The sequence below is a fragment of the Acomys minous genome, assembly GCF_964271855.1.
Source record: "Acomys minous genome assembly, chromosome: 19".
Lineage (NCBI taxonomy): Eukaryota > Metazoa > Chordata > Mammalia > Rodentia > Muridae > Acomys > Acomys minous.
In genome coordinates, this window is record NC_140499.1 from 60,168,061 (window position 1) to 60,391,371 (window position 223,311).

The window sequence follows — 223,311 nt, forward strand, 5'->3', positions numbered from 1 at the left end:
AATTAGTGGCACCATCAAGGGCTTGAAAGATGCGGGGGTTGTGGCTCCCACCACATCTCCCTCTAACTCTCCATCTGGCCTGGGCAGAGGACAGATGGCTTACGGAGAATAACAGTGTTGCAAACTTAAGTGTGATTCTGTTTTGTAGCTGCTGTACCAGATGTGACAGGTGACCAGCCAGAGACCCGGCAGCAGGCTGACTACATTGGACCACTTTCTCTGGGGAAGGATGCCTTCTTTACTGGAGTAGACACTTATTCTGGCTGTGGATTTGCCTTTCCTGTATGTAACGCTTCTGCCAAAGCCTCTATCCATGGACTTAGAGAACACCTTATCCACCGTCATGGTGTCCCACAGAGTATGGTTTCTGACAAGGAACTCACTTCACTGCCAGAGAAGTGACACAGTGGCCCCAGGATCATGGGATCCACTCATCTCACCATGCTCCCCACCATCCTGAAGCAGCTGGCCTGATAGAAGGATGGAATGGCCTTTTGAAGACACAGTGACAGCACCGATTAGGTGGCGGCAGCCTGGAGGGCTGGGACACGGTTCTCCAGAAGGAAGTGTGTGCGTTGAATCAACATCCTATATATATAAAGTATGGCTTCTCCCATAGCCACACTCTGTGGGTCCAGGAATCAAGGGGTAGGAAAGGAAACAGTTGCATTCACTGTCACTACTACAACCCAGATATGGAAAGCACACCTATGAGAGACAGTCTGCTTGGCTTGAAGTGAGTGGATCCGCCTCTAGTCCTGACCTTTGAGGCAGGAAGACACACCTGGGCCACCTTCTGCTGGAAGCCTATGTGAGGACATGGAAGAAGGAGGTTCTACTCTCTTCCCACTTGCCCTCACCTTGCTAGCACATCCACTCCTTTACTGGCATTGGAGCCTACTTCTTGAAGATTCCAGAACATACAGAAAGCCAACTAAGACATCCAGCCTTGTGGAGCTGAGCAACTACTAGACTCTTGACTTTTCCTTCCAAGCTAACCATCTTTGGCTTAGTTGAACTGAAGCCTCTGGGTGTGTGTGTGTGTGGAGAGAGAGAGAGAGAGAGAGAGAGAGAGAGAGAGAGAGAGAGAGAGAGAGAGAGAGAGAGATATTCATTCCATAAGTTCTGTGACTCTAGAGAGCCCTGACTAATACAGACAGCTATTGAGCCTTAGTGGAAACTGAATGTTTGACAATGGGCCATACCAACTTACCGTGTGACCTGAGCTACTCATTGAGAGCTGGATACTATTTGACCCACCAAGTCATAAAGCAGGACATGCACAGCAGCAATCCATTGTCAAATGGAAGTTTTGTAAAAATATAATATAAAATATAAGTTATATAAATATAAAGTATAAGTATAAATAAAATATAAATATAAGTTATATAAAATCAAAATGGCAGAAGGGTGCCTGTGACTTCTCACAGGAACAAAGGTTCTTTCTGTTGGGAATTGAATTAGAGCCCACTTGTGTTACATTATAGAAGAAATCCTGGTTATATTTTTCCAAAGTCCTGAAACTTTGTGCTAGGCTATTTAAAAGTGACAGACATAATTAATGTGGCAGAGACCATTTTAGGCATCTCAGCATTCAGGAAGTGGCATGAATGTTACTGGCTACTTCTAACCAAATTACAGTCAGAATAGAAGCACTTGAAAACATTGCAGCTTGGGCAGAAACGCCCACATAAGGTTGAGGTTGCAGAAGGCAAGGAAAGATTACCAATGTTCAAAAGGAGACCATGTGCCAGGCGTGTGCCAGGCTTTAACCCTGGCACTCTGTGGGAGGCAAAGGCAAGCGGATCTCCCTAAGTTTGAGGCCAGCTTGATCTACATAGTAAGTCCCAGGCTGGACAGAGCTACATAGTGAGACTCTGTCTCAAAAAGCAAACAAACTAACTAAAAATAAAATAAATAAAAAGAAGCCACAAACTCTGAACCAGGACAACAGGAAAGATGCCTTGAAGACACCCCAAAACTCATCAGACCCCATAGAGTAAAGGGTATAAAGTGTGAACTCGGACTTTCTGTAATGGCAGTTTTGGTTTCTTTGTAAACTTGGTTATGTTATGTAAACAGGTTTTTGTCTTAATCTCAAGTGTGGGATTTTAATTTGGGCGTTAGTTTGTCCACAGCTGATAATTGCCTCATGTGGGGTGCGGCCTTTGCCTGCTGCAATTAGTTTAATTCTGAAGACTCTGAGGGGTATAAAATATGAGAGCCCGGAGAGAAAAGGTGGTAGCTTGGAGGAGACAGAGAGAGAGAAGGCTTTGAGGAATGCTTGGAGGACAGTGCTCTCAGATGGAGAGGGGGAACGCTTGGAGGATGGTGCTCTCAGATGGAGAGGGGAGGAGGGGAGGGAGAGAGAGAGAGAGAGAGAGAGAGAGAGAGAGAGAGAGAGAGAGAGAGAGAGAAACTTCAATCACCCCTAAACAGCTGGGAGAAGTTAAGTGGTCTATGCCCCCTCTCCCCACTAACTACTAACTTTTCTCTCTTACCTAGGATTAGGGGGTTGGTGAAAGGGAGGTAGAGGCTTAAATGCTCCAAATAAAATAACATAAAAAATTAGAGTCAACAACTTTCCCTTGAGGAGAGAGCACTGCTGGGGCACTATGTCTGTCTTCCCCCATCTCAGCCCCTCACCCTACCCCCACCCCCCACGGTTCACCTCACATATGCTCAGCCAACTGCTAAAACCCAAGGATGTCCGGCTACAGACACCCCCCCACCCCACCCTACCCCCACCCCCGGTGGTAGACCTTGGTGTCCACAGGCATTGATGGCACAAAGAACGTAAGAATTAAAGGCTCATGGAAGCCTCCGCTCAGATTCTGGAGGAAAGCCTGAGATGCCTGGCAATGTGTCGAAGGACCAGATTTGGGGTCAGCCCATGAGAAGGTGGTATATGAAGATGTAAGAGTGGAGCCAGGGATTCCCTGCCCAACCCAGAAAGTTAGAAGTTGCCAGGAGCAAAGCTGCAGGCAGTGAGTAGAGCGAGCCATGTAGACTGCAACCAGCAAGGCCACAGAAAGGATGCGTTATGTCCAAATGGCAGACATGGAGTTACGGGGTCTAAAAGGCTTTGTGTCACTTTAGTCAGCTTCTTTGGTGTTCCTGTCCTCTTTTGAAATGGGAATGGCTCCCTCTGCGTTATATTTTGGAGGCGTGTGGCTCTATTTTGTGTCTACAGAGACCTGCAGCTAGGAGGTTGCCTTGCACTCCAGAGGAGACTTTGAATTTGGACTTTTGAACAGTGTTAACACACTGTTGGAAATAGGCAGACTGCATCTTGCGGGGCAGAGGCAGATGCATACAGGTATCAAGTTGCCAACGGGTAGACTCCTGATTTTAATCTTAATAATCAACTTGATCAGATGAAGAAATGCAGAGGTGCCTAAAGATGACTTCTGGATTGGTCTGTGAGGGTGTTCCCAGAGAGGATTAAATAAAGGATGAAGGCCTTCCCTGAACGGGGTACCACACAATAGACCAGGGCCCCAGAGGAGTGGAAGAAAGCTAGCTAGTGCAGGAGAGTTCTCTACTTCCTAGCTGCTCTGCCCTTCCCAGCACAATGCACTGAGGTCTGAAACTGGGAGCTAAATAAGCACTTGGGCTGGGTGGTGGTGGCGCACGCCTTTAATCCCAGTACTTTTTTTTTTTCTCTCTCTCTGCTGTTGGTCTCTGTCTTTCCTGGTCATTCAGTTTTTTGGTTATTCTTCTGTTTTTGTTTAGATGTATTTATTATTTATACAGTATTCTGCCCGCATGTGTGCCTGCCCACCAGAAGAGGGCACCAGATCTCATTATAGATGGTTGTGAGCCACCATGTGGTTGCCGAGAGTTGAACTCAAACCCTTGGAAGAATAGCCAGTGCTCTTAACTCTGAGCCATCTCTCCAGCCGAGGTCACTCAGTTCTTTGCTCATGCCTGGGAGTGGACTCATCAATTCCCTAGACAATAGCCACGGCCATCCCAATCTGCTGTGGCGACTGTTCCAGAAACAAGTTCCGGAAAGGGCAAACCACGGGCTGGTGGTAAGGAAAATGCCCAGATCTTGTTTCCTAACCCCTGAAACTGGTCTTCTCAGGGATGCTGTACAGAGGGCCTTTGTTCTGCTAATAATCAAATGCAAAGTCTGGTCCTGCCTCTCTGCTCTCCTCAAACGCCCCGAGAGCTAAAGCCATATCTGCTGGCTCAGCTCCCCACTTCCTGCCCGTGTAACCTGGGTGAACTGGTTACTCCCTAAGTCTTAGAGTCTCCACCCCAGGCCCACAGCTGGGGTGGACACACACTGTTCATTCAGAGGAAACACTCAGGGCAAGTGGCTGGACCTTCTTCCAGAGCCCCGGGTGGGAAGGCCCGGGCTTACAGTAGGACTGTCCCTAGGCTTCCTAACCTGGTCTGTTTTCAGATTTCTACAATGAACAGAGGTTGGCAGTTATTACGATCAGGACACAAAGAGCAGGATTGGGGAAAAAAGGCAAATTCACCTGCTCTGTTCTCTGAAAGTAGATGGGACTTTAAAAAAAAAAGTCAAAGAGCATTCTGTTTGGCTCTTAGTGAGGGTTTTATTGCTGTGAAAAGACACCATGACCACAGCAACTCTTATAAAGGAAAGCATTTAATTGGGGCTGGCTCACAGTTCAGAGGTTTAGTCCATTAGCACCATGGTGGCACGCAATGGTGCCATGCAGGCAGACGTGGTGCTCGGGAGCTCTATATCCAGATCAGCAGGCCTCAGAATGAGGGATATACTTATACTGTCCCTGCCTTGAGAAATTTGAAGCCTCAAAGCCCCCACCCCCACCCCCACCCCTAGTGGCACACTTTCCTCCAAGAAGGCCACACCTACTCCAAGAAGACCACATACCCCCTATGAGTTAATGGGGGCCACTTTCTTTCAAACCACCACATCCGCCCCACCCTGCGCTGTCCACCTCCACCCTTCCCTTGCTCATCACTTCCTCTCTGAAGCCTTTTTAAAAAGTGGCATAGGAGACAAGTTGCTGTACCTTGTGTCTTCTAGCACTGAGAAAGAGACATGACATTTATTTGTTATATATATATATGGTTTTTTTTTTTTTTTTTACTTCGGAGGCACTTGACAGTATCATCAAAACCCAGTTTGAGGGTGAGCAAAAGGCCGATGAGGGATGGTTCCAGTCAGTCTACAGCAGATCCAGGCTATACTACAAGTTGCCCCACCTCTTGGGCCATGAGTTTCAATGGATCCAAATACATTTGAAATAATGAAATAATACCATTGGTGGATAACAGTGCTAGATGGAGTCTTGGGCAAGCCCTAATATGGCACAGGTCCTACGGTTGCTGAACAATGTTCTCTCTCTCTCTCTCTCTCTCTCTCTCTCTCTCTTGAATTACTCTCAAAACCAGGTGCAGTTCTGCTGTTGGATCCTAGGACAGGCTAAGTGCCTGGTCAATAAACCAATGGCCAAGTGACCGTTCCACCTGAGTATTACATGGTTTGCTGAGTCATACCGGTCCACATGCAAGCCAGCATCACAGTTCACTTCTAACCCCAGCCCTCAGGATGCCAAGGCAGGAAACTTGCTGTAAGCAAGACCCTCTTGGACTACACAGTGAGTCTGAGGCCAGCCTGTAAGCAAGCTAACAAGCAGTCGGGCATGTAAATTAGTAATTTTGTATATGATGAAAATGACACGTTTACACCAGGCTTGAGCTGGTCCAGAACGCGTAAGTAAATAGCATGAGCGGGTGGTAGCCCAAATAAATCGCCTTTTCTGCGCTATTGCTTCTTTTCCAAATCACATTATTTGGCCTCACACCTGCAACACCTGTGATCCAGGCACTCTGAAGGCTAAGCGATAGGACTGCCATGAGTTTGAGTTCTAGGCCAGTCTGGACCAAGCATGCTGCATTTAAAAAAAAAAAAAAAGTGCCCTCCCCACAGAAAAAAGAGAGTTGAAACTAAAAGTCCTGAAAGTACCACCCACTCATTGAAATCTTCATACAATGAGGAACAAACAGGCCAAAGTAAGAGGTTCCAACACCTATTAAAATAGTCAGGCCGTGAGCATTGTGGTGCACGCGTTTAATCCCAGCACTCAGGAGGCAGAGGCAGGCAGATGGAGCTATGTGAGTTCAAGGCTAGTTTGGTACACAAAGAGAGTTCCAGGACAGTCAGGGCTACAGGGCCGGCCACACACAGAGAAATCCTGTCTCAAAAAAAAAAAAAAAAAGAAAAAGATTTACTTACTTTTATTTTATGCACACTGTTGGTTTGCTTGCATGTATGTCTGTGGCAAGGTACCAGATTCCCCTGGAACTGGAGTTCCAGACAGTTATGAGCTGCCACATGGGTGCTGGGAATGAACTCCTGGTCCTCTGGAAGAGCAGCCATCTTAACTGCTGAGCCATCTCTCCAGGCCCTGTCTTTTTTTTTTTTTTTTTAACAGAACAAATTGAAACTGAAAATTGTAGAAAGGGTCAAGGACTGACTGTATTGAACATAAAGCTTGTATTTTGCTTTAGAGTCTTTTGTTCTCTGCAGGGGGAGAGGGGCGTCCACTGTAGCTTACAGTGGTTACAAGAATCTTTTTGGAAGGCAGGGTCGCAGATATCCCAGGATGGCCTGGAGCTTGTCATATGGCCCAAGGATGACTTTGAATTTCTGATCGCCGTGCTCCTACCTCCTGAGTGCCCGGCTTTCCTCCTCAAGCCTGGAGTACGTGGACGCTTGGCAGCACTCTGTCAACTGAGCCCACATCCACAGTCCCTTCAGTATCTCGCTATTTCCTGGAAATACCTGGCCCAGGAATCTCCCTGAGACTTATCAGAGCCTCCCTTCTCACACCTCCGTTTGCTTTTGGGTTTTTTTGTTTTGTTTTGTTTGGTTTGGTTTGGTTTGGTTTTTTTGTAGCCACAGTTTCACAAGTTGAAGCCCTCAAAACGAGTCTTCACAGTCTGCGTGTGAAGCTGGTCCCTCTGGGTCACTTGTTTTGTTGTTTGGTTTTAGTTTGGTTTTGGTTTTGACGAGACAGGGTTTCTCTGTGCAGCCCTGGTTGTTCTGGAACTCACTCTATAGACCAGGCTGGCCTCAAATTCAGAGATCCACCTGCCTCTGCCTCCCAAGTGCTGGGATTAAAGGTGTGCGCCACCATGCCTTTTTTTTTTTTTTTTTTAGTTAAAACCATAATATAGTAATGAACTCACAAACAAAAATATCACACAGCTAAACTAGGTGAACTAGGATAGCAACTCAAATAAGCACTTGCCCAGTCCCAAACTCTCTACAGCACAAAGATCTTGTATGCAATCAGAACAGCTAGTCTGAAACTGTGGAGCTTTGCCCATGATTTTAAACATTAGCTCTCAATTACCTTTTGATGCACTTAGCCATTACAAGAGACAGAGAGACAGAGAGAGAGAGAGAGAGACAGAGAGACATGAAACTAGAAAAACAATTAGCTTTTTATTCTTTATATAGCCTGCATTCCATCCTTCCCCATCACCCTCTCTCTTTTTTTTTTTAATTTAAAAATTTTTCATACAATAATTTTGATTATGTTATCCCCTCCTCCAGTTCCTGACAGGCAGAGCCCCATCTCACTACCCACCCAACTTTGTTTTTTTTTTTTCTTTTTCTTTCAAATCAAACCAAAAAAACAAAACAAAACTCCTCAAGAACTAAAAATCAAAACAAGCAAGCAAAAGACCAAGAAGAAAAGAAAAAGAAAAAGAAAAAGAAAAACAAACGAAGCAAATGAAGCAAAGTCCACAAAAACACCATTGGGCTCAGTCGTGTTGGCCAACTAGCTACGCTTGGCCGTGGGCCCTGTCCTGAAGTGTGACTGATATACTAATGACACTCCATTGGAGAAAACTGATTTTCCTTTTGTTAGAATATATCAGTTGTTGGGGCTGGAGAGATGGCTCAGAGGTTAAGAGCAATGACTGCTCTTCCAAAGGTCATGAGTTCAATTCCCAGCAACCACATGGTGGCTCACAACCATCTCTAATGAGATCTGATGCCCTCTTCTAGCCTGCAGGTGTACATGCAGGTAGAGCACTGTATGCACAATAATAAAAATAAATAAATCTTCTTTAAAAATACCAGTTGCAGATAGCTTCTTGGTTAGGGATGGGCCCCATGTCCACTTCCACATCTCAGCCAAGACCTGTTTAGCTTGAGCGTGTACAGTGCCCTGTGCCTGCTGCCTGTCTCTGTGAGTTCATATGGGCTTCAGTCCTGTTGTGTCAGGAAGGCACTGTTTCCTTGGAGACATCCACTGACTCCGGCTTTTACAATCTTTCTACTGCCCTTTCTGACTAGCCCTTGAGGGCTGGGGTTTGATGATGAAGACATCCCATTTAGTCCTGAGTGCTCCAAAGCCTCTCTCTTTGCATGCTTTCCCTGTTCGTTTCCATCTGCTGCAAGAAGCAGCTTCTCTGAGATGGGTTGACGCAGGCACGCACTGATCTATGAGTAGAGCAGCGTGTCATGAGGGGGGTCTTTTACGGTTTTTTAATTTTTGTTTTGTTTTGTGAGACAGGGTTTCTCTGTGTCGCCCTGGCTGTTCTGGACCTTGCTCTGTAGACCAAGCTGGCCTCAAACTCAAGAGATGCTTCTACCTCTGTCTCCTGAGTGCTGGGATTAAAGACGTGCCCCGCCATGCACAGCTTGGAGGGTCATTTTATTGCTCCATTTCTTTAGTAGAATAATAGTAGTAAGTTTCCCTCCCAGGCTCATGACCTAACTAGACTCTGCTTCTTGGCCACTTTAACTGTATCAGGTATGAGCTCCATCTCTTAGAATGAACTTTAAATCCCATCAGAGAGTGGGTGGTTACTCCGATAACATCTGTGCCACTATCTTGCAAGCAGGTCGCTATTGAAGGTCGTAGGGTCTGTGGCTGGGTGATCTTGATGATGACCTTTCTCCTCCAGCTGCGTGCGGAGCACATGCTAGTATTATCCATGATAGTCAACAGGGGTGAAGCCTCTACTTGGCATCAGATCATGGCTTCTCCATGTTCAATGCCATCATTTAAGTGTTGTCGTCAGCAATAGGGTCTCACCATCAGGTTGTGGAGAACAACCAATAGCTTTGACAACAGCCTGTGACGCTTAGGGGTTTCCATGAGGCCTCTTTGGCCGACACTTGTCACCTTTATAAGTGTGACATCCACATTTGCAGCTGTTACATATATATGTATACATATGGTATATATATGCATTATAGTCACATGAGGAGAACATGCTGGTTCCTTTTCTTCACACGATATTCTACATTCCAAGTTCATCTAATTTCTTACCAATTCTGTGACTATTTTTATTGTCCATATGTCAGCTGACGGACATCTTAGTTGGTTCCAGTTCCTTGCTACAGTCACTGAACAGAGCAGCAATAAGCATGGGGAGGCTAGTGCCTTTGTAGCAGGGTATGAGTCCCCTGGGTATGTGCCCAGGAGTGAAATAGCTGAGTCATACAGTAGTTCTGTTGTTTTCTTTTTAATATGCATTTATTTATTTATTCAATGTTCTGCCTGCAGGCCAGAAGAGGATACCAGATCTCATGTAGAGATGGTTGTGAGCCACCATGTGGTTGCTGGGAAATTGAACTCAGCACCTTTGAAAGAACAGCCAGTGCTCTTAACTTCCGAGCCACCTCTCCAGCCTGGTAGTTCTGTTTTTAATTGTTTGAGGACTCTCCAAACTTAATTCCACAATGACTATATTACTTTGTACTCCGACCAATAGTGAATAAAAGTTACTTTCCCTCCATATCCTCCTCAGAGCTTTTTTTTTCCCCGAGACAGGGTTTCTCTGTGTATCCCTGGCTGTTGTGGGCTCACTATGTAGACCAGGCTGGCCTCGAACTCACAGAAATTCACCTGCCTCTGCCTCCCGAGTGCTGGGATTGTCAGAGCTCTTGATGGCAGCCATGCTGACTGGGGCCAGAAGGAATCTCAGAGTGGTTTTAAATTGCATTTCCCTGATGACTAGGGATGTTGAACACCTTTTAAAATAGTTATTGTCCATTTGCATTTCTTTTGAAAACTGTCTAGTCAATTCATTGCCCATTTGTTGATTGGCAGCTTTTTTCCTGGATATTTAATTTCTGCAATTTATTATAAATTCTAGATATTAGTCCCTTGGGTTTTTTGTTTTGTTTTCTTGTTGTTTTGCTTTTTGTTTGTTTGTTTATTTGACTGCTTTTTTAGAGACAATGTCTCTATACGTAAACCAGGCTGGCCTTGAACTCATAGAGATGTGAATGGTGCAACCATGCTGAGTTTCTAGGGTTTTGGTTTTTTTTTTTGGTTTTTTGAGACAGGGTTTCTCTGTGTAGTCCTGGCTGTCCTGGAACTCCTTCTGTAGCCCAGGCTGGTCTTGAACTCAAAGATCTGGCCGCCTCTGCCTCCTGAGTACTGGGACTGGGACTAAAATGTGTGCACCACCACTCCCGAGCTGTCTTTTCTTTTCTTTCTTTTTTCTTTTGGTTTTTCAAGACAGGGTTTCTCTCTGTATCCTGGCTGTCCTGGATTCACTTTGTAGACCAGGCTGGCCTCGAACTCACAGAGATCCGCCTGCCTCTGCCTCCCGAGTGCTGTTCTATTTCTAAGTAATGGTAAATACCATGCCCTGGGTCATAGGATCTGGTTTCCTGGGTAGACACCAAAAGAGTCAGAGGATGCCGCCAGCCTGGGTAGCCTGCTTCTGGCAAGCAGGCTCCACCTCTTAAAAGCCCCACAGCTTCCTAAGAAAGCACTCACTGCCTGCTTGGACGCGCACAGTCTACTCACGAGCTGAGGAATAGCTCAGATTCAACCTCAACTGCTAATCCTGCTGTTTCTAACAGTGATGTATCTAGTTAGAGAACCCCCTGAGGTTGCTTAATGCTGCCCTACCCCAACTCTATTATCTGTTCCTCTTCTCCAACTCAGTGTCTCATGGATCTCATATGGCTGGAAAAAAAAAAAGTCTCTCCACTATCTGGAGCAAGGTCCCTGCTATACACACATGTGGCCCTGAGCTGGGAGCCTCAGCATCCATATAAAACCTGGATACATGTCTGTGACCTCAGTGCTGGTTTAAGGGGAGTTGGTGAATCCCAGAGGGTTAACTGACCAGCCCGTCTAGCTGACAGTATGAGTTCAAGGCCCAATGAAAGACGCTGTCTCAAAAGACAAGGTGGAGAGTAGTGGAGGAAGATGCTTGCCTCAACCTTTAGTTTCCATGTACACACATAGGCAAGTGCGCCTGCGGTATAACACAAATTGTACACAGGCACAGACACATACATACACACACAAAAGTCCTTCCAGAGGTCTAACCCACATCCTTCCTGCTGCTGCTCTGCCCCTCTCTCCTGGTGTACCTCCTCGGAGCTGTAGAAAGCTTTCCGAGAGAGGGCAAAGGTCAGATAGCAAGAACTCCTCCCACCGAACAGAGTCACCCACCGCTACCCCCAGCTGCCTGGCTTCCAGGGCCAGGACTACTGTTTTACCACACTTTCCATGACGTGGGTCCTTTTCACGACAAAGGCGGCGGGTACCGTGACATTTCCTGTTCCTGGGGGAAAGGAGTGAGAGGGCGATGATCAGCAGCCGAACGCTCTCTTTTGAGAGCACACACAGCTGCCTCTATGGAGTCCTGCTTGGCCCAGACATGCCCCCACGGTACGTATGAAGTCCAAGACTCCCCTACCCACTGCTGCCTTCCCGGGCTTGAGCTCCCACTGCACGGTTAAGCAGCTGACCAAAAGCCAGAGCTGTCACAGTGTCCACAGCTCCTGCTCCGTCTCTGGGGCTCCATATCTATGCATCCCTGAGGGCAGGGGACAGGATCCCGAGAGGTTGGCAGGGGACTGGAACAAGAGGGCGAAAAAAGATGGCAGGTGGGAAAGCCTAGACCAAAAGGAGGCCTGGCCTGAAGGGACCCACCTCTTTACAGAGCTTCCAGGCCATCAGAAGTCCAGCCTAGTCCAGGGGTTCCTGTCTTACTGACAACCCCTCGGTCACCATCGGTCCCTCTGCAACACTTTGGCTCCTTAGTCCTATCCCTGAGATACCCACCCACTGGGCCCCTGGTACACACTTGTGCTACTCCTATTGTTGTGACTGCTCCTGTGGGGTGGGGTGGGGTGGGGGGGTGGAGGGGAGTGGATGGGTTGGGGGGGAGGCCCTTCGGAGATGTTTAAGAGGCACTCTGAGCCTGGGGTGTAGGAGGGAGAGAAAGGTGATCCTTCTCTTGAAAACACCCCTTCACCTTCCCCCATCTCCCCCCCCCCCAACAACCTCCTTTTGTGCCAACAGGGGATCATGAAACCCCCTCCCCAACTCTCATCACCTTCCAGTCCATGAACTTGATCTCGGAGAGACGCCAGGATTTGGGTTGTGGGGGCAAGTCCAGCACACAAGCTCTGAAAGAGCCGGAGGTTCCGCTAAGCCCCAGGGACAGGCACACTGTGGTGAGTAGACACACAGAGGGGTCCACTTGCTTCATCCTGTCAAGGATGAGGGCATGCCCATGGACACAGGTCAAAAAGAGAGTCCGCAGGAATAGATGGCTGGCTGAGGACAGGAAGGAGGAAGTGGGGAGTGCCACCTTCCCATGCAAGGCTACTCACTTACCTTCAGTTTCTCTGGCCTTTGAAAAACTCAAGCCCAGGCAGCGGGTGACCAGGACATGGTGCACTAACCTCCACACATCTGGCATATGCTATGCCAGCACCTCCATTTGTCCAAAACATTCCAGATCTTACCTCAGTCCCTTTGCCTCCCAGACACCAGCTCAGTCTCCTTTACCAGTGAGGAAGCCAACCTCCCCAGACCTGGGCTTACTTCCTGAACCATCACTTACCGTCTGAGGCCAGTATGGAAGATACAGAAGGAATTTAAGTCAGTGGCCTGGGGAAGGGCTTTCTGAGCAATCTCATCCTAAAATAAATAGGGGTGCTGGTATGAGGTTTTTTGGTTTTTTTTTTTTTTTTTTTTTTAAGATTTATTTATTATGTATACAGCATTCTGCCTGCAGGCCAGAAGAGAGCACCAGATTTCGTTATAGATGGTTGTGAGCCACCATGTGGTTGCTGGGAATTGAACTCATGACCTTTGGAAGAACAGTTGGTGCTCTTAACCTCTGAGCCATCTCTCCAGCCCCTGAGGATTTTTTTTGGTTTTTCCAGACAGGGTTTCTCTGTGTAGCCTTGGCTGTCCTGGACTCACTTTGCAGACCAGGCTGGCCTTGAACTCACAGCGATCCACCTGCCTCTGCCTCCCGACCCGAGTGCCGGGATTAAAGGCGTGCGTCACCACGCCCGGCTCCTGAGGATTTTTTTTTTAAAAGGAGGCAGCTAGCGGGTCAGGAGAAGTCCTCTAATCACGGCTCTGCTTCTGCCCCTGACTTCTCTCAGGCCCAGGCCTCTGCCTCAGCCCCAGTTGCCGCCTGGGTCCTAGGGAATGCCGACAAGGAGGAAGAGGTGCCTGGGAAAGGTGACCTGTCGTTGCAGGCCGAGACCAGAGCATGGGTCCGGAAGACCCAGGCCGCCCCCACGTGGTTCCATGGCTTCATCACCAGAAGGTGAGTCACAGGGAGAGGAAACCCCCGGAAGGTACAGGGGCAGTGGGTCCTGAGTCAGTCTGGAAATCATGACGGCTGGGACCCTAGTTTCCCAGGCCTTGCACTGATGAGCAGCTCTGGCTCAGCCCATTGTGCACCTCAGTTCCTTTGTCAGGAGGCTCCCTTATCCTACGGGCTCCGGGCCTCTAGTCTGTCAGTCCCGCCATATTCCCTGTCCCCTTAATGGTGTGATTGCTGGGGATCAGAGCAGCGGACTGAGAGGGAAAGCCAGGCAGGAATGACTCGGGGGTGGGGGAGACCCCAGGTGCCAGGTGAGCACCACGAGAGACTTCTCAGAGACCGACTCTATTGAGGAGCTCATTTAATTGGGCAGAGGGGGGTCTATTTAAACCTTTGGGGAGTGGGTAGAGGTTTTTGGGGGTGAGTAGACATCATGGGAGAGGGGAAGTTTAACCTGTAACCTGGCCGGCAGGCTACATGACCACCTTAAGGGTGGCAGAGGTCAGGGACAAAGGCAGGTCTCAGGCAGGGGAGGAAGTGGTCCTCACTCCTACCACTCTCGAGATGGGATTTCTGGGGTTGGACATGACTCAATCCCACTCCTGGCCTGGACCAGCACCTCCCAGTTCCACGGTGCCTCAGCCCCACACTGGTAAATATTTTCAGCCCCTCTTCTTCTTTATCTCATCAGCTCTCTCCAGCCCTCTCTTCTTCCTTCCCACCTTTGTAGAGCCTCCATCCTCCATTTCTCAACCCTACTTCTCTTTCATTATCTCCTCAGCCCAGACTTCTAAACTCTAGCCCCGTAACTACCGTGTCTGTTGCTGCTGCCGCTACCCTCGAGGATGAAGCCCAGGGCCTTTTGAGAAAGGACTCCTGTCTCCTCACCTCCACTTAGTCCTGGCATGTTTGCTTGGGGTGGGAGTGAGGGGTCCCTTATCAGAGGAGACCGAAATGAGGTGGCAAGAGTCAGAACCCACCCCCCACTCCTCTCCCAACTCCTTCAGGGAAGCTGAGATGCTGCTGCAACCCCAGCCTAAAGGATGCTATCTGGTACGCTTCAGTGAGAGCGCTGTGGCCTTCGTGCTATCCTACAGGTGAGGATGCTAAGCAAGAGGCAGCGCCCCCCCCCACACACACACACACACAAGGAGGGCTCAGGGCTCTTCCCTCAGCTTGGGGGTGGGGGGGGAGAAATGGCGAGTCTGACTGAAAGTGACCCTTCCAGGAGCCGGGTCTGCTGCCGCCACTTCCTCCTTGCTCAGCTAAGGGATGGGCGACACGTGGTGCTGGGCGAAGACAGCGCCCACACGCAGCTTCAGGACCTACTTCAACACTACACAGAGCACCCCCTCAGCCCCTACGGGGAGATGCTCACCCAACCCCTTGCCCGCCAGGTGAGCCTTTACCCCAAAACCCCTAACTGAGGCCAGTGTGGTTGTCACCGCCACGCCAGCATCCCCACCAGATCCAGGCCATTGGCATCCGACTTTCTCATCCCAACCCATGGCTGGCCACACTTACCTACCCATACCTCTTCCAGAAAGGCGTCCTTTCGTGACCAGACCAGCCACAGGCAACACGATAAAGAGAGCAAAATTGACTGAGTCTATGGACAGGGATGAGGGGGGTGAGGTCCTGTAAATAGACCTATAGGCAAAACAGGTGGGCCTCTCTCTCATAAACTTTACTATAGTAGCAAGGACAGACCATCTAGTGATGGGATCAAGTATGGTGGCTGCTGTGGAGGATGCCCGGGCATGCAGGGTCCACTACTTAGCTTGACAGATGTTGTCAGGGAGCCCTCACCTTCAAAAGGTGCAACTCAGCCGGGCGTGGGGGCGCACGCCTTTAATCCCAGCTCGGAAACCAGGGAGGCAGAAGCAGGTGGAGCTCTGTGAGTTCCAGGCCAGCCTGGTCTACAAAGTGAGTCCAGGACATCCAAGGCTACACAGAGAAATCCTGTTTCAAAAAACAAAACAAAAACAAAAAACTCCCAAACAAACAAACAAAAACCAAATGAAAAGGTGCAGTTCCCTCAAAACGTGGAGTTTGAGGTATCAGGTAGGATGCTAGAAGCTGGGGTGTAGCTGGAGGGTACTGTCCAGTTCCGGGCCCTGGGTTCAATGCCCAGACCCACAGGACTGGATTCAGTCTGGGACAAAGGTCAGCTCGGGAACCAGGCCCAGCACAGCCAAGCTTGAGGGTCTGTTTCCTTCTAGAGCAGGAAGCTCTGGCTTAACTGGAGAGACTGAGCAAAGAAGCTGCAGCACGGTGTGGGAGTGGGAGGGGCCAAGTGAGAGTGGGAGGAGCCAGGCGAGAGTGGGGGGGGGCCAGGCGAGAGTTGGGGGGGCCAGGCGAGAGTGGGAGGGGCCAGTGGAGGGATTCCTGGGCCTGCTCGATGGCTGGCTGGGTGGGCTTAGAAATGTGAGACACTGGCAGCAGACGGAGCAGAGCTCGCGTTGGGTCTGATGTAGGAGGACGGTGAGGTGCTGAGGCTGGCTTCCCTGCTCTTTGGGCCACAGGTGAACGCACTGCCTTCTGAAGAGAAGGCGGAGAAGGACGGGGTGGACACAAGGAGAAAGAGTTCTCACTTGGGCCAGGCGTGGTGGCACAGGCCTGTAAGGCCAGCACTTGGGGATCGCTGTGAGTTTGAGGCCAGCCTGATCTACAAAGAGAGTCCAGGACAGCCAAGGCTACACAGAGAAACCCTGTCTCAAAAAAAAAACAAAAAAAAACCAACAACAACAACAAAATACACACACACACAAAGCAAGCAAGCAAGCAAACAAACAAACAAAAGCAGCAGTAACAACGAAGATTGTCATTTGGACCTAGGAGGCCTTGTGTGGACTGTAGGACCCTGAGAAAGGCCTATGGCCTTGGCCTGCAGAACAGAGCACAGGGAGTCTTCCATGAGGTTTACCCCATGCTGGTTGTTTTGAAGGTAAAGACTCCTTAAGGCTCTTATTTTGGCAACCACAAGCACAAATGAGACTGTCTTGGCCCTGTGTTCTAGACAGTTCAGTGCTAGACACGCCTGCAGCCAGAGTTCCTTTCTGCCCAGGTCCCCAGGCCTACTCAACACTTCTCCCCACTCCTCAGGCCGAGAAGCCGGCCCACAGCACACCTCTCTCCTCGTCCCTCCCTTCCTCAGGCCTAACTGCTTTTGTAGGATTACCTGTCCCTGTCCCCCCCCCCCCCCCCGCACCCCACCCCGGTCCCTCAGGCCTCCATCTTTCCCTGCAGACCACTGAGCCTGCTGGACTTTCCCTAAGGGCTGAATCAGACTCTGGAAACAAGAGGCAGGACCCAGATACCCAGCACAGCCTCCTCATGCAACAGGGGCAGGCCCAGGCCCCCGTACATAAAGAGAAAGTGGGGGCCTCCCAACAGAAGGAGGTACCGTACGGGAGGGTCAGCCTGGCGGGGAGGGGAGGGGACACGAGACAAAGGGAGAGGCCAGGAAGGAAGGGGCCTCACGGGTAGAGGCTCGGGCTGAAGTAGGCCTTCCTCCGTGGTTCTCACCCTTTCTCTCCCCTGGCCTTGCCCTCTCTCCTAGACTTCACAGGCATCCAGACCCAGGCCTCCCATCCCTGCCAAGCCTCAGCGTCCTCCTGAAGTCTATACAAGTCCTGCCTCACGACCCCGGCAGGCCCTGCCCATAACCCCCATCTACCAGGAGCCTGATGAACCCATAGCCTTCTACGCCATGGGGCGGGGTAGCCCTGGGGAAGCTCCTAGTAACATCTATGCTGAGGTGGACGGGCCTTCAGGAATGGCACCCACTGGGCACCCTGTCCTCCGGAAGTGCTGGTCCAGGCCTGTCTCAGGAGGTCAGGGAAAGAGAAGCTCAAGAAGGCCAGCAGAAAGAGGGAGCCCCTCCTGAGTAACGGGGCAAGGTGAAGGTTAGCGGGCTGAAGCAGGTTGGAGAGACTGGTCTGTGCTGCCAGAAACCGTTGGCCAGCTCCGGACCCAAGGCTGATCCGTCTGCTCTCCTGGACATTCACAGTGGTTCGGCTTTGTCAAGTCCAGCTGCCCCTATTTCAGAGAAAATTGATGGGGACAGATTTCCCTCAGCCTTCCTCCATCCCAGCCTGCCTCCCAGTCGGTCCTTCCTCCAACACATATGGTACTGCCCCAGCTGCCCCAGAGAAGAGCACCTAGGATCCCATGTGTCACTGCCAGTGGGCTCAGGGGAGGAGGCCACTGCTCTCTGTGGGCCATCCTCACACTCCCCACTGAGAGTTCCCTGTCATGTCTGAGTGTGGTGTTACTATTCAACGAGTCAGACTCCCTTGCCTGTACCTGCCTTCCTCAGCCTTCCTCAGCCTTCCTCTGTGCTGCCACTGAAGATCCTTGCTCAGCCTTCACCTGCTCAGCTCACCTGTACCCCTGTACCCCTGTACCCCTGCTTGCTACTGCCTTCTTAATCCTGTGTCTGTCCAAACTTCCCCAGGGTTCCAAAGCTATTCAAGTGTCCTTCAGCCAATAACTACTCTCAACACACACACACACACACACACACACACACACACACACACACACACACAGTGTCATCCTGCGTCCAGCTATCCAGCCAGAGGTGCGGGGTCCCTAAACATCTTCCACCCTTACTTTAGTCTCTGCGGGTCAATAATATCTGCCCTCTCCCCCATTCTGTCACAGGGAGGAATCCCTGCCATTTTCTCATCAAGACTTTTCAAACAAAACAAAACTGGCTTTTGTTGTTGTTATTTTTGAGGCAAGGTCTCACTGTGTAGCCTTGGTGTCCTAGAAGTCACTGTGATGTGGACCAGGCTGGCTCAACATTTACAGATATAGCTGCTTGTTTCAGCCTTCCAAAGAATGCTGGGACGGTGGGCGTGCGTCACCACACCTGGCTCTAATTGTGCCCTCAAAACTTAGTGGTCTCCTGTAGCCCAGGCTGCCTTCCCCTACCTTCCTTCCCCTTACCCCTTGAGGCATACCTTTTCTAGACTGGTGCTTGAGAATAGAGAGCATGCCCCCCCCCACTCTCCCCCCGCCTCCCCACGTACCTTGGGAGGATAGCTTGGGACATTTTGTGACCAGAGACCTTCACACATACTTGAGTCCTTAGGAAAGGCAGGTGGAATAGACTACAGGTGAGCAAAGCTCCTTCATCTACCGCTCCGAGGGCAAGGAGGTGTCAGCCCGCATGCCAACTCTAATCCATTGGTCTCGGCTGCCTAGAGCGTGGCATTGGAAAGGATATTAAGGTCACATCTAAGCTCAGCAGAAAAGAGCGCCGTGACTGATGAGTGATGTCTGCTGTGGGTGCAGGAGGGAGGGTGCGCAGCTTTCCTTTTGCACTTATCAATTAAGTCCAATTCCCTCATTATGCAAATAATGAAACGAAGCCAGAGAGGGAGAATGTCTGGGCCAAGGTCAAGGATTAAAACCCCTCTTCAGTGTTCTCTGTCCGTATCCTGAGTCCTCTCCTCCACAAGCGCTGGGAGAGATTGCCTCGGCTAAGAAAGCCAGGTTGCGGGACAGGCGTGGTAGCACACACCTTTAATCCCAGCACTTGGGAGGCAGAGACAGGTGGATTGCTGTGAGTTCGAGGCCAGCCTGGTCTACAAAGCAAGTCCAGGACAGCCAAGGCTAACAAAGAGAGACCTTATCTCAAAAAGAAAAAAAGAAAGAAAGAAAGTTCTGCACTGGGGCCTCTCTGCACCCCGGCTTCCCCTTATCCCCTTAACAAGTCTGTCTTTCTACTCCAAAGCAGCCTGGAGGTCAGAGGAGCAAATGTGGGGTCTGCTTTCTCCTAGTAACACACATACCGGCTCCCATCTGAGAGCCGCCAAGAACCAGTGCAAAGAACTGTGTGACCCAGGGAAGCCAGCCCTCCTCCTATGGCTTGCTTTTTCCTCCTGAAGAAACTGGACTCTGGGCAGCCTCGGCCCTCAGAGCCTTTGCATCTGGGCCCCGGTCCAATGATGCTGTTTGTCTGAGGGATGGTTTGGTGGGAACAGATGTTAGAAGTTGTTTGGTGGTTCTTGTCTGCCTAATACATCATCACCAATGACCTCCCTCTGCAGGAACCCAAGTCCTCCCAGCTCCCACACTCACCCCCCCCCTCCCTCCCTCCCTCCCCCCCTTCTACTATGGTTCATGGGGTCCAGGGGTTCAAAGATACTTTGGCAAAGTTATTGATCTTATAGCTGGAAGTTGATAAACATAGGATAAGGACTTGGCTCCCTTTGCCAAGTGCTTGTCCCTCAGCCAGAGTGGGCTGAAGGGGCAACCAAGGGGCACAGGAGCAGGTGCCCATAGAGAGAAGGGGCAAGGATTCGGGACTCGGAAGAAGAGTGCCTTAGGAGCTTGTGAACCCTCAGCGGCTGTGGGCTCCTAACTCAGCCCCTTGACTCTCCGGGGACTTCCTTACCTCCTGGGCTTAAGCCTTCGTCTCACACAAGAGCCCATTCCTTTCCCTGCCAGATGCTATGGAATCAGATCCCTGGAACCAGAGGAGAGGCTGAAAGCACAAGAAAAGGTCTCTCGAGAGACTTGGGTAGTCACAGTATAGGTTCCAGGCAGGCAGGAGACTGAAGCAGGAAGTGAGAAAGCAAAGAACTTCCCTAGACTTCCGGACAGGGTACAGTGGTTGGGGATGCCTCCTTAGGGCGGTCTACTGTTGCACAGTGCAGCCTTTGGCCTTAGACCAAAGGAGGCCCCAGAGACAAAGTGGGACTGGGGCCTCACCTGCATAGACTGCATAGTCTCACAAACAGCTTTGGCTAGCACGGCTATTGGAGCCAGCAGGAGCTTTGGAGAGCCTTTGTGACACATAAAGAGTGTGGGGTCACAAAAGGAGGTGACCTGACTTTGTCATCCTAGCCCAGTCTTGATGCTAAAGCTTCCCCACCCCCCACCCCCCACCCCCACCCCAAACAGAAGGATAAGGTTCCTGCCCTGCCAGAACTCGAAGAGGTAGCCCAGCCCGGTAGGTGAAAAACTGGAGTGGGTATAACTCAGAAGTAAGGCACTTGCTTTGTTCCCACCAGGCGCTGGGCTCGGTCCCCAGAGCATACGGAAATAAAGTTCAAGGTGGTGATCCTCCCTGCCCTGCCACACCTTGCTGGCTTCTTGGCCTATGGCTGCAGTGAGGCCTAAAAATGGGGAGGTGAATCACCTCAAGAGGAAAAGGGAGCTGGACCACTGAGGGAGCAGGCTCCTCCCCTCCCCAGCCACACATGGGAGTGCGTGGAGGTGTACTTTTAAAATCCATTTTTATTTTGGTTCTTTGTATCTCTTTCTCTCCTCTCCACCCCAGACCCTTCCAACACGCAACACCAGGTAGGAGAGGAAGGTTGGGGGGGAGGGGCATAGTTCTCCCTAGCTACTTCCTGCTGTTTAGGGTTGTAGGGTTCGTTATGGCAACACCAATCTCTGTCTCAGGATATCCCTGGCAACCAGGAGCAGCAGGGGTGGGGAGCACCCCCATTCTTCTTTCTCGGAGCACCCCAATACTCTCTGGGCTCTGGCATGGATTTATTCCCTCTTCAGAGTTCCCTCCTCGGAATTAAACTAACCTCAGCTGGCAAATACCCCGCCCTTCTCAGAGCCGCTCAAGGCAAACAGTCTGCTGCTGTGGACGATCCATCCCCATGTCCCACACCTGGGGTTAAAATGAAAACATATTTACATAACATAACTGAGAAACCAAACCTTCCATAACAGGTGGGGGACTAGCTCAGTCTTCCCTGGCCACTCCATCCGTGCCAACCAGGGTTGTCAACTGGGCAGAATCTAAAATCACCCGAGAGGGAAGCCTCCAGGCACACCCGTGCTGTGGGGCTAGTATCTGGATTAAGGCTTGCTTCGGAGAGTGTCTGTGAGGGACTACTGTTAATTAATGCGGGAAGATGCACCTTAATTATGGGTGGAACTAATTTTGGGGGCGGAGGGTCCTGGGCTATGTACGTGGAGAAAGGAAGCTAAGCATTCACTGTTGTTTCCTAGAAAGACAGACGAAATCAACTGCTTCACGCTCCCGTTGTCTTCACTTCCTGCCATGACACGCTTCAAGTGTGAGCCCGAACAAACCCTTTCTCCCATCTGATGCTTTTGTCAGAATAGTTTATCACAGCAACAGGAAAAGAAACTAAGATAGCATCCGCTCTGCCCGTCCTGGGCACTCTGGCCCAGCCTGCTGTCACATCTGCCAACAGTCAGTCCCCAGATGGCAAGCCAAGCTATGAGTGCAGGCTGAGACGGTTGTCCTCCAGACCCAGCCTTTGACCATAGTGACCGGCTGTCATGACTGCCGGTTCCCTGCTCCCTCAGCGAATGCAGTAGATGTTTTCAGTACAGTCAGATGGGGCTGTCTCGGGGTGGGGGTGGGGGTGACTGGAAAGCGGCAGTCCCTCGGCAGACACATTCAAAAAGGGCTGTGGAGCCGAGCATGGTGGCGCACGCCTTTAATCCCAGCACTCGGGAGGCAGAGACAGGCGGATCGCTGTGAGTTTGAGGCCAGCCTGGTCTACAAAGGGAGTCCAGGACAGCCAAGGCTACACAGAGAAACCTTGTCTCGAAAAACCAAAAAAAAAAAAAGGGGGGTGAGGGGCTGTGGGCTGGTCATCCTTAACTACCTCTATATAATGACCCCCCTGAAAGCGACTGAAAACCAAAATCCAGACACTTTCCTGGGCCCGTGCTATGTCAGCCAACAGCAGGGAGCTGCCCCCCCGGGAGGCTGAAACCCCCATCACAGCCAAGTTCTCCATCTTTCTGCAGTTTTGAGTCAGATCTTCAAACTCCTCAGCCTCCTCCATTCCTGTCCTGGTCAGTGTGAGTGTACACCCGTATCTTTAAGGATTTTGAGGCTGAGCCTCACTCTGACACCCAAGCTGGCCTGGAACCCAGAAACCTTGTGTCTCTGCCTTCCAAGGGCTAGGGTGCAGTGTGCAACACCGTGCCTAAGGACCCATCCGTGGTCAAGCCTTTTTCCCTTTCTATCCCTTGACTGTTGCAGTTGGGACAGTTTAGGCAAGTGTCATGCCTACTGTCTTCTCTCTCTCTCCTGTTTGTCAGAGTCCAGGCCTATTTTCTTTTCCCCTTTTCTTGGCTCCCACCCCCGTGTCACCCAAGGTGGCCTGGAAACCAGAGATCCACCTGCCTCTGCCTCCCAAAGAGTCCTGGGATTAGACTGTGGCACCATACCTGGCCTACTTTTTGGATTTTGAGACAGTCTCAAAGTCTAGGCCTCAAATTCATGGGAAGCCTACCTTCACCTTCCACGTGCAGAACTACCACACACGTCAGCATTTCTCTTGGTGACTAGGAAATTCCAACCACTAAATAAATGTCACCTTTGGTAGGATTAGAGAGTGGTTTTGAAAAAAAATGTGGCTGGGAGCTGGTGAGCTGGCTCAGCAGATAAGAGCACTTGCTTTTGGGGTTTGGTTCCCAGTGCCCACACATGATAGATGACAAATCCCCACTTCCAGAGGATTTTATTTATTTATTATTTATACAGTGTTCTGTCCTCATGTGTGCCTACGCTCTAGAAGAGGGCACACCAGATCTCATTATAGATGGTTGTGAGCCACCATGTGGTTGCTGGGAATTGAACTCAGGACCGCTGGAAGAACAGCCAGTGCTCTTAACCTCTGAGCCACCTCTCCAATCCCTATAGGAGATCTTGATGTCCTATTCTGACTTCCATGGGTACCAGGCATGCATATGGTGCACCTTACATACACACAAGTGCATAAGGTAAGACACACATATCCATAAAATAAATCATATATATATGTATATATATATATATATATTTTTTTTTTTTCCACACAACAAAGCTTTATTCATCCTCAGCGACTAAAGACAAGCTCACTGGCGCCTCACTTGAGAATGCTGTCATCTTGAGCTTCTGCCAGTTCTCTCTCAATGTTTCAGCACATCTAGTCCCTTCTTTTCCTCTGCTGCTACTCTCCTCTCCTCCTCTGCCCAGGGTTTGAGGTAACTGTAGGGTCTGGCGCCATAGGGCATGCCAAAGACCAGGGCAGAATATAGGCAAAACTTGATGAGCATGGAGACGTGAACCGGGGACACCATGTCTGTGACCTTTGCACCGGATATATATTGGTTTTTTGAAACAAGAGTTTCTCTGTGTAGCCTTAGCTGTTCTGGACTCGGAATGTAGACCAGGCTTGGCTTCAAACTAATTGTGACCCACCTGCCTCTGCCTCCCTGAGTGCTGCAATTACAGGCGTGCACCTCCATGCCCAGCTAAATCTTTTATATTTTTATTTTTGTTTTTTGAGACGGGGTTTCTCTTTGTAGCCTTGGCTGTCCTAGACTCTCTTTGTAGACCAGATTGGCCTTGAACTCACGGAGAGCTGCCTGCCTCTACCTCCTGAGTGCTGGGATTAAAGGTATGCCACCACCACCTGGCTTATATTTTATGTGTATGGATATTTGCTGGTGCATATGTCTATGGGTGCTGGGAATCAGACCTAGGTCTTCTGGAAGGACAACCTGAACCATCTCTTGTCTGACAAAAATTTTTTTCAAGACAGGGTTTCTCTTTTACTCCCAGCTGTCCTGGACCCACTTTGTAGACCAGGCTAGCCTCAAATTCACAGAAATCCACTGCCTTTGCCTCCTGAGTGGTGGGATTAAAGGCGTGGGCCACCACTCCCTGCTTCATCTGACAAAATTAAAAAAAAAATTTTTTTTTCTAGAGTGGGGCATAGTGGTGCATGCCTGTAATCACAGTGTTGGGAGACAGGACAAAGATTTGGTCAGCCTTGGCTATATAGTGAGTTAACAACCAACCCCATTACTGCAGTGACCATCTCAAAACACAAAATTGTTAAAAGGTAGATGTAGACCCTCGAGACCTGAAGGTAACAGGCACATCTGCATCCCAGCATTGAAGGGCACTTCCTACATCACGGTGCGGACTCTGAGAATACAGCGTGGTACCAACACAGATGGCAAGGGCTACACCTAGAGCATGCTGGGCCCAGAGAGCACCTGGCCCAAAGGGAGCTCAGGCTTCCAGGCCCTGCTTAGCCCACTATCACCCAAGACCCCCACCAGGAGGCGGATCTGGCCCAGAGCCTCAGCGGACAGTGGAGTATCTCAAGATGATGTTGCCTGTTGAGACTGGCTGGATTCGCGGATCTGAGCAACTCCACTATAGTCCCCATGGGACTCGGAGCCCTGTCTGGCTCCAACCCGAAGTAGGTCAGATTTCAGATAAGCTGGTAGTTTTCCTGTAAGCAATGAAACCCTACAGTGTACTTAATGAGAAACAGACTCCTCGACTTACCTCAGCACGCAGAACCAGAAAGGAAGATGTCTCAGTCTGCTGGGCCCGAGTCCCCACCAACCCTCTCCAAACTGTCCCTCTGGCCACAGCCTTGCCTTTCCAGGGCAGCTACGCACTCCTAAAGCCCTGTCTGTGCTGCCCGGCTCCTCTGCCTGGCACCCACGGGCTCTGGAGTCTATCACTCCCTTCCGGCAGAGCAGGTAGGGCTCTTGGACCCTGCGGCTGACTCATGGTATGACCTTTGTGACCATCCTGCCTGGAGTCTTGACCTGAAAGGAAGATGCTGCACTGTATATTGTTCCTACACATAGTACCCTACAGCTCCGACGTCTGCATTCCCTTCCATGTCCCTTCCTCAAAGGTCTCTATGGAGATCTCTCCAGCCTCCAACTTGTATGCCTAGCTTCCCTATCGACTCACCATCTGCACTGGCGGTACAGTGGTAAATACAACTCCTCCACACCAGTCCATGCCAACGGCCTCAGTGTATAAACTTGATTGCCTCTGGAAACAGGTGTCACTTTATATCTATCACAGTCTCTTTGTTTTTTAACAGGGCGGGTCCTAGAACTGTAAGTCAGGCTGGCCTTGAACACACAATCCTTCTAGCTCAGCCTCCTGAATGCTGAGACCACAGGCGTGCAGCGCCACAGCCTGATAGTCCATCTCAAGACGCCTGAGACCAGCAACCCTCTCCACAGTTGGGATCACAGGCCTCTGATAATCATCCTGTTGGGAAAAGTACCAACAACTCCTCGGATGGCCAATGGCCACAGTCAGTGTATGAGGGGGGGTGGGGTGCGGAGAGGAAGCAAAGCAATGATAAGGCACCTCAGGGTGCTTGGCAGGGGCCGCTTTGCACAAGCTCAACCCTGACATCCCGAAACAGTGTAGGCAGCATCGGTGACACTCAATGTTTTATTTCAACAGACATCCCGGTTTAAAAAAAAAAAATGTGTGGGAGAGTTCAACATCTCATCACACCAGACAGGGAGCAAAGCTCCCAACCAAGAACTCTTCGTCTTCGGGCGCCACTCAAGTCTTTCCAGCCCCAGCACAGAACGGAGCTGGGTTTTCTAACTTGTTAAGAAAAATCTATCAAATATGTTCCTTCTCCCAGAGGTGAGGGCTGGGTCCTCAGGGTAGAGGCCCTGTACTTAGAGCAGCTGGGGTTCTGGAGGTGAAGCTAGGGCTGGGCCAACTGTGCCATCAGTTCCTGAGCCCTAGAATCCGTATTTGGCTTGGGTCTGTCGGCGACTGAGCTTGTTTTCTGACCAGGTGTTCTTCAGCTCCAGCTCCCGCTCCTTAGCCTAGAACACAGAGGGTCGGGAGGGTCACAGCGGGCAGGTGATCTATCAACAGAATGGCTTGGAATCACTACAGGCTCTGGCCATGATAAATTCACACTGGACCACTGGACAGCTCAGACCCAGCTTTAAAAAAACAAAACAAAACAGATAAAGCTACTATTGAAAGAGCCCTCCGGGGGGTGGGGGGACTGGCAAGATGGCTCAGTGGGTAAGCCAGGGGTAGTGATGCACGCCTTTAATCCCAGCACTTGGGAAGGCAGAGGCAGGTGGATCTCTGTGAGTTCGAGGCCAGCCTGGTCTACAAAGAGAGTCCAGGACAGCCAAGACTACACAGAGAAACCTTGTCTTGAAAAACAAAAAAGATGGTTTAGTAAGTAGAGGTCCCTGCCACTAAGCCTGATGGCTGAGTTCAGTCCTTGGGTCTTGCATGGTGGCCATGTAAGTACACACAGACACACACACACACAATAAATATCGTGTATTAAAAATAATCATAATAAAGGGATGAAGCTCAGTTGGTAAAGTTCTGGCAGGAAGCACTGGGTTCTATCCCCAGCACCTTAGAAACCAGGCAGAGAGGCACACTCGTAAATCTCAACAGTCAGGAGGCTCCCACAAAAATCAGAAGTTCAAAGTCATCCTGGGAGATAGCCTAGGATGCTTGAAACCCTGTCTCAAAACACCCAAAAGAATCCTGTAATAAGCCACGTCACTTCCCTCTTTCATAACACGGTTTCTCTGTGCACCTGGACCTGAGTCCTGTGTACGCGGGCCAGAGGGGAATGACAATGACACAGCCTCCCCCTAGTGGCCACACGGAGAACAAGAGAAGACGCCTACCAAAAGGGTGCCTAGACCTGGGCTGCAGCCACCTTCTTTGTTTTTTTTTTTTTAAAGACAGGGTTTCTCTGTGTAGCCCACAGAGATCCGCCTGCCTCTGCCACCCAAGTGCTGGGATTAAAAGCATGAGCCACCACTGCCCAGCTTCTTATTAGCTCCACTTCCTAGCCCCAGTTTTTTTTTTATGTACATTGGTGTTTTGCCTGCATGTATGTGTGTGTGAGGGTGCTGATCCCTGGAACTGGAGCTACAGACAGTTATGAACCGCCATGTGAGTGCTGGGAACTGAACCCAGGTCCTCTGAAAGATGCTCTTAATCGCTGAGCCATCTCTCCAGCCCTGTAGCCCCAGTTTTAATGAAGTCCTGTGGGCGGAGCCCTGAGCATCCTCACCTGATGAATCAGGTAAGTGATCTGGTGTTTCCGCCGCTGCTGGCCGGTCGGCTGCTCACCTTTCTTCTACAAGGGAAAACAAAAACAAAATCCATAGTCCTTAATACACAGACAGAAAGACATATGTGTGCCTGCACAGTGTAAGGCTGATGAGCTGAGACATTAGACACACACCCTAATCCTTGGGGAGTAAGTCAACTTGGAGCTGACTCTGTGTCTGCATACTTATAAAGAACCAGGGTGAAAAACAGATCTGGGCTGAGAACACATGCTAGAAGCAGCCTGCTAATCCCCAGCAGACTGGCTGTACTCTGAGGTCAGGACAGGAATTACCTTGTCTCTTTCATAACCTGCTCTCTCTCTCTAGCCCAAGCTCTGGGCTCTGCCAGTGGACACAGGCCTGCAGTAAGTCTAGGACAGCTTTCATGCCATGGAATGTGATCTACTGACCTCCCCAGAACCCCTAACCATCTGCCCCTTAAACCTTCTTCATTTCTGTCCCCTTCTCTGCAGTCTGACTCCTGCCTACCACTCACCAAGCCCTCCCACCCCTCAGCTTTGGCTGAAACCCTACTGTCCTGCCCTAGGACGTGCCACCTGCCCCGGGCTCACCAAGCTCAGTCTCACTCATCCCCATCTGTCTTCCAGCCTCCACCAGTAACTACATTCAACTCCAAACCGCACTTCAATGCGAACGATTTGCTGTCAAAATCTATACCGGTCTGAGCTTTCACTGTGTGGTTTTTCTGTCCTCTGCCAGAGCTGTCTCGGGCTAGAAGCTTCTTCGCCAGCCCCACCCAACTCTCACAACTCCTCCCTAGAGTCTCCTCAGCACTTATGTAATCAATTTGCACTGTAATCATTTACACTCCAGTGTCCTTAAATCTCTTCCCAACTCTGCTGTCAACTTCTTGAGGATAGGGGCTCTATCCTTTCTTCTCTCGTAAAAAGCAAGCTCAACAAAATGAAATGGAACAACACCCTAGAGCTGGGGAAAGACCAGACTCTACCTGCTCTACTGCATGTCACTAAATGTTACAATTGAAGGTGATGTGCACAGACTTCCAGTGCATCCCACAGTGAGCACTCACACCAGCAGCTGCTCGTGTGACGATGCCTCTCAAACCTAGCAGAGTCCTTTCTCCTAAGTGGTTTTTCCAGTAAACAGTGATAGATCTATGCTACTCCAACCACAATCCTTTGCTCCATTCTGCATGACCACCAACACGCAGTTAAAATAAATGAGGGGGGCCTGGACAGCCATCTGTGACCATAGAACAAAGAAACCAAATGCAGGGGGGCGGGTGCAGATGAAACCCTTGACCTTGCTGTTGCTGGCACGAAGCTCATATCCAGCTACTGCGCCATGGCAAGCTCATAAGTATCCACACTTGCTGTACTCAGTTGCTAAGTGAAGAAACAGTCACCATACTGACTGAAGACAATGAGCTGGCGCGGGAAACAAGAGCATTCAGAGACAATACACTATAGGAACAGTGGTGAGAAAAGAACAGCATGCCTGGGACCCGGGGCCTAGAACCTCGGAAGATCTACTATGCCCACTCCCCAAAGACAGACTGGGCCAGTTCCCGGAGTAACAACATGGAGACTGGTGCGATCACAGGGAGGACAGCTGTAGATTCTGAGCAGTGGGAAGAGATGCACACACCAGAGATCTTCCCGACAGCGGGAAGCCGCTCAGGCATTCATTCTCAGCAACTACCCGGCACCGGCAGCTGGACAGCTGTTAAGATTCTGTCGAGTTCTGAGAGGCGAGAGCTAGAGGTGTGTCAAATGACAATAGGTGGATGAGGAGTGCCAAATGTCCCTCAGGCGTACCTTGCTGAAGGACTTCATGGTCTTCTCTTCCGTCAAGGACTTGGTCATCCACTGCTGAGCTCCACTGAGCTGGTCGTCACCTTTGATCTCCACAAAGTTGATTTCCTCTCTCCCTCGGTTCCTCTTGCCCTGCAGCCGCTTAAACTGAAAATGAAAAGAAGTAAGCAGAACTGCAGCGTCTAGAGTGGGTGAGAGAGAGAGAGCCACTGCTATGGACCCGGTCTCCAGTGCGGACAGCACGGGACTCTCTCTGTGAAATACTGCCTTTTACCCTGATGTCCACCTGTTTCCACGGTGCCAGGTGAGAAGGGCTGTTTCTCAGGAGGTCTCTTGGACTCAGAGACTGGGTGACCAAGATCCAGAAGTGCAAACCAGGTAACTGTGCCTGCCCAAAAAGTCTATTGCAGCTTTCTTCCTTTCTGTTTTTGGACACAACCATGATGGCCTCAAAATCAACATCCTGCTGCCTCAGTCTACCAAGAATTAGAATTACAGTTTTCAAATTAAGACACAGGCTGCAATCCCAGGACTCAGGGAGGCAGAGCAGGCAGATTCAGTGAGTTCAAGACCAGCCTGGTCTACATAGTGAGTCCAGTATGGCAAAGGATACATAGCAAAATCCTGTCTTGAAAAACAAAAACAAAAACAAAAAAAAGAAATAAAAAGAATTGAGAGTAGGCCTGTCAGTAGTGGTGCACTGATGTACAAAGCGAGTTCCAGGACAGCCAACCTATACACACACATACACACACACACACACACACACACACACACACACACACACACACACACACACACACACACACACACACTTGAAGGCAAGGGGCTGGACACATGGTGCAGAAGCTAAGGAGCACTGGCTGTAGGGTCAATTATGAGCACCCAAACAGTCTCTAACTGTTTCAGGGGACCCAAGCCCTCTTCTGGCCTCCATGTGCATTGCATGCATATGGTACACACAGGGAAAACAGCCAAACACATAAAATAAAAATAAATAAAAGAGAGCATGTGTGTTTTGTTGTTGTTTTGGTTTTTTGCAACAGGGTTTCTCTGTGTAGCCTTGGCTATTCTGGACTACCCTTGTATACCAGGCTAGCCTCAAACTCACAGAGATCCATCTGCCTCTGCCTCCCAAGTGCTGGGATTACAGGTATGTGCCACCACAGTGTTGTTTTTTTAAAGAACTGAGAGCAAACTGAGTGTGATGGCAAACACCTGTAGTCCCAACTATTTGGGAGGCCAAGATAGGAGAAATCTTTAAGGTCACACGTTTATTTTTTTTCCTGTTTTTATTTTACTGTTACTTGGTGTCACTTTTTCCTTTTCCTTACATTTAATTTGTGTGTATGTGTATGTGAGAGAGAGAGAGGAAAGACAAGGTATGCATGTGGTTGTGGTTCGCTAGAGTACGTACATAAGTGTGCACTAAGCCCGCACAGGGGTTTGTGGTTCGCTAGAGTACGTACATAAGTGTGCACTAAGCCCTGGTTCCACGCCCCCCCCCCCCAGCACTGTGTAAACTGGCCTGATGGCACACGTGTATAATCCCAGCATTCTGGAAGTGGAAGTGGAGAATCAAGGCAATCCCTGGCTACGTAGGGTGCATGAGATGCGGTCTCAGAGCGAACAGGAAACCCAGCAGTTCTCGCCCCACCTTTCGCTTCTCACTGGATGGGTATCAGCCATCATCAGAGCCCACCCCAAAGAACTGATGAAGAAAGAGATTGTGGGATGGGGAGTGAGGGGCCTCAGAATCCCTACAGTGCTCTACGATACTCCTGGTTTCTGTCCTCGGGAAGAGAAGAAGGGAGGGAGGGCGGGACAACAGCCATAGGTATGGCAGTTCACGCCTGTAAGCCAACACTGAGGAGGGCACGGCAGAAGGACTGCCATCGCTTTGAGACCAGAACCCTCATGGAGGAGGAAGGGAAGGACGGAGGGAGGAAATAGAAGGACAAAACAGAGAGAAAGGAACAAAGGAAGGGAAGGAGGAAGAAAAGCCACCCCCTAAAGCAATGGCAAGCTTCCCTGAGAGCCAGGACCTGCTGTGAGCACTGCCACCCTCCTGTGCTCCCCGTGGCCACCAAGTGAAGGGCTCAACCACTGCACCTGGGGTAAACGCACAGGCTACCAACCAAAACACAGGTTAAAAAGGACACACACCTTCTGGGGCAGGTGAATAGAGAATTATTTTTCCTAAGGACTGACTGCAACTTCCCTACAGACGGGACAATCTGTCATATCTTGGAAGGCCACAAGACTTGCTTCATTTTGCCTGTCAGGCAGGTTAAAGCCAGGATCATAGGTGCTGAGTGTCTCTCAACATTCATTTTCACCTTCTTTGTTGTAAATATAGCAATAATCCAGCCAGATTACCACTCAACTAACAAGCTTTATTTCATGGGCTTTCCTGAAAACAGATCTGGCCATGAGACCATAATCTTACCTAGTCACAGTCCTAGCAAGTACCCTCGGGAGTTCCAGAAGCCCTCAACTGAGACAGGAAACAGCCCCCCTTTTTTCTCCACCCTGCTGTAGCTCCCATGCAGAGATGATGGCAAGCGTCCCAGCTGCTAGCATGAGAATCCAGACAACAGTCTAGAGATTACAGCGCAGCTCAGAAGAGACCTTCCGCACACCAGCCCTGGCCGGCCCACACCTTCTGTCACAAGCAATATCTTAACTGCCATTACACAAACTATTGTTGCTGGGGTCTTGTAGAATGGTTTGGGAAGAGGAAACCCCAACTGAGAAGACTGGTCTGCTGGCAAGCCTGCAGCCACCTTCCTGATTGCTGACTGATGTGGAAGGGCCCAGCTCACTGTGGGTGTTGCCCACAGTTCTGGGCTGGTGGTCCTGGGTGCCATACAAAGGCAGGCTAAGCCGGGCATGGTGGCGCATGTCTTTAATCTCAGCACTCAGGAGGCAGAGACTGGTGGATCTCTGTGAGTTCAAGGCCAGTCTGGTCTACAAAGTGAGTCCAGGACAGCCAAGGCTACACAGAGAAACTCTGTCTCAAAAAAACAAAACTAACCAACCAAGCAAACAAATAAATAAACAAACTCTTGAGTCAGGCGTGGTGGTACAAATCCTGTCTCAAAAAAGTGAAAATAAAAAAACAATAAAGATAAACTCACCCTGAGCATGGCAGCCTTTAGTTCCAGCACTCAGGAGGCAGAGAGAGTTGGATCGCTGAGTTCAAGGCCAGGCTGGTCTACACAGTGATTCCCAGGACAGCCCAGAGCTACACAGAAAACCTTGTCTCAAAAAACAAAAAAATTAAATAAAATAATAAAAATAAATTCCCTGTAATCCTAACTCAGAATCCTGAGAACAGAAAGCCTGCAAGTTCAAAACCACATAGTACCATCCCATCAAGCAAGCAAACAAAACAAAAACAAAAGCAAAACCTAAACAAAAGAAAATTTCCTTCAGCTTCAGATTTGAAACCTGGTGTCAAAAATGGTCATTTGTGGGACTGGAGAGAAGTCTCTGGTAAGAGTGAGTGCTGCGCTCATGGCCAGGTGTGGTGGCGCATACCTTTAATGCCAGTAGTAGCAAGGCAGAGGTAGGCGGATCTCTGAGTTCGAATCCAGGCTGTTTTACAGAGTGAGTCCTGGACAGCCAAGGCTAAACAGAGAAACCCTGTCTCAAAAAAAAAAAGAGTGAGTACTGCTCTTGCAGAGGATCTGAATTTAGTTCCCAGCACCCACAGCAGCTCACAACTGCCTATACCCACCCAGCTCCAGAGGACTGACCCGTCTGGTCTCTGCAGCAACTGACACTTATATGCATATACCCTGACACAAATACACAAACATATATAGAACAAAAAATAAAATACATCCTGTTTTTTGTTTGTTTGTTTGTTTGTTTTTTGAGAGAAGGTCTCTCTGTGTTAGCCTTGGCTGTCCTGGACTTGCTTTATAGACCAGGCTGGCCTCGAACTCACAGTGATCCACCTGCCTCTGCCTCCGGAGTGCTGGGATTAAAGGTGGGTGCCACTATGCCCGGCAATAAATTCTGTTTTTTAAAAAGGCCACCTGTGGGCTGGAGAGATGGCTCAGAGGTTAAGGACACTGACTGTTCTTCTAGAGGTCCTGAGTTCAATTCCCAGAAACCACATGGTGGCTCACAACCATCTATAATGTGATCTGGTGTCCTCTTCTGTCCTGCTGTTGTATGAGCAGGCAGAGCACTGTATACATAATAAAAAACAATAAATCTTTTTTTTTTTAAGCCAGTAAGTTTTTTTTTTTTTTTGGTTGGTTTTTCGAGACAGGGTCTCTCTGTGTTAGCCTTGGCTGTCCTGGACTTGCTTTGTAGACCAGGCTGGCCTCGCACTCACAGTGATCCACCTGCCTCTGCCTCCCAAGTACTGGGATTAAAGGCGTGCACCACTACGCCTGGCTCAATAAGTTATTTTTTAAAAGGCTCAGGATAAGACTGTGTGGTCCACTGCTTGTCTAGCAAACACAGACTTTGTGTCTGATCCCTAGCACAGAAAATAGAGTGTCATTTTGGCTGTGTGGGGGTTTGAGTAAGAAGTGTCTCCCACAGGCTCAGGTATTTGAACATGGTCCCTAGCTGGAAGTACTGTTTGGGAAGATGGTCCAGGCTTGCGGGACACTGTAGTGGGCTATGAGGGTTTATACCCTTGCCCCAGTTTCCCTGTCTTTGCTTCCTGTATGTGAGCTCTCAACTTCCCACCTATTCCTACTGTCAGGCAAGCTGCTCGATTCCACGCCTCCCCACCACAGTGGCCTTCATCCCTTTGGAACTGCAAGCCCAAATAAACCTTCTATAGGTTGCTTTTGGTCATGGTATTTTCTCATAGCAACAGAAAAGTAACTAATACATTTTGTTAACTCACTGCTTCATCATCAATGAAGGAGGCATCTGGGGCAATTTCCTGGGGAGGGACCAGAGCCGGGTCCGGTGCAGGATAGTAGCCACCACTGTAATAATCCTAGAGCCAAACAGAAAGAAAACATACAACTGAGGGTACAATGGAGACATAACAAAGCCCACTGCATGGAAAAAGCAAGAGAGGCCTACACCAAAGCCCCTCAGACTAGCCCCTCTGGTTCACCAACCGACTCACACCATCCAGGCAGAGGGGTGGGCACTGTTTTAGAAGATGACGAAGAAAGTACATTTTCTCCTGCTGTGCCCTGCTCCCTTAGCTGCTTCCCAAGGTAACTCCCACCTCAGCTCTCTTGCCCTTAGCTAGCTTGACATGTTTGTAAGACTTGATGTTAGACAGCTCTAACTCCTCTTGCCTCAGCGTTAGTGCACCAGTACATTCAAGCTGCCTTACTGTCCCATTGCCTGAAAGGCCCCTAAGAAGAATGAGCTAAGTGGAAAACATACTTCATGTTCATCACACAAGAAAGGAGAACATAAAAACCCAAAGCAGCCAGGCGTGGTGGTAAGCATCTGTCATCACAGCATGGGGAGGTTGAGGCAAAAGAGTGGGAACTCAGATTTGAGAGGCCAGGAAAGGAGGGGAGAAGGGAATGAAGAAAAAAGGAAACTATCCAGGGCAATTAGGGTCTGGATTTGATAGAGTAGTATTCACAGTAACATACACTAATACTTAAAGTGCTTCAGTTTGCACCTGTTGCCTCAATGGCATCTCCACACAGCAACCACCTCCCCCTCTCCTATAGCCCTGCAGGGAACATACACTGTTTGAGACTTAGGAAAATCTTAATATTTGCCTAATGGAGAGGTGGCTCATCAGCTCAGAGCACCGGCTGCTCTTGCAGAGGACCCAGGTTCAATTCCAAGCACCCACACGGTGTCTCTAAACCATCTGTCACTGTAGTTCCATGAGATTCAACACCCTCTGCTGGCCTCAGAGGGCACCAGGGATGCAGATAGTGCACAGACATACATGCAGGTAAAGCACCCATTCATATATGATGAAAAAAGTTAGAAAAACACTGCTTCCAAAACCTGGGCTAGTTCTCCTTCCCCACTTTGAAATGTCTTTCTTCTCCTATCAACAACAGTAAGTTAGTGTACAGTGCCTGAGCTAGCCACTCTCTTTCTGAGCTAGCCACTCCCTTTCTCAGCTCACGAGTGACCAATCATAGCAGGCTGTGAAGCTGAGCTTCTACTAATGGGGTAAGAGACAGTCACCACCTGAGTTAAGGATGAAACAGAGGCTATCTTGACACTGTGCTGGCCAGCTGAGTGGGTTCCAGGTACCCATTCTGCAAAAAGGAACTGCTGTGCTGAGCTGCCTTCACCGCATGTGACAGTACCTGCTACCCAGAAGCTTACCCCAAACTCCCCTGCTCCCCAATATCCACATTCAAAGGGGCAGTTCTAAGATTGAGGCATTCCTCTCCTACCTCGCCTAAATCCCCTGGCCTACACTAAGCTTCCATTTTTAAAATGCTGTATTTGGTTAGTGTCTCCTGCTGATCCATGTGTTAAAGGCTTGGTCACCAGCTGCGGCTCTACAGGAAAGAGGCAGAGCTTACTGGAAGGAAGGAAGTCACAAGTGGTGTGACCCCTTTGATCCCAGCCCTTTCTTTTCCTTTAGCCTCCTCTGCCACACAGTTCAATGACACACTGCCCAACAGTAATGTAGCAAATGTATGTCACGGGCCCAAAAGCAATGCTGCAAAGAAACCATGGACTAAAGCCTCAGCCAAAATAAACCACCATTCGCCAGCAGATTACCTCAGGATTTCTATCACAGTGACTGAAAGCTAGCATGCAGAACGAAAGGGTCAGTGACACGATGCACCTGTCAACTCCCAATACTTGGGCAATTGAGATCCATACGGTTCAGAATAAAGGTAGTGTGCTTTGAGACCTAGTAGGTGTGAAATCAAGCAAAGTCACCCACGGGCCACAGCACTCGTTCAAATTCTCCTGGGCTGCCCTCTCCATCCTTACCCACCTGATAGTAAGCACCAGCGGCATTGGCGTCGCCATATGTGGAAAACTGATTGTAGCTGTAGTCATCCCCAGGCTTCGGCATCCAGGGGGCCCCACTTGACCCTGCTGCCATCTTAAACTCCAGGGGGGCATTGGCTGCATCGTCCTGGAAAGCTGGCTCTGGTTCTGTGCCTGGAGGCAGCTCCTCAGGGACAGTGGGGACAGGGTAAGGGTATGGCTCAACTCCAGGTGGCTCAGCCTTGTCAGGAAGGGAGAAAAAGTTCTCAGGAGCAACCTCCTCATCACTGTCGTCATCCTCCTGCGTGATCTGCTTCGTCACCTGCAGGGCAGCACTCTTGGCAGCAGCCTTGATGGCAGAGGGAGATGGAGTGGTGGTTGTGGTGCCCAAAACAGGAGCAAGTGAGGCGGGCTTGGTCTTAGAAGCCAGTCTAGAGGACTTAGCATCTGAGGAGACGTCTGAGGGTTTCCGGGAGAAGGCATGGGGCAGGAGCAACCTGTTAGTCTCTTTCACAGTCAGGTTTTTAGGTTGGGGGAGCAAGGCAGACAAACCAGTCCCCTCGCCGGATCCCTAGACCCAGGATTGGAATGGAGGAAAGAAAGGCACGTGAGACTTTGTTATACGCTAGCAACAAGGACAGACGGGGTCACAGCTCTGTGCGTCTTTGAGCCCCTCGGGGCCCTTGATGCTCCGTTATTGCCATGCACTCAGGCCTCCTGCTGCAGACTTACTGTAGCTGTTCCTTCCGCAACGAGAGGCCATCCCTTGTCTCAGCTCTGCCCAGCCTAGTGCCAGGATTATTTGACACAGATCCTACCCCAACTCCATGTCTTCAGTAAACAGTGCCCTCACCCTCACCTCATCCCTTCTCTTTAAAAACCTAAGTCTCAAGGCCAGAGAAATGACTCCGGAGTCAACAGCACTTGCACATCTTCTCCAGGCAACCAGGATTTAGTTCCCAGACCCACAGCAGAGCTCACAGCCTCTAGTGACTCCAGCTCCAGGGGGTCCAGTGCCCTTTGCTGACTGCAGCAGGCACCAGGCACACACATGATACATATATGCATCTATATCTATATCTGCCATCTATACCTACAAACACAAGTAAACAGGCATACACACAAAATAAATCTTAAAAAACAAGTGAATACTCAATTTCTCCCTCCTTTGAACTCATGATTAATTAAGCTCAAGATTCTGCTTAAGAGACACCTGTACGGCGCTGGAGAGATGGCTCAGAGGTTGAGAGCGCTGACTGCTCTTGTAAAGGACCCGGGTTCAATTCCCAGTACCCACATGGCAGCTCACAACTGTCTGTAACTCCAAGATCTGGCACCCTCACACAGACATACATGCATGCAAAACACCAACGCCCATACGATAAAAATGAATAAATTATTTAAAAAAAGAAGAAGAAGAGATACCTGTACATGCTGTTAAAAGGTCCCTCTGCCAACCCACCAAGGAAAGCCCTCTTTGTGTGGTGGTACGTCAACTGGCTAACGCCAGAGTCAAGCACTTCTCAATTTGTACACTAACTGGCCCCATCCATCCAGTTACTCTTACTACTAAGGCCAAGCATGATGGCCCACGGCCTTAATCCCAGAGCTCAGGAGGCAGAGGCAGGTGGATCTCTGTGAGGTTGAGGCTAGCCTGATCTACAAAGTGAGTCTAAGACAGCCATGGCTACACGTAGAAACCCTGTCTCAGAAACAAAACAAAACAAAACAAAACAAACAAAAACAAAAAACCTTCCCACACTAAATAAGAGGAGGTGGAGAGATGACTCAGAGGTTAAGAGCACTGGCTGCTCTTCCAGAGGTTCTGAGTTCAATTCCCAGCACCCACATGGTGGCTCGCAGCTATGTATAATATGATCTGATGTCCTCTTCTGACGTTCAGGCATACACGCAGGCAGAGTTCCTCTTACTCATATGAACTGCTTGGATTCTGCGCTCTCTATGCTGAAGGGCCAGTCTGCCCTACATGTAGGGAGGTATCAATAGGAGAGAGGAATAAGGTCACTGTGTCACTATCCTGGAACATTAGGGCATCTTCTCAGCCAAGAAGGAGTGAAGCAGGACTTCGGAGGCAAGCAGGTCAGGCAAAGAAGAGGTGTTCATTTGGAGAAGGGCCCTTCTCACTATCCCTAAGTTTATAGTACCAGAATGAGGTGCTGGGGTGGGAGGTCAAAAGCACTGCTTGGGCCACCTTTTTAAAAGTGCTCAACTTGGGGCTGGAGAGATGGCTCAGAGGTTGTTAAGAGCACTGGCTGTTCTTCCAAAGGTCCTAAGTTCAATTCCCAGAAACCACATGGTGGCTCACAACCATCTATAAAGAGATCTGGTGCCCTCTTCTGGTGTGTAGGTGTACATGCAGGCAGACTACTGTATATATAATAAATAAATCTTTAAAAAAAATTGTTCAACTTTTTAGCAGTCTGGGACCACAGCCACAGCAGGGCCAAATTACCACTGGATTTTACAGGTCAGCTCTATGTGCTCATCTGAAAGACAGGTTCTGTATTTGTGGGCACCTTTCAAGTAAGTCTACCCACTCCAGGAAGCCACCAGACAAGACAATCACTGGCCTCATTCAGCCTCATCATCGGGCTTCTTCAGTGCCTCTTCCCACTCACTATTCACACCCACACCACACAACCCTCACCAGTAAACAGTCTTCTTGACTTCCACATGACGCTGTCCTAAGACCTGCTGCAACTGTAAGTGACACCTAACAACCCGAGAAGGGACAGCCCCAACTCTGCACACAGGAGCTCCAAGACGAGCACTGCATAAGGCAGGACCACTCTTCTCCAAGATATGAGAGCAACACGCAACCAGAGTGTGCAGGCAGCTGGAGGCCACACAGGACGCCGAAGTACAGGTACTGGGACGAGGGGTAAGCAGCGAAGAGCAGGAAGGTCACTCAGTTGAGACTTCTGGTCTTGACTGCAGAGAAGCAGTCAAGTACAACAGTTGCTTGGACTCTCCAGGACCAAACTTGGGCTCTGGAGTCAGCTTGACACAGTAGAATCCCAGCTCCACCCACACTACTGTCTGACTTTGGACAAATTCCTCAGTTTCCTCGCATAAACTAAGATAGTCATAACCTAGGATTGTAGGCTCTGTTTTTGTTTTTTTTTTTTAACAATTAAACTTTATTATACAACCCAACTAGCTTACACAAGAGGGAAAAAAGGTTAAAGGGAAAAAAGAGTGAGCCTTCCGGTATCCCGTTCCACGGGACGGGTCCCTAGGTGTCTCTGGCCTGCGTGCTGATCCACGTGTGTTCAAGCCCGGTCTGAACCTCTTGTTGCTCTCCCCTCCCTGCCTGCCTGTGTCACGTGCAAAGGGCGGTCTCCCACTGAGGGTCGATTAGAAAAACAATAGTCCAGGTGGAGTCCCCAGGTCCACTTCCTGAATTCCAGGCCCAGGATGGCTCCATCCAGTCTATCTCAAAGTTAATCTAAGGGAGGCAAGCTACACTGGAAACCTAAGTCAGACTAAAAGAGTCTTCAAATACCTACAACTGTGCTAGCCCTCAACTGAAAAACCTCTGGGCACTTTAAGTTCTACCTTTCTAGAAACAATAAGAAGAGAAGAGCAATGGAACATCAAGCTTACCTGCAGGACAACTTTCTTCTTTGTAGGTTCATCTTCCTCAGAATCTGACTAAGAGAAAAAGGAACAGAATAAAGCATAACTGTTTTAGAACAGTAAAAGAAACACACTCATCTGGGCGTGGTGGTGCAGGCCTTTAATCCCAGCATTTGGGAGGCGGAGGCAGGCAGACTGCTGTGAGTTCAAGGCCAGCCTGGTCTACAAAGCGAGTCCACAACAGCCAAGGCTACACAGAGAGACCCTGTCTCAGAAAAAAAAGAAGAAACACATTCAACAAACATTTATGAAAGACTGAACAGAGAGGCCATTAAGTCTGTGCCCACCTTTGCAGAGGTAGTCACAGGAACCCTGTAAGACTTTGTCTCAAAACAAACCAACTTTTGAGCTTTTTATTTGTTTTGAGATTGTTACTCACTATGTAGCCTTGGCTGACCTGGAACTCACCATGCAGACCAGGCTGGCTTCGAACTCTCAGATATCTGCCTGCCTCTGCCTCCTGGATGCTGGGATTGAAGGCGTGTCCACCTAACCCAGCCTCTGAGCTTTAATTAGTTCAGTATCAGTTTCTGAGCATCTTCTAGTTGAGGAAAGATGAACAGCAAAGGTTTTGGGGGAGGGGGTTGTTCTTTTTTTTTTTTTTGGTTTTTTGAGACAGGGTTTCTCTGTGTAGCCTTGGCCATCTTGGACTCACTTTGTAGACCAGGCTGGCCTCGAACTCACAGCGATCCGCCTGTCTCTGCCTCCCGAGTGCTGGGATTAAAGGCGTGCGCCACCACACCCGGCCTTTTTTTTTTTTTGGTTTTGTTGTTCATTTTTATTTTTTGTTTTGTTTTGTTTTTTATTGAGACAGGGTTTCTGTGTAGCCTTGGCTTTGTAGTCCAAGCCGGCCTCAAACACACAGAGATCCTCCTGTCTGTGCCTCCTTGAGTACTGGGATTAAAGGCATGTGCCACCATGCCCAGCTGGGTTTTATTTGTTTTCTAAGACTGTGTGTGTGTGTGTGTGTGTGTACACGTGTGTGTATATACATGCACGCGCACGCATGTCCACATGTAAGTGTATGCTATGTAAGTGTGCCCAAGGAGGCCAGAATAGTGCATCAGACCTCCTGGAGCTGGAATTACAAATGATTGTGTACCTTCTAACCTGGGTACTGGAAATTGAACTCAAGACTTTTACAAGACCAGTATGAGCTGTTAGCCACTGAGCCATCTTCAGTCTCAAGGATAGAAAGTTTAGCCGGGCGTGGTGATGCACGCCTTTAATCCCAGCACTCAGGAAGGAGGCAGAGGCAGGCAGATCACTGTGAGTTCCAGGCCAGCCTGGTCTACAAAGTGAGTCCAGGACAGCCAAGACTACACAGAGAAACCTTGTGTCGGAAAAAAAATAATAAAGGTTAAATTTTCTTTTTAGCACACAGATGCACACACACTCACACATACACATAATGAAAAGTAATAAAAATGTTTAAAAGTTGTTTTAAATAAGTACATTCTAGAACCAGGGAGGTGGTTTAGCAGGTAAAAGCACTTGGCATGCAAGCCTGACAATCTGAGTTTGTTTATTCCCTGGAATGCACATAAAAAGCCAGATACAACAGTGCACATCTGTGTTCCCAGCATTCCTACAGCAAGAATGGAAACCAAAGAACTGCTCAGAAGCTCCCACACTGGAGCAGACCGTACAGCCGCAGAACAAGAGCCCCTTCCTCAGCTAAGCAGATACTCCCCAAAGCCCCCTGAGCACCAATGTGCCTGCACTGACACATGTACAAATAAGTACATATGCATACAAACACATAAAGTTTAATTATGTGTTATTTTGTGGAGAAGGGCACATGTGCCATGGACAGCATGTAGGTCAGTGGACAGCTTTCAGGAGCTGGTTCTTTCCACAGGCTCCAGATGCTGAGCCCACCTCAGGCTGCACAGCCAACACTTCACCTGCTGAGCATCTCACCAGCCCCAAAGTGAAATCTAAATTAGGGCCAGTGAGACGCTCAGCTAGTCAAGGTACTCGTTACACAGCCCCAGCAACCTCAGCGCCACCCCATCCCTATACAAAGCTGTCCTGTAGTCTCCACACACTTACCAGGGGGGAAATGCAGCCACTCAGTCTCCCCAGGCTAGCTAGGACTCCACTTAACCTTGGCACAGCTAAGACTGTATGGGTTACAGGAAAATGCACAGAAGCCAAGCTTCTAGCAGAGCTAAGGATTCTCCATCCTAGCTGCCTCACCACAGTGAACAGCACCATCTGACCTGAGCGTGTTCAACCCCCTCTCTCTCTCCAATCCCCATTCCCTGCTGAAATTAAGGTGTGCCACTACTGCAGTTTAGAATTTATTTTCTAAACACATACACAAACATCCCTATGTGACTGACCATTTCAAATAAGCCAATACTTCTGGATCTAGAGATTGCTATGACTATTCATATTCACCCTTCTCTGATCTTCTACTGAGAGCCCTTTATAAGTTATCCTGTGACAAAGATCACCATGACAGACTCCAGGAAACAAACCATCAAGGAAGCTATTTTAAAAATATAATAATAATAATAATAATAATAATAATAATAATAATAATTTTAAAAAGACAAAAAGCTAAGGGGCTAGGGAGATGTCTCAGTGGATGTTTGCTGTGAAAGGGGACCTGAATTCATAACCCCAGTACCATGTAAAAAGCCAGGTATAGCCGCATGTGTTTGTAATCCCAATATTGCAGGGAAGAGAGACAGTCAGATCCTGGAGCTTGCAAACCAATCAGCCTGGCAGAAATGCTACGTGTCAGGTTCAGTGAGAGACCTTGTTTCAAATAAGATGAAATGCTAGTGAGATGGCTCAACAGGTAGAAAAGCATCCACATGCAGGCCTGATGTTCAGATTAAGTCACAGGTGGCAAGAGAGAAGGCTCAGAGACACTGCAGCCACAAAGGAAGATCAGGGGACCAGTAGATGAGGAAATAGAAGGCAACACACTTCCTGCCCCTTTTACAACCCTCACCAACCTGCCCCCAGAAGAAGCTGGAAACGTGGAACTCTATTATACACTATAGAGAGTTATGGTGCTATAGAGATCCACCTACCTCTGCCTTCAAGGTGCTGGGATAAAGGCATGGGCCACCTGGCTTCCCCCTGCCTTACCCCCAAGACACAGGGTTTCTCTGTGTAGCCTTGGTTGGCCTGGATTCTTTGTAGACCAGGCTGGCCTTGAATTCAGAGATCTGCCTGCCTCTGCCTCCCGAGTGCTGGGATTACAGGTGTGAATTATAGCACCCGGATTAGCTTTTTACTTTTTTAAAGACAGTGTTTCATCATATGGCCCTGACTAGTCTGGAACTCACAGTGTAGATCAGGCTAGACTGGAACTCACAAAGAATTTCCTGCCTCTGCTGGGCAGTGCTCTTAACCTCTGAGCCATCTCTCCAGGTCCCCTCAGCACTGGTTTTTGAAACCTGGCATGGTGGTACATGCAGTTAGTAATCTCAGCACTCAGGAGGTAGACACAGGAAGAGCAGAAGTTCAAGGCCATCCTAAACTATAGTAAATTTGAAACCAGCCAGGGGCTACATGAGACCTTGACTCAAAAAAAGAGGAAAATACCATGAATATAGCTTCATATATTATGTAATATAAAATGGAAGAAGTATGCTTAGAGCTATTTCAGAAATTCTTGAGAGCTAGAGATGGCTCGGCAGTCAAGAGCATTTGCTGCTCTTCCAGAGAACCGAGGTTGGATTCCCAGCACCCACATGTGGCTCACAAATCTCTTCCAGCCTTCATTGGCACTGAACACCTGTGGTGCAGACATACATGCAGGCTAACACCAGACCCATAAAATAAAATGTAAAAAAGAAAAAAACTTTAAAAGCACTGCTGAAAACTGTACTCTAATCCTAAACCAAAATTCATTTAATGATTTTTTTTCTTCCTCTTTGTTTTGAGACAGAATCTCCTGTCATCTGGGGTGGCCTTAACTGACTGTACAGCCAAGGATCTTTTTCAATTTCTCCCAATCCTCCCACATGCTGGGGTTTCAGGTGTCAGCATCACCACACCTGGCATTCATAGAACTGTTTTTCGAGACAGGTTTTCTCTGTACAGCCTTGGCTGTCCTAGACTCACTCTGTAGACCAGGCTGGCCTTAAACTCACATCCACCTGCCTCTGCCTCCCAAGTGCTGGGATTATAAGCATGTGCAACCACGTCATATAACAATTTTTTAAACTTATTACATGTATTTATTTGTGCATGCTGTACCTTTAGGGGGCAGCCAGAGGACGACTTTTCAGAAGTAGTTCTCTCCTGCCACCCTGTGGATCCTGGTACTGAACTCAGCTCGTCAGGCCTGACAGCAAGTGCCTTTTCCTGCTGGGCCACCTTGCTGGCCCTCACTTAATGATTTTTAATGAAACTCAAGTAAGCAACTCAACTAAATTTTTTTTCCTTTTCTACTTCTTTTTTTTTTTTTTTTTTTTTTTTTTCGTTTTTCGAGACAGGGTTTCTCTGTGTAGCCTTGACTGTCCTGGACTCACTTTGTAGACCAGGCTGGCCTCGAACTCACAGCGATCTGCCTGCCTCTGCTTCTCGAGTGCTGGGATTAAACGCGTGCGCCACCCCGCCCGGCCCCTACCTTTTTATTTTAGAGGGTGTGTGTACACCACATGTATGAATAGAAGTTACAGGACAATTTTCAGGAACTGGGCTTTCTTTTTCCACCATGTAGGTTCCAGGCATAGAAATAAAGGCAGCTTAGTAACACCTGATCCTGTTCCCAGTCTCCCCTAAAAATTCTAAAATATGCTGATTTGATCCTTGCATACTGAGAAGTGATAGAAAAATATTAAAGGCTTTGTTTTCTGTAATTAAACCATATGCTCCTCCAGGGGCAAAAGACAGTATAAAGAGAAAAAATACTACAGCTCAGGCCTGGGACTGACTCGGTAGGTAACGTGCTTATGACGCAATCATGAGCACCTGAGTTCTGATACTTACAGCCCCAGTAAACCCAGGGATTTGCCAAGGTGGACTCTGCCGAGTGTTTCGGTCTGTTGTAGGTTCCCCATCTGTGGTGAGGAGACACTGTTCACAGCTCCCCAGGAATAATGTCACACAATGGTGTTGTGTCTAAAAGCACCGGAGGCCGACCTAAACTACATAGTGAGTTCTAGGCCAGCCCAGGCCTCGGAGTAAGACTGGGCAGTGGTGGTATTACTCTCTCTCTTCCTACCTTCACAAGAACCTACACGTCAACAGCCACTGCTGTCCTCCCTAGCTGCCAACAGTGACAATATGCACACCCAGAGACTGCTGAGCAGGAACGGAAACAGACATGTTCCATTAGGCTTAGCCCAGTGGGATCTGCTCATCTATCAGTGCTCATTCCCCGTGGCAGCTTCCCTCTTATCTGCTTGGGCTCTGGTTCCGAGAGACTCTCCAAAAAGCAATCGCTAGCTATCAGGGCCAGGAGCCAAGTAGGAAATCAAGGTTAAGAACAGACACCCCACCTCTCCAGACTCCAAATGAATTACACTATTATCCCATTAGCTAGACTCATCAACTTCTTTAACTCTTTGGGCTCTGTCTTCTCCGCCCTTTGGTTAGGACTTCCTTTTCTCTATCTCACTTCTTGTCCTCTCTGACTTCTGCCTGCCGTGGGCGGCCTTCTCCTTTTCTTTTCAGTAAGTACCAAAACAAAGCAAAGCACACCTAGGTTCAAATATAATCTCTGCCACTACTTCAAAACTATGTGGTTTGAGGCAACTTGTCTGTGTTCTCTAAACCGGTTTCCTTCTAGGTAAGCTAGAGTTAGGAGCCTAGCACCAAGGGCAGTAGCGGGGATGTGCAGGCCAGTAATCCTAGCACTTGGGAGGTGAAGGCAGGAGGAGCAGAGGTTGAAGGCCATCTTCACTGCATAGGGGAGCTACTGACAGCCTAGGCTAGACCTTGTTTTGAAGGGGAGAAAACAGCTCAGTGCCGTGCCAACATCTCCAGCAGATAGCCACAAACATTAGCAGGGCCCCAACCCCTGTTATGGCTGCTGTTTGAAACAGGGTCTCACTTTATAGACCAGGCCACAAACTACTGAGCCCAGCCTGCTTCTGCATCCTGAGGGCTGAGATTTAAAGGTGTGTGCCACCTTACTCCACAAGGAACCAGCCCTAAAATTTCTATTTGTGTCAGAATATCGTGAGAGAAAACTCTCACGTAAGACTTGTTATCCTAAGTCTGTCTTTTTCAGGACCTTCATTTCCTGGGCCTAGAAAAATCAACCAGTGATTTCTGTAAAGTTTCAGTAAGAACAAGAAGAGCAAGAAAGGGGGAAAAACAGATAATCACCCATTCCATGACCACCCCTCACTTAAAGTCAAAAGCTGAGCTTGTGGGCACATGCCTAGAGTCCCTGCACTAAGGACGCTGAAGTAAAACGATCTTGAATGCAAGGATAGCTGGAAACTGGGCCAAACACACAGTAAAACCCTGTGTCTGTCTGTCTGTCTGTCTGTCTGTCTCTCCCCCCACACACACATATGATGGGAAGGGCCTAAAAATGATGATGATTAAGGAAAGATAATTGAGGTTGATTTTGGACTGCACCTCCACATGTCACTCTACTTGGGTAACCTGGCCTTATGAAATCAAGTTCTTTTGGAAACTACAGTGAAGACTCAACTACAGTTTACATTGAGCAGATCTATAAAAGAATTAAAAATAAATAAATAATAAAGATGCTGTAGGTTCCCCTGCAACAAAGGTAAGAAGTACTAATTTCTAAGAAAAATTCTTTCTTTAAGGCAGTGAGCCTACCCATGTGTGGTGGTCTGACAGGAAATGCTCATAGGGAGTTGCTCTATTAGATGTTACCCTGCTGGAGTGGGCGTGGCTTTGTTGTGGGTGTGCCACTAGGGGGTGGGTTTGAGGTCTCAGAAGCTCAAGTCAGGCCTAGCGTGTCTCAGTCACTTCCTGCTGCTTGATTTCATAAGGCCATGGTCCTGGTTGGAAAGATGGCTCAGAAGTTAAAAGCACCGGCTGCTCTTCCAGAGGACCTGGGTTCAACCCCCAGCACCCCATGAAACTAACAACCAGCTCTATTTCCAGGTCTGGGGACTCCATGCCCTCTTCTGGTTTCCATGGACACTGCATGCATTTGGTGTACAGACACATTCACACAAAACAGCTATCCACCAAAACACAAGACCAGGTGGCTTGGCTGTGGTGTCGCATTCCTTTAATCTCAGCACTCAGCAGGCAGGCGGATCTCTGAGATTCCAGGATTTCTTCATAACCTTGGCTATCCTGGAACTCACTCTGTAGACCAGGCTGGCCTCAAACTCACAGAAATCTGCGTGCCTTGGCTGCAAGTGCTGGGATTAAAGGTGGGAGCTGCTACCACCCCCAGTTGGGAAACCCTGTCTAAAAAAAGTAAAAAAACAGCAGGGGGAGGCAGAGGCAGGCGGATCGCTATGAGATCGAGGCCAGCCTAGTCTACAAAGCAAGTCTAGGACAACCAAGGCTACACAGAGAAACCTTGTCTCAAAAAACCAAAAGAAAAAAAAAGTACAAAAAAACAAAAACAAAAACCAAACAAACAAAAATCAGGTCATACACACCTAAAAACCTTCAATCTTCTTAGGCTGCCTTTCCCCAAAAGCTATGTTCAAAGAACAAAACTACCAATTAGAATAGAACACACTGAGAAACAACCAGCTAGGGACTGACATTTCAGAGGACTACAATCACACTTTCGAACCTCAGTGGGTCATATAAAAAAAGTCAACAGGCTTCTGCTTTCTGCAACTTTCACCAACTTAAATGTAAGATTCTAAAGCCTGTACCATAAATCTTTTTTCTTTTTTGTGTGTTTGAGACAGGTTATTGCTATGCAGCCCTGTTGGCTATGTAGACCAGGGAGTTCCAAACTCATGGCATTCTTCCTGCCTCAGCACCTTAAGGGCTAGACTACAGGTGTGTCCCACCAATATGTTCTAATGCTACCTTTTTGCAAGAACTGAGCCTTGGGGCTAGAGAGATGGCTCAGAGGTTAAGAGCACTGACTGCTCTTCCAAAGGTCCCGAGTTCAATTCCCAGCAACCACATGGTGGCCCACAGCCATCTCTTATAGGATCTGATGCCTTCTTCTGGCATAAAAGTGTACATGCAGGAAGAACTGAGCCTTTCCACTGCTGTCACTGTGGAGAGAAGCATTCCCCAAATATAACAATTAGGCTGAAGTAAAGTCCAGGGGAAAAATAGGGGAGCGGAAAGAGACTGTGTTCCTGTTCCATTCACAGATGGATCTTTCTTTGGCCATAGTTAAATCAAGACCAAGGTTAATTTCAATGGTAAAATCTTAGACCAAGAAGTGACAATAAAATGACGAGAATAAAAGAACAGATGATACAAAGGTTTTTGGGTTTTGTTTTTTAAGATTTATTTATTCATTATGTATACAGTGTATGTGAGCCAGCAAGCCAGAAGAGGGCACCAAACCTCATTATAGATGGCTGTGAGCCACCATGTGGCTGTTGGGAATTGAACTCAGGACCTTCGGAAGAATAGACAGTGCTCTTAACCTCTGAGCCCCATCTCTCCAGCCCAAAAGAACATTTTGAAACAGATTAGGAAAGACTCTAGGATCTCCTAGAAAGAATTCATTTACGTTCATTCATTCAGAAAAAAAACTTACAGAGTGCTCTCCCTCATCAAGGAAATTTCTTTTTTTTTTTTTAAATTTTTTTTTTTTGAGACAAGGTTTCTCTGTGTAGCCTTGACTGTCCTGGACTCACTTTGTAGAGCAGGCTGGCCTCGAACTCACAGCGATCTCTCTGCCTCCCGAGTGCTGGGATTAAAGGCGTGCGCCACCACGCCTGGCCCATCATCAAGGAAATTTCTTTACAACAGATGAAGACAACTACTAATCAAAATGCAGAGCTGTGAGGCCCAGTCCCGGTGGACAGTGCTCCCACACCCAAGGCTCAGGGAACACTCAGAAGAGGGGGCAGCCAGAGGATCTGGGGGTTCGCTATGGGATTCAGTCTCCTAGTCACATCAGAAGCTACAGTGATAGTTTCACCAACATGGCAGCCTAAACATGCGCGGAACAAGGACAACAGCAACTCAGGAGGCCTGAAGCCCACACAAGCAACTCCAAGCAACTAAGGACCGCCAGGAGTGAGAGGAACGGTCCTCCCCAGGGAGGAGCACACCAACTGGGTGTCCAATAGCAAATGATCATCCCTGAAAACACACATGCAAATAATATATAGTCTGAGCAGGTTATATTTAGAAACAAATATACATGCATGTAACAACAATTAATGAAAAAAAGAGAGAGAGAGAGAAACAGACCATGGATTTAAAATAAGCAAAAGGGGCCAGCCAGCCAGAAATACGAACGAACGAAAGGGTTTGGAAAGAGAAGGGGAAATGATATCATTAGATCATATTATATCTCAGAAATAAATTAAGTAAAAAAAAATGCACCAAGAACTGTAGGGAGCACTAGGGACACAACAGTGAGTTTGAAAAAAATAACCTCTGCCTTCATGGAGTTTGTATACCACAGAAAAAGAAAAGCTAATTATACAGTGTGCAATACGATGGTTAAACTACAGAGAACAAAGCAGGGCCAGGCACAGTGGCTCACACCTTTGACGCCAGCACTGACAAGGCAGAGGCAGGAGAATCTCCCTGAGTTTGAGGCCAAGCCTATGCTATGTAGCAAGTTCCAGGCCAGCTAGGGCTACACAGTAGGACCTTGTCTCCAAAAAAGGGCTGAATCCGGAAGAGGCAGGTGACAGGAAACTGCAGTGTGACCTGGGAGGCTAGAGGCGCTCACTGAGAGCATGCCTTTACGCCAAGGGGCCTTGTCTTCTTCTGCTCAAACATCTGAAAACATCATCAAGTCAGGCATGGTGACACACATCTTTAATCCTAGAACTCGGGAGGTAGAGGCAAGAGGATCTCTGAGTTCAAGGCCAGCCTGGTCTACTGGTCAAGTTGCAGGACATCTAGCACTACACAGAGACCAACTCAAAAATAAACAAGTAAATATAAAAGCAACATAAGCTTTGGCTACCTCGTCTAAAAATTATACCCTAATGCCCTTGACAGCATCTAGATGGTGAACCAGACTTATACATACCAGCTTTCCATCTCCAATAGGCTCATTCTCCACAGCTGTGGGGAGGGCGGGGACTGACTCTGACGTGAACTCTGGCACGCCCTATTTGATCACTTCCCCTTGGTGGGGAGGCCTGGTGAGACTCAGAGGAAGGGGAAGCAGGCTATCCAGACGAGACCTGATAGGCTGTGATCACAGGGTGGGAGGGGAGGTCCCCTCTGTCACAGGCATGGGGGAGGGGAATACCATGAAAGAGGGAGGGATGGGGGAACAGGAAGATACAAGTGAGGAGATAACAATGGGGATGTAATCTGAATAAATTAAAAAACAAAAGAAAAAAAAACCACCGGGTGTGGTGGCAGATGCCTTTAATCCCAGCACTCAGGAGGCAGGGGCAGGTGGACCTCTGTGAGTTCGAGGCCAGCTTGGTCTACAAAGTAAGTCCAGGACATCCAGGCTGTTACAGAGAGAAACCCTGTCTAGAAAAACAAAAAAAGAAAGTCTAAAAAAATGTCAAAAAAAAAAAATCTTACAAGTAGGGCGCGGTGGCACAGCACTGAGTCCTTTAATCCCAGCACTTGGGAGGCAGAGGCAGGCAGATCGCTGTGAGTTTGATGCCAGCTTGGTCTACAAAGCAAGTCCAGGACAGCCAAGGCTATAACACAGAGAGACCCTGTCTTTTTAAAAAAAAATTTAATAAAAAATAAAAGATCTTGCATCCTGGACTCCACCGAGCTCACATCTGTAAACAGTGTGTAAGGGCTAAGGATGTGGCTCAGCTGGGAAGAGGGCTTGCCTAGCATGCACGAAGCCCTAGGCGGGAGGCTCAGCAGCATAAAGCAGGCACAGTGGAGTTCAGCTGTAATCCCAGCACTGGAGAGGCAGATGAAGGACCAGGAGTTTAAATCTAACCTCAGCTACACAGTAAGTTTGAAGTCAGCCAGGGATACGGAGCCCTGGTTGTGAAAATTGTAATCCCAGCGACAAGGGGAGACTGAAGACAGTATAGAAAAGTAAAAATGGAAACAGGACTAGGGCTGCAGCTCAGCAGAAGAGTGTTTACCAAGCACGTGAGGCCACAGGTCCAACTCCCACTGTGTGTGTGTGTGTGTGTGTTATACTTTTTAATCCAGCACTAGGAGGTTGGAGGCAGGAGGATCACAAGCTGAAATCAAGCCTGGGCTACATAGTGAAACCATCTCAAAATAAATGAATATTTCATTTCTTCTCTAACTCCCCTCAAAAGACAGAGTCCCGGGGTCACATCCTTCAGGCCTGCCTATTTTCGGGATGGAGCAAAGGATAAGGCTGGTCCTGGGTGGTTCAACAGGAGCATGAAGGCAGCAGTCACTTCAGGCGCCACGTCTCACCCTGACCTCAGTCTGAGAAGAGAAAGCAACCCAAGACGAAGATGCTACAAGGGAAAGCAGTGTCCCTGTGCATGCGCCTCGGCCTGTCGGCACCAAGGGTACCGTGCACCCCTTTCTGCAAGGCAGGCCCAGCTTCCAGAACACCTCATGGCCCACATACCCTAACTCCCCCAAAGTTGGCAAGTTCAGCTGAATTAACCGCCTTATAAGAGGATTCTAGTCGCCTTGTGTCAACGGATGAGTTTTTTGGTTTTTTTGTTTTTTGAGCTCCACTATGGCTGCAAGTCCCTCCCACCCCTAAACTCAACCCCAACGGGGTTCGATGGGCCCCCTCTAGATACTCACCTCGCCCTTCTGCAGCTCTGGCGCCGCTATCCTCACCGGCTCGGTTCTCTTCTTTGGCTTGGGAAGCCCCAGGGAGGGTCCAGCGTTGCCCACAGCGGTGGGCAGACTCAGCCCGGGGCCCTGGGGCGCTGGCAGCCCCAGCCCCTCCCCAACTCCCGCAGCTTCAGCTGGGCTCACTCCGGCAGGTGGCGGGAAGCCACCCAGGCCAAAGGGCAGAGGCGGCGGAGGCTGCAGCCGGGGGTCTCCGGAGGGCGGGGGTAGCAACAGCGGCGGGGGAAAGGCTGGGGCCAGCATCTGGGGGGGCGGGGGCAGCAAGGCCTGCCCCTTGGGTGCGGGAAGAGAGGCGAACAGGCCTCCTAAAGCGGGCCCGGCCATAGGAGCTGCCACATCCTCTTCCTCCGGCTCGGGCTCGGGCTCATCAGGCTCACTATCATCGCTGCTGGCATAAGCAACCAGAGACATGGCGCCTCCCGCCTTTGGGACGCCCTTGCCGGCAGACTAGGCCTACTTGAGACCCCGGATGCCCCGGCGGCCTAGTAGGCCCCACCACTGGGCAAGGCGGGGAGCCGAAAAACGTCCACTGCTCCGTGCTCTAGAACTATCCCCGGCAGGAACCCATGGCCAGGGTTGATTTCCACCGAGTAAGAATTCCCGCTTCACTTAAGCTCCTAGCGCCAAGCAACTACACACAGCTAATGGCCGCCGAGTCACTCCGCCTACTATTCCGTCTCACAAACACAAGAACTACAATTCCCAGAGAACACTTTTGCAACAGCCCCATTCTCTACCTCAAGGAACTAGGTGCAAAGCATGGCGGGAGTTGTAGTCTGAAAGCGGAGCAAAGGGTGCGCAGAAAGACTGAGAGAAACTAGCCTCAGACGCGGGGATTCCTGGGATTCGTAGTTTGTTTGTTTGTTTGTTGTTTTTGTTTGTGGTGGTGGTGTTGCGTTGCAAGTCCTAGGTTACTACAAGTCCCATGGATCAGCGCGGTAATTACGGAAATACTTAGAGCATTTCGGTACTTGAAGTTCCTCAGAGCACAAACCTTAGGGTTTGTGGGAGCTGTGGTACTCTTAGAAACTGCAAGTGTTGTCGGGAAAGTGATGGTATTTGGGAAAGTGGAGGAGTAAATACCTTAAAGGGAAAGTTATTTGTAAATAAAATGGTGACGCTTCCAAGTCGACCTGGGAGTTAGAACAAAGCACACCAAGAAAAGCCAAAGCCCGAGGGAGGTGTATGAAATTAAGCTGCAAAACCAGAAAGAAAACGAGGTCGCAGGCATCTGAGAGTTGAAATAAAAATAAAAAGGAGGTGAGCCAGCGGCGAGGGCGCGCACGCCTTTAATCCCAGCACTCCGGAGGCAGAAGCAGGCGGATCTCTGAGGCCAGCCTGATCTACAGAGCGAGTTCCAGACAGCCAAGGCTGCACAGAGAAATCCTGTCTTTAAAAACAAAACAAAACAAAAGCCGGGCGTGGTGGCGCACGCCTTTAATCCCAGCACTTGGGAGGCAGAGGCAGGTGGATCACTGTGAGTTCGAGGCCAGCCTGGTCTACAAAGGGAGTCTAGGACAGCCAGGGCTACACTGAGAAACCTTGTCTCGAAAAACCAAACCAACCAAACAAACAAACAAACAAAAACAAAACAAAAAAGGAAGGCGATCATTTCCTTTGCTATATGGCTGGGTATGCTGTCTGCTCTGCCTTTGTGTGTATATGGCTGTCATAGCCACTCGAGTTTATGATAGGCTTTTTCACTTACTGTCTGCCTGTGATGACAGTACTATGCACTTGCTCTTCCCTGTCTCCCTGTTTCTGGATCACTTTCTGTCACTCTGTAATTGAGTGCCCTCTACCTATCAGCCTGACCGCGGCACATCCGTCTCTCTGCGGGGTCCCCCTCCCTGCTCCTAAGAACAGGAACTATTGAAACCAGCCACCCAAAGAGCTGTTGAGGCTCCTCAAGGAACCCAAAGAACACGCAAAGGGCGCTTTGAGAGAAGGATGATCACAGTAAAGGCAATGAAAGGATGTGGCTCATCCGTATCCTTACCATGTATCTGAACATTTGGCTTCATAGGCAAAATTATACCACCTTCTCTAGATGCCTGCTTCTATCTGCCCAGAATATTTTTTGTGTACACCTGTGTTTAAACTACACTATGAGCCTGGCATGGTGGCACACGTCTTTAATCCAGGCAGAGGCAGGCAGATCTCTGTGAGTTCAAGGCCAGCCTGGCCTACAAAGAGAGTTCCAGGACAGCCAGGGCTATTACACAGAGAAATCCTGTCTTAAAAAATATGTAATAATAATAATAATAATAATAATAATAATAATAATAATAATAATAATAATAAGTAGAGTGCTTGCCTAGCATGCACAGTCCAGAATTTGATACACTACTGCTACTTGGCCCAAAACAAATTTTAATGTGTGTAAAAGGAACTTTTATTCTCTTGAGGTAATTGTTGTCTTGGAGGCTTATAGCCTCTGTCTGCTAACCTAGGCCTCATCCTGGAAGTGTCTTGCCTCTGTAGGATCTAATCTAGGCCTACAATGTTTTCAGCCTCTGAGACTTAACTGCTGAATAAACTTACTGAGCTCACAGCTGCCTCATTCAGTTCAGCTGTTCTGACTGAAACTCCTCTCGCAGCTGACTTACTCAATATGGCTTCTCTCTTGGCCTCTGAATTGTTCTGCTCGGCCTCAAACTAACTCAGCAATCTGCTCTAATCTTCCAGCTCCTTTTCAGTGTCTGGCTCGTTCTGTCTTCACCTGAGTTCTCTCTCTCTCTCTGCAGCCTGTTTCTCTCTATTAGTGTCCTGGTAAAACTGCCTCCTGTTTCTGCATTGCCCCTAAGTAGCTTCCCTTTCCTCTCTGCTCTCGTGAGTTGGGCATATTCTGTTCTGTCAAGTCCTTCTCTGATGTGTCACTTTTCTGCCCCTCATGGGTGCCTCCTTCTACAAACTAACTTTACCTTCATTGTTTAGGATTAAAAGCATGTATCACCATGCCTGGACCTAAGCGCCTCTCTCTCTCTCTCTCTCTCTCTCTCTCTCTCTCTCTCTCTCTCTCTCTAGTTTTTAGTGACAGGGTTTCTCTGTGTAGCTTTAGCTATCCTAGGCTCTCTTTGTAGACCAGGCTGACCTCTAACTCACAGAGATCCCCCTGCCTCTGCCTCCCAGAGTGCTGAAATTAAAGATGTGCACCACCGCCACCTGACACCCTAAGCTTTTCTTTACCTGCTACTTGCTCTATACCAGGCTGGCCTTGAACTCAGATCTGCTTGTGTCTGTCTTCTGGATTAAAGGTGTGTTTGTATTCTAGCCGGATCACACAGACCTAAAAAGTCTTTGGATGTGATCTCTTGCCAGAATAACCATGTTCTGAGTTAAAATTCCTCTACAAATGTTTATGAGTAAAAAGTTAATGTGGGAGGCCGGGCGTGGTGGCGCACGCCTTTAATCCCAGCACTCAGGAGGCAGAGGCAGACGGATCGCTGTGAGTTCGAGGCCAGCCTGGTCTACAAAGCGAGTCTAGGACAGCCAAGGCTACACAGAGACATCCTGTCTCAAAAAAAAAAAAGTTAATGTGGGGGCTGGAGAGATGGCTCAGTGGTTGGGAACGCTGACTGCTCTTACAGAGGTCCTGAGTTTGACTCCCAGCAACCACATGGTGGCTCCCAACCATCTATAATGCGATCTAATGCGCACTGTATACATAATAAATAAATAAATCTAAAAAAAAAAAGAAGCTAATGTGCCCTAGAAAACATTTTGAATACTTGGTTGGAGAGATGGTTCAGTGGTTAAGAGCACTGCCTGCTCTTCCAGAGGTCCTGAGTTCAATTCCTAGCAACCACATGGTGGCTCACAACCATCTATAATGTGATCTCTTCTGGTATGGGTGTACATGCAAAAAGAACACTCATATACATAAAATAAATACAAATCTTTAAAAAATAAAGCTGCACATGCCTTTAATCACAGCACTCAGGAGGCAGAGGCAAGTGGATCTCTGTGAGTTTGAGGCCAACCTGGTCTACAAAGCGAGAGTCTGTGACAGCCAGGGCTCTATTAAACAGAGCAACCCTGTCTCAAAAAACAAACAAGCCGCCGGGTACAAAGTGAGTCCAGGACTGCCAAGGCTACACAGAGAAACCCTGTCTCGAAAAACCAAAAACAAACAAACAAACAAACAAGCCAGGCATGGTGGCACATGCCTTTAATCCCAGCACTTGGGAGGCAGAGGCAGGCAGATCTCTGTGAGTTCGAGGCCAGCCTGATCTACATAGAAAATTCCAGAACAGCTAGAGCTGTTACACAGAAACCCTGTCTCGGAAAAAAAAAGTTCAGGAGGCAGAGGCAGGTGGATCCCTGTGAGTTCAAGGCCAGCCTGGTCTACAGTGAGTCCAGGACAACCAAGGCTACACAGAGAAACTCTGTCTTAAAAACCAAAAAACAAAAACAAAAGTAATATATGTTTAACATTAACACATGTATTGAACATGCAGTGTGCACAGTTCAGCTAAAGATGATTCTTCTTTCAGCAGGGGAAAGGCATCTGTCTGTCTTTATGAGTTAGTTTTGACTGTATAACCAAACTGTAATATAAAATTTCATCCATGCCATATGAAAGGATGGCGTGAGAACTCTTTACCCAACAAGATTTATTGGCTGTGTATAGCTGCAGGCCTGGCTGGAGACATTTTGTGTCTAAGTCAGTCTCCGAGCTGTTCAGATGTAGAGAGTTCAGCAACACATGTTACCTGTTTTCTTGGTCTCCTTGATTTCTTTCTGTCTTTAGCCAAGATCTCCAGGTGTTCTCCCCCCATCGTATCTGATTTTTATTAATTTGGATGGAGTCCATAGCTTTTCTTCTCCTGGTGAAACAAATACAAAAACTTCTCCCCCAGTGCAGCACACTCCCTGCCTTCCATTCTGAAGTCAAGGCATCCTTAAAATAGACAGGCTGGCTGCACAGTGGTGGCGCACACTTTTAGTCCCAGCACTTGGGAGGCAAAGGCAAGTGGATCTTTGAGTTTGAGTCCAGCCTGGTCTCTAGAGTGAGTTCCAGGACAGCCAAGGCTACACAGAGAAAACTTGTCTAAAAAAAAAAAAAACACCTAATAATAATAATAATAATACATTTAAAATACATAAACTGATTTATATATGTAAATTAGTTAATTTTACAAAGGAGCTCTTAATTGGTCTCTCCTGATTTGTCCCTTCTGTGGTTGGATTTTCTGCAGACCTAGCTTATGCTAGATAATTAATAGAATCTTCTCTTTGTAATTTTTCAGGAGCAATTTGTAATCCCCAGCAAGACAAATTTTTCTTTACATACATATCAACCATATCTTCTAAGACATCTCCATTTGAATCAGCCAGCAAAATCATCCATATAATAGTAAATTACGGATTGAGGAAATTGCTTAGGAATTACTCTAATGGCTGTTGTACAAAATACTGACATAAGGTAGTACTATTCAACATTCCTTGTGGCAAAACTTTCCAATGAGGGCCGGGCGTGGTGGCGCACGCCTTTAATCCCAGCACTCGGGAGGCAGAGGCAGGCAGATCACTGTGAGTTCAAGGCCAGCCTGGTCTACAGAGCGAGTCCAGGACAGTCAAGGCCCTGTCTTTAAATAAAAAAAAAGGCAGCCTCTGCTGTACTCTGCTTATGGACAGCCTGGACAGTCTGTAACTGTCTTTGATCTCAGGGGTTTTTTTGTTTTGTTTGTTTTGTTTTGTTTTGTTTGAGACAGGGTCTCTTTATGTAGCCGTAGCTGTCCTGGACTCACTTTGTAGACCAGGCTGGCCTCGAACATCTATTTTATGGCTTGTCCCTGACATAGGAGGGATGCTAATCCATGTTTTCCTTTTATTATTATTATTATTTATTTATTTATTTATTTGTTTTTTTTTGTTTGTTTGTTTGTTTTTGAGACAGGGTCTCTCTGTGTAGCCTTGATCGTCCTGGACTCACTTTGTAGACCAGGCTGGCCTCGAACTCACAGCGATCCGCCTGCCTCTGCCTCCCGAGTGCTGGGATTAAAGGGGTGCGCCACCACGCCCGGCCCTTGTTTGTTTTTAAAGATTTATTTATTTATAGCATATACAGCATTCTGCCTACATGTACGTCTGTACACCACAAGAGGGCACAAGATGGTCATGAGCCACCATGTGGTTGCTGGGAATTGAACTCAGGACCTCTGGAAGAGCAGACCGCTGAACCAACTCTCCAGCCCCCCATCTTTCCCATTGTTACAACAAATCTCTTCCCCATAAATTCATGCCTATTTCAGGTACATGTGGCCTTAATTTTCCTGTTTGACTTTCTGGCCCTGTACATTCAAACCATTTCACACTTTGTTTTACCTGGGATAAATTTTCAACACCTTTTAAAAAAAGATTTATGTATTTATGTATTTATGTATTTATTTATTTACTTATTATGTATACAGTGCTCTGCCTGTACACACACCTGCAGATCAGAATTGCGCATCAGATCACATTATAGATGGTTGTGAGCTACCATGTGTTTGCTGGGAATTGAACTCAGGACCTCTGGAGGAGCAGTCAGTGCCCTTAACCTCTGAGCCATCTCTCCAGCCCCTAACACCTTTAAAAAAAGATCTGACACCCTCACACCAATGCACATAAATTAAAAAGATTAAATAAAAATTTAAAAATTTAATTTATTCATATTACATCTCAATTTTTATCTCATCCCTTGTATCCTCCTGTTCCTCTCTCCCTCCCATTGTCACTCTATTCCCTTCCCCTATGTCTGTGACCGAGGCCCTGCCTCCCCCACTATATGGTCATAGGCCATCAAGTCTCATTTTGGCAGCCTGCTTATCCTTTCTCTGAGTGCCAACAGGCCTCCCCACCACAGGGAAGTGGTCAAATACGGGGCACCAGAGTTCACATCCGAGTCAGTCCCCACTCTCCACTCAACTGTGGAAAATGTCTTGTCCATTGGCTAGATCTAAGTAGGGGTTCGATGTTTACTGCAAGTATTGTCCTTGGTTAGTACAGTAGTTTGACCAGAACCCCTGGGCCCAGATCTGCTCATCATGATGTTCTTGCAGGTTTCTAGGACCCTCTGGATCCTTCTATTTCCCTATTCTCCCATACTTCTCTCACCTAGAGTCCCAATAGGATGTCCTCACATCTATCCCAATCTCTTAGTAAATGAAGATTTTCATGGGACATGCCTTTTGGGCAAGTGTCCAATTATAAGTGAGTATATACCATGTGAGTCTTTCTGCTTCTGGGTTAACTCACTCAGTATGATCGTTTCTAGTTCCATCCATTTGTCCACAAATTTTGGGATTTCCTTGTTTTTAATAGCTGAGTAGTATTCCATAGTGTAAATGTACCACAGTTTCTTTATCCATTCTTTGGCTGAGAGACATTTAGGTTGTTTCCAGGTTCTGGCTATTATGAATAAGGCTGCTATGAACGTGGTTGAACATAAGTCCTTGTTGTGTGGTGGAGCATCTTTTGGGTATATTCTAAGGAATGGAATAGCTGGGTCTTGAGGAAGCCCTATTCCCAGTTTTCTGAGATAGCACCAGGTAGATTTCCAAAGTGGCTGTACAAGTTTGCATTCCCACCAGCAATGAAGGAGAGTTCCCCTTTCTCCACATCCTTGCCAGCACGTGGTGTCACTTGAGTTTTTGATCTTAGCCATTCTGATGTAAGATGGAATCTCAGAGTCGTTTTAATTTGCATTTCTCTGATGACTAAAAATGCTGAGCATTGCCGGGCCTGGTGGTGCATGCCTTTAATCCCAGCACTCCGGAGGCAGAGGTAGGCGGATCGCTGTGAGTTCGAGGCCAGCCTGGTCTACAAAGTGAGTCCAGGATGGTCAAGGCTACACAGAGAGACCCTGTCTCGAAAAAAAAAAAAAGATGCTGAGCATTTCTTTATGTGTTTCTCAGCCATTCGATATTCCTCTATTGAGAATTCTCTGTTTAGTTCTCAGCCACATTTCTTAATTGGGTTATTAGGTTTGGTCCAACACCTTTTTTTTAATTAATTAAAATTTTTTTTCTATTTTGGTTTTTCAAGACAAAGTCTCTCTGTGTACCCTTGGCTGTCCTGGAACTCAAACCGATCTGCCTGCCTCTGCCTCCCGAGTGCTGGGATTAAAGGCATGAGCCACCACGCTGGGCGCTAATGCTATTTTGATAAGTTGACAGGTTTCTATTGGAATGCTAGCTGAGTCATAGTAAAAGCCCTATAGAATTTAATAAATATTCAACATTTCTGCTTTGTCTGTGTTTTCTCTGTTTGCTTCTGTGGTTCATCTTAGGTCACTGCAGTGATTAGTTCTGCCCGAGCCTTTATGCTCTCAGACAGAGGTGTTTGGGCTGTTTCCATGTTACACGTGTCTGTAGCTAGCATGTTTGCCAAGCCTTACTTTTGTGGGAGCTGCCTCTTACCGGATGCCTGACCCTTCCCTGTAGCAGGTACCTCTAGGCTACCACGTTTGTGTCCCGGAAAGTGCTTTGGCTGCAGTAAGCCACTGTGTTCCTGCCAGCCTCAAGCTCCAGCTGGCTCCGGGTCCTCTGCTTTTCTGCGTGGGCAGTGGCAGTGGCAGTGGGCTGTGGGCAGTACGCCGTGGTGTTGGTACGGCTGGGCCAGGACTGGGCTCTAGTTTCTGTCTGCCACGCAGTCTGCTGTCTTCTCAGAGCAGCTTGCGGAAGGCCACCCGGCTGGGGCAGTTAGGCTGGGGCAGTTAGGCTGGGGCAGTTAGTTAGGCTGGGGCAGTTAGTTAGGCTGGGGCAGTTAGTTAGGCTGGGGCAGTTAGTTAGGCTGGGGCAGTTAGGCTGGGGCAGTTAGTTAGGCTGGGGCAGTTAGTTAGGCTGGGTGCACCGAGCCTGGCTCCACAGTTACCAGATGTCCAGCCTTTCCTCTGCTGCTGTCCCTGCCAGTTGAGCCTCCCGAGAAACAGGTTAGAATAGGTTGATTTCGCTGGGCATGGCGGTGCTCGCTTTAATCACAGCACCCAGGCAGGTGGATAGCTGCGAGTTCTAGGCTGGCCAGGTCTACAAAGCCAGTCTAGGACAGCCAAGGCTGTACAAAGAAAGCCTCTCTTGAACAAACAAACAAACAGAATAGATCAACATCTGCCCAGCTGTAGTGTTTATGATTTTTTGTTTTTGTTTTCTGAGACAGGGTTTCTCTGCTTAGCCTTGGCTGTCCTGGACTCACTTTGTAGACCAGGCTGGCCTTGAACTCACATCAATCCGCCTGCCTCTGCCTCCCCAGTGCTGGGAGTAAAGGCATGTGTGCCGGTACGGCACGGCCAGCTGTAGTGTTTAAAGCTTAGTAATAAGTGTAATCCATCTCTGTGTCATTATTTGGGAGCTAGAATGAAAGTAGAAAAAAAACTTTTTACTTTTATTTTTTATTTTTTGGTTTTTTAAGGTCTCTCTGTGTTGCCTTGGTTGTCCTGGACTCGCTTTGTAGACCAGGCTGGCCTCAGACTCACAGTGATCCACCTGCCTCTGCCTCCTGAGTGCTGCGATTAAAGGTGTGTGCCACCACGCCCAGCATGAAAAACCATTATTTTATACTCATATACAGAGAGCAAAAATAAAATCTTTATTAGCTAGTAAGGAATACCCAATATTGGCCTCCGCCCCCCACCCACCCACGGATACAGAGCTCATCATGGTGGCTCATGCCTGTCACACCAGCACTGGGAGGTCTGGCAGGAGGATCACTCATGAGTTAGGGACCAGCCTGGGCTACAAACTAGGTTCCAGGGCTATGGAGTGAGACACTGTATGGGGGAAGGGGGCAAGGGGAGGGTGTGACTGTAGGTGGGGGGGGAAGGGGGCAAGGGGAGGGTGTGACTATAGGTGGGGGGTGGAGGGGGCAAGGGGAGGGTGTGACTGTAGGTGGGGGGGGAAGGGGGCAAGGGGAGGGTGTGACTATAGGTGGGGGGTGGAGGGGGCAAGGGGAGGGTGTGACTGTAGGTGGGGGGGGAAGGGGCAAGGGGAGGGTGTGACTGTGGGTGGGGGGGGAAGGGGGCAAGGGGAGGGTGTGACTGTGGGTGGGGGGGGAAGGGGGCAAGGGGAGGGTGTGACTATAGGTGGGGGGGGAAGGGGGCAAGGGGAGGGTGTGACTATAGGTGGGGGGTGGAGGGGGCAAGGGGAGGGTGTGACTGTAGGTGGGGGGGGAAGGGGCAAGGGGAGGGTGTGACTGTGGGTGGGGGGGGAAGGGGGCAAGGGGAGGGTGTGACTGTGGGTGGGGGGGGAAGGGGGCAAGGGGAGGGTGTGACTGTGGGTGGGGGTGGAGGGGGCAAGGGGAGGGTGTGACTATAGGTGGGGGGTGGAGGGGGCAAGGGGAGGGTGTGACTGTAGGTGGGGGGGGAAGGGGCAAGGGGAGGGTGTGACTGTAGGTGGGGGGGGAAGGGGCAAGGGGAGGGTGTGACTGTGGGGGGGGGAAGGGGCAAGGGGAGGGTGTGACTGTAGGTGGGGGGGGAAGGGGCAAGGGGAGGGTGTGACTGTGGGTGGGGGTGGAGGGGGCAAGGGGAGGGTGTGGGACACGACAGACAGGACAGGACAATGACACACCAGGGCTTGAGCTGGCAAGATGACTCAGTCGGGAAAGGCACTTGCTGACAAGCCTTATGACTTGAATTCCACAGCTGGACTCCACATAGTAAAAGGAAGGACTCCTGCAAGTCTACAGCCTATTTTCTGACTCTCACACTTGGGCCAGGGCACACACATATACAGAGACAATAAATAATTTTTTTTTTTTAAGAAATTCCTCAGTTGCTGGGCGTGGTGGCACACGCCTTTAATCTCAGCACTCTGGAGGCAGAGGCAGGTGCGTTGCTGTGAGTTCGAGGCCAGCCTGGTCTACAAAACGAGCCTAGGACAGCCAAGGCTACACAGAGAAACCCTGTCTTGAAAAACCAAAAAGAAAAAGAAAAAAAAACCCGAAAAACCAAAAAGAAAGAAAGAAAGAAATTGCTCAGTTGATTGCAAAGCAGGCATCCAGCACACTGCACTGGGGAAGTCGAGCACTGAGTCCTAACCCCAGCTCACCTGCACCGCACAACGCTGACTTCTAGGACCTGCACTGAGATCCAGGCGCCACAGCCTGTTCTCTGGGGAGCTGGGCCACTGTTCTCTTCTCTCAGTCTCTTTCTTCTTTTCTTGTTGGTGTTGCTTGTTTAAAACAGCAGGTGGCAGTGCTGCTTGAATTTAATGCTAGCACTCTGGAGACAGAGGAAGGCAGATTTCTGAATTTGAGGTTAGCCTGGTCTACAGAGCAGGTCCAGGACAGCCAGGGCTACTCAGAGAAACCCTGTCTCAAGAAACTGAGAAGAAGGAAGAAAGAAGAAAAGAAACAAGGTCTCCCTGTGAGCCTCGGCTAGCTTTCATCTTGCAGTGACTCTTCTCCATCCACTTCCCTAGTGCTGGAAGGATAGACGGGTACTAGAGATCAATCCCAGGGCTTCCTGTGTGCTAGACAAGCACTCTATCAAATGAACTACATCTCTAGCACCATTAAAACTACATTTTAGGCCTGGAGAGATGGCTCAGAGGTTAAGAGCACTGACTGCTCTTCCAGAGGTCCTGAGTTCAATTCCCCCGCAACCACATGGTAGCTCACAGCCACCTATGATGAGATTTGGTGCCCTCTTGTGGCGTGCATGTACACATGCAGGCAAAGTACTGTATAAATAATAAATAAATATTTTTTTGTTTTGTTTTGTTTTGTTTTCCAAGTCACGGTTTCTCTGTGTAGCCCTGGCTGCCCTGGACTTGCTTTGTAGACCAGACTGGCCTTGAACTCACAGGGATCAACCGGCCTCTGCCTCCTGAGTGCTGGGACTAAAGGCACGAGCCACCACAGCTCAGTTAAGTAAATAAATCTTTAAAATTACTTTTTTTGGTTTTTCGAGACAGGGTCTCTCTGTGTAGCCTTGGCTGTCCTGGACTTGCTTTGTAGACCAGGCTGGCCTCGAACTCACAGCGATCCGCCTGCCTCTGCCTCCCAAGTGCTGGGATTAAAGGCGTGCGCCACCACGCCCGGCTTTAAAATTACTTTTTTAGTGGCCAGGCGTGGTGGTGCATGCCTATAATCCCAGCACTTGAGAGCCAGAGGAAGGCAGATCTCTGAAGTCGAGGCCAGCCTGGTCTACAAAGCAAGTCCAGGACAGCCAAGGAACCCTGTCTTGAAAAACCAAAAAATTGGTTGCACGCCTTTAATCCCAGCACTCGGGAGGCAGAGGCAGTCGAATTGCTGTGAGTTCAAGGCCAGGTTGGTCCACAGAGTGAGTACAGGACAGTTAAGGATACACAGAGAAATGCTGTCTTGAAAAAAAAAAAAGAAAAGAAAAACAAAACAAAGAAACAAACCACAACAACAAAAACTAAAAGGAAAACCACAAGAAGGAGAGAAAACAGTCTGACATGCTTGTAGCATAAGAGGTCGAAGGAAACCCCCAGGGCAATGTGGAAGGAGCCTGGAGGACAGCTGGTCTAATGCAGGTCACCAGTAAAAATACATCAGTGGCTTGGGGAAGGATTGCTGCAGGAATTGAAGTAGGCAGTGTGAAGGAAGTTTAAAGTTAGATTGTAGAAGGAAGCACCCATGCTTGAAAAGTGATGTCTATTGAGTGGCAGAAAAAAGTGACAAATCAGAGAAAGATGAGTTTTTGTTTTTGTTTTATGAGACAGGGTTTCTCTGTGTAGCCTTGACTATCTTGGACTCGCTTTGTAGACCAGGCTGGCCTCGAACTCACAGCCATTCGCCTGCCTCTGCCTCCCAGGTGCTGGGATGAAAGGCGGGCACTGAGAAAGATTTAAAAGAATAGGATACGCCCAACTCTCCTGAGCAGAGAGAGGAGTGGGACGCTACTTAAGGGAGCAACACAGAGAGTGATAGAGCAGGCAGTTTGACCAGGACAGCAATAGAGAGACCTCAGGTGAAGACCGAATGAGAGAGGAGCCAGAAGATTAGGAAGATTGCTGAGTTAGTTTGAGGCCAAGCAGAGCAATTCAGAAGCCAAGAAGAGAAGGCAGATTGAATAAGTCAGCTGGGAGAGGAGTTTAAGCCAGAACAGCTGAGTTGAACAAGCCAGCCCAGCGCTCAGAAAGAGCAAGTGTAAGGGTGAGCTCATTAAGCAGTAAGTCTCAGAGGCTGAGCTGGGTGTGGTGGCCCACACCTTTAATCCCAGCACTTGGGAGGCAGAGGCAGGCAGATCGCTGTGAGTTTGAGGCCAGCCTGCTCTACAAAGTTAGTCCAGGACAGCCAGAGCTACACAGAGAGACCCTGTCTCAAAAAACAAAACAAAGTCTCAGAGACTGAAAACATTCTAGGCCTAGGTTAGATTGAACAGAGGCTAGAAGCTTCTAGGTAGGCCTAGGTTAGCAGGAGGAGGCAGTAAGCCTCCCAGACTACAATTACCTCAGGAGAATAAAAGTTCCTGTTACAAGGCAGGATATCTGATCTTTCTTTTAGATTGAAATGGAGAGTTCTTGCCTTATGGATCAGAGCCTGGAAAAGTGAGCAACAGGGAAACGAAAGGCTCAGGGACATCCAAATGTGCATAAAAGGAGAATAAGACCAGGCGTGACAGTGCAGTCAGGAGACGGAGCAGGAGAAACGTGAGCTGCAAGACCAGGTCAGGCTGCCGAATCAAGACCCCGTCTCAGGACAAAACAGATGACCGCAACACTATTGGGATAAGGTGAGTCTAGGGTCAGGAAGAGTTCGTTTTTGAGATAGAAAGTAGATTTCTGTCGCTGATAGAGTTTCTGATGCTTACGGTTCCGCATCGTGGTGCATTATCAAATGAAGCCGGGAGCTCAAGACAGGCCCGGAAGCAGTGGACACGGAGGAACACCAGTTTCTGGCTTGCTCCCCATGGCTTGCTCATCCTGCATCTAGCACCACCAGCCCAGCAGCGGCACCACCCGCGGTGAGCTGGGCTGCAGCGCTCCTTCTTTTAAACTCTACTTTATTTGGGGTGTTTAGGCCTCAACCTCCCTTCCAACTTCCTAACCCTACATTGGAGAAAGAAGGTTAGTGGGGAGAGGGGGCCCCTTTACTTCTCCTGGCTGTTTAGGGTCAATTGGGTTCTTTGGGGCTGTACCGGTCTCCATCAACAGCAGATGCAGGCAGCAGTCTCTTCCAAGCTGCTGCTCCCCGAAATGTTTCTCTCTGCCTCTCTGCACCAAACCCCAACACCATTCGTCTCTGGTCTTTTCTAACTGCTACCCACCACAGACCAACACTGCAGAACACACCAAGCTCTCTCTGTGCTCTTATGTACATCCTTGGAGCCTTAGACCACACCCCTCTCCCTGCTGCAGGAGGAAGGCCTTAAACCCCCGCTGGCAAAAGCCACGCCCCTCACAAGACAACATGTACGGACCAGCTAAAGCTCAAACTGAAATCCCACCCTTGGGATTAGAACGAAAACATATTTACATAACACAACTGAGTATACAAAGAAATCAAAACTTCCGTTACACTGGGCCCTCCTATAAGGGTCATCGACCAAGAAAATGTACTCAGGCTTGGTGTGCTCATCTGGTGAGGGCACTTTCTCAGTTGAATTTGCCTCTTCCCAAGAGAGTCCAGCCTGTGTCAAGATGGCGTGAAACTAGCCAGCGACGTCCCATAGGTTCAGCACATAGCGGGTGCCTGGGATTGAAGGAATCAAGGAGTAGCCATAAAAGTACTTCATTTAGCGAGGTGGTAGTAAGTCACCCAAAATAGGTTTCTTTTTTTCTTTTTCTTTTTTTTTTTTTGGTTTTTCAAGACAGGGTTTCTCTGTGTAGCCTTGGCCGTCCTGGACTCACTTTGTAGACCAGGCTGGCCTCGAACTCACAGCGATCCGCCTGCCTCTGCCTCCCTAGTGCTGGGATTAAAGGCGTGCGCCACCATGCCCGGCCCCAAAATAGGTTTCTTTCTTTCTTTCTTTTTTAAAGATTTATTTATTATTATGTATACAGTGTTCTGCCTGCATGTACACCTGCAGGCCAGAAGAGGGCATCATATCACATTGCAGATGGTTGTGAGCCACTATGTGGTTGCTGGGAATTGAACTCAGGACCTTTGGAAGAGCAGGCGACGTTCTTAACCACTGAGCCATCTCTCCAGCTCCCCCCAAAATAGGTTTCTAATACTTTGAATTTTAAATGGCAATGTCGCCTCTAGAGAGAGGAAACGGAAGGAAGTTGACTACAGTTCCACAGAACTGTGCTTCCCAGTAGCACACGGATGTTTGCCTTTGTGTCTTGATGTTGCTGCTGCTGTCGGGAAAGAGTCTGGCTATGTAGCCTATGCTGTTCAAGAACTGTGAGCCAGCCACGGTACAGTGGTACATGCCTGTAATTCAAGCACTCGGGGAAGCAGAGGCCGGAGGATCACTGAGAGTTTGAGGCCAGCCTGGTCTACAGAGTGAGTCCAGGACAGCCAGGGCTACACAGAGAAACCCTGTCTCAATAAAGAAACAACTAAACAAATAAACAACATCTTCATGTATCTAACTACCTTCTTCCTTCTATACTGGCAGTTTCCTATTTCTTTTCTTTCATTTATTTATTTATTTAGGTTTTTCAAGACAGGGTTTCGAGACAGGCATGCGCCACCACGCCCAGCTCCAGTTTCCTATTTCTTAAAAAAAAAAAAAAAAATCCACCTCGGGTCTGGAGAGATGGCTCAGCAGTTAAGAGCACTGACTGCTCTTCCAAAGGCCTTGGGTTCAATTCCCAGCACCCACATGGCAGCTCACAACTGTCTGTAACTCCAAGATCTGACATCCTCACACAGACAAAGATGTAGGCAAAACATCAGTGCACATAAAATAAAAGTAAAATTTAAAGCCGGGCGTGGTGGCGCACGCCTTTAATCCCAGCACTAGGGAGGCAGAGGCAGGCGGATCGCTGTGAGTTCGAGGCCAGCCTGGTCTACAAAGTGAGTCCAGGACGGCCAAGGCTACACAGAGAGACCCTGTCTCGAAAAAAAAGAAAAAAAACCAACAACAACAAAAAAGAAGTAAAATTTAAAAAACCCATCTCTAGGCCAGGCATGGTGACACATGCCTTCAATCCCAGCACTCGGGAGGCAGAGGCAGGTGGATTGCTGTGAGTTCGAGGCTAGCCTGGTATACAAAGTAAGTCTAGGACAGGCAAGGCTAACACAGAGAAACCCTGTCTCAAAAAACAAACAAACAGTGGGCTGGAGAGATGGCTCAGAGGTTAAGAGCACTGGCTACTCTTCTAAAGGTCCTGAGTTCAATTCCCAGTAACCACATGGTGACTCACAACCCTCTATAATGAGATCTGATGCCCTCTTCTGACATGCAGGTGAAACACTGTATACATAATAAATGAATCTTTTAAAAAAAGACAAACAAACAAACAAATCCATTTCTATTGATGTAATAAATAAATGCAATTGTAATAAATGTAAATATACATATTAAGATATATAGGCAGATGCTAAGCGCAACAGATGAGATTGGAGAAAACCAGAAGCTTCCAAACTGGCCCTCTGAAGCCAGGGCAAGGACAGGGCGTGTCCAGGTGACTAGCAGAAAGAGCAGTGTCTTCTTGCTCGGTCCAGTTCTGGCAGCCAACTCTCCCTTTCACCCTGCCTTGAGACAAAGTTCTCATTATGTGGCCTTGGCTGGCCTGAAACTCACACTGTAGACCAGGCTGGCCTGGAACCCCAGAAACATCTACCTTCTGCTGCCTCCCAAGTGCTGGGATTAAAGGCTTGTACCACACACACACCCCCACCCCACCCCACCCCTTCCGTATTTATCCCGAGCCCCAGCACTGACCCAGGGTCTGCCAACCAGCAGGACGGATGACTGTGGGAGGAATGAATGAGTGACCAAGTGATGAATAAAGCCCTTGAACCCACAGGCAAAATGTGGTAGCAGAAATGACCTTTCAGGGCCCACCACTGCCATCTGTCCTCAACAGAAACTGTAATCAGCCTCCTGCAGCAACGCCAGCCTTTCAGCCTGACATGAGAAGAGGTTATCATGCCTGAAGAGGAGGCAGAGAAGCCACCGGGGCTCTGTCTTATCAGAAGAGGAGATACAGTCCCTGCCCCCCTCACTTTCAGTCCCCAGTGTCTCTGCAGCAACACTCTTGGATGGAGAGGGGAAGGGTTGAAGCCACCTGTCGTCCTGCCTCTAACTCTCAACCTCATGGCTTTTGTCTCCGGGGACCACACGGGAAACGGGGATCCTGGTGGGCTTACATCCACCCTGTGGCACACTTGTCAGCAAGCTCCTGCAAGCAGGATTGCTGGGAATGACCTCAGACCTTTTCTACCTTGAAAACAGGAAAGTGGCAAGAGGTCCTGCTCTGGAGAAAAAGGAGATGTGTGGTGCCAGGCACATGCACATTATTGATGTAACTAAAGAGAGTAACCACTCAGTCCCAGAGTGGGGCCGGGGAACCACCTACAGCAGAGACACGGTGTGACGCACTTCTTCTAAGTGAATGGGTGGCCTTCATACAGTCACAAGAAAGAACCTTATATCCATTGCTTTGTTTTGTTTTGTTTTGAGACAGGGTTTTTCTGTGTAGCCTTGGCTGTCCCCGTCTCTCTTTGTAGACCAGCCTGGCCTCGAACTCACAGCGATCCACCTGCCTCTGCCTCCCAAGTGCTGGAATTAAAGGCCTATGCCACCACTGCCCAGCCCTTTATATGCATTGCTAAGAAGACAAAATATATATACAGCCTGTGGCGGAAGCAACACCACACGCCTTTAATCCCAGCACTCAGGAGGTAGAGGCAGGAGCATCTCCATGAGTTCGAGGGCAGCCTGGTCTACAGAGTGATTCCAGGACAGCCAGGACTACACAGAGAGACCCTGTTTTGAAAAAACAAAACAACAACAAAAAAGACACACACACAGAGGCAGGTGGATCGCTGTGAGTTCGAGGCCAGCCTGGTCTACAAAGTGAGTCCAGGACAGCCGAGACTACACAGAGAGACCCTGTCTCGGGAAAAAAAAAAAAACACACACACACACACATACACACACACGCATTTTCTTGAAAACTGAGTAGCAAGGCTACCACAGAGGAAAAGCAATGGAATCTGTGAGGAGCACAGTCCTGTGGCTGTAGCTCAGCCGATCGAGTGCTTCTTCAGCATGTTCACAGCCCGCGGTGTGAACTGGCACAGGTGTGAACTGGCACCATCAGACAGCACGGTGCTTGTGCTGACTCGGTGAGTCCGGAGTATCACTAATGTTTTAATCTACCATTGCAAACAAAAGGCATGCAACGGGTATTTAGAAGACAAGTAAGCGCTGTTTTTTGTTTTTAGGAGACAGTCGCACTATGTCCTCCGGCTGTCCTGTACACCAGCCTGGCTTAGAAATCACAGAGATCAGCCTGTCTCTGCCTCCCGAGTGCTGGGATTAAAGGAGTGCATCACTGTGCCCAGCAGCATTTTTTGTTTTTGTTTTTTGAGACAGGGTCTCTCTGTGTAGCCCTGGCTGTCCTGGACTCACTTTGTAGACCAGGCTGGCCTTGAACTCACAGGGATCCACCTGCCTCTGCCTCCTGAGTGAGTGCTGGGATTAAAGGTGTGAGCACCACACCCAGCTACAGGTTTATTTATGGATGAGGTCTTCACTGCAGGCTAGAGAAACCAAAAGGCCAGACACCCAATCTTAGGGCCTTACTTCTCTGGTGGTGGCAGTTTGCAGGTGTGGCTTTGTCTTAGAGCTTGTTAGAAATGCATACACCCCCCACCCTGGCAAACCTGACAAGCTAACATCTGCTCTTTAAGAAACTTCCCAGTCTCAAAGCACAAAGGGAAGCCCGACTCCCCAAGGGTCCAGGCTTCTGCTCCTGTGGTAACTGAGCCTCTGAGGTTCTTTCTGTGGGTTAGGGCAGCTGAGGGGGTTGATATAAGAACTCAGATATTAAATTGCAACCAAAGGCGGGAAGGTAGCTGCAACAAAAGGAGCGCTGCTGTGGCAAGCTGCCGGCATGGGCTGCGGAGGCAGAGGCCAAGGGCGCTGATGCCACGGGAATTTTTTCTGGTCTCAGTCTCTCTGTCTCTGTCTCTGTTTCTTTGCCTCTATGTCTCTCCCTCCCTCCCTCCCTCCCTTTCTCTCTCTCTCTCTCTCTCTCTCTCTCTCTCTCTCTCTCTGTGTGTGTGTATGTGTGATGCCAGGGATCAAACCAAGGTCTCTTTCCTGCTCCACCATGAGCTCCATTCTCAACCCCATCAAGAATTTATAAGACTTACCTTTCCTTAAAGTGGAGCAAAGGGCAGGACCCTCAGTTTTAACTGAATTGGAATGTGCATGATTCGAGAAGTTTAGAAAACATGTAAAATGCACACTTGGACAAGAAGAAAACCAGTTGATGCTGGGCTCATTCGTGAAACTTCTTTAAGGACTTGTGGTTAGGGCTGGAGAGGTGGGTGGCTCAGTGGTTAAGAACACTTGCTGCTTTTCCAGGAGACCCAAGTTCAGTTCCCGGCACCCATGTTAGTTGGCTTACAGAGGCCTGTACCTGCCGCTTCAAGGGATCTGTTGCCCTCTTCTGCGCACACGTGGCATACATTGACAAACACAAATAGAAAATTTAAATCTCTTTAAAAGGATTGTGTGAGTGGACCTTGTGAGCTCCAGGCCAGCCAAGATTACATAGTAAGACTGTCTTGAACAACAACAACAATAAAAAATAACAACAAAAAACTCATTCCACAAACAGAGATGTAGTTACAACAAAATCTCATTTGGTTGGGGGTGGAAAATGAGAAAACTTATTTCAGAGACAAAAGCTTAAAATGCAAGCTTTATTTTCTGCACGAAGTGAGGCAGCCAGTTGGGGATCTGAGCTGCGTCCCTGAAGGGAGATGGTACAACATTTTTAAAGGATGGGAACACGAGGCGAGGGGGAGCAGGGTGGGCTGTTGCACTGACTGGATTTTCCAGGTCATCTGGTTTCAGGACCCTTAAAAAAATTTAATTTTAATTTTTTTGTTTTGTTTTGTTTTTCGAGACAGGGTTTCTCTGTGTAGCCTTGACTGTCCTGGACTCACTTTGTAGACCAGGCTGGCCTCGAACTCACAGCCATCTGCCTGCCTCTGCCTCCCGAGTGCTGGGATTAAAGGGGTGTGCCACCATGCCCGGCCCTTTTATTTTAATTTTTGTGTGAGTGGTTTTTTTTTTGTTTTTGTTTTTTTTTTTTTTTTTTGAGACAGGGTTTCTCTGTGTAGCCTTGACTGTCCTGGACTCGCTTTGTAGACCAGGCTGGCCTCGAACTCACAGCGATCCGCCTGCCTCTGCCTCCCGAGTGCTGGGATTAAAGGCGTGTGCCACCACGCCCGGCTTTTATTTTAATTTTTAAAATTAATTTATTCAAGAGCCGGGCGCAGTGGTGCACCCCTTTAATCCCAGCACTTGGAAGGCAGACGCAGGTGGATCGCTGTGAGTTTGAGGCCAGCATGGTCTACAAAGTTAGTCCAGGAGAGCCAAGGCTACACAGAGAAACCCTGTCTTGAAAAACAAAAAAAACAAAACAAAACAAAATCAGATTACAACTCAATTGTTATCCCCTCTCTTGTATCTTCCCATTCCCCCCTCCCTCCCTCTTTCACCCCACTCCCCTCCCCTAGTCCTGTGACAGAAGGGGACCTCCTTCCCCACCCCACTGCCTATATCAGGTCTCATCCTGATAGCCTGCTTCACCTCCCTCTGAGTGCCACCCGGTCTCCCCACCAAGGGGAAGTGGTCAAATAGGGGGCACCAGAGTTGATGTCAGAGGGTCTAGGTTTACTGCATGCACTGTCCTTGGTTGGTATAACAGTTTGTGCAGGCCCCTCTGGGCCCAGATCCGCCAGCCTCGATGGGCTTCTTGTGGGGTTCCTGGACCCTCTGGGTCCTTCTATTTCCCCATTCTTCCATACCCCTCTCACCTGGAGTCCAGAATCAGCTCTGGGAAGTCAGTGGGCCTCTGCTGGACTCTGACCTGGAATTTAGGAACAAAGGGGTGGGTAAGCTTGCGTGGAGTTGATTCAGTCAAGACAGGCAGCACATTAACCACCTGTGTGCCTCCGTTCAGATACCGGACAATGGCCACTTCCCTCTTTACCTTCTTTACTCGTTGACAAACATGAAACACCTGAAGAAGCAGGAGAGGAGTTGGCTTCCGGGGCCTGGGAATATGAACGCAGTTTTGACCCTGCCAGCAAGATGGAACCTGTTTCTGAAACTAGCTCCTAACAGTTTGAGATCTCAGAGCAAGTTTTGGGCCCATCATTCCTTAGGAGTTAACCCAAGCCTAATACAGTCTTCCAGAATTGGACAAAGCCGCACTCATTCTCAGAGACACCACTTTGGTAAAGCCTCTCAGATTTATCAGGACTATAATCCCCAAACTGGATTTAGTGGTACCCACTGTCTTTACCTTTTAGGACCTCCTCATTCTAGTGAGGTTAGCTGGTGGAAGTCCAGGTCTATATTTATTATTTTATTTTATTTTTGTTTTTTAGAGACAGGGTTTCTCTGTGTAGCCCTGGCTGTCCTGGCCTAGCGTTGTAGACCAGGCTGGCCTCGAACTCACAGCGGGAAGTCCAGATCTTTTACTAGGCAGCCGCACAGATTACTAGCCATTTACTGCACCCGAAAATGGCCACAATCATGGGGCACATCACGGGGCTGCCAATTTCGAGCTTTTCCTCTACTCCAGTAGGATTCGAACTCTACGCCCCACGCCATCAGAAGCACGTGGAAGGCCACGGAGGTAACCACACCGCTCTGCGGTGCCCACGCCTGGGCCGTCTAACGAGCCAGAGCCGGCGGCGCCGAGCAGATACGTGGGTTGGGACAGAGCACATGGTAGGGGAGCAACTGCGTAACGACCGCCACAGTAGGCCCCGCCCAGCCGCGGCTGGAGGCGCCTCGCGGAGCCAGGGGAGGAGCACGTGCAGCTTGTCCAGCAGGCGCCCGTTCCTCTCGGGCTAGCACCCACCGCCCGCCCGCACACAAAGCCCGCTCGGCGCGCTCGGCGTTCGGCTCCTCAGGCCTGTGCCTCCGCGCTCCGCCTGGCGGCTTCCAGGTTGGGCGCGGGGCCCGGGCAGGCAGTAGGCGTCGAGCGGCTGCGCGCATCGAACCGCCGCGGGCGGGAGCGCGAGGGGAGGAGTGGACCGCGGGGGGTGGAGGAAGCGGCCTCGCGCTGAGGAGGGAGCAATTGAATTTCAAACACAAACAACCGCACGAGCGCGCCCCGAGCCGAGCGTTGCCCACCGCGCCCGCCCCGTCCGAGCGGTGCGCGGGCGCAGACGCCGTGGCTGCTCCGGAGCTCGCGCCTGGGGCCACCATCGAGGCGGGGGCCGCGCGAGGGCCGGAGCGCAGCGGCGCCGCAACCGCCGCACGCGCAAACTTGGGCTCGCGCTTCCCGGCTCGCCGCGGAGCCCGGGGCGCCCGCGGCCCCGCCATGTCGCGATCCAACCGGCAGAAAGAGTACAAGTGCGGGGACCTGGTGTTCGCGAAGATGAAGGGATACCCACATTGGCCGGCTCGGGTGAGCAGCGCGGCCGTCGCGGGCCCTGGTGCGGTTGCATAACGTTTGGGAGGGCACGGTCGCCAAGCGCAGGGCGGGCGGGCGGAGGGGACAGGGACGCCGGGCCTGGTCGCCCTGGCGGGAGCCCACCACCGCTTACATAACGAAGGCGACGGGGGCCGGCACCTGGCGGGCGGTGCCGCGTGCTCAGTCCGCCCTCAACCCTCATACCGGCCGAGGCTTCGGGCGGACGGTCGGGGAGCGGCCCGGTGGCGTGTCGCTTCTTGTGCCGCGACTCCCAACCCCTTCGGGGAAGCCCCGTTCGAGCGCCGAGTCTTTATTGATAGTTGCCTCCAGTTCAGGTTCCTCTGGCTGGACAAACGGTTGCGAAGAGCCCCGGCCCACACAGAAGGGTTGGGTGGATGTGGAGTTGGCAACTAAGAAACTTTGAGCATTTTGGAGGAAGCCTGAAGTTGGGAGGGTCGTGGGCTGGTTGGGGGCCACTTGGGAAATGGTCTACCTGTCCCGGTAACTGCCACAACCGGTTAGCTCTCAGCTCTACAAAAACATCCCTCCATACGCCGTCCGCTCAGATTCGGAGCTGGAGGCAGCAGGGCCCCGTGTGCTTGGGAACTTCAGTACAGGCTACCTTAGCGAGGGGGGTGGGGTGGGGGGGTGGCGTGTGGGGAGCCCGTGCCTCCGCGTCCCATCAGCGAAGAGTCAGTCTCCAGCCAGAGAGAGGCCCGTGTCAGCCATGTGGTTGTTTCAACCCGCCAACAGAAGGGCCTTTCCCATTCCAGCACCTGGCCAGGTGGAGGGTGGGGCCGAAAGTCTGCAGTGGTTATCGCTTTCCCTCCAAGGGAAAGATTAAGAGCGTGCGTGTGTGCGTGTGTTCCTGGCAACTTTTCAAAGTGTGTGTAGAGGGGGCCCTTGGTATTAGCCGAGGGCATGACTCAGCCCCTTTGGGTGTGGGACTTGTATAAAGTAAAATCGTGGGGCAGAAAGGCCTGGAGGGAGGGGCCCTGATGGGGATTGCCTTGTGGCTTCCCCCCCCCCCCCAGTATGGCTGACTGTTTTAAGACAGCTTTGAGCCTCCACGCTCTCATGGATCGTATTCAGGGTGTCGGGCCAACTTGATCTTTGAGAAAACCCAAGTGGCCCTCCGTACTCTCCCCCTCCCTCCTAAGGAGTGTGTCCAACCTACTTGCCTGAGCTCCTTGCTCGCAGAAACTTTCAAATGGATCAAATAAGGCCTGGCCTCTGGCCTGGGAGTGAAGTGTAAAGAGAAGCCAGACTCTGTTTCCAGAGCCTTGGAAGGGCCTCTGAGGCCTGACTGAAGCTAGGCAGAGTGCGGATGTCACGTGAACAATCATGTACTTTTACCCTGCACCTTCTGATCCACTGGCTTCTTGGCCCAGATGCCAAGGCACTGGTGGGCAGGGCAAGACTGCTTCTCCCTGCTGGGGGTGAGACAAAGTTCAGAGGTAAGCTATGCCTGAGGAAGAAGTAGTTATGGAATGTGGATTTAGGGACCGTCTGGTATGTCTTAGGCCGTGAGATCTGGGGTCCTATGAGAAAGGCTCCGTCTCCCCCCCCCCCCCCCCCCCCCGTTTCTGGTGGCCTTTGGATAGAGGACAGCCCTTGGAGTAGTAATACCATCCACTTCTTTTCCTGATGAGTGTCCAGGACAGAGAGGCACCCCAACACTTGGCTTGCCTTGATTGGGACACTTAAGGGGAAGTGCCACCCCAGGCTGTCACTGTAATGCACTCCCCTTGACTCCCAAAAGGACAAAACTTGAGCTGTCTTCCCCACCCCCACCCCCACCCCCAATTCCTTAGACCTTGTCTTCGCGCTTCCTGAGTTGGAGAAGGAAGGAGGAAGCTTGAAGTCTGATGGCCGCCTGGTTGCTCCAGGGTGTAACCAGAATCCTCAGCCACGATACAGGCCCCCACTTGCCCCCCGGCGGCGGCTGCTGCTGCTGAACACGGGCAACTGGGGAAAGACCCAGAGCGCCCAGGGCTTGAGATTAAAGTCACAGGGTCCACATGGAGCAGGACCTGACTGGAGGAAAGTGCTGTGAAGGGGTCTTCCCTTCTTCCCTCTTCTTCCTTCCTAACTTCCTGGAGGATCACCAGGCAATTAACAGTGAACCGCCCAAGCCCCGAGGTGTCCTGTCCCCCCTCCCCCTTCTCTCCAACCCTGGAGAAGCTACTGAGCGGCCTAGAACCTTCCTTTTCTCCCTCTGCCCCTCACTCTTTAATGCTTCTGGGCTTCCCAGCCCAGGTCTGAGGTAGTTGCCTGCGGTCCTGGACATTATGGCTCCCCTAGCTCAAGTCAGCCTAGTGTGGTGGTCAGCTAGTGTGTCCTTAGCTTTCTTCAGCCTTCCTGAAAGCCTGATCCTGGAGCTGCTTGAGCTCCCAGTGCTGTGGGCCTGTGTGCGGTCCTCCCCGCCCATCTGAACACCACAAATGGCTTCAAAGGCTTGCCGCCTGGACAGGATGGGATTTCCTTCGCTCCTTGGCATATGTCCTCTCTGATGGAAGCAAGCAAAAGCAGGGAGTGGGCCGGAATGGCTAAGAAGTTCCAGAAGAGTGGAGTGGCTAGAAGTGGAAGTGTGGTGGGTCCCCAGCACAGCTGACCCCACTCTGACTCACTTGCCTTTGACTCACTGAGTTTAGTCACCTTGTGGCACCACCTGGGAGACAGACTCAGGTACAAAGCTTCCTTGAGACGTAACCGCCTCACCATGGAAGAACAGGCCTTCACAGCCAAATGCCAGGAAAGAGTTACTACGCAGCTTGAAGGGTGGGAGTGCTGCCACAGAAGTGATTTCTCCTGTTTGGGGGTACGGGGGTGGGGCTGGGGCTGGAAATGCAGTTGAGCTGGAAGTACTTCCATCCCAGCCTGACTAAGGTGGGAAATTTCGGCTGGTAGTCGGGGAATGAGCCTCTTAGGGAGCAGACCCATCCGCTCCTCCCTTCACTCCCTCTGTGTACTCTGGGACTGTTTGTCTCATCATCTGCAGTCTTCCTGGGACTGGGCACCTAGGGGCCTCCTGGGTCCCCTGCCACACGAGTTAGATTCTGCCTGTTGTTTGCCCTCAGTGGGAAGCTGGGAGTCGCAGTTTGTTCTTGGAGAGAGCCTCGGGCCTCATAACCCTCCCCCGCCCCCTCTTTTTTTGGCATCTCCTCTCGCCCTTTCATTACCCGTGTATTGCCAGATTGAACGCACTGTAAGGCCCTGGCTTGGGTGTGGGCACTCCTCCCCCTTCCGGGCATAGGTGTCCGGCCTTCCACCCTAGAGAGGCCTATGATAGACGAACTGAGAGAGCGCGCGCCTTTTCTGCCGATGTCCTTTGCTCGCCTCCTGGGATCCCTTAAAGCCTTGGAGGCCTTCATTTTGTTTTTGCTAACCCCCTCTGAGAAGAGGCTAGCTGATAACTGAAGCCAGGTATCCGGTCCAGCTCCACCCCTGTCCTCGCCCCTTAGAGCATGCCCCCTCCCCCCTGCATGCCAGACTACGGGCTTGGGGGTGGAGTGCGGTGTTTAGTCTCCCCTCCTCCCCAATCCTAGATGGAAGGCCTGGGGGGAGGGGTGGTCACATTCCTGGTTACTGAGTGGCCCCGGGGGCGGGGTTAAGTTGTCATAGTGATTGGGGATCAGGTTTGTAGAGGAGCTGCGTGCTTTTCCACCAGGTTCCCACACCCCAGCATCTCCTGATTGTTGGGCTGGGCCTAGTCTTGAGTTGTGCCTTCCTAGGGGGAGGGGAGGAGCTGGACCTAAGTCCCTACAAGCCACGGGGCAAGTGGGAGGGGCCCAAAAGCTCAAGGACTTCCAAGTCTCGAGGAGGATGCCCTTGCAAGTCATGCCCGGGCAGTTTGTAATGTTCATTCAGCCTCCCTGTCTCCCCAGTGCTTCCAGTTGCATCTTCTGTCTCTAATCACTGCCTTGGCCTGTCTCTTAGTCGGCAGCCCCAGTCAACATGGCCACCTGGCCTCTGGGAGGAGGGCGGGCATCTGGGGCTGTTGCAAGGATTGCTGGGAGTTGTAGTTTTTGCCCCAACGGCCTGGTATGGCCTGGGCTTCCAGGATTTAATCTGAGATAGGGTGGTCAGCTGCTCTCGGTTAAAAACTTGACTTTAGACTTCAGCACTTGCTACCTTTACTGCAAAATTCCTTCTAGGCCTCAAGATATTAGGCCTAGATTAAAAAGATGTCTCAGTGGTTAAGATTACTGGCTGTGCTTGCAGAAGTCCTGGGGTTATATTCTCAGCACCCGAATGGCAGCTCACAACCATCTGTAACTCCAGCCCCAGGGCATCCGACACCCTCTTCTGGCTTCCTCAGGCACCCATGAGGGGCACAGAAATAATGCAGGGAACACAGCCACATAAAAATACATGTTTTTGTTTGTTTGTTTTTCTTTTTTCTTTATTTTTTGAGACAGGGTTTCTCTGTGTAGCCTTGGCTGTCCTGGGCTCACTTTGTAGACCAGGCTGACCTTGAACTCACAGAGATCCAACTACCTCTGCCTCCCAAGTGCTGCTCCCAAGTGCTGAATGATTTTTTTTTAATAGAGAGAAATTAGGCCTGAAAACTGGTATTTAGTATAATGTGCCATTTTATCTTGAGAAAGGCATGTCTTTTCTGGCTCAGTCTCCTCCTCTGTAGAAAAGGCTTATTTTAGTGCTGTTCAAAGTGTTTATAGCAGCCTTTTGGAGCCATTACCAGGGCCAAGACTTAAAAATGAAGTGTGTTTTGGTCTCCCTGCCACTTGAGTCAGAACAGTCTCTTATGGTCCGTAGGTTCCACGTTCTGTTTTCTGTGAAATTTTGCTAAGTTAGCCAGGCTGACTTTGAACCTGTGGGTTTTGTATCTCAGCCTTCACATTCTTAGCATTTCATATATACTTATTTGATGGGATTGTTGTTTGTTTGTTTGAGACAGGGTCTCCCTATGTAGCTTTGGCTGTCCTGGAACTCCCTATGTATACCAGACTTACCCTGAGATCTGCCCCGCAAGTCCTGAGATTAGAGGCATGTACCACATGGCCTGTCAGGATTTCAGACCTGACTGCAAAGCTTGTCTCATTCAGCAGATACTGTTTACCTGCTGTGTGCTGGAGATGAGCGTGGTGGGTACTGAATTAGAGAGCAGAGGTGTGAGTTCCACCAGTCTGAGCTATATCGTGAGACCCCATGTGTCTTGTCTGTGTGTGTGTCTGTCTGTCTGTCTCTCTCTTCACACATACACACAGATAGTACACATAAATAGAGAACAAGTAATAAGATGTATTTGTAAGATTGCACCAATAGTCAGGTGGTGGTGGAGCACGCCTTTACTCCCAGCACTCAGGAGGTGGCAGGGACAGGCGGATCTCAAAAGAAAAACAATTGGAACTGTTAAGGCGGGGTGCCCTGGGGGGCTGACTGGTCAGAGACAAGCTTTCTGGGAGCATAGTGGTGGGGCGAGGTCAAGCTGGTCAGAAAGAAGTTAGTAGCCCTAGTGGGCTGACTGAAAGGATAGTGTGACCAGAAGAGAAGGCAGTGTCCTGGAACGTTTGTTCACAAGCTTAGTGGACATCCTGCATGTAAACACTCACAGCTCTATGGTAAGTATCGTGGCTCTTCAGTTAACAGACAGGAGTGTCACTAAGTAACCTAAAGGCCAGTCCCTAAGTGTAACAGAGCAGAAATTCAGACTTAGCCTGGGGTGCTGCCCCACACCTTTAATCCCAGCACTTGGGAGGCAGAGTTTCAGAGCAGCCTGTTCTACAGAGTGAGTTCCAGAACAGCCAGGGATACACAGAGAAACTCTGTCGCCAAAAAAGAAAGAAAGGGAAAAGAAATTCAGACGTTGCCATTGAGAAGAGGAAGGTTTGTCATGAGAAGACACTGAAAGAGTTGAGGCGCTGTGATTAGCATTTCCTACGTTGAGATGAGTGTGTTGGCCCAGGCTTGTCATTAGGAGGCCAAAGCAGGAAGATCTTGAGTTGGAGGCCAGCCTGTTTGCAGAGCAAGGCACTGCCTGAAAATATAAAGAAGTGACAGCATTGGTCTTGGGAATGGCAGAAATATGGCAATTTTGCCAGGATTGGACACTGGGGATGTTTTCTGGTGGGGCCCGAGTTTGTTGGGCCTTCCTATGTAATTTATTTTGGACAAATTGTACTACTAATCTGTTACACAGATTGGGTGGTCTCTGGAACCTTGTTCTGTCTGGCTTTATACAAATATATAGGTGGTCACCTTGCTGCAGACTGAATACCCTGGAGACTAGCTCACATTTTCTCTCCCTTTCTTGCTCCAGATTGATGAGATGCCTGAGGCTGCAGTGAAATCAACAGCCAACAAATACCAAGTCTTTTTTTTTGGGACCCACGAGACGTGAGTGAGAGGGGCCAGTGGGGTACACGTGGGACACCGTGGGAACACCATTGTGGTGAAAGGGGGGTGATGGTGCCTGTTTGTCTCTAGTTGTTTAGCTTGGGGGCAGCTTGGCTTGAGAGCACAGTCTCCCATCTCTCACCAGGGCATTCCTGGGCCCCAAAGACCTCTTCCCTTATGAGGAATCCAAGGAGAAGTTTGGCAAGCCCAACAAGAGGAAAGGGTTCAGCGAGGGGCTGTGGGAGATCGAGAACAACCCTACAGTCAAGGCCTCTGGCTACCAGGTGAGCAGTTAGTTCCCCTCAACCCTCTGGGAAGCAGGTGTGTTGTGGGCTCCAGGAACCTTGCCCAGAGGCAATGCTGAGTCTTAAGGAAATCAGGGCCTTTGGGGTGGTAGAGATTGGGCTGGAGGGTTGGGGTGACATGTTAGGGGCTGCTGTCGTGGCTTTGAGAGCACAAGCAGGACTGAGGCGGTAAGTGGGGCAGGCCTGTGTTGGTCCATCATTCGTAAGAGGACACAGCCTTCTAAGAGGACTGTGAGCCGGGCAGGACAAGGCGGGGGGGCAGGGGGAGTGGGGGTGTGGGGAACGGGTCCCAGATCCCTTTGGGAGAAGTTGACCCGAGGTTTTGCCTCCTGCTCCAGCCCTCCCCCCTCCTGCACAGAGCCCTGCCTGCCCGGCCTGTGGGTTAACCCCAGGGCTAATCCAACAGAGGTGGGTCTCAAATCACTTGTGAGACTGGGCACCTGGGTGGGGGCGGGGGTGAGTCGGGCAAAAGAAGGAGTGAGTGTCCAAGGGGGTGGCTGGGGAGGGATAGCCTCTGGTGCCACTCAGCCTCTGATGTCTCCACCACAGTCCTCCCAGAAAAAGAGCTGCGTGGAAGAGCCCGAGTTGGAGCCTGGAGCCCACGAAGGTGATGGTGATAAGAAGGGCAACGCAGAGGGTAGCAGTGATGAGGAAGGGAAGCTGGTCATTGATGAGCCAACCAAGGAGAAGAATGAAAAGGGGATGCTGAAGAGGAGAGCAGGGGACATGCTGGAGGTAACTGCCTGTGACTTTCTGATTGTTTGCTTTTCGAGACAGGGTTTCTCTATGTAGCCCTGGCTCTCCTGGGCTTGCTTTCTAGACCAGGTTGGGCTTGAACTCACAAAGATCCTGCCTCTGCCTCCTGAGTGCTGGCATAAAAGGCCTGCACTAGGGCTGGAGAGATGGCTCAGAGGCTCTTCCAAAGGTCCTGAGTTCAATTCCCAGCAACTGCATGGTGGCTCGTGACCATCTGTAAAGAGATCTGGTTCCTTGGCCTTGGGTCTGAGGTATAAATCTAGCTCTTGGTATCTTGGGAATCCAACTGAGAGTTGGGCACAGTGGGCCTTCTGGGTAACAGGGTAGCAGAAGGACAGTGAGCATCACCCAGGACAGAAAGATGAGTGGCGGCACAGAGATATTAGCTGTTGACTTCCCCTGTCTCTGGCCTCAGTTTGTGTCCTCTGATAATCTGCCTAGGACTCCCCTAAACGTCCCAAGGAATCAGGAGACCATGAAGAGGAGGACAAGGAGGTGGCTGCCTCAGAGGGCGAGAGGCCCCTACCTGTAGAGGTGGAGAAGAACAGCACCCCATCTGAGCCAGACTCTGGCAGGGGACCTCCTCCAGAGGAAGAGGAAGAGGAGGAAGAGGCTTCCAAGGAAGAGGCTGAAGCCCAGGGTGTCAGAGATCATGAGAGGTGAGCGAGCTACCTTGACGGGGGGTTGGGAGGGCCTAGCCACTTGTGGAGAGGAGGAGGAGGTGCAGGAGGAGGCAGAGAGTGACCTACAGTGGTCAGCCTTTTGGAGGCTGGGTGGGCTCTCCCTAGAGACCTGCACTGGCTGGGGTAAGGCCAGGGCAAGACTACACCATTAACCTTCTCCCTCCAACCCTCCCCTGCAGCCTGTAGCCACCAATGTTTCAAGAGGAGCCCCTGCCCCGTTCCTGCTGCTGTCTGGGTGCTACTGGGGAAACTGGCCATGGCCTGCAAACTGGGAACCTTTTTTCCACCCAATCCACTCTCCTCCTTTGCTCACTTTTGCTCATTTTCTTGGCCCTCGCCTCCAGGTCCCTCCCTATATACCCTGTGACCTGAGTTGGGGCCATGTGCCCCAGGATGAGATGAGGCCATTGCATCTCCTAAGATTTGTTTCCTAGAGTTTCTGTTAGGGTCTGGGCTGCTGTTTCCACAAAACTCTTGACACCTCTGTGCTCCTGCAGGCATTCTAGACCTTTGAGCTGAGCTGGGGCAGGAATGGAGGTGATGGAATATAAACTTGAGTGTGGCTTCTGGGTGGCAGCTCCTGAGCTCCTGTCTCCTGCCCCCACACCGATTTTTTTCATCTGCCCACATTCAAGAAAGGGGACATTGTGGAAGAAAGGCTCCCATCCATAAATTCTTGGTGATTTTGAGAACACTTTTTTCCCCCTGACCCCAGGGTTCAAGAAATTGTAGTTTAACATCAAGACTTTGGGTTTTCCAAGTTGTTCGGGCCAAGGACCCAGAGAGAGCTGAGACCGGAAGGATTGACTCCTCATTTGCATTGAGCCAATGTCTCTTTAGCTCTCAGGTCAGAGGGTAACATGGGGAGACCCCACTGCCTTCTTCTCACTTCCTACAATTCTCAAGGCCAGCCTGTAGTAAGATACTTCACCCAGACATAAAGGTAAAGACACATTTTTTAGGAAATGTTTTTAATAAAAGAAAATTACAAAAAAATATATTACAAAAAAAAAAAGCCAGCCTGTTACTCCTACCCCTTTGTGCTCACCGTTCTGGCCCGTCCCCACTGCTGACACATTTCCGAGGTGCACCGGGAGGCTCGCCTTCTGTTCAGGGTTGATGCTTTCTCTTTGGAGCTGGGCCTTTGATGTTCTTCCAGAGTTGGTCCTCTGGTGTTACCACACATCCAGTTTGTAGCCCACTGAGAACACAGGGAAAAGCCCCCTCTCCCCAGCCTCTTCTAGTGGTTTCTTACACCCCTCTTTCTTCTCTTGTCTTTTATTCCTATCCCTCTTTTGGGCTCTGAAGAAAAATTGCTGACTGTAGCTTTGAAGTGTAGCTCTGAGAACCATAGACAATTTGAGTTCTAGGAAAATAAAGCCGTTGATTATTATCCTGCTTCTGACTAATTCTTTTCGAGTGTCTGAAGAGGCAAAGGGTCAAGTAACCTAGATGTCTTCCTCATTAGGGGAGAGGAGTCCGCCTCCGCTCCCACACCAGGCCTACAACACGCACACCCTTGCACCTGGAAGGGTCTAAACAGTTTTAATCTATATTTTATTTTGCCCGTGTTTATGTATGTGCACCACATGTAAGCCTGGTACCTGAGGAGGTCAGAAGAGGCCATTGGGTCCCCTGGAACTGGACTTAAGGACAATTGTGAATCACTGTGTGGATTCTGACAACCAAATGCAAATCCTTGAAGAGAAGCAGTTGCTCTAACTGTTGAACCTTCTTTTCAAAAACTAGTCTCACATAGTTTGAGCCAGGTGTGGTAGCACAACTCTATTTTCAGCAATGGAAAGGCAAAAGGATCAGCAGTGTCTGAAGGCCTCACCCCAGTCATGCGCACACACTCACACACGTACACAGAATTGCGTAAGAAATGGGATGTCAGGGGCATGGGATACATACATAAACACACATTTACTCTGTTGGTACAGTGCACAAATCAGAAGCCCAGCACAGCATAAAAGCAGGTGTGGTGAGTACAGGCCTATAATCCCCAACACTCGGGATGGGTATAGGAAAATCAGAAGTTGATGTTGCCACACAAGCCAAGTTACCTGAGTTCTGTCCCAGAGGCCAGGAAAGCTGTGTGTACTACTAGGCCAGTTGGAATGCAACAGGAGACTCACCTGGTCCTGTGCCTCAACCCCCATAGGTGTGTGGTGGCACAGGTCCCTGCATTTATGCATGTACAAATAATTTTTCTAACACAGCTAAAGACTTAAACCAAGGCCTGCTGTATTAAATCCCTAATCCTAGTAAGTAAATGAATCTTTGTAAACAATTTGTAAGAAAAAAAAAGTAACAGACCTATACCACGTGGTGGTTGGAGTTCTGGCTCAACTGTTAGGAGCGCTTGCTTGTTCATCAGGCTGTGGTGGTGCATGCCTTTAGTCCCAGCACTTTGGGAGATAGAGGCAGGGGTATCTCTTGAGTTCTAGACCAGCCTGGTCTAGAAAATCAAGTCCAGGACAGCCAAGGCAACACAGAAATCCTGTCTCAAAAAGAGAGCAAGAGTGCACTTGTTCTTGGCAGAGGACCTCGGTTCAGTTGCTAGCACTTACACACAGTGGCTCACAACTTCAGTTCAAAGGAATTCAGCACCCTTTTCTTTAGGCACCAGGCACATATATGGTACACATAATACATGCAGTCAAAATACTCCAATAAATTTGGATTTTTATTACATTTTACTTGTGAAGATGTGCCTAGAACAACGTATAGGAATCTGTTTCTCTTTCCACCATGTAAGATCCAGGATTGAATGCAGGTCAGGCAGGTAGGTGCCCTTGCCTACTGAGCTATCTGACCATTCTTTTTTTTGGTTTTTCTGAGACAGAGTCTCTCTATGTTAGCCTTGGCTGTCCTGGACTCACTTTGTAGACCAGGCTGGCCTCGAACTCACAGCGATCCACCCGCCTCTGCCTCCCGAGTGCTGGGATTAAAGGCGTGCGCCACCACGCCTGGCTGACCATTCTTTTAAAGTCCTCTGCTGGTATGCAGCAAGCTCTAAGCCAGCACGCAGTATGAAACAGGATGTGTCTCAGATGCCTGAGGTCCGAAGATCATCCCCAGTAACTACAAGAAAGAAATGGAGTGTGAGGAGGTTCCACAAATGGTCATGGAAAGTGCATTACTTTTGTCTAAGGGTCTCATGTAGCCCAGGACACATACTATAGCTAAATTTGTCCTCTTGAGTGCTGAGATTTCAGTTCTGTGTAGCCACCACTGGTGGGTTTTTTGTTTTTGAACTAGGTCTAAAACCCAATACTTTTGCCTTAGTACTGGGAAGAAGTGAGTGTTTGGTTCTAGAAAAGTCTCGTACCTTCAAGAGCAAGTCAAAGTTTAGGGGAGACTAAGTTACTATTTAGTGCTATTTAGTTTGCTAGCCACATGTCAACTTCTAAGTCTAAAGACATGGCCTTCGCCAGGCATGATGGTGCACACCTTTAATTCCTGCACTGGAGCCAAGTGAGGGCAACTCAGAACTCAAGGACAGCCTGATCAGCATAATGAATTTCCAGGACAGCAAGAGCTAGCTAGCTAGACCCTGTCTCAAAAATAAAAGATTAAACTGAGAAGGCTTTTAGGCAAGAATTAGGACTTTTAAAATAAGAGTGCTTGTGCTAAGGGGTGGTTGGTGCAGGCCTTTAATCCCAGCACTCAGGCAGAGACAGGTGGATGGATCACTGTCTTCAAGGCCAGCTTGGTCTACAAATCTAATTAATCCAGGCCAGCCAAGGCGACACAGAGGAGTCCTGTAGTGGATATAAACATGTTTTTGTTTTGATCCCAAGTGTGGGATGGGGAACAGACCTGTGAGAGAACAGGTGATGTTTATCCACTTAGAAGTCAAACCACTTCATGGGGGGGGGGGGTAGGAGGGGGCTTAGTTTTTGCCAGTGAAAAACATCCTAGTACAGACTGAGGATGTATGTATGTATGTATGTATATACCAAAACTGGAGGCTGGGCTTTTTCAAAAGGTCTTGGTATGTTTGGCTGTTCACTGCTCCAGACAGTGGTCCTAGAGAGAACCACTCCAGCTAAGTGCTCCAGGCTTCAGTAGCAACTTTGGTGGAATTTCTGGTCTGCCGAAATCCTTCCGACAAGGTCTACTTCCCGTGGGTTGAAGGGAGGTATAAACATTTAAAGAACCCCAAATAAAGTTAAGTTTGGAAAAGTTGGAGCCTACAAAATTCTGTCTTGAAAAAACAAAAATTAATAATAATAATGCTTACTGAGCATGCAGTAAGTCCTGGCGATGGATTCTGTCTGGAGCATCACAGGGTAAGCCGCAGCACCTGGGAATCCAGGCCAGAAGCCAGCAAGCATGTTTGAGGTGAGGCTTGTCACTACTATTCAGAAAACAAAAGCAGCTGAGACGATGGAGGACCCTTAACAAAAAAAAAAGATTTATTTATTATGTATACAGTGCACATTAGATCACATTATATAGATGGTTGTGAGCCACCATGTGGTTGCTGGGAATTGAACTCAGGACCTCTGGAAGAGCAGTCAGTGCTTTTAAGCTCTAAGCCATCTCTCCCGCCCCAGATGGAGAACTCTTATTCCCCATCCATCTTGCTGGGACAATAGGGCTAGGCCAGGCTGGGGCCTGCCTTCTCCCTAAGTCTCAGCCCTAGAATGGTCAAACACCTGCAGGTGCTCTCTCGGGTGGAGGTTTGAGGGTCAAGGATAAACGTTTGATGACGTCAAGAATCCTTTCCTAGTTGTACACATCCTAGGAACACAGGTCATTTCTTCAGGTCTTCTAGTCACTGACTAGTTTGCGCCCCAACCAAGTCCCTGACATGACAAACTGGCCCGCTTAGGGCGGGTAGCTGCTTCAGAGATTTATGTGATCAGGGCAGGCAGGTGAGTAGGGTCAAATAGGGAGTTGAAAGGAGATCTGATGTTTGCTAGGGATGCTGCCATTCCACAGATGGTAAGAGGATAGGTGGGCGAGGGTCGAAACCTCCCACTAAGCTCTACTGTACCTAGAGTATTTAATTGTTTAGCTCATCTAAAATTATAAAGGCGAACAATCACCCCTTCCTCTGCAAAGGCGCGACAGTTTTTTGGTTTTTGTTTTTAATCTGCCCTGGTCCCTCAAGCAGAGAAGAGCCAAGACATAAAGGTTGTAATCGCACCTAGAAATGGATCCCTTTGCTTCGAATAGAAAGCAGTAACCACTAAGAAAATGGAGCCATGTTCTCTGTGAACTACAACTCCCAGAGGCGTCAACGCAGAGCATTTACAGGAATGCACGCTGTGAACTAGCCTATCTTTCGCCTTCAATTCCCGACTAGCCACTCACACTCTGGATTTCCTACCGTTGGCCAAGTTTCCTGTTTTCAGCTCCTTTTGTAGCGATGGACGACAGTTCCCAGCAAGCTGAGAGGTCCGCTTCGGGTTTTTTTTTTTTCCAAAGCTTCCGCTCCGCAACTAGACTACATTTCCCAGAAGTCCGGTGGGGGCCGACTGCCGGAATAGAGCACGCACGTGCAAAGAAAGGTTGGGAAAGGTGAGGTCTCTCTCGGCGGGGACGTCGCCAGACATAAACGCGAAGGGACTTCATCTTCCTAGTCTTAAGTTGGGGTGCAGTCTCCTCTTCCTTTTGAATCTCTTTACTAGGAGGTTGGAGCTATCCTCAGATCTGGGTGAGTCGGACAGGGGATGTGTTTGAGGCCGTGACCTGCGGGGTTTGCACTGAGAGGAAAGCCAGCCCAACCGCGGAAGTGACACTAGCATCCTGTGTTGTGTAGGGAACCAAAGGGAAAGATGAGGGGGCGAGGGGCGTGCGTGCACACACACACACACACACACACACACACACACACACACGGCAAGAAGCTGCCTTAGGCCAGGTTTTCGTGTTAGTAAACAGGATCTTAGTGATATTTGCATCCCTTCCTGGGTACGTTGAACTCACTTCCGGGCTTGTCAGGTAGCAGTGCTTAGTAGTCATGTGTTGGATCTAAATAGAAAAGAAATACTTAATCTCCTGTGCTTCTTGAGCGTCATAGTAACACTGGGCTATCCCCCATCTCCTATCCTGAGTTGTACAGAGAAGGGAGGAGTTGCTCGCTTACACAAATGCTTGTGAAGCCCGAAATTTGATCATCTGAGACACACACACACACACACCACAAAAATATGACGAGATTAGCAGCAACTTAATGTCTGCCCTCAGGATTTTGTGAGATGCTACTTAGCATGGTAGCCGGTCTATAGCAGCTGGTGAGAAAGCCCACTGTGTGCTAGGCTGGCGTTCTACATTGAGCCTTTTTGCTTTGTTGTTTTGATTCAGATAGGTCTCACTTTGTATCTCAAACTACTTACTCTGTAGGTCACGATGGTTTTGAACTCAGAGTAATCATAATGCTTCTGACTCCCAAGGTCAGACACACTTAGCATTTTTAAATTAAAAAAATATATATTTTTTGCGAGACAGGGTTTCTCTGTGTTGTGTTCGCTGTCCTTTGTAGACCAGGCTGGCCTTGAACTCACAGCATTATACCTGCCTCTGCCTCCCGAATGCTGGGATTAAAGGCATGCACCACCACGCCTGGCTTGCATTTTAAAATTTTTGTTATTGGGTTTTTGTTTGTGTTTTGAAACAGGATCTCACTATGTAGTCTTGGCTGGCCCAGACCTCACTATGTAGACTAGGTTGGTCTTGAGCTCACTGAGGTCTGCCATCCAAGTGCTGGAATAAAAGGCTTGTACGCATCACTGATTCTTTTTTATTTTTAAATCTTTTATTTTTCTGTGTAGGAGTGTTTGCCTGCATGTATATATGTACACCATGTATGTTCCTGGTACTCACAAAGGTCAGAATAGGGTACTGAACTGGAGTTTATGGCTGGGCCTCCGCAAGAGCAACCTGTGCTCTTAACTGCAGAGCTTCTCCCCTTCCTCCCCCATTCATTTTTTTAATTCATTTTTTTATGTACATAGTTGTTTTGCCTACATGAGTGTCTGTGTGAGGGTGTCAGATCATGAAGTTACAGACAGGTGTGAGCTGCCATGTGGGTGCTGGGAATTGAACCCGGGTCCTCTGGAAGAGCAGTCGGTGCTCTTATTCGCTGAGCCATATCTCCAGCCCTAATTTTTTTTTTTTTAAACGAGGTTTTTCTATGTAACCTCAAGCCTCAAACTTAAATACTCTCTTTGTTCTTACCTACCAAGTGTGTGCACTGCCACATGTGGCTCATTTTACCTTTAAAAATTTTTTTTTGATTTTCGCTGTGAGTTCGAGGCCAGCCTGGTCTACAAAGCGAGTCCAGGACAGCCAGGGCTACACAGAGAGACCTTGTCTCAAAAACACAAAACAAACAAAAGAAACAACAAACAAAAAACCCCAATAATAATAAAATAAAATAAAAATAAAAAACAAATAAATCAATTTCAAAAATATAATAATAAAAGAAAAATTTAAAAAAACAAATAAATCTTTTGTTTGTTTGTTTGTTTTTTGAGACAGGGTCTCTGTGTAGCCTTGACTGTCCTAGACTCGCTTTGTAGACCAGGCTGGCCTTGAACTCACAGCGATCCGCCTGCCTCTGCCTTCCCGAGCGCTGGGATTTAAAGGTGTGCACTGCCACCACCCAGCTTCATTTGTAAAATGTTTAACTGTGTGCTCTGGCTACGTGTACGTAAGTGCGTTACTGGCACGCCTGATGCTTGTGGAGGCCAGAAGAGGGCGCTGGATCCCTGGAACTGGACTTAGAGGTGGTTGTGAACCACTGTGTGGGTGCTGCCGTCCAAATCCAGATCCTCTGGAAAAGGAACAAATGCTCTCAAGTGCTCAGCCATCTCCTCAGCCTCACTTTTTACACTTTTCTTTTCTTCCTTTCTTTCTTTCTTTTTTTTTTTTTTTTTGACAGCAAAGCAGCATCAAAGTTTTTATTCACATGAATTGTTAAAAATGAACATTTACAAATGTTCATTGTAAGTGATGGGAGAACAAGGCAGGGGCCGGGGCAAGGTGGGGAATTCCCTTCTGTTGGTATTAAAGCCTCAGGATCATTCCATCATGGGGATCATCGTCTCCCAGAGACGCGTGGCCCACTTTTTAAGAAGGATCTTATTCCAACGGGTGCCAGTCTGTGTCACTGTCCTGTGTCACACTCCCCGATGTTGTCATCTGTCTTGCACTTACCTCGGAATTTCTTTCCTAGGTGGTCATTGCAAACCAACTCAGTCACTGTGGCTGGAGCTCTAATCTCCTTGAACATATCAGTGATACAACTTGTAGCCTGAACACTGAACCCTGGCCGGATTGAAGGCTCCACCTTTGTTTCTCTTCTTCTTGAGACAGGGTTTCTCTGTGTAGCCTTGGGTGCCCTGGACTCACTTTGTAGTCCAGGCTGGCCTTGAACTCACAGGGATCTGATCTGCCTACTTCGGCTTCCCAAGTGCTGTAATTAAAGCCATGTACCACCACACCTGGCTTTATTTATTTAAAGATTTATTTAAATCCCAGCACTCGTGAGGCAGAGGCAGGTGGATCCCTGTGAGTTTGAGGCCAGCCTGGTCTAGGACAGCCAAGGCTACACAGAGAAACCCTGTCTCGAAAAAAAAAAATTTAGTTATGTATACAGCATTCTGCCTGCATGTATCCCTGCAGGCCAGAAGAGGACACCAAATTCCATTGCAGATGGTTGTGAGCCACCATGTGGTTGCTGGGAATTGAACTCAGGACCTTTGGAAGAGCAGCCAGTGCCCTTAACCTCTGAGCCATCTCTCCAGCTCCCATTTAGTTTTTAAAGACGGTTTTTCTATGTAGCCCTGGCTGTTCTGGACTAGCTTTGTAGACCAGGATGGACACAAACTCCCAGTGATCTGCCTGCCTCTGCTGAGATTAAAAGTGTGCACCATCATGCACTTATTTATTTATTTTTTTACCAATTATTTTAGTAATCCTTTAATTTAGTCCACCATCCAATACTAGGAGTCTCATAGCACAGTCTTAGATAGGAAACTTAGGAGTCAGTAACCTTAGAGTACAGGCTTGGAGTCCTTAAGGAGGAGTGGGCTTTTCTTGTCTGATAGGTGTTGTGATGTGTCCACCAGAGAAGACTGCTTGGATACTGGTTCAAGCCAACAGAAGGTCTGTATTACCCAGGTGACCACTCTGGGTGTTTGGCACCCCGTGTACTCCCAAGAATTTCTCAGGGTGAGCTTTAAGCACAAAACAGTATCCTGGGTTGACATACTCCAGTGTTAATAAGAACAGTAAGAAGCAGACCTACAGAAGCCAAAAAGCAAGACTTTCCTAAAACTATGAACTTTGATGGCTTAGGTCTTCATTTTCATTTTGCTTAATGGTGCTCTGTAAAATGTCAGGTTTCTCCATGCCTGCCCTAGCTCCCAATAATGACATGGAGACTTTTTTTTTAATAATTTATTTTTGTATGTGCATTGGTGTTTTGCCTGCATGTATGTCTGTGTGAGGGTATCCGACCTTGGAGTTACAGACAGTTGAGAGCTGCCGTGTGGGTGCTGGGAATTGAACCTGGGTCCTTTGGAAGAGCAGTGCTCTTAACCGCTGAGCCATCTCTCCAGTCCAACCTTTATATTTACTAAATGCTTCAGGCACTGTAGCTGAGCAGATACTGCGCTATTCTAACCTGACTACTGGCCTGGCCTACTTCCCAGCCACGTGGCCCATTACCTGCCATCTTGGTCTCACTCTGGCTGTTCCTTTTTCAACTGAGTTCTCATGACGACTTCTCTCTGTGGTCCCCACATGAGAGCCCCCCCTCACTGGGACCAGATGTCCTGCTTTATCCTCTCCTGCCCTGCTATTGGCTGTTCAGCTCTTTATTAACCAATCATAGGTGATGGAGAACAGTTTTTACACATTGAGACAGGAGATGCTTCCTAATAATGTCAATGCCAGTGCCCTGACTGTAACCACATCTCTGGGTACAGAAATGAGCATTTGAATACACAGTGCACAGAAACATATTCCACCTGTGCTATGTGCTGAGTCTTATGGTCTGAATGTACTTCCATCATGGACTCAGTTGTGCTAAGGTCTGGGCCTGTTACATAGGGACATTGTAAGCTGTTTTTTAATCCCTGCTACCGTTCTGTTCACTCTGCCTTGTGACTGCTTACCTTCAGGCTTTGTCCTAGTGCTTTATTCCATTACCTGGTTTCCTCCTGTGTGTTAATTTATTCACGTAATAACTGTCTTAAGCATCTTCAATGCCAAGTATTGTTTTTAAATTACCAGTATATATATGCCCGGCTAGCCATCAGTCAAGACACAGACGCTTGTTATAGTTTTAAAATAGCCTTAGTTAACTTGGGGCAGGGCAGACATTAATCCTCTAAACTACCTCCCATAGTGGGGCAGGCATGGGATCCCTGCCTCAATCCCATGCCATCTGCTTCTAATAACTTCTATCAAGCTACCTCCCATCCATAATCGCATACACTTGCTAATGTTCTTCATCTGGGCCGGATTCTCCATCCACGCCGGCCATGTGCTCCTCCTCCATCTAACCCATGGCGGCCTTCTGCGCCTCGATTCTTCTTTCTCCTCATGGCAGTCTTTCTTCTTTTCCCAGGATTCCCTCCCCCGCCCCCCTGCCTCTCTCTTGCCTTAGCCACACCTCTAGCTCCTCTGCCCTGCCCAGGTGGAGTGGCTTTTTATTAATCAAAAGGTGAGTCACAGAGACCGCAAGCAGTAATTAGCATCAAATACATTAGACCATCCCCAACAGCCAAGCTTCCCCAAGAAAGCAATCCAAGAAGCTAGACAGCGTGGACCCTGGTCTTAGCGAATTTTTTTACTTTTAAGTTGGATACATGAGGACTTGAATACCCCAATCCTAGGCTTGTCACCATGACTGAAAGTTACATAACCTCTTTGTTTTCCCGTTCGTAAAGATGACTCAGGGGAAGTGTCAATGAGCTGAAGTCCACTGTGCAAGAGAGTCAGTGCTTTAGTCACATTCCTGGGGCTGAGTGTGGTGGGACACACGTTAGTCCCCGCACTGGGGAGGGAGACAGAAGCAGATGGGTGAGAGTTCAGGGCCAGCCTGGTCTACATACTGAGCCTGTAACCTGTTTTCACTTCTTGTGAGTTCTTTTTTCCACCCTTTATTCCTCCCCCACCACACCTTCACCCCCTATCACTTGATAGGAGAGAAACAAGGATAGAGGGGAGAGAGATCCCTGAATCTAATTATTTTCTTTTCTTCTTTGAGCATGGCTACCAACAGTTCACTACCAACCAATCAACCCCACTCCTCCCGTTGCAGAACTACCACCAGCCTCCAACCATGCTTCTCTGGGCTGTAACATTTATATACCCTCTGAAAAGTTCCCAGAATTCCAAATGTCACACAATCACAGAAACTATCTGCAGCTGGCAAAACCCCGCCTCTGCTAGAGCACAAGGCAAATCACTGCTGCTGCGGACAGCCTGTAGCAGGCCCATATCCCCATACCTGGGATTAAATGAAAACACATGCTGTGGTGGCGCATGCCTTTAATCCTGGCACTCAGAGGTGGATTGACCTGAGTTCGAGGCCAGCCTGGTCTACAAAGGGGGTCCAGGACAGCCAAGGCCACACAGAGAAACCCTGTCTTCAAAAAACAAAAAACAAAAAAACCCAGCACTTGGGGAGGCAGAGGCAGGTGGATCGCTGAGTTCAAGGCAAACCTGGTCTACAAATCAAGTCTAGGACAGCCAAGATAACGTAGAGAAACCCTGTGTCAAAAAAACAAAAATAAAACAAAACGAAAACACATTCTTAGAATATTTCTGTGCTTTTTATAAAAAAACAAAATTCCAGTGTTCTCACTACAAGTTCTAGGTCAGCCAGAGTTACAGAGTGAGACCCTGTCTCAAAAAACAGAAGTTCCTTCCTTTGTTCAAGTCTTCATTCTGTTTCTCGATTCACAGCTGGCGAGGGACGTTTGGAGCCTTTCACTGGTGGGATTTCTCTCATTTAGCCATGCGTCTGTCGGCCCTGCTGGCCTTGGCATCCAAAGCCACCCTCTCGCCCCACTACCGATATGGGATGAGCCGTCCAGGCTCCCTATCAGACAAGAGGAAGAATCCTCCGTGGCTCAGGCGGCGCCCAGTAGTGGTAGAGCCCATCTCTGATGAAGACTGGCACCTATTCTGTGGAGACACGGTAAGAACCTCAAGACAGAGAGACAGGAAGGTTTGTGGGCAACAATCTCCTGCCCTTGCCCTCTCATCTTCCTACAGGTGGAAATCTTAGAAGGCAAGGATGCCGGGAAACAGGGCAAGGTGGTCCAAGTCATTCGGCAGCGGAACTGGGTTGTCCTGGAGGGGCTGAACACGGTGAGGAAGGAAGATGGGGACTTGAGAGGTCTTCCCCATCTGTCCCCTAAGAGTACCATGGGGAGACAAGAAACTGGCTGGGGGCAGGCTGTACGACTGGGCCTGGGGTGAATATGCTAAGCAGTGTTGGGCAAACGCCCTTGACTTGCTTGCTTGCTGACACTGCCTTCTCTTGCACAGCATTACCGCTACATTGGCAGGACTAAGGATCACCGAGGGACCATGATCCCTAGTGAAGCCCCCTTGCTTCATAACCAGGTCAAGCTAGTGGACCCTGCAGACAGGCAAGCACAGGGGCCTCTGGTCAAGGGGCTTCTAACTCTTGAGTCCACACAGATGTTGGGCAGACCCACTTATCACAGGAGAATGGTTTGTTGGATATTCTGGAACTTAAGGGTCTGGTCTTGGGGACAGTTCTGTTAGTAACCTTGATACAGAGAAACAAAGGTGGTAACCCAGGGGTCCTCAATGACTGCTCTCACTTTTGGGATGGAGGGTGGCACAGGTTCTAAGCTAGACTCTTTTTTTTTTTTCCTACCTACCAGGAAACCCACTGAGATCCAGTGGAGATTTACTGAGTCAGGAGAGCGGGTTCGAGTCTCTACAAGGTCTGGGAGAATTATCCCCAAACCTGAATTTCCTAGAGAAGATGGCATTGTCCCTGAAACATGGATTGGTAGGCTGGGGATGGGCAGGAAGAGGGTAGAGGTGTGAGGTGTGCGAGGACGAACAAAGCTGGTGGGCTAGGCATGAACTTGGGGTAGAGCGCTGGCCAAGCATGAGCAGCAGGGCCATGGGTTAGTTGCAAACTCAGCACTTCTGACTCTACAGATGGCCCCAAGGACACATCAGTGGAAGATGCTCTAGAAAGGACTTACGTGCCGCGGCTAAAGACATTAGAAGAAGATGTGATGGAGGCAATGGGGATCCAGGAGACTCGAAGATACAGGAAAACTTATTGGTACTGAGCCTGAGAGAGCTGCTTCCGCCTGCTCAATCTTCACCTTGAGGGTGGGGAGCCCTCTTGCTCAAACACCAATAAAGAGCCTTGAGTTCAGCTGCTGTCCACCCACCCTCTTCCTTCCCCAAGGGCTTGCATTTTGGGGAGCTCAGTCATGGTGCAGCTTTTCTCACTGTCAGGACACACCTGGTAGATGCTCGCCTTCCCAGGGGCAGGTCCTGCATGCTTGAGGTTAGAAGTAAGAAGGCCTCTGCCCTTTTCCCTATTGACAGAAATAACTCTTAAAACTTTTAATAAATAAAATTACAAAGTATTTACAGAAAGTTAAGTCTTAGGAGTTTTAATAAATAAGAGTTACATAGTATTACTTTATAGGTGAAGGGAGAGAAAGGGTATATATCTGAAGTTTGCAGAGAACCAGAATCCAGGCAGGATGCGCTGTACTCTAAATGGTGACATATACCTAGCCATATTGCCACCTGGTGGTTTCAGAGTGTCAGCTGTCTTCGGTCTCAAGAGTAGAGAAGGCCTGACCCAGGGGTGTCTTGGTGGCCACCAGAGCCAGGTTTCTGGGAGAGAGTTGAGGGCTGAAGATGGGCAGGAGCTCAGCATAGAAGCCTAGGGGAAAGCAAGGGCTAGTTAGGAAACAGGAGTCCAACCCAGGCTCTGGCCATCCTGCAGCCCAGCTCATTCCAAAGTTGGGGGACTTCAGAGCCACTAGCTTGAGAGACAACCTTTGTGCCTTCTCAGTGCCAGTGGTGCTTGCTTAAATCCACCTCATTGGTGCTGGCAGGGGTCAGTGGTTGAGAACACTTGCTGCTCTTCCAGCATACTCAACTTTGGTTCCTAATACCCACATCTGGTAACTCACAACTGCTTGCAACTCTAATTCCAGGGTACTGAACATCTGAAAGCTTTTTTTTCCCCCAAGAGAGCTTTTCTCTGTATCCTTGCCTGTCCTGGACTCGCTTTGTAGACCAGATTGGCCTCAAACTCACAGAGACCCACCTGCCTCCTCTTCCCCCAAGAACTGGGGACTACAGGTGTGCACCCCTGCCAGGCATGGTGGTGTTCACCTTTAATCTCAGCACTCAGGTGTTAGAGGCAGGTGGATCTCTATGTGTTCCAGGCCAGCCTGGTCTACAAAGCAAGTCCAGGACAGCCAGGGCCACACAGAGAAAAAACAAAAAACTTAAAACCAAAACCAGCTGGGAGCACCGCTAAGAATCTACATTTGTTAACAAATACCCCACCCATTAGGCGGTGGCCAGGCCCAGAACGTTGCCCCCTCACCTTGCTCCTGAAGATAGAGCAGCCGGTCCAGGAGAATCAGTGTCTCTACCAGTGGGGCCAGTAGGAGGGCCAAGCTGAAGAAAGCCACCACACGGTTCTCTTGGGTCTGGTGGGCCTGAAGGGCAGCCAGATCCAGTGGCAGCTGGGGGTCTAGACCCACTCGTTGTAACCCTTGTTTCACATATCTGTGGGACCAGCCATAAGTCAATTAGTTCTAGAAACTTCCACCTCCCACTTAAACCTTTGTCTAGAAGTTGATTCCTACTTTTATTTGTTTAAATAGGCATTTTAAAAGGCCATTTTTGCCCAGGCTGGCCCCAGACAAAGCACAAGTAGTCTTCCTAGCTCAGCCTCCCTAGGTAGAGCACCGTACTTAGTCTAAATATGTTTGTGTGAGTGTTTGAGACACTCTATGTATCTCTATGTAGCCCTGGAATTCACTATGTAGACGAGGCTGACCTTGATCTGTCTGCCTCTGACTCCTGGGGGCTGGGATTAAAGCATGAGCCAGTATGTCTGCCTGTTTTTGAGACAAAATCTCACTGTGTAGTCCAGCTTGCCCTCCAAATAAAATGCCCACTCCTCTGGGTACACACATTTTCTTTGGCTGTGCTAACAAGTGGGGATAGGTGGGGAGACTCCCCAGACCTCACTCTTCAATCTTGAGTTCATGGACCCTCGGGATTCCTTGCACACCAGGCCTCCGAAGCTCAGGGCAAACATGTCGGATGACTGTCTCCAGTGCTGCACGGAAGCAGTGTGCTTGCAGACCAGGGCCTGCTTTCTGTAGCCTCTCCACATAGTCTTCTAGGGCATGGCAGGCCCCCTCCCGGAGCCTGTAGGGTAGCTCGTGGCCAGGCAGCCCAGCCACCCACTGACTCAGTGGATAGCTGCCAGGGTCACTGAGTTTCATGTAGCAGCAGCCCACCGAGGCCAGGGCCACCACGGCAGGAGAGCAGCAGAAGTGCCTCAGCAAGGCAACGCTCAGATCCCCACAAGCATGAAGGCCCGTTAGCAGCAAGCGGGCGCTAGGCTGGCCTGGTGTCTCCAGAGGAAGCAGAAGCTCCTCACAGAGAGTTGTGGGGCTGACCCACTGAACCACGTGGTGGGGGCAGTGGCGAGGGCCTCTTTGCACCACCTGTGGGGAGAAGGAAAATAAAGGCAGAAGCAAAGTTGGGTGGCCATCCTCAAGCCACAGGAATGTGCTGTCCTCTGAGTTACATGGGAGACAGCCTGGGCACAAGAGAGTTAGACTCTGAACCAGGACTTGAGCTCTTTGTTGCGGACTGTGGACCTTTTCATTTTTCAAATCACTTTCCTTTTTCTTTAGGGTAGCATATGGGGTGAGACAAGGTCTTTGCAGCCCTTTCTGACCTGGACCTCATCATGTTGACCAAGCAGGCAAGCCTGCACGAATCCTGCCTATGCCTCTCCAGTGCTGGGACTGCAGGCATATACCATCACAGCTAGCCCACTTTCCCTTTGCCTTTTGGTGGTGCTGAGGATGGAACGCTTAGGCAAGTGCTCTCCAAGTTTTTTTTGCTGGTAATGAATCCACTACCTGGCTGTGGATTAGAGGCTTAGCTCAGGAGCAATGGATTTCATCCTTAGCACAGCAAATGGTGGTACCCATCTGGCCGCATCGTAGTTTACTACGAGAACATATCACACAAGCTAGAAAGTGCCTTTGAGCTGTGGGAATGCTTTGGGGAAGGGGGAAAAAATAATAGGGACCATCTGAGTCAATACGCAGTTCCAGCAATATATATATCTAGGGCAGCTTACCTTTGGGTGCCTCTTTTCTATTTTGTCCAGAGCCTGCAGGAGCTCCTGGTCTAGGCGCTGAGCTCTCTCTACCAGCCTCTGATTCCCTTCAAGACTCTTCACCATCAGCCCCAGCTCAAGAGACATGAAGCGGGAGAGATGGCCCTGGAGTCGTGAGGGAGGACACCACTGTTTAATGCCCTACTGACTGTCACCGCCCCCCCAACACACACACACACACACACACACACACACACACACACACACACACCTTAGCACCTGCTTCTGGGCATTAGGCCTTATATGCCTACCCTGGTGTCCTATCCTCATAACTCAAATAGACTGTGTTGGGAGTCTGGCTCACCTGTCCGGAGCCCACATCCACAACCTGGGTACAGCCAGTGAGGTCACTCAGCTTCTTCACCAACTGAAAGAGGAGGAAACAAAAGTCTCTTCTTGGCATTGGCTCCTGACTCCTGAAGCAAATGCCCAAGATGCTACAGGGAAACACTGAGGGAGCCACAGAGACACGAGATGTCAAACCAGAACTGAAGATGATGGTAGGTGTCTAGCCCAGTCTGTTTGCCCTGAAGTCAATGACCTGACAGCAAGCACTCTGAGGCTGTCCTGTTCACTGCAGGAATACAGCTCACCCCCACACAGCTACCAACCAACACAGAAAAGGGACAGGAGAGCCTCCCAGCACAATAGACACTATTCTAGCATGCCTGCCGAGGAAGGGGACTTCTGAGGTTACTGGTTGCTGCATGTGCGGTGAGGGCCACACACCTTCATAACCCACAGGCTTTAGGAGTACTGGGCTCTCAGACGGTCTAGCCTCCAGCAGGCTCCTCACCTCTCCCAGCCTCCGGATCTCATGCTGCTTCTTGGGCTTGACATGTTTCCGAAATGGAGCTGTCAGTCGGGAGCTCTGGCTGGGGTTCTCCAGGAACTCTGATGGGGTGTGAAAGCCAGGTGTCCGGGTAAAGGCGAGGGCACAGGCTGTGGACTTCAGGGCTAGCAGGGTGAGTGGCCACACGGACCTGTACCTGAGACAGAGCAGCCCAGGCTGCTGGTGAATATAGGCCGCACTCACATCCTCAGTGGACCAGCTTATGCCCAGGAAGACCCAACTACACTGTCTACACAAGGCCCAACAGAGGGCTCAGTGCTCTCACCCCCTAGCACAGGTCCTGACTTACACATACCTGATCTCCTCCCCTTCCCTGGGCATCCCCAGCAGCAGCGTGGCCAGCTGTGGTGGGTTCAGCCCATCCAGCGCTTCTTGCCATGACTCAGGGAGTGTGTCCCACAGGTTGTCCGTGAAAAATTCCTGCAGGAGGAGCCAAGCAGTCAGCACTCTACTATTCCCAGTCCCAGCCCAACTCTCCCCCTGCCTGTTTCTGACACTAGTGCCCCCATGGTACAGACTGCATTCTACAAACACCTCTCATTTTACTAATGCCCCCCATTTATTTGTGTCTGCTTTTACCACTCAGTTTCTTTTTTGGTTTGTTGGTTTTTTTTTCATGACAGGGTCTCTCTGTGTACCCCTGGCTGTCTTGAGACTTACTGTGTAAGAATGACGGCCTGGAGCCCACAGAGGCCTGCTTCTGCCCTAAGGCATGCACTATGCCTTTCTTGACCAACTGTGTTCGCATCGGCATCACTAGCATGATCAGTGACATACAGCATTAACAAGCAACCATCTAGCCAGGCATGGTGGCTCATGCCTTTAGTCCCAGCACTCGGGAGGCAGAGGCAGATGAAAAAAGAAAACAAAAAACAAAAAAAACCCAGGACCAGGCATGGTGGCACAAGCCTTTATACCTAGCACTTGGGAGGCAGAGGCAGGCAGTTCGCTGTGAGTTCCAGGCCAGCCTGGTCTACAAGAGAAGTCCAAGACAGCCACGGCTAACACAGAGAAACCCTGTCTCAAAAAACAAACAAAACAAAACACCCCACAAAAACAGAACAAACAAACAAACAAAACAAAACAAAAAAACAAAAAAAAAACGCCCAAAACTCCAGTAACCTGCTAATTTATTTTAACATTCATTTGCTCTTTTTAAATTCTGGGGCTTTGGGGGCCAGGCAGGCATGGTGTCAAACACCAAAGAATCCCAGCACTCAGGTGGCAGAGACAGGAATATCTCTGAGTTTAAGGTCAGCCTGTATATAGTGAGACTCTGTCTGACAACAATCAACTAATTTAAAAACAATTTAAAAGATTTAATTGGTAGGGGAGGTAGCTGCCAGTGAATCAGACGCTGGTCTCCACAAGACCACCCATTCTGTTTTCTGGTAAATGGCCTCCAGCTGAGCTAGTGACACACACTTTTCCCCAGCACTCAAGAGGCAGAGGCAGGAAGATCTCTATGAGTTTGAGGCCAGCTTGATCTACAAAGAGAGTTCCAGGACAGCCAAGGCTAAGCAACAACAACAAAACAAAAAACAAACAAACAAACAAAAACCCAACCACCACCAACAAAACCAAAAACCAAAATCTACTGTAAATTTGGTAAGACAAGAGTCTTCTTCCTGCAGAGTTTACTTTGTTTAAAAAAGAATGGTGATGGCATTCACCTTTAATCTCAAGCACTTGGAGGGCAGAGGCAGGCAGATCTCTGAGTTTAAGGCCAGCCTGGTCTACAGAGTAAAATGATTTACAGAGCAAATGAGTAAAATGGTTTACAGAGTAAAATGATTTACAGGGTAAAATGAGAGGTGTATCCAGGGCAGCCAGGGCTAAACAGAGCAACCCTATCTCTAAAAACCAAACCAAACCAAGCCAAATTTTACCAATGGAGGTATAACTCAATGTTAAGAATGTTTGATCAAGGGCAGGGTGGTGGTGCACGCCTTTAATCTGAGCAAATGGGAGACATCTGCCTAGATCTCGTGAGTTCAAGGCCAGCCTGGTCTACAAAGTACACGGCTACACAGAGAAACCTGGCCTTGGAAACAAAATAGTGCATGGTGAGCATGCACAAGGTCTTGGGTTCCATCTCCAGCATCGCAAACTAATGCAAATAATGATTTTAGCTAACACATACTACATGCACTAAAACACATATAAAACTACTTAACAGCTTAATGGAGAATACTTTAAACTCCACAGAGAATAAAATGTGTGAGTTGACACTTCAGAGTTGTCACGTAAAGAAAATACAAGCAGAAGTAAGCACTCACATGTATTCTTTCACTATTCTAACGACACTTATGCAAGTTTGGGGTTTTTTTTTTTTGTTTGCTTTTTGAGACACGTGTGATGTAGCTGTTGCTGGCTTGGAACTCAGGAGATTGCCTGCCTCTGCAACCTAAGTGCTGGGATCAAAGTGGTATCCCACTTCAACTTTAAAAATGTGTTGGCGATATTTAGGGATTTATCCCAGGGCCTCATACAAGCTATACAAAACTTTTTTAAAAAATTACTTAATTTTATTTATGTGCATAAGTGTGAGGGTGTTGGATCCTCTGGAACTGGAGTTACAGACAGTTGTGAGCTGCCATGTGGCTGCTGGGAATTGAACCCGGGTTCTCTGGAAGAATAGCCAGTGCTCTTAACTACTGAGCCATCTCTCCAGAACCCTAGACAAAACTTTTAAAAAGTACTTTTATTATTAATTATGTGTATGTGTGTGCATTTGTGGATGGGTGTGTGCATGTGAATGAAGGTGCCCATGAAAGTCAGAGGTATAAATTCCCTGGAGCTGGAATGATGTGTACAGAATTGGTCCCTTAAAAAGCAGTAGATGCTTTTAACTACAGAACCATCACACGAGCCCTAGACATGTATTTACTCTAGAACAGCAGTTTTCTTTCTTTCTTTTTTTGGTTTTTTGAGACAAGGTCTCTCTGTGTTAGCTTTGGCTGACCTGGACTCACTTTGTAGACCAGGCTGGCCTCGAACTCACAGCAATCCGCCTGCCTCTGCCTCCCGAGTGCTGAGATTATAGGCGTGCGCCACCATGCCCAGCTAGAACAGGATTTCAATCGTTGAAAACTTATAGGTTGTGACCCCTTTGGGTGTCGAATTCCAGATACCCTGCATTCAGATATTTACGTTACTACTCACAACAGTAGCAAAATTACTTATGAAGTAGCAACAAAAATAACTTCATGGTTGGAGCCACCACAGCATGAGGAACTGTATTGAAGGCTTGCAGCATTAGGAAGTGAGAACCACTGCTCGGAGTTACAGCTTCCCACCCCCATGTCTTGAGAAGTCTTTTTCTATGTGTGTTTGGGGGGCAGAGGGAGGTGAAACAAATCTCAACAGTAGTCTTGGGGGCTGGAGAGATAGCTCAGAGGTTAAGGGCACTGACTGCTCTTCCAGAGATCCTGAGTTCAATTTCCAGCAACCACATGGTGGCTCACAACCATCTATAATGTGATCTGATGCCCTCTTCTGGCCTGCAAGTGTACTGTATCCATAATAAATAAATTTAAGAAACAAACAAACAAACAAAAAACAGTAGTCTTGAGCTAGTTGCAAATCAAGGCAATTCTCCTGTCTCAGTCTCCGAGGGGTAGGAGTACAGGCAAGCACTATTATGTATGTCTGGCTTGATTTATTTTTTATCTTATTCCTTTTTTGAAGTATCATAGTCCAGTCCAGGCTGGTCTAGCAGACTACTCAAAGTGAGAAGAGAATGAAATTTGATGGACATAGGCAGCAAACACTAGATCACGTACATAATGGTAAGGAATCAGCATTTCTTTAAAATGCCCAAAAAGCAAGAGGGGCTGGAGAAATAGTTCAGGAGTTAAGAGTACTTGCTGCTCTCGCAGAGGACCTGAGTCTGTAACTCCAGCTCCAGGACCCAACATCATCTTCTGGCCTCATAGCTACACACACACACACACACAAATAAATAAATAAATATAAATAAAAATAAAATAAAAATCAGCCGGGCAGTAGTGGCTCACACCTTTAATCCCAGCACTTGGGAGGCAGAGGCAGGTAGATCACTTTGAGTTCGAGGGCAGTCTGGTCTACAAACTGAGTCCAGGACATCCAAGGCTACACAGAGAAACTCTGTCTAGAAAAACCAAAATAAATAAAATAAAATAAAAATCTAAAAAGCAAGATTGTACCAGGTGGTAGTGGTGGTGGCATATGCATTTAATCCCAGCACTAGTGAGAAAGAGTTCTGAGTTCAAAGCCAGCCTGGTCTGCAGTGCAACTCTGAGGACAGCAAGGGCTATCCAGAGAAACCCTGTCTTGAAAACCAAAACCAAACCAAACCAAAACAACAACAAAACCCAAGATAGTGCAATGAGGAGTTTTTCCTTCAGCCAGGTGTGGTATGGTCATTCTTTGTAATCTTCATACTTAGGAGGCTGAAACAGGAGGATCACTAAGAGTTTAGACTAGCCTCAACTGGAGTGAAACCCTGTCTCTAAGAGAAAAGAAGGGGTGGGGGAGGGAGGAGATGAGTGAGATGATTTTCAGACACATTGGCAAGGTGGAGGCAAGACTGTGGATGAATGACTGAAAGATGGCGTAAGTAGACGGTTGGTGGTGGCGCAAGCCTTTAAATGCCAGCTCTGGGGAAGCAGATGAATCTGAGGCCAGCCTGGTCTACACAGCAAATTCAGGACATACCGGGCTACTCAGAGAAACCAGTCGTGAAAAACAAAACAAAACAAACGATGGCTGGAGAAATTCAGAAGATGGTGACATTGAGACATTATCTAATTTCCCCCCACAAAATCCTCTAGATAGGGATCAGTTTCATAGTCAAGAAAACCTGAGTTAAGAATGAAAGGCGAAAGAAAAATGTTAACAGTAGAGGCAGGATTCCAGTTCAGTCCTGTCTAATTTCAAAGCTCAACTGATCACTCTACCACAAAAACCAGAAGTGTATTCAAAGCCTGACCATGTATGCTCCGGGACACCTCGCATGCTTCTGGGAAAGGTCAATGCAATTGGAGTACGGCCCAAATGTTGGGTTTGGAGGTTACAAAAAACTTAGAAAGAGAAGGCTGGGGCAGGAATTAGCCCATTCTTCAGCCTTCCTTGTTCAGAAGAGGTAAAAGCTGTCTCCAAATTTCTTCTGTAGTAGGCTCCTAACTACCCCGAACACAAGAAGCATCCCGCCCCCAAGCCCAGTGGCCTCACGATGATGTAGGAGTCCAGAACGGAGCGGTAGAGCGCTAGGACGCGGGTGAGGTTCACAGCCAGCTGCCTTCTCTCCTCATGCGAGAGGCCATGGGCTGAGACACCCGGCATCCTAGGGCTTGGCTGGCGGTGCAAGGAGGGAGGAAGTGAGAAGACGCAAGGTCGGTACACTTGTGTACAAGATACAAGCTGGGCTCAACTCCAAGCAAGAACTCCGAATAGACCGGTCCGACACCACCTCTCCCTGCAGTCGCGTCCAGGTTGAAACGACTAAGCGCACTTGTCAAACGTCACGGCTTCCTCGGAGCAAAGCCATTTGCGCGGGAGGCGCCGCGAGGGTCTCGGTGACGTCACAGAGGCGCGCCCAAGCCCCAGCTAACCGTGGGGCGGCCAGCTGCAGGTCCCGCCCTCCTGCCCCGGAAGTGGGGCCACGGTTCCGGCGCGCGCTGTTCCGCTTCCCGCGGCCCACCGCCTTCGAGTTGTATCTCCACGGGGCCCGAGGGGCCGGGGAGCGCATCCCGCCCCCGCCCCCACCCACGCCGCCGCCGCCGCCCCCGCCGCTGCCGCTACTCACGCACTCCGAGTCGCTGGCGTCGCTGCCTGAGGTCGGGGCGCTGCGGGCGCGTGTGCGCCGGCCGCCTTCCCGCAGCCACCCGCGCTCCTGCCGTCCCGGTGTACGTCGCCGCGCTCCTGCGTCCTCATCCGGCTCCGGACGCTTGCGATCTTAGTGCGACCCAACTTGGAGGTAGGTGGGGGGGGCGGATATTCTGGGAACAGCCTGTGCCGCCCGGGCTGTCAAGAGTGTGCCCCGCCCGGATTCTTGAGTTTCCTCCACTCAGCTCCTCTGGTGTGTGGTGTGTCACAGGTCCTTGCTGTGGGGGGACAGGTGAGGTGCGTGAGGACATCGCCCCCACGTGGAGCGGAGGGAGAGCGGTGTCTGGATTTGCTCTTCATTTCTGGTGCCGCGCTGAAGGATGCCTGAGTAATCCAGAGGACATCTCTGCTGTTCATCACCGGCAAACATACTTAGACGTTTCACTTTCCTGCTGTTTTCAGAAGGCCCTTGCTTTGACTTAACAGACATGGCAGAGTTCGAACTCCGGGGGCCCCACACCCCCTCTTTTTTTTTTTTTTTACTCCCAGCTTCAGCATTCACACTTTATGTTATTAGGTTTATTATTTATGTGAGCTTTGCCTGTATGTATATATGTACAGTATTTAAGTGCCCGGGGCCTGCAGAGATCAGAAGGCGTCTGATTTCCCTGGGACTGGAGGTACAGATGTACCCGCGTGACCTGCCACGTGGGTGCTGGGAACTGAACTGCAGGCCTCTGCAAGAGCACCAAGTGCTCTTAACTACTGAGCCGTCTATCTCTCCGGCCCCAGCATCTTCATTTTTTAAAAATGACACTGAGAGTTAGAGATGGGGGAGGTAACCCTTTTAAGACCAACCTGAAGGTGAATTGTAGGGCTCCATTAGTATCTGGGCTCTGGGCTTGCAGCAGTATCACTTGAGTCTTCCAGAATTGGTCTTATCACACACACCCCCAGTCTCCCCAGGCCAATGGTGCAGGTATCGGGATTACTTTGTTCCCAGGGCTAATTGCGGACCTCCACATGTTGAGCTATGGGATTCTGCAGAGAGTGAGCTCCTCCTCATCCTTCTGTCAATAAGTCAGTCTTCCCAGCTGCTCTCCCACCATCTGCTGCCCTCATGTCTACCATACTCCTGAATTTGGACTTTGGAGAACCTTCAAAGAAGGCATTTGGAGGAAATGCCAAGCATCAACGTTTTGTCAAGAAGCGACGGTTCTTGGAGCAGAGAGGATTTCTGAATAAAAAGAACCAACCCCCTAGCAAGGTGTCTAAGTTGAACTCAGAACCTCCAAAGAAAGGGCAAACTTCAAGAGTAGATGGCATTTTAAACATCCTTCCGTGTTCAAAGAAGAAGAAAGAGACAGCTGCCTCCAAGGGGGAGGCAGAACGGCCCACAGACAAGAAAGCGTCATTGTCTTGGCTGACCCCTGCTCCTTCAAAGAAGACTGACTCTGTTGTGGCTAAAATAGATTTGCTAGGGGAGTTTCAGAGTGCCCTTCCAAAGGTTAAGAGCCACCCATCTCTCGCCCAGAAGAAGCACTCCAAGAAGAAGCCCTTGAAGAAAAATGCTGCAGAGAACTCCACCCAACAAGCTCTTTCAGAGAGCAAGGGCTCTAAGAAGCCCTCACAGAAAAGTGCCGCACAGAACTCCGCGCTAGCTCATTCAGAGGACAAAGGCTCCACGAAGAAGTCTTTGAAGAGGAACGCTGCACAGAGCTCCACCCAAGCCCACTCAGAGCGCCCTAAAGTCTCCCAAACCTTGCCAGGGAAGATGGTGGCTGTGGACTGTGAGATGGTAGGCACGGGGCCTAAGGGGCGAGTGAGCTCCTTGGCTCGGTGCAGCATCGTGAACTACAATGGGGATGTGCTCTACGATGAGTATGTCCTGCCCCCCTGCCATATTGTGGACTACAGGACCAGGTGGAGCGGCATCCGCAAGAGCCACATGGCTAACGCCACGCCCTTTAAGGTTGCTCGGAGTCAGGTGAGGAGCGTGGCCCAGGCAGTAGGGGGAGAGGCTGGGAGAGGACTTTGAGAAGTGATTCTCTGGGGAGGTGCCAAAGTACTGTAAAGGGAGGGAAAATGATGTCACGAGGTTAGGAAGGCCTCCTATTGGAATAAGGAGTTGTTTTTCTGGCTGCTGTGACAAAGCACCTGACCAAAGGAGTTTAATGGATGTGTCTGGGCTCAACAGTTGAAGGATATATTCTGTCATAGTACAGAAATCGTGACAGCAAGAGTGAGATGCAGCCGCTGAGCAGTTAGGGAGCAGAGAGAAGTGAGCGCTGTCTTTATTCAGCCTAGGACTCTGGCCAACAGAATGAGTAGGTTATTTTTCTTTTGTTTTTATTGTAAATCTTCCCACCTCAGTTAATTCAGTCTAAAAGGTCACACACACACTCAGAAATTTGTCTTCTAGATACATTAAGTCCTATCAAGTAGACAATTTATCAGAAGTCCACCCCTTGTTAACTCGATATCCAAATATGACGCTTGTCAGCCATAACCTTCCATCCTTGGTCCTCGGAAGCTCATGCCAGTTCATAATACAAAGTGGATTTAGTTCAACTTCAGATGCCTCCATAGTCTTAGGAGTCTAAACACTGTTCAAAAATAGAAGAACAGAGAGTCTCTGACACTTAGGTAGACTCTTAACTGTGAGCCCATCGCATCAAAAGTCCAGAGGCAGGTGGGCGGTGGTGGCTCACACCTTTAATCCCAGTACTAGGGAGGCAGAGGCAGGCGGATTTCTCTGAGTTGGAGGCCAGCCTGGTCTACAAAATGAGTCCAGGACAGCCAAGGCTACATAGAGACCCTGTCTTGAAAACACACACACAAGAGGGCCAGGTGTGGTGGCGCACGCCTTTAATCCCAGCACCCAAGGAGGCAGAGGCAGAGGCAGGTGGATCGCTGTGAGTTTGAGGCCAGCCTGGTCTAGAAAGTGAGTCCAGGACAGCCAAGCCTACACAGAGAAACTCTGTCTCACCAAAATAAAAACAACAACAACAACAAAAAAAAAAACCCAAAAAACAAAAACAGAAGCTGGGCGGTGGTGGCGCACGCCTTTAATCTATCCCAGCACTCGGGAGGCAGAGGCAGGTGGATCGCTGTGTGTTCGAGGCCAGCCTGGTCTACAAAGTTAGTCCAGGACAGCCAAGGATACACACAGAGAAACCCTGTCTCGAAAAACCAGCAAAACAAAACAAAACAAAACAAAAACCACACACAGCAAGAGAGATTCCCTATTGTGTAAAGTGCATAGCATCAGGGCAGAGGTTAGATTTCCCAGAACCCCATACTATGACCAAAAAGCAACTTAAAGAGGAAAGGCTTTATTTCATTTTACAGTTAAAATCCAGTGTGAGGAAAGTTAGAGCTGAAACTCAAGGCAGGAACTGAATCAGAGACCTTGAAAGAATGCTGCTACTAGCTTGCTCCCTCCTGGTTTTCTCAGCCTGCTTTTATATAACACTAGGAAACGCTTGCCTGGGTATGGCACCGTACCACCCACATCAATCACCATAAGGAAAATGCACCACAAACTTGCCCACAGATAAGTTTCATGGAACATTTTCTCAAATAAAATTCCTTCCTGCCAGATATGTCTCAAATTGACATAAAACGGTTGACCCTTTGTCAGCTTGACACACAAACACATCATTGTTGTCCCCCAAGATGTCATTATAGTCAGCATCACAATATAAAACATATTCCTAACTTTAAAAGTCCCATAATCTTTAAAAATTCAAACACTTTAACAGTTCAGTCTCTTTAAAATATCTAAAGTCTCTTTAGAATCCCAATTTTTCTCTAAGGTTTCATAACTATGGGTTCCTGTAAAATCAAAAACAATACTTTATTTCAAGAGGAGGCCACTAGAGGGCACTCTTGGTCTGTGTTGCAATTGGAGGTCCTTGCTCTTGGCTTTCTCTTTTTTTTTCTAGTTTTTCGAGACAGGGTTTCTCTGTGTTATCTTGGCTGTCTTGGACTTGCTTTGTAGCCCAGGCTGTCCTTGAACTCACAGAGGCCTGCCCCTGCTCCCGAGTGCTGGGATTAAAGGTGTGCACCACCACGCCCAGCTAAGAGAAACCCTCTCCCTTTCCCCCAGCTTCTCTGTATAGTCATGGCTGTCCTGGACTCTGCCATCTGCCTGCCTCGGCCTCTGCTCTTGGCTTTCTCTAGACATGGTTCCAGTGATTGCATTTCAGACAGGATTTCACATAGCCCAGGCTGGCCTCAAACTGGCTTTTTAGCTAAGGATAACCTTGATCTTCTGACCCTCCTAGTGCTATGATTACAGACATGTGCCACCACACTTGGTTTGCACAGCATTGGGGCTAGAACTCAAGGCTGTATGCATGTTGGGCAAGCACTGTGACAGCTGAGCCACATCCCCAGCCCCTCCAGTGGCTCTTTATAAAGCCACACAGTCCACTGAAGGAGGTTTATCAGAGATGAATAAAAGCCGGGCATGGTGGCACATACCTGTAATCCCAGCACTTGGGAGGCAGAGACAGGCGGATCTTTGTGAGTTTGAGGCCAGCCTGGTCTACAGAGTGAGTTCCAGGACAGCCAAGGCTACACAGAGAAACCCTGTCTTGGAATAAAGATTAATAAATGTGTAAGGGATCTCTAATGATACAGATTCAACCCGGATTGCACATAGCAGCTCTGTAAGGGAAGGATGGACACTTGTGGGAGGTTCGTGGGGTAGTGGGGTGGGTGTTGGTGATGGCCATGCCTCTCATTACTCCGCTGTGCCCTTTCCAGATCTTGAAGATTCTCTCAGGGAAGATCGTGGTAGGGCATGCCATCCACAATGACTACAAAGCCCTACAGTACTTCCACCCCAAGTCTCTCACCCGAGACACTTCCCAAATACCACTCCTCAACCGGAAAGCTGACTGCCCAGAGAATGTCACTTTGTCACTGAAGAATCTCACAAAGAAGCTGCTGAGTCGGGACATCCAGGTAACTTCTCTCCAAGCACCCCCACCACACACGCAGTTTGTGGCCCCGTAGTTTCCCTGTCTGTGAGGAGAGCTAGCTATCCTTGCGTTGCCCATAGACAGTACCCGACAGGGCTGTGGGGAAAGAGGGCTACAGCATACGGTGCTGTGTTGCATGTCACACGAGAACGTGTAAGACATAAGACTCAGAAGCTCTGTCTGTGACCAGAAATGTCTTCGTCTGTATGAGACACACATATTGCTACAGAACCGAGTGTAGTAGACAATAGCAGGCTTCCTGGGAGAGCCTCACAGACCTGCTAGGCAGGAGGTGCTCCAGCCGACTTCTGACTACAGTCCATGAACTGTAGAGGAAAGTATGGAAGGCTAGCAGGTTATAGGAAGTCCAGAGTTGGCGAGGAAGAGATGAAACAGTTCTCGTTGTCTTCTTGATCTTTTCCCCTGTAGGCTGGAAATAGTGGACATTCCTCGGTGGAAGATGCCCAGGCCACCATGGAGCTGTACAAGTTGGTTGAAGTTGAATGGGAACAGCACCTGGCCCAGAATCCTCCAGAAAATTAGCAATCCCAGGGAGCCACGTGCAATAGTTCTGCCAGCTTCACACCTCTAGAAGCTAGAATTGTTGGGGACAGGGACTGGACCAGAGACTTAATCCCATTGAAATTTCATCTCAGCTGTTGTGGTCGCTGTGTGGTTAAGTGTCTCATGGAAGGGGAAAGCATTCATGTTAAAACCCGCCTCTAGCCTCTAGGTCAGACAGGTGGCCCAGGACTGTCATCCCAGATATTTGGAAGCCTGAGACAGGTTACAGATTTAAGGTCTGCCTTGGACTACAGCATTAGTTTGAGGCCAGTGAGACCCTGTCTTAACAGAAAAAGAGGGCCAGGACTCAGGCTCACGGCTAGTGCTTGCCTAGCATGCACAGCCCCCCAGGGCCCCCAGGCTCACTCTCCGGCAGTGGGGTGGGGAGGGTAGAAGGAAAGGGACACAACATGGTGAACAACGGGCTGTTCACTTCTTTAATAGTGCTAACCACGAATCGCAGGGTGCTTGTGCCAGTCAGCCTTCTTGACTTTGAGGGAGCAAGGCACACCAGGGAACACGCTTTCCCACGCCACCTTATACATGGGACACATGTCATAGACGTTTCCTTTTCTGGTAGGGAGTGAGAAAACAGTTGGCTGTGTTGTCAAGGCTGACCTCAAATATTTGGGCTCAAATGACTTCTTCCTCGGCCCCATGAGTAACTGGGACTACACGTGTTTTTCAGCACAGTGCCCGGTTCTTTGAAATTTGTTTTGTTTTGGTGTTGTTTTTTTTTTTGTTGTTGTTCTAGTTGTTCTAAAGTAATTAACAGTATCCTTTCACTTTAAGAAGTGTCCTGATTGCTAAGCATGGTGGTCTGTAATGCCAGGACTCTGGAGCCAAGGCAGAAGGAGGAAAAGTTTGAGGCCAGTCTAAATACATACAGAAAACCTCTGGCTCACAGAAGTAGAAAAAGAGAAGGAAAGGATTGTGTGGCAGCTTGCTGAACTGTATAGCCACATTACATAGCACACTGAATAACAGTTTACTTAATTTAGGTTCCACTTAGTTTAAAAAGAATTTATGTAATTTTAATAGTCTTTGAACTTTTCACTTTGCAAACGAACCTTCTTAATTCAAATGAATCTTTTTATGAATTTTTATAATAGGAAACTGGTGGGTTGGCTTTTTTAAATGTATATAAAGATGTATTCTGGTTTTATTTGTATGTATGTATGTGTATGCTTTCAAAGGCCAGGAAAGGGTGTCAGGTCCTGAAACTAGTTTCAGGCCATTGTGAGTTTCTGGAAGAGGGGTGCTGGAAATCAAGCTGAGACAGTCTGGAAGGAGCCATCTCTCCAGCTCCTGTGCTGGATTCCTTTTGGCTTCTCGTTAAATACCATCCCATGAGGAGGGCTGTGTGGTTCTGGGAGGACCCGAGGCTGTCTGGACGGTTCACTGGAGCCCTCATTTGTTAGCTGATCCAAAGCTTTGGTAAGGCTCTTGTCACACAAACGAGCCTTGTCTTTACTGTCACACCTGAAGTGGCGCCCCAAGCCATGCAGGCACCCTCACGTAGAGGGTATGTGACCAGGGGAATGGGGTGGAGTGACTCTGTGGGCATAGGGAGGGACAGAGTGGGGGAGGACGGGTGCTTGGTGACGCCAGCCTGGCAGCTGTTGCCAGCTCTTCCCCAGTGGTACACACCCTCATCGCCTAAAGGTGAGTCATGGGTCTGTCCAGTTTTACTGCCCCTGCTTTCAGAACTACCTTTCCATCCCTTCACGTTTTCATTTTGTCATTTAATTATTTGTAGCAATGAATTACTTTGATTCCTGGAGTCTCAAATCCTGAGTTTTAGCTTTAACTTATAAGGGGTAGTGTTTGTAGATACTGTAAGACTGTGGTCTCTAGAGAGCTTCACTGGGCCCTGCGCTGTGCTGAGCCCTTGAGGTGCACCATGCTACTCTGAGATGGTTCAGGGAGCCGGGCAATGGTGGCGGCACACACCTTTAATCCTAGCACTCAGGGAAGCAGAGGCAGGCGGGGGTTGGTGTGAGTTTAAGACTAGCATGGTGTATGAATCAAGTCCAGGATTCTATATAGAGAAACCTGGCCGGGGGGGGGGGGTGTTGTTTGTGTGTACAAGTGCTTTGCCTACATGTATGTCTGTGTCCTACTTGTGTGCCTGGTGCCACGGAGGCCATTAGAGTATCAGGTCCCCTGGAACTGGGTTTACAGACAGTTGTGAGTTGTCACATGGGTACTGGAAATGAAATCCAGTCCTCTGCAAGAGCAGCCAGTTCTCTTCACCACTGGGCCATCTCTCTAGCCCTTCAAGGTGGTATTCTAACTTAACCACTGAAATTGAAGTTAACCAAAATGTAAGGAATCTTTCCCAAGCACTCAGATTTGGTGAGCAGGCCTGAAGCCCCTGCCTCGCTGTTAGCATCTGAGTGGTTAGCTGGCAGGACACCGGCTTCCACCACTCAGCTCCTTACTCGGTGTCTGTTCTACACCAGGCAGTGTGCTAGACGCTGGAAATGGTATTGTCCTTAGCCCTGAGGAAGAAAAGCTAGGAATCCTCAGCACCACGCATTTGCCATCCAGAGCCAAGATGTAATGCAGGCTAGTAATATTAGCAGGTCTGTATTTCTAAAAGACAATGTTGTCTGCTGTGTGGAAGCGCATCTGTGCAGCTGGAGGAGTATGAGAGAAGGGGACATGAGCAGCAGGAGGACAGGTGTGCTGGGCATATCTGAACCAGGATGCAAAGCCCAGTGGAGATGTGAGCAGCGCAGGAGAAGGACAGGTGTGCTGGGCACATCTGAACCAGGATGCAAAGCCCAGTGGAGATGTGAGCAACACAGGAGAAGGACAGGTGTGCTGGGCACATCTGAACCAGGATGCAAAGCCCAGTGGAGATGTGAGCAGCGCAGGAGAAGGACAGGTGTGCTGGGCACATCTGAACCAGGATGCAAAGCCCAGTGGAGATCGGCTACAAACTGAGGTTTTGAGCCCACATTGCAAGGCCAAGTGTTGGTTGCTCATCCGGCACTCAGGAGGCAGGGATGGGACGATCACAAGATTTGGAGGTTTGGACACCGTCTCACTATGTCATCCTGTCTTGACTGGAACTCACTATATAGGCCTAGCTGGCCTCAAACTCCAGAGTCTGCCTCTGGCTCCCCTAGCACTAAAGCCTCTTGGCCTCTCAAAAGTAAATCTTTTTCTTTTGGTTTTTCAAGACAAGGTTTCTATGTGTAACAGCTCTGATTATCCTGGAATTCATTTTGTAGACCACGCTGGCCTTAATCTCAGAGATCCGCCTGCCTCTGCCTTTCTAATGGTACTAGCCCAGAAGTAAATGTTAAAAAAAAAAAAAAAAGGCCAAATATGGTGGCCCATGCCTTGTTTGCACAAGCACACATATGCTCCAAAGCCCCTGCATCTGTCCTTCATCTGGCATAGTCTTCTTTTGCCTATTTACATAATTTGCTTCCTCATATTGTGCGTGTACAATCTCAGCACCTGAGAGGCAGCGGCAGTCAAATCCCTGTGAGTTCAAGACCAGCGGGATCTACGTAGGTCCAGGCTAGCCTAGGCTTAAATAGTGAGACCTTGTTTGTTTTCAGAGATTGATTTGCCAGGCATGGTAGTGCACGCCTTTAACCCCAGCACTCAGGAGGCAAACACAGGTGGGTCTTCATGAGTTGGAGGCCAGTCTGGACTACAAAGAGAGTCTAGGACAGCCAAGGCTACACACACACACACACACACACACACACACACACACACACACACACACACACACACATCAGGGCGTGATGGCGCACATCTTTAATCCCGGTACTCGGGAGGCAGAGGCAGGCGGATTTCTGTGAGTTCAAGGCCAGCCTGGTCTACAAAATGAATCTAGGGCAGCCAGGGCTACACAAAGAAACCTGTCTAAAAAAAAAAAAGAAAAAAGAAAAAGAAAAGATTGATTTACTTTGTAAGGTGACCAGTGAGATGATGTTCTTACAGAGGATCCAAGTTTGGTTGCTAGCACCCATACCAAGCAGTTCACAGGGCTCTAGCCATCTGCAAGAGATCTGCACACACATGCATGTGTGCATACAGATGAACTCATAAACACAGGAAGGGAGGTGTATCTCATTTGTAGCAATTCTGTTACCTCACTTCTGAGCTCTGTAGTACCCAGACAGCGTGGGAGATGCTGACCTGCACTGTGTGGCACAGACCTGCGCTCCTAGCTATTCCAGGTCTGCCTGGCTGCAGAACGGGCTAGAGGGGAGAGGAAGGGAGCAGTTCAGGACTCCAGCCGAGGTGAGTGCGTGAGTCCCATGCGTGAGTCAGGAGATACTAAAGTACTTAAGTGATAGGAAGGAGGGGGTACGTGTGCAGCACACAACAGCACGCTTGCCCGGGTATTTGTCATAGGAAGAGCTTTGAGATGGTGGCGTTTACGAGGAGACCTGAAAGGTAAGAGGACCAAGTTGTGTAAATAGTCAGAGGAAGACTGCCAGATGGCTGCTTGTGTGTTGAAGAGGCAGGCTAGGGGGTCTGCATGGCTGCAGCGGAGTAAGCCAGGAAGGAAAGGGTAGGTGAGGTCAGGAAGGAAGGGAAGACACAGGCAGATAACAGGGCTTCGCTGTACATCAGAAGGATTTGAGGCTTCACACTGCATCAAGTGGGAAAGCACTGTAGGATCTGGAGCAGAGGAATGATAGAAATTAGTGCGGGCTACCTAGCTGCCGCCAGCAGAGAGTGAGTGAGAACCAGTGCAGAGGCTTTTGCACCCACAGCAGTGGGGCTGCCGAGTGGCCTCATTTGGGCAAGTTCAACTTCAGGCAAGCGGTTGAACTTCAGTTCTGGATGGTGAGCAGCTATTTAAACCTAGGCTGACTGGCTTTTCAGCCCTCTTCAGGCCCCAAAGAACACTGAGTGTGCCCATGCCCAGAGAGTGGTGGGCCCAGGCAGGTCAGGGTAGAGGCTGACTGCACAGCCTGGTCAGTCATCAGGGCAGAAAACATGGGCAAGTGACATCTAGTGGCGCTGCAAGGAAAAGTTCAGCTTTTACATGGAGATCCACACTCATTGCCACAGTGAACCAGACCTGCAGCACTTCTGCGTGGGTTTTACAGCAGTCCTCACCCCTACACTTAGCTACACTGATGGCCTTCTGGCTTTCTCTTTTTATATAACTTCTAGTCTTACTAGGGGCATTGTCAACCTCATCCCCCTTTGACAAGGCACAATAAGAGCCTAGGATTTCCAGAGAACGTACATGAGCAAATATTGTGAAGACTTCCGGGATCCAGGGAGATGGCTCAGTTGGTAGGTAAGTAAGATCCATGCTCCACAAGCATGAGGACCTGAGTGGGGATCCCCAGCACAAATGTAAAAGGTGGGCATGGCAGCGCACGCCTGTAACCAGCACTGCCAGGGAGGGTACATGGAGGTCACTGGCCAGCAAGACAGCCCAGCTGAATCAGTGAGTCCCAGGTTCAGTGAGATCCTGTCTCAAAAAAGATGAAGCTGGGTGGCGGCGGCGCATGTCTTTTATCCTAGCACTCAGGAGGCAGAGGCAGGTGGTTCTCTGGGTTCTAGGATGGTGAGGGCTATGTAGAGAGAGAGACCTTGTCTCAAGAAACCAAGAAACGAGACACGCACCATCGACCTCCAACCTCCACACATGCTCATGGGCACCATGCACACACACACAAACTCTGAGTAGAAGTGTAGTGTCTAGGCGCCACGTACCTGTCAGTTCTCCAGAGTGAGACTCTAGGGTGGATACATCCGTGACATTGACTAGAAGGCATTTACCAGAAGGCTGTGCATACTGCCAGCTAAGAGTGGGAGCTTTCTCAGGACAAGGCCTGGGACTCTGGCCCAGCTTTTCAGAGCAGCAAGCAGCACAGTGCTAGACTAAAGCAGCTAGTTCCCCAGAGGCCATGCCCTACGGTTACAGCCTGTGGAATCCTGCTCAGTATCTTTTTGGTTTTTTCCGAGACAGGGTTTCTCTGTGTAGCTTGTTAGACCAGGCTGGCCCCGAACTCACAGTGATCTGCCTACATTTGCTTCCTGAGTGCTGGGACTAAAGGCGTGCTCATCCACATCCAGCTTTAGTTAGTATCCTACTCCTATGATGAAACACCACGGCCAAAAGCAAATTGGGGAGAAGGGGGTTCCTTTGGCTTGTGTTTCCACATCCATCACTGAAGGACGTCAGGACAGGAACTCAAACAACAAACCGGAGGAACCTGGAGGCAGGAGCTGATGCAGAGGTCATGGAGGGGTTGCCTACTGTCTTGCTCAGCCTGCTTCCTTATAGAACCCAGGACCACCAGCCTAGGGTGGTCTGGGCCCTGCCTCATCAATCACTAAGAAAATAAAGGCTTGTCCACAGCTCAGGCTTATGGGGGCATATTTGCAGTAGGGCTTCTCTCTTAGATGACTCTAGGCGTCAAGGTGGCATAAAATTAGCCTGTATTGTCTGAGAGACCCCTGCTCATAACTCATGAGAGGAAGAAGGCAGGGGTGCCATGCCCTGGCTGCTGGGGAGGGAACCGTGGCCCACACCCAGAGAATCCAGCCTGGCCACCCTGTACCGGGCTAGCTGGCAGAGTGTGTCCTGTGAGTCCTGGCCTACAGTCTCTCTGGCTCTGGGCCAGCTACTAGTGTAGGAAGACCCACCACGGACAGCCCACATCACTGGGAAACCGGTGCTACCGGAGCTTGGGAGGTGTGAGACCAAGACTATGAAAGTGACAAGGTTGTTGGCAGCTGTGAAATCCAGGAAACACTGCCCTCTGATTCCCCAGGACATGTTCTTGCCAATCCCCAAGTTCCAAAGCTCCCACATAGATGGCTTGGCCCACGTTAGGGGAGCGGCAGGCAGGAGAAAGTTGAGGACGTCATTTGGATGGCATACATTGCTAGGCTAACAAGTTCACAGGCCTCAGCCCAGTGCTCTCTGGGAGTGAGGAGGTTGTAGGGCAGTTTAGCTTTGCTTGTTAGCTGACATTTCCCAGAGCTGATGCCCACAGGGAGGAGAATCAGAACTTCCCCTTCATACATCGTTTCCCCATTTGTTCACGCTGGCCAGAGCAAGCCATTAGGTCTAGGTCAGTGCAGGGGCCTCCTCTCCTCCCCTGCCCTGCTCACTCAGCAGGTCGCTGGCTTTGCTCTTAGACAAGATAGGAGCGGAGGACGGGTGAGCAACAAGGCCTTGCACTGGCTAAGGCACCAGATTCTTGGTTTTTTTTTTTTAATCTATAGCTTTATTTTTATGTGTATGTGGTTGACTGCATGTACAGTATATGTGTGACCATGCCCAGTACCCAGGAAGGCCAGAAGAGGGCATGAGATTTGGAACTAGAGTTATAACAAGTTGTGAGCCATCATGTGGGCTCCAGGAATCAAACCCAGGTCCTCTGGAAGAGCAGCCCCTGTGCTCTTCACCACTGAGCCGTCTCCACCTCTCCTGGCTTAGGATGGCAATGGTGGGGGGAAGGGCCCAAAATTTGCACTGCTTGCTTCCATCTCTTCCAGGAACCAGAACATCTCAGTTGTATGGAAATGAGAAGAGGCTCCCAGATCCCAGCTCTTTTTCTGTTTCCTACCCTCAGAGGGCAGGAAAGGCGGCATCAAGGAGGTGACCAGATTGAGGGTTCTCCAGGCCCGGTGTCCTGGCCAAGTGCTGCCTCCTTGGAAAGAGGCTGCGCTGTCCAAAGCCTTGTCTTTTTCAGAACAAGCTTTTTCCCCAGGCACCACAAAACCCATCTGTCCTGCCTGTTGAACTTCCTTGTGGCCACAGCCTCATCCCTCCTACCCTGGCTGCTAGAGTTGAAAACAGTGTGTTAGTGGCAGATGGGTACGGTACTAGGAACCAGACCATAGAGCCAATGGAAGTGTAACTGCAGGTCAGTCTCTATACAGGGGACTGAGACTACGTCTGGACACGTCCTCAGCCAGTGCATCCCTACCCCACCCTCCTGTCTTCCTGGCTCAGCCAGCCCAGCCCAGCCCAGCCCTGAGGAGAGCGTTGGCAGCTGGAGCTGGGAAAAGCCTGGCAGAGCCAAAAACAACAGAGGCCCCGCCTGGGTGCTGTACAGACCCTCTTCTGGCCTGTGGGAGCCCCTCCTCCTGCCACAGCCTTTCCTATTGTTTCTTCTTAGGCTCCTGTGCTGTCCTCCTGGACCTACTTGCCTCCCTTTGCCAGACCCCAGGCTGGCCCTGCAGTCACCGCAACTTCTGCCTTTGGGTGGAACGTCCCTTTACCCTCAGGGTTCTCGGTCCTCCTTTCCTAATTCCCAGGAAGTTCTCTTCTGCGTCCAAATGTTTCTGGGAGGTGGATTGCTTCCTTCCTAGGTCCCTGACCCTGTCTTTAAGCTTTGGGACTCTGTTGCCCTCCATCCTGCTATAACAACAAAACCTGGGTCCCTGAGCTAGGGAGACAGGCAGAGGTACAAGTGTCCCCTTTTCATGGAGGACCCCAGTGAGAAGTGGGATGATGGATCTAATCTGTGCAGCAGAGTCCTGAGGGTGCAAAGGCTCAGGAGGTACAAGTCTAACTCAACCCAGCCAGCCTTCCTTCTGGCTCAGAACACCACCACTACCTTCTGTAGAAGCAAATGTCCAGCCCACAGTGGTTAAAAGCACTCAGTGCTCTTCCAAAGGCCCTGAGTTCAATTCCCAGCACCCACATGGCAGCTCACAACTGTCTAATGCCATTTTCTGGTATGGAGATATAATGTAGACAAAGTATCCATACGCATTAAATAAATGTATAAATCTTTTTAAAAAAAAGTATCCAGCCCAACCTGGCTGGCTTACACTTTGGAAGGCCAGGTCACCAGTCACAGACCCAGTAGACACTTAATACCACTCTGAGTGAAGCCTTCCACCAGTACTGATCTTGACAGAGAATCTGTGTGCTTCTGGTTGGGAGTGAGGGTGGGAATTTTGTGACTTTCCTGCTCTTCTTATCCTGTCAGCCCTGGCCCCTTCCATGATGGACTGGGTGCTTCTTTATGCTCCTCAGTCTTGGGGATGTAGAAGGCAGAAGTGCCTCCTATTCCGAGCCACCTCTGTTTTTCTGCTCTAAGCCTGAGACCACCTTCCTCCTAGCCACACAATGAAACAAAGCACCCGCGTGTCCCTTCACTCTCTGAGCTGGTCTGTTCTTCCCCACCTGGTCCTCAGCTTGTTTCTGCTTCCCTATTGTGTCTACAAACTTGGCGGGAGAGGGGCCCCAAGAGGGGTATGGTCACGGGAATGGGGTCACTTGGGGCAGATCTGCAGCAGATTTGGTTATAATTGAAAGGCCAGAGGCACCGGGAAATTCCATTCCTTATTGATCCCAGTGGGAAATTAAAGCCAGTAGTTGGGCATGGGGCTCTTATGGCTGCAGCTCCTCCCATCGGAACAGCTCTGGGGCCCTAGCCCTGCCCCCTTGTTAGATGGATACCCCAGCCATCTCTGCTAGCCCTCCTCCTGGTGTCCCCTTTTCCCAGCTGCTCGCATAAGCACTCCTGCTACTCCCCTGAAATAAAAAGACTGCTGGAGGTTGAAACCCCCAGCCCTAGCTAGTCCTGAGTCCCTTCTGTAAAGTTGGGGTGCTTGGAGCTCTGGCCCTGAGCTGCCAAACCACAAACACATCTGGAAAGAATTCCCCGCCCAGTCCCACTTCCCTTTGTCTTACTTCTGTCTCTGGAAATCCTAGCCAGTTGCTAGAGGAGGGGAGCAGGCTGGGGATGAAGGGAGGGGAGTGGGCGAGGGCTCCCATTCCCACCTGGGGAGCCTCCCCCAGCCTCCAGCCTCCGTGGGACTCTGCACCTGGCCTGTGTTTCTCTGAACTATCTTGGGCCTCCTTCCTAGGCTGGGTGCCATCACCCTGGTGGGCATCTGTAAGGGCCTCAAGGCTGCTGGAAAGAGTCAGGGCTTGCCCTTCCCTTTTCTCTTGTAGAAGGGAAAATGCTACAAAGGGCCTCTCCTGTCTATGGCCTCCAGAAGTCTGGAGATGTGGAGTTTGAACACAATGACCAGTAGACGAGGTGGGGACACTGGAGGGGAGGGCAGCACGCGCCTGTTTTCTGCCTTGTTCCCTCCTCGGGCCACTCCTCATTTCTTGTGCTAGAAGCCGAACTCATTGTCAGAACCTAAAATCATCTAGAAAGTACGCCGAAGCTCCGTGGGGAGGGCGGCAACCTGCACTCATGCGTTCCCCAGGAGTTCCTTTTCTCTCCACCTCTGCAGCAGGGGAACTGCCTGTGTGTGCCTCTTCAGGAGCTTATGCCTCCTACCCCGACCGCAGCCCCGCAAATGAGAATTCCCCTTTAAATTCTAGAGCCCTGGACCCAGACCCACTCCCTCTGGGTGGTGGTGGGGGCAATCCAGACGCCCTTCTGAGAGGCAGCCTGCCTCTCTCATCCTCTCAAGTTTTCCACACCCCATTATTTGGGAATTGCCTGACTCTGTCTGGCCTCTGCATGACACTGTCTGGACTATGGTTAATCCTCCAGGCCCTGTCCACAGCTCAATTCGACTCCCCAGCAAAGCCTGCCAGTCCCCAGTTCACCGGGTCAAGGCTGGCTGCTCCAACCTTGCCCACATCGACAAGGAGGGGCCAGGTGGTGATCCCTGTTTGAGAGCCTGTGGGGGCTACAGGTTGGGGGTGAACGCACAGGCAAGGGAAAGCGCTTCCCGCTCTAGCTGCGTTGTTTCTGGCCACCCGCGTGCCTCAGAGGCCCCACCTGTTTGTTCTGCTCCTGGTCTCTTGCCCTTTCCACTAGGGGTTTGCCCACTTAAAAATCATCCTCCGAAAGCCCTGGCCCGCTGCACTTGCAGCTCTGGATGGCGGCATCTCAGACCCACCCCAGCACAGGTAGCCTTCTCCCAACGCCAGTGGCATTGAGGCATGCCGGGCGGGGGGAGGGGGGCGGTGGCGGGCACGCTCGAGGTCCAACTCCCCCCCTCCCCTTGTGGCCCAGGGGGCTGGGGAAGCGGAGCCACAGAGAAAGAGCCCTAATAAAGAGTCGTGTCAAGTGATTGGCTGTGACCTCTGCCCTCCTAGCCTCTAGCCCGGGGCTCCTGCTTAACCCTTCGTTGTCCGTTCAGTGCTTGGAAAAGAATGAATGAGTTGCCTTGTGCTCACTTCAGGCGTCCCCAGGCATTACTCGAACCTAGAGTTGAGTCAAGGGGTGGAGGACAGAGCGGCACCTCCCAGTCACCCAAAGGAACGCCTGAGTTCCGAGCTGTTCCATTGGATCCAGTTCAGGCTCGAGTGGGGTCTCCAGATGTCTGGCGCCACCGAGCTGTCCAGAGCAGCGAGTCTAGTAGAGGACTAATGGGAAACTCGTGAAATGGGACTTGTGTTCGCTCTGCAGGCTGTGAGACCAGAGCATCCATGACCCAGGCGAGCTGTGTCCTGTTCTTGCCGGAGGCACAAACCCTGGGTTTGTCTTCTGACACTTCCCCGTCCGCCTGCTGATGCGGGCGAAGGGTATCTTGCCTTTAGAGAACCATGGACCCACCCATAGTTCTAGAAACGGGCCAGATTCCAGAAAGGACGGGGGTGAGGTGGCCACGGAGCAGGGCCCCCAGGTGGGGTGGAGGGCGGGGCGGGGGCGGGGCCGCCTCATGCACCAGCTGGGTATAAAAGCCTAAAGCGCTGGCGCTCAGAGGCTTTGCAATTGTCCTCCACGAGGCTTGGGCCCCAGGTGGAAATATCAGTTCCACAAAGCGGGCAGCGAGTTATCTTTGGGCTAAAGAACTCAGCGTCCAGTGCTCCAGTTGAAGATCTAAAGAGAAAGCCGCCTTGCTACCACCATGCCTAACTTTTCTGGCAACTGGAAGATCATCCGATCGGAAAACTTTGAGGAATTGTTAAAAGCCCTGGGTAAGAAGGGTTTTGTGCTCTGGAGGGCGGGGGGGGGGGGGCGAGAAGGGTGCTGGAACCGAGGAAGTAAAGGCCAGAAAGACGGCCGCATCAGGGAGTGGGTGCCTGGGAGTCTGCGTTCCCAGAAAAGGGGCGTGCCGGATACCCTGGGTCTTGGGGCACCAGGCTCAGGACTCTTAAATTGTACTTTCTGAGGCTGGGCGCCCACCAGTGCCAGCTTCAACGGTGACTCAGAGCCTGTGAATCAAGGTAAAAACCAGAAGCATGAGGTTAGTTTCTGAGGAGTTGGCTACTCGGCGCCTGGACCTGCTGACCAGGGCACCGGGCTCTCAGCTTTGAGAATCCAATATTCAGGCAGGGAGCCCTAGGCGACATTCCAAGCCCTCGCAACGGACCCTAACAATAACCCAATCCGCAGGACAGGTCTATTGCCCTCAACACTTGGCTCCACCCACCAGGTGGCCCACCACTCTAGCTCCCGGACCCCCACCCCCCACCCCACCCCCACCACCCCCACGCCTTGTACTTTCCTCTCTGTTCTCCCACCCCACCCCCACCTGTGAGACAAATATTTTCCTACAGCAAGCGGCTCCAAAGCCCTAAAATCGCTCTGGACAATTACCACTTTCTTAGATTTCAACAAATGTCCTCGTGTGAAACACCAATCCCCCGTTTCCGAAAGTCTAGGATTGCCTCCCTCCTAGGCAGAGACCAGCTGCACCCAGTGCGGCCGGGCTGCTAGCCAAGGGTGGGAACACAGAATCCACCCGGACCCTGCCTGCCCACCTTCTGCTCCCCTTCAGCATGGGTTAGCAGCTATAGCAAAGGAAAGACTTCTGAGGGGAGATGGCGTTAACCGGCAGAGAGTGGAAACTACCCCAGGGCCTATGGGTTGGGGTTGGCGGGCCTAACATTTCTAGACTGGAGAGGAGCCCCTGTTGGGGGAAACGGGGATACCCTCGAAGAGCTAAGGACTATATAAGAGTGCGTCTGGCACTAAAAAGAATGTTGGGTGGGAGGGCAGTAGGGCCTCCGGTCTCATCTTTCCTTGCTGTTAGTCCTTTGTGTCAGCTAACCGCAGGCATTCTTAAAGTCATACCCATTTTTCTTGCTCCGCCCTTGATGAAATTAAAGATCAAAGGATAGAAATCTTCTTTTCGCAAAAATCTATTGCCATTTCTTCCCCTATTTGCTGTGAATTCTGGCCCCTCAGTTTATGTGGGAGCCTGGCATCACCCCCAGAGTCCAGCTGGAGAGAAAGGCCCAACCCTATTGTCTGCCTTCAGAATGTTTGTCTTCTCTGCAGGGTCACTCAGAGCCACGCGCCTTGCTAGGGGGCAGATTGAAAACAGACCTGCCAGGCAAACTGCGCTGTGTCAGCCAAGGTCAGCTGAGCCAGGCCCCCAGCTCTGCAGGCGCCAAGCACTAGGTGGAGGGAGGGGTGTCCTGAACACAGCCTCAGAAGACTCCGCACTCCCTCCTCTCAAGGGTCACGTTATGGAGGAGGCTCAGGACTTACCATGATAGTCAGGGCCAACACAGCAGGTCTTTTTGTTGAGACTGGGTGAGTCAGCTTTGGGGCTGAGCGAAGTGTCAGTTTTCTTCTCAGGAACCCAAAGCTATGGGATGCATGAGTGAGTGAGTGAGTGTGAGTGAGTGTGTCTGTGTGTGTGTGTGTGTGTGTGTGTTTACACATGAGCAGAGGAGGGGATAGCAATGGCAGTTGAACTGTCTTATCCCCTGTTGTACCCTTGAAGGGCTGGTTCTTCCTCACCTTGGAGAGGTGAGGGTAGAGCCTCCTCCTCGTGTTGCTGTCCCAGCAGAGGCCAGTCCTCTTCATAACTGGGGGGCAGGGAGGGAAAGTATATGAGGACACAGAGACTCTGACTATATACATAGGCCGAGTAGGAAGACCTTTGGAAGGTTCTTGGGGCTTGGAACATCAGAGTGCGAGAAGGGACACTACTTTTTCTTCTCAGGAAAGCAGAGAATTCCTTGACACCTGGGAATATTACAAGGGCAGTCTAGCCCAGCAAACTTTGCATGAAATAATAGGTTTCACCATGTTCTGGCCTTTTGTTTTTGTTTTTTGTTTTTAGAGACAGGGTTTCTCTGTGTAGCCCTAGTTGTCCTGAACTCACTCTGTAGACCAGGCCGGCCTCAAACTCAGAGATCTGCCTGCTTCTGCCTCCTAAAAAGATGTGCACCACCCTGCCCTGCTCTGTTTTGGCTTTTTCATCGTACTTACTCTCATCTACAAAAATGTTTCCAGAAAATATGAATGCGTACTTGGCCTTGTGTATCCTAAGTTTTAAATGTGGAGCTGTACAACAATTAGAAGAAGCCGTTGGGGCTGGAGAGATGGCTCAGAGGTTAAGAGCACTGCTTGCTTTTCCCTAATGTCCTGAGTTCAATTCCCAGCAACCACATGGTGGCTCACAACAATCTATAATGAGAGCTGGTGCCCTCTTCTGATGTAGATGCAGGCAAAACACTGTATGCTTAAAAAAAAAAACTATATACTTAATAAATAAATAAATCTTCAAAAAAACAACAAAAAACTTGAAGAAGAAGAAGAAGAAGAAGAAGAAGAAGAAGAAGAAGAAGAAGAAGAAGCAAGCAGCAGCTGTTGTTTCCATTGACCGTTGAGGAATCAGAAGCTGGAAAAGCTTAAGCTATCCATCCGCTCAGGGTCACCCATCGTGGGGAGGGGGATCGGGGTGGCAATACCGTCTTATTTCCCCAAGCCTCTGCAGAGAGAAATATCTCCTTCTGCTGAGATGCTCCTTAGCTCTGGGAGGGGCAGAGATTGTACAAATGAAGACCTAACTTCATGCCAAACAGGGTAGACAGCTGGGGCAGAGCGGGAAGCAGCCTGCAAGTGGGCACAGGGGACTTAGTAAGCGGCAAGCCTACCTCAGTGGGTGAGATAAACTGACCGCTTGCCTGGTAGCCCACGGTGGGGGAGAGGGAGCTGCCCCTAAGGGTACTAGGGATAGTTTGCTGGAACTTGGTGGGTCCTGTCCATCTACTGTCTCAATAACTTGGGGACATGTAGCCCAAGTGGGACTCTTACACTTTGTCTTGATCCCTCAGTCTATAGCCTTAAACCACCCCCACCGCTACCACCACTGCATACCACTAGGGCTCAAACGGGGCTGCTCCAGCTGTCTCCTGGCAGGGTGTGACAGGGTGTGACAGGGCCAACCCTCTCTCTCTCCCTGCAGGGGTTAATGTGATGCTGAGGAAGATCGCAGTGGCTGCAGCATCTAAGCCAGCCATAGAGATCAAACAGGACGGGGAGACATTCTACATAAAAACCTCCACCACCGTGCGAACCACAGAGATTAACTTCAAGATCGGGGAGGAATTCGAGGAGCAGACGGTGGACGGGAGACCCTGTAAGGTGAGGGGGTGGAGAGGGTCCCCTCCGTGTCACAGCACCTACTTTGCCATGCTTCTCAGCGTCCAGCGTTCCCCACCCAGACTCTCCACTCACTCTCCCTTGGGGGGGGGGGGTGTGCCGGAAAGAGGTCTTGGCCCTTACCGTGAGCGCAGCTCATTTGGCCTCTGGTCTCTTGCAGAGTTTGGTGAAATGGGAGAGTGAAAACAAAATGGTGTGTGAGCAAAGGCTTCTAAAGGGAGAGGGCCCCAAGACCTCCTGGACCAGAGAACTGACCAATGATGGAGAGCTGATCCTGGTGAGCCTTGCCCCACCCCACCCCCTGATGGCCCCTGGTGACCCCTGCTGCCTTCAGCCTTCCCTGCCAGGCTCCTGGGCTGCAGCAGCTGTGGTCACTCTCCTCTGCCTCCTCATGGGGCTGTCTGGAAGTGCTAACCCTGTTCAGTGGAAGCCCACACTTTTCCAGCAGGCTGTCCCTGACTGTCTCTAGACTCCGGGAGGAATTGGGGTTCTGCTTGATCCCCAGCTGCGATGCCCAGGCATTCTTGCATCTGCTCTCGCTTGTTTGGGCTTGGAAGTAAAAGCACTCTACCTCTCAACCCCCTTCCTCCTTCAAAACCAAGATGCTTGCGTGGCTCAGCAGCTAACTACCTCTTATCCTTCCAGACCATGACAGCAGATGACGTTGTGTGCACCAGGGCCTACGTCCGAGAGTGAGTGCCTGTGGGTCCAAGAGCTGCCTGCCAGAGATTTCTTCCCCTTCCACTACATACAGCCCACTAACCTCCTCCCTTCATCCATCTTACAAGCTAGCCCTCCCCTTACTCCCAAAGGTCACTGTTTCCTCCAGGGCCCCCCTGGAGGGACAGACTACAAAGGCCCAGAACCCCTTCCCCAGGCCAGCAGTACCAGCTCCACACCAGCGCCCTTCTTCCTGGAGGAGACTGTCTCTCTGACCTCTACTCCTTTACCCTTGTAGTCTGTGTGATTTAGAATATTTATTTGTTAATTTTATTAAAATGTTTTTAAAAAGTAAGCCAAAAATCCTTCTGTGGCTCCCTGGGCAATGGGAGAGGGTACCGTCCCGGCAGGTCAGCCATGTGCAATGCGCCTCCCTTGCCTGACCTTTTTCTCTCTCTCTTCTCTTCCCCAGCCCTGGTTACCTGATCAAATGTCGGGTGCCAGGGAGCTGCCTCCTACTCTCTCGACCTGTTTTCCACAGTGGTGGCATGCATTGGCCTCCCACGTGGTTCCAGATGAACTCATTTAACGCCCACGGGCTGTCCTTGCTCCTGCCTAGGTCTCTGAGGGAAAGGTCCCCTGCCAGTCAGGACCCTGTACCTGCCACTCACTTTCCTCCTCATCTCAAGATCTCCCACACGCCCTTTCTGCTCCTGGTTTCCCATCTCCCGAGCTCCTTCACTGCCCCTCCTAGATGTTCCAGAGTGTGGCAGCAGGCGAGTTACTCAAGCATTTTTGTGCCTTTGTGTCGTTTTTAAAACACAGAACTGTTTTTTTTTATGTATTTTATTATTTTCTGTGTATGATCCTTTTGCCTGCATGTACATCTGTGTACCACATGCGTGCCTAGTGCCTGAGGAGGTGGGGAGCCCCCCTGTGGTGCTAGGAAAATCTGGGTCTTTTGCAAGAACAACAAAAGCTCTTAACCACTGAGCCAACTCTCTACCCCCATCACCTTTTTTGTTGTTGTTGGTTTGGTTTCTTGTTTGTTTTCCGAGACAGGGTTTCTCTCTGTAGCCTTGGCTGTCCTGGAACTCTCTCTGTAGACCATGCTGGCCTCAAACTCAGAGACCTACCTGCCTCCCTCTGCCTCCCAAGTTCTGGGACTAAATGCCTGCACTACCGCTGCCCACAAAACTGTTTCAAAGCATGGTGGCTTATTCCTTTAATCCCAGCACTTGGGAGGCTGAAGGCTGTGAGTTCAAAGGCAGCCTACCTACAGTGTGACTCATCTCAAACAAGCAAACAAACAAAACAAGAAACAGTAACAGGGCTGGGGAGATGGCTCAGTGGGTAAGTGCTTGCTATGCAAACATGAGGACCCTTGTTAGGATCCTTAGACTTCACATGGTTTGGCTGGATGTGGTGGCTTTCTTCCAGGGAGGTACGAGGCAAAGACAAAAGGATCCCTGGAAGATGTGGGTTAGTCTGCTGTACAGAGTGTTGAACAAGAGAACCTATTTCTATTTTCTTTCCTTTTTTTTGAGACAGGGTTTCTCTGGGTAGCCCTGGCTATCTTGAACTAGCTTTGTAGACCAGGCTGGCCTTGAACTCACAGGGATCCACCTGCCAGTGCTGGGATTAAAGGCGTGCACCACCACTGCCCGGCTAAGAGAACCCATTCCAAACAAAGTGGAAAGCAAGAATTGACACCTGAGGTTATTCTCTGACCTCCACTTGTGTCATGGTATATGTCTGCCTTCAAACACACACACGCACGCACACACACACACACACACACACACACACACACACACGCCCCTCACCACCAATAAAAACAAACCAGCTCAAGGCTGGACATAGCTTGCCTAGTGCTAGAGTGCCTGCTTAGTTTGTAGAAAGCCCCAGGTTCAATCCCTAGTACTGGGCGGAAAGTCACACCCTTGGCTCTGGGGCTGTGGTTTAGTTGCAGAATAGGTAGGTGCTCAGCATGTGCAAGGCCCTGAGCGCCATCCCCACCACCACAAAACCCAAACCGAACCCAACAAACTCACACGACCTTTGGCTTACGTACTAGTGAATTCTGCCCGGGTCTAGCTTTCGGTGCCCGTGGGTCCAAAGCCTCCGAGCCATCATGTCTCTCCTTGTTCCTCTCTATCTTGCTCATCTCTGAGTCAGTGCACTGGTCACAGTCAGCCTTATCACAAATCACTTTTCCCCAGTCAAAATGAGCTTCATGTGCAGCCGAGCTTACAAAGTTACAGCCTGAGACAGTGACAAGGGACAGTCTCTACCTGGGTCCATCTCTTCACGTCCCAAGCTTACACTGCAGGACCATCCTTGGACTAGCTACTATTGACAGGGTCCAGAGATGGGGTCAAGGCTGGGCCTTGAGTCACACATGGCCAAGGAACAGGTGGGACACTGATCATTCCTCAAAAAACAAAAGAGGTAGGAAGGAATTTTGTCTTTTTTCTTTCTTTCCTTTTATTTTTATTTTTATTTTTTGTTCGTTCATTTGCTTTGTTTTTTGAGGGTCTCTCTGTGTAGCCTTGGCTTTCCTGGACTCACTTTGTAGACCAGGCTGGCCTTGAACTCACAGCGATCCACCTGCCTCTGCTTCCAGAGTGCTGGGATTAAAGGCGTGCACCACCACTCCCAGGGCCGGAAGGAATCTTTCAATAATGGCCACTATGATTTCAAAGTTCATAATCCACAAGTAGTGTTTATAAACACCTTACAAGGCATTAGCAGAGTTGAAGAAAATCGCACTAAGCACATAGCACTTAGCAACAACAGGAACCTTTCAGAAACAATGATGGTTTAGAGCTGGGCCTGGTGGTGCTGGAGGTGGAGGCAGGAAGATCAAAAGTTTGAGGCCAACCTAGGCTACATCACACACACACACACACACACACACACACACACACACACACACCACTGAAAATGACAGGCTCAGCTAAGCTCAATGACACACACTTGCTCTCCTAGCATGAGAAGCTAAAACAGGAGGGATCACTGCAAGCTTGAGGCCAACCTAGTTAGGACATTTTGGCACACACACACACACACACACACACACACACACACACACACACAAAAGAGCCAAGCAGGTTGGTATATGCCTTTAATCCCAGAACTTGAGGAGGCAGAGAAAGGCAGATCTCTGAGTTCAAGGCCAGCCTGGTCTACAGACCAAGTTCCAGGACAGCCAGGGCTACACAAAGACACCTGTTTCAAAAAAAAAAAAAAAACCAAACCAAACAAAAAAGCCAGCATAAAACCTCCAAAAACAGCAACAACAAAATGCCCAAAATAAAAAAGGGGTAATGAGATTGTTCAATGGGTAAAAGCAATTGCCGTAAAAACGTAACCACTGGAGTCTGATCCCTGGAACCCACAGTGGAAGAAGAACCAGCTCCTGGAAGTTGTCCCCTGACCTTCACATGAGTGCCATGGCCTGTACAAACCCTCGTACGTCATCACACACTGTAATAATAAAATAAAACAGTGCTTACTTTGACAGCCCGGACGCCATGTTTTTCAGGCAACTGAGAGAGAGAGAGAGAGTTGGGGGAGGGGTTCTACTTCTTTAGTTCACTTTGCACAATCCTAGGCAATCCTTCAAACCTAACTTATCATTGGTCTGAAAAATTAACATGGGGTTGCGTAGATGATGGTCAGTAACACAGCACATATTTAGCATGTACAAAGCCCAGGTTTCCAGCACCAGCATTCCAAAACAGAAACCAAATCAGATAAAAATAGCGAAACAAAAATTACCTTAGTGGCCTCTTCATGTCCAACATGAAACATAAAGTGGTATTAGCTGACCTTTAAGCATCCCCTACCCTTGCCACATTTAGCTCCTTCATGAAGGCTTGCTACTTTATCTGCCTGTAGGAACAGCCTCTCTGTTGATGTTGTCATTTGAATATCCATGGCTTTCTCTCCTAGATGGTCAGGGTGACTCAGGGCCGGGTCATAAGCTTTTAAAGGTGGTTGGGGTGTTTTATTTGGCGGCTAGGAGGAACTGGGTTAGAGAAATGGAAGAGCAATCGAAGGGCAGGCAGGAGACTGATGTCTGGGTCCATGGTAGAGAAAAGGATGGCAGAGAGTGTGGACTCTCTCTGCAGACGGGAGGAACGGGGGTGGGGTGGGGGGGAATGTGCTGAGAAAGGCCTTGGGACACCTGACTCTGGTCTTTTCACAAAGGGGAAAAAGTCAATTGAGGGCTGGCTGCAGAAAGGGTTTTTCTCCCACTGGTTTCTTGCTGGAGTGCACGACTCAGCTGCAAGCCTTGCTGTCTTTCTTCCTATTACCTCAGCCTTCGACATGGTCTCTTCGCTGCTGCCCTCACGTGGGGCTCCATGGATTTGATTGCAGGACTTCCTGAGAGCTGTGCAGTTTGTCCCTCTCGCCCCTTCCCTGGGCTGTGTCCACAGGATGGCAGGGAAAGTACAGTCCTGGTGAGGGTGATGGGATCAGGGGTGTTCCCACCTGACTCAACTGTGAGAGAGCCACCCAGCTTCCCGCCCTGCGAAGCCTCTTCCCCACCTTACCTGAGTCTTTCTTACTCAACAGTGCTGCCGGGGAACAAAGGCCCCCACCTTGTTCCCTGAGATTCTGTTCCTACTCAGCAGGGCTTCTCTCTCTGAAGCCCAAGTTTCTAAGAACATAACCACAGGGAAGCCAACCCTGCCGGGTAGCTGAGTGCCTCGAACAAAATGGCAGCCAGGAAGCCAGAGAGACAAAGGGCAGAGGCAAGTGAAGAGATGGCTGGGGAGGCAGAGCCCTAGGGAGAAGTGGGGACAGTTCTTATTCCTGTCCTCCAAGAGACAGGAGCTTGGAGTTAAGGGAAAAACTCACTAAGGACAAAACGTAGAGATCTCGATAAACAGCCAGAGAAGATTCTGAACAGTGCTCTGTGGACCTCTGAGGTCCCCCGGCACCAGAAAGCACCAGACACATGGTATGCCACATGTGGTAAAATGGCCAAGGTAGGGAAGCCCAAAGGGTAGGGAAGTAGAGCAAGAGTCAGACTCATGAGAAAGAAAAGATGACAGGATAGGGATGTAGTGGGAGAATAGCGCATGCACACATACACACACACGCATGCACACGCATGCACACGCACTCACACACCCAGAAGGAGAGGCAGAGAATGGGAAAGAAACAAATAAGAGAGAAGACTGAGCAGGGAGATGGGCTCGGGAGGGTTCGAGGAAGTAAGGAGATCTGGACCCGAGGGCTGAAATTCTCCAGAGGGGCAGGGCGAGGGAAGGAAGGGCCAGGTCCTATGACCCCAGGGCCTGACAAAGAGCTTATGGCCCTCTGCAGGCCAAGATGGATGGGACTGGATGCCAGGGCCTTTGTGGTAAAGAAGAAAAGAAGTTGTTCTTAGAAGTCTGGAAGGGGTGAGGGGGGTGGTGGTGGGGTCCCCCAACCCTTCCCTTCCCTAAAGGCACTTTAGTGTTGGTGTGAATTGGGGAATGGGCTGAGTCCAACCAGGTGTTTCTCCAGGCTGGGCCATCTGTCCACTGGAGCAGGACAAGGGGACAGGGCCGAGAGTGTGATTGCAGAGAAAATGATTGACTTATAGGCAAATCAGGGCAGACAGGCAGAGGGAGGCCCCTGCAGGGGCTACTGAAACTCCTAGGGACCAGCAGGCTACCCTGTGCAGGTCTTCCCACCTCTCCTTGGGGCCTGGCACTGCCCTCCTGACCTTTTGGCTTCCTCTTGCATTTTCCCTGTTGGCGTCGCTAGTCGAGAAACCAGTTCTGTTCCTGCCGGGATAAGGATCTTAGCAGGCTCTTTCCAGGCCACTGCAGAAACCAGTCGGGTCAATAGCACCGGTGACAGCACCCTACAGCTGTGAGAACTCCCGCCACACCTCCACCCAGGCCCTGTCTCGCCTATTTCAGCCAGCCACAGCTCCTTACCCCCAGTGCCCTGTTTCAGGGTGAGCACCCCCTTCTCTAACTAACCTGCCCTGGAAGTACCTCCAGGTGTTCACCTGGTCTCTTCCTGAACCCGTCCGTATGCTCTTCAGAGCAGGTGGAAAAGGCAGAGGCTACCCTTGGCTTTTTCTTGAGTGCCCAGAAGCCAGGTAGGGCTTTCCTCGTCGACTGCTTGAACCCCTTAGCCCCTCCTCAGCTCCCCATAGCTTCCCTAATCAAGTGTTCCTCTTAGCAGGCAGGGGAGCCCCTTGCCCATCACTGGACTGAAGGGTTGACCTCACTTAACCCCAGCCCCCGTGCGCTCTTCGTGGGCCATCCTTCATTTCCCATGACACCCTGGCCTTTCTCATCCTTTGGAACAGCAGCTCCTCACTCCTGGGGGTGGGGTGGGGGAGGGGTTGGGGAAGGAGGGGTGTCTGAAAAGTCAACTCCATTTTTCTTCTTCCTCATCGAAAATCTTGCCACCCCCTGACTTTGTCAGTTACCCTCAAACCTCAGCTCCCACCCCACCCCCCACTCCTCTCCTAGGCAACAGCAGGTTTCGCGTTCACATGCTCCCCAGCTTCCCTTAGGGATCTGGCCATATTGAGTGGGGGTGCTAGAACAGCAACAGAAGACTGTTCTGGAAGCCTCTGGGGGTGTAGGTGTTGAGTGGTGACTAGCCTGGTTCTATCTCCACCCTTTGGGGTAAGCCAGTGTGTCAGGCCAGGCTGGGACTCCGGCTGGTGACTCAGACCCCAACAGCCCACAGCTGAGCTGGCTTGGGCTGATCCTGTTCCTGGCAGTGGGATCCTAGAACCAGAGAGCAGAGGCAGAGAAGAAAGAAATCCTTGGACTGTATCTTTCCTTAACATGAGAGAAAGCGAAAAGTAAGGCCATAGCCAGCGTGCGGAGCCACAGCGGTCAGGGGGACTCTGGGTCACATTGGGTCACGTAGGGGATATTACATGGTTCAGGAGAAACCAGCTTGGTCCTAAAAGATGGTATGGACATGCCCCCCTCCATCTTCTTCCCCCCACAGGAAGGGGAGGGTTTTTTTGAGGGGTGGGGTGGGGTGGAAAGATGTTGGTCATTCCTAGGTCCTTCCCACTCTCAGCCTGGAGTAGGCAAGTGCCTAACGGGGCGGGGGGGGGGGGCAGGTGGTAGGGGGCTCAGGAGGGCAGGGGTTAGAAGTTAGACCTGACGTACTGATAGCAAAAACTGCCTTTTCACTGGCTGCAGTGGCCTGTAATCTCAGCACTCTGGGAGGAAGAGGCAGGTGGATCTCTGTAAGTTCGAGGCCAGCCCGATCTACAAAGAGTCCAGGACAGCCAAGACTACACAGAGAAACCCTGTCTTGAAAAACCAAAAACCGTGGGGCTGGAGAGATGGCTCAGAGGTTAAGAGCGCTGGCTGTTCTTCCAAAGGTCCTTAGTTCAATTCCCAGCAACCACACGGTGGCTCACAGCCATCTGTAATGAGATCTGGTGCCCTTTTCTGGTGTGCATTCAGGCAGAACACTGTATAGTTAATAAATAAAGAAAAACCAAAAACCAGAAACAAAGAAATGAGCCACCTTTCCCTGGCCCTGCCTGTTGCTCTGGTGGGCAGGGTGGACATCTGCTGACTCAGCTTTCCCCCTCTCCTTCTCCATAGTAATGGCTGCGGGAAGGCCTGGTAAGGACGGTCTCTAAGTTCGTGCCTTCCCCTCTACCTGAAGCCAGGTCTGCCAGGCTCCTGGTGCCATGGCTGCCTGACTCAGGTTCTGCGAGTTTAAATCTTTCCGTGAGACCGTCCCCTTAATCACCTTTCTCTGACAGATCCTGACTCTCCCAGAACAGCAAGGACTATGGAAGCACGTCCGGCCTAGCACCCCATCTTGGGGGCAAGAACAGCCCAGCCGATGCCCAGGACTTCCCACTGCCAGAAAAATTGAAGTCTTTCCTAAAGGCTAACTTCACCTCGAAGGTTCTTCAACTCCTCAGCTGGGTGAAACAATGGAGCGCAGGGAAGAAAGGCGGGCAGACAGGCAGAAAATTTCTCCATCACTTTCCCTTTTCTCTTTGTCTTCTCTTTCCCAACCCTACTCTTTACTTAATCCCCCATTCAATTCACTGCTCCTGGCAGGGAGCCAGCATTGTTCAGGCCGACTCTAGTCTCCCCTCCTCCTCCTCACCCCGCGGTGGAGACCCACAGCAGCCCCTGCGGGTCAGGGCACAGTCCCCCCCCCTGCCCCGCCCCCTGCCTGCCCCGCCCGCGCCTGGAAAGTTGAGAGTCTGGGTTTCTTAGGGCCTCACTTATTCCTAATGTCATCAGCTCGGGAGGTAACTAGAACGCCCCCTCCCCGCAGCTGCTCTGCACCCGGCGGCCCTTCCCTCTCCTAGCTGGGTGAGCTGGGCTCTACAGGCTTGCCAAGTGAGCCAGTGGGGCTGCGGGTGGGCGGGGCCCGGCCTGGGGGCCCAGAGCCCTCCGCTCATCCTCCCCACCCGCCCACTTCTTTCTGCAGCTCCCACTGTCGCTGGGGTCTAAAGCCGGCTCTGAGGATTGCCTAGGGCGGGACCAGGATAGAAAACCGAGTTGTCTCCAGTCGCCTGGTGGGACAGCGGCCTGCTCCCTGAACAGGCTTCTCCCTCCCTCTACTGGCAGCTCTCTGAAGCACAGTTGATATTCTTAAAAAATTTGTTAGTATAGAAAGAAATAGATTTCATTGTGAAATTTTGACATATATATTATACTTTGTTCTTATTTGTGCGCGCACACGCACACACACACACCCCTACCTCCTCTTCTCCCTCTTGCCCGTCCTCTCCCTTAACTCCATTAGCTTGGGAGATGCTAAATCACTTCCAGGTGTGTCTGGGAGGGGGCGCCATCCAAGAGGCTGGGAGCTAGATGTAGCCCTGGCTGTCCTGGAACTCACAGAGATCCTGTCTGTCTATGGATATCTCACTGGTTAAGAGCAGTTGCTGGCCAAATGGTGATGACTTTAATCCCAGCACTCAGGGAGGCAGAGGCAGGCGGATCTTTGTGAGTTCGAGGCCAGCCTGGTCTACAAAGAGGACAACAGGGCTCTGTGTAACAGAGAAGCTCTGTCTAAAAAAAAAAAAAAAAAAAGCAGTTGCTGTTCTTCCAGAAGACCTCGGTTTGATTCCCAGCATGCACATGGTGGCTCACAAGCATCTGTAATTCCTGTTTCAGGGAATCTAATGCCTTCTTCTGGTCTCTTTGGACACCAGGCATGCATATAGTTCTCTCTTCTCTCTTCTCTCTCTCTCTCTCTCTCTCTCTCTCTCTCTCTCTCTCTCTCTCTCTCTCGTGTGTGTGTGTGTGTGTGTGTGTGTGTGTGTATAAAAAAAGAACAAAGTATAATGATGTTTTTGTGTCAAAATCTCACAATGAAACCTATTTGTTTGTATACTAACAAATAAAAAAAGATCGGCTGGGTTGGAGCAAGTAAGAGCAATGGCTGTCCTTCCTGCATTCTGTTCCCAGCACCCCATATGGCCACTGTCTCACAACTATCTGAGCCTCAAATTCCAGGGCTGTTTTGCCTTCTCCTGTCCCATGATGTCACTCTTGGCACCCTTCAGACTTTTTTTGGGCACTTTGGGGGTATAGAAAAGTCCTGGACAGTGCTTTAGCATGTGCAAGCCTTAGTGCCACAAATGCAAAGAACAAACAAACAAACAAATGCCCTTAGTCTCCAGTCCCACACAGAAGCAGTTTCACAAGAGCTAGGTGTAGCATGCACACTTGTAATTCCAGCAGCAGGGAGGCTGAGGCAGGAGGATGGTGAGTTAGAGGTTAGTTTGTCTCAAAACTAAAACAAACAAAAGAAAGCCCTTCAGGGAGGCCTGGAAACTTCTCTGAGGATGTTTGTCCAAGTTAGGATGTGGTTTCTATGATACACACCATGACTTAAAGCAACTTGGAAAGGAAAGGGTTGATTTCACCCTATAACTCTCAGGTCACACTCCATCATGGAGGGAAGTGAGGGCAGAAATCCAAAGCAGGGGGGCTGGAGAGATGGCTCAGAGGTTAAGGGTACTGACTGCTCTTCCAAAGGTCATGAGTTCAATTCCCAGCAACCACATATTGGCTCACAACCATCTACAATGAGATCTGTATACATAATAAATAAATAAATCTTTAAAAAAAAAAAAAGAAATCCAAAGCAGGAACTGAGGCAGGGGTCATGGGTCATGGAGGACCACTGCTTACTGGCTTGCTCCCCATGGCTTCCCATTCATAAGAATTTTGGTTTCTTAAAAAAAAAAAAAAAAAAAAAAAAAAAAAAAAAAAACACACAAAGCTGGGCGTGGTGGCACACGCCTTTAATGCCAGCACTTGGGAGGCAGAGGCAGGTGGATCACTGTGAGTTCAAGGCCAGCCTGGTCTACAAAGTGAGTTTGGGCCGGCCAAAGCTACACAGAGGAACCTTGTCTCGAAAAATCAAAAAAACAAAACAAAACAAAACAAAAAAAGAAAAGAAAAAAGAAAAAAAACAAACCCCAAACCCAAACAAATAAAAAAACAAAAACAAAAAACCACACACACACACACACACACACACACACAGAGAGAGAGAGAGAGAGAGAGAGAGAGAGAGAGAGAGATATTATGGGAGTATATTTTCATTTCATTTTAATCTCAGGTGTGGGGAAATGGGGCTGTGTCCTGGCAGCTGACTGTGATTGGGCCTGTGCTCTGGCAGGGGTATAATTTTTTTCAGCTGCAGATAGTTTCTGAGCGTGTCTGATGTTTGGAATTCTGGGGGTTTCTCAGAGGCCATATAAATGCTAGGGCCCCAAGAGCCATGGCGGGTTGCTGGTTGCTGTTGCTCAGGGTTTGTCAAGTAGTCATGCACAAAGAAAAAACAACAAGAAGAAGAAATTAGATTTCCTGATGGTGAAGATCAAAGTTGCCCTAAGGAGCTCTGTTGTAGTAAATGTAAGAATATCTAATAATGCTTATTATAAAATTAGTGTATAATTATTACAACGGTAATGTCTGACCCAATATCATAATCAAAACAGACATGGAAACCTGTTGTATTTTAGAATAAGCCTTATTTTACCTGGGACTGGGCAGATATTAACCCCCTAAACTACCTCCCATTATCTCCCAGCCTTATTTATTTATTTATTTATTTATTTATTTATTTATTTATTTGAGACAGGGTCTCTCTGTGTAGCCTTGACTGTCCTGGACTCACTTTGTAGACCAGGGTGGCATCGAACTCAGAGCGATCCGCCTGACTCTGCCTCCCAAGTGCTGGGGTTAAAGGTGTGCACCACCACCACCTGGCTAATCATTTTTATCTGGGCTACTTCCCATCCATGATCCCAAAACCCCTGCTTACCGTGGTCATCTGGGCCGCTTCTTTCCACGTGGAACTTCAGAGTTCCTCCTCCTGGCCCTCCCGGCGTTTTCCTCTCCCATGGCGGATCTGCTCTTCTTCTTCTTCCTCCAGTGCCAGTCTCCTACCCAACACCCTTCTCTCACAGCAGCCACATCTCCTCACCTTGCTCTGCCCAGTGTGTGGGCATTTATTCAGCCAATCAGGGAGGCAAGATTAAACAGCAATACTTGGGGTACATGACAGTAAGAGTCTGGGGGGGGGCAAGCAATGAACAACTACAAAGCACCAGACCATGCCCCAACAGAGCTGGATGCCCCCAGTCAGCAGGAAGTAGTCTAATGGTGATGTTACCTCTTTCCTATCTATTCTTTTTTTCCTCTCTTATCTGGTGTTAGGGGGTTGAAAGGGTGGAAGAAAAGGGGGAAAGAAAAAGAGCCCACAAAGTAGCAAACAATGTCTACAATGGCTCACTCAGTTTGTGGGGTTTTTTTTCTTCTTTTTTTCTTTTTTTCGAGACAGGGTTTCTCTGTGTAGCCTTGGCTGTCCTGGACTCCCTTTGTAGACCAGGCTGGCCTCAAACTCACAGCGATCCGCCTGCCTCTGCCTCCCGAGTGCTGGGATTAAAGGCGTGCGCCACCACCGCCCGGCTCAGTTTGTGTTTTTATTCAGCCTAGGGTCACCTGCTCAGGGGTGGCACTGCCATGTGTGGATTGTCTCCTCCCACATTAATTGCTAATAAAGAAAATGTCAACCAAGGCCAGGCGTGTAATCCTAGCACTTGGGAGGCAGAGGCAGGAGGATCTCTGTGAGTTCAAGGCCAGCTTGGTCTACAAAGTGAGTCCAGGACAGCCAAAGCTACACAGAGAAACCCTGTTTTGAAAAACCAGAACCAACATGAAGAAAAAACAAACAAACAAACAAGAAGAAAGCCATTTTCTAATGTAAGATTAGAGCTGGCTTGTGGTCTCCGACAACTTTTTCACTAGAGCTGCTGGTCTTTCTCCTCCACTTCCCTTTCTTTTGCTATTGACTTAAAAACTAAAGCAAAATTTCACAGTTGTCTCTATTAAATACCATCAAGTTTTTATTTATTTATTTATTTATTTATTTATTTGGTTTTTTGAGACAGGGTCTCTCTGTGTAGCCTTGGCTGTCCTGGACTCACTTTGTAGACCAGACTGGCCTCGAACTCACAGCGATCCGCCTGCCTCTGCCTCCGAAGTGCTGGGATTAAAGGCGTGTGCCACCACACCCGGCTTATCAAGTTTTTTAAAAAAAAGATGTATTTATTATTATGTATACAGTGCTCTGCCTGCATGTACGTCTGCAGGTCAGAAAAGGACGTCAGATCACATTATAGATGGTTGTGAGCCACCATGTGGTTGCTGGGAATTGAACTCATGACCTCTGGAAGAGCAGTCAGTGCTCTTAACCACTGAGCCATCTCTCCAGCCCATACCATTGAGTTGTTTTGTTTTTCCCCAAGACAGGGTTTTTCTATGTAGCCTTGGCTCTCCTAGACTCACTTTTGTAGACCAGGTTAGCCTGGAACTCACAGCAATCTGCCTACCTCTGCCTCCCTAGTGCTGGGATTAAAGGTGAGCGCCACCAGGCCCGGCTAAACTCCTGTATAATAGGGAAAAACAAAACAAAACAAACAAACAACAAAACAAAAAAAACCCAAACGCTTTATTTTACCAAAAAAGACTCAGAAATAAGATACTGGGGTGAAAACCTGGTAGCTCAGAGAGGCAGAGAAAACACCCAACTGACCTTCCTACTCAGCTCACGTCCCAACAGAAAAGGCCCAAGAGTAGTCTCAGTAGCTCAGCTGACAGCCCAGGAGGAGAAGATTAAAAAAACAAACAAACAAACAAACAAACCCAAGGCTAAAGGTTTGCCAGCTCAAAGCCCAAGAAGCCAAAGGCCAAGGAGCTGAGAAGCTCAAGAGCGAGAGCTAAAGCTAAAAGCTAAAAGTGGAAAGCCCAAGAGCCCTCCTATTTCTCCATGCTGTCTTAAATACCCCTCAACTCAAAGTCCCTCTTATTCTTTAATCCCTGTCAGCTGGCTTCTTGCCATGCTTCTTGACCTAGTGTTAACTTTATTAAACCCTGTGTACAGAAAGCTCTTGGGTTAAAGGTGCGTGTTAGGGCGGAGACACACCATAGGCACCTGTTTACAATAAACAGAAAGTTCTTGGATTAAAGGTGTGTGTTAGGGCTGAACCACATGAAACAAGAAGCAGGTTTTTACAACTCACAATCTCAGCAATCACCATGGGATCAAATATCCTGTGACAGTATACAGATGGCTTTCCCCCCGCCCCCAGTTGTTAAAGATGAAAGCAGATTTCTCTGCTAATGCGGAGGATTTCTTATTTATTTATTTTTTTAGTCTTGGCTGTGGTGGAGCATCTTCAGTGTTTTCAGAGTTGATCCATACTTTATTTTTTAAAAAGATTTATTAATGTATTATTATGTGTACAGGGCTCTGACTGCATGTACACCTGCAGGCCAGAAGAGGGCATCAGATCACATTATAGATGGTTGTTGGCCACTATGTGGTTGCTGGGAATTGGACACAGAACCTCTGGAAGAGCAGCCAGTGCTCTTACCCTCTGAGCCATCTCGCCAGCCTCATAATTTATTTTTAAAAAAGATTTATTAATTTATTACTATGTATACAGGGCTCTGCCTGCATGTACACCTGCAGGCCAGAAGAGGGCATCACATCACATTATAGATGGTTGTCGGCCACTATGCGGTTGCTGGGAATTGAACACAGAACCTCTGGAAGAGCAGCCAGCGCTCTTAACCTCTGAGCCATCTCTCCAGCCCCATACTTTATTTTTAAAAATAGTTCATTATTATTTTTAATGTGTGTATGTCTGTGCATGGGTGTGTACACCTACCTGTGTGTGGACGCATGCAGGGGTCAGATGCACCTGGGTGGGTGCTGGGAGCTGCACTTGGGTCCTCTGGAAGAGCAGCAAGTGCTTTTGACTAGAGAGCGTCTCCCCGCCCAGATCCTCTGATTTTGTAACTATCAATGCTGAGAATGCCAGTTTGTATGAATGATTCTGCCCTTAGCAGAAGTATGCCTAGCGGCACTTCAGAAGTTGATGGGAATTCATTCCAAGCCAAAATTCACTGAATGATTTTTTTTTTCTTCTTTTGAGACAGGGTCTTAATATGTGGCCCTGGCTGGCCTGGAACTGGCTGGCTATGTGGAGCATGCTGGCCTCACACTCACAGATCTACCTGCTTCTGGCTCCTGAGTGCTGGGATTAAAGGGGTGTGCCACTAAACTGGTCTCATTGAACGATTTTTGATGAAACTCAAGCCAACAACTCAAACAGCTATTTTAAAATTACATCTATTATTGTGTGTGTACAGACAGGTGCCTTCGTGCCACAGTCTGTCATGTGGCGGACAGCTTATGGAAGTCAGTTTTCGCGTGCCTCACTATGTGGATCCTAAATATGATGGCAGGGAACAGGGCAGCAGGCCGGCTGGCATGGCATTGGAACAGTAGCTGAGGAGCTAACCTCAATCTCTCTCAAAGCGTGCCCGTGACACACCTCCTCCAACAAGGTCATAATTCCTAGTCCTTCTCAAACAGGCCCATCAACTGGGGACCAAGCGTTCAAACATTTGAGCCTACGGGGGCCCTTGTAATAAATTCGCAGCTTTATTCCTTTCTTCTCCAGACTTCATTGTTAGCCACCAGGGGGCTCCCCTGAGAGCAGCGTTAACTTCCTAACCGAGTAAATGACAAGAGTCGTAGGAACGACAAACAAGAAACATTTTCTTGAGAGCCTATGACGTCCTCTGCCACTCCTTTTCCTGATGCGGGAGCAATAGGATGTCCCTATGCAGGCAGGGACTGGGCATTGTGTCTGTTAACACCAGCCAGAGCAGGGGTGCTGGCACATGCCTTTAATCCCAGCATTGGGGAGACTAAGGCAGGAGGATCTCTATGATTTCGAGACCAGCCTGATCTACATAGGGAGACAGACCAACTTTTTATTTTTGTTTTTTCGAGACAGGGTTTCTCTGTGTTGCCTTGGCTGTCCTGGACTTGCTTTGTAGCCCAGGCTGGCCTCGAATTTACAGCGATCCGCCTGCTGGGATTAAAGGCGTGCGCCATCACGCCCCCGCTAGACCAACTTTTTAAAAAAGGGATGAGGGTTACTGTCCAGGCTGGCCTCAGTCCCACCTCTGCCCCCAGAGCACTGAGAGGCCTCTTCCAGTACCAGTGGGTCCTTTCTGCTTCGGGCAGCGCCTCTGCAATGTTGGGGGGGGGGTGGGTGCGGAAATTTACTGTTTTACACAAAACACTTCATTGTCCGTTGTTTTTGTTTGTTTTTTTCCTAACAGTTCATGAAGTTTCCAACACCAAGCCATTTTAGAGATGAGAAGCTTAGTCTCTGAGGATTTGAGTAAGGGTGTGTAGAGAAAGGAGGTCCGCAAGCCCAGTTCTGTGCATCTTAGGGTGTTTAGGGGCGTCTGGCTATTCCTCAAGCTTCCCACAGAAAATCACCGGCATCCGACGGGATCCTCCCAGGGCCGGGATCCCCCTTTGGTTCTACTCTTCTGCTCCTGGATGAAGCAAGGACCCCGGCTACATGTTGCACTGGACCCTAAAGGGTTAAGGCCGAGGTACCGCCCCTTTTCCGCCCGGCTGGCGGGAGTATGAATACCCTCGCTCCAGCTCCCTGCTGGAGTCCTCCGCTTCCGCTGGGTCACTGTCGCCGCTACTCTTTTACTCCCCCCCCGCCCCCCTTTAAAAGCTCCAAGGGCCACTCCCTTCTCCAGTGCTCCACGTTCGCCCGCCTTCGGGTGACAGACCAGCGACATGGAGGGTTGCGTCGGGGAGGAATCTTTCCAGATGTGGGAGCTCAATCGACGTCTGGAAGCCTACCTGACCCGGGTCAAGACGCTAGAGGAGCAGAACCAGCTGCTCAGCGCCGAGCTTGGGGGACTCCGGGCGCAGTCCGGGGACACCTCCTGGAGGGCCCGAGCCGACGACGAGCTGGCAGCCCTGCGGGTCCTCGTCGATCAGCGCTGGCGGGAGAAGCACGCGGCTGAAGTGCAGCGCGACAACCTTGCCGAAGAGCTGGAGGGCGTGGCGGGCCGGTGCCAGCAGGTGCGGCTCGCCCGCGAGCGGACCTGCGAGGAGGCCGCCTGCAGCCGCCGCGCCCTCGAGGCGGAGAAGAGCGCGCGGGGCTGGCTGAGCGCCCAGGCGGCCGAGCTGGAGCGCGAGTTAGAGGCTCTGCGAGCCGCTCACGACGAAGAGCGCGCGCACCTGAACGCTCAGGCGGCCTGTGCGGCGCGCCGGTCCCCCGCGCCGCCCCGCGGACCCCCTGCACGGGCCCCCGAAGTGGAGGAGCTGGCCAAGAGGCTAGGCGAAGCGTGGCGCGGGGCGGTGCGCGATTATCAGGAGCGCGTGGCTCACATGGAGAGCTCGCTGGGCCAGGCCCGTGAGCGGCTGGGCCGAGCCGTGCGGGGCGCTCGGGAGGGTCGCCTAGAGCTGCAGCAGCTGCAGGCTGAACGCGACAGCCTCCAGGGGCGCAGAGAGGCGCTGGAACAGAGATTAGAGGGCCGCTGGCAGGACCGGCTACAGGCCACTGAAAAGTTTCAGGTGAGGAGGGTCTAAGGATCTAGGAAGTGCTTAGGGTGCCAAGAGACCTTCAGGAAAGGAGCGTGGGCAAGGGCAAGGGTAGCTGTATTCAGGAGCCTCTGCTCAGAGCATCCACAGGCTCTAGACTTTCCCAACCAGGCAGGGCGAATGGAATTCTGAGACACACAGCCCACTTGAAAGGACCGCAGCGCAAGCCTGCTGTAGCAGCTCCTCACTTTGAATGGCAGCTTCCCTTTAGGGCCCTTCCCTATGTTGCTGTCAATCAGAAGGTGCCCAGCACATGCTCCCTCTATGCCAGACGGTCCCTAGCAACCATCCTGAAGGAGGGTGGGGTGAGCCACCATTGACCACCAGCCATCCATGGCCCCTGGGCTCCCTAGGGCACATTCCAGAGGCCTGGGGCACCCTCTCCCTCATACTGCACAGATGTGACCAACAGCTGAGAAAACAGCCTCTGGCCTGGCCCAGACAGAAGCCCCGACATGGCCACCTCCCCACTCTTTTTGGAAAAAGAGTCCAGAAAAAAATGCAAAGCGGAGGATCCCAGCCTACTATGGGGAGCTGGGGACAGTGGTGGCTCAGCTGCTCTCCTGCCAAGCAGCCTCTTGATAAATTGAAGGAAATAAATAAAAGAAAATAGCTTTTTCCTTCTGTTTCCACTTTACGCCCCTCCCCCGCCCCCTTCCTCTCTGTAACCCATCTCCTCTCTTTCCCCCTCCCCTCCCGTGGGTGCTGGCTTCTCAACATGTGCTACCATTTAATCTGCATCCTCAAGGGAAGACTGGTCTAGGATAGGCCTGGAGTGTTGCCTGTGGTGGTCTTGGGGATCCAGTCCAGTGTTCTGGGCAGACAGGGCCGAGGTAGAGGAACAGGAGGCCGCCATACAAAGAAGTGAACAGAAGGGAGGGAGGGTCTGGGGCCCAGAGCGAGGCCCCTCCCACTCACTCCTCTGACTTGCTTTGCAGCTGGCTGTGGAAGCCCTGGAACAGGAGAAACAGGGCCTACAGGGCCAGATCGCTCAGATCCTGGAAGGTGGGCAGCAGCTGGCACACCTCAAGATGTCCCTTAGCCTGGAGGTGGCCACATACAGGTACACAGAGAAACGCAACAGGGCTGACTCCTTGGCTGAAGGGCCCAGGAACTTGGCTCTCGGTACTTTCTGTCACTCGCAGCAGTCGGTCGCCCTGTGAAAATAATTCTTTTATTTATGTGTATTTGTGGATAGGCCACATGTGTACAGGTGTCATAAGAGGCTGGAAGAGGGCGCTGGGTCCCCAGCAGCTGGAGTTACTGGCGCTTGCTTGCAACATTGGTGCTGTGAGCCAAACCCCTGTTCTCTGCCAGAGCAGCAAGCACTCTTAACCACTGGACCATCTGCCCAGTCCTCAGATTCACTTACAACTTTTAATTACTTGTTAACTAATTAATTAATTTGTCTATAACGGAGGCGTATGAATCCCAGTGATGAAACACGTTTTCTGGCTTGGCTGCAGGTACTTTTACCCACTGAGCCACCTCACTGGCCACCTCACTTCAGGTGTCAGTTTTACACCTAAACTTCCACCGGAGCCTACTGGCTCCCTCTTAAGTTCAGGACCAGAAGAGGTTGGTAATGCTTAGAGAGAGAGATCCGGCCTCAGGGAGAGAACCCGAGGGTACAGGCACCTGCGTCTGACTACTCTCAAAGGCAAGGCAGGCAACCAACAGTTTCTGTGCATACATCCTGGGGACACCTGGCTAGTCTCAGAAGAGACCATGCAGGTGGTGCCTGATCACACTGACCTGCCGCCTGACCTGGACCTCAGCTATGCCTAGGGTAAGAGCTAGGTGCCTAGCTTTCATTTCCTTTCAAGCCCCAGAGTCACTAGTCTTGCCTAGCTCCTTGCCCCTTCTCTGGTTGCCTCAGGATACCAGATACCGCTGTGGTGGTATCTCGTGTGGGGAAAGGGCCCCAGCTGGAGTGCCGCTGCTGAGGGCTGAGGAAATCACTCGAGCGTATGGGGCCAGGGCAGGATGTCTCTCTTCTCCAGAATCCAAGGGCTAGGAGACACAGGGCCTGGGATGGTTGAGGAAAGGAGCTGCAGGAAAGCCAGTCTGGGAGGGACTGAAAGGACAAGGCAGGATGCTGCGAAAGGAGAGAAAAAAAGCTGTTTTCAGAACCACATGTGCTCAGAGGTCACGGACAGAAACTAGAGACTAGTTCAGAATCCCTTGTAAATTGATTTCTCCTCAGTTCCATGGGGCTCTGTTCCGAGGCAGAGCCATGAATCTAAAGACCTCTGCCCTGAAGGGTTTGGGATCCTAACTTGAGGGCCTTAACCCCAATCAACCCTCTGAGGAGAAGAGTCCAGGCAGTTCTGAGGAATGTACCCACTGGTGTTTGAGGTCTGAAAAGGAGGTGGGGGTGGGGGTGGGGATGAGCTGAATTCATTTGCTTTTGTCAGTCTACCAGCTCTGGGGGACAGAGAAGGGAGCCATCCCCTGGGAACTGCCTGAGAATTCCCACTTCCCCTGAGGAGCACCCCCTTCTCGGCCCTCCAGATGGTAGTGTGGACAAAAGGCAGTAATTAGCATGAGAATCAGCCTCCCTTCCAGAGGATGAGGTCATCGGCCTTGGCCTTGGGTGGGGAGGCGGAGCCTGATCTGAGGAGCTTGATCTAAGTGTTGGCCCTGCGTCTGACTGTGGGAATCTGCATGTGGGGTCTCAAATATGGCTGAGACCAAGTATATGATATCCGTGGTGTATGAATGACTGTGTGGCTTTTATATGACACTGGTCACAGTAAAGAGGGAGCCTACCGGGTCACGGACTTGCACCTCAGCTGGGGCTAACCCCATTTTCCCCTCTCTCTACCAGGACTCTGCTGGAGGCTGAGAACTCCCGGTTGCAGACACCTGGCCGAAGTTCCCAGGCTTCCCGTGGCTTTCTGGGTAAGAGGCGGGGCTGACTCTACCCTTTCCCCTTCTCTGGGAAGATTATTCCTAAGCGACCACTGGTCCAAGTCTTCACGCCCTCAGTCTAGTCAGACAAAACGGCTGGTGTACTCTGGCCAGTGTGAGGGAGCAAGCGAGCGAGGGCTGCTCTGTGTGAGGTCAGGATATACTCACTGTGTTTCTTACTCTGCCTTTCCAGACCCCAAGCTGAAGCTCCATTTCCTTGGGACACCAGAGGACCAGCACCTGGGATCTGTGCTCCCTGTCCTCAGCTTGACAGCCCTCCCTTCCCCTTTGCCTAATGCCCTTGAGACTCCTGGGGCAGCCTTTCTGAAGACCCAGGAATTCCTTCAGGCTCAAACCCCAACCTTGGCCAGCACTCCCATCTCACCCATGTCTGAGGCTCTCTGTCCTGCAAATGCAGAGGCCAGAGCCCAGGGTGTCCCTGCTTCCCTGCTCCAGGCACAAGGTGAGCGGCAACAGGCTCCAGAGCCTCTCTGGGCTGAAGCCACAGTGCCCCTTTCTACTAGTGTCCTCCCAGAACTAGAGGAGCCTGGGGGCAAGCAGCCCGGCCACTTCCCTGAGGATCCGTCCTCCTTGGCCCCATCCCTCAACCCTCACCACCCTATTTTAGAGGCTAAAGATGGAGGGTCCAGTAGGTTGAGAGTATCTAGCACATTTCAGGAAGATGAAGGGCAAGTCTGGGAGCTGGTAGAGAAAGAAACCGCCATAGAGGTAGAAAAAGAGAGCAGCTTAGGACAGGAGACACAAGAAGGTGGTCCGTATGCAGAAGAAATCCAGGATTCCCAGAGTCCTTTGCAAAAGGAAACCCTGGAGGCTGTAGGAGAGGAGCCACTGATGTGTCAGGAAATCCAGAGCTGTGAGACACCAGTGAAGGAGAACTGCAATTCTCTGAGGTCTATAGAAGAGAACCTGGAAACACTAAAAAGTCCAGAAAAAGAAAAGCAAACACTACAGAAGTCTTTAGAAGAAAAAGATGCAGAGGCAGAGCAAACTCTAGAAGGCGAGATTCCTGAACTATCTAAGCCTTTAGAAGAAGACGACCCAAGAATCATGGATCAAGAATTAATGTCTCCTGAAGGTACACTAGAGACAGTTTCATTTCTAGGAAAGAAAAACCAAGAAGCAATAGGGTTTTCCGAAGAGGGGCACTCAGAGTCATCAACTTTTAAAAATGAGAGCCAATATCCACTGGGATGTCCAGACGCAGAGGGCCAGGAGTCCCTGAGGTCTCCACAAGAGGAGGACCAGGAGGCATTTAGACTTCTGGAGAAAGAGAATCAGGAGCCACTAAGGTTAGAAGAAGCAGGAAACCAGATGATTGAGAGACTGGTAGAGCAAGAGGGCCAGGAGTCCCTGAGGTCTCCAGAAGAGCAGGACCAGAGGACTGTGAAACCTCTAGAAAGAGAGAATCCGGAATCTCTCAGGTCTCTTGATGAAAACCAGGAGACAATTCTCCCACTAGAAAGCACGAACCAGAGGCCACTGAGATCTCTAGAAGAAGAAGAGGAAGAGCAGAGAACTGTAAACGCTCTAGAGAAGGTGAGTCAGGACTCCCTCAGGTCTCCAAAAAAAGAGAGTGTGGAGCCACTGAGGCCCTTAGAAGAAGATGACCAGGTGATTGAGAACTTGCTAGAAAAAGAAGCTCACAAGTCCCTGGGGTCTCTTGAAGATAAAAACCTTGAGCCCATTAGACTACCAGAATACGAGGCCACGGATTCACTGAGGTCTCTAGCAGAGGAGGACCAGAGGATTGTGAAACAGCTAGAAGAAGAAAACCCAGAGCTCCCTAGGTCTCTAGAAGAAGAAGAGCAGGTGACCGAGAGATCTCTAGATGGAGAGAACCAAGAACCACTGAGTTCTGTAGAAAAAAAGGACCAGATGATTGAGAACCTACTAGAAAAAGAGAGTCAGGACTCAGTGCAGTCTCTTGAAGGTGAGAGCCAGGCGGCCTTTAGACCTCTGGGAAAAGAGAACCCAGAGTCCCCGAGACTTCTAGAAGGACAAGACCAAGAGATACAGAGACTTGAACAAGAGACTCAGCAGACACTGAGGGATGAAGGGGTTGACCAGATGGCAGTGAGCCCACCAAATAAGGTAGATCCAGAGTTACTGAAGCCTCTTGGAAAAGACGAGAATCTGGAGTCGCTGGTGTCACTGAAGGGCAGAAGCGTGGAGCCAGCGAGGCCTTCAGAAGCAGAGAACGCAGAACCGAAGGATGCGCAAGACGGCCTGGAGATGACGAACTCTGCAGACGCCTACGAGCCACTGTGGTCTACGGAAGTGACCAGAGAGACAGCGAGACCTCTAGAAAATGAAATTCGGGCATCACTGGGATATGTGGGTGAGAACCCAGAGCCACCGAGACCCCTTGAAAGGGAGAATCAGGAACTGAGATCTCTGGACAAGTGGGACCCAGAGACTGTGGAGTCTCCGGAAGGGACAGAGCGGAGCCGGCAGCACCTGGAAGAGGAAGGGTGCCTGGAGACAGAAGAGCACCAAGAATCGCCCAGGTCTCCGGGAGAAGTGGGGCAGGAGCCGCCTGGGTCTGGAAAGCAACAAAGGGGTGGGGATGTGGCGGCGGAGAAGGGAGCAGTGGGTCAGGACCCACCTCTGGGGAGGACAGGAGTGGAAAGTGAGGATGAGGCAGAGCTGTGTCTGCGTGGGCAAGGTGGGAAGGAGGAAGCTGCAGGGGAGAGGAAGCCGCAGCAGGATGTGGTCATGGGGGAGGCCTGGAGTCTGGAGAGTTCTGAGCCCAAGGAACGGAGGGTTCCTGCCGAGGAAGGGAGCAGAGTGGGTAATGCTGAGGACCTGGAGGGACAGCCAGAGCAGATGGGGGCCCTGGAGGGACAGCCAGAGCAGATGGGGGCCCTGGAGGGACAGCCAGAGCAGATGGGGGCCCTGGAGGGACAGCCAGCGCAGATGGGGGCCCTGGAGGGACAGCCAGAGCAGATGGGGGCCCTGGAGGGACAGCCAGAGCAGATGGGGGCCCTGGAGGGCCCAGTTGCTCAGGGAATGCCTGAGGTGGCAGAGCAGGATGAGGATACAGCCCAAGCAGGTGAACAAGACTCCGCAGAGGTGACCCTGGGGTTAGAGGCTGCTGCTACCAGAGCAGGACTGGAAATGGAGCCGGAAATGGTAGGGCTAGGGGACCCAAGGCATGTCGCCAGCGAGGAGGAGGTCATTCACCCATCCCTGGGGGAGGAAAGTGTGAAGGCAAAGATAGCCCAAGGCTTGGAAGGGCCTGGAAAAGAACCAAAGGAAGCAGGTGCTCTGGAATCAGAGATCCTTGACTTGCCCAAGACTAACAGAGACGCTCTTGAACACAAGGGCAGCAAAGAGTCAGAGCATGTGGTGAGCTGGGGAGCAGAGGAGGCCTCAGTGCAGTCCTCGGACCATGAAGGCAGCGAGGCCCCTCAGCCTAGGCCCCCAGAGACAGAGGAAGATGAGGGCGGACAAGCAGCACCCACACCCCCTGGTCTCAAGGTCATGGAACTCCGTTCACCCATCCCAATCATGAAAGATGCTGAGGAGCTACAGCTCCAGGGTGAGGGGACCCAGGAGGCTGGGTGGCAGCTAGAAGGGGGGTCTGACGCACTGGGAAGGGTAGATGACGAACAAGAGTTAGGTCTTGGGGAGATCCCTGAGGGCCTCCAGGATTGGGAGGAGAACAGAGAAGAAAGTGAGGGTGATGATTTAGGGGAGACCCTCCCTGATTCTACTCCCCTGGGCCTCTATCTGAGGTCCCCTACCTCCCCAAAGTGGGACCTGGCCAGAGAGCAGAGGCTCTCCCCTCAAGGGGAGGCCAGGAATGAAGGCTGGGAGCCTGCTGTCCTGGCTGCCCAGGGCCTCAGCAACCCACCAGAAGAGGAGGAGGAAGAGGAGGAGGAGGAGGAGGGAGAGCAAGGCCAGGACTCTGACCTGTCATCTGAGGAATTTGAGGACCTTGGGACTGAGGCCTCTCTTCTTCCGGGGTCTCCCAAAGAGGCGGCAGATCACCTGGGCCAGGTGCCCCCAGTCCTGGAGCCTTCATGCTGGGATCAGGGTGGGGAGTCCGATGGGTTTGCTGATGAGGAAGAGAGTGGGGAGGAGGGAGAGGCAGAGTCAGGGACTCAGTGGTGGGGGCCAGGGGCCTCTGGTGGAGGCTTCAGGGTCCAGGATATCACCCAAAGAGGGGACCTAGAACATGACTCCGTGAGTGCCAGTGGTCCCTGGGGTGATGGCTTGAGAGGTGCTGCCACTAATGTCTCTGTGACTGCCCTGGAGTCTGTGTCTCAGGACAGTGCTGAGCCTTCTGGGTCAGAGGGGTCTGAATCTGTTTCCTTGGAGGGAGAGGGTCAAGTCCCCGACCATTTGGATGACCCTCAAGAGGTGACTGGCATGGTCCCAGGGGCAGGAGACACCCTTGATGTCAGTGGCCAGGGCCCCTACTTGGAATCAGGGCACATGAATGGGAAGATAGAGGATGGGCTAGGACAGCCTGAGGGGCAGAGGGTTCTGGATGGGGACCAGGATCGAGGACTCCCTTTACAGGGACAGGAGGTAGCTACCCTAAAGGCCCCTTTGGTAGGGTCTCCTGTGCACCCAGGCCCTAGTCAGTCCCTGGAGGGAGTAGACGGAGAGTCCTGGTCCTCAGGGGAAGACTAGAAAATGCTCCTCTGGCGCAGGACTTGGTGGGGGATGGATGTCTCTCCCTGCTGTGGGCCAGCGCTCTTAGCTCTGATAACTTAACCTTTGGTGTCCGTCCTGCCTGAAGGGGTGTGGCCGGCTGAGAGAGATGATGAGGGCTCAAGTCAGCTGAGCCCTGTGGTTAGTTTTAGGGCCCCCTTCTGCGGCTCACCTGCTGGAAGAGGCCCCGGGCCCAGAGCTTTCCCATGAGTCTCTTCTGGCCAGAGCTTACTTGCCCTGTCTGTCTACAGTTAGCTCCGCCCCCCCACAAGGTCTGGCCTGGCCTGGCCTATGCCCAGAGTTGCTGAGGGCAGCAATTAGGACCGACCCCCTCAACTCATCTCAGCCTGCTGAGATCTTTTTCTACCCTTCCTTGCTTGAATAAAGTTGTATTCCTACCTACAAAGTCTGGCTGCTTCCTTCTAGCCTTTAGGGGATTCCCCTTGGTTGACAAGCACTGGAGTGGAAGGGCCTGCCTCTCAGGGGGCCAGGTTGTCATTTGTGCCCACGGCACTGATTACAGGGCCCTCCCTACTGAACGGCTCCTAACTAGCCTCTCAGTGTCTCCAGCATAATTAGCCCCCTGGTTCCCAAACCCAAACAGTTGTCTCGTCTGTGATGAATGCCTGGGTTGGAGTCCAGGAGGAGGGCAGGAGGAGAGAGGCAAGAACTGATCGCCTAGCCTGGGCAGATCTCAGGTCAGCAGTTAACTCTGAACTGCAGACCCAGACACACGTGTGGAGAAGCTGGATTGCGCTATGCTTTGGGTGGTCGCCTGGGGGCCTGGGACAACAGGGGAGAGGCCAGGGGAAGCCTCTGCTGAGATCTCCCATGGCACTTTCCGGTACGTGCTGAAGCAGGAGACAGGAAGGAGAGAATTAGCAGGTGCAGGGGGAGTGTGAGAGGGCTTGGGGTGTGCAGGCGCGCTATGTGATGCTAGCAGGGGCTCAGAACCAGATTCTGGCAGCAAGCTTCTTCCCAACTTTTGTGCAGGGCAGGAAGGTGCCAGAGGTTCCTGGATGTAGGCATCCACAGGCCTCAAAGTTGGGGTGCCCACATTGAAAGCACCTCTTAGGTAAGCTCTGCCTGGAGGAAGACCAACCAATGCCCAGATGCCCATTAGAAATCTCTACGGGTCCGGGCTGTGGTGACGCACGCCTTTAATCCCAGCACTCAGGAGGCAGAGGCAGGTGGATCGCTGTGAGTTCGAGGCCAGCCTGGTCTACAAAGTTAGTCCAGGACAGCCAAGGCTACACAGAGAAACCCTGTCTCAAAAAAAAAAAATCTCCATAGGGAAGGGACTGGCTGCCCCACACATGGAGACCATTGCAAGCCCATAGCTCCTTCTCTCCTTAGGACTAAGAGTCCCTAAGGAGAGTACACAAGGTCTGATCTCGCCAGCTGGCACTGTGGGCTCCTCCATGCACACCCTTTCATATCTATGTTCTGGTTCCGGGGCTTATTTCATCCACACCCCTGCCCTTGGGGTCCAGGATCCTGATTCTCCCACTCCGCCCTCCTGGCAGCTGAAGCCTCCGCTCTCTCCTTCCTGTACACTAATAACAAGGTCCTCCTGTCTCACTTGCCAGCTGACAGGCAGAGCCCAGCATGTTGGCAACCCAGCAGGCGAAGCCTGGCCTCTAATGGGACAAGACATCCTGTGCCCTCCTCTCTCCAGGCCCTTGGGTACCACTGCGTGGGTGAACACCCAAGGACAGAACTAACAGAGCTCTGCCTTGTACAGGCGCCCCATCCTGTCCCCTCAAAAGCCTATGGCCCTCTGCAGTTTTCCCAGCTGGCCACTGATGCTAATAGCCCTAAGACACAGGGGTGAGGATGTCAGTCAGACAGAAGTGAGGACTTCCCTAAGACGGTGTATAACAGGACCAACGGTGTGGTTGTCATTTTGCTAACCACATAGTGCAGGCTCTGGGAACACTGACAACGTATAACAAAGCTCTTTGCACAGGAGGTTTTAGCAGCTCCTGAGCCCAGGCCATGTCAAGGTGAAATTGTCTCAGGAGACAGATGGAGGTCAGGCTGCTCTGAGTGGCCAGTGTTGGGGGGGGGGGGCTGTTCTGGGGTGTGTGTGTGTGGAAACAGCAATACCTAGGACAGAAGAGACCCGGGGCAGTGGAAGACAGAAGCCAGGCAGAGCAGTAGGAAGGTGAGAGAGGGGAGAAATGGCCTTGGGGAGGTCGCAGGAACCCTTAGCAGGGGGACAAAGTCCTCAGCAAGAAGCCGGGAAGCATGGACTTTCAGAAGAGCTTCTGAAAGGTTATTTATGCACAGGTGCCGCTGCCAGCACTTCCGTTTCCTGAGAACTGGCTGAGCAGAAACAGGCCGGGCAGTGCAAGAACAGCAAAGTGAACTCCTCTTGGGAGCTGTGTGGGAGACAGGAGCACAGGACGGCAGCTGTCCCAGGGCTGCCTGCAAGCATCTGGATGCGCCAATGAGAATCAAGCAAGAACTGACCGCCTGAGCAGGAGCCTTGGGACAGTGTGCTTGGGACCCAGGAGAGAGGACCAAGTAAGAACAAGGGCTAGAATCTCAGCAGAGCATAGATAGAGTGAGGAGAGACCCACAGAGACCCTGGCCACGCCCAGAAGGCTGACTGAAATGGTCCAACAAGGACAAAAATGGGCTAAGGCCTCTCTGCTTCAAGGCAGCAAGGGCTGGTTGGTGCCTGGAAGTCCCTTGAGTACAGATGATTGAGTGACAACAGGACACACTTTTGAGGGTGGGGTCCCCACAGAAGTGGGGAGGGGGACAAGAGAAGAAACATTCCCCAACATACACACAGCATGAGACAGTGGGAGGTTATCCTGGGGCCTCCTCTGGTAAATATAGCTTCTGAGCTAGCCGGAGACAGGCTGGGGCTGAGGGGGGGTGGTGGTGGTGGGGGGGGGGCTGTGCAGTGGAGGTGGCTTCCTCAGTTTGTTTGGGGCACTTCCTTATAAGGCTGAGCAGGCTGAGGCGCCTCCAAGGGTGAGGTCAGGGGCAGAGGCTCCCTCCAGCCCAGCTTGATGCTGTCCTCTGTAGCTGCCAGAGTCTCAAAGGAAATCAAAGTCCAGGCTTTGTGCTACAGCCTAAGGCCCTCCCTAACCCTGAGTGTGGCCTCTTAAAGCACTTCCTCTGCCTTCCCGCTGTGGGCACCTCGTTTCTGGGTGGGACTTTCAGGCGATCTTCTGCTCTCGCCCCTCCATGACCTGAAGCCTGGGCTTCCGGTAGGTGAACAGGATCCTCCCTTGAGACTCCAAGCAGTTCTGACACGGATGACATCACCTTCGACCCCCAGTGCTCAGCCTCTGGGTCAAAGAAACAGGATTCATTCATTGTCTGAAGGAACTTGCCCCCCCCTTCAGTCTCCATTCTGCTGCCCACAGCCCACACCCCAGCCTCTCCCTGGGACGCCAGCTGCTGCCACTTGACCTGTGCCGTTGCAGCTGCTGTCAGCCATGCCATCCTCTCTGGTGGGGGGCAGGGGGACAGGACGAAGGAATGTGGTTTCATTTAGTCTGGAATGTGCTGTCCATACTCCCCATAGAAGGAGGAGTCCCTCCCAGCCCAGGAAACCCAAGAAGACTCTCTGGCTTAAGGAGAGGCCCCAAGTCCTTATCGTATGCCATCCCGCGTCTCAGGGGAGGGCTAAATTCTGGGATGGGCACAGCAGCAGGGTGGTTGGAAGTTAGACTTGAGTCCTCCTTGGAGGAGGGAGAAGAGTGATTTCTCCTTGGTTCGGGCAGTAAGAAAAGGTTGTCCCTGAGCCCACAAGGCCGCCTTAGGACCACACTAGAGCCATGGACTCTGCCTGGGTCAGGGGCAGAGGCAAAGCGGAGTGAAGCCCCCAGTTTACTTTGGCAGGCAATGGAACCCGTGTTTCCTCTTCTGGCTTCCCTGCTCCCTGAGCGCCCCCTCACCTCACCTTCTAACTCAACACCTATACACCCAGCATCTGCAGCATGTCAGGGGTGGTACCCCTTGCCCCTAGTTTCCGCCCTCTCCAGACCCAGTGCCTAGGGCCTCCTACGTCAGTCAATGCCACTTTTTTTGTTTTGTTTTGCTTTCGAGACAGGGTTTCTTTCTTTCTTTAAAGATTTACTTATTTATTATGTATATAGTGCACATCAGATCTCATTATAGATGGTTGTGAGCCACCATGTGGTTGCTGGGATTTGAATTCAGGACCTCTGGAAGAGCAGTCAGTGCCCTTAACCGCTGAGCCATCTCTCCAGCCCTGAGACAGGGTTTCTTTATGTTATCTTGACTGTCCTCGACTTACTTTGTAGACCAGGCTGGCCTCGAACTCACAGCAATCCGCCTGCCTCTGTCTCCCGAGTGCTGGGAGTCAATGCCACTTTTGTAATCTAACTGCCATTCTGTATGCCTTGTCCCCAAAGGATGGGGCCCAGGGGACTGAACCCCAGATCCTAGTACCCTCTTCTTCCCTCTCAGAGCCTCCTCCTTCAGCCATGAACTTCCCTTCCCGGCTCCATCCCTCACCCCCTACCCCACCCTTATGACTCAGCTGTGGCTCCATAAATAAACTGAGGCAGGTGCCAGGAGGCCTCTGTCGAGGAACCCCCTTCCCTGCAGCTGTGGCCTCACTCAGCTGTTGGCAATCTGCTTGCCCTGGGCCCCAGGATTGGGGGAGGCTCCCCAGGAGACTGCTTAGCCCTGGATTCCTCCTGGTTTCTCTGGGGCCCTATGTTTCCACTAATAGAAGCCTCACTAGGGGCACGCAGAGATGCAGGGATCCCTTTAAAACTCCCCTGTCTCTTACCTGTTTTCCCTCCTCCCTAGCCCCCCAGAATTAATTACTCTGCCTCTCCAGGATTGCTCTCAGTTCCAGGCACCTTAGAGGGAACTTCAGCTGACTCTAATGGGGGAAACTGAGGCACAGAGTGATGCATCTCATCAATGATGTAGTGTCTCCAGATGCTACTTGAGGGTTCAGCAGAATAGGGAGCTTTGGGCTTCTTTACATAGGGTATTAAATAGGAGTAGCTTTTTGTTTTGTTCTGTTTTTTATCAAGACAGGGTTTCTCTGTGTGTAGCCTTGGTAGGCCTGGCCTCGAACTCAAAGACATCCACCTGCCTCTGCCTCTCAAGTGCTGGGATTAAAGGCGTGAGCCACCATGCCTGGCTCTAGGAGTAGCATTTTATTCCAGCCTTAAGTGGTCGGCAGCCTTCTCTCTGTTAACAATCCACTTAAATGCCGAGCCATCTGGTAGCCAGAGCCTGATGGTCCTCCCACTTAGCAAACCTCTGGAGCCATTGGCTTCGTGGGACAGTGATCCCACATCATACCTACTTCCCTTTCCCAGCCTTTCCTAATGCTCTGTCCCTGAAATTTTTTAGTTCTTCTGCCCAGGAGGAAGCTAGTTATCTTACAACAACCGAAATCGAAGGCCCTCCATCTGGGGAAGGGAAAACCACTTGCATCATGCTCTGAGAGACGGGGCACCTGAGTGGGCACCCTGGGCCAGGATCTGACTACAGTGCCTGAAAAAGATCTCTGACAGGCGGTGCATTTTTAGAAGTCTTCGGGAACTGCTAAGTCACTGTGCACACCAGAACAATAGGACCTTTTCTCTCCCCCTTCAGGGGTCAAGCCCACAGACAGGGCCTCTGGGCTGGGACAAAGGCCCCCAGTGAGGTCGGGGCAAGTGCTGTGGGAGGCAGGGGTATGGTGAAGAGCTGGGAGGGAGTTGGAATGTGTCACAGCACCCAGAGGCAGCAGGAGCCTGGCAGAAGGCCAAATCACAGGCTCCCAAGGCCCCGGACAATGCTCAAGCCCCTACCTGTTGCCCAGGGTGGGTCTTTCTTTTCTGGGAACCCCACTATACTCATGTGTGGAGGAGGCTGAGAGCTGGGCCACACACTCAGCCTCCTGACAGTGTGGTGGCAGCGGTGGGCAACGGTGGCTGGAGGTGTGGCCTTACTCCCTCTCTCCAACAGCGGTATGCTGGTGCTCCATATGTGACCTCTTCTGAAGCAATGGCTAGAGCTACCTTCTGGTCAGGCTATCCCAGGACACCCTTCCTTCCCCCCCTTCTCCAGGAAGCCCAACCAAGCCAGGGGGGAGGCTTCCTGTTTGCTGCCCTGGCACAGCAGGTGGTGGAGGACCTGGGCCAGTGGCCCAGGGTGCCACAAATCCAGCACGCTACCCAGACTTTGCCTCTGTGAGTTCGGAACGCAGAGGACAGATACTGCCTCCTCTCAAGCCTGCAGATATAAAGCAGGGTCCACGCCTCTTCCCTATAGAGCCTTAAGAACCGGTTTGCATTCTCTGACCGTTCTGGGTTGGCTGTTTGGGCAAACAAAGCCCAGGCCTGGAGGAAGGAAGGTGAGTGTGGAGGTGGTGAGGTCTGGGAAATCGGTGCTTTCTTGTGCTTTCTTAGGGAAGAAAGGCCGGGAGAGCCTCCTATCCTCAGGACTACCTTCCCAAAGCCTCCGTCTGGGACTCCGTGTTCTGAGTCTGCCTCCGTGCTATTTGGTTGTTTTCCAGGCCGGCTGGCTTTTAGAAAAAGGATCAAAGAATAGCCAGGTGGGGTTAATGGACGCAAGGTGTGAGTCCACGTGACACTCAAGACTCAGTGAGCCAGGTGTGAGGATCTGCAGCCATAATTTGCCTTTAGCAGGAAAACACTCCAGCCAATGCAAGGCTGCAGTGAGGAGTCCAAGGAGTTCTGGCTGGTTCAGACACAGGTCATTCACTTCCTAGCTTGCAGTGACCTCATCACTTCAGCCTCCGCTGACTCAGCCCGGCCCGACCCGGTCTGGCCCGCCGGAAGTCCTGCTCTCCCCGCACCTAACTGCCCCGAGCGCCTACCAGTTCCTGCATGTCAGAAAGACCGTGACGCCCCCTGGTGGCCTCCCTGGCCCTTCTCTCGTCCGCGTCCACCTTGCCCGCTTAAGAGCCACATAAGTGTATCCGCAGCGCCCTCTACTGGTTACAGCTTGTGAGACCCTTGGCGTGGCGGAGTGGCGGAGTCCTTCTGGGTTTGTTTGGTTGTTGTTGTTTTGTTTTGTTTTTTCAAGACAAGGTTTCTCTGTGTAGCCTTGGCTGTTCCAGACCCACTTTGTAGACCAAGCTGGCCTCGAACTCACAGCGATCCACCTGCTTCTGCCTCCCGAGTGCTGGGATTAAAGGCGTGCGCCGCCGCCACCGCCGCCGCCGCCGCCACCACCACCTGGCTTGGCTTTTTTTAATTTACCCGCCTGCCGTCCTTCTCAGTCAGTCGCTGCTCAGCCTTCCCTTCAGTACTCTGGGAAGCTCAAAATGAAGATACCAAGGGCCCCCTCTCCCCAGACCTGCCTCTTCATTCGGCTGCTGTCCCTATATGGGCGATGATGATTCCTCAATCAGCTGGGCAACCCTTTTGCTCCAGGCAACTTCTTGGTGACTTCTCTGACCTTTGTTTCGCACAGCGGCTCTACTTACACCTACCTTTCTTTGGAGGCTCCGTCCAACACTGATACAATGTCCACACGCACACAGAAGCATCAAACTTGCTCGGGCTCAAACGACTTTATTTCCATCTGGTTTTGCTGGCACTCTGCCGGGCAAACCCTTTGAAAATCAAGAATGAGTAGCACAGTGTCCCCTAAAGAAATTGAGGGACAGGGAGGCAGCTGGCATGAGAAGGCAACTGAGGCACTTAGGGACTTACCCGTTGTCCTGGGTGTAAAACCTGAGGCCCACGTATGGGGGATGGGGGTGGGGCGAAAGGCTGGGCGGAGCCACCCAAGTGTTTTCCAGAAACCCCTTGGGGGGGGGGCACCGTCCTCTGAATTCCATCCCGCCCCTCTTCATGTCACCCCCAGTCATGGGAAGAACACAGACAGTTGGAGTGAGAGGGCCAAACTGGGGGCAGCAGTGTTCTAGGCCTGCTCCCTAGAGACTGGAGGGAGGTGTCAACAGTGCTTTCCTGGGCCTCGGCGGCGGGAGCTGTCCCAGTGGTCTTTCTGGGGTGTCCAATGAGCGCAGAGCACGACGGGCCTAAGGAAGACACACCTTCTCATCCTCCGCACTGCACTCCTCAGCACTGCACTCCTCAGTTTCCACAGTAACCCGGGTCCTTGCTACTTAACCCCTGCCCCCTTTGGGGCCCAAGTGAGGTGGCAGAATGGCGCGTAAGGTCTCCAGAGCACCAGCCCACTTCCTTCTATTAGCCTCAGAGAGAGGCAGTGGCCCGGTCGCTCCAAGCTCACACAGTCAGTGACTGACAGGCAGAATGGGTCTTGAGCCCTGGGCTTCCAAATAGCTGGTGGCCCCCACTTATTTCCTCCCATCACTCACAGGCCTTCGGGGCACACAGGAAATCTGAGGGGCCTCCCAAAGCCCATTCTCCTGGCAGCGGATCATCGGCAGGTTGCGCTGGGCCAGCCCCTCTCGGCACCGGTACCGAAGCACAGTGTCCACCGCATAGCGCAGCCGAGGGCGACCAAATATTTGAGCCAGGGGCAGCTGTGGTGGAGGCCCACAGGACACTGCAAGGAGCACACAATTAGAAGCTGGGGGCCATGGCTTTGTGGGGGTGATGGTTCCCCAGAAACTTGGTGGAGTGGAAAGGAGTGGCCACAACTGACAAAAAAAAAAAAAAAAAAAGGTCAGGGGTTCTGAGTAGACCAATGTAATGTACCCTCCCACAGTGTGGGGTGCACCCCGACAGGCTCTTCTGGGTAGCTTTGCTCTTGTCCCAGCCACCCTTCCCCCTTGGCAGCCCTCACCAAGCCCCATCTTGCAGGTGTAGGATAGGTGATAGTTGCAGGGCACATCGCTCCACTGTCCCTGGTCATGCCACACCATGACCACACAGTTCTCCCCAGACAGGAAGTAGCTGTCAGGCTGCCCAGGGTTCCAGTTTTCATAGAGCTGGGAAGGGGGAGTGGAGGAGGAGGTGGTAAGCTTAAACCCAGGAGGACTACCCGAAGAGGACTGGAGCGGGGAGCTGGGGGGTGTCCCAGGATATGGAAGGGCAGGGGTCTGATGGCTGGGGCAGGGAGGTGGGGGGGGGGAAATAAGAGGACAGGGGCTTTGCAGGAAGGAGACAAGAGCCAGAGAGGAGCCGGCACAAAGAAAGAAGGGGTGCAGGGGAAAGAGGCAGAGAGGGAGGAAGAGACAGTGAGTGTTGCTGAGGGCAGAAAGGCTTCCAGGAAGTGACCTAGACTACAGTGCAGTAAGAGTCCTCACCAGAGGGGCGCCATCTGACCACAAGAAGTCACCCTCGATGGTCCTGTCATTGAGCCCAATCCACTGGTATTCCCGGTAGCGATCTAAGGAGAAAAGCCAGAGGTGCAGTGAGCTGTAAGCAGTAAGCCCCGTGTTCCTGGGCCAGTGATTGACCTTTTGGGGAGTCCATCCAAAAAAAAAAAAATCTACTCCGCAAATCTTGCTGGCTTGTGGCTGCTGGCTCAGGAACAGGCTCCTCTGCTAAGGTCGGACGGACTGCATTCATGCGCCGTGCCCCCCCACTCCCCACCCCATCTCTCTGTTTCTGTCTCTTCCTACCAGTTAAAACATTTATATTTAATATAATAAAGGCTCCCCCTAAGTTATTTTCTTTTGCAGTGTCGTCATAGGTCAGAGGGCATCAGATTCCCAGGAACTGGAATTAGAGATGGTAGTGAGCTGTCATGTGGCTGCTGGGCACTGAACCCCGGGTGCTTCAGAAAGGCAGCCAGTGCTCTTAACCGATGGGTCATCTCTCTAGCCTGTCTCCCTACTTTCCTGAGTAACCTCCACACCCCGTGAATGCCAGGGCATGCAGGTGGGGAACAGCACTTGGGAGCGGGGAGAAGAGGAACAAACACTGCTACCACCGAGTTAGGGAGGCAGATGTCCCTGGGGAAACAGGCAGCCCAGCAGCCTAGGCAGCCCTGCAAATGTAGGAGCCCAGTCACCCCACAGCAGGCCTCCCCGGTGAGAGGCAAAAGGAGAGAGGGAAGGGAAAGAGGGATGGGTGAGAGAGAGAGAGAGAGGAGGAAGAAAGGAGCAAGGGAGGAAGGAGTTTAGAAAGCCGGGGGTGGGGTTGGGGGGGGGAGGAAGGAGTGAATGCGTGAGGCCTGGGTTTGGCATGGAGCATGCGCAGGAAGCCAGGCTCCACACACCGTTGACGAAGTCCTGCTCCTCAGGGGTACAGATACTGGCCAGATGGGCACCTAGTGATCGGCACTGGCTTTCGGCTTCCTCCCAACTCCTTCGTGTGGAAAAGTGCTTGTAGCAGGCGCCCTGGAAGGCCTCCCAGCCCGGGTGGCAGAAGTGGAGGCCTGGATGGAGCACAAGGGAGGGAGTGTCTTAGGCTGCTTGGTCTCAGATTGGCCTCTTCAGCTGGCTGGCTAGCAGTGGGAGGGGAGGGGTCAGAGCCACTCCAGTGCAGCCAGGAGCCCTGAGCCTGGAAGGCTCTTGGCCAGTGGCTAGGTCAGCTGGCTCTCCAGCCTTGGCCTGTGCAGTCCCCCGTGCTAGAGAAGACGCTACCCTCCTCCCTGCTAGGGACACAGGATGATGACAGCAAGGTTCAGACCAGATATGTAACTTGCTTGAACTTGCCAATTCACTCATGGCAAGGCCCAAAAAGCGACCTCCCTCCACTTCAGGAACTAGTAAAATGGGGTCGGGTCCATGTTTTAGTCCTGCCCCCATGCCCCTCAACACACTCACCAACATCGCACAGGTCCCCCCCATAGCCTGGCAAACATAGGCATCGGAAACCCTCCTTCTCCTCCAAGCATGTCCCGCCATTGTGGCAGGGGCTGGGGATACAGTCACCTGACAGGGGAGAGAAGTGAGGTGGAGGAGTGTGAGGGGTGAGCTGTGCAGACCGAGCTCTCCCAGTGAGGGTCCCCGATCACCCAGCCCAGCCACCTTCCACACCAGGTAGGTAACAGTTCTGCCCAGAGCCGATCGCCGAGTTCTGAGCTCTCCTCACTCTCACCCACCTCCTAAGCTCATCACTGGCTCATGCTTCCCACCAGTGAGATGAGACCCGATCAGCCGATCATCGATCATCGATGGATGATGAGACCTGAACTCCTGCCAGTCTTAGGCTGGGCCACCCGCCTGCCTTCTCCAACCTTCTCTCTGGGCCCTGCCTAGGTGCTGGGGGGAAGCTGTCAGCATCTACTCTATTCCAGTCTGGATGACCAGAGAAAATGGCTTCTTTAGCCAACGGAGCAAACCATGACCCTCGGAACCACTCCCCACCAGCATCAGCCGAGAACAAGGCCACAAGGCCGACAGGACTTCGTGCTGGCCTCAGCAGGGACGGGGGAAGGAGAAGCTGGACCTGACTTAATCTGCTGGGACGACCTAGCTATATGAGGGAAATTGGTCAAGCAGCTTTTCCAAGCTTCCCTCCTCACTTATCCCTCACACAACAGTTTCCCAAATAAGGTGACGGTTTGGCGTTAGGTGAGATGAGGTGAGAGCCTACTTCCTGCTTTTCAGGTCTCCTCTCCTTCCGGGGCAGCCCTCTAACCCTAGGAGACAGACTCTTAAGCTATGTCCTTGGTCGCCATGCCCTGTAGGCCATAAGTCCCCACCTGGCTGTGGGCCTGGACCTTGGCTGGGCAGTGCGGGGTGAAGGGCCTTACTTTGGCTTTTGATTTCTCCTTTTCTACCCCCACAGAGCCAGAAAGTATTTCCTTTCCACCCTCCTCATAGTAGGCTAGAGGGCCTCTGAGTCTCTCTACAGGTGGGCCAACACTTTGGTGGCCCCTAGGGGGTGCCCCCTTCCCCACTATGCCGCTGACTCCAAAGCCAGTGGGCCGAATGGCAACAGCTTGAACTGGGTGAGCTGATGGTGATGTAGGGGTGCTACTCCGTGTGAACCATGAAGGAGAGGTGAGATACCCCGGGAGGGCCTCCGCCTCCCCTGAGTATTTCCGACGGGAACCTTAGGCTTCTGGGACAGAAGGCTCCTCCTCTCAGATGGTGGAAACCAGTTCCTTTCCTTCCACCCACCGCACCCTGCTCCGCAATAGACAGATCCTCTGGGAGGGGGAGGGGAATTGAAGAGCGTGAAACCATTTCTTCTGGGGTTGGGGGTCATTAGTGCAGGTTAGTGCAGAAGGGGGACACTGGGCACAGGGGTAGCAGTGCTGTCTCTTGCTGGATGCACGGAGGAAGATGATAAACTTAAGCCTTGGGAAGCCAGAGAACTGGCTCCAAACAGGAACTACCCAGGTAGGTCACACACAGCACACCCCAGCTGTGTGGGTTTCTTCTCTAGGTGACAGTGGATTTTCTTGGGTGATATGTACACTCAAGTCTCAGGTCTCACCAGTATAAGGGGTAGTGTAGATGGCCCAAGGAGAGACAGAGGGGACAGTAAGGGGCTGCTACCCTGCTGGGTGTTGGCTGAAGGAAAAGCGGTAAAGAGACACATGAAGAGACACAGAGAGAAGGAGAGGGCACATGGAACCGGAGGTTCCTGATTTAGACTCAGCAGCGAGCAGAGAAGACAGCTGGAAATGGACAGGGTGTCAATGGCTGGCTACAAAGCAGTTTAATATAGATTTATTTCCAAGGCTTGTTTTCCATGAAACAGTAAAAAAAAAAAAATACTTCACAGAAGTAGTGGCTTAAGGCTCTTTGGGGGTGAGTATTCTGGTCCCCAGAGGTGATGAGCAGGTATGGTCTCTCAGGGTTCCCTGGAATTGCTGGGAGGTGGTTAAAGAGAGGGGACAAAGGGCACAGGGAGGGAGCAGCAGCGGGTGATAGGCTTTCCTTCAAAGGGTAGGATGGGTAGCGGGGCCACCAGGGAGAGGCATGAGGGCATTCTGTGTGGCTAGTGAGGTGCGAGCTACAGCAGAGGGCCCAAGGGTCGGTGATGATGGGGCTGGGGTAGGAGAGAGGAACAGAGAACCGGGACAGAAGTGACAAGATGGGACACCCAATATTGGAGATCCACAGGGAGAGAAAGGCAGGAAAATGAGGGGCTGGGGAGAAAGTAGATTAAAGGCCTACGTGTCAGGTGACCCAGAGCTGGAGGAGAAGAAAAGGGAGAAAAAGGAGCATTGAGCCTTCAGCAGAATTACCTGATGAGGGGGCCACAGCCGCTCCACCTCGGCTGGCACTGTCGGTGGGCAGTACTGGCTGGGCCTGCACTGAGGTCCCTGCCAGAACGGTTCTTCCAGACTTCTCTTCTGAGGGGGTCTCCAGATCCCTGGTACCCTCGGGGGCCCACGTGGCTGGAAGTAGGGAAGGGCCATCTTCCAAGCTGGAGCTCCCTGCCTCCTCACTCTCTCGAGGAACTCCAGAGAGCTCAGGGCTCCCAGTTTCCCCCCTTATTTCTCTTGCCCCATCTGGAGTGGATGTGAGGCTCCCCTCCCTAGGGGGGAGCAAAGTCTCTGCTGGTGGTCCATGGACCCTTGGAGGCCTGGGAGAAGGCCATGCACCCAGCGGCAGAACTGCCCTGGCTGGTGGGGACACCTGGGCGAGTGAATGCTCTGTTTCCAAGCCAGTGGGGAGAGGGCTGCTGAGTTCCCTGGGCCACACCCACAAGTCCTTCTGCTCCTTCCCTTCCTCCAGAGTTTCTGTGTCTTTGAATCTTTCGTCTTCCTCCTCCGGGGCTGCGCCTTCCTCTTCTGAGGACCCGGTAGGCGGTGCAAGGGATTGGGTTTCCGAGTCTGACCACAGCAAAACATTTCAGCACCAAGGACAGCGCCCCCAGAAACAGACTGGGGGAGGTGGGGGGGGGTGGTTAAGGGGACGAGGGAGGGGAGGGTGCTCTAGGTGCGTTGCCTGTCGGGAAGAACTCTGACCCTGGGCTATATTGTGAAGTGACATGCTGAAGGGTTCTGCGGGCTGCCTCTAGCTCAGGCAGACAAGGTGGTTGCATCTCCCTCTGCCAGTATATGCCAACATTTTCTAACCTGTCTTGGGTAGGTAAGGAATATGCTTCCTTCCTAGAGAGCACACTCTAAACACAAGCTTCTCTACCTGCAGAGAATTAGGGCCGGGATTTACTTGAAAACCAAACTAGGGAGACTGATAGAAGAGATGGATACCTTGGCTTATGGAGCTGCTGAGAAAGGCCAAGCCAGAATCATGCCAGCCATGACCCCAGCGTCCGCCTGGGCTTTACCCTCCCGCCCCCAACTTCTCTCAGGTGGTGAGAACCCAAAGCAAGGAGTTAGAGTTACCTAGAAGCGTCCTAGGGGCCTCTGCTGGGTCTTCTGGGGTGGAGCTTCCTCCTCCGCCATCCTCCATGATGGGGATGGAGTAGATGGCCCCACGAGACTCGCTCTCCATGGCTTCCTGAGGCAACCGCAGTTCCTCCAGCTTCTCTGTCACTGTGACAATGGCCTCGAGTCCATCAGAGGCCGGGCTGGAGGCCTCAGAGAAGGCAGAGGGGTGGGCAGAGTCTGTGGCGAGAGGAAAAGGCCAACGGAAAGCTAAACAGGCAGCGGGGTCCTCCCAGGACATGGCCTGCATGTGAAGGTCTAGGCAGTCCTCCACAGGCCCCGGGAACGCGCTTTATCCTCCCACGGCTCCCCACAGGGAGCCCATGAGCGCCCTGGAACCTTATCACTCATCCCCAAGTACTAATGGAGTGCCTGTTAGTTTTAGGCCAAGCATTCTCTGGGGACGATATAGAGAATGGGAGGGAAGCCCCATCCTGAGGAAAACAGACATAGGCAATAAACACATTACATACACAATAAAGCCGGGCGTGATGGCGTACGCCTGTAATCCCAGCACTTGGGAGGCACAGGCAGGCGGATCGCTGTGAGTTTGAGGCCAGCCTGGTCTACAAAGTGAGTCCAGGGCAGCCAAGGCTACTAACACAGAGAGACCTTGTCTCAAACCCCCCCCACCCCCAAAAAGTAATTAGATACACAATAGAAAAAGCACCTGAGAATTTTAAAGACAAAGTGGGGCTTGTTTTTCTTCAGAGGGGTCTGGAAAGGCCAAGTGAATTGTTCTCTGAAGTGTGAACACAGAGTAGGTGGGTGGATGGAGCAGGCTCTGTGCCCTGTAGTCTGGGTTTGGGGTTGAGGAGGGTAGACACTCTATCCCCCAGGCCCAGAACTCAATGGTCACTGTCTGAGGAGCTTGGAGCTCAGCTAAGGCAATGGGAAAGGGAAGGGACCAGTGGCTCTGGGATGAATGACCTCATCTTCTGAGGGGAGGGAACACAGAGCGGAGAGCCAATGACTCCAAAGTAGAACTGGGCTAAGGGCAGCCCAGAGGGCTGTCTCCAGCCAGAACAGACAGAACTGCATGTCCCTGGCCCCTCGACCTGTTCCAAGGAGCCTTGCTCCAGCTCACCCCAGACCAGCACACTGTATCTGTTCTCCATCCCCCTCCCCGGCACTCCACACTGCTGCCTCTTACAGCTTCTTTCAGGACCAAGCGCTTGGCTCAGACGCTGCACCCAGCTGGCTTCCGGGTACCATCGTCTGCTCGTTCACTATTACTCAGTGTTGAAAGACATGACACCTGTGAGCTGTAGGATCTGGAATGCTTTAAGGAGCTCCCAGGTGCGTTTGGCTCACTGAAGAACGGAACAGTTGGTTCATGGGAGTGAGGGAGTGTCAGCCACCTCTGCAGAGCAGTATGCCGACAGACACAGGGATCGAGGCAGCTCTGAAGGGGTGAGGGGGAGGCAGGTGAAGTGACGCAGAGGCTGCAGGAAAGATGTCCAGACCCTAGATGACAGGCTGGGCACACCATTCAAGGCCCCTGGGGGCCAATTACCAAAAAGATGGCGAGGGCGGAGGCTATAGACTTCCAGGCCGGGCTGCTTCTGAGGCCACTCACCTCGGAAGCAGTAGACATTGAAACGGTTCTGCTTGCTGGGGAAGCCAGTCTGGTTGGGAAAGAGGAAAAGGGTCTTGACTCCCGGCAGGCCCCCGCCACAGCGTTGGCTGGGCGTGATGATGGGGTAGCGCACGCTGCCGTCAGCCAGCCAGCCGGGGCTGCACCGGTCCAGGCCGCCGTTCCAGGCTGCGTACAGCTGGCCTGTGCTGGCAATCTGTGCACCGCGTTCCAGACAGTAATCCCGAGCCTCCTCCCACGTCAGCTTGCCGGGAGGGGCGCCTAGGAACAGTTCTCCTGAGTGAGAAGAGGAGCTGGGTCATCAGGCAGTTGGCAGTTTTTCCACCCCAGACTCTGTTTTGTTTTGTTTTGTTTTTTTAAAATGTGCATTAGTATGAATGTGTCAGATCCCTTGGGACAGGAGTTACAGACAGGTCTGAGCTGCCACGTGGGTGCTGGGAATTGAACCTGCGTCCTTTGGAAGAGCAAACAGCGCTCTTAACCACTGAGCCATTTCTCCAGCCCTGTCCCCCCCCCCCAATCAACCCCACAGACTCTTAAAGGTTTCTAGGCAAGCTCATTCCTGACATGGGGTCGTCACTTTGCCCGCCTGATACTACCAAAGTCTGCATAAGACACAAGGTGAAAAACATGAGTGCTCAGAGGAGCCTGGCTCCAATCCCTCATTTTGTGTGTGTGTGGGGGGGGGCCTTGGCAGCACTGCAACCCCCAGCCCCTGGCTGTCAGATTTGCTCATGGCCTTGCCTCTGGCACAGTGGTTGGAGGAGCACACCCTGCCTATTCTGCCTTTCCCCTTATCGACACATGAGCTATAGTGGAGGCCTCAGAAGAAAGCAAGGGCCAAGATGCAGAAGGTCCCTCCTAATCACCATTTAGGTCTTCAGCGTAACAGTAGACATCGTAGAGGTCATCAGGACCCACCACTCCGTAGTTGCGTACTCCAGGGTAGCCGTCCATGTCTCCGTAGCAGGCCTCTCGTGGGTTCTGGATGGGATACCTAAGAGAAAAGATGAGGCTAAGGACTGGTGTCTTCCCCTGGAGGCCGCTATCAACCCTACTGCTGTGTGACAAGTGGGGAAGGCCAATTTTCTTCCCAGAGACAGGGAGCCCTGGGGAACCCCGGTGGAGGGTTGGGGGCAGCAAGCACCCTGACGTGACTAGGAGCCCCTGGTCCACACCCCCAGCCCACCTCACAGTCTGATCGGACAGCCAGCCGGCATCACACTGCTCGTAGCCGCCGAGGTAGGCAGCATAGAGCTGCTCAGGGGTGGCGATTCGAGCACCTATGCGAGCACAGGCTTCCTGGGCTCCGGCAAAGGAGAAAGCATAGCGGGCAGAGCCCTCGCGGTAGAGGAAGACGACCCCTGAGGAGCAGAGAGGACACCTGAGCCTGGGGATCATCAGCTCACTGATGACCTCTCCTCCCCTCCCAGTCACTTCCTGTTCACAAAAATAACGCAAAGCAGGGTTGTGTTCGCTCTAAAGCTTGGGGAGTGTCTGCCTCCGCTCCGCTCCCTTCTTCCATTCAGCCTTCCATTCAGGCTTTGGGAAGCTGCCCCACACTCAGCTCCCTGCGGGGCCGTAGTCCATTCCTCTCTCTCTCTAGGGACCCCACGCTCTCACCTTTGACCTTGACCTCCACTGCATCACTGCTGTCGTCGATACCGTGCTGGACCTCGCAGCGATAGACCCCGGAATCATTGGGCCGCAGCTCGCTCAATACTAGAGACACATCCGTGAGCGACGCGGGGTAGGCGGGCAGCGCCACGCGGAACCGGTAGGCTTCGTTTACCTTGACGCGCAGCCCGCGCGCCACCAGCACCTCCGACTCCCGGTCCCCAGACAGGAAGGTCCACTTGACTCGGGGGAAACCCTGCGTGACCCGGCGGCTAGGCAGCGGCCGCAGGTGGTGGACGTGGCACGGGATAGCCAGGGAGCCGCCCAGCACGCCCCGCAGCTGCGTGGCTCCGATGCGCACGCGGAAGGCTCGGTCCTCTGTGGACAGGGGTCAAAGCCGGCTGCAGCCCGGACGCAGGACGCAGTGCGCCTGTGCGCGTGGCTCTAAGCCCCGCCCCCAGAACCAACCAGCCTAGGGTGTTACGCCCCGCTCAGCATCCTGAGCCCTGCCCAGGGTCCTGAATCTGATCCTCCACCCTTAACCTCCTACCTTCTGCCCCTTTGCAGCCCTGACCCCAAGACCTCCCCTTACCTACCAGGGTCCCCAGCTCATCCTTATTCTGCGGTTGGCTCCAGCCCTTGCCCACATCGCTTTCACGTCTGTCTCCTCCCGGGTGCCCGGGCTGGAAGCAGGTGGCTGGGGCTGACCTGAGACGGCCCTCTGGCCTGGGAGAGGATGTAGCAGAGTGACAATGGTCTTCTGGAGGGTTACTCACCGGAGCTGTCCTCTTTCAGGTCCTCAGCAAGGGCTGCAGGGGCCTGGGTCAGGACCAGAGCCGCCAGCAAGGACAGAAACAGTGGGATCATGCTGCAAACTGATGGGAGAACTTGAGGAGGAAAGATGAAAGTCGTGGTGGTTAGACTGTGGGATGGACTTCCTCAGGTTATATCACACCAAACAGGCAACACATACCAGAATCACTCTTAACTCTGTTTCTGGTTGTCCCCAGCCAACTCACTGTGTGACCTAAGCCAAGATCCTCACCGTCCTTGACCTTGTGTTTTCTTAATTGTATAAAAAAAAGGGGGGGGGGAGCACCATCATTATCGCCTTATGAATTTTGATGGGGCCAAGTACCCTGAGTGATCTGTGTCTGTCTGTCTGTCTGCCTGTCTGTCTGTCTGTCTGTCTACCAGTCTAGTGGTCATGTATACTTAGTTATCATTCTCTGTTATCTACTTACCTACCTGTCTACAATCTACAACAGAAAATCACCCTGTGCATTTGCCAGCACCAGACACAAGCAGATGTCCAGTGAACGCACACAGTACACGTCCGTCGGTTGCACTGTGAAATCAGCTCTCCGGGCACTTGTATTCCAAATCTATGCATCCAACCAGCCACCCATCAAATATTCAGGGGGGGGGAAGTTTGTAGTGAACACGTACAGTTCTTTGTTTTTGTTTTGTTTTGTTGCCTGCTTGTTTTTGGTCACTGTTCCTTAAACAGCATGTGTACATTTAGGAATTATAAGTCACCTAGAGATGGGTTGCTGGGTATGAAAGACATGCGAAGGTGAGATGCAAAGACATATTCTCAGTAAGAGGCTTGAGCACCTGCGGGTTCAGGGAGCCTCTGGGGGCTGGGAGCACAACTGCGTTCCACTTTCCCGCACCCTCGGGTGCCAACTCGGAGCTTCCTTCCCCCACAGTAAAGCTCCAGCTTTCGGAGCCTAAAGCCTTTTCTCTTCCAGCAGGGCCTCCTAGAGGGAACCAGTCACTGCAGCCTCTATTCCTGCTTCCTCCTCACCAAGACTTGTAAGGAAGTGTCCCTCGGTGCCCAACATTCTCTGCCCCCTCCACGCCTCCCAGTCTGCTCCAAGCCATTCCCTCTTGCCTGGCACGGGCTTTCCCACCGGATCTCCTGGCTCAGAAGGCAGCTGGGACAAAGACCCTGTCCCTGCCAGTCTGGCCCCCATCCAGTTACTCCTCCCCCCCACCCCTCTTTTGTAAAAGCCTACATCTTGGAGTGTACTGGAGAAGGGTACAGGGAGAGGCCACCCCACCACCCCCCGCCACCCCACCCCCCCACGCCCTGGCCATCAGCTCTGGAAACAGTTTCTCTCTTAGGATCCCAGCTCACTTAAATCTCACAGGCAAAGTGAGGCAGATGCCCAGAGAGGTCTAGGGCTAACTCTGGGCCACCAGCAGAACCAAATCAGGAACCAGACCCCTGGAAGAAAAGCTGCAGAGCTAATGAACACGGTCCTTAAGAGCCAGGCCAGACTTGGAAGAATCCAGGGACCCATGTCTGCATGGCTGGTGATGCAGCTGAGGCTCAGTTGGGACGTCAGGCAACACTTACTACCGACCCTACTTATTCCCATTGGCTCCGTCTCCTCAAGCCCCAACTCGCTCTGCCTTCATAGTCGCCTCTTGCAATTTCCTCCTCTCAGGTCCTCCCAGGCCAGACTCCCTTGCTAAGCACGGCGGCTGAATCTCGGGTTATCTCTGGGAAGCAGGAAGGGAGGCAGGTGCTGGGGCGTTCTGAGGAGGGGAGGCTGATGGAGAGAGGCCTGCTGTTCTCTGGCAGGAGCAGGAACTACTCACACCGCCGCCCGGCTCCGTGGGCACCCTTTTACCCCGCTGTGTTACAGGGTCAACAGGGTACTAGGGAGGAAGCCGGAGGTCAGAGGATCCGACTGCCCTGGGACATGAATTTCCGACCCGAGTGGCCAAGAGTGGCTCCTGTTCCGAGCTCGGACGTTCTGAGATTTCCCGGAGAAAGACCGCGGTAGAGATGCGAGCTCAGCAGCCCTCTGCCTCCAGTCGGGGCATCCCCGGCCGCTCCGTAGTCTAGAAGCCCAGTGTCTCCTGAAGGCTGCGCGGTGGGGGCAGTGAGCTAGCAGCCGTGTGGCTCACGGCGCCCGCGGAGGCCCGCAAAGTGCGCTGCATGCCCACCTTCGGAGAGGAGCCGCTGTCCGCGCCCTCGGGTACGTAGTGGACCCCAGGAAGCAGTGGTGAGCGACTGTCCAAGTCGCCCACAGCAGCCAGGCCTGCGGCCAGCCCTCGCCCTCGCCCACGCTCGGATCTTCAGGCTCAGAGAGCCCAAGAAACTTGCCCAAGGTCACACAGCAAGTAAGCGCCTGGCCCGGCCAGGCCTCCTCACTCACCTTGCGAGGTCCCCTCCGCACACCGCGCGTCCCGCAGCCGCGGCCCAGACTGCGGCGCAATGCGCGGGCGCGAGCAGGGCCGGGCGCGCGGGACGCAGACGGGGGCGCCAGCCCGCCGGGCGCCGCACAAAACCCCCTTTCTTCCCACGCGCCCCGCCTTCTGCGCCGTCCCCGGCCCTTGCCGCCCCCGCGGGGGGCTCTGCGCGGTCACGGGACCCGCTGCCTTCTCTCCGCGGGTTCCGGGCGACGGCGGCCAGAGCGAGGACAAGCGAACTAGGACAAGGTTCCGCGGACGAGAGCCCAGGACTTGCAGCGGGGAGGGCAGAAGGGGCGGGGAGGGAGCGATGGAGGGCGCTGTGGCGACCGAAGAAGGCGAGTTAGAACAGGGAGGGACTTCTCATTGGTTAAAGGGAAGAGGACCTACTCAAACTTCGTAGCGCAGAGGATGGAGGGACGATGGGATCTTTGCCCTGGGAAAAAGGGCACTGCCGGGCGAAAATGGAAAGCCCTTTTCTGAGGCCAGAGAAAGTGCAGATGACCACAGCCACCCCCTTGAGAAAGCTTTGATTGGACTGTGGTTCCTCGGTGCTCCCTCTCCCTGCACAGAGGAGGAGCTGACTTTGCAGCTGTTGGCCAGGTGGAGGTTGGACCCCAGAACCATCGGTTAGGCAACCCAAGTCAAGAGAGTCTAGGTGAGTGCCAGTGGCACAGCAAGTGATGAGGCAGACATCACAGGATGCACACACCGACGCGAAGAGCGAGAGCCTGCTAGCCCTGGCTGGGCTGCCCAGTGTGGAGCCACGCGCCTGGGGGTTGGGCCTTGAGGACTTCCAGTTGCCCGCCCGCCCCCCACTTCGCGTGCGCTGCTTTCCCAGGCTCTCCATTTTTCTCTTCTCTTCTCTCTCGCCTGGACTCTAGGCAAAGCCTTGGCACCAAACTGAAGGCGCCTCAGCCAGATCCCTGGCCTCAGTCTTCTGGACGCCAGCAAGACCAGTGTGGGGACCTTGACCGTATCATTTCCAGATCCTCCCCCCCCCTCATGCAGCCTGCCCACCTACTACACCTTAACCCCCAGCCCAAGGAATGTCGGGACAGTTTCCTAACCATGCCCCACCCCTATGCTGTGGACTTAGTTCCAAAAACGCCTTCAGAACCTCTGAAAAAACAAACTCCTCTCCAACTCTACAAGTTTAAAGAGAGGGTTCCAGCTAATGCCGCCCACTGTAGGGACGGGACAGAAAGACCTTGGAACCCGGGGCAGAGTCACGCAGAGAGACAAATGCCAGGCAGTGGTGCCAGAAGGAAGGAGACAGAGTGAGGCTCCTGAAGGAGCTGAGCCAGAGGCCTTTGTTTATTCATTCCTTAAGCTGTGAACCAAAAGCCAGCTATAGACCAGGGTCTGTTTGGGGTCCTAAGACTGGTGGACTCATCAGCCGGGAAAGGACTCTGAGGCTCTGGGGGACAGGTCTGGGTGGCACCTGGGTGGCTCACCACATATGGGCTCCATAGGGCTGCAGGTCCACCAGGTGAAGCGAGGAAACCAAGGGACTGCAATTCAGTCCAGTTGGTGTCTCCTAAGTAACTCGATCTTTGCCTGGGAAGAGCTGACTGTGATCAGGTTAGACAGGGAAAGAGACAGCCACCCTCACAGTTAGCAGTGTACACATCCTAGGGGACGAGGTGCTTCTGAAGCAGGCTCTTGGGGCCAACAGAGCCCCAGAAGAACAGGCAGCTATCTGTTAAGGACACCCAGGCCTCTGAATCACCCTCTTCCACTTCTGGGCTGCAACTCCACCCACCCAGCAGGGACCCTACCACTCCTGTGGAATGACTCAGACCCTTATGAGGGTCGGCCCAAGTGGTCTAACTGTGTGTGTGTGTGTGTGTGTGTGTGTGTGTGTGTGTGTGTGTGTGTGTGTAACCCATAGAGTCTGGGCTTTTGCCAGGGAGCCCTTTCTAAAAAGTGGGCAATATGAAGACCTCCTTTGACTACACTCAGGAGGCAGAGGCAGGCAAATCGCTGTGAGTTCGAGACCAGCCTGGTCTACAAACCAAGTTCAGGAAAGCCAAGGCTACATAGAGAAACCCTGTCTTGAAAAACAAAACAAAACAAAACAAACCGCTTGCTGCCAGCTGGGGGCATTTACACTGAGGTCTATGCAGACTCAACTCTGACTCAACCCTTCTCCACTATGGAGTCTGCCGTCTTGACTCATAGCCAAAGCACCCTGCCCATCTCTGTCCTCGATATGGGAGGCTACTGGACCAGGCCTGCTCCGTGCAGCCCCTCTAGATCTTTCTTAGATAGTGATCCTGGTACTGGCAGCCCATGGAACCAGGAAAGGCAGCTTTCCTGTGCAAACCTGTGTCCTAGCAACAGGGTATGACGGTTCGCGTAGCCTCAGCAGTCTTCTGGAAGAAAATGGTAGAGTGCATCGTCACAGGGGTTGAGTGGTTGAATCAGAAGCTGCCAGGATTGCTGCGCCAAGGGCTCAGGAAAAGAGGGAGGAGGAGAAGCTAGCTAGGAGCAAGCCAGGCAGTGGCTCGCCTCCCCACATGGAACAGCTGGCTGCCTCCCAGCCTGCCCTGGGGACTCTTCCAGGCTCTCTTGAAGAACCAGCAACTGCCTGCTGCTTCCAGACTCCAATAGCTTCCATACAGGCCAAAGCTGTGGCCTGAGGTAAGAACCCCAGCTGACTCCCCCAAAGCTCCTGCCTCCCAAACAGCCCTCTTCAGCTCTGGCTCTTACTGTGTGCCCATCTGAAGCGGCCACTGGGAGGGCTGCACAAACTTGCACCCTCTCCTGCATTTAGCAGCCAGCCTGCCCTTCCCCTCCCCCAAACCCTCCGCCCCCACAGGGCTCAGACACCTGGCTTCTTGGCTGGGAGGGGGTGAGTGCTGGTACAGCTGTGCTCAGAGAATGGGGGCTTTGACAGCCTCAGAAGGGGGCCAGGAAGTACAGGACCAGCTTAGAAATGCCAGGGCATGGCTCTGGGAGATGCTGCAGCTGTGGGGGAGCCGGGGCCTGGAGTTGGATCTGCAGCTGAGCCCGTGGCACCAGGGCCAGGCTCAGAGGAGACCACCAGAGGTACTAGAGGTACCAGGGGTGTGCATCACCTTCCCTGCAGCCTCACTCCTCTGCGATGTTGGGGGCATGCTTTTTTTTTTCCTTTGAGCCTAAGTTTCTTTACATGTTAGATGGTGCCAACAGCTTGTTGAGTGGTCTTGATGGTGGAGCATGTAGGTGCAGGTGCCCACGGAGCCCAGAAAAGGGCATTGGATCCCCCGGAGCTAGAGTTAAGGTGGCTGTGAGCCACTGGATGTAAGTGCTGGGAGCTGAACTCAGGTCCTTGGGAAGAACAGCAAGTGCTTTTGTTTTGTTTTGTGGCTATTTTGAGATGAGGTCTCTCCATGTAGCCCTGGCAGTCCTGGAATTCATTCTGTAGACCAGACTGGCCTGGAACTCATAGAGATCTGCCTGTTTCTGCCTCCTGAGTGCTGGGGTTAAGGGTGTGTGCCACCATAGCCCGCACAGCAAGCACTCTTAGTGGCAGAAGCATCTATACACACACACAGACACACACACACAGACACACACACACAGACACACACACACACACACACAGACACACACACACACACACACACACACACACACACACACACACTAGAATGCCTTTAACTCAGCGCTTTGACTGTGGACAGTCATGTCAGTCTCATTTCCGAACACTCGGAAGGGAGGAAAGAAAGAGCTAGCCTTTGCGTCCATGCCAGGGCATGCAGTGTGGGCCCATGAAGAGAGTCACCATTGGTGCTGGCTGTGGAGAGCCTGCTGGACCTCCTCAGCAGGACCGTCCTCTCACCACAGCTGCTTCCGTGCTCCATGCTGGAAGCTTGGCCTGCCATAGAACAGCAGTCCCTGAGACCCACCAGCACCTTAGAGCCACAGAGGACGACATAGGTCTCTTGATCCAGAAGGGACCGGCAAGCCGCACTAGCGCGTATCTTGAGCCGGATTTGCCTGGCCTGACCAAGCACCTAGCCAGGACCAACAGCCACGGGACACAACAAAGGAAATGATGCGCCCTTGCAAGCTCCCTTAGATCATGGCCTCTGAGCAAGGGGATTCACTTTACAGTGGAGGAGATGACCACAGGGCCATGGGCTCTTGAAGAACCTGGGGTTGCCAGCCCAGCACACGCATGACTGTTCCTTCCTTTCTATCTTCTTTCCTTCCCCCCTTTTGCTCTTTCTCTCTCTTTCATGTGTATATACTCCCGTGTGTGTGTGTGTGTGTGTGTGTGTGTGTGTGTGTGTGTGTGTGTGTTGCTAAAATTCTTTCCCAGGGGAGACATATAAATACCTACCCTCTGCAAGGTCCCAATGACAAACCGAGGTTCAATTCCACTAAAGTTTACTCTGGGGAGCACATTAAGTTTATTATAGGGGACCAGTGAGGGGCGACTTACGGGAGTGTGGGTCACACTACAAAGCCTTTACTAGCAGGAATGAGGGCTTTCCTGAGGATGCCGAGATGGGGCCCCTGGCCCCTCGTCTCCCCTGACCCCCTCCCTGGCCACTTGCATTGCATTTAGGGAAAAATGGCACACAACAAGTGTGGTGGTTTGAAGAGGGTGGGTCCTCACAGACTCACGTGTTTGAACGATTGGTTCTTAGGGAGTGGCATTTTAGGAGGCGTGACCTTGTTGGAAGAAGTGTGCCACTGTAGAGGCAGGCTTTGAGGTCTCCTGTGCGCAGGCTATGCTCAGTGTGGCACACAGCCTCCTGCTGCTGCCTGCAGATGATGACGTAGCTGCCCGCAGATCATAATTTAGAACTCTCGGCTCCTCCAGCACCGTGTCTACCTGCATCTTGCCATGCTTCCTGCCATGACGAAAATGGACTAAAGCTCTGAAATTGTTCGCCATCCCCAAGTTAGTTTTCCTTTATAAGAGTTGCCTTGGGGACTGGAGAAATGGCACAGTGGTTAAGAGCACTGACCGCTCTCCCAAAGGATCCGGGTTCAATTCCCAGCACCCACATGGCAGCTCCCAACTATCTGTAACTCCAAGATCTGACACCCTCACACAGACATCCATGCAGGCAAAACAACAGTGCACATAAAAGAAAAATACATAAGTTTTTTTTTTTAAAGAGTTGCCTTGTCACGGTGTCTCTTCACACAATAAAACCCAAATGAGCCGGTGGCGCACGCCTTTAATCCCAGCACTCAGGAGGCAGAGGCAGGTAGATCACTGTGAATTCAAAGCCAGCCTGGTCTACAAAGTGAATTCAGGATAGCCAAGGCTACAAAGAGAAACCCTGTCTCGAAAAACCAAAAAACAAAATAAAAACAAACAAACAAACAAACAAAAAAACCAAACGAAGACAACACGTGGTATGGAGTGGCTGGTACTCAGGCGAGGGCTCCTGTGCAAACAGCCAATGAGCACGGCTGGGATGGTCATTTACACAGCTGAGCTCCTGAAGATGATTGGCTCAGAGGACAGTCATGTGCAACAACCTGCATGTACGCATACACATGCATATATATGTGAGCATGTGTGGAAGTCGAAGGTCAATGTTGCGCGTCTTCCTATAATTTCTCTCCACCTATTTTTGACACAGACCGTCCGTCAGACGCGGTGGCACGTGCCTTTAATTCCAGCACTTGGTGGGCAGAGGCAAGCAGATTTCTGTGAATTGGAGGGCAGCCTGGGAGTTCCAGGACTGCCAGAGCTACTTATTAGAGAGAGCCTGTCTTCAAAACAAATAAAAGAGATACGCTTTGTCACTTCACCCAGAGCTGGTGAGGGCTGCCAGCAAGCCCCAAGGATTTTCCCCACCTCTGATCATAGAAGCTCAAGGCTACACGGATTTTACATACGAGCTGAAGATCAGAACCGGTGGCCTCACCCTTGTGTGACAAGTACTTTACCAACCGAGTCTCACCTCCCCACCCCGCCCCAGCCCTCCCTCCCTCCCTTCCTTCTTTCCATTTCTCCCACTCCTGAATCGTTTCCTTCTCTCCTTCTGTTTCTCCCTTTTGAGACAGAAGTTCCTCCCTATGTAACCCAGGCTCCAGGGGATCCCACACTTCTGGCCCCCATGGGCATCCTAACACACATGGCATATAATCACATAGATGCACTATATACACATGATTTTAAAAATATTTATCTGTTTGCTTGTTTGTTTGTTTGTTTGCTTTAGACAGGGTTTCTCTGTGTAGCCCTGGCTGTTCTGGACTCACTTTGTAGACCAGGCTGGCCTCGAACCCGCAGAGATCCGCCTGCCTCTGCCTCCCAAGTGCTGGGATTAAAGGCGTGCGCCACCACGCCTGGCTTTATTTTTGTTGGTTTGTTTTGTTTTGTTTTTTTCTTATTTAAGTAATTTATTCAGATTACATCTCAATTGTTATCCCCTCGCTTGTATCTTCCCGTTCCCCCTCCCTCCCTCTTTCACCCTATTCCTTTTCCCTAGGCCTGTGACAGAAGGGGACCTCCTCCTCCACCATATGATCACAGCCTATCAGGTCTCATCTGGATAACCTGCTTCCCCTTCCTCTGAGTGCCACCAGGCCTCCTCACCAAGGGGAAGTGGTCAAATAGGGGGCACCAGAGTTCACATCAGAGTCAGTCCCCGCTCTCCACACAACTATGGAGAATGTCCTGTCCATTGGCTAGATCTGAATAGGGGGTCTAGGTTTACTGCATGCAGATACTTGGCTTTAAAGAATATTTTTTTAAAAATTCAATCAATTAAGATTAGTCAGATCTGGTGGCACAAGTCTTTTTTTTTTTTTTTTTCCTTCGAGACAGGGTTTCTCTGTGTAGCCTTGGCTGTCCTGGATTCACTCTGTCATGGCACAAGTCTTTAACTGAAGCATTTAGTAGGAAGAGGCAGATGGATCTCTATGAGTTTGAGGCCAGCCTGATTTCCATAGGGTTCCAGACCAGCCTGGGCTGCAGAGTGAGACTCTATCTCAAAAATAAAAAAATAAATAAGAAATTACAGCAGGCCACCACCTTGAACTATCAGGGACAAGACAGATGGAGTCAGCATGAGGCATGGAGGACCCAGCAGGGCTGTGACCCATGTCCTTCAGCACTGTCCCTCATGAGAAGTCTCTTGATGCCATCTGGGCTCTTGCGATGCTTTGCTCTGTTGAGGGTGGCTGTCTGGGTCAAGGGCAAGGCAGGAATGCTTGATTAACACTCCAGGAAGACGGCTGCAGTCCAACAGGGAGCTGCCCAGGTCAGCTGACTCCCTGAGCCATGGGGAAAGGATTTTCAGAGGTAACTATCCAGTCTCCCCGAGTTCTCCAGTGAACCCCCCCCCCTGACCTGTGCCTTCCTGCTCTGCAGCATTTTGCCTGGCTTTCCCTATCCCCATCCAAAAGTGTCTTTGCGTCTCTTCCCCAGAGAGCTGTTCACTTGTTCCCACCTCAAGACCTGCTTCAGGGGCGACTATAGGGGACATGAACAGAGAAGCCAAGTACTAAGCCTTATTTTCCTGAATGCTTGCGTTAAGGACAGCAACACTTGGAAGAGGGAAGTGTGTTGTGAGTGGATGTGCACAGCTGCCATTGTCACGTGGAAAGCTGTGGGTGTTGACTTTCAGGGTGGCCTTTCCTAAATCCTGGAACTTGTGATTGACTTACTTTGAGGTGGGGTCTTCTTGGTGTCATTTCATGCAGGTATATGTATTTTTTAAAAATGTGTATGCTTGCCTTTGCCTGCATGTCTGTGTACTGTGTGCATGTAGTACCTGAGGAGGCCTGAAGAGGGCATTGGAGCCACGGCAACTTGAGGTACAGATGGTTGTGAGCCACCATATGGGTGCTTGGAATCGAACCCATGTCCCCTAGAGAGCAACTATTGTTCTTAAATGCTAAGCCAGTGGTTCTCAGCCTTCCTATTGCTATGACATCTCAATACTACGTATTGTGGTGACCCACAATACGTTTTTGGTTGCTAGTTCATAACTGTAATTTTGCTACTGTTATGACTTGTAATGTAAATATTTGATATATAGGATATCTGGTGTACAACCCCTATGGGAAAAAAAATTATTCAATTTCCAAAGGGGTCGCGACCCACAGATTGAGAACCCAATATGAATCGCGCACGCATGCGTGTGTGTGTGTGTGTGTGTGTGTGTGTGTGTGTGTGTGTGTTCCCTCTCTCTCTCTCTCTCTCTCTCTCTCTCTCTCTCTCTCTCTCTCTTTTCCTTCCTCTCCCATTCCCCCCATGCTTAATTTCAGCTAAGGATTTTAAGATAAGATCACCATGGGATAGCAAAGTGGGCAAATGTTAAACTGTATTCTTCTGAGAAACAGAAGAGACAGAGGCATGGTGACCACAGAGGACACCACAGAGGACGGCCCGGGCTGAGAAGGAGGCAACGCTGTTCCAGAGATGGACTTCTGCTCACACTTTGATTCTGACTTCTGTGGTTTTAAACCAAATCTGTGGTCACTTAAGAAGCCACAAGAGACTTCCAGTGGGGCACTTCATAAAAAAAGGGTAGACAGCAGGCTGGGACGGCATCACTGGCCAGGCTTAGTTAGGAACAGCTGCCATAGTGCGTGTGCCTCCTGGTGTGCAAAAGAGAAGCTGGCAGTGTCCTTTATAGACTCTTCCTGGGGGAAAAGGTGAATGGGACTTAATCAAACTTCTAAATATAAATTCAGGGGACGGAGGAGCGTGCTGAATGACACTGCAAGGACACTCAGCTAAGTCTAGAATATGGAAGGCTGGGTGGTGGTGGCGGCGGCGGCGGCGGCGGCGGCGGCGGCGCACACCTTTTATCCCAGCACTCGGGAGGCAGAGGCAGGCGGATCTCTGTAAGTTCAAGGCCAGCCTGGTCTACAGAGTCAGGGCCAGGACTACACAGAGAAACTGTGTGGAAAAAACAAAAATGAAAATCTAGAATATGGAAACGAGGGGGAGATGGCCCAGTTTTGTTGTTGTTGTTGTTGTTGTTATTGTTGCTGTTTTCTTTTCTCCTTCTCACTCATCTCTGGCGTGGTATTTACTCGTGTGTACACACTCAGATATGCACTCATGTATGCATGTAGGGACCAGAGGCCCATGTGGGGCGTCTTCCTCCGCGTTGCTGCTCACCTTATTCTTTGACACAGGGTCTCTCATGGAACGGGAGCCACCGGTTTGGCTAGATTTGCTGGCAGGAAGCCCAGGCAGCCCCACGTCTTCACGCCCGCAGATTTGTACCATCACACCCAGCCCTCAAGTGGGTGTTGGGGACTTGAACCCAGGTCCTCACGTCTGCTTGTTTTTTGTGATTTTGTGTGTGTGGGGGGGGGGGGGAGAGGGTGAGCCGATTTCACTGTGCCCTGCTAAGTCCTTATTTTTGTGAAGTGAGCGCTTTACCCGCTGAACCATCTCCACCAGCCTCCGCTGTCTCTTCAGGGAGGGTTGTTTGTAGCCCCTCTTGGCTCTGAACTTGCTCTGTAGCCCAGGATGACCCTGCGTTCTGATCCTGTCTTCTCTCCCAAGTGCTGGGTTAAAGGCATTCCCCACCACGCCCAGCACTTGATAGGCTCTCTCCACCAACCCAGAAGCTGGTGGCCCGAAGGAAAGTACTTTCCTGCTGTCTGACTTGCTGGACTTGGAGTCCACCACAGTTTCACCATAGACCAGAACTTTGGAAACTCAGAATGTGTGAAAGGGGTGACTGTCAATGGGCCCCAGAATCCAGACTGCCCTCTGCCAGGGACCTGGTGCTGTTTGTTAAAGTTTGAGCTCTCCAGGCAAAGAGAGGTTGTGCTCTTCTGCCCCCTTGTGGCCGGGAGAACCCAAGGGAGACCTGGGTTGGGACAATCCCCCAGTGCTCTTCCCTTCCTTTCTTCTGCCTGGATGACTGGTGGCGTTTGACCCTTTTTATTTTTTACTTTCTTGAGACAGCTTCTGACATTGTAGCCCAGGCTAGCCCAGAACTCATTATGCAGCCTAGGTTGGACCCCAACTCCAGAAAGCTGGGATTCCAGAGCTGAGCCAACACACTGCCAATGACATTTGAGAGGGAAGCTCCTGTAGCATCCTTGGGCCCTGAATGACTAAAGTGAGGAGCATCTGTCGATGAGGAAGAAGAAAGCCAGGCTGAAAGGACCTTTGGGAATTTAAGCATCGAGTGGCCTAGCTGATTTTAATAGACATGGCCCAGAACCTGAAAACCGAGGAAGAAGACTATGGTTGCTGTTCTGTGGTCAGTAGTTACTCATTGCTACAGGCAATTGTGTGCACCAGGCGTTTACTACCTGGTCCCTGCAATGTCTCAAGATCCACGGCACATCCAGGAGACCAAAGCCTGGCTACTGGGCCAAAGTGTCCCATTTGCTGTTGGTTATTGGAGGTGCTTGTCTACCTGCTCGCTCTCCCTGTGCCTCACATGATGTCCTATGGGACAAACTCTTTTTTTATTTTTTAGTACTTATAGCAAAATGACTTAACAGTTATCACCTTGAGAAACAATTTTAAAGGGTTTTATTTATCATTTGTATTTTAAGTGTACAAGTGTTTTGCCTGCATGCATGTTTGTGCGTTTAGTGTACACTTGGTGTCCTCAGAGGCCAGAAGAGGTGACCAGATCCCCCTGAAACTGGAGTCAAGGACAGCTAGAAGCTGCCATGTGGGTGTTGGGAACCAAACTCTGGTCCTCTGCAAAGACAACACGTGCTCTTAATCACTGAGCCATCTCGCTGTTAGTACAGCAGTTCTACAGAACATCTCAAGCACCATTAGGGTCCTCCCGTCACCTGCCCTCCCCGTGCTGTTCCCCAGCCAGGTGCCTGTCATGTAGTACCACTGCTTGAATAGCAAGTGCATTCTTGGTCCACATAGCAACGTTTTTTGTTTTTGTTTTGTTTTGTTTTGTTTTGTTTTTTACCAGTGACAGGTCATGAATACCATAAATGCCATGGTCCCATGAGACTCTGCCGGAGTTGAAACTTTCTTACTTCCTGCTGAAGAAGATGGAAGAGAAATCTGCAGAAGGAAAAGAAAACCCAAGGAAAAATTTAACAGGCTTGCAGACCTCAGCAAACTCCTTCCCTGGGCACTCAAGGCTTGGGAACGGCAGGGTTTGGCACAGCAGAAGCACTTTTGGTACTATGAGTGCAGTGGAGAGGAAACTGGCCAAGCACAAACACGACGCCAGCACGGCAATTGAACTGAAATCAGGGTCTTGTACAGCCCATGCTGGCTTCAAACTGGCTACATAGTCAGGGATGAACTTGAACTTCTGACCCTCTCGCCTGTGTCTCCATCACTTGGAATCACAGATGTGTGCCACACCACTACCTACTTTATATGGCACCAGGCATCGAACCCAGGGGTTCGTGCATGCTAGGGAAATGCTCTACCGACTGAGCTACACCTTCTTGCTTCTTATTTTTAAAGGGGCTGCCTTGTGGTTCCATAGCTGTCAGACCATGTTACATTGCTATAAACAATACACAAAAATTATAGTTTCTCAAAACAAAAGCAAAACTTGAAAACATTGGTTAGGACAGGCACAGTGACAACATCTGTAACCCAGCACTGAGGAGGTAAGGCAGGGGTTCAAGGCCAGCTTCAGCTATAGAGTTGGTTTGAGGACAGCCTAGCCTACAAAAAATTTCTTTAAAATATTGAAAGGCTGCAGAGTAGTGCCACATTCCTTTAATCCCAGCATTAGGGAAGCAGAAACAAGTAGATCTCTGTGAGTTGGAGATCAGCCTGGTCTATAGAGTGAGTTCAGAACAACCAGGACTACACAGAGAAACTCTGTCTCCAAAAAAAGAAAAAAAAAAAAAGAAAGAAAAAAGAAAAATGTTGGGGGATGCCTGATATATTTTGATGTTAATTAGTGTTTGCTGTCTCAGTGACCCTTTTGTTTAATAAAAAGCCACCCCACCTGGACAGGGAAAAGGAGATAGGTGGGCCTAGGAGAGAGAAGAATTCTGGGAAGAAGAAAGACCACCACGAGAAGAAAGGAGAGAGACCTGAAAGGAAGAAAGGAATGTTACCATGGGTTAGATGGAGAAGAAACACATGGCTGGCGTGGAAGGAGAATCCAGCCCGGATAAAAAAACATGAACAAGTATTTGGGATTATGGATGGGAGGTAGCTTGATAAAAGTTATTAGAAACAGATGACATGGGATTGAGACAGGGATCCCATGCCTGAGGCCCTACTATGGAAAGTAGTTTAGAGGATTGATATCTGTCCTGCCCCAGGTTAACTAAAGTTATTTCAAAATATAAGAAGTGTCTGTGTCTTGACTGATCACTAGCCAGGCCTACTGATAATACAGGTAATACAGATAATTTTTAAAAACAATAAGTGATGCCCAATGTGGGGCCCAAACCCATGACCCTGGAAAAGAAAAGAAAAGAAAAAAGAAAAAGAAAAGATTTTTTCCAACATAGAAGGGTTTCCATAATAGATTTTTAAAGGTTTTGTTTTGTGGGCTGGAGAAATGGCTCAGAGGTTAAGAGCACTGTCTCTGCTTCCAAAGGTCCTGAGTTCAATTCCCAGCAACCACATGATGGCTCATAACCATCTACAATGAGATCTGGTGCCCTCTTCTAGTGTGCGAGCGTACATGTAGTCAGAACATTGTATACATAATAAATAAAAATCTTAAAAAAAAAGGTTTTGTTTAGTTGTTGTTGTGTTTTGTTTTGTTTGAGACAGGGCCTTACTGTGTAGCCCTGACTGGCTTGCCTGTACTAAGATTAAAGCCATGTGTCACCATGCCCGAACCCCTAATAAAGAGAAATGTTAAAGGTGCATCGTTATTCATATGAAAAGTTTTTGGTTGTTTGGTTTTGTTTTAGAGGAAGACTGATGTGTGACAACTTCCTCTTTACTGAAGTATTCTGAGGCCTCCAAGACTCCACATCTCTCAAATCCTTCCCAAGAGTCCTCCCTGGGTCGTCACAGCAACAGGAAACAAGCTGGGAACAGGACTCGCTGCAGAGCTGCTGTGGGCCTCGCACACAGCCCCAGGGATGCAGCCTATGTGACTTGTCACACATCCTGGCATGGGCTTCTTGGTTACACAGCTGCTGTTGAGTGGCCCCTGTTCCTGTCAGTAACCACAGTTAGTTTACTGGGTTTGACAAGGAGGCTTTAGTGGAATTTTGGTTCTGATCTGTTCTTGGTGAACAAATCAGTTCGGTTCTCCTCAGGAATTCACATCTGTTCTCACTATGTAGGCTGACCTGCACCTCCTGCCTCAGTCTTCCAAGTTCACGGGATTGCAGGCCTGGGCACTATACCTAGCCACAGCCAAGCTTATGATGAAAAAGAGAAGTGGAAAAAGTTACCATGAGTGCGTTTCTGAAGTCAGCCACTCTCCTTAAGATGAGCCTCCTTCCCTTGGGAGGCAGAGACAAGTGGATCTCTGTGAGTTTGAGGATAGCCTAGTCTACATAGAGAGCTCTAGGCCAGCCAAGGCTATATGGTCAGACACTGTCTCAAAGAAAAACCCTAATTAAAATCAATAAACCTCAGTTAATCCTCAGCGGATCCAGAAGAGGGCGCTGTGACCGCTGGAGTTGCTAGCTGCCCTCTGTTGCCTCTGACGTCCTTCCATGGGTCAAAAAGCAGGACAAGGATGACTTTGACATGAACTCTGGTGCACCATATTTGACCACCTCCCCTTGGTGGGGAGGCCTGAAAGAAAGAATAAACATGCTACCAAGATAAGATTTGATAGCCTATGACCATATAGTGGAAGAGGAGGTCCCCCTTGGTCATAGACCTGGGGGAGGGGAATAGGGTGAAAGTGGGAGGGAGGGAGGAATGGGAGGATACAAGTGATGGGATGGCAATTGAGTTGTAATCTGAATAAATTAATAAAATTTTAAAAATCTAAAATAGAAAAAAAAAGAATAAAGATGAACCTGACCCTATGTGGGCCCTGGCTAACATGTATTGTGTCTTAGTTTTAAAGAATAAAAAAGTTAAAAGATTATAGACTCGGATATAAAGTATTTTTGTCCGGCTGTATAAAGAATTTGAGCCGATGGACTGGCTCTGCTGTGCACAGAATAAAGCTTGCTTTCATTTAGCTGTAAATTGTGTGTCTGTGGGAGTAACATTGCTTCCATTTCTACGTTTCAGATATAGAGACATGGGCAGACTAAGGAAAGAACAAGAAGAAGAACAACATTTTCTGAGTTCTCTTAGATGCCTAGTTTTTATAATTTCTGCAATACGACGTCTTTACAAGATGCAGAAAACTTATTAGACTTTTCACATTGTCTGCCCTACCTGCTAACTAAACAAAACAGGTAGGGCATGGTGTGCATGCCTTTAATCCCAGCACTCAGGAGGAAGAGGCAGGCCGATTGATGTGAGTTCGAGGCCAGCCTGGTCTATAAAGTGACTCCAAGACAGCCAGAGCTACACAGAGAGACCCTGTCTCAGACAAACCAAAAAGAAAAAAAAAGTTAATATTCATGAAGCTTGGCAGTGGTGGCACACGCCTTTAATGCCAGCACTCAGAGGTAGAGGCAGCTGGATCTCTGAATCCAAGGCTAGCCTGGTCTACAGAGTGAGTTCTAGGACAGCCAAGGCTACACAGAGAAACCCTGTCTTGAAAACAACATCTTAATATATATATTTTAAAACATATATACATGCTTTTTCTTTCTTTCTTTCTTTCTTTCTTTCTTTCTTTCTTTCTTTCTTTTTCTTTTGAAACAGGGTTTTTCTGTGTAACAGAGCCCTGGCTGTCCTGGACTCTTTTTGCAGACTAGGCTGGTTTTTAACTCACAGAGATCTGCCTGCCTCTGCCTCTCAAATGCGAGGATTAAAGGTATCACCATGCCAGGCCCTATATACAGGTTTTTTAAACCAGTAAAGTATGAGGTTATGTGGTTTGAATGAGAATGTTGAATGTTGACTCACATATTTGAATATTTGGTTCCCAGTTGTTGGTCTGTTTAGGGAAGATTAGGAGGTGTGGCCTTGTTGGAAAAAGTAAGTCAATAGATGACTCATGCCAGGCTCAATTGTGCTCTCTCCCTCTCTCTCTCTGTCTCTGTCTCTCTCCCCCCCTCCTTTTCTCTCTCCCTCTCTCTCCTTCTCTCTCTCTCTCTCTCTCTCTCTCTCTCTCTCTCTCTCTCTCTCTCTCCTCTCCCTCTCCCTCTCCCTCTCCCTCTCCCTCTCTCTCTGTCAGGTGTGAGCACTCAGCCATGGCAGCCTGCCTGCTGCTATTCTCCCTACTGCTGTGATGAGCATGGGCTAACCCTCTAAAATTACAGGCAAGCTCCCAGTTAAATGCTTTCTTTTACAAAATGTCTTGGTCATGATGTATCTTCAAACTAAGACAGGTTTGTTTTTTGTTTGTTTTGGCTTTTTTGAGACAGTTTTTTTTTTTTTTCTGTGTAGCCCTGGCTGTCCTAGAACTCACTTTGGTAGACCAGGATAGCCTCAAACTCAGAGATCAGTCTGCCTCTGTTTTCCATGAGTGCTGGGATTTAATGCATGTACAACCATGCCAGGCTTGACAGTTATGGTTTTTGTTTTGTGTTGGTTTTTTTTAATAAAAAGGGATAAAAATGATTTTGTATGATTTTTGTCCTAAGAATGAAAAATAATAGATGAGTATAAAAACTTAAAGCCAACTCACAGAAGGTCTGAGTAAGTTACACAGGGTCTATGGAGGATGGGACTTAAGATTTATATGTGTTTGGGAGCTGGAGAGATGGCTCAAAGGTTAAGAGCACTAGCTGCTCTTCCAAAGGTCCTGAGTTCAATTCCCAGCAACCACATGGTGGCTCACAGCTACCTATACTGAGATCTTCTGTTGTGGCGGTGTACACACAGGCAAAACGGCAAAACATTATAAACATAACAAATAAATAAATCTTTAAAAAAAAAATAAAAAAAGATTTATATGTGTTTGATGACTAACATTTATACATTTTTAGGGCTATAATGACCTATCCATGCCTTAAAATGACAAAGATGCGTGTCTAATCATTGTGCCTTTGGTAAATTTGTTAAGTTCTAGCTATTTGGAGAAATTGAGTCACATAAAAGAACTGTGATGTTTTATAAAAGTACACTATAAAAGGATCAGAAAAATGAAGTTCCCAGTTTCTTTATGGAATAATCTGTGTCTTAAAGTTTATTTTGATACTAAATAGGATTCAACTTTTAAAAATTGTAATTTTTAAGGCTGAAAAATCTTAGGGATAGAATTATAAAATCCTAATCTTATGAGAATTACTAACTTTATTGTAAACTGTCAAAGGCAATTAAGACAAAAGGATAATAAAGCCAAGCACTGTGGTACACACCTTTAATCCTAGCACCTACAAGGCAGAGGCAGGAGGATCTCTGAGTTCAGGGCCAACCTGGTCTATAGATTAAGTTCCAAGACAGCTAAGGCTACACAGAGAAACTCTGTCTCACTCTCCTGAAAAGACGGTGATCTCATAAGTGATCAAACACCTTTAATGTGTCCCAATACTGTTTATAGTCAAGCTAAGAACAAACGTAATTCATTTACAGAGAAAAGCTTGGAGGGAGAGATCAATTTATATCTCCCATTATATATATATAGTCTGCTGTATATGTTGTCAGTTAAGCCTAAAACATGTAACTCAAAACAAGTTCAAAGTAAACTTAAAGTTTATTTAAATAAAAATAATATAATTCAAAATCAGGTATATTTTTAAAGCTGGTAATGAAAAAAAATGAATTCTTGAATAAAATGGGTTAAGTCATAACACACTTGCACGGCAGGACATCCCCAGATCTGTGTCCCTTGGATGGGACACAGACGCCATCAGCATTAATTGCATGTTAGTCTCATTACAGGACAAAGATGAATGGGAAGTTATAAGTCTGTTGCTCCTGTCTCTGGCTGTGTAGGTCAGACCTGGAAACCCTCCTCCTTATCTATAGAGAAAATGAATTATTCAAGTCTCACATGACAGGGTGATGGACTCTCTCACCCAGCAAAGGATCCTACAGTCTGCGTTTACATCCTAAATGTCTCCAGCAACAGAGAGACAAATAGCAATTACTCTGCCCTCACCGTCTCTGGAGCTGACATAAGGGGCTGCTGTGAACAGGAGAGTCTCTAAGCCCGCCACCTGCCTGGGATGGGGCCTGCATGCTAGCTCAATCGGCCGTGCCTTTCTACCCTGGCTTTCAATTCTTCCTCCCAGCTGACAGGCAATTACCTGATTCTGTTACAAGTCCCCAGAGAGTTTCAAATAATATAAGACAGAGGCTCCGCCATAGGGCAAGTCAACAAAGCAGGCTCAACGATAGACATTTATTTAAGCACTAAGCTATACGTGTCACTCGGACCCACCACGGCTGGGTAAAGAAAACAATACTGCCTGAGGAGGTAAAAAAAAAAAACAAAAACAAAACCAAAAGCCCAGTCTGTGAAAGTTCACCCAGATCAGCCTCTCAGAGTCACTTGGACCAGCTCTTCAGCCTGCTGGTAGAAACCCGGAAGCCAGGGGGCGTCCCCGCGGTGAAGCTTAAGAAATCCAGCAGTGGACACTTGGAAATAGGGATGGTTAGATTCCTGAGGTAGCATAAAGAGACAGAGACCAGAAGAGACCTTGGCAGAGAGACTGTTTATTTCAAACAGCGATGGGCAGATATTCTCATGAAGGAAAGGGGGTGAGGTGGAAGAGGGAAGGGAGCACTCAGAGTTAATTACGGGGAGGGGAGGGGAGGGGTTGGAAACAGAGCCATTAAATGCAGCTGCGTGAGGCTACCTGCCATTGTTTCCTGCCTCTGTTTCCTGGAGCTGTCTGTCCAGACAAGGCCATTTTAGCTTTAGAAACTGCCTTGTCCGGGCTGTCAGGACGCAGGCGTTTGTGGGTGACTGAGTTGGGCAGTGGCAGTGACGGGGAGAGAGGATTTCAGCAAGCTCCTTGGTGAGGGTCTGGCAGGGTTTGTTCCAGGTTTATTTCTTCAAGGATTATGATGCTCCTTCCTTCTCTAGACTCATGCTAACCATAACGTTTCCTAGAGGGGTAACCCTGACAGCTCCCCAGGTCTGGACTCTGACAAAATTTTATTAGCTCTGCTATGTCTAAAAAAAATGATAGGTTTGGGCTGGAGAGATGGCTCAGAGGTTAAGTGCACTGGCTGCTCTTCTAAAGGTCCTGAGTTCAATTCCCAGCAACCACATGGTGGCTCACAACCATCTATAATGTGATATGATGCTCTCTTCTGGTGGACAGGTGTCCATGCAGGCAGAACACTGTATACATAATAAATAAATAAACCCTTTTAAAATGATAGCTTTAATATTTTTATCTGATTTCCTTAAAATTCGTGCCTGGATATACACCCAAATAAGCTGGCCCTTAGAAATAATAAATAAAAAATACCAACAATCCTTGGTTCCATAGCTGGCCTGTTTGTTCTTCTCATAAGCCTGATGGTCGGGCCCTGCCTAATTAACTAAGTGCTACCCTTCATAAAAATCAATGGTTTAAAAGTAACTTAAATAAATGAGTGACGTGACCAAGGTAAGACTGTCTTGTCCTGACTCCATTTTGTGTCTGCTTAGGCACATCCCAGCCCTCTGCCCCTCCCCTGCCTCAGTCACATTGCCTACACCTTGGGGATTTTCATGACTCTGACCATGGCCCAGATGTATTAACCAAAATTATTAATGTTTACAATAAATGAAGATGGTATAACTCTAACTGGAACACAATTGCTATGTTGTGCATGAAATGACTAGTGCATTCTGCCAAAAACAAATATTGCAAGTTTACTCTGACCCTCATCCGACCCTGATGTAGCTGTGGTTTGTATCTTTGAAAATGCTATACTCCTGAGCTTGGGCACCAAGAGACTCAGAGGAGGGAGCCCACTCTTGACCACAGGCCAAAAATAAAGGACTCGTTTACTTTTAATTGTCTTAATTGGTATGGTTGTCTGTATCTTCCTGTAGTGTTTCCCTGCCTGGTACCTCTGGGGGTCAGAGAGGGTGTTGGATTCCCTGCAATTGCAGTTACAGATGGTGTGGGACCTGGTCCTCTGAAAGAGCAGCAAATTCTCTTAACTGCTGAACTCTAATTCCACACGGAATTTACTGTCTTTAAGACTTTAGCTGGCTGTGATCTCAGCACTCAGGAGGCAGAGGTAGGATAATCTGTGAGTTCAAGGCCAGCCTTGTCCACATGGAGAGTTCCAGGGCAGACAGCCTGGGATAAATTGAGAGACCTTCTCTCAAAATAAATAAATAAAATTAATAAACTAGAAAAAAAAAAAGCAGACCTGGGAAATGTTGGCTCAGTTTATTAACAATTAAACTTTATTATACAACCCAACTAGCATATACAAGAAGGAAAAAAAGGTTAAAGGGACAGAAGATTAAAACCTCCTGGAATCCGTTCGGCAGGACGGGTCCTTAGGTGTCTCAGTCCCACGAGCTGGTCCGGTCCTTTCCTCTCTCCCGAGCCTTCTTCCTCCCTCCTCCTACCTCTTCCCAGTCATATGCAAAGGGCGGTCCCTTCTCCCTTCGAGGGTCAATTAGGAAAACAATAGCCACGGTGGGGTTCCTAGGTAGGCTTCCTGAATTCCAAACCCAGGAAGGCTCCAAACAGTCTCTCACAAGGTATTCATGGTGTGCCTCAAGGGTAAAGCCCGCCAAGACTGCTTCCACCTGAGACAAAGCTTAATCTTTCCTATAGGGAAATGCTAAGTACATTAGGAAATGTGTTTAGATCCACTGAATATTTGTTTTGTAGGGTCCAAACAATTCTGGAAGTTTGGAATGCTACTGGAAATCTTTGGACGGATGGCTAGATAGACATGAAGAAAGCCTGGGTTCTTCCGAGTGGATGGCCAGACCTGCTGAGTTTTCCTCTTCGCGGTCCTTCCGGGCTGTTGGTACCCTCTCATCACAAACCCTGTTTGCTGGGCCATAGAGGCAATAAATACAGCCTCTGTTCTAGACTGTAAGCGTGCAGTATGTACTTTGGGTCCCGGGCCAGACCCTCTTACACACGTACTCCAAGCCTCCAAGGCCTACAGCTTATCGAACAGAGAAGGTGCCATGTTTATTTTATTGGTCAGTTAATGCCCGGGACGCCCCTCTACCCGAGAGCCTGGAGCGCTGCGCTAGCCTGGGAAGGCAGGTGTGGTGGACCCCTCATCTGTCCAGAGAGGACCCGCCACTCTGTCGCGCGCGTGGCAGGGCAGTGCGCTCCTACTTCTCAGCGTAGCAGTAGGTCCCATAGGCCGCCTGTTGGGGTCGGGGGAAGCCGAAGCTGCGCACCCCGGGGTCAGGGAGACCCCCGCAGCGCGGCCGTGGCGTGGTGATAGGGAAGCGAACGCTGCCGTCCGCCAGCCAGCCTCCATCGCACTGATCCAGCCCGGAGAACTTCCAGGCGGCGTAGAGGTGCCCGACCTTGGCTACTACAGCTCCCCGCCGTCGGCAAGCCGCGTGGGCTTCAGACAGCGTCAGCCGCCCGGGCACGAAGAACACCTGGCCTGGGAACCAGAGCGAGTGACCGGCCGCGCAAAGCAGCCGGGCTGGTACCGGGACGCGGCCGCTAAGCTCTAGGAATGGCAGCACCAGAACCCTGGCAGAGCCGTGCTTGTGGGCGTCCAAAGGAACACTGTGTCTGGGATGCGCCCGCCGTGACGTCAGACCCTACCCAAATCCTGTCTCTCCTCCAGGCTTCTGACACTGGGTCCAGCCCCAGGCCCCGCCCCACCTTTCCTTCAGGCCCCGCCCACGATATTTGGCTCTGACCAGTCCCCTCCCTGTCTATAGAATCAACTCCTGCGACCTTCCCCGGTCCTTTCACTCGGGCCGGCCGAGTCCTTCCTGCAGGCAGTGTCGCCTGGCTGGGCGCCGCCTGCCCGCAATTGGCTCACCTGCCAGGGCCGAGGTGAAGCAGAAGGCGTCGTAGCGATCGCGGCTGCGGTCGCGGGGTCCGTAGCTGCGGATGCCTGGCCGTCCTTGGCCGCCGCACGGGGCGCGCGCGTTGAGCACAGGGTAGCGCACCGAACCCTCGAGCAACCAGCCAGCGTTGCACCAGTCCAACCCCTCGGTCCACGCTGGCGGAGGAAGGAACGAGGAGCACGGGAGTTACCAGGGCAAGCCAGGCTCGAGCTCCTTGCAAGCTCCCCAGGGCCGGGGACCGCCGCTCACCCTGGTACAGTTGGCCGTAAGTGGCCAGGCGTCCGTCCTGCTCATCACACGCCCGTTTCGCCTCGAAGTAATTAAACTGGTAGCGGCCCCGGCTGGGTTGATACGGAAATACCACACCTGGGAAACAGAGAGCTTGGGCAGGGAAACTGGATGAGGCGGGGAGCGCTGGCAGGGGAGGCCGGTGGCCCAGAACAGCGGGGCGGACCGAGCAAAACAGCTCACCCTCTAGGCGCAGGCTCAGCGCCACGCTCTCGTCCTCAATGCCATTGATGAGCTCGCAGCGGTACCGTCCCTCATCGTCCAAGCCCACGTTCTTGATGATCAGGGAGGCGTCCAGCCGATGCCCCCTCCGCAAGCTGGCGCGTCCTCCCAGGGGCCCGTAGCCCTTGGCGTGTAGTCCGTTGGTGATGAGGATCAGCGTTTCCCGGAGCTCCCCCGGCTCCACTTTGCTCCAGCGTACCTTGTAGCTGGGAGGCGAGGTGCCCAGGACGCAGGGCAGTGTGGCCGTGGCCCCACGACGAGAGTGAATGACCTCGTGGATGGGGGGCAGGAGGTAGTGGGGACCCGGATGGGGGGCTAAGCAGAGGGGCCACAGTGGCAGGCTTCTTATCCTCCCTGCCCCATGTGCCCATTCAGACCTAGTCCCCAGAGGCTTTACTCGGCTCACTTAGCGCCAACCTCACCTTTTCCCACTGATTCTCACTCCCTATGCCCTGCTGCCCTTTCTAGTCCTCCATCCCTTGGTCCCCACCCCCAGTGTACTGGTTAGGGGGCTGGGCTAGGGTCTTACCCGGGTTCCCCAAGGCTTTATGAAAGACGGTGACTGCCCATGGGAGAAGGAAGCAGCAAAGCGCGGGGAGGGGGATCCGGCTTGGCATGGTGGTGTCAGCAAGCACTGTCTGCAGGGCGCAGATGGTAGGCACTCCTTAGCACTGAAGGAAAGAATGGGAAGGGCAGAGATGAAGATAGGGTTCCTGCTGGGTATATGGAGGCAGTTGTCCAGCTGGGAGCCAACGGGCTGATGACAGGTCTTCTCGGCCGGCAAGTCCTGACTTAGCATCTCCTTTCTGGGTCGTCTCATCCGGGCAGCTTCCCAAGCCTGCCATTGGGATGCGAATCTCTATATTCATTTGTCAGCACCACTTTCTACCCCCAGAGCCAAATTAAATATGATTTCTCCTGCTTGAAAGAGTGGCTCACCAGGCATGGTGGCGCACGCCTTTAATCCCAGCACTTGGGAGGTAGAGGCTGGCGGATCGCTGTGAGTTTGAGGCCAGCCTTGTCTACAAAGTGAGTCCAGGACAGCCAAGGCCACACAGAGAAACCCTGTCTTAAAAAAAAAAAGAAAGAAAGAAAGAAAGGAAGGAAGGAAGAAAGAAAGACTGATTGATTCCTAACTCTCCTCGACTTTGGGGGCTGGAGAGATGGCTCAGTGATTAAGAGCAGTGGCTGCTCTTCCAGAGGTCCTGAGTTCAATTCCCAGCAACCACATGGTGGCTGACAACCATCTATAATGAGATCTAGAGCCCTCTTCTGGCCTGCAAGTGTATGTGCAGACAGAGCACTCATATCTCATATAGCTAAATATGTAGAAAGAAAGAAAGAAAGAAAGAAAGAAAGAAAGAAAGAAAGAAAGAAAGAGAGCCAGTTTAAAGTCCAGCTGTCTGGTCCATGAATCCCCAACATCTTTCTAGCGTCTGTTCTTATGACCTTGAACTTTTTGTTTGTTTTTTTAGTAAGTGGTGGACTGATAACCTCTTAACTTGTTTTTATTCATTTTAATTCATCTTACAAATTGAGCTTTTCCATATGCTTATTCCATAACCTTATTTTTATATTTATTTTTTGTTTTTTGTTTTTTGTTTTTTTTTTTGAGACAGAATTTCTCTGTGTAATAGCCCTGGCTGTCATGGACTCATTTTGTAGACCATGCTGGCCTCAAACTCACAGCGATCTGCTGCCTCTACCTCCTGAGTGCTGGGATTAAAGGCGTGTGCCACCACTCCAGGCTGCATAACTTTAACCGAGTAACTTAACTCCAGCCTCAGTGTATTGATTAGAAAAGTAATAATTGTAGCATCCTACCTGTGATGGCTAGTCCTCATTTTCAACCTGAGAATTACACAGTAGACTTTAAGGCAAACCTCTGTAGGGGTCTGTGAGGATGCAGTGAGAGAGAACTGACTAAGTGGGTGGCCCACCCTGAACCTGGGAATTCTCCCAAGGGCAGGTGCACCAGACAAAACAAAAGGGAAAGGGAGGAAATGGCTCAAGCCCTGGCACTCCCTTCCTGGCCCACCCTGGTGTGAATGGCTCTTATACCATGCAAGAAACTTCGAGCCAAAGTCAATCTCATTCCTTAAGGTGCTTCTGTGGCATATATTGGTCATAGCGACAGTAAGCATAACTAACACAGTTGTAAGAATTAAGTGAATTAGTCACGTATTTGTGCCTGGCCAGTCACACATGCTCTAGAGTCCTGAGTAGGGCCAAGCTGTGTTTGCTTTGCTATGAACTATTAAACAATTGCTTAACTATTAAACTATTAAACCATTGAGGGGGCAGGGCTGGGGATGCTGGGACTGGGTAAAGGAAAGCCTTGAAGAGCATCTAAAGCACTGGGCTCCAAAGACCAGTTTGTAGCTGGAGAAACGGGTTAGTTACATCAAAAGCTTTCTGCAGAGCGGTGGTGGCACACACCTTTAACCCCAGCACTCAGGAGGCAGAGGCAGGAGGATCATTGTGAGTTCGAGGCCAGCCTGGACTACAAAGTGAGTCCAGGGCAGGCAAGGCTACGCAGAGAAACCCTGTCTGGAAAACCAAAGGGCAAGGGGGTGATGGGGGGGGGGGGGGGGAAGAAAACCTAACCAATCAACCAACCGAACAAACAAGCAAGCAAAAAAGAACTTTTCAAAAGAGGCTGGAGACTCCTGCGTTCCGTTCCCAGCGCCCATGCCAGGCAGTTCACAACTGCCTGTAACTCCAGTTCCAGATGGTGCTCTCTTCTGGACCCTTAGGACACCGACTTTCATGAGCACACACACCCTACCCCACCCCCACGCCCCCACCCCCGCCACACACACAAACTTTCCAATAATAAAAATAGAAGTGCCATAGTAGCACTTGTCTTTAAGCCCAGCACTCAGGAGGCAGAGGCAAGTGGATCTCTGTGAGTTCAAAGCCAGCCTGGTCTACATGGAGAGTTCTAGGACAGCCAGGGCTTCACAGAGAGACTCTGTCTCAATTAAAAAAAAAAGGAGGCGGGTGTCTGGAGAGATGGCTCAGAGGTTAAGAGCACTGGTTGCTCTTCCAGAGGTCCTGAGTTCAATTCCCAGCAACCACATGGTGCTTTACAACCATCTATAAAGTGATCTAATCCCCTCTTCTGGCCTGCAATCATACATACCGGCAGAGCACTGTATACAAAATAACTAAATAAATCTTTTAAAAAAAAGGGGGGGGGTGGGACAGGAGTTCACAAGAGACAACCCAGTAAATAAGAGCAATCTTTATCTTTGTGAACTGGTGAGCTAGCTCACCGTGTAAAGGTGATTACCACCAAGCCTGGTGACCTGAGTTCATCTCCTAGGAACGCACATGTTTAAAGGACAGAACTGACTCCCACACAACTTGTCCTCTTCCCCCATCCACACAAGCACAGCACACATAAATACAGAATAAAAATTAAAATGCAATGAAAAAGAATTTTTTTAAAAAATTGGACTGAGAGAGATCCAGGAAAAGCTACTGTTGACATGTTTAAAGTCTAATCTGCCCTAGGCATGCAAGTATACTTATGTTTTTACTCCTCTGCCTGTGCAGGGAGTCAGTGATGAAATGCCACAAAAACAGAACTGGGAAAGGAGGGCCGGATGCACCCAGCTCAAGCTCTTAGTCACTGGTCTGGAGTTCTGTACTTCGAGAGAAGCACGCACACGACATTCCCGTACCCTTTGCAGGAAGAAGCCAACACAGGAGCCTGCAGCCCGTTGCCTACCTGCAAGACGATCTCTCCTCAGAGAAGGAGGGAGCAGTGCTCCTCAGCTTCCTGTCCCCGATGAAGGAAGCAGTCCCAGGAGGTGCTGTTGGAGATCCTGGGCGGTCAAAGCTTGGGCACCTGATCAGTGCTGTGGCTCCTTTGATGCTTTTCCAGAGAAGCTCACTTCCTGTGCTCAAAGAAGCCAAGGTACCGAGGCCTATGTTCCGATAGCGCACACTAAGCCTGCCGTGACAGGACACTTGATGTCCTGGAGCCAGGGCAGGACTTAGATTGGGATGGTGGGGGACAGAGTAGAGCAAGCAACTCAGGCGATTACCTGGAAGAGTGCAGAAGACAGCCTTGGTACTTCTCCTGCCCTTAGACTAGGGATGGGACAGACTCTAAGTACAAGGGTGTTTGGGCCAGGAGGGGTGGGGACAAGCCCTAAGTATGAATCCAGCTCTGTATTTCCATATGAACCTCTTCCAAACAACAGAATCGCCCCTCCCCCCACCAAAGCCCTCACCTGCGCCCTCCTAGCCAGGCTACAAATGGCCTTTTGGAAGAGGCTCTCAAGCTGGGAGTCAGACTTTCAGGATGTCAGGCTGTTTCAGGACCCTGACTCTTTCTGTCTGTCTGTCCTTTTCTTTCCCCACCCCACTGGAAACACAATTTCCTATTGTCTCTGTCTTTTCCCCTATTGTTGGGTAACAGGGCCCCTTTATTCATCCCTTGGGCAATGGCATGGAAATGTCAACAGCTGGGGATGTGGGATGCAGGACAGGCTGGCACAAACTACCGGAAAAAGGAGGCCTTGGGTGGATGATTGGCTCAGAGCAGAAATTGACATCCCAGGAGAAGAGGGTAGGGGAAGATTGAAATGGGGCACCCTCTACTCCAAAATCCAGGATTATGAAGAGATTATGTGTGATGCTGGGGAACCCCCTCATCCGTGAGGCACAGGGGAGCAGCTAGGATTGCTGTTGCTGAGGTAGAAACTATATGAAAACGGTTCTCCCTGGGAAGGGACCTGAGCCTCTTAGCAAGGAGACACCATGGGAGTTCTCTAGCTGTTTTTATTTTATTTTATTTTTATGTGCATTGGTATGTAGGTGTCAGATGCTTTGGAACTGGAGTTACAGACAGTTGTGAGCTGCCATGTGGGTGCTGGGAATTGAACTCAGGTCCTTTGGAAGAGCAGACAGTGCTCTTAACCATTCAGCCATCTCTCCAGCCCCCTTTATTTTATTTTATTATTTTAGATGTATGAGTGTTGATTTTAGGTGTATGGTGCTGCATGTGTCTGTGCACCACACCTGTAGTGCCTAAAAGGGCCAGAACAGGGCACCAGAGGCCGTGGAACTGAAGCTATGGACTGTAAGAGCCACAACTGGGTGCTGAGAATGGTACCTGGGTCCTTGGCAAGAGCAACACATGCCACGTCTCCAGCTCCTTAGATGCTCACTAACTAGGTGCTTCCTCCTTCCGTCTGTACCATATAAACTTTGTTTAAATTTTCAGGAGGAGGAGGGCTGGGCATGGTGGCACACATCTTTAATCCCAGCACTCGGGAGGCAGAGGCAGGTGGAGCATTGAGAGTTCCAGGCCAGCCTGGTCTACAAAGCGAGTCCAGTACAGCCAAGGCTACGCAGAGAAACCCTGCCTGGAAAAAAAAAAGTATAAATATATATTTCTGGAGAGGAGGATTTTTAATCTCTCAGGTGGAAATGTACTTCCTGTATAGCCTCCCTGGCCTCAACTCCTCCTGAAGTCCACTCCCATAGACTGAGGTACAGTTCACATACATGCGCAGAGCTGAGGTGTACACCCAACTTGGTTTTTACCTGTGCATACCATATAGGCAGGTGCCCATCAACAATTCAGAATAAGACTAAAGCTTTTGGCTTCTATCAGTGCAGAGGACCTGCCCCTGAGACAGCTATTTAGAAACACTTGATGCTTCAAGTTTCTTCTTCTTCTTCTTCTTCTTCTTCTTCTTCTTCTTCTTCTTCTTCTTCTTCTTCTTCTTTTCCTCCTCCTCCTCCTCCTCCTTCTTCTTCTGATCACCATCATCACCTTTGTCATCATTATCATCATCATTATTTACTTTTTAAGATTTTATTATTTGGGCTGGAGAAAATGGCTCAGGGGTTAAGAGCACTGTCTGCTCTTCCAGAGGTCCTGAGTTCAATTCCCAGCAACCACATGGTGGCTCACAACCTCTATAATGTGATCTAATGCTCTCTTCTGGTGTGCAGGCATACATGCAGGCAGAGCACTGTATATGTAATAAATAAATCTTTAAAAAATATTTTATTATTTTTAGCTGAAAGTGGTGGCATATGCCTTTAATCCCAGAATTCAGGAGACAGAAGCAGGCAGTTCTTTTGGCATTTGAAGCCAGCCTAGCAAGTTCCAGGACAGACAAGGTTACATAGAGAGACCCTGTCTCAGAAGAAAAAGAAAAAAAGATTTTGTTTATTATTTTTAGTCTTGCAGGCATCTGAGTATGAGTAAGTGCAGGTGAGCTACCAAGGGAGCCAGAGGTGTCAGATCTCCCTGGGCTAGAGTTACAAACAGTTGTGGGTTCCTGGATGTGGGTCCCCGGGAACTGAGCTCAGGTTTTCTGCTGTGAGCAGCTCAGGCTCCCAACCACTGAGCCATCTTTCTAGCCCCTTCAGACTGTTTCTGAGCCGTCTTTTTCTCTGCTGAACAACCTTACCTGGTACTTTCAAGATTTAGAGTTATCTACTTTCAGAACAGGGGCCCAGACACTCAAGAGACGAGAAGGAGGATGCTGTGCACTAAAGCGGAGTTATGTCTTAAACTTTCCGACTTCCTGTTGTTTGGTGTTTGAGACAGGGTCTCACTATGTAGTCCTGGCTGGCTCGGAACTTGATATGTAGACTCACACCAGCCTCTGCTTCTTGAATGGTGGCTTTAAAGGCATTTGATACCCACCCCCAGTTTCTCCCACCCCTTGTCCCCCTCCCCTTAAATGTGTATGGGTGATTTACTTGCGTGTATGCCTGTGCGTCACGTGCTTGTCTGCTACCTGCACAGGTCAGAAGAGGGCATCAGATCCCCTGGAACTGGAGTCAGATGCTTATGAGCCTCCATGTGGGTTTTAGGAATCGAACCCAGGCCCTCTGGAAAAGCAGCCGTCTCTCCAGCCCTCCAAAATTTCTGCTAACCCTTCTGTTCTTCTCTTGGTCTCTCTGAGTCTGACGAACCCCCAGAATATCATTTGGGCGTAGCTAACAAGAGTCCTAGGGGTTACACTCCTCAGAACCAGGTGGCCATCCTTTCCCAAGGCCCCAACCCCGCCCCAAGCCTGCTGCTAAGCCCACCTCTTCTCCTAGGACCTACCCATCCCTTCCTAATGAGAAGACAAATAGCTTGCTGTCTCAGGGTTCAGGACAGTCTGATCCCATGCATCTGACTGGCTTCCTCCCAAGGCAAACAGTGGAGAGGAGGGGCGAGTCTAGAGCGCTCTGGCCCCACCCCCTACTGGCTCCGCCCCTCTAGCTGAGCATTGAGTTTCTCCAGCTTGGAACCGCTGGCCTTGGCCAGCTCAGAACTACTCTAGCTGCAGAAGGAGGCAGCTGAGGAAAGAACACGTGATGAACCGCCGGTTTGTGTGCTCAGGGCTACTTTCAGCTCAGGTCTCTCGACCCTGTGAAGAGGAAGCAGGTGAGTGTTCCAGGTCTCGTGTCTTCCCCAGCAGAGAGGCTTGCCCTCAGGACTCCACTTCCGGTCCACAGCTTCCGACTTGGTGGCAGTGGCAAAGTCAAGCATGGTCCCAACTTTACCACCAGATGGTCGCACAAGTTGCTGGGAAGGCAGGCTGCCAGGATGCCACTGTAGGAGGTCGAGAGACGGGTACAGTGTGATTGGCAGGGCTCCATTTCGGTGACTTTCACACAGCTGCGTCCAGGGTCCTCTCTGGGGTGGCTGGAACTTGCCATCCTCAGGGTGAGACTGAGAATGAGCCACGAGGACACCACGCTTCCACTCAGGGGACTTTAAAAGCCGCCCGGATGAAGTTAGGGTGAGGGTTCAAATAGGAAAAAGAGGACAAAGGACGAGGGTCCGGGATGGAGAGACTTGACACCACTAACCGGCAACGGCCTCTCCTTCTCAGGGGGAAGGAAGGCGGGAAGGAAAGAGGGAGAGAGGAAGGCAAAACTGGGCACAGCCACACCTCAGCCTTGTTGCGCAGTCTACATAGAGGCCACCTCGGCCACCCTGGCCTCCCAGGCCACCCTGGCAGCAGACTGAGCCTCCTCCCGTCCCTGCCCTGTCAGCCTAAAAGTCCTGGCTAGGATTCAGCAACCTTTTCTCCACTCTGATCTCGTCATTTGTAACCCTTAAGCAGGAGTTGCTCAACGCCTGCTCAGAACCTAGAACCCGAAGGGATGAGCTTGGGGGGGGGGGGGATGGGAGGGGGCGACTCCTTCCTAACCCCAACCTAGCAGAGGCCCAGGGGTTCTGGCGCTCTTCTCAGGGTTGTTGAAGCTACAATGACTCCATTTTGCTTATGAACAAACATGCCACCCACCGTCTGCTGGCAACTGTCACTCTACTGCTGTGTTAAGTGGGCCATTAAGCTGAATTTTTGTCCAGTGCCCCTGTTGATAATTTAAGATCTTGACCCCCCTCACTCTGTTAGCCCACCTTGTTCTCCTGGGTCTCAAAGCTCACTGCTGTGTAGCCTAGGCCGGCCTTACCCGCTCATCTTCCTAGCTCAGTGTCCTGAGACATTGTATCCAGCTGTGAGGTCTCAGGTCCTTGTCTGCTGGTGCACCGGGGGTGGGGGGTGGGGTTCAGTGTGAAATCCAGAAGTGAGGTCTGCAATCCTGATGCTGTCATTCTCAGGCCGGATGTAATGGTTGAAAGAGACAAACATGCCCCCATTTTGTTTCTTCTTCCTCAACATTCTTTCAAACAGGAGAATTTATTTCAGGACTCTGAAGGGCAGGCACAGTGGCTGTGGTGACTTATTCTTAGTTGCCAACTTAGTTACTTGTGGAATTAACTGAAACCCAAAAAGCTGAGTACACCTGTGGGGGCCTTTTCTTGATTGAACCATCTGAAGTGGGAAGATGGGCCATTGTTACTGGAGTGTCCCCGGACATGACCGCAATGCCCAGGGGTTAGGGTGGGGGTCAGTAAAGGGCTCAGGAGACGGACCACTCTGGAAACAGCTTCAGAAAACAGCATCTGCTTTACTGCACACAAGCAACCATTTATATAGTGGAAGCCTATGGACCGTGACTGTTTAGCACGTTACCTCGGATTGGACAGTGAGCACTCACACCAACGTCTCTACAGGAAGAAGGAGATAAAAGGAGATACGAAGAGTGCAGACCGCACGCTACTTTAGAATTCAGTGTTCTGGCTTCTGGGACTATTCGGGGACATGCTGTGGCGTGCTTCTTACTCAGAGGCAGTGTGCCAGCAAGCAGACTGTCAGGGCGGCATGCCTGCATTTTCTCCTATAAAGTGTGGGGAGCCACCCTTAGTGGCTCTTGGCTTAAAACATAGGCAGTTCCACCTTGCCTGTAGGCTCCATTTTCTACACCTCTGCTTGGCACGTAGCAAGCTGAGGGTTAGCCCAAGGCCACACCACCGGCTCCTGGTCTCAGGAAGCTGCTTGTTTACCTTATCTCTCAGCTGCGGTCCTCAGAACTTACCTCCCTATCCTTGAAGTTTTTACTACTGAGATATATAGCAGAATCCTCACTAGGTCCTAGGAGCCCGCTTGCTTACCACCTCTGCAGCTGCCCTCTCTCAGAACTTACTGCCTTATCTTGAAGTTTTTACTACCAGGCTAGAGAGCAGAATAGCTGCCATTAGGTTTCCATAGTAACCCTGCCCTTGCCCCTCCGAGACTCTCTATAAAAACCCTGTGAACTTTTTCAATAAACGGGGCTTGATCAGAATCCAGACTTGCCCTCATTTCTTCGTGTCTCCTGTCCTTTTTTTTTTTACTCCAGCACCCCCCTCCCAGGCTCCGTTTGAAGACCCCGCAGGCCGGGGCGCTACAGACCCATCCTAAATCTGTGTCTTTGGAGGTGGGGAAATCCACCTTCCATCTGGACCACACCTTCTGGTAGCGGCCTATATAAAGGACATGGGGAAGGAAGCGTGTGTGCTCTTTGTCTGCTGGTCCTTGCTCTTTCTTTGCTGGTGGTAGGGCCTGTGTGTGCTGAAGACCAGCTGAGACATCCAGCCTCCATGGGCTCAACAACTACCGTCTCTTGAACTTCCCCTTGGAACAACTACGGGTCAGTTCTTGGACTTTACTTTGGAGACAGCCATTGTTGGACTAGCTGAACCCCAGCCTGTAAGCCACTCTAATAAATCATACACATATATTTGTTTGTTCATACAAAGCCATTTTATGTTTAGAAACTGTCTTGCCCCCAGGATGCAGGCAATAGTGGTTGACTGGGTTAGGCAATGGCACTGTTTCAAAAAAGGTTTTGGTCAGGGTCTTCCAGAGTTTGTTTAGGTTGTCAACTTGGTGAGATCTAGAATCAGTCACTTAGGAGATGGGTTTCTGGGCATGATATGAGGGGACTGTCTTAATTGGAAAGAAGCTTTCTCCATATATGTGGACCTTTTGTGTGTGTGTGTGTGTGTGTGTGTGTGTGTGTGTGTGTGCGCGCGCGCGCGCGCGGGCACACACACACAGCATGCAGCATTCATCATTCATTGTTTTGTGGTTTTGTTGTTGTTGTTGTTTTGTTTTGAGACAGGGTTTCTCTGTGTAGCCATGGCTGCCCTGGAACTCACTCTGTAGACTATGTTGGCCTCAGGCTCACAGAGATCCACCTGTGTTGATGCTATTTTTATATAACTGTGTTCGTTTCTCTGTTTTTTCCTTAACCCAGCTTTCACACAAATAATTGAGACTTTTATATTTGTTAATAATGAGCTTCACAAACATAAGAATTGTGCAGTCATTACTCTAACTTTAACCCTCTAGGCTAAGTTGGCTTTCTCCCAGTGTGCACCCAGGGATACTTGCACTTTGTAACTTTCTTGCTCCAGCTCCTCTCTTCTGTTCTTTCCTGGACCTCTGCCCATAGCCAAATTCCTTGGCTGAATCCCGTACTTCCTCTTTCCTCCTCCTCCCCTGGCTGGCAGGAAGTCCAGCCCTATTCTCTCCTCTGCTCAGCGATTGGCTGTAAACTGCTTTATTGACATATCAGGGGACAATTGGGAGGCCAGAGTTTATACAACACTGAGATGGGAGATTCTCAGAACAAGGATTAAGACCAACTATGGGAGGTGGGCTACAGAAATCAGCACTTACACTACACAATAGCCTTAAGCCACACCCCTGCTTCTACACAATAGCCTTAAGCCACACCCCTGCTTCTTCTGCCTTCCAGATGCTGGGATTAAAGGCATGTGTTGCCACCTGCCGACTTAGTCTCTGTTTTCTAATTATGGATGTGATGTGACCAGATGCCTCATGCTCATGCTGCCTTGATTTAATCTGTGAGGCAAAATAACCTGTGTTGGTCAGGATTCTCTAGAGAAACAGAACTGATAGAGTAAATATATAAATGGATATGCATGCATGCGCCTTTATTTATTAGAGTTGCTTACAGGCTGTGGACCACCCATCCGACAATGGCTGCCTCCTGATAGAAAGCCCAAGATTCCAGGAGTTGTTTGTATCCACAGGGCTGGATGTCTCCGCTGCGCTTCACTGTCTGCTGAAGAAGTAAGTGCAAATGGCCACGAAGGAACGAACTTGCAAGTAAGAACGACAGCGAGAAGGAAAAGAGCAAGAGCTTCCTTCTTCCATGGCCCTTACGTAGGCTGCCACCAGTCAGCGTAGCCCCACCTCAGATGACCCAGTCAAGGGCACCGCCCACAGCTCTACCCAGGAGCATGAACTGTAGTCACTCCAGGACCAGCCATCACACCCTCTGTAAATGAAAACACTTGTGTGGTGTTTGTTTGTTTGTTTGTTGAGACAGGGTTTCTCTGTGTAGCCCTGGCAGTCCTGGACTAGCATTGTGGACCAAGCTGGCTTCAAACGCACAGCGATCCGCCTGCCTCTGCCTCCCGAGTGCTGGGACTAAAGGCATGCGCCACCACGCCCGGCTCAAAAACATTTGTGTTTAACAGGACTGCAAACACCGTTGAGCATATGAAAGAACTGGATCATTGTAAAAGTGATTGACAAATACTTTTGTCTTAATTATCTCCAGTAACTCTCATAAGGGCAGTTTTTTGTGAGTTTTTTTGTTTTTGTTTTTTTTGTTTATTTATTTATTTATTTTTATTTTTGAGACAGGGTTTCTTTGTGTAGCCTTGCTACCATGCCCGGCAAGATCAGAATTTTTATAATATGTTAAAATTTTGAACTAGAGCCAGAGGAGGTAACACACACTTTTAATTCCAGAACTCAGGAGGCAGAGGCAGGCAGATCTCTGTGAGTTTGAGGCCAGCCTGGTCTACAAAGTGAGCCCAGGACAGCCAATATAACATAGAGAAACCCTGTCTTGAAAAACCAAAACAAAGCAAAACAAAAAGAAAAAAATTTTTTTGAGCTATAAAAATTAGTTTTTGAATTGAAGATTTTTAGTGTCAAGTAAAATTTGAACCATAAATACAGTCCATGAGGAGATTGGGAACCTTGTTTTCCTAATTGTTTTATGATATATATAGTTTCTTCAAATAGATAAAGCTTTTAAAAAGTTAGCAAAGACATCAGTGACAAAACATACATCTTAAGTCAGTTTTTGCTAACACAAATAAAACATTATAACCATAGGATTTATAAGTTTGACTGTCCAGTTATTGGCTGTTCAGCTCTTTATTAACCAATCAGAAGTGATGGAGAACAATTTTTATACAACATTGAGACAGGTGGTGCTTCATTAAAATGGTAATTCCAAAATCTGGACTGCAACCAGAAATCAGCATTTGAGCACACAGTGCACAAATCACCCTCCAACACCACCATAGCTGTCAGTTTCTTATTTTTTGAGACACAGTCTCTTTACATAGCCCAGGCTGACCTAGAGTTTGAAGCCATGCCCCTGTCCCAGCTTTCCCAAGTCATGGGATTACAAGTGTGTCCTAACATGCCTGACTCCAGGAGAAGAGATGGAAGAAAATAGTGCTGAAAAATCAAGGACTTGTCTATAGAATTTTCTTGGTGGTCCCTGTAACACCACAGTAAAGCCCATAATGTGTGACTGGGCTTAGTGATGTTATGCCCAGATTTTGAGAGACTCCCCAAACAGACCACCCAAGAGCCAAGTCCAGATGCAATGGCAAGGAAGTCTTTATTGCAGGTTCGAATCTCGGCCACCCCTCCCATGCACTGGCACAGCAGATGGAGGGAAACAGGTGTAGGGGCAAGTTGGCCTATAGAAAAAAATTGGTTGAAGCAGTCATGGGGGCATTAGGAACTGTGGCCTGGCTTCTTGTAATTAGTTGCTGCTATGTGCCAGACCACCTGCTAGTCAGCTTGACCAGCAGAGAGTATGTTTGGACTTTCCCAAGATGAGCTGATTGTGTTGCTAAGGAATATTTTTCTGTTTAGACGAGTTTATGTTTTTTTTTCTGGAAGCTGGGTCCAGCCCTTGGCTAGGCCTAACACAAAATAGAGGTTTCTTTTTCAAAATGGAGTTTGTCTGGTCCTTTCAGTGATACATACCTATAAACCCAGAGCTTTGAAGGTAGAGACCGAAGAATTGTTGCAAGTTCAAGGCCAACCTGACTTACAGAGTAAGTTCTAGGTTAGCCAGGACTATGTAGCAAAAGTCTCAGAAAGCATCAAGGGCTTCCTCAATAGAGAGGCAAAAAACAAAGATAAAGAAGGTGCCATGCCTGAACAACAGGACTCTAGGTGGAGCCTGACCCATGATGCATGACCGTGGGTTTGGCTCATCCTTAAGACAGGTCTTCATGTAGCTGGACTGGCCTTGAAATTGCTATGTAGCTGAGAATGGTTTTGAACTCATGATTCCCCTGTTCTCACCTCCCAAGTGTTATGAAGACAGGCACACTCACCAGGACACACACTAAGCATTTGGGATGCCCTCGGCCAACACATAGAGCCGAACATCTAAGCACCCACTTGTCTAAGTTGCTTTTCTACTGCTGTACCAAAAACACCCTGACCAAGGCAACTTATAGAAGGCAGCATTTAATCCGGGGTTCATGGTTAGAGTTCATGACCACCATAGCAGGGAGCATGGAAACAAACAGGCAGGCACGGCACTGGAGCAGGAGCTGAGGGCTTACATCAGATCTCCAGGCAAAAGGCAGAGAGAGAGAGAGAGAGAGAGAGAGAGAGAGAGAGAGAGAGAGAGAGAGGCACTAACTCGGAATGGCATGGGCTCTTGAAACGTCAAAGTGACACACTTCCCAATAGTTCCACCAACTGGGGACCAAGAATTCAAACATAAGAGTCTAGCCTCACTCTCGTTCAAATTACTACAGGCTCATTCCCCAAATGGCCCATCTCAAGAAAGATAACTGGTGCAGTAAAATTTTATTGGTTAACAAGATAGTAAGGTGCTCCTAATATGGGGCTCACAGAAACAACACACAGATCAGACCAGGTAACTTCCTTTACACCAATATACAATATGCACAGACAAGAACCACAAATAAGTCGTTATATTCATGTTATACTCATAATGTTTGCTGTCTTCAACCCCATCAGAGACCTGAGAAGGAATAAAATTAATTACCTGAGTAAACAGGAAGTGCGGGTTCTTCCAACATGAAAAAATGACAGGGACACTTTGCTGCCTGAACAGTCACTCAAAACTCTCTAACACGTTGTAGCAGCATTTTCAGCCTTGTGATCCAATGTATCTGACAGACATATTTGTGAAGCAGGGACTATTGAGGACTTGCCTATCCTGTCTTGGCAGAGTTTGGCCGTCAACTCCACCTGCATCCAAGCTTGCCCATTTCAGGCAGAATTCTGTGTGTGGCAGAAAACAAGGACATTTTTTCCCAGTGGCTGGTTTGCCACATCTGAAGCCATCTCCATGAGGAGGTTCCTCGATGCTCATTACCTTCTTTGAGGCAGGCTGGGTGTTGCCAGGAGTCAACCTGCCTCATTTTCAAAGAAATCCTCAAAACGATTTCTTTAAATGCCATATTCTGTAGGTCTCTGAGGTTTTTGAAAACCTTATCGAAATATTTTACCTTTTCTATATATGGAACTTAGAGTGTAATTCTTGTGATAAAATTGAAAAGTACAATGAATTAAAAGTACTTATTTTACATCAATATATAATATTCTATGCCAATGAATTAAAAATAGCCGTGTAACACTTTCTATTCTCCTTAATTAGTTTTTAAGGGTTTAATTTTAAGTGTGTGTTTTGCCTGCGTGTATGTGTGTACATGCGTTCAGATGTCAGGTGTTGGATGCCCTGGAATTGAGGTCACCATGTGGGTGCTGGGGTGAGAACCAGCAACAAATACTCTTAACGGTTTAGCCATCTCTTCAGCCCCCAGTGTATTTTCTTTATTAAATCCTTCGTGCTAAATACTTTCTAGGTGGCAACCAAAAGGGAGTTCCAATATGGAAGGCAATTATGAAACGGTTTTCTCCTCTTGTTCTTGGGCAGCTGCAGAAGCCTGGGAACAGCTAGTGGGGGTGGTAGACGTGTGCGGCTCAGATGCTGCCTGTCTTTCCTGAGCAAGTCTACATGGTCCTCCAAGTAAAGGGTCGAGTCTTAAACGTCCTCATGTCCCCAGTACGAAAGCGACAAGTCCTGGCATAAGGTAGTGTGGCAAGCGGTGCTGGACCAACTGAACTACAGCGATGCCCAGAGCCTAAGTGTCGGCGCTCATAAACTTCAGGCTTGACGCGGCCTCTGGAAAGCTCAGGGAGGGACCCAAAATCGAGGTGAGCGACCAGCCTCGCTTGCCAAGGCAGCGAGGAGGACACTTGCACTTAGTCAGGAACCCAGTTCCCGTGGCAACCACCCGGGGGCGTGGCCTTTGTCAGGGCATCTCTATGGCTTCTGCATCCTAGAAGGACCGAAGTGTACTTCCGGGAAGATGGCTGCACCCAAGTCCTGTGTGACACGTGCTTTTACTGAGAGGACCCGGCACTGACGGTAAGGGGCTTACTTTCCCCAGGGGCGAGAGCAAAGGCGAAGATCCCGGAGTAGTTCCAGCGGCCGACTGTGCGGCTGTGGGCCCTCTAGGCCGCTGCGGATAGGTGGCGGTGGCCATCCCGGAAAACTGACTGGAGAGGAGCCAGCTCCTTACAGTGAGTGTGCTTGCAGCCTTCACAGATCTGGCCGCGTCAGCCCACGCCCGCCCACTGCAAGTGCGTTAAGAGCAAGTCCTACTTGTGTGGGTCAGTTCCACCCAGAAACGCTGACCGCATTCTCGCTGTAATTGTTAAGGGCTAGGAAATAAAGCTGGTCTCCGACTTCCGGGGAGGGTGGTTTTGAATTACCGTGACGAGGAATAGTATGTGGGAAGTCTTTCTTACGGCAGAGAGCGCCACAAGCTGCCCCAAAGTAGCTGCTTCTTAAATTCTTCTCTGCCAGTCCTGGATCTATTGCTTGCCAGTTGTTTGGCTTCAGCTAGTAACTAAAATTATCAGTGGTCTATTTCTTCTTCGTAAATTAAGCATAAGTAATACCTTCTAATAAGATTGTTGGCAGGCATAAATGAGACGGGCCACGTGAAGCTATTAAAAACCTGGTGTTGAGTCAATGCACAAGTGTGGAGTATGGTCATTATTACTGTTAAGGTAGTCAGAGGTAATTTTTGAGAGGTGGCAGTTGTCAAGTGACTTAAGCATCTATAATGAGATCTGGTGCCCTCTTCTGGTGTGCAGGTGTACGTGCAGGCAAAACACTGTATACTTAATAAATAAATAAAATCTTTAAAAAAAAAAAAGGCGCCAGTCAGTCGGGCTGTGGTGGTGCACACCTTTAATTCCAGCACTCGGGAGGCAGAGGCAGCAAGATCGCTCTGCATTTGAAGCCAGCCTGGTCTACAAAGTTAGTCCAGTACAGTCAGGGCTGTTACACAGAGAAACCCTGTCTCAAAAAAAAACCACAAAGAAAAAAAAAGGAACATTTGCAGCTCTAGGAGCCTGAAAAACAGATGTGGCCAGTCTGTGTTCTCTTGGAGAGAGAAGCCGGCAGGCCAGAGCTGGCCCTCTCCACTGCCACCAGGTATTACAGAAAGGAATGTGCTGTGGGGGTTGGAGTGCGGAAGCCACCTGGTCTTTGCTTGGCTTGCTAGATCCAGTCTTGAGTGTCTTTGGATTCCTGCCCAGGTTTCCAGGACCTGCCTTTGGGAGCTAGTGTGACAGCCCTGGTCTGGGCAGTGGGTGGCACTTCACAGGCCTCAGATGCAAGTCACACCTTCAGTTTCCTGGTTGCAGGTGCTAGCCCCGCCCTGTGTGCTTCTTGCTTGGCTGCTGTACTTAAGTTCCCCTGAAGATTCTGGTCCCCCTGAGTTTCCAACCAATGACTAACGATTCAAAGAGCTCTCCCTAGCAAGAGTGGAGTGCACAAGAGGGGGCCCTTTTAAACGGTATTACAGCAGATCTGACAGCGCCAAGGGAAAGCCTGGCATTTGCACCTGCTGGGGTGTTCCTGCTCCTTGAAGTGTCTGTCCCTGGAGTTGCTGGGGTCCAGTGCAGGTTTTCTGAGCCCATCTCTCTTGGCCGTGTCTCCTACTATCTGATGCTGACACTCCTACTCCCAAACCAGACTCTGGATTTTTATCTCCTGCTTTGTGAAGTTCTCTATTTCACTTTGCTGTTACAGCTAGAAAAATGTTTCAAGTGTTGGCCACGTCTACTTCTTTCCAGTTTATTCCTTGGAGACTTGGACAGCTCGTGCCTGGATGTCACCTGTCACCTTCTAGTAGATGGAAATCCTGTTCATCATTCTTTTTTTTTCTTTCTTTCTTTCTTTCTTTCTTTTTTTTTTTTAATATTTATTTATTTACTATGTATACAGTGTTCTGTCTACTTGTGTGCCTGCACACCGGAAGAGGACCCCAGATTTCATTATAGATGGTTATGAACCACCATGTAGTTGTTGGGAACTGAACTCAGGACCTCTGGAAGAGCAGCCAGAGCTCTTAATCTCTGAGCCATCTCTCCAGCCACCCTGTTCATCATTCTCTCTCTCTCTATTTTTTTTTTTTAAGGTTTTTTGAGACAGGGTTTCTCTGTGTAACAGCCCTGGCTGTCCTGGACTCACATTGTAGACCAGGCTGGCCTCCAACTCACAGCAATCCTCCTGCCTCTGACTCCCAAGTGCTGGGATTAAAGGCATGTGCCACCATGCCTGGCCTGTTCATCATTCTTAAACCTAATAGGTAATGCTAGGGATACTGCCTAAGTTGTGTTGGACTTTATACGGGGTATTGATAGACTTTAGATCTAATGAAAGTCCTCCCCTTTAGAGCTGAGACGTTCCAGAGGTACTCCAAGAGTCACAGGAGTCAGCTGTAATGGTTTTCTGTAGCCAGGGTGATGGCACACTCCTTGGATCCCAGCAACTGGCAGGCAGAAGCAGGCAGATCTCTGTTGAGTTTGAGGACAACTTGATCTACATAGTGATGGCTAGCCAGGGACATGTGGTCTCAAAACAAAAACAAAGAGCAGTTTCTCCTACACCCATAACAAATGATCTTAGCACAAATTAATACTGGTAGTCTCTGTTTTCAGTGTCTTGTGTGATGTGTCATTAGCCATTTTGGAGGCAAATTCAGTATACAAGTGGGGCAACGCCAGTCTGGAGCAAAGGAAGCATGTGCGAGCTACTGTGAAGAAATGCAGCTGCTTGGAATCAGGGCTGAGTAGGTCTTCAGGCAAGAAGCCCAGGCCCTTTTTTTCCCACTTGTAAGATGAGGCTCCTACCTGCCCCACAGGACTGTTTATGAGGTATGAGGTGATAGCGAGTGGCAGCCAGGTGTGTTTACTTAGTGCTCAGTTAGCACCCCCTCCCTACACTAGGCAGTTTCAAAGGGAAGCTTCTGGAAGCCTGGCCCACCAGTCATGTGGGAGGAAGGCTTGGCTCCCACACCAGGACCGTGCAGATGCTGGAGCACAGGTATAGACCGTAGCTCTCGTAAATATATTCTCTAGGCTCAAGTTACCAAACACCGCAGAGCCTTCTTTTCATGGGATGACATATTTGGGGAGATCCTACCGACTCTGCAGACAGGCTTCCTGGTTTGAATTCTCCATACGTTAGTTGTGTGACTTAGTCTAGCCAGCTGCCCGTGCTATCTCACATTCCAATGTGTGGGGCGGGGCAGGGAAGGCAGAGAATGAATGCGCGTGGGTACAGAGGGCTGAAGACAGCGCACGGAAGTCAGCTCTCTCCTTCCGCTAAGTGGGTCCCTAGGCTTAAGCTCAGGCCATTGGTTTTGACAGGAAGCCTTTGCCCACTGAGCCATCTTTCTGGTGTAGCTTCCTTTAGACAGAGCCCAAGGCCATTGAATGGTGCCGCTGATTGAGGCTTTCCCACCTCAGTTAACATAAAAAGGGCTATCTACAGATTGTACAAAGGCTAACTAAGCTAAGTTATCCTCTGCAGGTGTATCTGGAGGCACATGAAGGCTTCAGCATAGCCAGATGCCACACATCTAGGTGTCAGGATTAACAGTAGCTCTCTTTTGTCCTGTTTTGTGTTGGCCTCTTTGACCAGAGAGAGGACTTCCTAAAGACCAGTCTTCCTCCTGATGTCTCCCCAGGACTCAAGAAAAAGAATTCTGGGGGGCTGGAGAGATGGCTCAGTGGTTAAGAGCACTGTCTGCTATTCCAGAGGTCCTAAGTTCAATTCCCAGCAACCACATGATGGCTCACAGCCATCTATAATGAGAGCTTATGGACAGTCACACATGCAGGCAGAACATTCTATACATAATAAAATAAATAAATTTAAAAAAAAAGAATTCTGGGGCTGGAGAGATGGCTCGGTGGTTAAGAACACTTACTGCTCTTAAAGAGGACCTAGATTCAGTTTTTTGGGTTTTCTTCTTTTTGGTTTTTTAAGACAGGGTTTCTGTTTAGCCTTGGCTGTTCTGGATTCGCTTTGTAGACCAGGCTGGCCTTGAACTCACAGCGATCCTCCTGCCTCTGCCTCTGGAGTGCTGGGATTAAAGGGGTGTGCCACCACGCCCGGTGCTAAACTTTTTTTAAAGAAAGAAAAGCCTTACAGAAGCAGCTTTCTGCACTTGAGGCACTAGACAGGGCCTCATGTGTTCCAGGTTGGCCTTGACCTTCTGACCCTTCTGCTGCCAATCCCCAGTGCTGGAGTTACTGGCATGCACTGGTTATGAAATGCTGGGGGTTGAACCCAGGCCTCACACATGCTAGGCAAGCACTCTACCTACTAAGATACAGCCGCAGGCCCACACTGCCACCCCTTTCTTTTTAACTCATTTGGGGTCTGATGTCGCACAGGCTGCCTTCAACCTCTCTATAGCTGTGGATGGACTGAGCTTCCTGTCTCCACATTCCAAGTGCTGGGATTACACTTGTGTGCCATCATGCCTTGCTTCACATGACGCTGGGGCTAAAGCCTGGGGCTTGGTGTGTGTGAGAAAGCGCGCTGCTGTCTAAGCTGCATCTCCAGACCTTTCTTTCCCTATTCAGAGGAGGGTGCCACATCTTCCCTGGTGAGACCGTGAGGACACAGCCTCTCTGCCCACCATGAGTGTCACCCCAGTGGCCAAGAGTCGTGGGATGAAGTTTGCTGAGGAGCAGCTGCTGAAGCATGGATGGACACAAGGTCTCCTGGGGCCTCTTCCACACCCTCCCCACTGCCTCCCCTCCGCCCGTGTCAGGTCACCAGAGGAGAAACCAGTGTAGAGAGAAATCTTGAGACGTACACATTTTCTGACCCATCTGGAAAAGGGAAGAATGGGAGAAATCCCCATTTTTGGATAACGGGACAGTGAGGGACAGGTGGTTGGGCAGACTAGAGGCAGGGAGGAGATAAGACAAAAAAGATAGTTCTGGCTCAGACAGGGGAGCTCAGTGAGCAGGCAGGAGGAGAAAGGACGGAGTGAGGTAGGCTTCAGAAGGCTGGGAATACCCAGGGACCAGTGTGAGGAATGGCAGTTAGCCGAGGAGGACTTGGTGAGGGCTCAAGGTGGGCTACGAAATAACTCACTCACTGTCCTCTGCAGGCAAGGGCCTGGGCCGGAGAGAGAACGGCATCACCCAGGCCCTCAAGGTGACACTGAAGCAAGACACACACGGGGTGAGACCGCGAGGTGGTCAGCATGAGTGGGGGCGGGGATTGGAGGGCCAGTGGCTGGTGTCAGACTGCGACTTTCCTTTATGATTCACCTGGAGGTGGGACATGATCCTGCCAAGGAATTTACAAACCACTGGTGGAGTGAGCTCTTCAACAAGACTGCAGCCAGCTTGGTCGTGGACAAGGGGAAGGTAAGAACTTGTCAGGTGATGAGTCGTGCCGGCCTGGGGTGGGCTGGGGAGGGCCAGCATGCCACCTTCTCATTGGTACTTTCCAACAGGATGGAGTGCAGATAAGGCGCCTTTCCAAGGAGACCACCCAGCGCAGTCACCCCAAGCCTAGTCTGCTGTATCAGAAGTTTGTAAAGGTACTAGAGTGAGAAATCCAGCTCGCTACTGCTCCCCTGTCTCCCCTGGGTCCTGGTCCATTGCCTTGTGTGACCAACTGATTCTCACTGAGATTCTGGGTCCAACCTTGCTGTGCCCATGCCCTCATGCAGAATTGAGATGGTAAAGTTCCATGGACCCTGCCATCTGTGGGGGAAGCAGCAGTGAACAGTGGGAGGGAGGAAGGGAGGGAGGGCGGGCAAGTGGGCAGGCCATTATTTAGCTAGGGACCAGTGGGGTAGGATATGTTGGTGTCTAACTTAAAACGATACAGAAGCCAGGAGAGTCCTGGAGGTTACCTGGTCCATCCTCATTTTACATATGTGACCCAAAGAGTGAAATAGGGGTTGCTGAAGAGCCCACAGCTGGCTAGGAAAGGCAAAAAGAAGAGGAGCCAGGCTTTCCAGCTTCGTTCACTGTAGCTACAGAAAACCAGCAGTTAGTGAGCATAGATTTGTGCGCAGGGCTTTCCAGGCTCTCTAGCAGTCCTTCCCAGTTTCTACGTCTGGTGGCATCTACTCTTCAGTTCGGGCACTCCTTGCCTCCTCACGAGCCTCTTTGCCTCTAGTCTCACTCCCCACCATAGTCAGCTGACCTTCTGCAAAGCGTCCATAGGGTTCTAGCTGAAACACAAATTGTATCGTGATCCTTTTGTTGGTTTGGTTTGGTTTTTCCAGACAGGGTTTCTCTGTGTAGCCCTGGCTGTCTTGGAACTCACTCTGTAGGTCAGGCTGGCCTCGAACTCATAGAGATCTACCCGTCTGCCTCCTAAGTGCTGGGATTAAAGATGTGCACTACCACTGTCTGGCTCAACTGTAAATGCTATTTTTCTCTCCTCAGATGAGGGGATGAGATGAGAGCCATTCCCAAGCCTTTCTAGCTCTTTCTGAACTCTCGCTGGCTGGTCCAACTCAGCTGTTCTTGCCTAAACTCCTCTCCAAGCTAACTGATTCGAACTGGCTTCTCTCACTTCTAACTGAATTGCTCAAACTGCCTGGCCTAAACTAGTTCTGGCAATATGTTCTAATCTTTTGGCTCCTTCTCAGTCTCTGGCTTTCTGTCTTCGCCTGTGTCTGGCTTGTTCTCTCTGCAACCTGTCTCTGTAACACTGTCCTAGTAATCAACTCAGTTTAAAAAAAAAAGCTTTCTCTCTCTCTCTCCCTGCGCTGCTCTTAGGTAGTTAGTCCTGTCCTGTTCTCTTAAGAGTTGGATGTATTCTATCTCTGACTCGCTCTGTCAAACCTTTCTCTAATTCCTCTTTGTCTGCCCCTCAATTAGATATCACCTCCAAACATGGCTGCTCCCTTCTATAAACAAACCTTACCTTCTTTGTGTGGGATTGAAGGTGTGGACTAAGGGTGTGTCATATTATAATCCAGAGCTTGTCGGCATGCCAGCCTGACCACATAGACTTAGAAGTCTTTGGATGTGATCCCGTGCCAGAGCAGCCGTGTTGCTGGATTAACATTCCTCTCCACCTTCCTTTTTAATGCGACTGGCTTCTACAGCCCTTTATGTTCTTGCTTCAGTCCCACTTGTTCTCTCTGGGTCTGGCACATATTAGCACGCAGGTCTGTTTCTTCTGCTTCAAGAAGCTCTGTTTAGCAAGGCTCGGCGCCACACACCTATAAACCCAGCACTCCAGGAGGCAGAGGCAGGTGGATCTCTGTGAGTTCAAGGCCATCCTGGTCTACAAAACAAGTCCAGGACGGCCAAGCTACAGAAAAACCCTGACTCGGAAAAAAAAAAAAAAGAAAAGAAAAAGAAAAGAAAAAAGAAAGATTCTATGTTCTTGCCCCACGTGGCCTTGACCATTGCTTGACATTCAGATTGAGATTGCACATAAGCACCCTCTAGAAACCACTCCCCAAACCCTGGCCCGAGTTATCTGTGGGACAGGCAGCATCCATCATGCTAAATAACTGCTAAATAACATCTAGATTGCTCCATCTTAATTTTTCTTTTTTCTTTGTTATTTGGTGCGTGTATATGTTCACATGTGATATGTGTGGGTACAGATGTTTACAGGTGCCCATGTAACTGAAGGTCAGAAGTTGACATTAGGTATCTTTCTTGATCTTCACCTTACATACCAGGCTAGGGTCTGTCACTTGAATCCAGAGCTTGCTAATTTGTCTAGTTTAGCTACCTGGCTAGCTTGTCTAGAGATGTCATCCCCACCTCTTGCATGCTGGGATTACATCTGTGTGGGTGCTGGAGATCTGCCCTTAGGTCCTCATGTTTGTACAGCAAGCATTGTTACCACCTGAGCTATCTCCTCACTGGGACCCATTTCATTGTCATTGTCCTCTGTATCCTGAGCTACGTGGCTCATATTGGTGCTGTTAATCTAGCTAAGCAAAAGTACTGGGAATAGAAGTGTGCCTTTATTGTCAGGTACTGGCCACCTCCGCTATGAAAATTACGAGCACTTTTCCCTGCTTAATTCTTCTATCAGCCAGCTGTGAGCCAGAGAAGCCCTGGCTGCTCCACTTCCCAGTAACTGTGGCCCATCTCCTGCCCACACCGAAATGTGCAGGCTGCATGGCTCTGTGCTGTCAGACTCAAGCTTGGGCAGGGAGTTTTAGTGGCTTCTAGGAGACAGGAGGGTTGGTAATGGTACTGGCCTGGCTTCATCCATCTCCGTTTCTCTTCTAGACAGCTACACTAACCTCGGGTGAAGAGAAGCCTGACAGAGACTTGGGGAGCTGCAGTGACGACGACAACCATGAACCCACGCCTCCAAAGATGTGAGGCTTTATTTTGGTACTGAGGACATCTGGGAGGAGATGCCTGGGGACCTTAAGAGAGTGAACAACTAACCCTAATGCTTGGCTTGGCTCTTGCCGGGGGTGGGAGGTGCTGTGGAATTCACTAGATTGTGTCGATCTTTGTATTCTTGCCACTTCTTAGCCAGGGGTTGAACTAGATATGGTGAAGATGTATATTTTCTAGACAGAAGAAAATGTGAGCTTTCTCATGTCTGTGACTTGTCATCTGCCCTTACAGTGTGACTGATGAGATGCTACTTAAAGCTTGTGAGGGGCGAACAGCACACAAGTAAGTTGCTTGCACACCACCTTCCGGGTCTCCCATCTTTTCTGCCTATGCTTGAGAGCCTGTGCCACCTCTCAATTATTTTCATTCCAGGGGAATAACTGCTGTTGTTGGCACAGTCATGTTTGAGGCCAGGCAGTTCTCCTCCCTCTAGTCCCAGCTTTCTCTATAATGCCCTTGCTGACTTGCACCCATCTGTCTTAGGGCTGCCCGGGCTGGAATCACAATGAAGGCCAAGCTTGCTCGTTTAGAGGCCCAAGAGCAGGCCTTCCTGGCTCAGCTCAAAGGCTCAAAGGACGTGGGCACCTCTCAACCACAGACTGACAGCGAGCCCTCCCAGAAAAAGAAAAAGAGGAGGAAGCATAAAGAAGAGGAAGCAGCTGCAACAACTGCAGAGAATCTAGGTGAGGGGCTCCTTGAACACACGGACGAGAGCTTCAGGAAAAGCAAGAAGAAGAAGAAAAAGAAAAAGAGGCGGGAAGATGAGAGAGGAGAAATGGCTGTAGGAAGTGGGGAGGAAGACGACGCAGGAGCGAGTGGGCCTGGAGAACTGAACACAGAGCAATGTGATCAGTCTTCCAGGAAGAGGAAGAAAAAGAAGAGGCAGCACCATGAAGAAGAGGGGTTGATGGCAGTCTGTGATGGAGGAGGCAGGGATGTGACAGATGGAACAAAGGCAGTGGACAGTGGAGCAGACACTGACCCCCGGAGAAGCAGCAAGGAGCAGCAGCAGTGTGGGGAGGACTTGGACACCCAGGATGAAGAAGGGAAGGATGACCTAACAAAAAAAGAGAGAAAGGTCAGAAGAAAAGACAAGAAGAAAAGACAGCAGTGTTGTGAGGAGGTGGTTTTGGATATAAACAATACAGAAGGTGATGGCAGGACTTGGGAAGTAGAGAATGAAGGCGAGAGAAGTCAGCCACACCTAAAGGAGAGGGCTGGCGTCAACACTGACCAGAGAGCCAAAAAGAAGAGGCGCAAGAGAGACTAAAGGTCCAAGGTGGCTCTCAGCTGATTGCTTTTCAACGGTAGATGGCTTTGGGCAGGGTTTCTGTACAGCCCTATGCAAGCAGCTCTGGAGCACCAGTTGGCTGAGGAGAGCCAAACCTTTCCATGCTAGCTGAGGGGATGGGTGTGGTCCCCTGTGAAACTTACTGTCAAAAAAGTCTAAACCCTAGAGCCCAGCAGCTCACCAGCTAAAGGTTAGTAGGAAGAAGAGTCAGGACAGAGGAATCTATATGAAAGAGCGTCTCTGCTTAAAGTCTGGAAATGTAGACTTACGCGAAATGTCTTTCTGTGTATTTATTTGAGACAGGATTTCTCTAAGATAACTCTGGCTTTCCTAGAACTCAGAGAGATCCACCTGCCTCCGCCCCATAAGTTCTTGGGTCAGAGTCATGCACTAGCTCATCCTGCAAAATGTCATTTTCAAATACTGCGAAGGTTAAGAAAAACACACGTGTAGATATTTGGGCTGGGTTACCCACCCAGACTGCCTGTTTCTAACCATGACTAAATGAGAGTTAGGCCTCAAGCCTACAGGTCATTCCCAGCTGACATCACCATTCCTTGCTCCAATGCTAAGCTGAATTTGTCTAGAGCTACCTCCCTGTGTATCACAAGCAAGTAAGACTCATTCCTGGGCGAAGGCGGGCTAGCACACCTGGTGTAGCAACGGAGTTCTTTTCCATTGCTTCCAAATGCCTGGTCTGTTCCCCCAGAGAAAGCATAACCCACTGATAATGATTAAGTCCAGAGACTCCAGTTTTAAGAGAGAGGGTACCAAGTCTTTATTAAGAAACCTGCCCACCCACCTCCCTTAGTGTAGACGGTAGACACACTCTGTGTCCGGGTAGGATGGTAAGTTCAGCTGGTACTTCTTTTCCAGAGCAGGTGGTACAAAACGACCCCCCAGGTAATGGTATCGGCCAGTAAAGTTGGCTGCAGACATCTTGGGTGCTGTCAGTGAGATGAGTAAGTCTGGTTGGATTCCACCAGGATTTCCCTTCTCTACATCCCATCCTGGAGAGAGAATGTAGTATGAGGAGGCAGAGCCCTCAGGCCCCACTTAAGGAACTCTCAGTCCCGTGTACTATCAGGCTTGGGTTTTCCCACAGGGCCAGCAAGAACTTTGCTCCTCAGCCCTAATGTGAGGCATGGAAGGATACATTCAGATTATTTTAGACCTGGTCTCAACTGTGGGTCAAGAATCTAGTTCCCTAGGTAGCAGCCTAAAGACAGGGTGGAGCCCCAGTCCCCCAACCATCTGAAGACCCGGCACCTGAGGGAATGTCGATGCTAGCAATGGGCACAGTGAGTCCACTCAGGACACTCAGGATGCTGTGGAATGGCTCCCGCACATCACCCTTGAAGCTGAAGCCAAAGATGGCATCCACCACCAGCTCATACAGCTCATCAACCATCATGGGCTGAAGGAGAGCAGGAAGAAGAGTGTCAGGAACTGCTGTCACACAGGGAGTGCTGTCCCTGTACCCACAGAGCACAGAGGCATGCGGATAGCTGCTTCCTAAGCACAGAGCAAAGAGTCACTCCTCCAGGCCAATGTGAAGCCAGGCATATCTTCTGTTCTGAGTGCCTGCCTGCCACTGGGGCGAGGGGGGGTGACAACGTAGGGGAGCCTGAGACGAGAAGCCAGAAAAGACCGCTTCGGGTCCAATTCTGATTTTGGGCAAACCACTTCTCTGCCTGCCATTATCTCCATCTATAGACTAAGCTTTTGTTGTTTTAACTGCAGATTTCCCACCCCTAAGTCCATGCATCTACAGAAAAGACTCAGGATGAGGCCCTGAGAGCCAGATCACCGTTAAATGCACGCGGGGAGGGGGTTGGGCATTTGACTGCAGAATACAAGTGCCTGGAGCTGCTGGTGTTGGGAAGTCGCACAATATGGAGGTGCTTCTGCACCCCTTTATTCAGAGAGCACCTTTTGTGGCAGACAGGCACTAAATAGGCTAGCTTGGTCTGAAAACACGAGGGGAAGGGCAGCGGCAGTACTTACTGGAGAGATGAGCTATCAAGCCACCTACCTCTGGGGGCATTTCACCAAGAAAAGGAATGTCCATCTTCTGACACTGAGTCACTAGCCCAGTGAAGAGTGGTTTGTTAGGTCTTTTGGGGTAATAGATAGTTGGCTGGTAACCCTAGTTGAAAAGGAAAGCAGCTTATTCAATCTCCGATCCCAGAATCCTTACCCCTTGCCACAAAGACTCCCGTCCACATACTCACAAAAAGTTTGAGGTGTCGCGCACAGACCAGGCCGTCGCCTCCGTTATTCCCGGGACCACAGATGACCAAAACAGTAGGGGGGCTCTTGGACATGGACGTGGGGGGGTAAGCCTGAAGGCAGAGAGGTGCAAAGGGGCGGCGGTCACCGCTGCCCGGGACTTCACCACCCGTTCCTCGCAAAGGCTTCGCGCTGTGCCGCCTACCTTGGCAATGGCCGTGGCACAGCTCAGCCCGGCCAGCTCCATGAGTTGATCCACACTGAACTGGTATTCGTTAAATAGCTCCTCGTCCACGGCCCGCGCCTCCTCCTGGCTGAGGGAAGTCCTGGCCTGAGTCCGCTGCTGGGGTGCTGAGGGCACGGCCTGCCCCGCCCCGCCCCCGCGGGAGAGCGCGGCCGTACCTCAGGTACTTGACGGTGGCGCTCGCCATGGTCTCTGAAGCCCGGCGCTGCGGTCCCCACCAGGTAGGCCCGGCCCGGCACACGCTTTGCCGGCTCGCGATCCTGGGCAGGCGCGAGCCCGCAACCAGCAGCCCGAACCCCAGCAGCGCCCGCAGCCCGGACATTCAGCACGCACGCACAGCGCCGACCGCCTGGCGCATGCGCAGGATCCGCCCTGCCCCGAGCGCCGGTTGTAACAAGAGGTAGGTTCCGAGTCCGAGGCTACCAGGCGTTCCGCGCACCTTCGTTCCGCCCTGAGTTCTCGCTTTCCCCTAGTGTAGCAAGAGTTCCATAACTTAGGCACAGAGATATAATTCCCTCGCTATGTAACCCAGGGTGGCCTCGAACTCGAAGCACTTCTAATTGCCTTTAGCTTCCTTCCTTGGAAGTGGGATTGCACTCATGTACCATCATGCGCAGCTCTTTTTTAATTATATGAATTATCATCTCTTCTAGGGAATATCTTTGATCTCCCTCTAGGCCTGTTTTTTAAAAACATTTAGAAGTGTCGGGGTGGGGTGAGGAGGCCTGCACGTGCCCTAATGCACAAGTTGAGGTCAGAGGACAGTATGTGGGCGGCCTTGGCAGCCAGTGCCCTTGCCCTCCGAGTCGTCTTGTGGCCTCTGCCATGTGTACTTTACTTATTTGATGTAGGAAATAGACTTTGCAAGGCTATGATAGTGACTGGAAAAGCTCCAAGGTCTATCCAGGACCTCACTAGCTTTATTTTCTGATTCCACTAGCATATGAGTGGCTTCACTTTAGACTCCTTAAAGATTTTCCAGAGAAAAAAAATTTGGTCGGTCTGTCTGTCTGTCTGTCTGTCTGTCTGTCTGTCTGTCTGTCTCTCTCTCTCTCTCTCTCTCTCTAAGTCATCTGGTTTACAAAGCGACTTCAGCACAGACAGGACTACACAGAGAGACCCTGTTTCGAAAAAACAAAAACAAACAAACAAACAAAAGCCATCTGGTTTTGCTTCTGAGTGTGGGTGTGTTCACATGAGCTCAGGTGCCCACTGGAGCCAGAGGTGTCAGATCCCCTGGGGCTACAAACAGTCTCTTGTGGCCTAGGCTGCCCTTGAATGTATGATGCCAAAGATGGCCTTAAATTCCTGGTCCTCCTGCTGAGATTCCGGGTCTAGGCCACTATGGCTGGCTTTATTTAAGCTTAGTGATTCTGAAGGTCCGTTTCTAAAACACACTGTGAGACATGTTTATATGACATAGATAATATGTTGAACCCTTACGCGTGCGAGGTGCTAACATGAACCACCTCATTTCACAGAAACACCATTATTCCCATTTCAAGGGTAAGAAAACATGACCTGCCCAGTGATGGTGATGGTTAGTGCAGCTGGATCTCAGCAGACCGACCTATAGCCTGCGTGTAAAACGTATTCTGTATTCACCAGTTGCAGAAATGTGTAAATAAGGGCTTACTCTTTCTGATTTCATTCTGATGAGCAGGATATATATATCTCCCACCCACCCACAGAACTCCTGAGACAGCTAATGAGAGATGTTTCATGAAGGCTACCTCTGAGTGCCAATACCTTTTGTTTCTGCCATGTAGCCTTTGGGGTTTCCTTAGGGAATGGTTTCAAATCCAAATGGAGAGTCACATGGATTGAGTCCCTGCTGAGCCTCAGAGTTTTTCATTATACTCCATGTTAATTCTGCCAAACCCATATATATTTTAGCCTAGCACAGATAAGAATATTCAGTCTGGTAGGTGGGTAAGGCGGTGGAGGGTGGGTAGGGGC

At 50.3% G+C, this 223,311-nt stretch overlaps 12 protein-coding genes, 4 long non-coding RNA genes and 1 pseudogene across 36 annotated transcripts; 10 read left to right on the forward strand and 7 right to left on the reverse strand.

Moving 5' to 3' along the window:
* The first annotated feature begins 11,535 nt into the window (after positions 1 to 11,535).
* SH2D2A (SH2 domain containing 2A) lies at positions 11,536 to 18,286 on the forward strand. The gene is made up of 7 exons (XM_084769714.1): positions 11,536 to 11,666; positions 12,303 to 12,457; positions 13,403 to 13,569; positions 14,577 to 14,666; positions 14,798 to 14,966; positions 16,819 to 16,971; positions 17,132 to 18,286. Exons 1-7 carry the CDS (start codon positions 11,633 to 11,635, stop codon positions 17,456 to 17,458), a joined length of 1,095 nt encoding a protein of 364 aa, XP_084625840.1. The 5' UTR covers positions 11,536 to 11,632; the 3' UTR covers positions 17,459 to 18,286.
* Positions 18,287 to 23,368: 5,082 nt separating this feature from the next.
* Positions 23,369 to 24,181, reverse strand: LOC311590175 (ATP synthase subunit e, mitochondrial-like; annotated as a pseudogene). Its single transcript has one exon. The product of its transcript is annotated as an ATP synthase subunit e, mitochondrial-like (transcript).
* A 1,590-nt stretch (positions 24,182 to 25,771) lies between these two features.
* PRCC (proline rich mitotic checkpoint control factor) lies at positions 25,772 to 52,374 on the reverse strand. The gene is made up of 7 exons (XM_084769711.1): positions 51,630 to 52,374; positions 39,795 to 39,842; positions 36,172 to 36,738; positions 34,126 to 34,221; positions 29,253 to 29,396; positions 27,414 to 27,479; positions 25,772 to 26,181 (listed from the first exon to the last, which is right to left on the reverse strand). Exons 1-7 carry the CDS (start codon positions 52,089 to 52,091, stop codon positions 26,095 to 26,097), a joined length of 1,470 nt encoding a protein of 489 aa, XP_084625837.1. The 5' UTR covers positions 52,092 to 52,374; the 3' UTR covers positions 25,772 to 26,094.
* A 21,681-nt stretch (positions 52,375 to 74,055) lies between these two features.
* HDGF (heparin binding growth factor) lies at positions 74,056 to 83,694 on the forward strand. Of its 3 annotated transcripts, none has more exons than XM_084769717.1 (6): positions 74,056 to 74,191; positions 80,481 to 80,557; positions 80,703 to 80,841; positions 81,412 to 81,597; positions 82,060 to 82,277; positions 82,481 to 83,694. In XM_084769717.1, exons 1-6 carry the CDS (start codon positions 74,105 to 74,107, stop codon positions 82,485 to 82,487), a joined length of 714 nt encoding a protein of 237 aa, XP_084625843.1. In that variant the 5' UTR covers positions 74,056 to 74,104; the 3' UTR covers positions 82,488 to 83,694. The 3 variants fall into 3 exon arrangements, with proteins under 3 accessions (XP_084625843.1, XP_084625844.1, XP_084625845.1); XM_084769718.1 differs by lacking the exon at positions 74,056 to 74,191 and adding an exon at positions 75,525 to 75,654; XM_084769719.1 differs by lacking the exon at positions 74,056 to 74,191 and adding an exon at positions 77,494 to 77,623.
* Positions 83,280 to 87,732, reverse strand: LOC311590583. The gene is made up of 3 exons (XR_014776918.1): positions 87,646 to 87,732; positions 86,551 to 86,706; positions 83,280 to 85,388 (listed from the first exon to the last, which is right to left on the reverse strand). It is a non-coding gene; the product is annotated as an uncharacterized lncRNA (long non-coding RNA).
* MRPL24 (mitochondrial ribosomal protein L24) lies at positions 87,680 to 95,703 on the forward strand. Of its 2 annotated transcripts, none has more exons than XM_084769715.1 (6): positions 87,680 to 87,836; positions 94,239 to 94,473; positions 94,551 to 94,646; positions 94,827 to 94,930; positions 95,192 to 95,322; positions 95,478 to 95,703. In XM_084769715.1, the coding sequence occupies exons 1-6, from the start codon at positions 87,685 to 87,687 to the stop codon at positions 95,612 to 95,614; spliced, it is 855 nt and encodes a 284-aa protein (XP_084625841.1). In that variant the 5' UTR covers positions 87,680 to 87,684; the 3' UTR covers positions 95,615 to 95,703. The 2 variants fall into 2 exon arrangements, with proteins under 2 accessions (XP_084625841.1, XP_084625842.1); XM_084769716.1 differs by having other exon boundaries at positions 87,816 to 87,972.
* Positions 95,584 to 105,505, reverse strand: METTL25B (methyltransferase like 25B). 7 transcript variants are annotated; one of them, XM_084769706.1, is made up of 9 exons: positions 105,081 to 105,314; positions 99,873 to 99,997; positions 99,521 to 99,713; positions 99,029 to 99,091; positions 98,686 to 98,829; positions 97,554 to 98,038; positions 96,901 to 97,085; positions 96,071 to 96,225; positions 95,584 to 95,869 (listed from the first exon to the last, which is right to left on the reverse strand). In XM_084769706.1, the coding sequence occupies exons 1-8, from the start codon at positions 105,306 to 105,308 to the stop codon at positions 96,104 to 96,106; spliced, it is 1,545 nt and encodes a 514-aa protein (XP_084625832.1). In that variant the 5' UTR covers positions 105,309 to 105,314; the 3' UTR covers positions 95,584 to 95,869; positions 96,071 to 96,103. The 7 variants fall into 7 exon arrangements, 6 of the variants coding, with proteins under 6 accessions (XP_084625832.1, XP_084625836.1, XP_084625831.1 ...); XM_084769710.1 differs by lacking the exons at positions 95,584 to 95,869; positions 105,081 to 105,314 and adding an exon at positions 105,370 to 105,505 and having other exon boundaries at positions 95,932 to 96,225; XM_084769705.1 differs by lacking the exon at positions 95,584 to 95,869 and having other exon boundaries at positions 95,932 to 96,225.
* Positions 105,396 to 112,105, forward strand: ISG20L2 (interferon stimulated exonuclease gene 20 like 2). 2 transcript variants are annotated; one of them, XM_084769712.1, is made up of 4 exons: positions 105,396 to 105,536; positions 106,389 to 107,372; positions 110,159 to 110,359; positions 110,806 to 112,105. In XM_084769712.1, exons 2-4 carry the CDS (start codon positions 106,506 to 106,508, stop codon positions 110,917 to 110,919), a joined length of 1,182 nt encoding a protein of 393 aa, XP_084625838.1. In that variant the 5' UTR covers positions 105,396 to 105,536; positions 106,389 to 106,505; the 3' UTR covers positions 110,920 to 112,105. The 2 variants fall into 2 exon arrangements, with proteins under 2 accessions (XP_084625838.1, XP_084625839.1); XM_084769713.1 differs by having other exon boundaries at positions 105,400 to 105,536; positions 106,352 to 107,372.
* A 1,651-nt stretch (positions 112,106 to 113,756) lies between these two features.
* On the forward strand, positions 113,757 to 121,704 carry LOC311590585. Its single transcript, XR_014776920.1, has 2 exons — positions 113,757 to 116,227; positions 118,444 to 121,704. It is a non-coding gene; the product is annotated as an uncharacterized lncRNA (long non-coding RNA).
* An 856-nt stretch (positions 121,705 to 122,560) lies between these two features.
* On the forward strand, positions 122,561 to 127,238 carry CRABP2 (cellular retinoic acid binding protein 2). The gene is made up of 4 exons (XM_084769720.1): positions 122,561 to 122,791; positions 126,019 to 126,197; positions 126,376 to 126,492; positions 126,861 to 127,238. Exons 1-4 carry the CDS (start codon positions 122,722 to 122,724, stop codon positions 126,909 to 126,911), a joined length of 417 nt encoding a protein of 138 aa, XP_084625846.1. The 5' UTR covers positions 122,561 to 122,721; the 3' UTR covers positions 126,912 to 127,238.
* A 6,236-nt stretch (positions 127,239 to 133,474) lies between these two features.
* LOC311590586 lies at positions 133,475 to 136,584 on the forward strand. Its single transcript, XR_014776921.1, has 3 exons — positions 133,475 to 133,704; positions 134,635 to 134,782; positions 135,321 to 136,584. It is a non-coding gene; the product is annotated as an uncharacterized lncRNA (long non-coding RNA).
* A 6,187-nt stretch (positions 136,585 to 142,771) lies between these two features.
* NES (nestin) lies at positions 142,772 to 151,848 on the forward strand. The gene is made up of 4 exons (XM_084769704.1): positions 142,772 to 143,819; positions 144,785 to 144,909; positions 146,677 to 146,750; positions 146,953 to 151,848. Exons 1-4 carry the CDS (start codon positions 143,034 to 143,036, stop codon positions 151,419 to 151,421), a joined length of 5,454 nt encoding a protein of 1,817 aa, XP_084625830.1. The 5' UTR covers positions 142,772 to 143,033; the 3' UTR covers positions 151,422 to 151,848.
* A 7,113-nt stretch (positions 151,849 to 158,961) lies between these two features.
* Positions 158,962 to 172,292, reverse strand: BCAN (brevican). 3 transcript variants are annotated; one of them, XM_084769818.1, is made up of 14 exons: positions 172,023 to 172,292; positions 169,626 to 169,736; positions 168,856 to 169,227; positions 168,422 to 168,596; positions 168,102 to 168,229; positions 167,215 to 167,508; positions 165,594 to 165,815; positions 164,487 to 165,077; positions 162,109 to 162,216; positions 161,559 to 161,717; positions 160,642 to 160,724; positions 160,179 to 160,323; positions 159,748 to 159,938; positions 158,962 to 159,447 (listed from the first exon to the last, which is right to left on the reverse strand). In XM_084769818.1, exons 2-14 carry the CDS (start codon positions 169,714 to 169,716, stop codon positions 159,343 to 159,345), a joined length of 2,664 nt encoding a protein of 887 aa, XP_084625944.1. In that variant the 5' UTR covers positions 169,717 to 169,736; positions 172,023 to 172,292; the 3' UTR covers positions 158,962 to 159,342. The 3 variants fall into 3 exon arrangements, 2 of the variants coding, with proteins under 2 accessions (XP_084625944.1, XP_084625943.1); XM_084769817.1 differs by lacking the exon at positions 172,023 to 172,292 and adding an exon at positions 171,460 to 172,001; XR_014776950.1 differs by lacking the exon at positions 160,179 to 160,323 and having other exon boundaries at positions 172,023 to 172,148.
* A 19,017-nt stretch (positions 172,293 to 191,309) lies between these two features.
* On the reverse strand, positions 191,310 to 197,811 carry HAPLN2 (hyaluronan and proteoglycan link protein 2). Of its 5 annotated transcripts, XM_084768435.1 has the most exons (8): positions 197,696 to 197,808; positions 197,507 to 197,552; positions 197,188 to 197,356; positions 193,981 to 194,122; positions 193,413 to 193,766; positions 193,191 to 193,307; positions 192,914 to 193,096; positions 191,310 to 192,523 (listed from the first exon to the last, which is right to left on the reverse strand). In XM_084768435.1, the coding sequence occupies exons 4-8, from the start codon at positions 194,066 to 194,068 to the stop codon at positions 192,240 to 192,242; spliced, it is 1,026 nt and encodes a 341-aa protein (XP_084624561.1). In that variant the 5' UTR covers positions 194,069 to 194,122; positions 197,188 to 197,356; positions 197,507 to 197,552; positions 197,696 to 197,808; the 3' UTR covers positions 191,310 to 192,239. The 5 variants fall into 5 exon arrangements, with proteins under 5 accessions (XP_084624561.1, XP_084624559.1, XP_084624558.1 ...); XM_084768433.1 differs by lacking the exon at positions 197,507 to 197,552 and having other exon boundaries at positions 197,696 to 197,811; XM_084768432.1 differs by lacking the exon at positions 197,507 to 197,552 and having other exon boundaries at positions 197,188 to 197,506; positions 197,696 to 197,810.
* Positions 197,812 to 199,585: 1,774 nt separating this feature from the next.
* On the forward strand, positions 199,586 to 206,200 carry LOC311589922. Of its 2 annotated transcripts, XR_014776696.1 has the most exons (3): positions 200,178 to 200,862; positions 203,169 to 203,518; positions 204,871 to 206,200. It is a non-coding gene; the product is annotated as an uncharacterized lncRNA (long non-coding RNA). The 2 variants fall into 2 exon arrangements; XR_014776695.1 differs by lacking the exon at positions 203,169 to 203,518 and having other exon boundaries at positions 199,586 to 200,862.
* Positions 206,201 to 209,192: 2,992 nt separating this feature from the next.
* GPATCH4 (G-patch domain containing 4) lies at positions 209,193 to 219,155 on the forward strand. Of its 2 annotated transcripts, none has more exons than XM_084769865.1 (8): positions 209,193 to 209,291; positions 213,815 to 213,950; positions 214,351 to 214,424; positions 214,520 to 214,612; positions 214,702 to 214,788; positions 217,466 to 217,557; positions 217,817 to 217,867; positions 218,069 to 219,155. In XM_084769865.1, exons 2-8 carry the CDS (start codon positions 213,872 to 213,874, stop codon positions 218,853 to 218,855), a joined length of 1,263 nt encoding a protein of 420 aa, XP_084625991.1. In that variant the 5' UTR covers positions 209,193 to 209,291; positions 213,815 to 213,871; the 3' UTR covers positions 218,856 to 219,155. The 2 variants fall into 2 exon arrangements, with proteins under 2 accessions (XP_084625991.1, XP_084625992.1); XM_084769866.1 differs by lacking the exon at positions 209,193 to 209,291 and adding an exon at positions 209,330 to 209,446.
* Positions 219,156 to 219,629: 474 nt separating this feature from the next.
* Positions 219,630 to 221,732, reverse strand: NAXE (NAD(P)HX epimerase). Of its 2 annotated transcripts, XM_084769867.1 has the most exons (6): positions 221,511 to 221,729; positions 221,314 to 221,422; positions 221,111 to 221,221; positions 220,912 to 221,025; positions 220,146 to 220,293; positions 219,630 to 219,886 (listed from the first exon to the last, which is right to left on the reverse strand). In XM_084769867.1, the coding sequence occupies exons 1-6, from the start codon at positions 221,672 to 221,674 to the stop codon at positions 219,684 to 219,686; spliced, it is 849 nt and encodes a 282-aa protein (XP_084625993.1). In that variant the 5' UTR covers positions 221,675 to 221,729; the 3' UTR covers positions 219,630 to 219,683. The 2 variants fall into 2 exon arrangements, with proteins under 2 accessions (XP_084625993.1, XP_084625994.1); XM_084769868.1 differs by lacking the exon at positions 220,146 to 220,293 and having other exon boundaries at positions 221,511 to 221,732.
* Positions 221,733 to 223,311: the final 1,579 nt, after the last annotated feature.

What these genes read in the sequence shown, in the direction of transcription:
- SH2D2A (XM_084769714.1), top strand. Translation starts at nt 11,633, where the DNA reads ATGGAGTCCTGCTTGGCCCAGACATGCCCCCACG. An exon ending in GCCTTCGTGCTATCCTACAG is followed by an intron (nt 14,667 to 14,797) that starts GTGAGGATGCTA and finishes TGACCCTTCCAG; the next exon opens with GAGCCGGGTCTGCTGCCGCC. An exon ending in CCCAACCCCTTGCCCGCCAG is followed by an intron (nt 14,967 to 16,818) that starts GTGAGCCTTTAC and finishes CTTTCCCTGCAG; the next exon opens with ACCACTGAGCCTGCTGGACT.
- PRCC (XM_084769711.1), bottom strand. Translation starts at nt 52,091, where the DNA reads ATGTCTCTGGTTGCTTATGCCAGCAGCGATGATAGTGAGCCTGATGAG. An exon ending in CCGCTGGTGCTTACTATCAG is followed by an intron (nt 34,222 to 36,171) that starts GTGGGTAAGGAT and finishes GTTTGGCTCTAG; the next exon opens with GATTATTACAGTGGTGGCTA. An exon ending in CCATGAAGTCCTTCAGCAAG is followed by an intron (nt 27,480 to 29,252) that starts GTACGCCTGAGG and finishes TTTCCCTTGTAG; the next exon opens with AAGAAAGGTGAGCAGCCGAC.
- HDGF (XM_084769717.1), top strand. Translation starts at nt 74,105, where the DNA reads ATGTCGCGATCCAACCGGCAGAAAGAGTACAAGTGCGGGGACCTGGTG. An exon ending in TTTTTTGGGACCCACGAGAC is followed by an intron (nt 80,558 to 80,702) that starts GTGAGTGAGAGG and finishes ATCTCTCACCAG; the next exon opens with GGCATTCCTGGGCCCCAAAG. An exon ending in TCAAGGCCTCTGGCTACCAG is followed by an intron (nt 80,842 to 81,411) that starts GTGAGCAGTTAG and finishes TCTCCACCACAG; the next exon opens with TCCTCCCAGAAAAAGAGCTG.
- MRPL24 (XM_084769715.1), top strand. Translation starts at nt 87,685, where the DNA reads ATGGACGACAGTTCCCAGCAAGCTGAGAGGTCCGCTTCGGGTTTTTTT. An exon ending in GCAAAGAAAGGTTGGGAAAG is followed by an intron (nt 87,837 to 94,238) that starts GTGAGGTCTCTC and finishes CTCGATTCACAG; the next exon opens with CTGGCGAGGGACGTTTGGAG. An exon ending in CTAGTGGACCCTGCAGACAG is followed by an intron (nt 94,931 to 95,191) that starts GCAAGCACAGGG and finishes CCTACCTACCAG; the next exon opens with GAAACCCACTGAGATCCAGT.
- METTL25B (XM_084769706.1), bottom strand. Translation starts at nt 105,308, where the DNA reads ATGCGCTCCCCGGCCCCTCGGGCCCCGTGGAGATACAACTCGAAGGCG. An exon ending in AGGGAAGGGGAGGAGATCAG is followed by an intron (nt 99,714 to 99,872) that starts GTATGTGTAAGT and finishes GCTCTGTCTCAG; the next exon opens with GTACAGGTCCGTGTGGCCAC. An exon ending in TAGAAAAGAGGCACCCAAAG is followed by an intron (nt 98,039 to 98,685) that starts GTAAGCTGCCCT and finishes TTCTCCCCACAG; the next exon opens with GTGGTGCAAAGAGGCCCTCG.
- ISG20L2 (XM_084769712.1), top strand. Translation starts at nt 106,506, where the DNA reads ATGTCTACCATACTCCTGAATTTGGACTTTGGAGAACCTTCAAAGAAG. An exon ending in TTAAGGTTGCTCGGAGTCAG is followed by an intron (nt 107,373 to 110,158) that starts GTGAGGAGCGTG and finishes TGCCCTTTCCAG; the next exon opens with ATCTTGAAGATTCTCTCAGG. An exon ending in TGCTGAGTCGGGACATCCAG is followed by an intron (nt 110,360 to 110,805) that starts GTAACTTCTCTC and finishes TTTCCCCTGTAG; the next exon opens with GCTGGAAATAGTGGACATTC.
- CRABP2 (XM_084769720.1), top strand. Translation starts at nt 122,722, where the DNA reads ATGCCTAACTTTTCTGGCAACTGGAAGATCATCCGATCGGAAAACTTT. An exon ending in TGGACGGGAGACCCTGTAAG is followed by an intron (nt 126,198 to 126,375) that starts GTGAGGGGGTGG and finishes GGTCTCTTGCAG; the next exon opens with AGTTTGGTGAAATGGGAGAG. An exon ending in ATGATGGAGAGCTGATCCTG is followed by an intron (nt 126,493 to 126,860) that starts GTGAGCCTTGCC and finishes TTATCCTTCCAG; the next exon opens with ACCATGACAGCAGATGACGT.
- NES (XM_084769704.1), top strand. Translation starts at nt 143,034, where the DNA reads ATGGAGGGTTGCGTCGGGGAGGAATCTTTCCAGATGTGGGAGCTCAAT. An exon ending in CTGGAGGTGGCCACATACAG is followed by an intron (nt 144,910 to 146,676) that starts GTACACAGAGAA and finishes TCTCTCTACCAG; the next exon opens with GACTCTGCTGGAGGCTGAGA. An exon ending in GGCTTCCCGTGGCTTTCTGG is followed by an intron (nt 146,751 to 146,952) that starts GTAAGAGGCGGG and finishes CTGCCTTTCCAG; the next exon opens with ACCCCAAGCTGAAGCTCCAT.
- BCAN (XM_084769818.1), bottom strand. Translation starts at nt 169,716, where the DNA reads ATGATCCCACTGTTTCTGTCCTTGCTGGCGGCTCTGGTCCTGACCCAG. An exon ending in AGTGGAGGTCAAGGTCAAAG is followed by an intron (nt 168,597 to 168,855) that starts GTGAGAGCGTGG and finishes TCTGCTCCTCAG; the next exon opens with GGGTCGTCTTCCTCTACCGC. An exon ending in CAATGTCTACTGCTTCCGAG is followed by an intron (nt 165,816 to 167,214) that starts GTGAGTGGCCTC and finishes CTCTCGCCACAG; the next exon opens with ACTCTGCCCACCCCTCTGCC.
- HAPLN2 (XM_084768433.1), bottom strand. Translation starts at nt 194,068, where the DNA reads ATGCCAAGCCGGATCCCCCTCCCCGCGCTTTGCTGCTTCCTTCTCCCA. An exon ending in TTACGGCCAACTGTACCAGG is followed by an intron (nt 193,097 to 193,190) that starts GTGAGCGGCGGT and finishes TTCCTCCGCCAG; the next exon opens with CGTGGACCGAGGGGTTGGAC. An exon ending in CTTCACCTCGGCCCTGGCAG is followed by an intron (nt 192,524 to 192,913) that starts GTGAGCCAATTG and finishes TCTGGTTCCCAG; the next exon opens with GCCAGGTGTTCTTCGTGCCC.
- GPATCH4 (XM_084769865.1), top strand. Translation starts at nt 213,872, where the DNA reads ATGAGTGTCACCCCAGTGGCCAAGAGTCGTGGGATGAAGTTTGCTGAG. An exon ending in TGGTCGTGGACAAGGGGAAG is followed by an intron (nt 214,613 to 214,701) that starts GTAAGAACTTGT and finishes ACTTTCCAACAG; the next exon opens with GATGGAGTGCAGATAAGGCG. An exon ending in TGTATCAGAAGTTTGTAAAG is followed by an intron (nt 214,789 to 217,465) that starts GTACTAGAGTGA and finishes TTTCTCTTCTAG; the next exon opens with ACAGCTACACTAACCTCGGG.
- NAXE (XM_084769867.1), bottom strand. Translation starts at nt 221,674, where the DNA reads ATGTCCGGGCTGCGGGCGCTGCTGGGGTTCGGGCTGCTGGTTGCGGGC. An exon ending in GTGCCACGGCCATTGCCAAG is followed by an intron (nt 221,222 to 221,313) that starts GTAGGCGGCACA and finishes CTCTGCCTTCAG; the next exon opens with GCTTACCCCCCCACGTCCAT. An exon ending in TTGGTGAAATGCCCCCAGAG is followed by an intron (nt 220,294 to 220,911) that starts GTAGGTGGCTTG and finishes GCTCTCCTTCAG; the next exon opens with CCCATGATGGTTGATGAGCT.